The 275,311-nt window shown below is 38.0% G+C and overlaps 8 protein-coding genes, 1 long non-coding RNA gene and 1 other non-coding gene across 27 annotated transcripts; 5 read left to right on the top strand and 5 right to left on the bottom strand.

Moving 5' to 3' along the window:
- The first annotated feature begins 4,736 nt into the window (after positions 1–4,736).
- Positions 4,737–18,121, top strand: WBP2NL (WBP2 N-terminal like). Its single transcript, XM_026697191.2, has 8 exons — positions 4,737–5,269; positions 10,393–10,501; positions 11,549–11,684; positions 12,686–12,778; positions 13,566–13,760; positions 14,421–14,564; positions 15,342–15,418; positions 16,439–18,121. Exons 1-8 carry the CDS (start codon positions 5,211–5,213, stop codon positions 16,484–16,486), a joined length of 861 nt encoding a protein of 286 aa, XP_026552976.1. The 5' UTR covers positions 4,737–5,210; the 3' UTR covers positions 16,487–18,121.
- A 2,138-nt stretch (positions 18,122–20,259) lies between these two features.
- NAGA (alpha-N-acetylgalactosaminidase) lies at positions 20,260–29,437 on the bottom strand. 2 transcript variants are annotated; one of them, XM_087934716.1, is made up of 10 exons: positions 29,214–29,301; positions 28,078–28,156; positions 26,888–27,063; positions 25,978–26,152; positions 24,623–24,800; positions 24,318–24,412; positions 23,545–23,706; positions 22,154–22,351; positions 21,550–21,693; positions 20,260–21,141 (listed from the first exon to the last, which is right to left on the bottom strand). In XM_087934716.1, the coding sequence occupies exons 3-10, from the start codon at positions 27,043–27,045 to the stop codon at positions 20,959–20,961; spliced, it is 1,293 nt and encodes a 430-aa protein (XP_087790842.1). In that variant the 5' UTR covers positions 27,046–27,063; positions 28,078–28,156; positions 29,214–29,301; the 3' UTR covers positions 20,260–20,958. The 2 variants fall into 2 exon arrangements, with proteins under 2 accessions (XP_087790842.1, XP_026552987.1); XM_026697202.2 differs by lacking the exon at positions 28,078–28,156 and having other exon boundaries at positions 29,214–29,437.
- A 3,492-nt stretch (positions 29,438–32,929) lies between these two features.
- Positions 32,930–38,848, top strand: PHETA2 (PH domain containing endocytic trafficking adaptor 2). Of its 5 annotated transcripts, none has more exons than XM_087934710.1 (3): positions 32,930–33,062; positions 33,318–33,751; positions 35,944–38,848. In XM_087934710.1, exon 3 carries the CDS (start codon positions 35,955–35,957, stop codon positions 36,762–36,764), a length of 810 nt encoding a protein of 269 aa, XP_087790836.1. In that variant the 5' UTR covers positions 32,930–33,062; positions 33,318–33,751; positions 35,944–35,954; the 3' UTR covers positions 36,765–38,848. The 5 variants fall into 5 exon arrangements, with proteins under 5 accessions (XP_087790836.1, XP_026553047.1, XP_087790838.1 ...); XM_026697262.2 differs by having other exon boundaries at positions 35,940–38,848; XM_087934712.1 differs by having other exon boundaries at positions 32,973–33,075.
- Positions 38,849–40,926: 2,078 nt separating this feature from the next.
- On the top strand, positions 40,927–43,840 carry SMDT1 (single-pass membrane protein with aspartate rich tail 1). 3 transcript variants are annotated; one of them, XR_003373785.2, is made up of 4 exons: positions 40,927–41,137; positions 42,414–42,554; positions 42,970–43,047; positions 43,546–43,840. XR_003373785.2 is itself a non-coding variant. In XM_026697323.2 (4 exons), the coding sequence occupies exons 1-2, from the start codon at positions 40,994–40,996 to the stop codon at positions 42,549–42,551; spliced, it is 282 nt and encodes a 93-aa protein (XP_026553108.1). In that variant the 5' UTR covers positions 40,927–40,993; the 3' UTR covers positions 42,552–42,554; positions 43,030–43,047; positions 43,546–43,840. The 3 variants fall into 3 exon arrangements, 2 of the variants coding, with proteins under 2 accessions (XP_026553108.1, XP_026553097.1); XM_026697323.2 differs by having other exon boundaries at positions 43,030–43,047; XM_026697312.2 differs by lacking the exon at positions 42,970–43,047 and having other exon boundaries at positions 40,929–41,137.
- Positions 43,841–44,734: 894 nt separating this feature from the next.
- Positions 44,735–50,283, bottom strand: NDUFA6 (NADH:ubiquinone oxidoreductase subunit A6). The gene is made up of 3 exons (XM_026697303.2): positions 50,107–50,283; positions 48,658–48,773; positions 44,735–44,948 (listed from the first exon to the last, which is right to left on the bottom strand). The coding sequence occupies exons 1-3, from the start codon at positions 50,246–50,248 to the stop codon at positions 44,817–44,819; spliced, it is 390 nt and encodes a 129-aa protein (XP_026553088.1). The 5' UTR covers positions 50,249–50,283; the 3' UTR covers positions 44,735–44,816.
- Positions 50,284–68,475: 18,192 nt separating this feature from the next.
- On the bottom strand, positions 68,476–234,514 carry TCF20 (transcription factor 20). 8 transcript variants are annotated; one of them, XM_087934708.1, is made up of 7 exons: positions 164,977–165,041; positions 151,245–151,282; positions 95,611–101,220; positions 82,616–82,709; positions 78,956–79,005; positions 76,953–77,080; positions 68,476–69,759 (listed from the first exon to the last, which is right to left on the bottom strand). In XM_087934708.1, exons 3-6 carry the CDS (start codon positions 101,182–101,184, stop codon positions 76,997–76,999), a joined length of 5,802 nt encoding a protein of 1,933 aa, XP_087790834.1. In that variant the 5' UTR covers positions 101,185–101,220; positions 151,245–151,282; positions 164,977–165,041; the 3' UTR covers positions 68,476–69,759; positions 76,953–76,996. The 8 variants fall into 8 exon arrangements, 7 of the variants coding, with proteins under 7 accessions (XP_087790834.1, XP_087790832.1, XP_026553006.1 ...); XR_015743870.1 differs by lacking the exons at positions 76,953–77,080; positions 151,245–151,282; positions 164,977–165,041 and adding exons at positions 73,086–73,168; positions 109,565–109,768; XM_087934706.1 differs by lacking the exons at positions 151,245–151,282; positions 164,977–165,041 and adding an exon at positions 234,327–234,514.
- LOC148125628 (uncharacterized) lies at positions 133,271–141,826 on the top strand. Its single transcript, XR_015744009.1, has 3 exons — positions 133,271–133,446; positions 141,255–141,341; positions 141,696–141,826. It is a non-coding gene; the product is annotated as an uncharacterized LOC148125628 (long non-coding RNA).
- Positions 234,515–242,292: 7,778 nt separating the features above from the next.
- Positions 242,293–253,384, bottom strand: RRP7A (ribosomal RNA processing 7 homolog A). Its single transcript, XM_026697334.2, has 7 exons — positions 253,042–253,384; positions 250,545–250,687; positions 249,866–249,991; positions 249,028–249,151; positions 245,591–245,688; positions 244,826–245,024; positions 242,293–243,064 (listed from the first exon to the last, which is right to left on the bottom strand). Exons 1-7 carry the CDS (start codon positions 253,103–253,105, stop codon positions 242,979–242,981), a joined length of 840 nt encoding a protein of 279 aa, XP_026553119.2. The 5' UTR covers positions 253,106–253,384; the 3' UTR covers positions 242,293–242,978.
- Positions 253,385–256,025: 2,641 nt separating this feature from the next.
- Positions 256,026–270,816, bottom strand: POLDIP3 (DNA polymerase delta interacting protein 3). 4 transcript variants are annotated; one of them, XM_026697344.2, is made up of 9 exons: positions 270,660–270,816; positions 269,528–269,915; positions 263,808–263,885; positions 263,082–263,177; positions 260,143–260,325; positions 259,109–259,186; positions 258,027–258,156; positions 257,190–257,256; positions 256,026–256,893 (listed from the first exon to the last, which is right to left on the bottom strand). In XM_026697344.2, exons 1-9 carry the CDS (start codon positions 270,770–270,772, stop codon positions 256,719–256,721), a joined length of 1,308 nt encoding a protein of 435 aa, XP_026553129.1. In that variant the 5' UTR covers positions 270,773–270,816; the 3' UTR covers positions 256,026–256,718. The 4 variants fall into 4 exon arrangements, with proteins under 4 accessions (XP_026553129.1, XP_026553138.1, XP_087790825.1 ...); XM_026697353.2 differs by having other exon boundaries at positions 263,808–263,882; XM_087934699.1 differs by having other exon boundaries at positions 263,808–263,882; positions 270,374–270,791.
- A 285-nt stretch (positions 270,817–271,101) lies between these two features.
- On the top strand, positions 271,102–271,251 carry LOC113438297 (U12 minor spliceosomal RNA). The gene has a single exon (XR_003374364.1). It is a non-coding gene; the product is annotated as a U12 minor spliceosomal RNA (small nuclear RNA).
- The last annotated feature ends 4,060 nt before the right edge of the window (positions 271,252–275,311 follow it).

Genomic DNA, 275,311 nt, shown 5'->3' with positions numbered 1-275,311 from the left:
GAGGTAGGCCTTTCATTCATTTCTGTGCAGAATTACTTGCTTCTCTAGCTTAGTTTAACCATTGAGAGGCTAGTTTGCTTGTAGCTTATGAATATTATGAATTAAATGTAGCTTAAGTCTTAGCTGAAATAAATATGACTGTCTGGTCCTGAGCAGGTTTTTGTGAAAGTGTGATTTTCCACCTTTCCATAACACTGCAAGATACAATTGCATGATGTTTCTGAAACTATGGTCAAAGCCCATGACCATGAATTAATGACTGCAACAGAAGAAATGTTTCACTATAGTTATTCAGAAAATAATTTTATGAGAAGGATTGTCTTAGTATAGTATCCTTTGTCAAATATAAAAAAGATAATAGAGCAATTGCATAGATCTTTATTCAGAAGTAAGTCCCACTTTAGTTCAATATATTTAAGTGTGAACACTAATATATTCTAATATAATTGTGGAAATATAAAGCTATGTTATTGGAATGATACAGACTCAGAAACTTGATGTTCAATGGAAGAAGTTATCAGAGAATTCTATAGTATTGTGCTGATTCTCCTAGGCATAAAATCAGAATGACCACACAAAGCATAACATCCCTGAGCATATTGCTTATTTATCTGCTCTTTTTTATAACTCTTGGGCATAAGAAATCTAATTGAAGAAGTTCTACTGCCCTTTAACATGCATTAGCATTATTGTGCCCATTATGGGAGAAACCTCAACAATGGTGCTTTAATTCATCCATATCGGCTATTTTTCTATTCACACAAATTCACCTGTGTGCCCTTTTCTCCTATTAATATTCAAACTGTCGCTGTCAAATACACATATTTTTAAATATATTAAAATGTTTTGGTGGCCAGTGTTTCTAAGCAACCCTTATCTGTCTTTTCTAAAGAGCTCGTGTTAATACAGTACAAGCAGTCACAACTCATTATATACACACAGCAAATTTGTTAGGCTCTTGGTGCTGAGGAAAAGTGGCAAGTATAAAATTGCACTGTTACTGTCTTATTCAAGAGATAACTTGAATTCTGGGTTTTCCAAATCCCAGTCCCACATTCTAACCACTGCACTGCCTTGCACTGCAGGTTATAATCATAAATGCATTCTTCACACAGTTTAGCCCTTGGCAATGAATGCAGAAAAATATACAAAGCTCTGACATTACTGTCCTATGTAGGTATGGTATATTCCAGATGAGTTGTACAAAGAGAAATACTTAGATTTTTCACTCTACCTTAAGCCATTTCATATTTTATCTTCTTAGACTGTATATAGGAGCAATGAAATTGAGGTATGATGTTATTGATAACTTGTCTTGGGGATCTCAAACTGAGTTTTAACAAGATCTGTTTTTGCAGGCTAATTCAGGTTTCCTTTTCTACCAAGAGTAGTAGAATATTCTTGCTTATTGGTTTTACTTTTTAACAATAAAACTAGTTCTAAAATTCCATCTTGATGTTGAATTGTGTAGAATGCAAGACCCAATTATTTTTAAAGTATTTCTCATCTGCATCATAGCTAAACTAACTCTGCTGAGAAAAGCCAAAGATTTGCTTGCTCCCAATGCAGATCTTTGTATTTTAGAGCCAGCTGTGGGAGCATCAGGTATTCATGGCCATCTGCTGTAGCCAATGTATGCGCTATTACAAAATCGTCTTTTTTCAGTTTCATTTCCCCAATTCAACTACCTACTAAGACATCAAAACTACAGAAATAGTTCTTACTTGAGTATCACCATACCACCGTCAAAATATATTAGGAAAGAAAATGCCTCATAGCAATATAGTGGTTTCCCCCCTTTTTATGTTACATATGGGTCTGCATTGTATAAATCAAGCCATAAAGAGAATACAGGTATAGAGAAAGAAACTATCCTATTATAATCTCTGAAAACCATCCGTTGTCATTGTGGATACCAAAAGCTAATTAAAACATTTTGATAATGTAGATTGTCTTAGAAGCTAACTTGTGGAGAATTAGTATATTATACTATGATGGAGGGGGGGGGTTGTTTGTATTTAAAAAACCAATTATGGGATTCAATAATGCCTAGAGTCTTTTGATATATTTAACTCATTAAAAGTATCACAACAAAGTTTTCTTGTTACTGATCCAACCTTGTTGAAAAAAAGTACATGTCACAATGATGTAAATATTGCTAGACTTAATTTTTGTGTTCCATTGTCTGATTAAAATATGTAATTTGAGTGATTTATTAGTAGCTTGCTCTACCAGCTTGAGGTCCATCCCTTAGAATCAGTAACAGTTCCATCTTGATTCAGTTTCAGCTTATTATCTCAGATCCTGTCCTTTATAAGCTGGAGACACACAGAAGCCTGGAAGCATCCAATGCTAACTTTGCAGAAAAGGGAATTATCATTAGGTATTGTCAACATATCAGCATTTAGTTCTTGATCTGCCCAAAATCATCACAAGCAGTTTCATATAAATGTTGAATACTGCCTAAACACTCTTATATTTAGTTATGTATGATAGTATACCAATATTAACATTTACATTATATAAGTTTTCAAGAATAATTTGAAATGCTGTTTTATTGAATAAGTCCTATGTGGTTTGACTTCTAGATATCTTCAGGAACACAATTGAATCTCACCCCCCTGTATATTTGATCCAGGGTAATGCTTTGAGTTACCCCACCAGAAGTGTGTGATCTGAAAATGTTTGGATGACTGGTCCATCTCTAGGGAATGGACATTCCAGACATTCTTAATCTTGCTATGACTGAGAAAAGAGTGACAACTGTTTTATTTTGTGGGGATTGGAATATTAAGGGTTGTTTGTATTAATATTAGTTTGGTAGGGGAAGAGAGAATAAATGTGTAAAAAGAGGTGTGAATAAATATTACAGGTAATCCTCTGTTTACAATCATTCATTTTGTTACAATGGCACTAAAAATTATTAATTTTTCACACTTACGACTGTTGCAGCAACCCCATGGTCATGTGATAAAAAATTAGGTGCTTGGCAACTGGTTCAGTGGTGGTATTCTACCGGTTCGGCTGGTTCTGCTCAGCCAGTAGTGGTGATGAGCAGTGGAGACCGAACCCACCTACCCACCCAGGCTCCCATACTCACCCTTATCCTCTGCTTTTGAAGCGAAGCTGCTTTGTGCGGCACAGAAGAGTGTTGCACGGCAGCTGCTGAAGCAACTGGGAGAGTGCAGGCTTGCAGGAGGTAATTGGAATGCCTCTGCAAACACCTCTGCACCTGCGCAAAGTGCACATTTGGCACATCCGTGCATGCAAAGTATGTGCACCTGCGCAAAGCACACCCACCAAGCCATGCCCACCAAAGTGGTGGCAAAACATTTTGAATCCCACCACTGAACTGGTTCATATTTATGATAGTTGCAGTGTCCTAGGATCATATGCTCACTCTTTGTGACCTTCTGACAAGGAAAGTCAAAGGGGAAACTAGATTCACTTAACTATGTTACTAACTTAACAACTGCAGTAATTCACTTAATTACTGTAGCAATAAAGGTCATAAAATGGGGCAAAACTCACTTAACAGCTATCTCACTTAGCAACAGAAATGTTGTGTTCAATTGTGGTCGTAAGACGAGGACTACCTATAATACATTAACTGCGGAGACAAATTAATTTTAACTATGATTATAGAATGAACCTATGTTTAGATAAACTGTTGAATTCATATTAATTCCTAATAGAAATATTAAGGTTTTGCAAAAATATAAGAAACAGCACTACAGGGAAGACACTTGTTTTAAATAGGCATTACAGTACTTTTACCATACAGTTTTGGAGAAACTAAGAACTAAGTCACAGAAATATGTAGCGCAAAAATCTATAATCATTCACTCTAGAAACAGTACAAAACGCAGAACCAAAACTGGGCATTTCTCAAGACAGGGAAATTTTACCAGAAACTGACAGATGTTAAAATCTTTGCTACCTCAAATGGTTACGGTTCAAATTGTATACCCTAACCGAGACTAGAGGGTCTCAGACTATGTGTTAACTTGAGGAGAAAGCATAAATGAAGCATATTTGAAAATTTGAATACCACTGTGCATCTGTTTTTAAGCATTATAAATGCAAAAATAAAAAAGCAAAGAGAAAAATAATTGTCCCTCTGTATCTAATACAGCAGGCAGGTGAATTACATAATTCCAAAGTTTACAAACTGCAGCCTGAGACAGAATTTTCTTTCCACCTTTCCCAGTATTATGAACTTCTCAAAGGGCCTGGTTTTTGCATAATGTATCCAGATGATAATTTGAATCTGATTATTTGGATTATGATCCACTTGTTTGTTTTCTAGCTATCCATGCTATGCTTAGGAGTCTTCTTCAACAGTAAAATTGAAAAGCATTAATAATTTTTCTATCCTGCTTCTTCAAAGACCACTTTTGCTTCCCCCAAATTTAGGTTCACATTATCTTTTTCCAATTAAGCCTCCCCTGATATTTATTCAGCATATAAAGAAGAGGAGAATATACTATTTTGTCTCACTCCTTTGCCAGCCTGGGGTCTGTTTTACCATTCTGTTTGGATTGTGGCTTCCCACAGTGGCCAGACAGGCACAGCCAGCAACCTACCAAGTTCAAGTTCAGAGAAAATGCAATCGAAACAATATTTGCTTCTGCTCTTAAAGGAGCAGGATAGGAAGCAAATTGCTTTGTGACAGGACAGAAGTCCTCACTCCAAATATATTTTTCAGCCAACTACAGATGTAGAAATGGACAGCTGATTTCAAGCAGCCTTCGATTATATAATATTTGTGTCAGTAGCTGTCTCCTAATCCACTTTCCATAGTGGTTGGAGGGAATCCCGGGAACAAATGTCATATTTACATAGCAAATAAAAATATGACTGTTACTTAGGCTAATCCCAAGACCGAGCTATGGACGCTTTTCATCGATCAACGCTAATTGCATTGCTTTTATGTGCTCATTGATCTTCCTTCTCCTCCTTCCAGAATCAATTTAGCCGATTTCAAAGCAGAGCCGCAGTAGCACCACCGCGCCTTCCGCAGCCTTCCCGAGTGACCAGGAAGCGTCCGCGGGACAGACTCCCGCACAGCCGACCGGCCGCCACGCCTCCACTCCACCGAGAGGCAGGCCTACGCACCAGGAGATCACCGCCGCTACGGGGCGGCTCTGCCGTGTTTGGCAAGGGACGAAAGAGAAGAACCGCCTCGGTCGGTGCCATTGGCCGGGAACATGGCGCTGAACAGGAACCACTTGCCCGGTGGCGGGGTTGTCCCGCCCCACGGGGAAAGGTAACCGGAGGCGAAGATGAAGTTGGCTAGCAAGGGGCGGCAGGGGGAAGAGGGGTTTTTTTTTTGAGGGGGGGGGGGGCGTGTTTGCGTATCCTCGGGGATCGCGAAACACAGGCGGGGCATTTCTACCTGAACGGTGGGACGGACGCCTCTAAGGCGAAGCCCAGGGACCTTTTTTCCCCCCTGGAAAGCCGCCTGGTTTCCTCGGCTTCGAGCGCGGCGCCTGGGCTCGAGAGTGCTTGAGTCTTTCCATCACCCGGAGAAGGATTTTACTTCTGCCCAAGTGTTAACCCGCGTCGCCCCTTCCCTTCCTACAGTCTTGCCATCCCCGGGACTTCGACTTTTGGTGGGGAGGGCGGTGATAGTAATAGCTTGTTTTGTTTTGTTCTGTTTTGTTTCGATAGTCTGCGCGGCCTTTAGTTCCACTTCCGGCCCGTGCAATAATCTGCGTACAGTAGTGTTGTTTTATGACGTGGGCCGTAGTTGTGACACACATTTTCCTTCCCAGGTTAAGCTTCATTAAATGCGAATTTAATTCCGCCTTTCGCCTCCATCTAGTTTAGGAATAATGGGTGTATTCGGAGAGCAATTATCGCGGAGGGTACAGACAGAGTTAAGTTACTGAATGCAATTTCTCTTTCCATCACGCCCTAATAAGTACAAATTTATAGGGAAAAGAAAATAAAGTGTGGCCCGAGATAAATTTCTGTATTACTTTTCCCGCAGGCTCATTATCTAAGAGGAAACATTACTGAAGTAATTGGCTTCACAGGAAAACAATAATTTCTTTATGTTAAGATAGTATTCAACTAATAAATTGAAGAGATGAATAATTTGACTGTCATAATTATTAAACAAATGAGTGCAAATAATTTACATGTTTAACTCATCATTCTTCCTTTTGGTTTATTTTGAAATAAGACAAGCAATTATTGAAGGAGAAAATACAAAAAAAAATATAGCAGAGCTGAGATACTGACAGTAGCCCTGAAAGTAAAGCCAGTATGAGTTAAACCAGAATCATGTGATTTCTACATGATCATTGGAGTGCTAAATTAAAAAGCTTAGCCTCGTTAACATTCTTGAGCAGTGATAGTTCACCATCTTTTTTTTTTAATTCTAAGTTTGTTTTTTTGATGAAGATGTTCAGAATTTGTGCATTTTTCTCAATTTATATATTGCATTTTCTGAGAATATTAAAAGACAGCTTTTTGGACATCATTTAGTGGTAGTTTAATGAAGTTAAGTGCATGAGTTGTTATCACAAGTATTTCTAATTCCATGTAGGGCTGAGTAGGCACTAGGCACATCACCCAAACCAGGGTAAAGGCTCCTCTGGCCATGGCCTCCACCTGCCTTTTCAGCTGGTAAGCCATGATACCTGGAAGAACACCAAGTTGTAGAATTTTTGTTTCAGAGAAATATTATTCTGTCTAGAGTTAAAACCAGAACAGAATAGTACCCCTTTCCTGTTGAACTTCACTCTATCTGTGTTGCTGGTTTTCTATAAAGCCTCTGTGGAGAGCACTCTGACATACTGTCTGGGTGTGTGGTATGCAGGCTCCACAGTTGAGGACAGGAAAACTGTACAGAGGGTGATAAACACAGCTCAAAAGATTATTGGTTGCCCTCTGCCCTCCCTGGAAGACTTAGCCAGGTCCTGCTGCCAAAGCAGAATCAAGGCCATTATAGAAGATCCCTCACATCCTGGCAATTATCTTTTTGACCTGCTGCCATCTGGATGGCGTTTTAGGTCAATAAAATCCTACACTCGATAAATAGTTTCTTTCCCTGGGCCATCTGAACCGCAAATAAACACGAAGTCACTACCTTATTAAGATGTGAAAATATGTGAAATCTCAATACCCCATTCAGATGTATAATAGTATATTACAGTACAATCCATCTCTTGTGTATTATACTCAGCAAAGCATTACAGTCAGTGTTGGATGCATATTTTGTGTATATTCGTAGATATTGTACTCTCAAATTGCAAATGGAGACGTGGGTACTCTATTTTTCTAATCTTCATTTTTAAGTGCTTTGGTTTTATTGTATTGCGAACAGTTGCTGGGCTGCATCCACAGTTTCGTTGTACTTGTACAATGATAATAAAGTTGTTCTAATTCTAATCCAGACTAACAGCCTTTAGAGTCAGGAACTTCAGGTTGGCCCTGCCCAAGATGAAAATGTATAAGTAGGGATCAGCTCAGCAGCATACTGATGACACCCTGTCTCCAAACTGATAGATAGCCTCTTTTAGCAGTTTCATGCTAGGGAGAGAAGACCAAACCCTGAGATATCATACACGGGAAAACCCACTGGGCCAACTTGACCCATCATCGCCACTGGAATTACTTCATAAGGAACAGAACTATTATAAAACAGTGTCCTCACCTCCAAACTGGGCAGATGGTTCAGAAGAATACCATGATTAATTGTACTGGATGTTCCTGAGTGGTCCACAAGGCGCCTGTTCTCTCCATCTAGGTCCCTTCATAGATCATTCACCAAATAGATGAAAACTTTTTCCATCTTGTGCTTTTTCTAGATTTCTGACTGAAAGTGTGTCAGATTATCCATTTTTACTAGCTGCTCTGACACTCACTTTCATCCCCAAAAGAAAGTCATCAGAGTCACTTGGTTGAGTTGGGTGGCTATAGAAATTGAATAACTAAATAAAAACTTCATCAGGAAGAGGACCTTGGTGACAAAAATATACAATCACTATAGATTAGGACCAAGGAATGAGGAGGGAGCATCACTTATACCCCTAACGAGGCACTTACTGCTATATGGATTCATCAATCTACCCTAGCCATCTAAAGAAGCCAAAAGGAAAATGGATCTAAGCCAGACATGGCTGAAAATAGAATAGAATTCTTTATTGGCCAAGTGTGATTAGATACACAAGGAATTTGTCTTGTTGCAAATACTCTCAGTATACATAAAAGAAAAGATACATTCGTCAAGAGTCAAGAATCATAAGGTACAATACTTAATGATAGTAATAGGGTACAATAAGCAATCAAATCATACTAAGAAACAGTCGATATAAATCATAAGGATACAAGCAACAAAGTTACAGTCATACAGTCACAAGTGGGAGGGGATGGGTGATAAGGAGTGATGAGAAGATTAATAGTAATAGTAGTGCAGTCTTTGTAAATAGTTGGACAGTATTAAGGGAATTATTTGTTTAGCAGAGTGATGGCTTTCGGGAAAAAAGCTATTATTGTGTCTAGTTTTCCTGGTGTGCAGTGCTCTATAGAGTCATTTTGAGGGAAGGAGTTGAAATAGTTTATGTCCGGGATGTGAGAGGTCTGTAAATATTTTCACAGCCCTCTTTTGACTCTTTCAGTATACAGGTCCTCGATTGAAGGCAGGTTGGTAGTAATTTTTTTTTCTGCAGTCCTAATTATCCTCTAAAGTCTGTGTCTGTCCTGTTGGATTGCAGAACCAAACCAGACAGTTATAGAGGTGCAGATGATAGACTCAATAATTCCTCTGTAGAACTGAATCAGCAGCTCCTTGGGCAGTTTGAGCTTTCTGAGCTGGTGCAGAAAGAACATTCTTTGTTGTGCTTTTTTGATGACGTTTTGATGTTAGGTGTCCATTTTAGGTCATGTGATATAGTAGAACCTAGAAATTTGAAGGTCTCTCCTGTTGATACGGTGTGGTCTAGTATTGTAAGAGGTGGTAGTATGGGAGCGTTTTTTCTGAAGTCTACCACCATTTCTACAGTTTTGAATGTGTTCAGTTCCAGATTGTTCTGTTTACACCACGGGGCAAGTTGTACAACCTCCTGTCTGTATGAGGATTCGTCATTGTCTCGAATCAGATCAATCACTATTGTGTCATCAGCAAACTTCAATATTTTAACAGATGGATTGTTTGAGATGCAGTCAGAGTTGACAGAGAACAGCCTTTCAACTTCATTAGAGTCCACGGACTGTTCCAAAGCAGTCACAAATAATAGTAAAAGATATTCATCACTGAACACAAACCCTAATCACTTTACACCTACCATGAAGAATCAAAAGTTATACGACTATGAATGGCTTTATTGGCGAAATGTAGCGTAGAAAGACTGATGACAAGTCTTCCTGCCCATTTTTGTTCAAAACTGAGCAAGCTACCTATACAATGCTACTGGGCTGTAATTTATCAACAGCAAGGGCAAAGAAATTCTGATACTATGTTACCCTTGTTTTCATTGACTAGATCTGAACAAATACCCTTACCTTTTTTCAGTGAGATTCACTGTTAAATCTTCCTCCAGTGTTGCTCCAGGCATCATTTCTGATGCTTACATCTAGAAATCCTCAATAAACCAGCGTCCCCTGATTTGTATAGGCTGCTTATAAGCAGTTACGTCAAGTAATTCATCATAAACAATGCAGCTCTAAAGAACTGGAGAATAAAAAAGAAAGAAAAACTTCACACTTAATAAATACTAAATAAAAACTTCATTCTTAATAAATATTTGATGCATGTAGTGGGGTGATGGGGGAGTAATGGATAGCTGCTTTGTTAGCTATTGAAATGAGAATAGATAGTTGTGTTTCATTATAATTGGATTATTTACAAGTCTGATTGGTGCTCCACAAGCCTTGCTTTGAAATAACTGCAGAAGATTAAAGCTATAGATTTTGAAACTAATCCAGTGCTTTGGTGGTTAGATCTAGTCATCATGTTTTATGCACAGAGAAGGAAAACTCACCTCCTCACAGTCAAAATAGTTTGGTTCATATTTAGTCCACTTCCAATAAAGATTATTTCTTACAAACAATACTACTGAATGATCTGGAATACTTTTATGAAATGTATACTTTACATTTTTATATATATAGTTGTTATTAAAGAATACAGAAGAGAGATCTTAAAGATTTAATACAAAGAGCAAATAATAATAATGGATATTGCTGTTACCTATTCTGGGGATAGAATACTATACTCCCGAGTGTTGTTATTTGTACAAAGGTTTATACAAAGATGATCTGAGCTACGTTTTCAGGACTGAGTAAATACTCTGTATTAAGTTGATTCTTCATCTGTATTGTCATTTTTAATAAACCTTATCAAAGATACTAATACATCTATATTGTATCTCCTTCTTGAAGTATTCTCAAGCACTGTAAAGATGTGGAGCTGACTTTCTCTGAGATAACTGGCAATCCAGAGATGTTCAAAGGTACTAAGAAAGGAATGGTTTTTCTCACTCCTTACCGGGTAAGTTCTGAGTGAAATCCAACCTTCCTAAATAAAAAAACAAAGTGGAAAATTTCCTCAGTTAAACTTCCAAAACAATATTCAGTTTTTGAAATGACATTTTTAGTAATACATAATACGGATTTTTCCAAAATCCTTCTCAATTTGATGCTTTTACTAGACTAAAAGTTATCTGTGGCATCAGAAATAAAGCCAGTGGTTAGGGGTTTTTTCCCTTCCTGATTTAGGTGTATCATCATTTAGAGTTGTACATCATTTACATGCTCTGATCGAAATCCAAATTGAACTGTTTAATGCCTTCCATGTGGAAGTCTTTAAAAGACTTGAAGTCATTAAAATAGTTACAGTGATTTAGCTTTTGAAGCCTGTAACACTGGTATAGTGCTATTTGCATTAAAATTTATTTTCAGACAATTTAGTGTTTTAAATACTTGAGGGTAGATAATTCTAAAGATTGACTGCACTCATCTTGTATGGATTTTAAGAATGGTCTATAAAGTTTTGATTGTAGGCCTGCTGTCAGGATCCATTAGGTTGACAGTCACTACAGATGAGTTCTATATAGCATAGATTCCTTCTGTCTCTGGAACGATCTCCAGCTCAAAAAGAAAAATAAACAAAGCTGCCTCACTATTTTAAAAATATTTAATTTTTTTGCTTTTGTGTGCAGATTAAAAGGATTGTGATTTGGTCTTTAAATATTTTGTATATTATCTCAGAACCTGGCATACCTTTTTCTTTTGGTTGGTTCATACACAGTTACTGAGATCTTTAATAAACACAAGCCAAGAATCAAAAGTTATAAGACGTAAAGCTAAACTATGCTGAACAGCCTTCTAAAAGTTATCTATCTTGTTTGATTATTTTACGTATTTAAGAAAAGTGTTTTAGGATGGTTAATTTTGGGATAAAAAATATTAATCCAATTTGAAATCTTAAATTGATGGTTTGATATGGATGGAGATTTCAATTATATGTAACAGGTTTTCATTTCTGTGTGGCTTTCTTGTGCTTTTAAAAAAGTGAAGGCATAAATTTGTTTTGCAGATTATTTTTGTGTCAAAAAGCAAAGACCCAATGATGTCTTTTATGATGCCATTCCACTTGGTGAAGGGATGCTCCATTGAACAACCAGTCTTTTCTGCCAATTATATCAAAGGAGTAATACAAGCAGAACCAGGAGGTATGCTTCATCCATCAGAGAGGCAAATTTTAAAAAATTACACTCTTGGAGTAATCATATGTAAAGGTCTTGCTTTAAATTTCTATTGTAGCTGAGAACTATACATCCACCAAAAATGTGTAGCAATGTCTCTTTGTACACGTATACCAATAATGAAGGTTTTTTTGATAGCTGTTAGGTCCACCATCTTTCATTCAATACTTTTGAGAAACTTCACAATTCACTTTAACTTGATTTGGAAGAAAAAGTAAAACTGGATTTTATTTTGAAAACTTATTTTAAAGACAATTATTTCAAAATAGATTTTTATTTATTTGCAATTTTTTTGCTTGCCTGTGGAAATAGAAAATTCTGCTTTCCTGATATACATTCTGATTAAATTTCACAGTCCCTGATTAAATTCAGTGAAAATATTTGATTAGAGTTTGGAAAAGCTATTCACTTCTGATCTTGTAAGAAGAAACACACTTTTTACATGTAAGTGTGTTTAGAGGAAAGTGACTAAGCATTGAATAAGCATTTTTAGCTGGTTGTAAAAAGGGGGGAAAAGCAATTTAAATATTGTTCATATCTTGAAATTTGTTCTCTTCAAAGTCTGTGAGAGATGGATGGGCTATGCTGTGAAGTTGGGGTTATTGGACCATCTTCTGTTCTCTCCAGAACTTTGGTAAAGATAGGGTGAAGTTTGGGTCCTTTTTATTCAGTTTTAAAGGGTTCTTAATAACGTAAGTAGACAAATCTTATTAAAGGTTTAATATACCTATTGAAAGTTTATCTCTGGATTTCAGTAATACAATTCCGAGGAACCTGGAATTAGCAAAAATTAGGTAGTTTCTCAAAACTGGTATAGGAATACCCTATTATGGAAATATTTGTTAAAACTATTTCTGAATTATTTTGTACTGATATCAAATCATGTTCAATTTATCCCTGTTTTTGTCTTGACAACCTTTTGGGAAGCTGCCATAATTTAAGACTTTTAATGCAACCTTTTTCCTTAGGTGGCTGGGAAGGTCAGGCTTCATTTAAAATGAGCTTTTTCAGTGGAGGTGCTGTAGAATTTGGACAAATGATGTTCAAGCTTGCAAGTGATGGTAAGACTTTCTTCTCATTTCTTCCCATCCCAGGCAGATATTTGGTAGCTGATTTCTGCTTTTGATGATAATATTTGACGGATGTACTTGCTGATAGTTCTTTAGGCATGCTTAAACCCTAATGTATGGTCAGTGCTAAATGCTGCTATTCCCACCTCTATTATATGTTTTTCATTCTTTACAACTCAACAGAATGTTGGAGAAAAAAATATGTAGAGAGATGTGGGCTCTTGTCTATCAGCAAGATAACTCCTCTAAACAGAATGGATCTAGATTTGATATGATGGAAGCAGCAAGAAAAATAAAAAAATTGGGTATAAAAATGGGTTTGAATTAGGTTGGCAGCTGAGAAGAAAAACATTACAGGAAAATATTCCCCAATGGCAAATGTATGTTGGGCAGTGACTTGGAATGCTGCCTATTCCATTCTAAGCCCCTTCTCTCTTTCTAGGCACATGACCCAGTGGGGAGCTGGTGCAGCCTGCCCTGTGCTTCCATGCATGCTTGCAAACGCATTTTGTTACCTAGAATTAAATACAGACACTTCCACTGACCACTGCAAGTAAACTGCATAAAGCTATATTCTGCATGCTTTCTGTAGTTTGTTTAATTTCACCATCAATTTTTGCATCGAGTGCAATTCCTGCAAAAACACAATGGTCACGATGGGTAAACCGATCAGATAATTTGCTTAAGTTCCCTCTAATTTTGGTTGATTTAAAACATAATTATTTAAACACCAATATTTCATGTGCTAAATTTGGCTTATTAAATATACTATGCTTAGCTTCTAGAGGAGTACCACCTCCGAGTTTTGGCTATGGGTATGCACCGCCACCTTTTCCTGGTGCTTATGGACCTCCACCAGGAAGCTACGTTATGCCACAGCCAGCTTCTGGAGCCTATGTTTATATGCCTGCACAAATGAATGGATATGGAGTTGCTCCGCAGCCTATGGGATATCCATATGCACCTCCTCCAGGTGACTTTTCACCCAACTTTATAAAATACTGTTATTCAATATTAAGCTGTCTCTTTCTGTTTATCTAGGATAAGTTTTGGGAGTTTTTATCATTCTTGTTCCTTTTCTTTGTCTTCATTTAACCTATAAAATGTTTTTAAAAGTACACTTATATAAATAAGTCTAAATATGTTGATAAAATGTACTGGAGCATTATAAAATTTATAACTGTTTGTGTAAATGAATGACTTAAAAATTATCCGGATCTGGAAAAATATGAATAGCAACATTATAGAATTGCCACTAGGGAAAGGGTAATATTTAGAATAATTGAAAATATTCATAGTGAATGGGATTAGCTGTAATAAAGATAAAATTAAAGATTTGGGTTTTGGGTATGCTATTCCACACATCCATTTCCCACAAATGATTCTGTTACTGCCCTATATATTGCATATTATATTATACAACCAAGAGAATAGTTGTAGGATCTGCACAAGAATACCAATTGCACAGTAGTCATCTCTCTTCGAATGCGTAAATTATTTGTAAAATACTTCCTGATTGATTTTTAAAGAAGATGCAATGTAAGAGAAAAAAAATTCACTTCATGTAAACTTGCACCAACATAAATACATCTGTGATATGCTTGTACAAATATAGATTTTTCCCCCCCTTTAGGTGCGTATCCACCACCTCCTGGGATGAACTCCATGTACATGGCACCTCCTCCCCCATATCCTGGCCCTTCTGGTGCTGGACCATCAGCTCCCATTGACCCAGGACCTACAGCTCCTAGGACCTGGGCAGAACCTGGGATGCCAGGTAAGAAGTTAGGATTGCTTCTGCTTAGAACTGGATCAGTTGCACTGTGCTCCTAGGTTTTATTCTCTGGGTGTTAAGTAAGTTATTTAAAGAGTGATTATGGTCATGCTGATTTATCCAAGTTGTTTTCTTTGAATTAATGAATGTTCTTTGAAACACCCCTCTCTTAAACATAAACTCTAAAGATAAGTGCAAAAGTCCCCAGGTCCTAGTGCCTCCTCACCCCAGTCTTATCTTTGTACTCAAAAACTGTGCAGGATTGTGCTACTGAAATTTTGTATTAAGACTCTGGTAGGCTTAGTAATTCATATTTTGGTTACTCCCCCCACCTCCATCCTGCCCAAAAGCTGAGGTCAGAAAATCTGTCGCCATCACTTCCTGTATCATCAGTGCCATTCCACTTACGGACATTCACTACCTAAAAAATAATAAAAGGATAGAGCCTATGACCTTGCTTGCAAAAATGTGATCAGATTCTGTTTTAGAGATCATATATTCGGTTTGATCTGCTAATTGTTGAGATACAGTTAGTTGACAGATCTTGATCTCGGTCTCTGATCATTGTGAAATATTTTCTCTTTTGCCTACCCAAATATACATGGTTAATATATCTAGAAATGATTACCTTGTCTTGTCCAAATTCTTCCTTATAGAGGCTACAAATCTGTATTTTGATTTGATCTAGAAAAGAAGACTAGGCAGCATTTGTGAATGTAAATAGTGTTTGCATTTGTTTTAAAGTTCTCCCTGCCTTTTTTTCTTTTATTAATGATGTAGGTGGCAATAAAGCAGCAGAGGCAACTTCCAGTGCATATTATAACCCAGCTAATCCTCATAATGTTTACATGCCTATGGTAAGGATTTTCTCTAGAATTGCATGTGGCAGAAGATGGAGCCAAGGGAGTAGTGATTGTCCACATTTTTTTAGGTGAACTTTTTCATCTGAGAAAATTGGGAGAGGAATTTCTGAGAAATGAGTTCAGTCATGGACTCTCTGTTGTGCTAACTCGGCTGGATCTGAATTAGCTGATTCTCAGTTGTAATATTTGGTACAATCACTGAGTGAGAATGGACAACCTGTAGCACAATGAGGAGCAGATTTAGCTTTGTAGTTCTATTTTTTTTTTTTTTGCTGTTCTGGCATTTAATTAAATAAAATTTGCAGCTAGTGACACTGAATATAATGTTAACTTACCAAGAGCATCTGGCATTTTTGCTTTCTACTATACAAGCATAGTAACACTGAAAAACTTTGAATTCTAGAGGAAATTACACCCACACATACACAACACTCACAGTCTATTTATTCACTTTAGGCTATTCCTCTCCTTTAAAAAACAATGAAACAGCTATAGCCATGTTTCACTGTCTGTTTCTATCCCATCTCATCCCATCCCTGTGATAATAACATTGACAGATTGTGTGCCAATAAGGCACTTAACCACATAGATATTTGCCATGATCTGATCCTAAACTGGTCTTTTGAATCTTCCAATGGCATACCTATTTGTAACTGAGTCCATTTGCTGAACTTTCTGCTGGCTTTCCTCTTCTCTTTCCACCTCTCCAAACTTTAGAGCCTTTTTCAGAGAGTTGGGTCTTTGCATAACATTGGCTTGCCACATATTACTGAGTCACAAAACTTTCCTTATAAAGGTATGAAGAACATGAAATCTTGGGACTTGAGGTCCTTCATTATAGTTGACCATCTTCTTAGAAGTTAGATCACATATGAGACTGCTTTGAAATGTATTACACACTGTGATTTAATATTAAATAATTTTAAGAATGCTGAGATAACAGGGCAGAAGAAAAACTCAAATGTTTAATAGTAATGTGCCAATTTAATTAAATGTGCCTAATTTTCATTTTAGGATCAGCCACCCCCTTATGCACCACCTGAGGAAAAGAAGAACAATTAACAAGAGCCTCAGCACCACTTTCTTATGTTTCTTGACTTTGAAGATTTTGCTGTTGCTGCTGCCTCTTGGGTTTCTTTAATTTCTAGATCATCCTATGTCAGTAGCATGTATAGTATTGGATGATGTTACACCTGCTGTTAAACTTTCAGAATGGCAATACAAGAGTGGTGGCAGTAATAATTTATATGTTTTCTGTCTTGAGGGTAGACTACAACAAAACACTTTAATGTGACACAGATATTCATGAAGGAGCATTTTGTTTTTCTGCATCTCTGTATTTTTAATACCATCAATATCTGCATGGTATTTTCACTCCTTGCAGATTAATAAATATCAGGGAATTTTCAGAGACTTCTAACTTTCCCGCAAAGTAGAAGGGAAGAAAACTTTCCACTGATTCCTAGAAATTGATATCTAAAGAAAAAGGGATGACGAGGAGATCCAAAAGATTAATCAATTTTCTTCTTGGTAACTGTTGCTACCTTCTGGTTTGCCACATCAAACCAAGCTTTAAAGACCTCACTTTCTGCAGTATTGGCTTTTTGTCCTTGCAGAAGGATGCCAGGTAGAAATAGTTTTACTGTATCTACATCTGAAGGAATGCATAGCAGTTTTTTGTGCTTTCAGTTTGGCTGCAGGGCTTATGTCTCTAAAATGTTTTTATGTGTCTCTGTCTCTAAAATATCATCTGCCTGGTGTAAGAGTAGGGCAATGAGTCTTACTCCAATTAGGCCAAATTATCTGTCTACCCTAACCGTACAGCAGAAAGGAAATTAGAATTGAAACCATTTATGTGAACTGGAACCAAAGATTGGCTTTATAACTGAGAGGACTAAAATAAAATGTAATTTAGCAAACAGCATAGTACCTGATCCAGAAAAAAAAAACCAGATATTGGTTATTCTAAGAACGGGACTCCATCTTTGATCTGGAAATCAGTTCTTTTCTAACTAGCAGCAGCTAATACAGTACTACATATTATATCTAAAAGGAAAATACTTTTTTTCTCCTACAGAAAATGGGAATTTACAGTGCTGTATGTTGGTAAAGACAGACATGGATATCGAAGCAGTTTCTCTTTGTTTAGGCCTCTATCTAGATTTAGCTACACCATCAGGCCAGAGGTGTAAAGAAATATTAAAACTCCAAACTTGAGTAAGAAACCATATTTGGTAGAGCTTTGTAATTAAATGGTATTTAATGGTATTTAATTAAATGTAATTAAACACTAAAAAGTGTTTTTATCCAAGCTGGAAAGAAGCAACCAATATTCTGGGTTATGTTAAGCTGTTACTTGATACATGTATATTCCTCTTATACTTGTTCTTAAAAGAACTATTGTTCCACTAATGTAGTGGAGAATATAATTTGCATATAGCACATCTTTTTTTTCTTCCTTGATATTAGGGTTTTTACTTCACAGAGAAAAACTCAAGCATACTGGTGTATTATGGATACTCATCTATTTTCCTTTTAGTAAATGAGTTTATTATTCAGTTTAAAAGTATGAAATAAACTTTTTTCTAACAAATACCTTCATTCTGAACACACTATTTAGTTTTCCATAACTAAATAGTTAACTCTGTTTATATTATTTTTGAGTTGCACTTTAATACAGAAATATTGAAACCTTTATATTTGCGTCTCCATTGGTATGTTGATAACTTATCCTTTTGTGCAAAGATCAGTCGGGGAGGGGATATAGTTCCTTTCTTAAAAGTATGGAAAATTCTCCTTAACAAGATCTATTCCTCAAGGTCTTCCACAAGTTTGACCTCTGATGACTTTATGACTAATTTATTTGGTAATAATTCAAAAGTAGTTTGTTCTTGCTTGCTTCAAACTTTGCTTACATCCTGGTACATACAGTACATTCAAATCACATTCTGTATTACACATCAGTGACCATAAATAAAACTTCTTAAATGAAACTTACAAAGTAGAATTACAATATAGAGCACAAAAAATAAAGCACACAAGATTTAAAAAATGCACAATCACGTTTGCACTATTTTACTGTCAGCAATATGCGAGTTTTACAAGCTGCAAAAATAAACTTATCAAGTCCCAGTTAACGTTTAGAGATCAAGTGAAATAGATGCTGTGACCTAGAACTTAGCAAGACTTAGTTTCTTGCCAAGATTAATGTACTATATTAAACTGCCACCTCAGATATTTGTTGATGGTACTTTCCATGCAAGTTCTTGTCTTGCCACTCCTGCTTGATCTTCCCATGTCTACTGCTGGCTTAGGCGTTCTCTCAGCAGTTTCATCTTTGGGTGCCATCTTACTGGTGTATTCGTGGATGCTCTGAGTTTCGTCCAGGATAGCAGCTTTGACAGTCACTAGACCCTGCCCACCTTCTTTCTGGTTAGCGTACAATTTCTGCATGTTGGGCTTGGGGTGGAAACATCTGTGACTTGTGAGGGTCTTTAAGGTATTCACACCAGCAGCTTCCATGTCCTTTGGCCAGCTCACTATACTGGAAGGGTATCTAATGATTATCAGGGCATACATATTGATGGCATGGATCTATCTATTGACCTGGCTATTCAGAACCTGTCTTATCCTTGGGGTTACTTTGATGTTGCTGTCTTCCTTGCCTCTTCCTCATGGTTCTCATGTGACTGGGATATCCAGGTGCCTGAACTGGACTGTATGCCTGTTATGTGGCTCACTGGGAGTTCATCAGTTGAAACTATTTTTCCTATCTTGGCTAATATCCAGTCACACTTCTCCCATCTGAATGACATCCCGAAGTCCTCATTGTAGATCCATGTCAGGTGAAGTCTTTAAGCCTTAATGTTCCAACCATGACTAGGACCATTTGGCCTTTACCTTCCACATCCTTTCTAGCTCCTCCTTCAGGCCCTGATTCCTATCCAGCTTCTCCTACTCCTTCCTATTACTATCACTTGGCAGTGCTACATCTATCACCACTGCTATCTTCTGGTTCTTATCTACTACCTCAATGGCTGCTGGATTGGTTAGTACTGAAAATCCTACAACAGGAGTGTCCAACCCCTGGCTTATGGACTGGTATTGATCCATGGCCTGTAACTGTGCCCTACAAGCGGCAGGCAAGCAAGTGAAGCTTCATCTGCACATGCGTGGGATCTAGGTTGCATGTGAAGCCCCCACATCTCCATGTGTGGAAGAATTGCCTTTCACAAAACTAGTCCCTATACCTGAAAGGTTGGGCACCACTGTTCTACAGGAACTCAGCCATCTTATTCTCCATGACTTTCTGCAGGATCTCCCATTTGGACTTGTTCATATACTGGGCACATATTCCTGTACACAATGCTACTTGGTTGTGTTCATTCAGTATATGCTGTTCCTGCCAGCATCTTATACCCTGCTATTATGTGTTAAGATTGCCTCTTAAGTCTCTCTGCATAATTCGTATATTGAGTCTTATCTAGTGTGGTAAATCCATGCTTCTATGGATTTAGTGCGTAGTGCCTGTTCTTGTGCTGCTATGATCAGTGCCTCAGTGTTGTCTTTTGAGCCATTTCATATATATATAATTGAGTGGCACACTGTCCATGTTTTCTTCTATAAAAGAAATAACCTAAATAATTTCTAGATAAATACTGTCACAGTACTAAAACTAGCTTATTGTATAGTGGGATGGATAAAACTGAGGAAACTTATTTTGGTAATCTCCAGATGTGATCGATTATATTTTGGCTGGGAATTCTGGGATTCAGTTACATCAAAGATACAGGAAAAATGTACAAGAAAAAATAAATCACAGAATTAGCAGACACTTTGGAATTGTATTCATTTTTAATCAAATCATTTCTGAAAATAATCTTTATTCAAAACCTGATTTAAAAATATAAACATCTGAACATATGCTGAAAAAAGAACAGTTGCTAAAGAATAACAACAAAAGAATAAAAATTACAAAAATCCTAGAAAATTAAGTAAGCCAGCCAGAGAAGCTACTATAGAAGAAATGCTAGAATGTAACAAAAAGAACTTTTGCAATTATTTCAACTACTGACATAATAGATTCCATTACAAGCAAACATCTATAGTGCAATAGTTTGAAATTCTGTGCATTAATGGACAATTCCAGTTCAATTTTGGAATCCAGGAAATTTATAATTCAGTGACCTATAGGAATTTCCTTACACAAAATATGAGGTTTTTTTTCCTAATGCTTATGCTTATAAATGAGCAACTGGCTTCTGGTTGATTATCTCAATGCATGTGACCATCATTAGCAGTCTAATCTACATAAATAAGAACACGTGTATATTCTTATTTATGTCTACTTAATTGGATTGCATACTAGTGAACTAATAGCATCTCCAGTGTGTGTAGAGGTAGATCTCAATTCATGTATAAAACTGCCATCCTACACAAACCATTTTTTCCCCTCTGCTGAGATACTACAAGCATACCAATAGGGAATAGTGAATCCTTAGCAGTTTTCCAAGAAGTTATTCAACTACTGCCTGTCACAAATTAAAGGGACTGAATTTCTTTGCTTTCACCTGCTGCTTTATGAAGTTGGAAGGCTGCTCCAGGTTCATTGTTGGGTACAGATACCACATGACTACTCCAGAGGGATTAATCACCACTGTGAAGTTGGTAGCAATCTTCAGGTCACTGATTATTTCGCTGGTGTATACATCCTGTGCCTAGCAAAAACAAAAGCAGATAAATGGATAAATGATCATATGTGCATCTACTATGGAACTGCTCATATATTTTAGGAGCTGTTCCATAGCAATGTTTTATCCCAATTCTAAAATACTAAATAATCCTGTTACTCCATCACAAATGAATGATAGTGTTGGGGGAGGGGCTCGAATTTTGGGTTTATGATTTATTTTGCTATGTATAGTTTTATCACTTGAGGAAATAGCCTGATTATTAAGGAATATTTTTAAAAGCCAGGGTATGGCCATATTAAATTCAATAACATGGAGCAAATATAAGTAAGCAATACTGTGTAGTATTCGATATTGTCAGTTTGTCATCCCCTCTCCCCTAAAATGTTTTCAGCAATGCAGAGAAATGACACATTCAGGTGTCTCTTTACTTACTTCATAGACAACATTCTCTGTAAAATTGAGCTGTGCAAGGGAAGTTGTGTAGAGATATGGCATGTCTGTCCTCCGACTAAAGAAAACCAGAGCACTGGCTGAGTGGGAAAGGGGCCGCAGAAATACTTCAATTTGAGATTTCTCCTACAAAATCAGATTGAAAAGCAGTTTTTTTTAAAAAGGAAACCTTCCCCAGAACATAAACAGGAAATAGTGATGTCATCATATAGGAAAAGACTATTCTGCAACTGAAATTGTTATGAGTTATGGAGCTCATACTCAATCTAACCCAATTCATAGTGCTCTAATCTGGGCCAAAAACCTCATGGGGAAGGAACCCACATGCACACAGGCTTCCTTACCCTTCTTCCTTCCAGATAAATTAAGAAAACCACCGTGACAATGGATCTGGAGTATGTCAGATTGCTGAAAGATATATTGTCTCCTAAGCTTCTTAGAAGAGAGGAGCGTTATGAATGTACAGTAATAAATGTCCTTGGCATAATTAATGATCTTCCCACATAAGAGGGTCAAAAGGCAGGACTATACATTCTTGAGTTCCAGGGATTCACATAAGGCTCTCCAGACACTTGGTCTTCATTACCTGAAGGATTCTACGCCCTTGAATTCCCAGGGGATCTTGGTTAATTGTAATCATCAGTTTGTTTTGTAGAATCTCCTTGGCACTTGCAGAAATAACACGGAGGTCTGTGGACATGAAAAGTGGAGCAGCCATAATTGTCCATAAGGCCATCTGGGACTTGGACTCTTCAAGGCTCAGGCCAAAGTTTCCAATTATTAGCTGTAGAACAAAGAATAGGTTAACCCAGCAGTGGATAGTAAAGTCAAGAATGAAAGCAAAAGAAAACAAGAGCTGCATATGGACTGATTCCAAGAGACCTCTTGTTGAACACTGGTGACTTTTTATTTATTATTATTATTAATTTTTATTAATTGATTTACCCATATAATAAATAAATTAGATAACTAGGAAGGTTTACTCAATGCCTCTGATTGGACTAACCTTCTCCAAGGAAATAATATCTAGGCTGAATGAATTCCAATATCCCACTGGGCAAACACAGACATAACTACAGGTAGTCCTTGATTTATAACAGTTCATTTAGTGACCATTCTAAGTTACAATGTCACTGAAAAAAAGTGAATTGTGACCATTTTTCACACTTACAACAATTGTGGTGTCTCCATGGTCACAGGATCAAAATTCGAACACTTAGCAACCAATTCATATTTATGATGGTTGAAGTGTTCTGGGGGTCATATGATCACTTTTTGAGACCTTCTGTCAATGGGAAAGATTGATTTACTTAACAACTGTGTTATTAACTTAACAACTACAGTGATTCACTTAACAACTCTGGCAAGAAGGGTTGTAAAACAGAGCAAAATTCCCTAAACAAGCATCTCATTTAGCAACAGAAATTTGGGGCTCAATTGTGGTTATAAGTCAAAGACTACCTGTATTAAGTCCTGCATCCTAGGGATGCCAGTTTTCTAATATAAACATTAGGTGTAAAAATTACTAAATTAATGAAGGTAGAAGGGGATAATGAAGCTTTAAAAATCAGACATAAACAAAACAAGCCATATTTTCGAAGGACTGCAGGATACCTGAATCAGTACAATATATAGCTACTGGTACATCCTTTCTATGTAACATATTTTTGCAAAAAATAGCAATCTATGCCTATTTGTATGAATTATTTTACTAATAGAATTCAAGTTTTCTGTGATATTTCTAGTATAGGTTATACTCACTGAGATTAAAATAATGAGTATGTAACAGCAAATTTAAGAATGTAACACAAATGGCTTGTCTACTTAAATTACTTACAAGAGTTGAAAACAGATGAAAGAACATATAAATTCCTGCCAGCAGTCACCTTCATTAGTTTTTTTTATAGCTTTAGCATTCCAAAGAGAGTCTCTCTCATCCACTTAGCTTTCATATTATCCTCTTCAGCTCAACATTACCATGTCAGGGTCATTCCAATGGCCAGGGCCAGCTGCTGGCTGAAGTATGTCCTGATTCTTTGAGAACCATTCCACAATAGAGAGGACACTTTCCCAAGAGTCTTGTATGTCATCGAAGTTTCTCCAGAGGTTACATATATTTGCTAAAAGTGTATAGTTCACCTAAAGCAAAACAAATGCACGAAACAGAATAATTAAAGCTTGGCATGATTTATCTTTTGGAAATGATCATTAGTTTACATCATTTTGGCTACTCTGGATGTATTTAATATATGGGGAAATACTGTATATATTGGAAAGAAGAAAGCCTAAGTTAAACGATTTGCTATAATTATTTTGTTATCCAACTAAAGCAACACAGTTGTGTCACCACAGCAAAGAAAGATGGATAGAACTCCACAAAGGATGTGTTAACAGAATAACTATCAATCATAATTACAGTATCATTGCAGTACTAATGATTAACAAAATACGTAACATCCAATAGCACTATATTATTATGTAGTACTACAGGTAGTAATAAGCTTGTTAATTAAAAAAATTACTACTTCAGCCAACTAAAACATTGTGCCAACAGATCTAGGTGGATTGATGCTAGACCTCAATACAAGATTAAAGAAACGTGTCTCTTGCAAATTAAATGAGTGCATTAATGGATCCCGTGTTGCACCAAATTGGTCAAGTGTGATGCAAAACCTTCATTTAAAATTCGGAAGATGTTCAAGGGACAGAAACTTTAACATCAGCCCCGTCCTTCCTCAAATACAACTCACTGCAGGTGGGAGTCCCCCTCGATAAGCTGGCCAGCTGCAGGAATAGGCAATGGGATGACCTGTTGCATTCAGAGCCTTGGACATTCTAGGATAACCTTTGGAAAACAAGAATAATTATCCATCTGAATTAAAATCAGAATTTATTTAAAGCAAATTATTTTAGTTGGTTGATGCTTAATATAATTCATATCCCAAGTCTATATTTGACACCTTAAACAAAGCCAATTAAAATCTATTATTTTAGCAACTTTTGGTGCACTGACAAAAGAAGCAAAACAGAGGCATGCTAAAGCCTTCGACTTTACCTTGGGCCTGTTCATCTGATGATGAGTAGCAACCATCTAATTTCAGCATGTCCACTCCCCATTGTGCAAACGTTAAAGCATCTTGTTCAATACAATTTAATGTAGTACCCGGATAACCGGCACAAGTATGGGTGCCTAGATCACCATAAATGCCAAGTTTCAGACCCCGTGAATGAACCTGCCAAAATATGTCATGACTTGTGAGATCAAGACCCATGAAGAATCTGTACATTTGAGGAAATAGTAGAAAAATGGTTATTGTTGGTATTGGTGAACATCTTTTTTTAATCACTTCCTCAAAAGCTCATCTCCTCCTCTTCCTCCTTATTTGCAGATTATCTCAACAATGTTGGTTTAAATTGAAATTGGTTACTGGAGGAGTGGTTACCTAATGTGTAGGTTGTTAAAACTATGAATAACTAGTTACCCAAACAAACTCCCCAAGGATGAACTCTTATTCTGCGGTATGTAAATTTGTAAAAGTTTTCACCAATGGCAAGATACAAATATGAACTAGATAGAACACTGATCCAGCAATATTCAGTATGTAGCAGCATTTTCCCCATTTTATAAGAATACAAACATTTCCGCTGACTGAGCAGCCAGTTCAAATTATGCTTCTGCCCATCGTTGCATAAGATAACAGAAAAAATTTAAAAGGTATGTTTCATTATTGCTTCTTACTCAGTGGCCAACCCTTCCTTTTCCAATCTAATCCTTTTCAGATATGTTGAGTTTAAATCCTATCATCCTTATTCAGCACAGCCATTCCCTTTGTTGGAAATGTGTTAGGAGTACTGAAGGTCTGAATATCTGGAGGGTACCAAGCTGGACACAATAGAAAACTGATGAGCTTTTCAAAAATATCCATTGCCAAAGACTATGTTTGAAAACATAGAGTTTGAATTGGCAGAATAATCTGGTGGCTTAGATGCAGAGTTGTCCAGCAATATGACCCTCTAGATCAGGGCTATCAAACTGCCAGCCTGTGGGCTGGATGTGTCATGTACTGGCCACAGCCACAGCCGGTTTAGCAAAGGGGCAAAAAGTCCCAATACATCACGTGATGACTCCATGATGATGTGACTTCGACACTTCTAGATGTTCCTCCTTGGATAACTTTGAGCAAAAATACTTTCACTCAGCTCAACTTACTATACAAGTCCAGGTCTATGGCTGTAAATTGGCCAGACCTGAATAATCTTCTACAGCAATTAAGAAGGAAGCCTTTGATCTTTTGGAGAATTCACAAAGTTCCTCTGGAATTTCTCTACTGTTGGCTAAGCATTTGATCTTTTTAAAAAACCACAGCTGGATCGTTTGATCTCTCTCTCACATCAGAAGTATTCACTTACATAATCTGCCAAGGCTTTGATCCCTCTGGGAAACCTCTCAGGATCTGGAATCAGATGTCCCATCATATTCCGCTTCGTTGCCATCCAGCAATCATCAATATTCACGTACTCGTAGCCCAGCTCCCTCCAACCATCCATTGCCAGACGGTCCGCCATTTCCATGAAGAGAGTCTCACTGTTTTCCCACAAATGGAAAAGCAGTTTATCGGAAACAAGAACAACAAGCCAAATGGCCAATGTGAAATAGATACTGGGAACTATCAGGCATAAAAATTACGGTTCTGACAAAGTCAGGCTTCACACTGCACTGACATAACCTGCCACAGTCATGCAACAGTTTACTCTCTACAATAGATTAAAAGGTTCGTTTCTCTGTCAGGTCCCCACTATCACTCTTTCATACTTAATGTTTTGCTACAATAATCTGGAAGTAAAATTAAAATAGAGATTTTCATGGTATTATGTTTTTATCAATGTTCTTCCTTAAGGACAGGATCCTTCTGTTTTCTTAAAAACATGCCTCATGCAACCCATGTCACCTTGAGAATAAACTAAAAGCTTGTAGGCTTGGCTCTTTTATTGGTTCATGTCAAACAGCTACATGTTTGTATACTGGGGTACAAGGTAAATTAATTAGTGATTTCCTCATATACTTTCATTAATATTTGGATATAGCAAAATGATTCAGCACTCTTTTCTCAACCACGCACAATGAGAAAATTAAACTACACTTTGGCAACCACATTCAGAGAAGCATGAAGGCTTTTAGGGGAGGCAGATGTTGCCCTGGAGCTTCAGATTTTCTACGTTTGATGCCATCCCTCATCTTGAATGCCAGGATTCTGAAACTCAGGAACATATCTGGAAAAAGATTTGGATTTTGTACCTCTTCCAAGGTTCTTCCACTTACCTGATACAATTATGGGGATCTGCCTTGCAATCAACATTACAACGAAAGCGCTCCCAAGCAAGCCACCCCATTGGGGGCGTTCTCATAAGTCCATTCTCCAAAGCCAAGGAGAAGGCATGGAGTAGAAGAAGGAAGATAATAACACACTTCATGACCATGGATTTGAGGGATGACCACTGCAAAAGAGGTGGGGAGAGGGGGAAGGAAACATCATAAAATATCACTTTCTACTGTTTCCATTCTGCTCCAATGGCTTCTTCAACCATATCTAATGAGGTTAAATATTTATAAACTTTCAGTTCCGCCTCCCACTTCATTATGTTTCCTTTTTTTCTTTCTTTCACTATGTGCAACAGTGAACTGTTGAAATCTTCAATTAGTTACCTTTTTGCTTTGAACCTGGAAACTATGGCTATCATCTTCAGAACAACCGAACACCTTACACAATTAAACATGCATATTACCAAGATAAAATTTTATAAGTTGTCATTAAGTCCTTGCTCTTTTTCCTTTCCTTTGAGTGAATTTTGATTTTGGTAACTGTCTGGTCTAGTGCCTGCAATTTTCTTGGCAAAAATTTTGGAAATATTTTGCCATTGCCTTTTTTTTAGGGCTAAGAGACAGTAACTGGCCCAGGGTCATCCAGCTGCCTTCGTGCCTAAAGTCAGATTACAACTCACAGCCTGGTTTCTAGCCTGGTGCTTTAACCACTATACCAAATTGATTCTCACCTGCATATTATTTAAAATTCTATCACTGATTTTAAGAGCACTGTTGATATTTCCCAAATTTATTTGTTAAAGAAATGTATATCGGTACCTATGCAAAATAACTCTGGGCAGCAAACAAAATGCAAACACAATACAATAAAAAAACTTTTTCAAACAATAAACTACAGCCCTGTGGTAGAAAATCACATTCATCTACCAACCATCCCATGCTGGCTCTGTCTAAATTTACTTCCTAAAGCAGTCCCTCAGCCAGTATTGTTTCATTTCATACTATAATGTCACCAGTTGCCATCAGCGCAATGCTCTACTCTTTGGCGATCTTATCTGTAAGCCACGTGCTCTTTATCACTCTTATTTGTGTCTTAAGTATCTGAGAATGATCCACCCAATTTGCAGGAGGAATTTGGCAAACTTGTATGACAACAATTGAAAAAGAAACTGACTCTGGATTCCACTTACCCTTCCCTGTTTCACCCACAACACACACAAGCTCCCAGTGTTGCATTCTGGGACACATGTTGCTGTTCAGAGCAGGATCCTGAAGCACACACAGTGATGGAAGCAAAATTACAGGCACAGCACTCCTATCTAGCATCTATTACACTACACATTCATAAAGATGTTGAATCCACAGGTTCACTAAATTCCTGTACATCTCTGTGCAGTTCATGAAATGACGCAGCCTGGCACTTTGAAGAGCATCAAGTAAGGAAAGTTGGCTTGTGGCAGGATAATTAGCATATATCAATTCCCAGGTTAACTATCTCAGGGGTCTCCAACCTTGGCAACTTTAAGACTTGTGGACTTCCACTCCCAGAATTCCTCAGCCAGCAAAGCTCCACACCTGCTTATCTGACTGACATCCACAAGGAAGGAATCTCAGATAGCTCAGCTAGAGGATATTTTTGCAAGAAGAGCCACTTTCAACCATGTGATACAGTTTTCACTAAGATAAAGCTTATGTACTCAGCTTTAAGTAGCTTCATATGAACCTTTCTGGGATGTGCAGATGCAGAATCAGGCATAAGAACAACGCCTGGTTCAGCTTCCAAATTGGCAATAAGTTGCCTTACACACACTGTTCTTGTTTGGAATGAAACAGAATTGCAGCACCTGGCCCAGCTGCACCTGGTTAGTATCTGAATGGGAAACCATAAAGGTGGGCTAACCTGAAAGTTAAAAAAAATCATGAAGGAAGTCAACAGAGAACTTTTTGCAAACTGTTGCCAAATCTATGGCTGTGGCCATGAAATTCCCAGGAACCCATCCTCCCTCCCCCACTTTCCTTGCCCCGTGGCTGCTGCAAGCCAGTTTCCGCATCTGCAAAGCAACCATCCGGGTGCATCAAAACAATGGGGAAATGTGTAAATTCGGTATTTATTATTTAATGAAAACATATTTCATTGATGGTGCAAACGGCCTAAATTAATTCAGATCTGTACCTGTAACCATCAGCAGCAGGTACTCTGGAACAATTATTCGTTTTTCTGTTCATTTGCATATAATGCGATCTTTGATCAGACAAAGAAAAAGACTGTTCCCCATCCCGACCGTTCACGTATGTCAGCCACCCAAAGACACATCGGGACACTTACGCTATCAGGCATTAAGACGGCAACCAGCACTGCATCAGCCACCACCGAAAGCCTGCAAGTCGGTCGCTTTCCTGCACAGGGCAGCTAATCACGTGCTCGCTTCCTTCCTCCGATCAGCTGATCCCTTGGATTGCTCCAGACAGAGGACTGACGCTAAGGTGCTGATCTCAGCGCTCTTGTCAACTCCACCACCGCCCTCGCTTTTGTCCCGAGAGAAAGAGGAAGCAGATGCTCCCTGTGTCACATGTACGCGACCGTCGTTTGAGCTCAGCCCTTTTCACTCGGCACTTAGACGGAACTTAAGTTCCTGCACCGTTTCTCCCAGAGAGGCTTTGGATCGTCCAAGGTTCAGAGTAGTGCCGTCCCTTCCATGTCCCTTAGCATAGAGGCATCCCCTGTTTATGAATCTAATGCAGGGGTCTCCAAACTTGGCAACTTTAAGACTTGTGGACTTCAACTCCCAGAATTCCCCAGACAGCATGGCTGGCTGAGGAATTCTGGAAGTTGAAGTCCTCAAGTCCCAGAGTTGCCAAGTTTGGAAACTTTTGATCTAATGCAGTGGTTCCCAAAGTGGGCAGTACTGCCCCCTGGGGGGCGGTGGGATGCCTTAGGGGGGCACTAAGAGGCAAGGGGGCTGGCAGGGGGGCGCTAAGAGGTAGCAGGGGGCCTTTTGAGGCGCCAGCTGGCCCTATAGGTTCACCCATTGAGGCGCCGGCTCCGGAGCGGTGCTACAGTCAATGGGTGAACCTGCAGTGCCAGTGCCTCAAACGCCCCCCTGCCGCCTCTTAGTATCCCCAAGGAGGCCAGCAGAAGGGTGCTAAGAGGCAGCAGGGGGGTGTTCAAGGTGCCGGCCCTGCAGGTTCACCCATTGACTGCAGTAATGCTCCAGAACCAGTGCCTCGAATGCGGCAGCATGTTGGGAAAAGCTGCTGCCACCGCTTTCCCAAAGTGCCGCCTCTGTCGCATTCTGTCTGTCCGTCCGTCCGTCCGTCCATCCATCCAAAAGGTCTGTCTGTTTGCCTGCCTGCCTTCCTGCCTACCTGTCTTTCTGTCTACCTAACTACCTACCTACCAATATATCTATCTGCCTGCCTGCTTCTCTCTCTCTTTCTCTATCCATCCATCCATCCATGCTCGAAGCGGTGGCCCCGCAGGCACATCGGGAAAGTAGAGCAAAGCCAGTCTGAGAGGGAGGGAGGGAAGGAGGGAGGGAGGCAGGGAGGGAAGGAGAGAGAGAGAGAGAGAGAGAGAGAGAGAGAGAGACTGGCCCTGCATAAGGTCTCTATGCATCAGATTGAAATGAGGCCTAGTTTAGACCGAGGCCCTTTTCCACATTGAAACATCTTTGCCAGCACACTGAAACCTCTTTGGCTTCTATTAAAGGTTTTGTGGACGAAACATGGTCAAGACTATCAGGAAGCTCTCACATTTTGTTGAGGCTTTAAACAGGATCCATTGGACCAGATCTCCACCCTAAAAATTACTTTGCCCCAATGTATTATAGTGCCAATTCTGAAGAAGGCAAAACCAAAATGTACTGGTAAATTACAAGGAGAACACACACACACACACACACACACACACACACACACTCCCTTCTAACCCTGCTGAAGCAGGTGATTAGACTAGAATAGATATCTCATCTTTCTCCTCCCTCCCTCCTTTATTTCTTTTTCTTTCTGTCCCTTCCTTCCACCCCCCTCCTCTTTCTTTGTCCCTTTTTCTTTTTTTCTCTTTATTTTCTTCCTCTTTCTCTCTTTTCTCTCTCTCTTTCCCTCTCTCAGGCTCATCCCTGTGGATCAGGGGTCGCCAAACTTTTGGACCTCAGGGACCACCAAGCTCATAATTTTAAATCCCGGAGACCACTAATATGAATTTTGACTGATGGTGGCATTCTGGCATTGGTGGGAGAGAGAGAGAGAGATCTGATCCAACCTCTCTCTCTCTCTCCCTCTCTTTCACACACACAGGCAGGGGTGGGATTTAGACCCCTGATCTAAAGCTGTCAAAACTCCAAAAACAGGTCAAATAGCTCTGGAGAGGCCAGTCATAAATTAGAACACTTGCTAAACAACCGGTCATTAAGTGAGGACCACTTGTATTTGGTTTGCCAGTCACCTAGCCACGCCCACCCAGGCACAAGACCAGCAAGCCACGCCCACCCAGTCATGTGACCAGCAAACCACATCCTCAAATTAGGCCACACCCACAGAAATTTGAATCCCACCCCTGGGTGGGGGGCACCGAGGATGAGTTTGTAGCACCAAGGGGGCGGTGGACCAAAAAAGTTTGGGAACTACTGATCTAATGGATGGAAGGGACATTAGGAGTGCCTTGCCTCAAAAGTTGTAGGTGGAATAATTTGCTTGGATGTCTCATCACAATACAGGACATTCTTCTGGTGGCCCATTTATGAGCTGAAGTGGTCCAAGGTTTACAAAGCAAACCAGTAAAAATGGTTTAAGGTTGCTTTTATGTCTATGCCTTATAGTATAGCATGGAACCAGAGATGCAGGTGTGAATATACAGTGGAGACAGGTTAGTTACAGAACCCAGGGAAGCAACTCTTCAGATCTCTTTTGTCCCTTTACTCTGAACTGTTTTAAACTCACCCATCCTCTCCCCCTTTCTAGTAATATATGACCTTATGCCAGGGGTCTCCAAACTTGGCAACTTTAAAACTTGTGGATTTCAACTCCAGAGCCGCAAGAGAATCAAACAATGTCTTACAACAAGACAGAACACATAGCTTATGTTGTATCCACAGATTAATCTGCTGCCATCCATGGAAACAAATCCTATTTTAAGGCACTGGAGCTTCTCTGTGGAATAGGAAGGGTGGGAGTGAAAGGGGGCTACCATAGAGAGTATTTTAACTTACTGCACCTGTGTATGGTTTGCCAATTGCCGTGGCAGATAGGAAAGCACTCCAGAGGGTTAACATCATTGCCCAGAGGATCACTGGTTTCCCTCTCCCTGTTTTGGAAGAGCTTTAAAGCTCCTGCTGCCTTAAGAAGTTCAAAACATTCTCAAAGATCCGTCTCATCCTGGGCACCCTTTTTATGAACTATTACCATCTGGCAAACGGTACAAGATAATAAAAACAAGGACAAATAGGCTGTAAAACAGCTTCTATCCCAGGGCAGTAACTTTATTGAATTCTACTGTATAGTGCAGTATTAATGCAATATCAGGGGTTTTCAATTCAATGTATAAAATGTGAATGATGTGCTTGTATTTATTTTCATAATCATAATGTACGCTGAAGATGGTATTTAATTTCACTGTATGAGGTGCAATGACAATAAAGTAAAACTAATCTTGTGTTGCAGAATTTCTTGGGCCATTACAGGTTCTCTTCCTTGTTTTTAATGAGTTCATTCCAGATATTGGAAGGAGAGGCCGAGAAGAAACAAAAAGAGCAACGCCTAATTTCAGTCCCCTTTTTTCAAATCTTCTTTTTCAAATCCCTCTGCAGCAACTGTACTTCACTCTTCTGAACAGGTACGCAAGACCTTTTGTTTATTAACGATCATCCTCGGGACCAGAAAGTCGATTTGATTAACATTTCTAGCGTGTATTCTCCAGAGCCAGCCCACACTGAGAGCGTTCTTCAAATATAGGGCCGACCCACGACGCCCAGCTAAGCAATCCACCCCCTAGCAATTGCTTGCGGATCCTGTTTGTTTCCCTGACTTCCGTCTGGTTCAAGATGTACTCGTGGCCTCGCGATGCCCTCTCGCGGCCGAAAATAAAACCAACACATTTAAAAGAACGCTGGGGTTCGCCACGCGTAAAACGGTAGGACTCGAGTAGTCACAGCGGAGAGTTACCCCTCGCCTCTTTCAGGTGATGCTTTGAGGTAGACAAGGAGTTACACTCTAGGGGGAGGTTGGGCCAGGACTGGAGAAGACGAAATTCAAATGCCAGTCAGTGACCAATCTCGCAGGTGACTTGAAATCGCCTCCCAACCGATCCGTATTGTCGGAAAAACAAAATGGGAGAGGGAGGGACTATATATCCATGACCATGTGTGTTTTTGGAGGAAAAGTGAGAGTACATAGAAAAATCAAAAGCAAAACTTCACTTATGTCTCAAATACAGGTTCTCCAAATAAAAGCAACATTCTTCGGACTGGGAAGAGAAAACTTCGGCTGAGATGGATATTACCCCACCCAATTTATGTTAAAGGAAAAGCGATACCACCGCGCAGGAGAGAAAAACGATGGAGCAGCCTTTACTTGTTGACGAACGGCCTGCTTCTTTCCTACTTGGCTTTCAGGACCCCAAGAGAAGGGGGGGCTAAAAAGAGGGAAACCTCCCTTCGGGAAGCTATTGGAAAATCTGGACTGCGAAAAAACTCCCCCCGGATAGTGGCAGGATTTGCTTCTGCTCTAATGCTCCTACGCTCCGGGTTTTGCCCGAGGAGCAGGGCGCCGTAACAGGGGGGCCAGCAGAGGAAAGGAGGACACGCCAGGGCTTAAGAAAAAGCAGTTAAAGCCGAAGGTAACGTCGTCCTCGGTAGTAGTGTGAACAAGGTACGATTATGGATAAGCGTCGCTTCAGCTTTTTAGGATAGGCCTGTCCCTATATTTAAAAAATGTTTCCGATTCCGTTAATACGCAGGTTCCTCTTCACTCCGCTTCCACACATTCCTGAACTAAGCCTGCCTTTTCTTCTGTCATTTAAAAGTTGTGAAAAGGGTTTTCTATCCGAGAGAAAAGGCGGCGTGGGGGGAATTCCGGGGGTAACTTTTAGTCTCTGACTGCTCTGGGTCTGCCTAAGATGAGGAAGTGCACTCCATGACTCTGCTGGAGAAACCATCTATTTGGCCTTCCCCTGTTATTTGGGAAATTTATTTATCTGAAATACAGCCTCCACTTATCTGAACAGTCAGCCCGAGTTGGTGAGGGCTGTTTTAGAGCCAGGGTTTCCGTTCATCCTCCTATCTTTACCAGGAGATGCCAGGAATTAAACTTGCAGCCTCTTGCTTACAACAAAGTGGCACTTTATACTTGGAGCTTGTGCTGTGTATATATAAGTATATAACTGCAACAACTTCTTTTGGATCCTCGGGATGGTGCCTTCATTTGATTCCCAGTTCATATCTCAGACTGCCTTAGGGGATCCTTACCATTAGCATTTACGTTTTTTTCCTGACACAAAAAGATAGAACCCCACATGTTTCACCAATTGTTCCTTTGTGGTGTAGCCAGGAATGAGATCAGCCTGGCACTTATTGGCCACTTTAGACTGGTGTGGGCATCCCTCTCCCAGCTATTCCTTGGGCATTGTGTTTCATTGGCATTCTGATTTGAGCAATAGCCGAGTCCAATTTTTTCTAATTGGTTTCTTTTAAATCTTAGATATAAAATGGTAATCAAGCCCAATACTGTTATAAAAAGCAATCAAAAGGGGGTGCTGCTGGATCCAAATATCCAAGGATAAAGACAGGTCTTAAAGAGTTTGGGCCTGCCATATATTGAGAGGGAGAGCATAGAAGGAAACCACCAAAAAGACATGCTTCCCTGCTTTCTACAAGATAGTAAATTTTAAAAGAGTAGGAGGAGTAAGATGTACTTGGAGTATGTCTTCCCAATGGGAGCATAGGGGCAGGCAGATGTTTGTGGGAGAAAACGGTCCCACAGGTAACCTGGTATTCCATGTAGGACATTAAAAGTGATAACCTAGTGGTCCCCAATCTTCTTGGCACCAGGGACCGATTTCACGGAAGACCATTTTTCCATGGACCTGGAAAAGAGATCATGTCCCTGCTGCTCATTTCCAGCTGTGCGCCCTGGTTCCTAACAGGTCACAGTCTAATACCAGGGATTGGGGACTCCCGTGATAACCAGCACCTTGAATATCACCCAGAAGCCTATTGGGTACCTGTGCAGTTCATGAAATAGCAGTTTTACATGGGCGCAACAAGCTGTGCCCCAATGTCTATTGCTGCATTCTCAATTAAGCTTCCAGATGATCTTCAAAGTACCCCATGTAAAATGTATTACAGAATCTAATCATGAGGTTATTAAGGTATGAATGACCATGAATGACCAGGGCTTCATAGTCCCGGAATAGACACAACTCACATTTTCAGAATCTATGAGTCCAAGAAAACCTTGAGATTACATACCTAGTCTGAATGTGACAATGCCAACCCATCCCAGGACCAAAGATGGAAACACTCCAATTCTTGGATCTGGGGGATCCCAAACTGGTAATGAAAATCCATGGTCATTTACACTGCAGGTAGCAATTTGTTTGCAAATAAATGTAGTCTATAACCAACTTACAAAGATGAACAAGAATTTTTCATGTTATCAAACAATGCAATGAGAGAATCTCTTTGTATTATTTTAGCACCAGAGCTTATATGGTCTAGCTCCATAGAGTTTGTTACTTTATAAATATCCACAATAAGATCCTTAGAAAAGGAAGGTTAAATAGCAGACAGGAGCATCCACTGGAAATGGGGTATAAAAAGTGGTGTGCATGATGACATGATTCAAGCCCTGCCTCTTTTAAATAGATCATGTTTGGAGTGTACATAAAAAGTCATGCCTTTGCCTGCATGGTTGTCATTACCATCTCCCTATAATCACCCCAAATGTATTGTATCAGTATTTTATAGCAGTAGTGCATATGTGTATGCATAATGCTATATTCAGTTTTATCTGGGTTAATAATCATGTGATAATTCAGTACATTTCTTTGTTCTGGAAGGCAGATATTACTACAATGAAACTCAATGAACGTAGCGTGGTACATTACGCCAGATGTGACTCGCCAGCCGATCATACTGGCTTTCTGTGCAAGCGTATGGAGCGCCATCACCACAACCATCATGTCCCCTCTTACCAGCGCCGCTGGTTCATTCTCAAGGGCAACTTGCTGTTCTACTTTGAAGAGCGGGAGAGCTGTGACCCCCTGGGTCTCATTGTGTTAGAGGGCTGCACTGTGGAACTATGCGAGGCTGCTGAGGAATTTGCTTTTGCCATCCGCTTCGATAGCAGTGGTGGCAAATCTTATGTGTTGGTTGCAGACTGCCAAGTTGCCATGGAGGCTTGGGTGAAGGCACTTTCACGGGCCAGCTTTGATTATATGAGGCTAGTAGTCAAGGAACTAGAGAAGCAGCTCGAAGAGGCTCAGAGGAGCTTAGCTGCTAGCCATAAATCACCAAAGAAACTGTCTTCTGGCCGCAAAAGGCATTTATCAAATCCCATGATGATATCCATTCAAGAGCATCCTGTCATCTTGGAGAACGGTTACTCCACATGGGACAATAGTTGCACTCTTGCAGAAATGGCATGTTCTGATCTCAGTGGAGGACTTCTGAAGCCCCCACCTTTACCTCCTCGTAGAAAACTGACAGGCAATGCTATAGGTGGAACATTTTTGGCTGGGTCTGCCTCTGCCACACAGGAAAGTCCAGTATCTCCAGAGACTACCTGCTTCTCAAAGTTGCATAATTGGTACGGTCAGGAAATTGCAGAGGTGAGAAGAGAATGGATGGAAAGAAAGAAGACAGTAGAAATAGGAACACATTGAAGAAAATACATTTTGCAGGACTGAGAGAAAAGGACATTAGGTTTCTACAGGCCTCTCGAATCCCTTATAGAATCATATGGCTGGAAAGGATTTTGGGGGTCTTTTAGTCCAACATTCTGCCCAAGGCAGAGTCCTTATTTTACTTGCAGGTTTTACTCCTAGTTTATAAAATGTAAGAAACACCATTATTGCATCATCCAGACTAGATGATTAATTAAAGTCTGCTTTCTATTTATTGCCACTACACCTTATTGCCAGGAATTTTAAAACCACCATATTCTTAATTATGCACCATTCAGAATTCAAGAAGTTATTTCTAAGAAATCTCTGTATTAGCTCAAAAAAGAGCGTTCCAGACCTTTATTTCAGAAAGTCTACTTCTCGATGCAAGAGAAGAATCCATGTGTCATTTCCTCCTTTTTGCTCCATGTAATACTATTAATTGTACTTCATCTGCATATTGTAGCTATTTTGATAGATGCTGGAACAGTATAGTAGTGAGTTGCCTTAACTAATCATTAGAAAAAACAGATCATACAATTTATACATTATATTTTAATGATAGGCATTTCATATACTTTAGATTTTCATTCAGATGAGGACAAAGCTGTGAAAAGTTGCTTCCCTAAGACCATCTCAAGAATTTGTAGTCAATATATATATGTATATGTATGTATGTATGTATGTATGTATGTATGTATGTATGTTTTCAGGAACCTCCATCTCATGGAGTCAAATGCAACACTGGGCAGCCCTCATAAAACATAAGAACAGTATATGATTCATAGTCATACCTCTGGTATGCCTTAGCTGACCTTACTTGTGTTTTTTCTTTCTTTTGGAACTTAATCTTCATATACAGACATTGAATTAAAACTGAAAAAATTTACATCTGACTGTTTTTCACACCAACCCCGTTGCAGCATCCCCATGGCCACATGATCAAAATTCAGACACTTGGCAACTGTCTCATATTTATGACAGTTCCATTGTCCAGGGGTCACATGATCACCTTTTGTGACTTTCTGACAAGCAAAATCAATAGGGAAGCAAGATTTGCTTAGCAAACACATTACTAACTTAACGAGTGCAGTGATTCGCTTAACTGTGGCAAGCAAGGTTGTGAAATGGGGCAAAACTCATTTAACAACTGTCTTGCTTAACAACAGAAATTTTGGAGTCAATTGTGGTCATTAGTCGAGGACTATGTATACTAATAGAAAAGGCAGAAAAAGCACAAGTAAGGTTACCCAAGCAACACAATCTAGATAACAAAAGCCAAATAAATAACAGCAGCTACTCTTAAATTGTTAATGAAATATGTGATGATATCCCTCTCAGTATCTCTTTTATACAATAGTTTCCTAAGACTGGACTAAAGCTGTATTTGTTGCTTTTGATACTTTGTTCTAGTTCCATCCATAATATTGCTGCAGATTAATGGCAAAAATTCATCCAAAGCAATCTTACATAGTTTCATGTGAATATGAGTTTAATTTAGTGTTCAGCATTCATCATCTATTATTCTGCTTTCTGATTGTGGGGGCCCATTCACAATTTAATGGCCCATATTTATGACCTTAACATAACTGAATTATTGAATTAATGAAACAAGAATTATTTATTACCTTACAGATTAATACAGCATTTGTATGGTAATAGTCAGCAGTTATATACTTACCAGTAGCTTACTGGTCATTTGCAATAATCTAATTATTTCAGAAATAAAAAGAATTCTGTTGACTGGCTCAGTAAGATAAAGCTAAATTGCCATGATACATACTAGTAAAATTAAGTTTGGGGAATTGTATGAATTACTTTGTGATTGACATATACCTGGTCCCGTTTTTTTCCTCCAGTAGTTTTGATCACAAAACAGTGATATAAATACCAATGATATAAATTCTTAGTGTTATTAGTAGTTTTTAAAAAGCATGCTAAATTGTATAATAAAGCTAATAACCTCCTATAACATTCTGGTAATGTTATATTATATATACATTGCATGTTACTTTAAATAAAATATGTTTTATACATTGCATTTTACCCAAAATAGTACAATAAAGTACAATATTATATTATTATTTGTGGCTCAAACGTAATGATTTTTTTAAAGCAGTATACACTCACTTTATACTTTCCAGAAGGAGTCTACCTTAAGCCAAAGAAAAGTATGTTACATTGGAAACAAATTTATGAATTGCACAGATTTTCATGAATCATGTTTTACTTCATTTACACAAAAATATGAAATAATAAATGTTGGTTTTAAAGTCTTGAGAAAACTGTATTTACTTTAAAGTTGAAAGATTTATCAAAATTATAAACTTGTAAAAGAATAAAGAGACCAACAGTCTGTGGCCCATAAGAAAAAGAGAGGTCACCAATGCCTCTCTGCTGCTGTTCCCAAGCAACTAGCATTTAGGAATAGCATATAGATTGGTCATTTTTCTTTGCAAAGTCTTATCTTGGGAGGCCATCACATTTTGCAGAGATTCCTAAAATTGCAGTTTTATTCTTTATTGATATATTTTTGAAGTAGTCCATTTCTGATTTTATCTTGTTGCTTGGAACGGGAGGCTGCTTCTGCATGCTGTTTATGCTGCTCTTACCAGTTCAGCTTTTGCCCATTCCTATGCCATTATCTAAACTTGATGATTGAATGGACTTTTCTGTAATGGATTTTTTGTGCAGTAGGAATGTTGGAGCTCTTGAGAAGGAACACTTCACTGAAAAGGAACTTCTGCTTGCCTTTGTTTCGAGATATTCCCTCCACCACCACCACTATCACTGGAAGGTTCAGTGGCTATCAAATAGCTAGGATTTCACCAATCCTTTATGCAGAGAAAAATGGTCTTGCTGGCTTCAACCTCCCATCACAGTGACTGCTTAGATTTAATACAGCAGAAGCTCCCAACCTCTGGTCCATGGCATACCAGGAACTGGGCTGTGCAAACAAATGAAGCCTCATCCGTGGGATGCAAGCAATGTGTGAATCCATGACCCCTACGGTGCACGGAAAAGCCTCTCTCCTTGGAACCAGTCCCTAGTACCTAAAAGCTTGGGGGGCTGCTGTAGTACAGAACATGAAGCACGTGAAGTGAGGATCATTGGTTGAATGTCCAATTATGGAACCATCTAATTATTGAACAGATACAGAATGCTAAGTTGGCAGCAAGGTAGGCTTTGAAATTTTCAAAAGGACTTGAAAGTGGTGAAAGTGCACCTTGAAGAATTAGAAGGATTAGAACCCATATTCCTAACAGGTAGCTGGCTTTAAAGTGGAAAGCAGGTCTTTTCTTTGTAGTACAGGGTTAATTTGGCCTGGATCTGGCCAGAAGCTGCAAAGAATATACCAGGAATCCAGACGTTTGCTGAGGTATCCATTCTTAGCCCACCTCCATCTACCTTCATCACTATTATAAGAAATAAATCCAGGAGCCACAGTCATCTTTTTCCTGTCCTGTTTAAATTTTATAGAGGATGACTTTGGAAGGTAGAGGTAAGATCATTTATGAAGGCAACAATCAGATAACAGATTTGACAGATAACAGATAATCAGAGTTGGAAGGGACCTTATAGGTCATCTAGTCCAACCCCCAACCCAAGCAGGAGACCCTACACCCATTTCTGACAAATGGCAGTCCAATCTCTTCTTGAAAGTCTCAAGTGATGGCGCTCCCACAACTTCCGAGGGCAAGCTGTCCCATTGGTTGATTGTTCTGTCAGAAAGTTTCTCCTTAAATCTCTCCTTGTTGAGTTTCCATCAGTTATTCCTTGTCTGGCCTACAGGCGCTTTAGAATCAGATAAGGTGACTTGAATCCAGACCAAGACCTTGGTCATTCTATACACACACCCACACCCATGAAGATGAAGAGAAGAGACTGAGAAATAAGTCTGGAAAGCCCAGGTTACAAGATTCCCAACGAACCACAAGAAGACAGCAGAGATAGATAAGACACAACTCCGTTATTAAAATATTAAATTCTTCTATTGTTTTATTGGCAACTTTCAATGCCGCTCGAGAAAAATTTAAACATGTCATCTAAATGGAAACTTTAAAAAAAAAACCCACCACTCATTCAAACTTTTCAGACACCCGCGATTTAAATAGTTTCTCCTTCCGCCTATTGATATCTCGCGAGGTTTGAAAAAGCACCGCCCACTCCCGCTAGTTCCGGCTATCGAGAAAGTGTCCGATTCCTAGGGGAGGAGCTGCCTGAAGGAGATGGCTTCGCGGTTGTGGTCAACGGCTGGCTCTTGGGCAAGGTCGCGACCCGTCGAGAATCAAAAGGCGCCCTTAGCAACAGTTTTATCTTCACGAAATATGACTGTAACTCGGACTGGCGCCATCTTGCCTAAGCCCGTCAAAGTGAGTTGAGTGTGAAAGGTGCCTTCTAAAGGAGAAACGGGTAGGAGCCAAACCGAGCAATCGCTTAGCAAGGATGGGGTAAATTGACAGGTTGCTTCAGCCAATCGCGTGTGGCTTATTTGGAAGAGCGAATTATGTTGGTATTCGACCGTTGCCTAGCGATAAAATAAACGCTCGGGGCAGGCGCGGAAATAATACTGTTAAAGGGCGAGAACTTTATTTCGTGTCGGAGGACCAGCCCGACTCGCTTCCTTTCTATGACGCCCCCCCGGAAATTACTTTTTTTGTGGGCGGGGGGGGGGAGATGAAGTGCTCCCTCCATCCTCTTAGAGAAAATATTTCTAGAAGTTACCCTTTTCATTTAATCTTGTTTTGCCGTGTGTGAGGTGAACGCTTTTGGTTAGTTCGGCTGGGCAATTATGCAGCAGGCCGGCTTATCTTTAGGGGTGCCATTATCCCAGGGGGTCCCCAAACTTGGCAACTTTTAAGACTTGTGGACTTCAACTCCCAGAATTCTCCAGCCAACTATATTAATTAATTCATCCATTAGAGAATTCTGGGAGTTGAAGTCTTAAAGTTGCCAAGTTTGGAGATTTATCCCGTTGCAAGAGGTTTCCTATTCTATCATCCCCAAAAACTATGCCTCAGTTGTTTTAGAAACTCAGCGGAGAACCGATGTAGGGAGGGACACAAAAGCCCCGCGTAAATTGAGAACAGAAGAGCTGGCTGGTCAGGAAGACTGCGATTTGGAAGTCGAGATAATCCAAAGGAGTTGTGCTCTGCGATCTCTGTTTGTAATTTGAAACAAGTAGATTTCCTTGTAGATCAGAGGTCTCCAAACTAGGCAATTTTAAGACTTGTGCACTTCAACTTCTGGGAATTGAAGTCCACAAGCTTCAAGTTGCCAAGTTTGGGGACCCCTGTTGTAGATTGTTGAATGTACCCTGAGAGCTTACACACTGGAACAAAACTCCTTGTGTGTCTAATCATACTTGTCCAATAAAGAATTCTATTCATGCCCAGCATAGGAAACAACCTGAAGATGTATTTTATTAACTATATTATTCTTATGGATGCTTCATGATTTATTTGAAGGTAATTTTCAAAAATGCTCCTGAAAATGAGTACAGTAAGACAATAGTTAAATTTACTGAGGCAGCTGTGTGGTTCTTTTCTTTCCATCTATTCTAGTTATACTCTGGAAGCTACAAATTTGTTCATATGTATCCGCACATGTGCCAAGAGATATTAACCAGCTTTTCATTACTCCTTGTAGATGCCATTTGGACTTGTCCGTGTGTTTGCCATTGTAATTCCCTTTCTCTATGTTGGGACACAAATCAGCAAAAGTTTTGCAGCCTTGCTTGAAGAACATGATATCTTTGTACCAGAGGATGACGATGATGATGACTAACAGGTACAGTTATTAGCTGCCCAACCCTTTTCAATGTTAACAGCTGCATGTAGCCTATGACTGGCATGTTGGGAGGTTTGGGAAGGTGATTAAATGAACAGTTGGTCTAGGACAAAAAATCCCCTGATAGCTCAAAGTAAAAATTAAATTTGAATGAATTGAAAGAACTGAACAAAATCTATTTTTGTTCTTCCCTCATGTTTTTTTTAACCACATAATTTGCATATTTAGGATGAAAAAACTGGAGTAGTTTATGGTTACAAAATTGAAAATAAAAAATTCCTTGCTGCCAACTTCAAACAACTTTATAATCTAATTGTGCATACATATTTTAAAGAAAACTTGCAGCTTCAAACTGAGGATGGAAACCCATCTATTTATATCTTTTCCATATCTTAACATCTTTTCATTATCATAGCATGAATGGTCCGTTCTTCTGATGCCTTCCTTTCTTTTTCCTGTTATCTTCTACATCCAGTTCTGCAGTAAAGCTAAAGTAAGCAAATGCAAATTATGCTTTACCTATTTTTAATTATATATGTCAGTATTTTTTGTATAATAATTACAACATGATGGGAATTGATATTCCAAGACTTTGTAGATACTTGGTATTCTATTCTGTAATAGCCTAGTATAAGTATTTTTGTTAAATACGTCTAAAATACACATTAAATTTGATTTAATAGTATTTGTGATCATGCAATAGTATTGTGTTTGTGATATGCATATTAATACGCATATGAATCTTTTCCATTTGAGCGAATGCATTCTTTGTTTCCTGATCAGGAAACAGGTATACACCATTTCTTTTCAGGCTGAAGTAGCACTCCAAAAATTAAATAATATCATAATAATATTATCAATTAAATATCAATAATTATTCCCTTATGCCATTTTGCAGCATGCTGCATGTTTTAAAAGTGTTATCCAATTGTTCTAAAATCTCTTATCACAAAATAGTTCCATAGTGTGAAATATTTCCTGTTTTTTACAGGTCTACAATGTGGCAGTAAGAGGAACAAAGCCATAATAAAATATTCTGATATCAATGTTTAATCAGCTCCTCTCAGATGGCTAATGAACATTTTGGGAACAGCTGGACTTCCTATTGTACCAAGGATTGTTCTGTGCACATACAAAAAAATGTTTAAATGATATATCTATTTAAGAATACATAGATATGCCTTGATTCAACAATTGTTGCATGCTTAGAGTGTACCTTATTTCTGAATACACTGGATCCCTAATTAATAAAAATAATTCCTCTGGATACTAAATTAAGAATTGGAGATCAAGGCTCGTGTGTTTCTTTTATATACCAAGTTGCTGTCTTCATCCTTTTGGGAATGTACGTTTACTAAATTGAGATGTTCTTCTGAATGAATGTGCTTTAGATTGTGCTATCCATCTTTGATACTATATAAAATAGAATGTCAGCTTTCTTTCTGAAAGGAATAAAATCACAAGCCTATAGCAAAGTACATAAAGCAACTTCTCAATCTTATTTGATTCAATTGAATCAACTATATAATATTTAACAAGCCAGTGTAAATACACATTTTATAGAACTTTTAGAAAGTTTTAGTTATCATTTTGGTGAAAGCAAACTCTTTAGACATCTATTGTATAACAATTAGATTTTTTTCCTGTTACCTAGTTTTTTTATTTGTATTACATGCAGCTGAAATACCTTCAAAAGTTTATAGAATTAGGATGTATAATGGAAGGATTATATAGGTTGCTAAATTTCTAAAAACTGTAATAAGTAACCTCCATCTCTGCTGCCAACATTTAAGCAGCATGAGGTTTTTATTCCAGAATTTGGGAATATTGCTACGATTTTGCAGCAGTAAACACATGAAAATTGTAGCGTACCCCCTAAAATAAATATTTAAAAATTCATTAGACTCCTAAAAATGTAATACTTTGAATTGCATTTGGTTCCTTTTCTCTGAAATAAAATCTTTTCTGTATATATATCCAACAGAATCCCACCATATACTAAAGAGAAATTTAGTATTACTTTTTAGATTGCAGTGTTATATATTATTTAAGTCATTACTTGCAGTGGACATCTTACGATATACTTAACTATAGTGAAGTAGATTTTGCAAAATGAATTCAGGATGAAATATTAGCACCAAATAGTCAGAATCAATATAAATAATGCATGCCTACTTGAATACTTTCTGTTGAAGAGTGTTATGATACAGGCATTTATTTGGAACAGAAAACAGAGTCATTATTCTCTATTGATGATTTAGTTCAAGGATCATGGCCTGCATAGAACTTGGATAGGAAATCCGTGGGTTGCGGTGTTTCTGTCTCATGAAAATATCTCATCATATGGGTCTTTTGTTTCCACACATTGATTGTTTCTTGGAATTCCATTTTTCCCTATACCAAGAATAAGAGAACAATGATTACTTAGATTATCAATATGCTAGGTGATAATTCCTGTCAAATCTATTTTAATAACAAAATTATCAAAAATGGATAACTGATTTTTAAAAACAACAATAGCAGGTTTATAATCAGGAGAAGATCAGAATGGGTAACTCATGGCCCATCTAATTTCAAAGCCCTCTTTAGGAAATCAGACGTGCTATAAAATCTGTTATATCATGTTAGATCTCTATTCCTATTAGATCTCTAATAGGAAACAGGATGTAAAAAGTTGCATTTTTGCTTCTGGCAATGCCTCTCTTTTTTCTTCAATGCTACCCACCCTGTAGTGCCTGTTGTAAATCTTGCGGGGAAAGCTGTCCTTTTTTTCATAGGAAAAAAAAAAGACAGTCTAGTCCTGCTGCCTTGTAAGAGACCCTTAGCTTAGTGTGACTCTTCGTACTCCGTAGGTAGGCTCTGCACATGGTATCACCTGAAAGATTCTGGATTCTATCTATGATCCCTTTATGAAGGATGCTTGGGAAGAGAAGATATATCTTACAAAAACTGGGAAGAAAATGTTTGGTAGAAGCCTCACAGGTCTCATCAGGAGGGCATTAAAATGGAAGAAAGAAGCAAAAGCCCAGATCTAAATATGCAACCAAGGACTCAAGAAAACAACACAAAGTGGGAAGCAGGACATTAAGAGGAGATTCAGAGTTTTACAGAACTACAAAGGAGATGGCAATATCGGTAGGCATGCTACTAAAAATGTTCCTATACTAAATATAGAATAAGGGAAATAAACTGGGAGAACAAGGGATCTGACCGTAGGAAGACAAATATGCAGCAATAGGCAATATTGAAACATGGCAGAGTGTTGTTTATAAGTGGCCCACAGCAAGTTATTCAAAGGGATCCAGTAGAAATAGTAGGGATGTTGGAATGTGCCCAATATATACAGGAAATTCAGGAATCAATGTGGAAATATTGTTAAAAGGCATTTTGATAAGAGTAAAAGGAAAGAATAAGTGATAGTGTTGTAAAACCACCTGGTTAGAAGATCTTTAGGGGTCTTTCTAATTTAGATTATCACTCTTTTACAGGGTCCTGCAATACAGGTAGTTCTCACTTAACAACCATTCATTCACGACCATTTATTTATGACAGCACTGAATGAATACACCCAGTCCCAAATGCATCTGTTACATCTCCCATAGAATAGAATAGAATAGAATAGAATAGAATAGAATAGAATAGAATAGAATAGAATAGAATGCTTTATTGGTCAAGTGTGATTGGACACACAAGGAATTTGTCTTGGTGTAAATACTCTCAGTATACATAAAGAAAAGGTACATTCATCAAGAATCATAACATACAACACTTAATGATAGTCATAGGGTACAATCAACAATCAAATCATACTGGTCTTCTGGTTTGAGCTTCTTCGGCGACAGACCTAAACCGCGACTCTGCGTGGTTTTGATCCGTGCTCACCGCTGGAGTGCCCTGAGCTGGCTGGTTTCGGGGCTAAGCCACCCCATAGAGGTGGCGAAGAGGGGGGAGATTGCCTGCAGGGTTGAGGAGAGCCGCATCTCTCCTCAGCTGGCCATTACCCCCTTTCCCGAAGGCGGTTGTAGCGGTGGTCAGAAATGGCCACCCCAAAGAAGAACTCAACCGGAAAAAAATGTGCAGGAGGAAGATAAGAGAAAGTTTTGGTTGACTGGGTCAAACAGCAAAAGTAACAAATAAGGTACCCTGGAATTTAAACTATAAAAAAATAACTGTTCCCAAGGAAGATTTTCAAGCAGCGAAGGAGAGAGAAAAGGGAAAGGATTTGGGTTTTTTTTTCTCCTCTCCCTTTCCCTATACTGACAGCTAAGAGACTTAAGGAAGAAATTGGGGGGGAAACCATTTTGACATTAATAGGCATTTAAGCTGAAAATAAAATGTCAAAGGGATAATAAAGATTTCTGGATACTTAAAAGCTTTTGAAAGCAGGAAAGGAGAGAAAAAGAATAAAAGGGCAGGATCTGGAAGGGAGGAGACTGCCTGGAATTAAAAAGAACTTACAGTAAAATCTCAACAAGACTTCTAAAAGATACATTTTAACTGAAACATGGTAACAAAATAGTAAAACCCCAGGAAGAGAAAGTGAAATAAGAAGTAAGAAGAAACAGCTCGGGAGTATTTGGATTACTTGGTGACTTCTGGATCTTTGGTTACTGCATTTGAATGACTAAAATCAATCGGGTGGTTGTTTAAAAGAGTTTAAAATGGCACCACTTTTAGAAGAACTGAAAATGGAACTTAAAAAGTACAAAGAAGATGCACAAGAAGCGAGAGGTTCTTTTGGCTTCGTATTTCAATTCTTAGAAAGGGAGATTTGGAACTATGAGAAACAACAAGAAATGCCTGCAGAACAAGAAGTTTGGGACAAAGAAGAAGCCATCTTTAATGAACAAGTAATTTTATGTGGGAAAAAAAAAGGAACGGGGGGAAGAGAAGGAAAGTTTAAGATTTGGAAAAACAACCCCAAAAAGAATAGTTTGAAAAATAAGTATAAAATTAGAAAGCAACAGAAGAGGGAAATGCAGAAGAGAGAATTAGAAGTAGAGAGACAAGGGGGTAAAAAGGACAGGGAGAAGAAGAAAGGGAAGAAAGAAGGGAAAAGAAGTTATAAAGGACAGAAACAAGATATAGAGAAACAGGTCCTATTTAGAGATAATGGGTGAAAATCTAATTGAAAAAGGGATTCTGCAAAGGTACATAAGATAGTGTTATATTAGAAATGATTTCAGAAAATATGAAACAACGTATGATTAAAATGATGGATAGTTATCGTAATTTAGTGGAATGTTTGTTAATAAATAAATGTAATAAAATGAATATTTAATGATTTATAAAACAGAGAAATAGGGGAATAATTAATTATATATATTATATTCCTTTTTTAAAAAGAATATAGTGTGTATTTTAAGAATGTACCAAGCAGAATTCTATTGGAAGTTATGTATTATGTATTATATTGAATGTTATAACCTTAAGGTATACATTGAAGTTTAAATAAGAGTTGAATGGATAAAATTAAAAGATATAAAGGTGTCATACTCCAATTAGTAACTACAGGAGAAAATTTGTTTAATGAGAAAAGGATACACAAAAAGACTGGCTAAATTAATTGAATAGATGGCTCTAAGATATATTACATTCAGAATACTGAATAAAATAATAGAGGGGATTGCAAAACCTGCTCTCAATAATCTTTGAGAACTTCTGATGAGGTTCCAAAAGATTGGAAGAGAGCAAATGTCATTTCTATTTCTAAAAGGGGAAAGACCTAGGAAACTTCAACACTCGCAACTTGACATCTATATTGGCTAGCTGGTCTTTGACAAGCAACATGTTTCTAAGCACTTGGATAGACAAGTTACAATTAATAGAAGCCAATATGGGATTGTTACAAATCAATTGTTCTAGAATCTTAACTGCCTTTTCGAAACAGTTACTTGCTTAGTAGAACATATTACCAAATATGTTTAGCATTAAAGGAAGAAAACTCAGTCAAAAAGAACTTATACAAATAAGAGGTATTTTATGTATGTTACAACTTCCCACTCTTTCTATTTTCACACAGAATTGACAAGATGAAATAATTATCATAGCTTCCCCAATCCTACATCTGCTTTGAATTTAGAACAAGTATTATTTGTCTTACCTTAATAACAAGCAAATCAATAATTCTGGGGTCTGTAACATGTGCATTTTTCATGAAGAGCTCTCGCACCTTGTCACGCCCCTGTTTCACTGTGATCTCTAGTTGATATGTATGCACTAGACCAGAAGCAAAACAATGATTACGAGTGAAAAATAAGCCCATGTACATCAGTTGTCAACATTATCACCATTGCTGATGAAACTAATTTACCACAGAGGTGGTATTCAGCAGGTTCTGACCAGTTCTGGAGAACTGGTAGTGGAAATTTTGAATACTTTGGAGAACCAACAAATACCACCTCTGTCTGAAAATTTTACAGTATCCTTTCCCCGCCATACCCACCAAGCCATACCCACAGAACCAGTAGTAAAAAAATTTGAATCCCACCACCGATTTATAGGTTGTTTTACTGAAAATTATGGGACATATGTGAAAAAATTAATTAGTAGAAAAAGATCTTTTAAGATGTAGAAAAATCAGAAACTGCTATAGAGAACAACATTCTGATTTTATCACATATAACTAGATTTTCAAGATATTAGTGCACTTTCTCCAGAGGCAAAATTAAATCCCCTGCCCCAAAATTAAATACTATATTAGATAATGTCCTGTGGAAATACAGTCTACAGGTATTTAAAAACCTCATTTTTGTTATATGTATATAGCACACGTACTTTCATTTACTAAGCAGAAGCAAAAGTTATGTATTGAGGTAATATACTGTAAAATAATACAAAATATTAAACTAAAAGGCAGTTTTTTATATCTGGGATTCTCAAATAAATTATGTTGAGAATCAGTTTGATCAAAATTTTGAATTAGAATTTATGAAACTGTATCAGCAACTATTTCACATGTGTTTTTTGGGGCAAACAAATGTCCGGTGCTATATCCTGGGTATGCAGTTGATATTTACACATTTATTTCTGGATCATAATATAGTTGACAATGAATATAAAGATGAATGAATAAGAATGAATCCTAGCAACCAAAGATGGGACAAGATAATAGAAAAACAAGATATTAATAGAAGAGTTTCAATTATACTTATGCCATGAATCCTTATCTCAAATGAATACAAGTATATATGCATATACATCTTTAATTAATCTTGGCTAAATAATTATCAGGGATAACGTAGTGAATGCTGCAGAATGGAAGGGGTTGTACTAGATGACCTCTTAGGTTTTCCCAACTTTATGAACCTAATCCCAAGCAACTATCTATATATGCGTCTAGTCATCAAGGCGATTTAAAGTACCCATTCTATTTAAAGAATTTCCGTGAAAATGTGACACTACCCCTTTATGGTCTTCAGACCGGAGAAGTCCTAAAGGAAATATAAAGACAACTCCGGTCTGCGATGCTCCTTTTCGAACCAAGTTAAACATTTTCTGTCCCTACGACCTTGACGGCGGAGATCGCCCGACCGTAATCACGGCTCCTCACCAGTATTTGGGATTTCGCGGTACCAAGTTCTATATAATTCTCTCACGTGCCGTTTGGCTTCAGCCAAATCCCGACTGAAGACTGGTTTTACTACGGCTCCTACAGCGGTGCTCGCTACCTTCCCAGCCCCGGCAGCCGCCATGTTTCCTATGGAGCTAAACACCCCCCTCCTTTCCTCTGGAGAATGGCTAGCACTTTTATTGGCTAAAATTATGACATTCACCTAAAGATGGCTGGCGATTGGCTAATCTCTAGTTTTTTGATTGGAAGAGAGGGCTACCCACTTACGGATGTTGACCAACAGCGTTGAGAGAATTTAAACTGAACATTGCCTAGTAAACTCAGACTTGACTCTGCTACCGCGCAAACCGGAAGTTAAGTATCCCAATGTGGGAATATCAACACAGTTGACGTGCGCCAGACTGATTTTACGGTTCGGGTGGGCGAGGTGGGGGGAAGGTAGAGGTTTATGTGTGGTAGAAGCGCTGTGGCATTAATCTTGAAACATTCCTTAAACATTTGCTTTGTGTCCCAAGCAAACATAAAACACAAAAAGTCAAAATTATTAGGACTGTGAAAATGAGCTAGATGTCTTCAACTGTGTACAAAATGGGACATCTTTATAATTCATCAAATATTATTATTTTCCCAGCATCCACTGTGTAGGCTGCTGCTTCTATGATTGTTTCTTCTACTGTGGTCCATATGGTTGAATTTCAGGCATCTTGTGTCAGCCTTGTGAGGTAAACAGGATTGCCAGATTTTACATTAGCAGAATCTTGCAAATCTTTCTTCCCCGTTGCCTTTACAGCCCAAGAAACTAGGGAGGAACTCTTAGGAACCCTTTGCCCTGCCCTTAGTATTCCTATAGGCTAAGTTGCTGTTTATCAGATGTTCCTAACAGACAGGAAGCAGCAGGTGAAGCTAGGCGGAATCACATCCGACACCTGTACAATCAGCACAGGGCCCCCCCCAAGGCTGTGTGCTACCTCCACTTCTCTTCTCCCTATATACCAATGACTGCATCTCAAATGATCCATCTGTTAAAATACTGAAGTTTGCTGATGACACAACAGTGATTGTTCTCATTCGAGACAATGATGAATCTGCATACAGACAGGAGGTTATACAACTTGCCTCATGGTGTAACCGGAATAATTTGGAACTGAACACACTCAAAACCGTAGAAATGGTGGTAGACTTTAGAAGAAACCCTCCCATACTACCACCTCTTACAATAGTAGAAACAGTATCAACAGTAGAGACCCTCAAATTTCTAGGTTCTATCATATCACAAGACCTAAAATGGATACCTAACATCAAAAAGGTCATCAAAAAAGCACAACCAAGAATGTTCTTTCTGTGCCAACTCAGAAAGCTCAAGCTGCCTAAGGAGCTGCTGATTCAGTTCTACGGAGGACTTATTGAGATTATCATCTGCACCTCTATAACTGTCTGGTTTGGTTCTGCAACCCAACAGGACAGACACAGACTTCAGAGGATAATTAGGACTGCAGAAAAAACAATTACTACCCACCTGCCTTCAGTTAAGGACCTGTATACTGCACGAGTCCAAAAGAGGGCTGTGAAAATATTTACAGACCCCTCACATCCTGGACATAAACTGTTTCAACTCCTTCCCTCAAAACGACGCTATAGAGCACTGCACACCGGAACAACTAGACACAAGAACAGTTTTTCCCAAAAGCCATCACTCTGCTAAACAAATAATTCCCTCAACACTGTTCAACTATTTACAAGTCTGCACTACTATTACTGTTAATCTTGTCATCACTCCTTATCACCCACCCCCTCCCATTTGTGATTGTAGGACTGTAACTTTGTCGCTTGTATCCTTACCATTTATACTGACTGTTTCCTAGTATGATTTGATTGCTGATTGTACCGTATGACTATCATTAAGTGTTGTATGTTATGATTCTTGATTCTTAACGAATTTATCTTTTATGTATACTGAGAGTATTTACACCAAGACAAATTCCTTGTGTGTTCAATCACACTTGGCCAATAAAGTATTCTATTCTATTCTATCTATCCTTGGCTGCATCTCTTTATACAGTCACATCTCTGTGTACCTTTGTGTCTTTGTGGGACACAAGGATAGACAATTTTCTGGCCATTTTCCACTTTAGTGTGTGGTGGCAAATTGAATAAGCCAAAGCAACCAGAAAGATACAATTTGTTTCTTAATTAGGCTACTAAGTTACAGTTATTAATGAGTTCCCCTCATTCTTCCCATGTAGAACAGACAGAAAACATGACCAGATGAGCTAATTGTATAAATCTACTGGCATCTTCTTTACAGACTGAAAAGCTAGCTGGGGAGGGTTCTTCTGAGTCTCTTTTTTGGGGGAAGGGGAGCCACGGTCATCCCCATCTTCAAAAAGGGAGAGCCCAGCCTAGTTGAAAATTACAGACCAATCTCTTTATGCTGTGTCACCTGTAAAGTCATGGAATCAATTATTAACCAATCCATCATCCTCCACTCCATCCTCCAAAACAAACAACCTACTCTCTAATAAACAATTTGGTTTCAGGAAAAAACTATCACGTAATCTGCAACTTTTACACTGCAAAAACATATGGACTACACAACTCGATCAGGGCAAAGCAATAGATACAATCTACATAGACTTCTGTAAAGCCTTTGATTCAGTGGTGCACTACAAACTACTCCTAAAACTAAAATCTTACGGTATCTCTGGACACCTGCATAACTGGATAGAAGCATTCCTGTCAAAAGACAACAAATGGTCAAAATTGGGAGCGTCCTATCAAATTCTGTACCTGTCAACAGTGATGTCCCCCAAGGCAGTGTTCTAGGACTAACTCTTTTCATACTCTACATAAATGACCTCTGTGATTATATCGTGAGCAACTGCATTCTCTTCGCTGATGATGTAAAGCTATTCAACACCACAGACAATACTGCTACCCTTCAAAAAGACCTTGACTGTGTATCAGAATGGTCAAGCAAATGGCAACTTCAAATCTCAACAAATAAATGCTCTGTCCTGCATATTGGCAAAAAAAATCAGAAAATAAAATACAGGCTGAATAGTCAAGACCTTGTTGATGATCCAAACTCTGTTAAGAATCTTGGAGTACTCATCTCTAACGACCTAAGTGCTAGAGCCCACTGTAACTACATAGCCAAAAAGGCATTAAGAGTTGTTAACCTAACCCTACATAGCTTTTTCTCTGGTAATATTACACTAATAGCTAAAGCATACAAAATATTTGCTAGACCAATACTCGAATACAGCTCATCAGTCTGGAACCCACATTATGTATCTGATATTAACACAGTTGAGAAAGTCCAGAAATATTTCACAAGAAGAGTTCTCCATTGCTCTACTCGTTGCAGAATACCTTATGTCACCAGACTCGAAATTCTAGACCTAGAAAACCTAGAACTATGCCACCTTCGCTCCGATCTAACTATAATATATAAAATCATACATTGCAATGTCCTACCTGTCAATGAATACTTCAGCTTCAACCATAACAACACAAGAGCAAACAATAGATACAAACTCAAGGTTAATTGCACCAAACTTGATTGCAGGAAATACGACTTCAGCAACAGAGTGGTAAATGTCTGGAATACCCTACCTGGCTCTATGGTTTCTTCCCCAAACCCCAAAAACTTTACCTTAGACTGTCTACTATTGATCTCACCCCTTTCCTAAGAGGTCTGTGGGGTGTGTGCATAAGCATACCAACGTGCCTACCATCCCTGTCCTATTGTTTCTTTTATTTTTTATTTTTCTTATATGTATCCATGTATTCATAACTATGTTTTTACTTATACCTATTATTTTGTAATAAAAAAAACAAAAAAAAACATTATGCAGGCTATGTCTTGTTTGCCAATCTGAGCTTTCCCTCAGCCTAGGCAACTTGGCTTTACCTCATCTCTCAAGGTCTTTCTCGCATATCTCCCAACCAGCAAGAGTTAAGAGCAAAAAGACTGGTCAGTGGAGTTCTTATCTAGATGTACAAAGGTTTGGAGAGGAATATGAGTAAGAGAAGCTGTAAAGATATTATCTTTGTCCTTGAAGAGATGCTTCTGTGCTTAGTCTTAGAATAGAAATAGAAAAGGCTAGGATTGCTCTGCAAAAACTGAGGCGGCAAATTCCAAAATACATGGAAAAGGTTTGTTGGTTGCCAACCCTGTTTCAGGTGAATTCTGAAAGACATTGATAGGTTTTCTGTTTATGCTGAATAAATCAGCTCATTAATCATGCCCATGACAAAGAATTCCATCCAAAATAAATTGGGCCACCAATAAATGTTCTGTTTGTGTCCTTTTAGATCATTTTAGTGTAGGCTATCCATCTGATTTTATGTTTTATATTTTTTTGTGGGTTTTTTTGTTTTTTTGCTTTGTACACCACTCAGAGTCCATTGGAGTTTGACAGCTATGTTAAATATACATGAATAATTTTTTTTAAAATGCTACCTCTGTTTGCTTTGTCTGACAATCGTTTGAAACTGTTACTATAATATTATCTTCCATATTCTTAACTTTCCTGAAGGTTGTCCAAAAATGTAGGATTGCAGAATTCTGAGAAGCAGTATGGAAATATATACTGTATAACTAAACAATCGTATATTACTATTAAAACAAAAGAACTTCCTTTTATCAAATGTGCAATACTGAAAATTGCACCTTAATCAGGATCAGCCTGAGAACTGCAGAAAAAGATGAACAGGTGAATGAAACCATACAAATATAAGCCAGAGAGTTTCCTAGATTCCAGTGGGATAGTATGTCAAGCAAGCACCTTTCCTCCCTTTCTCAGTAGGAATATAATACAAAAAGGAGAAACATTGAGAACAACTTCACATGATTTTCATAGTTTCTTGAAGATAAAATTCTACTTGGAGTATTGCTGTAATCATTGCCGTCTTTTGAAATGAAGATTCTTATTTATGATTGTAGGAAGTTAGCACCCACCTCTCTCCTAGAAAAATGAAATATCCTAGGATATATTGAAAAGGTAGAATATTTCCCCTAAAAAGAGTAGAAACTCAGAAGCAGAAACTCACCTCAGAAGCAGATGCTCACCTCCACCTTTGTTAATGAGTGGGCCATTAAGCCTAGGCCTTAATAATAAAAGCCTCTGCCCATCTGTCCACCTGGCCTGGGAAGATTGCATCAGCCAGCACTCCGGTGAAGCCATGTGGTCCAGACAAAGCCTACAAAGTTAGCTAAGACACCCGCCCCAGGAGTCGGACAGTCAACAGGATACATTTCTTACACAGGAACAGGAAACACTAAGGTGGGGCCCAACAGAGGGAATATAACTAAGGGTCTCTCAGCATCTCAGCCCTTCTTTCTTCACCCAAGGCATGTGATTCTGTCCACCATTAAACCATCTTTCCAAGCAGTCACCAGGTTTCCAGTGTCTTTCTTCCCCACTTGGAACTGAACTCAGAAGGATATTTCTTCCAACATGATATGCCATATTCTAATCAAATGGATGGGATTAATCAAAACAAGCAAGGTTAGAAGGATATAATGGCTGTTCAAGAATTGGAAGACTGAAAACTCTTATTAGATCAATGTTCCATCTGATCTATCTAATGGTTCTAACCCAAAGTGGTTGGTCAGATATCTGCAGACAATGTAAAATAAGATATACAAGCTTCTCCAAGCATATGATGCTGTGATGCAAATGTAAAAAGGTGATATTTTCATTCCTTACATCATCATACATTATTATTTTAGTGCCATCATAGTAAAGAGAAACACCCATGTTAGTGCTCTACAGTGTTTTGGAAATGTAATTTAGAATATGTGTGTCAGTCAATAAATATTTACTAAATATTTAATAAAAGTTTCATTTTAATAAATTTAGTTATTAAAATTTAGTTATTAAAAGGAGCAAGAAAGATTTACAAACATTATGAGATGAGGTAAAATATTTGCAGATAACAAGGTTCAACTATCCATATTAGAAAACCTTACTTCAACCTTAAAACTTTAAATCAATACCAAAATTATGTAATGACAGTAGTGAATATAATATGAATTTCAAATTATAAACCAAGAAAAATATTGCATTAGTTTCTGTATTAACTAAAAATTCTAGCTTTAATTAATAATTATAATTAACTTAAGTTTTAAAACTTTATATGAAGAGAACTCTAAACTTCAGATGCAGTACATTATCAATTTGTAGTCTGGAAATGGTTTATTTAACAGATAACAGATAATCAGAGTTGGAAGGGACCTTGTAGGTCATCTAGTCAAACCCTCCGCCCAAGCGGGAGACCCTGCATCATTTCTAACAGATGGCAGTCCAATCTCTTCTTGAATATCTCAAATGATGGCACTCCCACAACTTCTGAGGGCAAGGTATTCCATTGGTTGATTGTTCTCACTGTCAGAAAGTATATTGAATTAAATTCTATCTGATGTATTTTTCAAGTTTGAAGTTAAATTTGACTTTGGATCAGGTTCCCACAACAAAATTGCTGTTTTATAGACAAGATTATATATGATATCCAATGAGAAACAAAGCATCCTAGCACCTGTTAACATATTGTAATTGTATGTGGGAAAAACCTTGGGAGACTAGACAAAGAGATGCTGCAAAGGGAACAGTGGGATTAAAAAAAAAGGACAGCCTGCATCAATCTTGCAAGACAATAATTCCCCACCCCATCTCACCTCCATCCCCTTTACAGCCCAATAAACTATCACCATTGATTGCACTATAGGTTTTCCTCTACTTCTACTAATAAGGGGTTTCCTATGGCTGTGTTTTTTAAATTTTGATTATCTCTGATAACTTATGCAAAAGTGCTGCCTTTATCACCCAAACAGGCTGCAGTTTCCATGGGTACTCATGAAGCATACACAGTTAGTACTTAGTACTTACTATATATTAGTCAGGCAACTTAACAGGCAGCTAAATCCATCATTTTATGCCCACTCCACCCCACCCCACTTACCTTATGTTAGGGAGAAAGAAATTGATGGAGATTTTCCAGGGTTTGGTGAGATGGAAAACAAACTCATCCACTTAGCCTCTTTAAATAAGGACAATACCATCTACTAATATTTTATTGTGACAGAATATAGATCAATAATGGAGACAATACATTTTTTTCCTGTTCAAGGGCTGTCAGTCTTTAAATGGAACCTATATATGGCTCATACGGCATTTATTATGTCTGCTATTATGCCATTGGGGGATATTTCTTTTAACAACACTTATTTACCATTTCCATGATTTGCCAAAACAAGCTAATTTTAAAAAGCTAGTTTACATTAAGAGTGATATTTATTAGAAGAAGCTATTTGTAAACTGTGATTTGTTTTATTCTCTTTCAAACTCTGGAAAATACAATGGGCTGTAATGGATGCAAAATGTTCCCATTGCCCTAGAAAAATAGCTGAACGGCCTTTGCTTCAAGTTAAGCTTTTAATTCATGATTGAAAGGTGATTATATAATAGTCTAAAATTGATGGGAATAGATATCTGCTACAGTTACTTCTCCTTTATAAAACTGGTTAATGTGAAACTCTTTTTCAACTTGCTGCTAGCCAAATGTGTGTGACCTGATTTCCCACTTTTATTGACAAAATGTCCTTTGGATTGAGGTGAAAGAAAGGGAAGAATCAAAGGAACAGAGGGAAAAAAAGCAGTATCAACATATTGGCAATGAAACAGAATTATCCATAGGCAGAAAGGATAAATATTTGATGTCTCATATATATTATTTTATTTGCCTATTTTCATTGTTATTACATAAAATATATATTCAAACAAAGAAAAATTATGTTAAGTCTGTAGACCAGCAGTATAATAAAATTATTGGATATGACTTCCTAAAACGCAGCATTAGCATTAGCAACAATTGTACAGTCTACAGAGAACAAGACAAGAATGAGTCAGGCAAATGACACCTGCTTGTTGACATGCTTAAATTTATGAGCTGAAGCAAATGTCTCCTTTTCAAAGAAACCATTATACCTATTGAAACTTTTAATTACAGGGAACCATGCTTGTTGTCAACTTGACTGCTTTCTTTACTCCTTCTTTGCTAATTTCATTGTAGATTTTCTGAAAACACAGAATAACAAAAAAAGTTAGAAAGGAAAAATATTCAGTAGAAAAAGATGTGGCAAGACAAGGGAAAGCAGGAGGAAAAAAATTAAGAAAGAGAATATAGTGTCAAAGTAGTGAAGATATCAAGAAAAGCCTTGGGGTCTTAATGAACCTGATCCTATAATTTTAATGTATAATTGTACAAATGTAAGTTTACAAATACTACTTTTCAGAATCATTAAGTTTCTACCCCACAGGATTAATGACATATATGATTTTTGAAAAATACATGTCCACATAATATCATTGCCCTGTAAAAGAAGAATGCTCCAAAAGATATCTCATAATTAAAAAAAAAAAGTCAAGGGTGGGTATCTGAGAGACAACTTCACCTAGTTAAGTAATTCTGTGACCATGTTACCTTAAGGAGAAGCAATTTCATTATCAACTTGCTCCTAAACACTTTGTCCCATTCTTCAGTTATTCAGCAAAACTTCTCAAAATCAAATTGAGTGATGAATATAAAATTAGCCTGTCTCTTTTCATAAGATGCCATCTGTTGCTTGCAGACCCATTTAATTTTATTCATTCTCCAAAGCATCCTTTGTGGCTCAGAGATAGAAAAACCTTGGTCTATATTGCTATATTAAAAAAAATGGACAAGCAAGGCCACAAGTTAAACATGAATGTGATGCAGCTGCTAAATGACTGTGCTGATTTGAAATGTATTACCAAAAGCATAGATTCAAAATCAGTTATGCCAGTCTTTCAGTTCCCACTTGGATGGGGGGGGAGGCATCACAGCTTGAAAAGGGCAAATTTCAACAAGTTCAAAAGGGTGGTGAACGGAGGAGTACCAAGATAGTGACAGATCTGGAATCCAAGCCCTATGAAGAACAGTTAGAAGGTCTTAATAGATTTAGTCCATGGATGAGCCACTGACAAGGTGATATGATAGCCATCTTCACATATCTGAAGGGTTACCACATAAAAAGGGGATGAATTTCTTCTCTGATTCCAATTGGGGAAGAACCAGTGGATTAAAAACTGTATAAAAATACCCTCCAAAGGAACTTCTGACTTTACAAGCTGCCAATCAATAAAACAGCATGCCATACAGTGCAGTCAGTTCTTCATCATGGAGGTCTGTAACAGGGAAAATATAGTAATTTCTCACAGACTCTTTAATGGATCCTGCACTGAGGAGTACTTAGAAATGATCCATAAATGGAAAGAAAAATTGTCAATTAACAGTCAGGTTTTAGAATAGAAGAGGAACACGGATCAAATTGCTAACTGGGAAAGAACAAGAGAATACTAGATTGTGTCAGAATGTGAACATATTAAGGTTAAGGAATAGGACAGAACAGTTGATTATTTTTCGGAGGAAATTACTATAAACAACTGTAACAACTGTTAACATGTGGATCTGAAGAAATAGAATTGTTGAGATGAAGGAAAGGAGTGAGAGAATGATGCACACTATCCCCATTTCTTATATTGTGAATAAACAGTAAGAAATTCAGAAAGCGAAATACTAACAGTTTGCAATTACCACATTGCTGAAAGTTTGCAGTTAAGACATTATCACATTGCTAAAAGTAAAGAAGACTTAGAAGGATTCATTATGGCATGAAATAAAAAAAATAAAATTAATTATTAAGAAGACAGAAGCAATGTCAACCATTAGGCTTGTTGAATGTAGGAGTTCACAGGACATGAAGATGGTAGATGGTTTGATTTGCTTGAGCTCAAAAATAGATGGAAAATGTACCAGAGAAGTAAAAAGGAAAGTCATTCTAGGAAGGAAGACAAGTTAACAAGATTGTGAAAGACAAATATTTAAGTGATAGAAACGATTAGAATTCTTAATTCTGTGATCTTTTTATGGCAAGGTGTAGCTATGTAAGCAGCACATTGAGAAAAGAGCAAGAGAAAGAAGACACATAACTTCAAATTTGGAGGTCCTGAGTACTATGGACTGTAAGAAAAACAAGGTACTCCTGGACTGAATAAAAACCAATTGCTTCTTTAGGTGCATTAACAATGAACATAAAGCAATGCATTTTAAACATGGGACACAAGCTGTTGATGGGCTAGAGAAAATGATTATGCTTGGAAAGGTTGAAGGTAGTAGAAAACAATGGATAAAACAGACTGATTGATTGATTGATAATCTATCATCAAGTTAGTGTTAGTGATTGCACAGATTATTTTTGGATTAATCTATTCTGAACCTAGCCCTTCAGGTCTTCCAACTACCTCTGTAATTGAGCTCATGCACCTTGCTACTTGTTGTCCTCTTCTGTGTATTCCAAGGGTCTTCAAACTTGTTTAAGACTTGTGGACCAGACTTCCGGTTTGGGCTTCTTCAGCGATGGACTGAAATCGAGATTGTGTGCGGTTTTGATCTGTGCTCGCCGCTGGAGCGCCCAGAGCCGCCTGGATTCGGGGCTGAGGCCACCCCATAGAGGTGATGAAGAAGGGGGAGCCATCAGTGGGGTTGAGGAGAGCCGCATCTCTCCTCCTCGGCTGGCCATTACTCCCTTTCCCAAAGGCGGTTGCAGTGGTGGTCAGAAATGGCCACTTCAAAGAAGAACTCGACTGGACAAGATTAAAGGAGAAAGTTTGACTGACCAGGTTGAATGGAGAACATCTATTTAAGGTACCTGGAATTTTAATGACTAATACTATTCCTAAAAAAGATTTTAAGCGGCGAAAGAGAAAGGGAAAGAAAATGGAATTGGCTTTTTTTTCTCTCACATTGACAGTTTTAATTGACTTGGAACGTTAAGAAGAAGAGATTCAAATAAGAAATTGATACTAATCCACTTTGACATTAATAGGCTATTTCTAGCTGAAAATAAAGTGTCAAAGGGATAAAGATTGTTGGATAATTCCTATTATCCAACATTATCCTATTATCCTATTTCTTTAAAAATAGAAAGAAAGCAGCGGAGGGAAAAAGGAAAAAAGAGAATGGAATCTGGAAAATGGAGGAGACCACCTGGAACTTAAAAAAAATCAATAGTGGAATTTTAACAAGGCTTGCAAAAGATACATTGTAGCTATAACTTTGTTACAAGATAACAAAGCCCCTGGAAAGAGAAAGTGAGAAAAGAAGCAAGAAACAGTTTTGGATTATTGGATTATTAAGAGAATAAGGCTCTCAATGATTTAAAAATAAATTTTTAAAAAAAAAACTGAAAAGAAACATGGAAGATTTTTATCAGTTGACAAGATGAACTTGAATAACTATTGACTACTGTTAATAACTATTGTTTGGTTTTTTTAATTTAAAGACAGTCATAAATAAAATATGAAATATAGATGATTAAAGTGAAAGACAACTGATATTACTAGGTAATGTTTGTTAAAAGAAATAGAAATGTAAAAGATTGTTATTAATATTAATGGCAGAGCTGTACTTGAATAATTATTCCATTTACTATTGTTATACATATATACACAGATATATATATATACATATATACTTTTTTCTTTTAAGAATTTAGTGTGTATTTTTAAGGGAATGTACCAAGCAGAATTCAATTGAAAATAGGTATGTGTTATAAAATAGAGGTTAGAAAATGAATGTAATAACTGTAAAGGTGTAATTTAAATTTTTAAACAAGATTTGAAAAAAGATACAAAGGTATTACACTCCAGTCTAGTAATTACAGGGGAAAATTTGTTTTATGAGAAAAGATAATATGAAAAACAGGACAGATGAAAGCATAAAAACATTGATTAGAAAGATTTTAAAAATTAGAAAAAGATATGTAATTGAATTAAGAAAGGAATGGGATAATTTAAAATAAGGCTATAGGAAGTAAAGAAAGGGAAAAGCTATTGAAAAAATTGCGAAAATAGTTATAAGATATGGATTAGAATGTATAAGATAAATATGTATTGAGTTTATGTCTGTATGGAGAAGTGATAACCCAGGGGCACGCTATTCTCAAAAAAAGGTATTTTATTTGTATTTGTATGTTTTGTGAAAACTTAAATAAAACTTTTATTAAAAAAGACTTGTGGACCAACTCCCAGAATTCCTGAGCTAACATGACTGGAGGAGGAATTCTGGGAGTTGAAGTCCACAAGTCTTAAAGCTGTCAAGTTTGAAGACCCCTGGTGTATTCCTTCCACTTTTTGCAACACTAGGGATTTTAAACGGGAGCTAGGTCTTCATATATAAATTCAAAATATGTTAATTTGAATCTGGTCATTTTTTCCTAGAGTTAAAACTGTGTTTTCTTGGCTATTCTCAAGAGTCTTCTGCAACACCAATATTCAAAGTGGTTAATAATGTTACTATCCTGCTTCTTCAAAATCCAACTTTCACTTTCATAGTGTCCAAAATACAACAATTTGTTTCTTGAATAAAAACTCTGGTTTCTTCTATTCATTTGTTTGTGTATTCTTGGCTAGTCTCAAGAGACTTTTCCAACATCAATGTTCAAAGGGATTAATAATCTTCCTACTTCTTCAAAGTCCAACTTTAACTTCTGGGAAAACCATTGCCCGTATGATCCTGTTCTTTGAGGTATAGCAACATCCTGGAATCTGAAGTACTGATATAATTTCATTTCCTACTACTAATTTTTTAAATAAACATCTTAAGTGTTGGATGTTGCCCTGTCTATTGTACAGAATTTCAGTATACACGTTTCATCTTTGTTTGATGTCTATGGAGATTATCAGTCATCCAGGTCATGGTTGTGCTTCTGCAAGAGGCAAATGGACTTTCTGTTTTTTCTTTGAAGATGTTTCTCTTTCATCCAAGAAGCTTCTTCAGCTTCAGAGAAGTGAAACGTCATTCTCAGCTTTGGCTTCTAGACAAATTCTACTGTTGGTTGTGGCATTTAGTTAGTTTTCTTGCTTTTGTTCTTTGGCAATCTTTTTCACATTCATCCAGTTTGTACTCTGTTCTACAGTCCATTCCTGACCCGAATGCTGTTGCTTTTATAACTGAGCTATTCTACCTTCTTGTATCAGTAATATAATTTGATTTCTGTATCTCCATCTGGTAGAATATTGATAAACTATTTTCCTGCTGCACTCCTGTTTTTTGGCCATAGAGTCCAATTATGTTCTTCTTCTTATGATTCCCAGCTTTAATATTCTAGCCTCCAAACACTATCAACACTTCTTGCTTGTATGTTCTGTCAATTTAATTAATCCTAAAATTCATCAACTTCCTCTTCTGCAACTTCTGCATCAACAGTTGAAGTTGTAACTTGAATAATCATACTGAAGGGTCATTCATGACATCGAATTAGTTAGACACTGGCTCCATATACCAACACCCCTCCTCTGTCTTTGCTTTGTAACTATGAAAGCAACACTCCTCCTCCTGTTTTCCATTGTTTTCCCATTCATTTCAAGTTTTGGGAGAACTACTTAGCTCTTTAATATATACTAAATAAATAATAGATGGGATAGGATAAGATAGCATAGTTGTCAGGAGAGGGGGAGAGCAGGCCCTGTCAATAAAGTGATTTTATTGAAAACAAGTTTTCACTGAACATGGCATCAGCAAAAGCCCTTTAATTTAAAACATCATGCTATTTTCTAAGTACAAATAATGGAAGCTATACTTATTCTGCTCTCTGTTCACTACCAAAACCACAAAGGCACTTTTTGAACAAAATATTTTTTGAGAAAACATTGGACCAGATTAGCCAGAAAGATCATTTCTGCAAGATAATTCGTATTTCTTGATCAAGCAATTTACAAGAAACAACAAATCTTGATTGCCTCCGGAATACTTACCTAGAAAGCTGGAAATCTTTAGTTGTCTATGTTGTTCAGAATATACTGATTTTCTCTAGTTGCTAGGAAGTCTATATATCCTGAATTAGATAGTCAGAATATAGTCTTAAGGAATAAGTTTATATCATGGCAGGAAACAAATTGCCTTATCAAAATTTCAAAGGATAGGCTGACATTAGTGAGGAGTTATTCCTAGTGGGTCAAATAATTTCTAAATATCTTTTGAAATCTTAACAAAGCTTGCTAACCTTTAAAAAGTCCTCCTCTCCAGAAGAACCTGTGCAGCACCCAAATTTGTTGCATGTGAGAAATACATTTTTCAGACGACAGCAGCATTTATATTTTTAAATTAAGGGAGATTGAGAAAAGGAACTTTTCAATGGGAAAGAGATGTAGTGATTATCGAAAGTTGGTGTGTTCTTATGAACTAGACACACAAGCCTGAAGGGTTATTTCTCTCCAAAAGGATCACAAAATAAGGTTTTTCTCCTTTTCTTTGAGAATTTTTGCCTGGGGGTCGGGGGGAAGCTCTTTTCATGTATTCATAGAAAAAATCTAGATGCATTTCCATTCTAAATTATAAATATGGGATTTTATCTACTCTTGAACGTGTATTTTTATCCCTCCTGCCGTTTTTAATTCTAATTTAAAAAGTAACTTCAATGCACTTTTTGGATGGAAAGTTTTCAAGACTTTCTTGAGCTGGTCTTCATATCCCCTTTCATAAACATTAAACAACACTGGCATGTTTCAACAGGTGGCAGAAGTTAGCTGATTTTATCTCGGAAGATGGTCCAAGTGATACCTGGTATTAGAATATGGGTGAAGGACTGCTTGGGAATCCCAGGTCTTTTAACTAGCTTTTTCAACTGGGAAGTTGAAAACATTGAGAAAAAAAGCCTGACGGTATTAACACTGCGAAGAAAACTGCATAAATGCAGTCATTACTCTACATTTCACACCAATATAATCATGAAGTGTCTTCTCTAATTTTTTTAACCTTACATGTGTTAATCAATTAATAGGCGCAAGATTATCTATTTCAAGCCCAGCAGACCCTTTCTTTATTGACAGTGATTACCAATAAAAGTGTCATTAGAACAGCAAGTGGCTATCTAGTTCAAAACATCCTATTTCTAGTATTTAATATTTAAATATACTTTCCTTTTACCCTTCCCTGCTTTTATTCTGTACAACACAAGCTTTTCTTTAAGCAGCTTGGTTTGGGCAACAGCGTCTATATAAGAGATGATGACATATAAAATAAAATTCAATATAAAATAAGAACAGCTGGGGGGGGAAATGGTTGAACAATTCATGATTTCCATTTGGTCCTGTTATTTGGGCAATAAACCTCAGCTATCCCTAAATGCAAGGCAGGACTAACTCTGAAGGTAGACGTGATGAAAATGGCACAGGTAGCTTTAAGCTACAAAGCAATAAACAAATAAATGATAATAAATAAAAGGCAAATGGAAAAATGATATAGCTTGCAGCAACATACCGGATAGCATCTCTCCTTGTTAATATTCCACGAGCATAGGTAGTTTTCAATTTACATTTTTTTGTAATTTACATTTATTGACTATTCAAAATTACAATGAAAAAAGTGACTTATGACCATTTTTCACATTTATGACTTTTGCAGCATCCCCATGGTTACATGATCAAAATTCAGACATTTGATGTATTTATGGTTTTAGTATCCCAGGGTCATGGGATCACCTTTTGCAACCTTCTGACAAGCAAAGTCAACAGGGAAGTAAGATTCACTTAACAACCGTATTACCAACTTAAAACTGTGATTCACTTAATAACTGTGACAAGAAAGGTCACAAAATGGGGCAAAACTCAACTGTCACACCTAGCAACAGAAATTTTGGACTCTATTGTGGTTATAAGTCAAGGACTGTCTATATCTGTTAATGGTGTTGTGTCAACTTGGAAGGTGGTCTTCAGACTGAGTCCTGCAGGGCTATTTTTTCTACACCATGTGTTGAACACCTTTTAATAATTTTATTACATTTAGAAATCATATCAAGAAACCAAAAACAATAGAATGGGAAAGCAACACTCTAGAGTCTGGCAGTATAGAACAACTTTACCACCCTTTGAATACTCCATAATTGGAGTATTATTACCAAACGTATAATAAAATTGCTGCTCTTAATAGCAATTTAATGTGAAAAAGGCACTTTCAGATTTCTTAACTTTGAACTGTTCAGGGTTTGTCAGACAGATTTGATTTGTGCTCAGAAACAAATAGGAAGCTAGTGAAATTGTTTTCAATTCCACAGCAATGTGATCTCCAAAGTGTATGTACACTATTGCATTTTGTATTACCTTTGATTTTCAAACATCTTTCAAGGCAAAAACCCACATTTGTCTTATTGAAGATTAGGGGGAAGGTTCATTCATAGTAATACATCCATGTGCTTATCAAGGTCCATGTACTGGTGCAATATTTTAAGGGTATTAAACAGGGCATATCCAGAGATAGGCAACCAGAGTAAGTAATCTGAGCCATGTTGAATGCTGGATATATTTTTAGCTTGGAGAAGAGTAAGCAGATAAGCTATTCAAATAGACAAGTGAAAAAAAATCAAAGATGAAACTTTTCTGTTGGTTCAGAGGGCAGTGCATTGATGATGTTGATTTCATCACGATACAATACACTAATATTAATTTATATAGCAAATGAATGCCAGTTTCCTGTCCAGTTTACAATCTAAATATTGAGGTGGCGCCTTGAAGATACTATTGAATATTTTTATTCCAAACTTTGAAATATCAGAATGAGTACTTAACTGATAGCTAATTCAATGTTTCTTCCAAATTTGTGTATTCCGTCCCACAATCAGTATAGCTCTTTCTTAAATCTGAACAAACTAAACAAATTGGGACTATTCCACTGTAAGTATACGTTGCCTAAACCTTTTGGCACCAAACCTACAAACATGATTGGAAAGTATTATTACTAAATATAATATTTATATATAAATATAATAAATATATAAATAGGCTTTGGTATTTGAGACCAATATAGGGGATAAAAATAGGAATAAAATCCTTTTTTGCTGAATGGTAAATTTTACTTCAAACATTTTAAAATACAAATGTTTCTTAAATCAGTTTTTAAGAAAAATACATTAATTTTTTTTCTTCCACAGGGAGACAAATGTTTGAAATTTTGTATTTTAAGAGTCAAAACTGTTACATATTAAGCTTTATTAACTTGCTACTTGTTGCAAAACATGTTATTCTTTCAAAGTTTCCAGAGGGTTTATGATTTTTTTTTTGTGTGAATATATTCTGTATTCGAAATTGGTCCAAAATCTATTCATTTTCAGTGAATCCACTAGGATCCTAATGTAATAAAATCCTTGAATCCTAAATTGCTTGTTGACTTAACTAGTGGCTCTTGTCTTTTCACAGACTATTTTTCTTATTGCCCTTAGTGGAACTTTGGCAAAATGCAATTACTTGCAATTAGAATGTATATAAAGGAAGTAAAGGAAGAAGATGGTAAAAGTTTATAACATACTGCGTGGATAAAAGTAGATGAATGAGAAACCAATTATTTGGTTCCTGAAAACCTCAGATAAATAATTCCACAGATATTTTTAAAAGTTTTTTTTTTAAAAAAACTGCAAATGTAAATTACAGTTAAAAATATGAACATTATTAAATACATGCTTGGAGGAAAAACTGTATTAACTATATCTAATGTTAATTAAATGAACCAAAATTTAATTCAGTTTTGTTTTGGTTCCGCACACTGCTTTATTTAGTAGTACCACTCAAAAGCCAAGTGTGATGCTTGGCCTACTTTCTGTAGAAGAAAATTAAAAAAAATCATTTTTAGAAATATATAACAGAATCTGGGGCAACAAACAGCTTTTAAAACCAAGAAAAAAGTTAAATTATGAATTTTGGGCAGAGATTACAGTATATGCAGGTTAATACTTTTCTCTCTAGCTGTATCTGCCTCTTGGAATCATGCAGCCTTGAAACACTGACAATAGCTATGAATGGACACTTTTTTTAAAAGTTGTGTATAGGAAACATTTATATTTTTCAAAGTCTCCCAGAACTCAAGGCAATATCCTTAGCTTCCCTTTACTAATCCTGTGAGGTTGATTAGACAGAGAAATAAAGACAGCCCTAAATCATCTAATGAGCTTCATGACAGGGATTAGAACACTCATCTGCCCAATCTTAGTCCAACGCTCTAACCATTATGACACATTGGCTTGCACTTTAGTTGTGACTAAGAAAAGGACACTTGAAAACCAGACAGGAATGTTTCCCCACCTGTATTTTAAATAAAAGAAATCAGAAGTTTATTGGCATCAATGTAGAGTCTGTCTTCAATCCATCCCCAAAGAAGCATGGGGACTCATTTTAAATCTGAGAAGTAAAGCTAGTAATTTAAATTATAAACAGCAACTGTGGAAAAATGGCTTGTTCACAAAGAAGTGAAATACATTAAATTTCACAGATAAAATTAGGTTAAAATGAAGTTTATTAGGTTTTTTGTGGGTTTTTCCTTTTAGTTTTTTTTAATATATATATATATATATAAAACTGTTTGTGAAACAGCTATTTTATTCCCATGGCAGAGTGATCCGTGAAAGATGCACTAACCCCTTCTTAAGGCCTTAACAAGAGAAAAAAGTTTTGTTTTCTAAAACTCAAATGTTTACAATTACACAATGTACAAACGAAGAAAAAATAACCATGTGGTGTAGGCTGCTAAATTGACATTCCCCCTTCCTCCTTTTGGGTAACAAAAGAAGAGAAGAGCTAACTGAATTTTCCTGGACAGCTTAACACACACTGATTATATCAACATTCAAACATCTGTTGAATGCCCCTTTCTAGTAGGCAAGCCTCATAGACTGCCTCCAAAAAAGGCAGCAATTCCTTGGAATGATTTGGGAATATTTGTCAGTGGCCAACAATGGCCCCAATCTCCCACCTTTTGGTACAAAGTTATGTATATAAGGTTAAAGTATCTGAATATGAAGCAAGTAGAAGACACTCTTTATTTCACAAACCACATGACATAATAGTCTTCTGATGCTTCTCAGGCTTTTCTTAATAAAAATAAATAGTGTTTTTCTTTTCTTTTTTTTTTTAAGAAAAAAAAATGCTATTCACACGTACACAAATACAAGCACCCAGCAACCATTCATCCCCACTCTCATCCCTGCAGACAATTTTGCCAGCAACAAAAAACTTGTATTCTTTAAAACCTGGATCTTCTATTGTGGAAAATGGAGCAGAGAAACAAGTTTGATTAAGAAAGCTCATTAACTCCAACACTCCTTCCAAAAGAAAAAGTGATTACATTGTAAAGGCCTTTTCTGACTTCTAGTTAATACACGTTTATGAGCAATTTCATACCTATGTGGGTCCTAAAAATGGAATTTAATGCATAAAAAGGGATAGCGCACCTTTCATTTAAAACAAGTCTATCAAGACTAAAAATAGATTTTTAATATATATATATATTTATCTATATATATATTTTATCCCTCCCTCTTTAATTCTCCCACTTTCTCTTCTTCTCCCTCCCCTACCCATAGTCACTATGAAGAGTGTGTCCATGAAAATAGCTGGTTCAGACTCCTAGATCATATTCTGTGATGTTGTCAATCAAATGTGATGAAAGAATTGATGGAGGAAGTGCTGGCATTGGTAGGCTTGTCAAGAGGGACATGACTGCACACTGGGAAACAAATGATCTAATCTTGAATGTCCATCGCTTTTATCTCAACAGCCTAACCTGTAAGAGAGAAAAACACAGCATTACTAACATTTACAGGTATTATATATCCCATTAATGACAATATTTCTTCCTTTAGCTTAATATAATTATATTTCTGAATAATGCAACTAGCTCCAATAATGTATTTTTTTTAAATCACCTATTAGGATGTGTGTGTGTGTGTGTGTAACCCTTTTATTAAGTATAATTTCAGAAAACATAGGTGAAAAATACCATAGTTTGTTAAGAATACCATAAAATACCATAGTTTGGCATAAGAAAAAAAAAAAGAAACTCTGGCTACGATACAAAATCGAAAGAGTAAAATGGCAAAATAATCAGTGTATCGCCTTAATAAAAGTTTAACAATTCAAGCAGGAATAGCTCTCTTAAATACTGCACTTCACATATCAAGACAAATTCAGATATTTGGAATATGGGTTTTAGGAAAAGACTCATGAGACCAATTAAAAGTAATAAAGTCCTTGATTTATGACCATAATTGGGGTCAGAATTCCATTGCTAAGCAAGGTGGTTGTTATGAGTTGTGCCTCAGTTACAATTGAACAACTGTCACAGTTGTTCAGTCACTGCATCTGAAGTCTTTAAGCAAATCTAGTTCCCCCCACTGACTTCGTTGGAAGTTATCTTGGAATGTAATAAATAGTGATTTCATGACTCCAGGACACTGCAACCATCATAAATACAGTACATGCCGGTTGCAAAATATCCAAATTTTGATCATATGACCTTGGGGATGCTATGAAAGTGTGAAAAGTGGTTGTAAGTCACTTTTTTCAGTGCTGTTGTAACTTTGAATGGTCACTAAATAAATGGTTGTAAGTCAAGGACTACTTGTAGTTGAAATGACTTAAACAGATAATGACAGTAATGTTCAATTATTCAATGCATAAAGTACAAATATTTAGGTTGTGGTTAGTGGTTAAGGAAATAAATGAGAAGGGGAGGATACATCATTAATGTTTTTCCACAATGTTTTTTTTTTAAAACTCAAGGTTTACTATTGGGTTTTCCCTTTCTTTTCCACATTGTTTCTTTGTATACTTATTCTTGGGTTTCTTTAAAAAATGTTGTAAAATGGTAACATTGAATTAAAAACTAACAGCAATGCCCTAATATGTCACCATTTAGGGAAAAGAATCCCCAAGTGTTTTTCTGAAGAGCCACATTTTCACAGATCTTCAAAAAAGCACTAGGGAAAGAAGCTATCTCCTTTCATCCTTCTGCCTCTCATATAGTTAACAAGAAATTAAAACTCAACTGAGGTAGCATAATCATTCAGTTACTGGATCCTGTGTTGGTTCATTATACATATTTCCCTAGTTGGCAGGAGGCAAGATAACAGAATAGTAATTTGTAAGGTAGTCTTTAGATTTGATATCCTAGGAGTTACTATCCTAGAGTAACTCAAGCATGGGGAAAAGCTGTGCTTTGGCTCTGTTTATTGCATGTGGCATTGGTATGATTAGGATTGGTAAACTAGTTTCCCTGTCTTTATCTGACCAAAAAAATCTTGTTGGATAGTGTAGCCCAATATTCCATAGGCTCTTTTTTGATTCAGATCATCAAATTGAATCTGGCAAAGACTATGAAAGAAATGTGAATAAATTATTAGAGAAAGGGGAAGCGTATAATAAACGAAGATAGTCTGATCCCATAGCAGGGAATTGAATACAAGCCACAAGCTGAGGTAGAAGTTTCACTCTGAAAACATGTTAAAAAATGCTCCAGTGTAAGGTGATAATCAAAGAACCATCGATGATTTGGGGGGAAAAATATCTGCTCAACATTCTGAATAGAGAATATTGACCTGATTATGATTGATTTAAGATAAAAGACTGGAACAATTAGTGAAGGATACAAGAGTGGTGAAAAAAAATCTGAATGCGACACAGAGCTTTATTTCATACTTTCAAAAGTAAATGAGGGTGAAAAACAATGAAAATATAATATTGATAGTATAAGACCTGCATGGAAAATTATTAGAAAAAAAATTAATCGTTCAATTAGCTGAAAGGAAAGTGAATATAAGAAGGCACTTTTGGAAACTGTTTGGAATACAGCAAAAATGATGATTTGAGTAGTATCCCGCCTTTCATCCAGGAGCATAAGCAGGTATGCCTCAACTTTTTCTCACAACAATGCTGTGAGGTTGGCTGGGATGAAAAAGGTGACTAACTACTATATATGAAATCAGAGTCACAGAAACCTGTGAAGTTACTGTAATGGGAAAAATAAAAAAAAAACCATGCTTGGTGGAATTACATAGGTGAGAATATGAATAGACTGGAAAAGTGAAGGGATAAAGAAGAGAGGAAAAGACTGCTGTAAAAATGTAGTCAGAGGAAAGGGGAGATGAATGTTAAAAAGCATAGAAAATGGAATTGTTGCAATAGAAATAAAAAATTGGACGTGGGCAAAAAGAAATAAAAGTGCTCTCTGACAGTAATATGCTCTTATTGTTGTCTCATATACAGAAAAAACAAGACAAAAGCTATATGAGAATTCATTTGCTAAATGTACCTGAGAAGAGCTTGGCAGAATTGTGATTGAGAGAATGAGGAAAACAACAATAAGCTAGAAGTGCAGCTTGACCTCAAATGCTGCATGTCAGATTTCTGCCTTTTAGCAGTAATTGAGAAATGTACAGAGGAGAAAGAACATTTACTGTAAGGTTGTTGATCGAAGAGTTAAATTAGTAATTAATTTGAATTATGAAATGTTTGTGCCAGTATTGTGGGTAAAGGTGTGTGAGAATAAATTGAAGGGTCTTTGGCATTCTCTGAGCTTGCTTGTTTTCTTGCAGAAGTTTCATTACCCAAACTAGATAACATCACAAGTGCTAGTAACTGATGATGTTACGTAGTTTGGGTAATGAAATGTCTGCAAGAAAACAGAGAGCACCATGTCAATCGTGAGCTAATATTTACCTTTATGAGAATAAATTGAATACTTAGCAAATTATTCAAGTTAAGAATTTGTTATTCTCCCCCTTAGTTGTTTATATATCTTTAGATCAATAAATTAGAGAGATGGTGCTGAGGTCAGAGATATGCTGATTGGGATAGAAACATGTGTGTACATTTGTATATAAGTGATCCTGTGAAGTTTGTTGAGAACATAAATGTTGTATGTTATCAAAATGCAGGGGAAAAAAAGTGAGGAGTAGTTAGCAAAAGAAGCTAAAAGTATGCGAAAAACAAAGGAAATATATATAAAATTGATTTATATCAACTTCATTCACCAGATCTCTTTATAACTCTATTCCTTCATGTCTTTGACCAACTCAATATATTAATTTATATGCTTTGTATTCTTCTCACCTCTCTTCTTTTGAGGACTTCATCGGATCAATCCAATAACAATTCTCTTGGTCTTCTCTTTCCTCTCAGTCTTTTTACTTTTCCTGCATATATTTGTTTTGCAATTCAATAATCATTCCTTCTCTGACCAAATCAATTCATCATACTTCTCTTATGATTATTTATTTAATACTTATTCTTGACTGTCTTTCTCAGTAATGTCCAGACCTTTTACATATCAAAAACTCACTCCTGAGCAAATATATTTCTCCAGTTGAAAAAGCTGATTATTGAAGCCAAGCAAAATTGTAATGATTTCAAACAAAATAAAATAAGAAAATGACTGGCATTCATAATTAGTTATTGATTTTTCTGTTATTTTCTGATATAATTCAGAATATAAAAACAGAAGTATAATAACCAGTTAAAGTACAAGAGATGTGAAATACACATTTTCACTGTTCTCTTTTTCCATTCTTGAATCCAGTTCAGATCAGTAGCCCCATTCATGTTTCATTTTCATTTTATTGCATCAGGACTTCACCCCTAACCAGTTCTTAAGTACTGCTTTTATAGGGCACATACGCACAGCTAAATACCCGTGTACTAAATCAAATACAAATCATTACAGGGAGTCCTCACTCCAATGGCCATTTGTTCAGCAAACATTTGAAATTATGGCAGTGCTAAACAAATGATAGCTAAAACTGGTCTTGCAAGTTCTAGCTACTGCAGTACTCTGCAGTCAGGCAATCAAAATGTGCATGCTTGGCAACCTGCTCAGACTTACGACCACAAGAGTATTTCAACTCCCTTCACCTACCTATCTCCCCCTCCATTTCTGTCCTTTTGACCAGGGGTCTCCAACCTTGGTAACTTTAACACTTGTGGACTTCAACTCCCAGAATTGCTGGCTGAGGAATTCTGGGAGCTGAAGTCCACAAGTCTTAAAGTTGCCAAGGTTGGAGACCCCTGCTTTTGACCACCCTGCATTCTGACACATACCTCTTCCTTCCCACCCCACCCCCCACTGCTTCCCTAGCTTCCCATTTTTTTCCTCCTGCTGTTCGTCTGGGATCCAGGCATTGGGCAAGAATGTAGTATTAGGATTTATGTGGAAAACATAGCAGGCTGGCATACCCCTTGTCTGCCAAAGGGGTTTACCAGGCCCAATTGGGGAGGAGATCTCTCTTTGCAGGAGCTCGATTATATGCAATAACTATATGAGCAAACCACACAATTATTTAATGCCTGTTTAATTCAATCCTATGTAACATTCTAGATATTTTGATTACAATGTCTATCATTCCCTAGTTAGCTTTCCTACCTATCATGAAGGCACCAGGCTTAGGAAAGCTGATCCAAGATCCCCTACAAACTAATCTACAAGTACATTATCCAATTTAACTTCAAGCATCAACTAAATCAATCTTCTCTACATAGTATCCTCTCAATTTTCTGCTGAGAGCTGAATGAGAATAAAAACTCAAAACTGGAGGATACCAAGTTAAAATAAAAATGTAACTAAAGTTTTAATGCATTTATTAACATAATCATATTGCATATCCAGGAAACTGTGTATTTTAAAATTAATTCTCCTGTGTGCTAAACTGGAATCAATGTACTTTCAGGGTACTTTAAAACAGAAGATATGAACAATGAATCACAACTAGAAATATTCAGACACAAAGGATTGGAAATATAATATTTCCACTAATTATTTTTTTTCAGGTTGTGCACATAGCATTTTTTAGCAGTTTACTCGTTTCCTATTCCTATTGTTTGTGAGAGCTGTTTGGAAGCCAGGAATTTAATCCAGAATTGGAAGAGGGGAAACAAAAAATATGTGTGCAAATGTTGTTATTAGACTTGAGTTATTATATCTAAATAAATTACAAAAATGCTACTCTTATTTCTCTGCTGCTGCTAAAAACCAATGAATGTCTGCAATATAAGATTTTAACATTTCAAAAGTTCAATTACCAAAGCTTCCAAAGAATGAAACATACCAATTTGCATTAGAAATGAAGTTAAAATGAAGAAACCCACTAACAGTATGTATGTATCATGAATCAAAACCCATTTCTTGTACTAGCTTTCCAACTTAGCTGTCTATTTACTGTGGGAAAAAAACACTTAATCCTGATATAAAACTATAGATTCTTTCAAAGCATCTGATTAATTATTCCCATGCCAAGAGACTTGAATAGATGGAATTCAGTTTCTGCTTCCCCAGCCTCTCCCATATAATCCCATTCATATAAAGGCAGAATCTGTGAAAACTGGACTGTACCTTTATAATTCTCGGGAGGGCAGATTTAAGGTAGATAATTTCTAATTTGATGATCAAAGCAAGACACATAAGAGTGCTATTATTAACCGGACAATGTAACAGTCTCTTCAAAATCCACAGATTTGTAAAGTGCTCATAGGATTAGGAGGAGGAGGAGGAGGAGGAAGAGGAGGAGAGAAGCTATTTACAAACACATAAGCAGAAGATTCAGATGCTCTCTTCCCAACTACCTTTTTTACAATGCAATGAACTAAGTACAAGGAGTAATAAATAAATACATGACCTAGGCTGGATTATTTTGATTTGGAGGTTTGTTAGTGTATGTTTGTATGAGAAAGACTATTGCTTTTTCTTGCTTTCCTTATATTCTCAATTAACTCCTTTTTATACCTATATCTAATATCTTGTATCTAGACTTGGCATCATCCATTTCAGAAGGAAATATTTAATTAAAACTTTTACATGCAATATTGCAAAGTCACATAACTAATCTTTGTATTTCAGGATTGATGCATGGTTTGTTAGGTTTTGCATTTCTGGACTCTGCCAGGAGGTGGTAAAACACTTTCCTTTTTAGTTTTCTTACAGCTGGGCTAAGGAAAGAAATCACAGGTAAGAGGACTATGGACTTCCAGCTGGACAGACTATGGTATATCAGTAGATGCAGCCTGGCAGATGGCAGTCTATTATAATGACTCTTTTACTGAAGAAAGAAAACTTCAGTGATGATTTAACTGGGAGACAGCTACATTTTTACTATTGCGTGGATAAAAAAAGAGTAAGAAGTCAGTACTAAACTATCCATAAAAAAGTACAGCTTCTGGGTTTACTAAGCTAAATCAAAAACCATTGTGAAAGATGATTGCATGCCTTTATTCCCAGTCTTTTCTAAGTACAGACAAACTCTTGGAAGAGATATAAATTATTTAAATCCCATCCATGTGACATTAATATTTAGTAGAACAAAATTTTAAGTAAAAGTAATATCTGGAGCCCTGCCCACCTCTCCTCTCTTTTCAGGGGTTGTTTCTACAGAACAGTAATAGTAGTAGTAACAGTAATAGATCTCTTTGAAGGGGGGCAAAAAAACTCAGCTAAAACTCAGATTCTGAGCGATCTTCACCAGCCTTCTTCCTCCTTTTGACAAGGATTCAAGTCCAGAACATAAAACTCTGACAGATTATAAAGGCTGCTTCCTAAATATCCAGTTATCAACAATTAGCTAAGTTACCTTTCTATAACTCAAGTACTATTGAACTGCATGGACTACCTTGTTGAAATTGCTTGGTTTTCTGTCAATTAAAAAAGCAGAAGATTTGATGTTTTCTCAAATCTACAATGTATTCTTCAAATAGCTGTATGATAAACAATTATTTGTGCTGACAGACCCCAATCCCCAAAAGCAAATAGTTCAGGATACTGAAGCAAAGTCGCTTCACTTTTGTCCCGCACTAATAAATACAACTGTTCGTTATGAAATAATTCGATAAGACCAGCACCATAAAGAAATAAACTGCAAGTTAAAATAAAAGTCTGTTTCTCCCTTAAACTGGAGAGAAGGTAGGAGGGGCAACTCTGTCTTTCCCTCCACTCACCTGTGCTTGCCTTTATTTTCATTCCCACGAACACACTTCCCCCCTCACCCCCTCTCCGACTGCTCTGTGCTGAAGCTGCCTTTCACCATCTTGTTCTGCATGGGGGGAAGAGAGCAAGGAGGGGGGGGCTGTTGTCCAATAGACCAGGGTAAGATGAGAAAGAGAAAGAGAAAAGGAATATAGAGAGCATGAAAGAGATAAAGCAGCATCAGTAGCACTATTAGTTTTAGTAATAAAATACAGATTTTTCAGACAAGATGTCTGCAAGTCAGCATTTGGTATTTTTGAGAATCAAGCAATATTTATTTTTATTTTGCTAGTGTTTTTATTTTGATAGGTGCAGGATTTCATACCATAAAATCGTGGAATTATAATACATTATTTCAGTAAAGATTAAAATTGAAATAAAAAGAAGATATTTTAGCGATGTTCTTGAACTGACTGCACAGTCTCAAAACTTCCAACAACAAACTTTAATGCAGTGTCACAAATCAGACACTGAAGCTCCATTTTTAATAACTTCCTCCTGAATATTCTGAAATGATTTTTTGCTTGCCTCAAGAACAAAGTCTTCAATTTTGCTATTTAATTCAGCCACATAAAATTAGAAATAGTTTCATTTTGTGGGTAATTCATTTATGACAAAAACCTTTAAATAATAATCTTCTCCCTCTCAGTTATTTTGAATTATATCCACCCTCGTTTGCATTTTAAAGCAGGAAGCCTTTTGGCAATAGGACATTCTTGTAAAAAAGCACAAATACTTTAGCATTCCACTGGAACAAAATGGGTTCCCTGAGTATTTCATGACTAAAACCAGAAAAAAGCAAGCATCAATACTGGGCAAAAAACCCCAGTGACCTGGCAAAAAAACCAAAAAAAACCAGTAACCGAGAGACAATGTCTTATTTTTTCAAACAAATTAGTGAAATGAGTGCAGCGCTTAGAGTGCAGTACTGCAGGTTACTTCTGCTGATCACCAGCTGCCAGCAGTTTGGCAGATTGAATCTCACCAGGCTCAAGCTTGACTCAGCCTTCCATCCTTCTGAGGTCAGTAAAATGAGGACCCAGATTGTTGAGAGCCAATATGCTGACACTGTAAACTGCTTAGAGAGGGCTGGAAAGCACTGTGAAGTGGTATATAGGGCTTATTGCTATTGCTAAACAAACATTTTCAAACAAATTAGTGAAAATGAATGCAAATTTCAAATTCTGATCAGATCTTTAACAAACAAAGACACTATAAGTTTACAAGCTACTGCATAGAGTAGAGTAGAGATAAGGCATTGAGTATCCTGTATAACTTAGCAAAACACTGCAAAATTAGAAAATGCAGTCTTACTGCAACAAATAATTCATATATAGAATTATGATGTAGATTTGGTTTTTAAAGTACGGAGTAAAATTTTTAGAACTACTCAGTGAAATGATATAAATTTGCAAATGGAAAGTGTTTTTTCAACACCAACATCAATAATTAAATGAATTTTGTACAAGTTTTAAGAAAACCTATGTTACAGTATATTCTAATTTACCCTGAAGTATACGAATGTTGCTTCATAAATTTCATTCTTATTGGAAAATTATCAATTTTGTATAACAATGGTAGTTTTATAAGAGTTAATGTAAGTCAAATGTTTTTTAAATCATATACATGAGCTCTCAACTTGGCCAATTAAGTTAATTCTCTCATAATATTATAGATTTCATTCACCATGACAGAAAGCAGGTCCTCAACAAATCTATCTTCTGAGATAAGGAAAAAAATTCTGAGTATATATTTTATATTACATTATTAAGCAAGCTTGGTGTTCTGTTCAAAGAACAAAAAGAAAGTAATTCCATTCAAATTCCACTTTCAAATTCTTATTGTTTAGAAAATACTGTATATGGAGACCGAAATGCAAGTAACATTATGGAAGTATATTTTTAGCCAGCATTATGAGGCAACACCATTTAATTCTGAATCCAAGAAAGGGCAACACCAAGTACAATTTAGTTACCTTGTGCTTGGGGCACCTCACTGAGAAATTATCTTCATTTAGTAAACAATCTAGAAGAAAACATAAATACAAAATATCAGAGTATGTCTAAGATCAAATGGAACCTGCAATTTCACAACAATTTCACAAGAAATCTTAAAGGAACACTTAACAATGGCATTGAATGTTTTTCTTCACCTATAAAATGACTGCAGCATAATAAAAAGTAACATCTAGAGGGGAAATATGCATCTCTAAAATCATGGTAAGCATTCATTCAAGCTAATTATGTTAACCAATATGTAACTGACTAGACTGGTTCATACACAATTCTGAATCACAGTTTGATTTTATTTTTGGCTTGGTATAGTACATGAACTAACCCATAACTTAGCTTTAATGTGCAAACCAACCATTGCAGCCTATTTAAACTTAAAAAAAAAAACTTGGCTAAGCATTATTGTGAACTCAGACAGTAATTCACCGAGTCTCCCCTTTAAATATAAGTCATTAGGTCAAACCGAACTTTATAAATAGCTCTCCCTCCCTCTGCCCCCCAGTGTTGTTACAGAGGGTTTTCTTAATAGTCAGGTTCTAAGCTCACACATTCAACAATAAAAAATGAATATCCTAGGCGTTCTTTTCTCAAAATACACTTTCAGTTCAAGCTTTAAGGATTTGTGTATAATTTTTTTCCAGCTGTTCTCTGGGCTGAGGAGAATCTAATGTTAGTAGTCTTTTGGACACCAATGGATACAGTCCTTGCAGAACCTTACAACCACCAGGCAATTTTCATGGTGATTTAAAAAAACTGCATGTGCTATATCACGTTTAATTATGTGATTTAATTATACTTTACTGCTGTTGGAATCTTTTGAAGAAATTATATGTCAGTATGAACCTTGCAAAGAAGAAATGCTATATAAAGAAAGAGTGCAAAAGAAAAAAATGTCGTTTATTGATATACATTTTTTTTCAGTTGGTAGCCAATTTCAAAACATAATTTTAGAGATACTAAATGATATTGTACACATAAAGAGTTTTCACTGAACTGAATTTAAAAAAAATATTTATTAGATTCCTCAGAATATTATTATAAATTAAGAAGTGATGGAAACTGAAGTATCTTCCCAACATGGACAATTATAAAATACATCTAATTAGCTCAACTGTCTTTGTAGTTCAAATATAATTTTAAAAATGCCAGTGAACAAGCCATTATCGGAACCTTTTTCCTACCCTGATTGTTTGCAATTTCAGTACACATTTTTTCTTTTAATAAATACTTTCCTTTAAAAACTTTAACTTTTCTAGGAAACCCTTTTTCCCCCTAGAATTATGATGACTTTCCAATTAGCAGCAATTACTTACTTGAATTAAGGCTCTCACTTTTTAATAAATGAGTAATAATTAATAGTCAGTAGAAAAAGTTTAATGATGAATCAAGGTAAAAAAACCTGCTACAGGCTAGCATGTAATGTTTAAAAACACCTATTTTTAAAACAGCATTTCCTAATTTTTAACAAAGCAAGGATATCTTTGCCAGTTTAAGACTCTAGAAAAACCAATTACTGTTAAACCTCATTCCTTCCTACACCAACTTTCCAAACAAAATTTCTAAAATAATTAAATGTTTTAATTCCTCTGCATTGTAACTGTCTGTATTCAAAACACAATTATCCTACTAAATCTTCTCTGCAAATGAAGTAATTTGTGTATCATTAATTCCAGATTTCAGTATGCTGGTTGTGATGTGGAAAAATTAGGATTGGTGAGTTTCAGGTTTAAGTCAACTTCAGTTGTGGAAATAGTGATCTTGGGCCAATTTCTGTCTCTCAGTCCAATCTAGCTCAGAGGATTCTTATGGGAATAAAACTGGAAGGAGAGATATGTAAACTGCAGGCTCTTGGAGAAAAAGCAATACATAAACTTAATAAATATATAGTAGTTAATGCAGATAGCAATTCGGAATAGATTTCATCAACTATTTAATGTTCTAATCAGAGGTGGTATTCAGCCAGTTCAGATCGGTTCTGGCGTACCAGTAGCGGAACCGGCAAATACCACCTCTAGCTGGCCCCAGCCCCGCCATTTCTTCTCCTATATTCCCTTCCCTTGTTTTTTAGCTCAGCTGATTCGCGTGGCAGAGTGGATTGCCGTGCCTCAGCTGAGCTAAAAAAACAGCTCACCTCACCAGTGCTGCAAGAGGGTGGTTGAGCAGTGCATGTGCAGGCGAAGTGCTCTCTCATAGAACTGGTAGGAAAATCGCACCACCAGCTGGCCCCACCTGCCCTGCCCCACCCTATATATCTTGCCTTCGGCATACAGTCCAGCTAATCTCCATGCCTCACCTGCTCTGCTCACCAAAAGTAAGCATGCTGCCTGCTTGTCCTTCACCTTGGGTCAGGGCGCAGGGACGCACCATTCCCCAGATCTGGCCTTGCCATGGTGCCTTCGCCCAATCGTCCTTTGCCTAGGCTGGGTCAAGGGAAGCGCCATTCCCCAGCTCCAGGCTTGCCCTGGAACCTCTGCCCGCATGCTGCCACCCCCCTCTAACCTCAAACTATGCCTCCCCAGGCTGAAGCAATTTATTCGGCCTGTGGCCTGCCATACTAGGCTGAAGGGCCGATGGGGGGGGGGGCGGGCATGAGGGTCGAAGTAGTTCGGGAACAGACCGGATGGTTCTTCTTACCTTTAAGAAGATCCGTCCGGAAAGCGCTGCAGCATAGATCTTGCAGCCGCTTCTTCTGTCCCTTGCTGAGTCTTGGTCACTCGTGGAAACGCTCCATGTGTTCTCCAGGGAAGCGAAAACTTGTCTCTGCTGCTGCTCTTGCTGGGAAAGCAGACTGCAATTTAGCAGCTATTAGCCATCGCTTTGGGTCCTCTGTCCCATCTGGAAAGCGCTGCGGCTGAGAGAAACAACATTTAACATGGCTGTTGCTTCTCTGTGCCACAGCACTTGCTGGATTGGACTTAGAGGATCCAAAGAGGGCTCACAGCTGCTAAATTGCAGTCTGCTCTCCCAGCACGAGCAGCAGCGGAGAGAAACCACTGCCCCAGAGAGCAGAGATGGAGGGGAGCAGTCCCTGAAAGGCTGCTTGGTTGAGCTTTGCCGCACGGTGGAAGCTGCACGCATGTATGGAAGCTGTACCGCATGGCGAAGCCGTGCACAATCATGGAAGCTGCGCACATGCATTTACATCTTCAGCAAACTGGTGGTAAGATTATTTGAAAACCACTACTGGTTCCAATCATATATACAAGTTGGGTAAGAATCTAAAAAATCCATATATAGTTTGGGGATACAGTTTTATGTCTGATAGGACAAATGTCCTTATGATTAAAATACTAATACAAAAATATAATTTAGCTCACTTTTTACTATGAAGAAGGGGAAAGGCACATAAGAATCTCAAAGTTCTGCCTTTAAAAGTATTTGGAAGAAGCCCTGTATGAAATACTGTCACATTTAATCTTTGCTGTTCTATTTTAAGTAATACCTTAAAATAAACAATTTTTCATAAATATTTGTAATTTGTTATATAACATACAATGTTCTTTATATAACCTGCTATGTTCTTTATTTTTGTCCTTGTAAGTCATTCTGTGTCACTTTAGCAGCAAACAACTTTTAGTCTCAGTCTCTCTCTCTATTCATATCAGTAACTTCATTTTTTTTACCTGCATCAATGGCACATGGATAATGATACCGGAAGGAGCAGCCTTTGTTGTAGCAGCCTAAGGTGGCTCCTGGTTCCTGGCAATGAGAACATTTCTGGAAAAAAAAATGGAAATATAGATACCAGCTTATATAAAAAATATTCTAACTTAAGCCATTATATAAAAAATTTCATTGTTGAGTCACTAAGTTCATCATACTTTTTTCTTTAAAACATCAAATCACCTCTATGTCTTTATGGATCCATCCTTGGAATAGGTAACATACAAATAATCTTTTAAATTATGGTATTCCATCGTTACTTTTCCCCAGGATACTCACCCAGTATATGGATTTAAAGGTAAACATTATATGGTTTTTCTTAAACTAAAGTTGAGGAAATATTATTACTAAATAATTGTCACAAAAAATGTAACAGTGCAGTTATTTGAATTACTCATATTCCTTTATTATTGTTCAAAGAATGCTATCTGAATATCCATCACAATTCCACAATGAGAAGTTTCAAGATGTCAAGGGGCCTTCACAACACAGAAATTGCCTTGATTGTGGTCTTGGATAACCTGTAGGGAGACTTAGGGAATTGGAACCCTCCCGATCCTTCTTGTTTTCCTAGCAACATTCAATATCATTGACCATAGTATCAATAGTATCTCTAAGGGACTGAAGTGAGGGCCATTACAGTGGTTCTTCTTCTTTCTGAAGAGATAATTCCAGTAGCATCTTGGAAACCTTACTTCTAAGATGATACTATTTCTGCCCTCCAGAATTTCTCCCATTTGCTTATGATAAATAATTACTAGCTTTGAACTGATTTTATCAGTGGAAAAGAGGCTTGTGTTTGGAGACACAGCCTGTTCACTATCTTTTTGGCAGCATAGTATAGCTATTAATTGGGAGCCTTCCATCATTACATATGAAAAACATTGATGACCCAACCTTGATAGATACATTTTCTATCTCTTTCCCACTTCAGAGTTTGCTGTCATTCACTCAATGAAACAAGATAGTTTAAAACTATGGACCACGGTATCCTTCTAGACCAGCGGTGTCAAACTTTCATTGAGGACTGCATCAGGATTGTGTTTGACCTCGGGGGGGGTGGGGGAGACACGGGATGGTTGTGGCCAACTCGACATCATTCATGTTGGGGGCAGCCCAAGTGCTCTGTCTGTGAAAATGGGCACCTGAGCTCCATTTTTGGCTAAGAGGGCCTCCTGCAAGCCTCTGCCAGCGAAAGCGGAGCTGAGGAGGGCCACATGTAGCCCTCCTGAGCTCCCATTTCACTGGCAGAGGCACCGTGGGTCAATCCTTCATTGTTTCCAGGGCGGTCCCGTGGGCCAGATCTAAGCACCCCGTGGGCTGGATCAGGTCCCTGGGCTTTGAGTTTGACACTTCTGTTCTAGACTATTTCCAGGGGATAATTCACAAAACCGATTATCTGAACTCCACAGAATTCAATGACATTCTCTGCACACAGTGCTTTTGGGCTCCAGTTCCTATGCCTTACTATCATCAGCAAAGACTAAGTAATAGTCATTTCTGCTAGCTAGCTCACAAAGCCATAGGAAAGCTTTCACCCTCATCCAATGTCATGTTGTTCTTCTGAAGTTTTGAATGACAAATCTAAAAGTGTTGTGGACGGCCGGCAGCTAGCAGAGTTGGCAGCAGATTCGGACAGTGAGGACTTTGGGGGGGAACATGGGCCAGTCCTGGAGGCTGAAGAAGGCTCAGACCCTCGAGGGCTCTGCGTCAGAGGCAGAGATGGGGTCAGGGCAGTTTGGCAATGATCAACTGCCTGTGGAGTCGGACAGCAGTGAGACGGGGGAGCAGCTGGAGCCGGTTCCCAGCCTGTGCATGCACAGAGCTGCCAAAAGAAAAGAACAATTACGAACTAAGGGTTGATGAGGGAATAAAGCTGCAGGTGGACAGTGAATGGCCCCTCCCATAGGGTTTAAAAGAGGAACAAAAAGGGAGGGGGCTTTTGCAGGAAACAATTCATTCATTGCAGCCATGTGAAGATCTGTCTGTGTATCACAGAGACTCTTTGCCAAGTCTGTCATCAGCACTGTGGTTGAAAATATTTACTTGGTAGCTCTCCAAACTAGATAAGGTCTGTGCTCTTAATTACACCTTGAAAGACTGTTTCCCAGGCCTTTGGCTGAATATGAATGCAAGAAATTCAACTTCGTTTAATAAAAGGGGTTTTGCCAGGACAAAGAGTCTGATTAATGCTTTCTGGGGAAGCCTAGGTCAGAACAAAAAGGTGGCATTGGGTGAAAGGCTCTGCCCCCGTGATTCTGGAGAGATGGGAACCATAGAATATGTACTTGTTAATTGTTCCATTGATAAAGACATTAAAATAAGATTTATATCCTGTCTGATCAGCAGTTATCCTATTTGCTTAGATCTGACCTATGCTCAGATGCTACTTATAGATGAATTGCTATTTATTACATTGCATACAGCTAGATTTTGTGCACATTAATCTGCCAGACATTCACAGTTCACGTTTCTGCTACATAGGTATATTTTATGTAACTTGAATATTACCACAATTAGTATAATTTTAGTAAGTAACTCATTTATAACCTTGACAGATTGTTTCTTTTGAATTTATTAACATCAGGTGCAAGTAACCAGGGTTAGGTGTTGAGTTCAAATCACTAACATTTTATTACTTGCTACCTATACACATAATAAATAATTTGTGCTTCAGGAGAGCAAAGTTCTTGGTCCCAGTTTATTAACAAATTATTAGAAGAATTTCTACCAGTAGTGCATAGCCAATGAATTTTCAATTCACTAGCTTTCATTTTGGAAATATTTCAAACATACCAATAACATAACTTTCTTCAACCTTCTTAAAATGTATTCAAATTGCAGAGATGTTATTTGTGTTTCCTAACTTTTTATCCCTTACTTTAAAAAAATACTATCTAGACTTTGATTTACAAAGTACAGAGATTTATATTTTTCTTTGAATGATCTGCTCAAGCTGCTACATTATTAAAATTACTCTCAAGTACCCATTCAAAAGTAATTCCTACTGAACTGCAATTCCCACCTACTGTACCAAGGACAGTTCATCTGTTGCTTCTGCCAGCTTCCCTACCCTCAAATAAGCCTGCAATTTGACAGCTGTTGCTGTTTTCCATGGTTTGCTGACAAAATAATAGCTTCAATCTCTTTAGTACTGGAACCAGAGACCATCTGCTTCTTTCAATAAACTATGGGGCACAAATTTCCACACAAAGTACTCTCTGACTTTGACTGAAAGGATCATTTATTAAAATAAAGCATCCTAACCTTTGTCCCATATCTAATATTATTTATGCATCAAACAGTTCTACTTAAGAAATACCATTAATTTTAATCAGGGACAAGTATCCACTGCCTACTATATTAAATGAGTTGCATGACCTCCTCCTTCATCAATTCCACATATTGAGATAATCTGCCAGTATAGCTACTTGGTAGTGCTAGTGTCCGTATGGAAGCAGCACCATTATTTTATTTATCTGCAAATGTCAGGGAAGAACACTTGTATTTGTCATGATGTCACAGAATTTGTTCTCACTACTGACAAGGTATTTTGGGCCTGACTGCTGGGCTGTGGGGAAAAAAAGCCTAAGGCAGCTCCAGAGCCATGATGCACAAAAGAATTCCTTTGTGTTTGCACTCTTGGATGAGGCTGGGCTAGCCTTTGCTGCAAAAAAAATATATCAAAAAATCAAAAAGCAGCCTCTGAGTTCCTGTACAGCTTCTCTTGCAAAGCCTTGCCTCTGGAAGTGCCTCCTGCAAAGCCACTATTTGTGAGGCTTTGCCAGAGGCACTTTCAGGACAAGGCTTCCTAGAAGTGCTTCCAACATGAGCTGCAGAATGTGCCTTCAGAAGTCTGTATCCCTCTAACTTCCTCCAGTTAAGCCACCATCCAGAACAGCACTTCCCACACAAAACTCCAACTTTGCCTGGGGATCTGCTAGCAGCTCTCCACCTTCTCCCACCAATGGGGATCCCACTGTTTGCCTCAATGCTTCTTCCACAGCTCGGTCTGGCAAGCTCCCTTTGCAGGCAAAGCTATGCTGCCCTGTCATGCTCACTGTGTACATCCCAGGCCTGGACCCTTGCCAAACATCTGGATACTGGGCCAGAAGCAGGAGGAGGAAAAAGATGGCAAAGTTAGGTGTAGGCAGTGGGGAGGAGCACTATAACTAACCATAATCTCATATAAACCCCACTCTCTTTGAAATGTTAGGTTAAAGCTGCCATGTCTTTTTTTTCTAGAATCACACAACTGTAGAGGACAAATGTACAATCCCAGGAAAATACTAGATAGACACTAGTTTTGCAACTTGAAGCAGCTTTTTGATATTGAACCTAAAGCACATTATAACTCTGATATTGGCAATATATGCTGTTTCTAAAGAAATATACAGTACAGCTTTTGCTTATTCTCTTTTTAAAAGATCTTGTAGTGTAATAAATATTACCAACATATGATATTCCAATTCAGCTGACCCATGTTCCATCTTGGAAATCTTTATGGTTCTTCAAGTCCAGAAAGCAACATGCGTATATAACATAACACTTTCATCCTAGCAGTTTCATTATAAATTGCATAACTAAGGAATTATGCTGGCATTTGCTTTATTTATGTATTAATTTATTTGTAAGAGTTATATTACTTCATTAGTTCAACTCCCTATCTTTTCTAACAGCCATTGGCAAAGTAGACTGAGCTGACAAATGGCAATTGGCTAAAGTCATCCAATAAGCTGTCTTATTTAAGGTTGGTCTTCAACCAGGGTTTCTCAGTCTAACATCTTAATGATTTCCTAACTATTTTTTTGTGTTTATGGAAAAAATCAACATGGATTTTTTATATTACCCGAGAAATCTTTTTGCCAAACAGCAGGTTAACAGTGTATTCAATAAATTTATTTATCAAATTTTAAAATCTCCCATCTTCATCACAGAGGGACTCTAGTTAAAACAAATTGTTAAAAACCACACAAAACAATACACACAGAGACAATTTCAAAAAAGCAATCACTATTAAAAATTCATTAAAAGGCATGGGGAGGGCTTTCAGGGTATTAACCAGCTCACAACTGTGTGTTTGCCTGTCCACATTCTGTATTGGCTGAAGCTTCTGGATCCTTTTCAAGGGTAGTCGTAGGTAGAATGCATTGCAAACGGGAGGCAGGCAGGGCATGAGTGATGGAATGGAAAGCTATCCTATCCAGGAAAGGTTGTAACTGGCATACAACAGGAAGTTGCAGAATAACTTCCCAATAAAATCCAGCACTTTTACATGACACCATAGAATGTCTAACCTCGTGTATTTTAATTATTTTACTTTTAAGTGTTAGGCATATCTAGCTAGAAGATAAAACTCAAAAATATTAGTTTTATTTATTAAATTTATATGCTGTCCATCCCACATTGCAGCAACTCTGGCCTGGCATAAATCTGAGAAATCATAACAAATACAAAGCCTAAGTAGAGTAGCTACTAAACATAATTACAAAACACACAAATCTACTGGGACTTTGACTATGTTTAAACTAAGCAATGGGGGACACAACAGGGTTCAATAAAACTGTGGTAAGATGGAGTGGATATAGGTTGATGGCTCCTCTGTATTTGGGACTTTACCATTTTTGGACTTGGATGGGATAGCACTACCCCAGACAGACTTGGTGCATCATTAATAGATCCTTGTGAACTCATGACTCAATAAACAGGTGGCAGTCATGGCTAGGAAGGCTTTTGCTTAACTTTGGGTTATATGCCAGTTATGCTCCTTCCTGGATCAAGGAGCTCTCCTTTCACCACACATGCCGTGATAACCTCCCAGATGGACTACTGCAATATGCTCTACATCAGGGAACTCCAACCTTTTGGACCTCAGGGACCACCAAATTCATAATTTTAAATCCTGTGGACCACTAGTATGCCACACGCTTAAGTGCCTGGACTCCCACTGACGGGATGGGGCCCTTCAGGCACTTAGCTTGGCTGCCTGTTTCTGCAACTTTAAATACTCAAAGAGTCATTTGGACTCGTTTCCCACAGAAAACAAAACACCAGGATCTCTCATCTCTCTCTTTCCCTCTCCCCCCTCTCTCTCTGTCTTGTCTCACTCTTCCCCCGCTTCTGTGTCTTGTCTTTCTCTCTCTCTCTCTTTCTCTCTCTCTTGTCTCTCTTCCCCCTCCTCTCTCTTTCCCTCTCCCCCCTTTCTCCCTTTTCTCCCTCTTTCGCTCTCTCTCTCTGTGTCATCTCTCTCCCCCACTTTCTCCCTTTCTCCCTCTCTCTGTCTTCTCTCTCCCCCCCGCCCCGTCCTTGGAGGTGGGGTGGGAAGGAACCTCTGAACCGGTGCTGGGTGGTGGGAATCTGATGTCTGGAGGCCGATGAGCCACGTGCTGAAGAACAGGCGGCTGGCGGGGAAGTGGGGCAATCCTGCAATCACCCTAGCAAACCTGTGTTGTGGCTGCTGCCTCCTGCCTCCACGCATCAAGGAGGCTGAGCAACAGTGGGAAGAGCGCAGACCTCCTGAGATGCAGGAAGCAGCTGCCAGCGATGCCCTCAGGTGAAGATGTTGCGAGGGGGATGCTTAACTCCTCCCCTCAGGAGCCACAAAGCGCTCACCGCCCCTCTGGCACCCACCAAGCCTTCTCCTTCCTGCTGGGTGTGTGAGCGCTTCTGGCAAGGAAGAGAAGCATGGTGGGAGGAGGCTTGGCAGCTGCCAGGGGAGGGGTGCGGGAAATTGCGCCCTTCCCTTGCAGGCCAGGGAATACCCGGGAAGGGCTCTGATGCTGCAATCTCCTGCGTGCTACCCTCCCTCCCCGCATGCATAAGTCTATCCGCTGCCGGTATCACCCGTTTGCAGACACAGATGCGCTGTGGACCACAAAAAAATTCTCACGGACCACCAGTGGTCTGCTGACTACTGGTTGGCAACCTCTGCTCTACATGAAGTGTTGAAGAGTATGGGAACTGCAACTGGTAGGCAGAATGCAGCAGCACAAGCTGTTTTGGGTGTTCTTAGGGTGCTGCATGTAAGACTGCTCCCACACAAGCTGCACTGGATGTCAGTTTGCTTCTGGGTCCAATTTAAGGTGTTGGCTATTACCTGTGAAGCTCTTCATCTACCTGTCCACCTGGCTAGACAGGTAGGTATGCTGCGTATCAGTCAAGAAATTTCAACTGATGGGATGTAGGAGGTGGGTCTTCTAAGCTACTATCCCAGCTCTCTGGAACACCTTAGCCCCAGAGAAGAGACAAGCCCCCATTCTTTTGGCTTTTCAAAAGAGTGTTAAGACCTGGCTTTGTCAAGTGGCACAGAGGGTCTAAGAGTAAGATGCAATCTTGACAATGGCTGGTGGCTTGAGGACACTCATGCTGCCTTGTTAACCTTTTTAGCCTTTTGAATTTTTTACTCTTTTCAGTCTTTAAGCTCTGTCTTGGGAGAGGTAGTGGCTTTTCTAAGAACTGGAAATTAGAATAATTAGAATAATAAGGGGAGGGAAGGGGGAGAGAGAAAAAACCAGAGAGAAAGAAAGAGAGCTAAAGCTGAGGTAAAAGAGCCAACACATATTGTGGGTGTTAAGAGTGCCTGCACTTCCTATTCCAGCAGTAGGAAACTCGATAGATCAGCCTATCTAAGATGTACTTCAGCACAGGGATAGATGCAGGCTCAGGATCAGAAATCAAAGCATCAGAGCCAAAACTATCACCAAGTCTTATGAACTGGGCTGATGAAGGAGGCAGAAGGCTCCCAGAGATAGTAAAGAAAGCAGAGGCAAGCAATGCACTAAGAACTAGGAAGCATCAACTGAAGCAACTAGTGGTGGCAACTGTTCAGCAGATAAGATCCTTACACAGTAACACCCAAGGCTTCCAGACCACATTAATGATACCTTAGTTGAATCTTTCATCTCTCTATAGAACATTGGAATGGATGATATATTGGGGAAACGTAAGCCCTGATAGTCCAATCTTGCTAGGCCTAGGGAAAGGTAGGAAACCTACCAGAAGTTAATCAAACAAGCTGCTATTTATTCACAATCCTCTTCAAGAACACACACAAAAAGAATGAGGCACCATAAAGCTATGAGTGAAGATACCATATGACATAGAAATGGCACCCAACCTGGCAGGAACAGAGAGAAGGGAAGAAAGAGCCAATCACGCTTGGGATCCTCAGCCTTCAACACAATATGTGATAAGGAGGAATCCCATATCCTGTAAGCAAATGAAGGAGAGAGTTATATAAGGCATCCAAGGCTTAGACTTTGTGGAATTTTGAAGAAAAGGAAATCATCTTCTAAGGACTGCCCAAGCCACACATTCACATCAAAGAAAGTTCAATGTGACTTTTTTCTAATGATACTTAATGGATCAAATGCTACCAACATCTAGCACTATTGAACCAGTAGCAGTATTGATTTCCAAATCAGTTGCTTCAAAGAGAGAAGGGAGGTAACTGCAAATCCAATGGAGCATACAACAGAAAGAGCTCTAAAAGCAGTACTCAAAGAAGTAGCCCTGAGAATTGGAGACAGAATTGCAGGTATCTCATATATTGCCTGAGCTATAATAGTTTGGACACATAGCCTTTCATAAATTCAAACAGAAGCCAAATGTCTAAGAAAAGACATCAGCAGAGCTCATGGAACAAATATCTACAGAGTACTTATAATCTGCAATCAGATTCATGGCTTCTGGCATGCTAGCTACATAGATTGGTGACTCAAGCGTTGGGAGGTAAGCCATCAGTAATGATACTACTAAGTCCTTCTTTTGGGAGAAAGAAACAGTATTTTGGAACATTATTGACAGAGTCCTAGTAGAAAACAAGGACAAAAAGAAAACTTGCCCCCATTTTTTGAAGAAATAGAGCAGGTACAAAATAACATTAGCTTTATCCTTAGTCTAGAACATGGGTGTCAAACTCATGGCGTCACGTTGCTGTTACATGAGGTTTTCGTAGTATTTTTTCCCTTTGCAGAGCTGGGGTGGGTGTGGCCTGTGCATGACGCATACAGCCCTTGGGCCGCCAGTTTGACATCCCTGGTCTGGAGACCCCCAAACGTTTTTTAGACAAAAAGTATAGAAACAATCATTGGAGCTTCCACGCCTGCTAAAACACACATAACATCAAGAAAGCAGACAAGAATCAAGGAAAAAACATTGCCCAAATCAATACCATCACTTCCAAGGTAGGTGGATGTCTACAATTTTTTGGCAAACCTGAGAACACATGTGCAATGATAGATGGGTGTTTGAAATAGTCCTGGGATAGTCCAGAAAATAGTCCAGTCTCCAAAGTGTTTTAATTTTAAAAATGTGTATTATTTACAAATAATGCAAAAAAATTTAAAAGTACTTTAAATTAATCTTTTTCTTTTGCTACTTGATTAAAGCCATACTATTACATGATAACAGTTAAGATATCAGGCTAGAAACCAGGAGACCATGTGTTTAGGCACAAAGCCTCTTGCGTGACTGTGGGCCATCACTTTCTCTCAGTCTTAGGGAAAAGACAATAGCAAATCACTTCTGAAAGACCTTGCCAAGAAAACTGTAGGGACTTGTCCAGATGAATGTCTAAGTGAATGCTAAATCAAATAATTCCCATGGATTAAAAAACACATTCAATAATATGTAAGAAAACATGACAACAGCTTTCATTTGACTATTAACATACATTTGTATTAATGTAAAAGCTTTAGACACAAAATTTACCAGGTTTTGTGCAAAGAAAATGTGTAAAAAATTAAATATTAGCATTTTTAGAAATTTGTTTACAAGGAAAATGCTACAAATACATAAGGAACAGGATTTTTTTTCCATGAGTCCACAAGTCCAGCAAAGTTTTTCAATATGAATGAGCTGGCTTCCTTCTATGGCATTCTCCAACTTTTATAGTTCGATTAATTTGTAGAAATTCAAAGTTTCCCAATAATGCAAATATAAATGTAGTTGCAGCTACATTTAAATTTTAATTATTTGTCTTTATCAGTAACTTCTGACTTTGAACTACTTACATAATTTTTCATAGCATTCTGCTTTTCTCCTCAACTTAGTCCCGTATTGACAACAATGAAAATACTGAAAATAGTAATAACCTAAATCCCATTGCACTAACCCATTTTTAAAAGGACAGAACTATTAGTGTTCAGATAGATAGTAGTGGTTATATTAGTTTCTCAACCTTTGCATTGTCCTAGGAAAAATAGCAATGACAATTCAATTTTCCAATATGAATTTAACACTACATTTATACTAGTAGGTATGAATCTTACCACAATTAAAGATACCAAGCAGTAGTCCTCTGGCTATACTGTCATGAACACACATTCCATAATTATTACTATTACACTTTCGATTTACATACATACATGAGTGAAAAGAAAAGAGCAATCATTGCTAGACTTTATATTTAATTAAATGACGCTGACTCCATCCATGCTGATTTTCTAGAAGTCCTTCAAAATTTGGTTGTGCCATCAGGTCTGGGTAACCCAGAAAACTGGTGAGATACAGTAATTACATTGTTATTGACATCTGGTCTTTGTCTAATATTTCTCTTATTACCTTGACCATCCATCAACTGCAAAAGGCAGCTTTACCTGGAACAGTTTACATCCTGCAATGATATTTTTAACATCATCACAAAACATCTGTCTACCCAGGTCCTTGGGAAGGACTCAATAGGTCGATAAAACCAACCAAATCCAATCTAAACAGCCAGTGGACTGTGCAATGAACCATAATAATAATTATAATTTTGCATATACAGTTTTTAGCCATGTTGTTACCTGGTGTCACTTGTTTTGTGAGAAGTGTGGCCATATAAAGTTGGCAAATAAATAAATAAATTTAAAATAACAAAAATGTATAATTAAGAGATGTCACACTCAAAAGCAAACCAGCAAATACACAGTAAATCTAATTTTCCTAGCCAAAGAAAGAAAAAAATGTCTCAGCATGAATGGAAGAAACTACTTACAGTCCAGAATAGCAATCTCTTAAAATTTCTTAAGATCTCTTAAAATGTGCAATGAAAATCTCTTTATTTCTAAACCATAAACTATCGAGACAAGCTAAGAAACAGCTAGAGCATTAAAATCTCCCATTCACCTTTTGTGGCAAACAACATTTTGACAGTTCAAAAGTTTAGAAGTCTTTGAAAGTTTGCCTTTATTATGTCAAGATGTAAGAACTCATTTGCATTATCTGATTTTTAAATATATTCTCTGGTCTCTCTTCCATTCTGGAAATTATCTGGATAGACCTAGAATCTGAAAAAAGTGTACAAGAAAGCAAGCTAACATTGCAGATCAATGAATGTTTGGAATTTTAAAAACCCAATCGGGGCAGGATTCTACCGGTTCTGTAGAACGGGTAGCTCTGAAGAGCAGCAGACACAGAACCAGTTCTGTGTCTGCTGCTGTTTTGGCCCACCCATCAGCCCAGGCTCTTACCTGTCCTTTATTTCCTGTTTTTTCATCCTCAGCTGCTTTGTGTGGCACAGCTGCGGTTGAAAAGGCAGGAAAAAAGTGCTTTCAAATGCTGCGCACCCGTGCACAGCAGCGCTGCTCAGCTGTCCAGGTAGCTCAGAAGTTTGTTAATTGCACACGCGCACAGTGTGTGTCATGCGCACATGTGCATGAAGCGCGCCTATGTGCGTGACATATAGCCAGTGAACCGGTAGTTACACCAGTTGGATCCCACCCCTGAACCCAACCCTTTGGAGAAGAAAAGGTAAAGCATGTGGCTGTATACACACAGACTCACAAAGTCACCCAGGCTTAATTTCAAGTAATTAAAAATGCAAAATCATCCTCAAATGACAGTATTAAATAGAAACTAGTTGAAGTAAGTCCTTTGAAAATCTAAAGGTATCTTCTGGCAACTAATTTGCTTTTCTTTCCAATCTTCATATCTGATCTAAACTTTAACTTATAAAATGCACTTCTTTCAGAGTTTTACCAATTGAAAGAAAAAAGTGTGGAGGAATACGGAAAATGTTTTTAATATGCCAACAGCAAATGCTTCTTTGTAGTATCGGATTATTAAGACCAGTTAAGTGACTCCCATTAACTAAACTTGGCTGATCCTAAACCCTAAGCAGGACCATTCCTGGCTACTATTGTGAGACCAAGAATTTACAGAGCTGCAAGGTAAACTAAGAAGTGAAAAAAACATCTTGGAAGTAGGCAATGGCAATCATATCTATACTTTTTTTGAGGAGTACAGGTAGTCCTTGACTTACAACAGTTCATCTGGTGACTGTTCAAAGTTACAATGACACTGAAAAAAATGACTTATGGCCATTTTCCACACAACCATTACAGCATCCCCATGGTCACATGATCAAGACGCTTGGAAACTGATTCATATTTATAATGGTTGCAATGTCCTGGTCATGTGATCAACTTTTGCGACCTTCTGACAAGCCAAGTCAAGTCAGATTCACTTAACAACTCTGTTAATATGGTAACTTAACAACTGCAGTGATTCACTTAACAATTATGGCAAGGATGATCATAAAATGGGGCAAAATTCACTTATCTCACTTAGATCTCACAAAAATTTTGGGCTCAATTGTGGTTATAAGATGAGGATTACCTGTACAGTTATCATATCATATGGTCATATCATTATCATATCACAGGAACAAAAATTCAACATGATCAAAAAGGAAATGTTATCTTTTACAAGAATTAAACCCAGCAATATCATTTGTTTAAGGAAATGCATAATCTAATAAGAATACAATAATCACAGCATAAAACGATTCTATGAATTTCAACCCAAAATAATTTTGAATAATGTGAAATTATGAAATTGGCTCATATAAACAATCCATAAAATTACAGTGGCACAAATATGTTTAAGACATGGCAAAAGAAGAAAATTAGAATGCAATAAATATCATCACAGTTGTAAAAGACACATTTGATCGTTGATATAGAGTACTCACCATCTCTTTAGCTATTTCCACAGCTTCTTGCAGCCCATAAAGCCTGCCACAGACTAGGTAAATCCCATTGGCCCAGAGGATACAGCCCTCATGGACCCAAAATTCATTGCTATCAAGAGGTAGTTCAGGAATTTGTAGCTCCAACTCGGGACTACCTTCAGAAGTAGGTATGGGGGGTTTAGAGTCTGAAGAAGTATTTTCACCAACACTGCCACTCTCAGTGGTTGCTTTTTTACAAGCAGTGCCTCTAGAAAGTGACCGAGAAGCCCCAGCACAGTCCTCAGAGCGATGTCGTCTTTTAAAACGTGGGTGGGCAGCCAGGCTTCTCTGTTCTTTCTGCTCTTGTTCCTCCTCTTCTTCCTCTGTGTCAGTCTTGGAACCATTAGAAAGACTTTTATGTCGTACTTTGATCTTGTTTTGCATCTCTGTGGACTTCTTAGGAGGGGGATTCTTAGGCAGTGTGGCTGCATAATCTTGCGGATAGAAAGGTCCAAAGAGATCACCCATGTTGCGGTAGCTGGCCCATTTGCCACAAAGGCAACAGACTAGATGGCCCATAACAGATGACTCTGTTACAACAGGACCTTGTAGCATAAAAGAGGAAGTAGGCAGTACTTTACTCTCAGCGTTGCTAGGAGGTGGCGTTGATGACCTCTGTCCTTTTCGACCTCTCATCAATTTATTCTGCTCTTCTTCTTCTGCATTAATTATTGTGCATACAGCACCTAGCTCGCATTTGTTTACCACATGAATGTAAGGGAAAAAAGATTTATTCCTAGTATCAGTTTTATCAAGAGACTGAATAGCATATTTTAGTTTGATTTCTGGTTCTTGAGGCTCCACAATGGGAGCAGCTCGTCTTGGTTTCCGTTTTCGTGGCTGTGCTGTAGTTTTCCTCCTCTCTCTTCGCTGTCTCTTAGGTTTTGGTTCGCCGTCTACTGCCTCCTCCGATAGCTGCACTGCTTCTGGCACTAATGGAAGCGGTAATTGTTGCTGCTTCTTTTGCTTGTTTACACTACCGATAGGTCTTCCTTTTTTCTTACCAGAAGGGAAATATCCCTTTGGTGGAAAGGGATCTGACTTGGGTGTCATAATGGTACCTCCATCTTTTTCTTCTGGCTTTACATTTGTTTCAGGAGCCAAAATATTGGTTGGCTGAATTGATTTTGATTCAGAAAAATTTACAGATCCATCTATTCTTCCTTGACCAAAAGATTTCTGCGAAGATGCTGGAATCAAGACAGCCACTGAACTGTCCTTGCCAACAGTGGCATGTTCAGAAACCTCTTTTTTCACAATCTCATCTCTATCATCATGCCAATCTTCAGAAGATATTGTCCGAGAAATTTCATTGGTCAGTACTTGATTTTCTCGATCTAACACTTCTACTTTTATATTTTCTTCGCCTACTTCATGATTGACAATATTCCCACTCTCTGGGCGGCCACTCTTTAGAGACAGAATATCATCAAGAGTGACTGCATCTGCACCAGTCTCAGCACAATTTGAAGATGCACTCCTCCTAACACTGGGAGAGGTGATTTTTTGAACAATAGCTTCCAACTTTAATCCACGACCCTTTCGTGGGGGAAGAATTTTTGTTTTAGCTGGGCTTGTGATGGAAACACCGGAACAGTTTCGATTATCAGGACTTGGAAGATTCCTAGATGATTCTCCTTTTGAGAATGATCTGCCAATATCTTGGTTTTGAGAGGAATGGGCATAAGAATTGAGAGTTTTATCAACTCCATCCTTTGATGAAGGGAATATGCGTCCTTTGTCATCAATCCCACTAGTTTTCATTTCCTGCAACTGCCTCTTGCTTGGAATAGGAGAAATGAATGAGCGGACTCGTCTTCTCATTATTAAAGGATTTTGAGGAGATTGATCTTCTTGGCCAGGAATTCTTACCATGGCATTAGCAGATTTAAGTACATCACCAACATCATCTCGCCTATGTGTATCACTATTTTGTGAAATAAATCTCTTCTGACTTGTCCCTAGAGAGCCACTGTTCTTTCCAGGAGTTAACTGACGGGAAAGATCCCAACCTGATTCATGTTGCTGAATCTTTTGATTCATGTGTTTAATTTCCAAACACTTATTTTGATGAGTGCTTTCTCCCCCCAACAAACAACGGTTGGTTTCTTGGCACCCCACATCATGGTAAGAACCAGAATGGAGATACATCATTCCATCCTTGTCATTTTTTAAAGGACTCCTTACTCTATCTAAGAATTGTTGCTGTCTTGGGCTCTTTCTAGCTGTCTCCTGCCTATGTTGAGCTGCAGCAATTACACCCTGAGCAGAATTGCTACTCCAATCTTTATAATCCTCTTGTTGTTGATGGTATAGCTGTCTTTTATAGTGATACTGGGAATTCAGTCCTTGGTTGGGATCACCATAAACATGGGATCGGGAATTACCATGATATGCTGAAGCCAAAGATGAACTTTCAGAATTTGAAGAGAAAGAAGTATGTAAGGAACTCCGGTTGACCCTGTCAGAAAGCACCATATGTGGATTCATCTGATGAAGATCTGTCCCTGGACCTCTGTTTCTTCCAGGTGACATCTTTAACTTATCTGCCAGATCATGAAATTGAGAGGGGGATTTACCTCTCATTCCTTCTCGGCTGCTTCCTATTCTGCTAGGTCCTCGTCTCATCTGTGTTGTTCGGCTATCCTGTTGTAGCAGGTAGTCTGATGCAGAATCAAGTGTTGCAGCTCCAGGGCTAGCATTCCCTCGGTAAGATTCATGTTTAAAACTGGCATGGTGACAATGATCTCCCGATTTTTTGTTGTTGAGGCTGGCAGAAGTCTTAGGTTCAAAATCCTCCTCCTTAATCTGCCCACTGTGAGACTTTAGTTTGGCTTCTATGGCTACGAGGCCACCAGGGAGGATGACTGACTGATTTAAACCAGAAGTCAGACGGTCACTTCTTCCACTCCTGCCATCAGTACTTATATGCCCTCCAGAATGTGGCCCAGAATCTCTAGCAATCTGCCTCAAAGGTGATATATCACAAATAACTGATCTTCTCTCGGAGACTCCTCCAGCTTCATGAGCTGTAGAATCTAAGTCAAACTTTCTAGGTATAGGATAATCTACCAAATTTATCTGTTTTATCTCGGCTGTATTGCCACTTAATTTTCTATCCCAGTGTCCCCAGTGTGAACCTTCCATAAGAGATCCAATACTTTTATTTAAAAGGCCTCTGTTACTTAGTTCATTTGTTTGATTAACCAGAACATTGGGTCTCATGCTACCTTCTAAACTTCCACTGATTCCATGCTGATCTTGGGCATTTCTAGAATATCTCCTGTCAGGATGATGGTGATAGCCTTGCAGAACTTCCTGCAATAGACTGGGAAATTTTTCATTCCTGCCCTTTCGCTCACTATGCATTGAAAACTCTTTATCCTGGCCTGAAGGATATTGTGAAAAGGTACCAGAAGTTCTTTGCATATTAACCCCAATACTATCTTTGAAACTGTACCTCAAGCTAGCAGGGGATTTAGAAGGCTCTGTTCTGCTTGAGAAACTAGAGCCAATAGCAGCATGACCAGGTGGATTGTTTCCATCTTCATTATGATTAGTGCTGCTGTCCCCAGCTCTGCTTCCTTTATTTCCGCCTTGTGACTCTTGCTGAGCTCCTACAAGACCAGTCTCTTTCACTGCAGAGGCAGAAGGCAATGCTTGAGCACTTGTAGAAGCATCATCTTGTTGGGATTTATCCTGTCCACTTGATTTTTCCACTCTTCCTGACATAGCTTCTCTGGAGACTATCACGCCAACTGTCTTTTCATTGATCTTTGGGGGGACCTCCACAGAAATCAAGGCCTCTTTTCCATCAGGAGGGGAGGATGCTTCTTCCTCAACTGCAGAGCTGGTAGTGATTTTTGCAGGTTCATTTTGAGATGGCTGTGCTGGTGATGACTGAGATTTCTCTAAATTACCCCCCTTATAAGTGGTGTCAGAACTGGTGCTCTGACCACTCAATTGTCTCACCCTTTCTCCTTGATCTTCTGAACTACTGGAACAGCCACCATCAATGGACTCTGCTAGTGGAGACTTAAGCTGTTCTTCTGCCTGAGAGGAACCTTCTGAGTTTGTACAGCTCTCTGTTTTTTTTGATGATTTTTTTGAGCTTTTCTTCTGGGGCACCAAAGCATCTGAGAGTAACATGTGCTGAACTGTATTGGGAAGATTAGCTACTTGACTACTCAGGGCACTTAAACTGCTTAGTCCTGGATCTGTAAGTCTTTTTTCCTGCAAGCCTTCAAGCCCAAATCCTTTGAACCCTGCACCCTGAGCACTGGGACTTGGCATCATGGAAGGTGTTGGACTAAGCTGAGGCATCATTTGTAAAATGCGGTTTCTAGAGGCTACTGGAATGTTGCTTTGTCCACACTGAAGATTCTCACCACTTGGCATGAGAGGAGATGGTGTGGAACTGCAGCTTGGAGATTGAACCACAGAGGCAGCTGGTGACGGGTTAGATATAGGACTAAAATTCTGATGGAACTGCATGGGTGATCTTACAGGGACCTCAGCTTGATTGTACTGTCCCACTTGACTTTGAAGAGACAATTTGGAAGCAGTATTTGAATACTGCATTACATGTTGCGAAGGAGCCTGCTGTTGTTGTGCCTGTTGTCCTTGTCCTTGTGCCTGTTGAGTCCCTTGGGTCAACTTTGACTGCTCAAAGTTTTTCATTGGCTGTGTCTGAAAGCTATAATTTGACTGAGTCCCGTAAGCTTGTGCACTTGAACCTACAACAAGTCCTTCATACTGTGAACCAGCATTCACAGTATAATTACCATCATAGTTCTGTCCAGATTGACCAAAACGTTGAGGAGAAGGAAATGAAGAAGAGGAAGAAACAGGAGGTTGATAGTGCTGACTATACTGACCTATTCTTAATGGATAGCTAGAAGTAGATGAAGGCAGATTTGAAGGGCGTTGAATTGACTGCAAATGAGGTGTGTTAGAGGCAGATTGGTTGGAGGCCTGTGGTAAAGGCTGATGAGATTGATAAAGCTGCTGCCTCATTTGCTGCGCTTGTTGCTGTTGTTGGCTAGATGCTGGCTGCTGGTACTGAGCAGTGCCTGGGGAGAAAGGACCAGTATAGTCCTGCTGATAATGTGTTACTCCACTAAGTGACGAGTGTTGTGTTTGAAACTGGTTCACGTGACTTTCACTTCCATACTGACTCCCAAAGCTGCTGCCTTGAGGTGGTCCATAGCTCTGTACTGGTCCAGAAGGCCTACGCTGAGGAAGCTGTTGTCCTCCTGCTGCTGAAGGATCCTTGCTGGATGCCATATAATAGAATTCTCCTGCTTCTTTTCTGAAACCTTGATAACTCTGATGTCCAGAGCTTTCACTACCCATAGATGCAGAGTTTCCTGTTGTTTCACGACGTCCACTAGTACTGCCACCTCCTCCAAAGCTCTGAAACATCTGAGCTTGCTGGCGAGTGCTAAATTCCTCTAGCCGGGATGCACCATGTACTTCCTGTGGGTAGTTCTGTTGGTTTCCGTGGTAACTGCTCTGCTCCCGAAAGGACTGCATGCTGTTCAGCTGCGGATTGACAGCTTAACAGCCTGCCTGAAAGAGAAAAAAGATAAATAAATGAGCACAACTGTTCACGTCTCCCAAGTCACAGAAATATACATATTATCAACTAACTGACCTAGTACTGTTTTCCCCCTCAGGACATTAAGAGCATGAATTTCTGCTATGGAAACAGAATAGGAGGACAATTACTGTATTTTATAAGAACATTTTAGAAGATTGTTTTTATTAGTTATTTTCCACCTATTACATGTTAGAACTGCTGTGACAGATATCAGAATGACCCCGACCCCAAAAGCAATTCCATATTGCTTACAATAATGTTACAGCAGAGGATATTTGAACTGGAAAAACTTTGAAATAGTTTTAAAATATTTATCTGGTTTGAAAACATATCTATGGTGTGAAAAATACAGAACGTGCATCATATTAATCAAGGAGCAAATACCATGTTCTATGAAGTGAATTACAACTCCAGAAAAATAATCACCAGGTTGAGCATAACTTAAAATTACAAGTAAGACATCACCAATGATGCTTTTGGATTTTATAAAAGATTCCTATATTCCCATTTTTCGCTGTCCCAAAATTCAAACAATAATTTCACATAAACAGCAATATTAATATTTGTACACATTCATCACCTCGCATAGTTAAAAATCTGAATATAAAATTTAAGCAAAACAAATTTAATGTAAAATAGCTGGATACTCCCACTGTGACTCTAAATATTTAATTCAGGTTATGTCTATCTTCAAATATATGAATGCAGTCTGATTTAAGCATATGTTTATCAAAAACTATAATTTGTTTTAAATTACTAAAGCTGAGGCAAGTACTAAACAATTAAAATTGTTCTAAGACTTGCTAGTGAAACCAAATCAAATAACTAAATAAACCAATTAATTTACTTCCTCAACAATCTTTAGAGACCAGAACTTGACTAAATTTGGCTGATTCCAGAAGCTAAGAGTGTTAATACTTGGATAGGAGATGTTTGAGAATTCCAGAGCTATCGACTACGATAATATATGCTTTTGAACGTTGGTGTTGGAGAAGACTCCTGAGAATAGCATGGAGAACCAAGAAAACAAGCAAATGGGTTATCAAACAAATAAATGCAGAATTCTCACTTAAAGTACAAATGACCAAGCTCAAATTAACCTACTTTGAGCACATTATGCAAAGATGTAGTTCTTTTGAGAAAGTTCCAACGTTAGGAAAAATAGAAGGAAAGACAAGAGGGCCAGTAGCAAAATGAATAGTCTTGGTTACAATGGCAATAGGTACTCCACAAGTAGATTGGAAAAACCAAGTTTGGAAAAATTGTAGTGGTGAAAAATCTCGTCTATGTGGTAACTAACAGTTGAAATGATTTGATGACATAGAATAGGGCAAGAGTAAAACAGTAAAAATATATTCTAGAAGAAGGCATTAGCAAACTCTTTTAAGTAATTTTGCCAATAACTTTGAATGGATAGTTACCTGGAATTAAGCTCACCTTTACACAACAATATGATAACAAATATATCTGAAAAAATATTGATAGACTAGAAAATGAATAAACTACATCTCTGAAGAGGTGTTATAAAGCTTATGAAATTGCAATTGAGATGAGTAGTAGTATTGGGTAATACAGGTAGTAGTTAATTTATAACCATCTATTTAGTGACCATTTAAAGTTATAACGGCTCTGAAAAATGGCACTTACAACAATCGTAGTATCCCCATGGCATATGATCAAAATTCGAGATTGGAAACCAGCATGTATGGATGACAGTTGTAGCATCCCGGGAATCTTGTGATTGACATTTATGACCTTCCCAGCTGGGTTCTGACAAGGAAAGTCAATGGAAGAAGCTGAACTCGCATAGCAACTGCAGTGATTCACTTAACTGCAGTGATTTGCTTAACAAACATGGGAAAAAGTGTTGTAAAATCGGGAGTGAGTCACTTAAAAACTGCCTTGCAGAAACATCTGCAGAAACAATTTTGATCACCGCATAAGTTGAAGACTATCTACCTAGACTACCCTACTATTTGCTTAACAAACATGGGAAAAAGTGTTGTAAAATCGGGAGTGAGTCACTTAAAAACTGCCTTGCAGAAACATCTGCAGAAACAATTTTGATCACCGCATAAGTTGAAGACTATCTACCTAGACTACCCATCTATCAGTTATACTATAAAGCAAAAATATGTAGATTTGGTCATATTTACTTTACCTTTTGAGTGAAATAAATTTTACATACATTTTTAGTTTCCTGTAAAATTTGTGGAGTAATTTATTTAAATGAACTCTTAAAAAAATAAAAAATAAAAAGCTATATTCTCTTCCTGTTATAGAAACCAGTTTTCTGGAAGATTTTCTGTAAAAAACATTTATAACATTGATATATATAACCACATGACACAGTTGATTACAGGAGTATTTCCCACAGAAGCCACACTCCAAAAGAAGAGAACTTCTATTGACTTCTCTGAGTACAGGTGTACTACAGGTAGTCCTTGACTTACAACTGGTCATTTAACAACCATTCATAGTGAAGACAGCTCAGAAAGGATGCTATACTTCTTCAGTCCAGAGAATATACATGGGGTGGGGGAGGGGAGAGCATGGATGGGAAGGGAACTCTTATGGTAGGCTGCAGAAATTAAGCTCATATCCTTTATATCTGAGCTCTGTTCCTGTACCCAACCAATGTTCCCTTCTGCGCATGGGGGGAGCCGCCTTGCTTCTATTAGCTGGCAGCTCTTTCACTTTGCTTCCTTAATGACCGCAATTGGGAAAGCTTTGATTATGGTCATTGGAGTGAAATGTATGAAGAAATTGTAAGCAGCTATTTGAGAAAATAAAAATGTGGATGGCCAGTTTATCATTAAAAACACTACACAATAGAGCCTACATCTATACTCTGACACTTTCGCTCAGAGAAAAATATGTGATTCCTCCCACCCACCTTCTTCAATCCTTGATGTGAAACCAAAAAAAAAGGCTTGGCTTAAAATTATCTAGTCAGCTTTATTGTGTAAGAAGGCTCAAAACCAAATCTTCCCAGTCAGTGTTAATCCAACATTTTTACTAACCTAATACATGATGAGTGATTGTAACTGTGACCAATGACAGCTGTAGTGTAATATATGGAAGGTCTCAAATAGCAGAAAGCTACAAGTCTGTGGGAAAAGCTATACTTTGCTTCCATTCAGACTTTGGGTAAAGTCACATAAATTATGAAAGACAAATCTTATCTACTGTGTCTACTAAAGTGTTCTAGGAAATCTATGAATTTAAGAAGTTGCATAAAATATGCCACATCTATTTTACACAGTTTAAGAGTTCTGGTCTAAGTCCAGCAAATTAGTCCATCTAAACAAATTAAAGTTTAAAATGAATTAAATTACATTATGAGAAATAGAAGGACCCAACGAAGAGCCTTACATCTTCTATCCACAATAACATTCTACCTTTTTTTTACCTTATATGTTCAAAATGAATATTCAAGTTGGCTTTCAATTTAAATGTTATATATAAAGAGCATAATAAAAATAAGTTATATCATAATAAAGTCATTTATCAAATTCATTTACAGGTCATCCTCACTTAACAACCATTCATTCAGCAATTGTTCAAATTTATGATAGTGATGAACAAGTGGTATTTATGTCTGGTCCTTGTACTTACATTGCATGTAATCATGTGATCATATTCTGGGAACACAATTATGTTGCAGCATCCTGTGGTCACATGATCAGAAATTTGCTGACTTCCTACAAGCAAAGTCAATAGGGAAGCTGGCAAGAAATTGTGATCATATGACATCTTTGTTTAACCACCTGCAGTGATTCATTTCACAACTGAAGTGTCAGAATTTCCATCGGTAAATGGCACAATCATTGATGTTGCATTTTATGATCCTATTGCTTATCAATGGAAATTCCAGTTCCAATTACCTCCATTAAGTGTTTCATTGTTGGAATAATATATTTGAATTGTTATAAGCAGCTAAGGCTAGAGTTAAAACACTAGAAGTATAATATAGATTTGAACAAATAAATAATACTTCCCAAAGTTACAATAGACTGCATAATTTTATTTCAAAAATTCAGCAGTAAGAAGATAAAAGCAACAAGACTGTTTGAGGTTTTAACATTTGTAATCAGCACATTTGTATACAGATCACATTTTTCGCAAGTAAAATATATGAAACCTAAACATCACTACTCCCCTCACACATACACACACACTGATGTACTTTATCCAATACAACTAGTAGCTGCTATTGACTTTTTTGCATTACTGCTTTAAATGGTGATATTCTTGCAGTTACTATTGTTTATTGAAATGTCAATTTAACATGGCTGCTTTTATCACTGTTGCTACTGCTCAGAAAAACACTTTACCATTCTCCCAATAGTCTATTATCAGTGACACTGTTTTTCCTGAAGGAATAAAAAGGTGGAAAAGAAGATGCAGGAAGAAGAGCAATAATAAAGGTGAGATAAAAAAAAATTAACAAACTTGAGAAAGCAAAAGAAAAAAAAAGAAGGAAAGGGGAAGACAGGGACTAGAAGGAAGTGATTACAATTGATGAAGAGAAATCAGAAAAGTACATGTTAGCTTTTAGGGAAATCTCACTAGCTTACCTCACACATGCTACGACAAATTAGAATACAAGAGTTGGTGTAATGTGTAAACTGCAATACCAAGCCAGAAAAGAAAGGGACAACAAAAACAAATTAGAGACAGCACTTGTGGATAAATGAGAATTCCACATCAACATATTGGCTGATTTTGATCTACAAAATGCTTCATCTCCCAAACTGGAAGGTTTATCCACTGCAATATTTCTTTATGCAACCAATGTTGCAACTACCTCAATAATCTTAACTAGCTTCAGCAAAGATAATTTTCTTACTTTGGTCTATTGCTGTATAGAGGAGCAACTATAAATGATCAAAAACCAAAGGTTGATTTCCTTTATCAAGAGGCCTGTCAGTCATGCATGGTTAATTAATACACATGGAATTATTCTTTAGTTTTTGATAGAAATATAATGTGGATTAAGTTTTAGACATCAACTCCATCAAAAACAAAAGCACTTCAGGTTTCTTGGAAGCAACCAAAGCATCTGGCCCATCTGGAGCAGACAAAACATGCCTGAGTTGATTATGTGCCACTGTTGTGAAATAGGTAGGCCAAATTTTACTGGGAATGTTGCAAATATGAAATCCAAATTTCCCAATCCTTCACATACAGGTAGTCCTCAACTATCCAAAGTTAAGAGCCTCAGAAAGAGTGTTTTACCACCTGTCATAAAACATCACACACCCCTCATATGACTGCAGTTCAGATACTTGGTAGTTGGTTTACATTTACAACTGGTTGCTAAATGATCTGTGATCATCAGAAAGTCAATGGGGAAGCCAACAGGGAAGGTTGCAAACACAGAGGAGGGGGCTGAAATCCCTTGGTGAGCTCCATGAGCCAAAATCATGAAGATTTCAGCTCCATTCCTGCAGTCCCATGAAAGTTTTCTCTTCTGTGCATGGAGGAAATACTTTGGTGAGCTGCAGGAATGTTTCGGAGTGAAAGGGCTGCCTGCCAGAAGGATTTCAGATACACATAAAGCTGAAATCCTTGCAGTAAGCAGCCTTTTTCTCCATCCATTTAACAATCTGGGAGATTTCTTAAGAACTGCAAATGGGAGTTCTGAGATTATGGCCACTGCACAAAGTACTTAAACGATTGTCTTACTAATGACCAGTTCCCTCAATAACAGAGATTCCAGTACCAACTGTGGTTATAAGTCAAATATTACTATGACAATAAAAATAATTTACGAACTACTTAGTTATGTAGTAACTAAAACATCAGAAAAAATATCTTAAAAGTATTGCAATGAACAAAAGTGATCCAGTAAACAAGGGTTCACTCTACATAGGCAAAATCCAGAGAATACAAACAGAAACATGTATTATTATACAGATGAAAAATTACAAATATAAAATATCCAGCAACATATATTTTTTAGGAAAATTTAAGAGGTATCTATGAACTAACCTCAGAGACCCTGGCTGGCATAGTGATTAGGGCTGCAGGCTAGAAATCAGGAGTTCATGAGTTTTAGTCTTGCCTTAGGCACAAAGCCAGCTGAGAGTGACCTTTACCCAGTCATTCTCTCTCAGCCCTAGGAAGCAAGCAATGGCAAACTTTCTGAAACCTTGCCAAGAAAATGGCAGGGATTGGTCCAAGCAGTCACCAGGAATCAACAACAAATCAAAGCACATCTATGCACAAAAACAGAATCAACCTCACATTAAAATAAAAACCACCTCCAGGTAACTGCAGCAAACATGAATGTTATCATTTCCTACATGTACTTAGAACAACAATAGTCTCACTACAATTACTTCTCAGTCTCCTCTGATTTGAAGTCTCTAGTTTTAAGATAGGTACTTAGCCTCTCAGTGATGATAGCAACAATATTTCTGACAGGAACAGATTTCCAAAATAGTGGAGTCAAAATGCAGAACTAACATTACCACTGGTAATCAAAGTTGTTTACAGCTACTGTAGGAACTGATTCTTAGTCCTGCTCTCTCTGCTAATTCTTCATCTAGGACAAAGACAAACCTTAATAGATTTCAGTCCTATCTGAAATCTATTAAATAAACTAGGCAACCCGGAAGTAATGGACACCTCTCGATGTGGAAAAATAGTAAACTACTGATAACGATAGTGATTCAGCTATCCACCCCAGGTCATCAAGAGTTCTATAATGTCTGCCTCCTTTACAAATTGTTTCTGGACCTTAATGGATTCACAGACTTTCTTACTTAGATGGAAAATGTGAATCATATAATATTGCTTTAGGTTATTCAAAATCCAAAAAGGGAAAGAAAAAATAATTTTTGGAAGATCCTGTGTGCTATAGGGGAGAGGGTAGGAATTTGGCAGATGATGTGGCTAAGAGAAAAAGTGCCAAGCAAACTGCTGAAGACATCATCAGGCAAATTCAAGTAGAGTCAGTTCCACAAAAACATATATACAAAATATATGACATGTTAGGTTGTATAGTAATATTCTGCTTTTTCTTAAGAAATTCAATCACCAACTATAATCACCACAAGATAGTTAGGGCAAACTTACCACTAACACAGCTTCATAGTTGAACAGAAACTTGATGCCACACTTTGGTTATGACAGTTTGCCATTGTGAATTGTTTTCAATTATATAACTACAATACCTACAATTGAAGTGTTATATTATTTCACCAAAGGGAGCATATATATTGTAATAATTTTATAAAGTAAACCAGTAATAGTAATAATAATAGCAGCAGCAATAGCCATGATGGTACAGTGGTTAGAATGCACTATTGCAGGCTAATTCTGCTGATTGCCAGCGGTTCGATCTTCACCAGCTCAAGGTTGATGCGGCCTTCTATCCTTCCAAGGTCAGTAAAATGAGGACCCAAATTATTGGGTGCAATATGTTGACTCTGTAAACCATAAGGCACTGTGAAACGGTATATAAGTCTAAGTGCTGTTGCTATTAAATCTCATAAAAACTGTTTACACATATATCTACCACCAAAAAGCTATTTTACCATTCATGAAAACTCAATTATCCATATATTTGTATTTTTTGCTCTATCAACACTAAATCATTAAATCTTTGACATGACTCCACTCATCTTGTGCAGATTGATGGTAATGTCAAAAGTCATGGGATATATTATTAGTTCAAACAATGGAGATCAGTGTGAAAAAAATACCAGATCTCTGGTTGTAACAGCTAGGCAACTAAATGTGAGGGATAAACTATTTTTGAAGTTAGTATTTTAAAATAACCAGCAAATGCCATTACAAAAACATCCACAAATATTTTTATAGAAGTACATACAAGTGCTTAACTTACAACGGATGCATAAGACCAGGGATACTGCCTGGGGGGGGGGGAGATAAGTATTAGAAAGAGTAATGAGACTCAACTATTGAAAGAGACGCTATTTACTATTCCTCCTCCCACATCAAACCTTTGAATCCCTTCATTATACTTTCCTCTCAGACCCCTTTCTTCTCTCGAGATGTACATGCGTAAGGAACCAAGCACGGAAGTATGACAGGGAACTGAAAGGTCTGTGAAGGAACCCCCGAGGGGCGGATTTAGCTGAAATAAAGGACTTTCTGCTGTCTCCCCACTTCCGATCCGCTCTAGGTGTTCCCTCTCTTCCTGGTCCAGACATCTATACAGGTTGGGGGAAGGAGACCCAGATGCTGCGGCCCAGAAACTGCCTGGCACCGTCTCCTTCTCCCACCCCGCCCCTTCCATCAAGGCCCGCAGGACGGCTTTAAACGTATGGAGATCATTACCCAAGCCTCGTTCTCCTCCCCGCTCCCCCCCACAGAGAGGGGAGCGCGGAGTGGACAAGATTTTTTTCAGTGGCGCGCGGGGCAGCAGGGATCTGCTTCTGTCCGGAAGCGGCTCCGCAGTAACAGACCGAGGATTTGTCTCTCCATTCTCCCCTCACAGAGAGACACACGCAGGAAATAACACAGGGTCAGCTGACAAAGCCGGGCCAATGACGAAGGGGCGAGAGAGCGCGCGCAAAAGGGAGGAGTACAAGACAGCGGGAGTGCGGGTGGAGCGTGCGTGCGTGCGTGCGTGCGTCAAAGGCGCATAAAAAAAAAAAGAGCAGCAGGCACCTCCCTCTAGGTCGAGTGTTTAAAAAGATAGTGCAGGTTAAGCGCACCTCAGTCGGTGATGAGAAAGCAAGTTTACGGTAGGTTAGTGCTCGATTGTGAAGAAACGCTGTGAAAACGGTATTTTGTCGCCTCTATGGACTCAACAAAGGGAGCCTTTGCCACCTATTAAATCCACTGTCTGCACCGGAGATCCCGGGGAACCGTAGCTCCTAATTCCTTGGGGTGCGCTATGGCCCAGAGCCCGTTAAGAGCCTAGATCAACGGCAGAGCTCCAACCGCCGAACTTCCAACGGCTGAAGGCCGGATCCCGGAGTGCTGACTTTCCAACTGTTGCCTAAATTACTACCTACACCACTGATCGGAGGTCCTGTTCGCAGAGCTCAGCCCTACTTACTCAAGCAGCAGCCTAATTCTCAAGATCGCTGACCAAGACAAGGGGATCCGTGAAAAGACAGACCTGATCCCTAAGTTCGCTAGGTGATGATCTGAAGTGACAAGAGAAGTGTAGCCTTCTGCCAAAAGATGTTCACCTACATTTTTCAGCCTAATACATCCTCTTTGTATACCCCCCAGTAGCCACCAAACCTAACCTCCTCTTTCCTTCGCCCGACATCCCAATTATTCTCTTCCTGCCCTAATATTTTTCCCCTCAATATAACTGTTTAATTGATAAACTGATCTTAACTAATTAATTCTTCAATTATTTATCTTTAGTGATTAATAGATTACAGATTAGTGGCTAATGGTTATTACTTAGGCTAATTTATTGTTTTGAATATTACTATGATCAGAATGTTTAATGTAAATTAGTGATTAGTGCAATTAATTGACTAGTGTATTTGGTGATTAGTATAATTATTAGAGTGATTATTGATTAAATTAATTGACTAGTGTGTTTAGTATAATTGACTGTTTGGTGTGATATTACTTTATTATCTTGTTGGGTTGAGAACCCAATCAACAAACCATCTCAACATACCCACCATGCCAGGAAAACAATCCAATGTCAAACCACAACCTAAAAAGAAAGAAAACTCTACTAAAGAACCACAAGATTCTTTCCCTTGCCTTATAAGCCAGGAATCTATAAAAGAGAATGAAGATTACATCAAATGTTCTCTTTGCGATACTACGCTCACCATAATTGCTTAGGATCACCCAAGCAAATGACTCTATTCCTAAAATCATCCACCAATGCTTTTCCATATTTCTGCCCACCATGCAGACCCAAACTAGAAAAATACATTACCCTGTTTGAAAGAGTTGATAACATAGAAACATGTATAACTTCCCTTGACACCATTGTAGCATCCCTGGACACTATACAAACTAGACCGACAAACCTTGAAATAAAAGAGACAACACAAAAAACCGAACACCAAACATCTACAAACCATACTTCTGCCCAACAACTGCAACCAAAACCCAATCCACAAAAAATCCTTCAAATATTGATATCCCCATCCTCATTAAAGAAGCTGTTGAGCATGAACGGAAACAACCAAATGCCATCTTATTTGATCTAGAGATCAATGACAATGATTATATCACTAACGTTCAAAACATCATCAGGGAATATCAAGCATCAACTATCTCCCGTGATGAAATACTGGCAAAGAACAGGTAAGACGTTTTTGGCAGATAAAAGTATATCGAGTTAGTCCTTGACTGAGGACCATAATGGAGTCTGGACTTTCCATTGTAAGTCATGATGGTCATAAGTTGAGGCACTCATGTAACTAACCTGATTTTATGATCTGTTTTGCAGTAGTAGTTAACTGAACCCCACAGTGGTAAAGAGAATGTGCCTGACCATGGTCATTAAGTCAGTCAATGCATTCCCATGAGCATTTTTTGCCTGAAGTGTAAATTGTCAGTGGACCATGAAATGCTTCAATTGGCCATAAAAGAGCCAAGTGCAGTGATATGACTGCATGCGGGTGTGGGTGTGTCTGTTGGCACTCCAGAGCTGAGTCATAGGTACCTTCTGGAGATCTGTTGTAATCTCAAACTATAGTTAAGTGATTGGTCTTTAAGTAAGGACTATCTGTATTACAGTATTCATGATAAAAATACATTTCGCTGAAGTCCAGTTTTGAAACCACTGCTCAAAAAAATAAAGGGAACACATAAACAACACAATGTAACTCCAAGTCAATCGCACTTCTGCAAAATCAAACTCCACTTAGGTAGCAACACTGATTGACAATCAATTTCACATGCTGTTATGCAAATGGAATAGACAACAGGTGGAAAGCAGAGGCAGTTAGCAAGACATCCCCAATAAAGGAGTGGTTCTGCAGGTAGTGACCACAAATCACTTCTCAGTTCCTATGCTTTCTGGCTGATGGTTTGGTCACTTTTGAATGCTGGCGGTGCTTTCACTCTAGTGGTAGCATGAGACGGAGTCTACAACCTACACACGTGTCTCAGGTAGTGCAGCTCATCCAGGATGGCACATCAATGCGAGCTGTGGCAAGGTGGTTTGCTGTGTCTGTCCGTGTAGTGTACAGAGCATGGACGCGCTACCAGGAGACAGGCCAGTACATCAGGAGACGTGGAGGAGGCCGTAGGAGGGCAACAACCAAGCATCAGGACCGCTACCTCCGCCTTTGTGCAAGGAGGGACAGAAGCACTGCCAGAGCCCTGCAAAATGATCTCCAGCAGGCCACAAATGTGCATGTGGCTGCTCAAACGGTCAGAAACAGATTCCATGAGGGTGGTATGAGGGCCCGATGTCCATAGGTGGGAGTTGTGCTTACAGCCCAACACCGTGCAGGATGTTTGGCATTTGCCAGAGAACACTAAGATTGGCAAAGTCACCACTGGTGCCCTGTGCCCTGTGCAGGTTCACACTGAGCACATGTGACAGACGTGACAGGGTCTGGAGACGCCGTGGAGAACGTTCTGCTGCCTGCAACATCCTTCAGCGTGACCAGTTTGGCAGTGGGTCAGTAATGGTGTGGGGTGGCATTTCTTCAGAGGGCTGCACAGACCTCCATGTGCTCGCCAGAGGTAGTCTGACTGCCATTAGGTACCGGATGCTTTAGTCCAGGTGTGGGAAGAGATCCCTCAGGAGACCATCCACCACCTCATCAGGAGCATGCCCAGGCATTGTAGGGAGGTCATACAGGCACGTGGAGGCCACACACCGAGCCTCATTTTGACTTGTTTTAAGGACATTACATCAAAGTTGGATCAGCCTAGTGTTTTTTTCCACTTTAATTTTGAGTGTAACTCCAAATCCAGACCTCCATGGTTGCTAAATTTGATTTCCATTGATAATTTTTGTGTGATTTTGTTGTCAGCACATTCAACTATGTAATGAACAAAGTATTTAATAAGAATATTTCATTCATTCAGATCTAGGATGTCTTATTCTTGTGTTCCCTTTATTTTTTTGAGCAGTGTATTTTGAGAAGGTACAGGAATTTCACTGAGACAAAGCCAGCTTTTCATTCTCTCCACTGTTTAAGCAAGGACTGCAGAAAGCATTCAACCATCAGAATTATTTATTCAGAGTAGTAAACTTTATAGGACTTGATCTCATGGTACACTGAATATTTTATAGTCTTTTGTTTAAACAGCACAAATGATTTGAAAAACAGGCCTAATACACCACATCTTAAATTTCTGAGATATGATTTGCCAATAACTTAGTTCATATAATAGATTAATATGTAAAAGAAATTCCCCAAAACATGTACTAAGATCATGATAAATATTATACAGAATAATAATTAAGTTAGTATAATTGATCCAAACATGTCCAAAAGAAGAATAAAATCAAAATTTCCTCAAGAGCAGAAGGATTAATAATATTTACTTGGTCCTGCAGTGGTTCATGAATTTGGTTCCCTCAATAAAAACAATATGGGAAATCAAGCCTTAAAAAGCTAAGCATAACCTATTACCTGTATTGCATCATATGTGGAGTAAATTATAGTAAATATCCTGGTAAACAGTTTTAGGACTGCGTAAGTTCTTTGAGCTTTGTTTTATGAATTTGTTTCTGGATTTTTAACAAATGTTTCCAGGAATGTGTTTATTATGAGTAAATTTATCTTGAAAAAAACTCTGCAAGCATAATTCATGTAATCAGTCATTTGTACCTTCATTGTCAGAATGTGAGGATTATAAAACAATAAAATATTACTTTACCTACTGTCTTAGCAATTTCACATAAAGGAGAGATGTAGCACAGCACAGCACACTACACTTTACACTTTGCAATTGTGGGATAATGAGCAGAAGGGGTGATGCTATATTTTTTTCCATCATAATTTCCTTTCTTCTTAAAACACACGATTTGTATTGGAGTAACAAATGCACACTAGATACTGGCTATCCTTGAATGGAAAAAAAGTGTCACAAGTTGAAATGAGAAGCTTTCTTTTTTCCAACAGATGCCAAAACAGCAATAATTTTTTCACCCAAGATTTATAGTTAATTGGCAAAAATTGTCCCCAGCATGGCAGAAGAGGGCAGTAAGTCAATAAATCTCTATTATCTAAATCATTAGAAACATCCCTAGTTGGCAGTCTCAAAAAATGCTACTATTCTTTTTATATCGTCTCTTTTAAAGGCGGGCTCAATTACAGTTTTTTATGGAAATATTTTTATGCAAATATTGTTTTGGAGATTTAAACTTTTTTCAAAAAAAGCATAAATTATCAAGTCATGGTTACCTTAAATATAGTTTTAGGGCAGAGTTAATCCATCAGGGAGATTGGGGAAAAGGTTTTGTCAATCTGTGACAAGAAAATAAACATAAACTGAGCAGTAGCTTACACTAGCTTATGACTTAATAAACTTCGTTAGTCTTAACGGTGCTACCAGACTTCATGTTTATTTCATTAAATGAGGAATAGGGAAAAGGAATTATCTCTTGTGAGAAATTCATAGCAGCTGAACAATCAGCTTTCTCTTGAAATCATAGCAGAACCAAATAGCAACCCACGAACACTGGTAATATTCTAATTTAAAAAAAAATCAAATGACTCAAATAATACATTGGAACAACTGCTTAAAGCAAAATATTTTGTAATATTTCCATTCACATCTACAATAAATTATTCTATTTATTTTTAAAAGCTGTATGTCAATCAGGTTTATTAATGACCTAGGTAACTTACAAACACATACAAATTATTAAAAACTCTAAAGGTATGAATAAAACGAATACAGGCAGTCCTTAAATTAAAAGTTCATTTAGTGACCGTTCAAAATTATAACAGAACTGAAAAAAGTGACTTATGACCATTTTTCTCACAAGAATTGTAGCAGCCCCATGGTCACATAATCAAAATTCAGATGCTTGGTAGCTGGTTCATATTTATGATGGTTAGAGTGTCCTGAGGTCATGTGATCAGCTTTTGCAATCTTCTGACAAGCAAAGGCAACAGGGAAGTCAGATGCCATGTTACTAATTTAACAATTGCAACGATTCACTTAATAACAGTGGCAAGAAAAGTCATAAAATGGGCAAAAGGCATTTAACAAATGTTTCACTTAGCAACATAAACGTTGGGCTCAACTGTGGTGGTAAGTCAAGGACTACCTGTATTTTCAGGCCTCTGCTAAAGTGTAACGAGGGCAGGTACTGCCTTGTTCCAAAATCAGGGTCTGTAACAAAAGTGAAGTTATTGATGTTAAGTGCCTCTCTTTCTCTGTCTCTTTATATATTTACTCATTTAGCTTAGAGTGAATGTAAGCCCATCTCAAATGCCAAACTCAGGGCAGCTAACAATAATTTAAAATGAAACATTGTATTTTACAATAAATCAGTAAATAACATATATGGCAGTCCAGATAATAAAAACATGTAACACATAACACATAAGCACATTTGGGACACCAGGCCTTATGAAGGACCAGAAGGATCAGAGCAAGTGGAAACTCTGGGGGAACTGATGTTTCAGATGGAAGGTGCATGTAAAAAAAAGGGGCTCTTTTCCTGGTCCCATTTTCACCCTATACTTAAATGTAACACTTCCCCCGCCCAAGTTAGTTGATAATTTAAATGTGAATTATATAAGTTGAGCAAGAATTGAACCATTCATGTGGGATTTAAGCCAGTAGTTCAGAGATACAAGTAATATTTTCAATTGATTATGGGAAAAACACAACTAGTTTATTTTAAGAGCAATTTGAGCTGTTGATTCACAAACAGAAGTGTTTTACAGCATGAAAATATGGATTATCAGCTACATCAGATAAAATAATAGTAGCAGGATCCTCTAATGGATCTCTTTCCATTATTTAAAGCCAATCTATTATTAGATTTTAAAAGCTTTTGTTAGTCTGCCTTATAAGATACACTGACAGTATAGTAGTAGTAGTATCTCATAACTTGCTATTTGGAAATAGCTGTATAATTATATACTGAAGGATTAGGATTAGCTGATCACTTGAATGCATTTGGAATACTTAATAAAGGAAGTGTTTAAATTACTTATATTTTTATATCTGCTTAAACAGTGGACATTTTACAGACAATATTTGAAGGGCACAAACTAGAAATAACTACTATATATGTTTTCCAGTAATAAAAGCGTACTGTAGTTGTTTTGTTGCCTTTTAGCATGAGTCTGAATTTTAGTTAGTACATGATCAAATATAGCATCCAGATGGGGCAATTCCATTTATAAACTAGGATTATAATTCACAATTCTTATCTAGGTGTCACACCAAAAGTAAGAACATAAATTTTGCCCAACTCTTGAATCTGGATAGCTCACAACACAGTAAATACTATTTAAAAAAACAGAGAAATAACAGCCAACAAACCAGACTCAAGACAAAAGAAAAGAAGAGCAAGATGGCAAACTCCAAAACATCTTACCAACAACTAACATCCATCAAAGGAGTACCAACCATCCCAGACAAAGGCCTGGAAGAATAGTTAGGTTAAAAGGGGCCCTGCCTTATTTTCGGGATAGTAAAAGTGAAGGACGGGAGGGGGGGGTTTCTTCAGATTTGTAAGATTCTGTTAATATAACCTTACAATAAAGATAGAGCTAGTAATCCTGGTTATGCTCCTTGTCTGGACTACTTTGTAAGGCTAAAATCAGTTCTGAGGACAGGTATCACATGGGCATACAAGGAATGCGCATAACTGCCTGCCTGAACCAGCTGAAGCTTCCAAGTAGTCTCCAAGGTCAACCTCATGTAGTATGCATTATAATAGCTAAGCCATTGATTTCACCCATCGGTTTAATATAGATGTTGAATAGAAGGGGACAGAGTTGAATCCTAAGGCAGCACACAGAGAAGATGGCTAGGGAATAACCTCTCCCCAAACCAATACAACTGGAACTCGTCCTGAAGTGAACTACTGTAAAACAGTGCCTCCCATTCCCAACTCCAGAAGCTGGTCCAGAAGGATACAATAATTGATGGTATGAAAAGCAAAAGCCACCAAGGTCAAGATGCACCACCCCCATCCTGACTCCACCAAGCTCTACAAGCAAAACAAAGACTTATTTGTATTAAATACATACTCATGTTCACAACTCAGAAGAGACTTGGATCTCATAAGTCAAGTTTTTCAGTGCTTTTGTAACTTTGAATGGTCACTAAATGAACCATTTTAAGTCGAGGACTATCTGTAATGGCTAGATAACTGAGGAACGAGAAAAGTTTTCTAAATAGATCTCAGAGCTATATGACTTCAGTTTTCAGGTTCAGCCTCCAGAATTCTTCCGTGTTAATTTTTAATCAACTGTTATTTAGAGAACAAATTAATTTAATCATTGTAATTTTAATTAAATTGGCTTAGTCCCTACATTTTCTAATATGACTTGTGGAATTTCACTCAAATGTCACATTTCTCCACTCCATTCAAAATACCCACGCTGCTTAGGGAAATGTTGCAAATTTCCTTTTTTTCCTCAGAATTAACAAATAACATTTCAAAGCCTACAGAACAATTTCTGAAAGTTCCTCACCTCAAAAATAATATGTAGATTTTTCAGCCACAATAGTTGGGGGGAAAAGCCTTCAAAAGGAGTTTTAGAGCTGAGGCTCAATTTTTTTCTTTTTAACTGGAATATCAAAATCTCAGGAGATCAATAGATCTGTCAATCAAGAAATCTGTTACTTGTGCATGTGTACATTTTAAGTAGTGTGTGTGAGTGTGCATGCACACATGGATATGAATATTGTTAAGGAGAATGTAAATTGGAGAAATGTGTGGGGCATATATGTATATATACACGTATGCATAATGAAGGAAGTCAAGAGAAGGGACTCTGACTAACAAACAGGGCTTTAGGGAAAGCATATTTTAGGAAGAAGCAGAGAAAGAAACTTATAAAACAGAATAGTATTCTGATTCAGTCTTTTCTGCTTTGTATTTCACATGAGCTGTTCTGATCATCCAGGCAAACTGGGGAATGGGAAAAGGCTGCTGTTTGACATTATAGCAATCATCTATTTTTGTGGCAGAACTAGGAGTGTCAGTCTTTCAAGAGATCAATCATCCTATTAAATTTAATAAATGCTGCCATCTAGAGATCATTCAGATTAATTTTCTGCAGTCAAGCCTTGTGTGCACACACAATTAAAGTTCAACAATAGCAGTCCTGGACAACACATACAGATATACACTCACACTAAATCAAAAGCATATTGCAAGTCAAGTGAAAAGGAACACTGGCCACTTGCTCATATTAAGACACACTAAAGCTACAATCTCACATTTCTGCAAACATATTTTGCACTCAGAAACAGGGAAGGTTATCACCTGGCATTCACTCTCAAGTTGGTCTTAGCACTCTATGAAGGGTCCCAGCATATGCAGTTTTGTAAGGAAAGGAGAGGGAAAAGCCCTGCAAAAGGAAAAATGGTGTACTTTTCTTTCTCCTACCAGGACTGTCTGCAATGCATTTTGTTGAGTAAGAGCAAAGGAAAAGAAAGGACAGGGATGCTGCAAGTACAAATAGTCCTCAAGATACAACTGTAGTGGATCCTGCCCATTAGTCATGTCACAATGGTTGTTAAGTAAAGTGTTTCACTTAACAAACCTCCCATTCCTGCTCTCCCCCCAATGCATTCATTAAATGAACATGTGGGTCATAAAGTGGAGGTTGCACAGCACAAGAAAAACTTCCAAAATCTGTAGAAAGCTTTTCCAGTACTGTGCAAACCACAGTGAGAAAACAAAATGAAGCAGCCTGTCCCTGGGCTGCATGACACAATTCCAGAATCTCACCATTCAACGAAGTAACAAAGCAAACCATTTTAGTGCTATGGAAGGCTATGGAAAATTAAGTGAGGAGTATGTGGGACCTGGTAGGGGTTGGAATCAGGCCTAAGGCCAGCAGGGAACCAGTGTGGGTGGGGAATATGTGCAGGGAGGTGCTTCAGCATCTCTGTGGTCAGCCCTAAGGGCAAATGAATGTGGTGGTACTGCAGCAACCATAAATTCAAGAGTGGATCCTAAGTAGCTTTTAGGGGGTCTGTTGGAACTTAAAACTGCCGTTAAGCAACCAATTAAAAGCCAAGGCCCATCTGTAATCCAAATGCCTGCTAAAGGCAGTAGTTATGAAATAATAAACTAATGATTTCATATCAGATTGGTAGTTTGTTAGAAAGGACATGGAGTAGTTAAAATAAGGACTAACTAAAATAATATGGCTGTCCTGCCTGTCCACCTCTAGGAAAGTGATTGATATCAGTTTTCTTAATGGTAGGTAACACTGGGTATAATCAGAAAAAAATAACAGGGAATCACCCAATTGTTGCCCTGAAACATCCTCCCCCCCCCCCCATTAGTTTGAAGGCACAAACACTCCCTGGCTATATTGCTTAAGCTGAGGTAGTCCTCAATATGATTGGTTGCTTTGAAATTACTCCCTGGACTCCCTGTGGATACTTTCAATGGAATTTTGAAGTTCTGACAGCCAACACCCCCTACAGTCACATGACTGCACTTTGGACACTTAGCAACCAGCCCATATTTATAGCTGTTTGCAGCATCCCAAAGTGACATAAACCTGTTTTTGATATTTTTTCTGAAAACCAGCATTTACTTCGGGTTTTTGGCAAAACTGGCCCATAGTGACTATAGTGTTTTCTTAACTATTGCCACACACACACAAAAAAATAGTAAGATTGGATTAGTTATGTGGGTGATCAGTTTTACGCCGGTGGTGGGCAGGCTCCATTACGGTTGTAAGTTGAGAATCACATGTATACAATACCAGCCTATTGGGGGAGCACAATTTCTGTGGTTCTACTCTCTTTCTGACTCAGGTTGGGAGAAAATTTATATCAACTGAAACGTTTTGCACTAACGAAGCTTCCTAACATTGTAGAAAAGGCCTAGCTGTTTTCAACATGCACTTAAAGTGATACAATACTCTGTTCTGTAACTCTAGTTACGAACTCAAAATGATACTTTTTAATTAGCCTGCAAGAGCAAAGCATTTTTACAGCTATTACATTTATTACTGGGAAGAGAACCCCAAACTTCTTTCTACTTTCCCATATGATTAATTAAGGGAAGATGGGTTCATACACTGTGCTTTTAGAAGGCTTGTTTGATTTTGGCTTGGTCCACTGGAGAATTTCAGCTACTAGTTTGCAAGCTATGGTTAATTCCTTAGTGCAGGCTAATTGTGTAATTGCTCTGGGTAAAACATCAAGTCAGAAAAATACACGAACACTGGGGGTATAAAATTGTCTCCTAACCAAAATGCTCAATAAGATCTGGAAATGAAGATGGAAATCAGAGAAGTATTCCATAAAGCATGACTTGTAATTCTGGGAGATTTCATTTACCCACATATTGACAGGGTGAATATGCTTTAAACCAGGCTTGTCCAACCCGCGGCCCACGGGCCGCATGCGGCCCAGGTCGCCTCGTAATGCGGCCCAGTGCCCACCCCAACCATCGTGCCACAGCCAGCGAGGAGGAGGAGGAGAGGCAGGCGCGAGGCGGGGCAAGGCGAGCGCCAGGCCAAGCAGCAAGAGAAAAGGCGGGCGCCGTCAGAGCGCCACCTCCTGCTGTTTCCGCCGCCGCTTCTGCCCCTGCCACCGCTGCTGCTTCTGCCCCCACCGCCGCCGCTTCTGCCCCGCCGCCACCCCCGCCGCTTCTGCCCCACCGCTTCTGCCCCCGGCGCCACCCCCGTCACTTCTGCCCCCGGCGCCACCCCCGCTGCTTCTGCCCTGCCACTGCTGCTGCTTCTGCCCCCACCGCTGCTGCTGCCCTCGCCGCCGCTTCTTCTCCCGCCGCCACCCCCGCCGCTTCTGCCCCCACCGCCGCTTCTTCTCCCGCCACCGCTGCTGCTTCTGCCCCTGCCGCCGCTGCCCCCGCGGCGGGGGAAGAAGCGGCGGCGGCGGGGGTGGTGGCGGGGGCAGAAACGGCGGCGGCAGAAGTAGCAGCGGTGGCGGGGGAAGAAGCAGCAGCGGCGGCAGAGGAAGAAGCGGCGCAGCGGGGGCAGAAGCGGTGGCGGCGGCGGGGGCAGAAGCAGCAGCGGTGACAGGGGCAGAAGCGGTGGCGGGGGCAGAAGCGGGGGTGGCGGCAGGGGCAGAAGCAGCAGCGGTGGCAGGGGCAGAAGCGGTGGCGGGGAAGAAGCGGCGCGGGGGGCAGAAGTGGGGGCGGCGGGGCAGAAGCAGCAGCGGCGGCAGGGGCAGAAGCAGTGGCGGGGCAGAAGCGGTGGTGGGGCCAGCGGCGGCGGGGCAGAAGCAGCAGCGGTGGTGGGGGAAGAAGCGGCGGCGGGGCAGAAGCAGCAGCGGCGGCAGGGGCAGAAGCGGTGGCGGGGGCAGAAGCGGTGGTGGGGCCAGCGGCGGCGGGGGCAGAAGCAGCAGAAGAAGCGGTGGCGGGGGCAGAAGCAGCAGCGGCGGCGGGGGCAGAAGCGGTGGCGGGGGCAGAAGCCTTCCCCACTGCTGCTTCTGCCCCGCCGCTGCTGCTGCTGCTTCTGCCTTCCAGTCCTGCCTCATCCAGCCGGGCTATTTGCAGGAGGAGAGGTAGGCGTGAGGCAGGCGAGCTTTCTCCCACCTCCCCCCAAAATTTGGCCAGAAAATAAACTGTGATAAAAAAACTGTGATAAAAAAACCGTGATAAAAAATAAATAATTTTTAATAAATAATTAATAATAAATAATAAAAACATCTCACTAACTTTATTTCCAAATAAATTTAATATGTTAACTATGTTTTCTATGTTTTTTGGGGATGATCGGGTATCGTTACTGTTATTTTATGTGCGGCCCAAACCAAATTTTCATCTTCTAATGTGGCCCAGGGAAGGTGAAAGGTTGGACACCCCTGCTTTAAACCATGACAAGTAAAATTCTACATAAATGACTGCACTGGACCAATTGGTTATAGGATATTTATGTAATATGTCCAATTGGGAATAGTAACCATGATGCAATAAAATTAATATACAAAGAAGCAACAACCTATATACAAGTTCCACATAGTTATTATTTAACTTCAAAAAAGGGAACTTCTCAACATCTGGAAGACTAGTGTAAAAAAAATCAAAGGAAAGGTTTGCTGTGGTTTAAAATCACAATAGAGCCTTTTTTTTTAATCACTCCAAAATCCAAGGTGCCTGCATGGCTTTCCAGCATTGTAAAAGAAGCTATTAGGGCCAAGAAAGCATTAAGAAACTCTGGCAAAGGTACTTTTCAAAAGGCAACTGGACTTTCTTGGTTTTTTTCCTTGAAAATGTTTAGCTTCTTATCCAAGAAGCTGAGAACTGAAGAAGGTTCTTGGATAAGAAGTGAAATTTTTCAAGGAAAAAAACCAAGAAAGTCTAGTTGCCTTTTAAAAAGCACCTTTGGGATAATCATGACTTGGATGATTGACCATATACCATACATTAAATAAGTACAAAGCCTGGTTTAATGAACACAAAAGGAAACAAACTCTGGCCAAATAAATGAAGATTCAGCAAGGGAGACAAAAAATTAATTAATTAATCCAAGGAGCATATTATCCAAACTGTGAAGATGGATAATAAAAGATTCTTCAAATACATTAGGAGCAAGAAACTAGCCGGGGAGATCATTGGTCTTCTGGAGGAAGGAGTCAAGGGTTAAAAGGAAAAAAAGGAAATTGCAGAGAAGCTCAACAAATTCCTTGTTTCTGTCTTCACGAGAAAAATTGGGGCAGATCCCTAAACCATATAATGGTGATGAGTAGTAGTACTAGATCTAATTGAAAAAACTGGATCTCAACCAATCACCAGGCCCTAATGGCATCCACCCATCAAACTGTATATCTCCTAACTCAGCAGTCGCCAACCGGTGGGCGAGAAGATTTTGGTGGGCCTCAGGTAAATCTCACCCCCAGAGCACCCCCCCAAAACAATTAATCCAGGCTGCGCAGAAACACAAGGCTGTGCCACCCACATGGCCCGCAGGAACCCTCCCCGCCCACTCACTCCTTACTGGCAAACTTGCCTGCTAAATTGCTGTTTTTCCATCAGCTGTGAAATTTAGATTAGCTAGGAAGCAGGAAATGGTTGGATTTCTTGCTTTCTAGTGAGTCTTTAGATCTTTGGCTCTGCTTTTAAGCACAGCCGAACCTCCCTTAGGACTGAAGGTTCTATTATTGAGTGCAGACTCACAGCAAGAATTTTATTTGACAGACTGAGCAACTGGTGGCAGATAGATAGATCACTGAATGATTCTGTGAGCAACTCAATCTGCCTGCCTGCTTTGCCTGATTTGGGGTAAAAGTTGCTCTTTTTTAATAAAAAAAATCAATATTTATATAAATATTTATAATATTTACATACATGCCATGCCCAGCCAGTCACATGACCACCAAACTACACCCACAAATTAGGCCATGCCCACAGAACTGGTTAGTGGTCCCTGGGATTTAAAATTATGAGCTTGGTGGTCCCTGAAGTCCAAAAGGTTGGCGACCCCTGTCCTAACTAGAATTAAGTATTAGGTAGTCTGCCTCTACCCTCAGCCTTTGAAGCTGAAGACTGGAAGGTGACAGGCATAACTTCAATTTAAGAATGGCTCACAGGGAGATCCAGGAAATTACAGGGCTGCCAGTTTAAGATTTGTCCTGGGGAATATAAGTGGAAACTATTATAAAAGGATTTGAAGACCTAGGCCTTATTTTGACATACTCAATATAGTTGCATTAACATAAAGTTCTAACTAATCTACTAGAACTTTTTAATAGTAATTTTATTGAAAAATGACAATACAAATACAAAATAGAAGACTAAAAAGAAAACATACGAAGTACAGAAAAGAACAAAAAACAGAATATACTAAAGAAAAACAAAAATACTTCCCTCTTCATTATAAGTATAAACATTTTAGTAACTTATTACTTCCTCTTAAAATGCAACAAATTGTGTCCTCTTCCCATATCTCATCTCTTACCTATAAACAAATCATTAAAGCTTTGTCATTTCAGTCCTGATGTCAGCAAACTACATTAAAGCTACATCTATTTTAACCATGATCAAATAAACGAACCTTATATTCCTTCCTTTTACCTATAATAATATTGAACTTTAGTCTTTCATATGGTCTCTGAGCTTGGGTTTTTTTTCTTGCAGAACTTCAATTACCCAAAGTAGGTAACATCATCAATACTAGTAAGGAGGGGGGTTGCTCTCAGTTTATATTTTGCTGCATTTTACATTACCTACTAACTGAAATTCGGTGGACATTATACAATCAATTTAAACATGAAGTGCAAAACTATGAAAATATAATAAAAAGGAAAACTAATACAAACAGCTTGTGGTAAAAGTAAAATCCAGAAATTAAAATAAAATACAATAAAAATAAAACTGACACCACATACAGAGTAGAAAACACTAAAATCATTAAACTCACCTAAAATGTTTTAAAATGGAACAATTTTAAAAAGTCTTTATTAGCACTTAAACCAGATTACCACATAGGCACAATACAAGCTATTGTGGGACAATTATGATATATTTTGTAAGCAAGTAATCCTGGTTAGAATTCTCCAATTCATTATCTAGGGTCCATACTTAGCCCAGTGCGCATGTGTGAGAAGGCTCTTTAAGGGTTTCTAGAGGGAGATGTTTAAAATCTGAAAGGATAAATAACATTTAAGTTACAATATATACTATCATAGAAAATTTGCATTTCCATCTTTCTACTGTAATGATGCAGATTAAGACAATGCACTCAGTATGATAGTATCAAGTGCTATATTATAACGGCTCCACTTTTGGATTAAAATATTCAGGCAACCCATAATTCAGAATCACTGTTTTCATTACCCTACAATGCCTCTTGTCATTCATACATTTGGAACTAAAATTAGACTCAGTTTGATAGAACTTCCAGGCAAGTCTGGGATCCACATAGGATCTGTTTGGAATCCCTTATCATAATACTACTATCTGGAGTTAAGGTTTTGCAACAAATATTATTTGCCCTTAAAAACCAGATCAATGGTGCCAAAGCTGCCTTTCTGCATCAATCTTCAATATACTAGCAAAATTGCAGGATATATTAAAGGAAGAATAAATGGCAGAGTAAGGACAGCAGAAAAATCAGTTATCCTGGAGGATCTCACTTCAATCAAATTAAGATCAAAGTCATCCCAGCTGCTGCTACTCTTTTTTTTTTTTTTGCCTGTTACCAGGAAGCAAACAAAAGGGCATCGTGACTTTCTGGATATTATGATGGTAAAACACAAAATATTCATTCAATAATCAGCGAGACTGTTTTGAAAAGAAAGCAAGACGACTATTTTGAGTAAACGTTTTCCTAGATGTGAAGAGGATAGGGTCCTCTTCAGGAGAACACCCTTCACTTATTAAACACTACCCTTTAAATCCTCCCTCCTCCCGAGCCATGCATTGAACAAATGCGGAGAGAGAGAAAAAAACAACGTTGCGCATCCTTCCGCCTTGCGTTCCCTCTTCGTCTTTCTCAAGCAAAGCACAAAATGGAAATAGAAATAGAAAATGACAGTTCTGGGCAGCCCAAAAAGAATCTTGCTGTGTCGCTTAAATGCCTCTAGTTTGATTCTGTTATATGAGCCAGATTATACCAGAACGCTCAGGAGAAGCCACCCTTTTGCTGCCCCTGAAAAACCAAATCTCTTCTTGTTACAAATGATTAAAAAACGGAGCTAAAAACGAGGAAAAGGAGGGGCGGTAAGCAAACGCACCCGCCGGCAGGGGAGGGAAACCGAATGTTGCTTGGCGGCGGCGGCGGCGGTTGCATCCGCATTGCTATTATGATGTCGTCAGTCAAAAGATGGAGAACGAGATGTGTTTCCCCCCCCCCCACTTTCTCGCCAAAGAATCACCCCCTCCCCAATCGTCAACCTCTCTCCCCCAAAATACGACCCCTCTCTTTCCCTGGGCTCTCTTTGCTCTCGGCAAATTGTTGCCACCCCGGCCCCAAGTAGCCTGCAAAGCAAAAGTAAAACAGAAAATACGACATCAACCTAAGAGGCGCCCAAGCGCAATAACCCATTTGTGTCACATGCGCAAAGCCGCAAGACAGACTGCAGCGAGCAGCTGCGGCCTTTTGAAACGGACAAGGAGGAGGCTCGTCGAGGCCAGCCCAATAGGACGCCAGCTGCCTGCTTCTGAGAAATGGTCTAAAGCGGCTCGCTCGCCTGCCATCGCTCACTGCCTCCTTCCCCCCACCCACCCGCACCTCTCTCTCTCTCACACACACACAAACACACTACAGCCGATGGCACCGTACAGCCAGAGCGTCACTGGGTGACACGCGCGCACACACACACACACACATTACCCCCAGCAGCACCACCCCCTCCCCCACGTGCGCATGGTCTGCAAAATCTGGCCTCTGTGGGGCATCTGGAACTTCCAACCAGAAGCCGAACGTAAAGCCAGTTCCACTGTACCTGTTTTCAGACATCATTCTCAGCTGTTTTTCTGCTGCTTCTCCCCACCCGATTTATCTCAGCTACTGGATTTACAACGAAGAGAGTGAGGGCAAGGGAAGTCGTGGTTTTTTTTTCTTTCTCCCCTCTCTTCTAAACCGTCTTGCACCTTCTGTTTGAGACTGCAAGTGAAGTCACAAGACTGATTCTGTGACATCACATGAAGTCTACAAACACTGGATTGTGACTTCACTGCAGGATGGAGCAGGGAGGATTTTTTAAAAAAGGGAAGGGGAGGGGGAAAAGGCTCTTATTCAAACACATATCTGCAAGAGTAACAAAGGATCACAAGAATAAACGCTAGCAAAATATGTCAATGTAAATAAAACACAAAACATGTTTGCACATATACACTAGAAACAAATCTAATTATGAAAAACAGTAATTTAAAATGGATTAAGGAAAAATAGGGGGGAAAACTCCCAAAGTCATCATAATTAAGGAAAACATTTTTCTGTCTCCTCCCATCTTCAAGAGTAAGCCCAGATTAGCAGTCAACATCAGTGAATGTTGAGGGATAAGAAGAATTGGACAAAGGGAGAGAATTAGAGAAGGCAATAAAATCAGCTGAACATGTTAGAATAGTTGCTGTAACAATTGCTGTAATGATACACAGGGCATATAAATGACAATAAAGAACTGATTTTTTGAAGGTCAAAGATACATGAAAACCAATCTGCTGCTACCAGGAGGGCTAAAAGTGATATACATACCAGGGTTCTGAATTCCAAGGCTCAGGTCTATCTGTGGAATGTGTGTTACCATCAAAAAAGGCTGCAAAGAGATTTGTCCTCAACAGAAGAGGTAGAAGAACTGAGCCAAGGAAAGAAAAAAAAAGCAAACACTTCAACTTGCTAAGTGACATTCTTGTATTGGCTAGCAAGCAAGTGGCACTGATGCTAAGAGGAAAATACTGTATAGACAACACCATTTCCCACTAATATTTAATAGCTCTATAGAACATGGATGTACAAATTATTTCAGGCTAAGGGCAGCACTTAATCCTTGAGTGGTGTACACTTTTTCAAGCAAGAAGAAAAGCTAAATTAAGGTAATTATTTCTTGTTAATTTAAGACATGTTGCCTTCTGTCACACTAAATATAAAACAGCAGCTTTGGGGGGAATGGCAGAGGCCAGCACAGAAGGTCAGTATAAACTTTTAGAACAAGTTAAGAGAAAATGTGCACATCTCAGAGGGGAGGACAGAGAAAGGAAGGCGGGTGGGAGGGTTTTTTTTTTTTTGCAAACTTTTTCCAAATACACAGACATAGAATTTAAGAAAACCCTAATAAATAGTAATCTAAAGACTTCCTCCCTTATTTTCTGTCAATTTAAAAAAACTGGGCAGAATGCCTGGATTGTTATCAATCCTTCAATTAGACTTTATTTTAGCATTTTTTAAAACATCACCTGCTTTTTTACAGATGCCCTTCAATTAACTTCACTGCTATTCAGTGAATAGAAGCAATCTGATTAAGGTGAAGTATCAATTAGTGTGGTCTCACAACACGCCAAGCCATTTGGTCTGGCTTAACATATCATCTGGACTTGGACTATCATAAAAGTAGACTTTAATTTCAGTCCATGTTAACTTAAATTATCTCACCTTAATCACAATCTGACATGCAATCCAATTCAGATAGGAAATGGTTGACTCTCCTTTCTGGCCTTCCAACATAAACATAATAACAGGAAAGGCCATCTAAAGTATGGTCTCCTTGCTACTCTGGCTTTCTTTTTATTCCCTGTGGGAAGCTATTTAATCAAACAAAAACTGTGCCATATGTCAGCAGTTTCCATCCCCAATTTGGCTACTATGTATTTTTTACTTTTTTCATTCACCCAAATAAAAACAAACCCAGGCAAAATTTTACGAAGGGATTAGGACAAGCAAATCTCAATGAAAATATTATGTTGTTTGTTACATTATTTGGTAGGCTCTCTCTAAAGAAATTTGTTATGACTAATGCCAAGACATGCTCAGCATATTCAACCTGTCATGTGTATGTGTGTGTGTAAGTTCTCAAGATCTAACCAGATGAACTACAGCACACAAAGGCCTTCTTGCAAATTACTATTCTTTACTTTATTTGTAAAACTGAAATACAGTACAGAAAATACTGCTTTCTTTCGGGCTTCAAGGCTAATCACATAAGCAGCATTTAGCTTAAGCAAACAAATCCCCATCTTCTTTACTAACCCACAAAGAAATTAGAAGAGAGGCTGGAATATGGCAATTTGATGTAGAGCTGTATTTCTTAAAATTCTTTAGGCTAGAAAAAGACTGTAAATTGTGGATTTACAAGCACAATTGAGCTGAAAATTTATGTTGTTAAATGAGAAATTTGTTAAGTGAATTTTGTCCCATTTTTTTGACTTTTCTTGCCACGTTTGTTAAGTGAATTACTGCAGTTGTTCAATTAGTAACATGGTTAAGTGAATCTGGTTTCCTAACTGACTTTGCTTGTCAGAAGGTTGCAAAAGGTAATCGCATGACCCCTGGACACTGAAACCATCATATATGTGAGAGTTGTCAAGTACCAAATGTAAATCACATGACCATGGGAATATTGCAATGGTCATAAGTGTGAAAAATGGTCATAAGTCATGTTTTTCAGTTCCATTGTAACTTCTAACGGTCACTATGCAAACTGTTGTAAGTCGAGGACTCAAGGACTACCTGTAATCAAGAGGTAAAAAACATGGATGACAATCCAAATTGAGTTTTCTCTCTGCCTTCAAGAGACACACATTTGCTACTATATCATAGTATCTATTGTTAAAGTATAGGTATATGTGCAATTATAACTAAAGTCACCTTCTCAGAGTCAATTATGACTCCAATTATGCTTATCTGGGAATCTTTCATGGCTAAGTAGAAATTTTGTGAGCAGTGAGGCACTTCCTTTAATTTAAAACCATGCTGATCTTCTCATCCAAGAACTCCTTTAGCATATCCAGGAAAGTGCAAATCTTCAGTAGCAAAATTACTGCATAGTTTGCTAACTATCATCATTTTTTTTAAATTATTTTTTTGCCAGCTCATCAGGTCATTTTCATTTCTGTTTCCTCCCACCCATGACGACTTGTACATTTGGAAAACCCTCATCTGCTTCAGGTCAGTGCTTTTCAGATGAGTTTATCACCCTTCAAATGCAACATTGTATAAGAGGATGGTAGATGGTGCTTAGCTGCTCCTTAAGTTACCAAATCCATATGTTAAATGTAGATAGTAGTCTGCTTACTCACTTGGGAGTGCTATCCTTAACATTCTGCATAAAGCCTGGCATAGCCCTCAAGCCAGAGGAAGTTGCACACAGCTGGGACATATTTTTTTTATTTAGGAATATTGCTTCAATGTCAAAGATGGGCGCTTCATTTGTTTGTTTAATTCAATTTGTATACAAATAATACAAACCCATCTCATACCAATGACTCTGGGCAGCGAAAAATAATAAAAACAATTGAAATAGTTAAAACACAATGCAAAAAAGAAATTAAATACAAACAGCAGCCAAGAAAAATTATAATCTGTTGGTGTCAGTATAACCAGGAAATGGTAGCCTTCACACACTCAGGTCCAGGCACATAGTCAGGTCTTCAAAGTCTTCTGAAAGTTCAGCAGGGTTGGGAGCATCCTAATTTCTGGAGGGAAAATATTCCAGAGGGCAGGGGCTACAGCAAAGAAAATACATCTCCTGGTCCTGCCAGACAACATTTCTTAGCTGATGGGACCCAGTGCACAGCCATCCTGTCAGACCGGATTGGCCAGGTAGAAGCAACTGGAAGAAGACAGTCCCTCAGGTAACTTTTACTATTCCAATTCTCTCAGGTATAGAATTTTTGTTACCACCTCTTTTTGAGTGATACAGATATTGAGTTTTCTGTTCTACATATTTAAATGCTAAGCCTTTGAGTCCTTCCAAGTCTCAAACAGTCTTTTTTCCCTGTGCACATTAACATTAAAAATAGTAATGATTCTCCTTTTAAAGGGTAAAGATTATGGATTGGGATGTAACAATGTTGTTCAAGAGAAAGCTATTCTATTTGAAAATTGTGAGAAATATAGCTGTTTTAAAATTATGGCAGTGATAATTTAAAACTAAAAAAATAGGACATATTTCTAAAACTTTCTTAAGTACATGAAAGTTTTAGAAATATATCCTATCCTTTATTTTTGCATTTATCAGTTGCAACATTGATGCTTATGGTTGAAGAACTCAGAGATTTATAACTGGGAAAATAATAAACAACAAAACTGTGCAGTAAAATACCATTTTATATACATTCCCCTCAAATCTATTAATAACCCTCATTCTCAGAAATTCTTGCATCAATATACTCTTGTACTGAACTCAAGCAATATGGAATTGCTGTTTATTTTACATGTAATTTTATATGTAAGGCTTTATGTAATTTCCATGTTGTCTCTCAAGAAGCACTACCATTAAGGAAGTTGATCCAAGACTTGGTTCTCTTGGACTTATAACCACTGTAGGTTTCTAATGTACCAGGTAGTCCTGGTACATTACCTAAAGTGGGAGGATCTTGCTGTTAGTTCAGGCTCTCAGCAAACCAGATGAAATACAGAAATGCAGTCTTAATGGAATTGCTTCAAAAAATCACTCAAAAACTGCAGGTGGTACAAAATATAATAGTCCAATTATTCATTGAATATAGTTGCTAGGATCATATTACTGTGGGTTCTGCACTGCTTGGCAGTAGGTTTCTGGGTATAACTCAATGTGCTTAGCTTGGAAAGCCCTATATAGTTGGCACCAAAATATTTTGGGACTGCCTTCTCCAGACAAAGTTGACCTATCCTATTCCCATTCTGGGAAAAAACTTTTGATAATTCCCTACTTTTTTGAGGTAATAGAGATCAAGACTGGCAACAATTGTTCTTCTGCTACAGCTCACTGTTGTAGATGTTTCCGTGGAACTTAGAAATTTTCCATTGTTGATTGCCTTCCAGAATCTCTATATCAAAGAGCCCCTGGGATTAACAAACAAGGGAAAATTGCCTGGGAATAATCATATCAAGTACTTTCATGTCTTTTGTATTCCAGATTTTGACTAGGAACCTAACAGCTCTCTGGCAAAATATTGTGAAATTTACTAAGTGCCATTTGAAAGCTTGTACTGTACACCAGACATGTATACAAGTTAATTCCCCCAGCCCCAGAAGTTGATAGCACCAGCACTTCAATTATAAAAATATTAGCTGCCCATGATAAGAGCCAATAAGAATGCCTTCCACCAACGGATTGCAACTCATTTATTCCAATATATTATTGTATCTAATATGTAGCTTCCGGTTGAGGGAGTCCCATAATAATCTGAAGCAGGCCCATGGTTGCAATAGCAGTTGTGAGTTCTAAAGATCCAACTTCAGCAACAATACTTTGCAAACTGTCATTCTGGCAATGCACTGTAGCATCTCTAATTTATCCCTTAATCTGACCAAACAGGAATTCACATTTTAGATGATGCAAAATTCTATCCATTCTTGGCTGATTTGCCTTCTTGTGTGGTCAGTACACACAGACACATTTATTTATTTCTTGATTCTTCTCTCTTGCTTCATTCATTGTGTTCTTATTGGGTTTTTTTAATTTCTTGTCCTCTAGCCTCCTAGATGAAAATTAACAATAACTGCTAATTTTCCCATCATTATTTCTGCTGCTTCTCATGCTGATCTCTGCCTTTCTCATTCTGGCTACTGACTGGTATCCAAATGTTGGCACTTCCTTAGGCACAGCAGTCATAGCCACTAAAACTATATCTCTGCGGCTATTTAAACAGTGCGGCTGTCCACATTTTTTTGACCCAGCATGATTTCTACAGTATTTGCCTAGTTTTTCCCCTTGGCCAGTCACATAAGGTATAGCTCTTGGCTAGAGTTCCTGCTTTTCCCTTATTCATTCTTAAAAAGTCTCCATTTCATATATTCCTTCCATTTTCATATCTTGTTGTCTTCTTCCTTTCATACCATTTCTCAATCATTCCAGATTCTGCAATAAGTAATATAAACTGGCACTATTCCATCCTGAGCTGAAACACAATCATAGCGGTAGATAGGAAGTCTGTCTGTAATAATATGCTTACTTAGTCTTCCTCCAGATTGTAACCATTGTTATGCACTTGAAACAAAATCCCTCCCACTTTCAGTCCTTTATCTCTAAAGTCCCCTTTTTCAAAGCAAGATATACATATATACACACAGACAGAGAGAACAAGAGCATGCAATGAAAGGCGTTTCTATGCAGTGGTGCTACAGAAAAACATAGAGCACAAGTTGCTTTTGCAGAACGACACAATTTTTTCTAGGAGATAGAACCCCAACCATCTATTACACTCTTCCTTTCCTCTTGATTTTAAAATGGCACAAAATAATAAAGGCAATGATAAAATGCTAACATATAATTTATGAGATGAAAATTGCTATCTTCCAGCTGGCTCCCTGGGACTTCACAAGTACTGTCATAAATACATGTCCTCATATCAGCTTGGAAGCCATTTTTCTTTGGGGCTTCTGAGCTGCTACATTCAGTGCCTGGAAATTTGGGAGTGGGATGTCAAGGAGTGGTGGAAGATTTGCCACAATAACATTCCTTTCTCAGAAAGTCAAGGACATGTTACTCTGCACTTGGAGGTGAGTAAATGGGGATAGTCTCCAGTTGGAACAAAGTAACAATTGGACCATGCGATGAACTATTGGGTGTAGGGGTTGGATTTTGGGTTTTCTATGGGCTAGCAAAACCTGGAACTCTCAGATTTGGGTTTTCCTCAGATTTGCCAATATGACATCTCTAATAAAATGGATCTTTGGGAAGATGGTATTCTTGGAGTCTTTTTCTCTGGAGGTTGTTATTTGGAACACTGACGCATCATTTAGCAACAACTGTGACCAGCAATTGGCTTCTTAAGCGAAGTGGTTGTTAATTGAAACTGCTTATGATCAGCTTTCCTTTGTTTTATAGATTTGCAAATCATAAATATTAGGACTGGTCACAAAGTTACTTTTTCATCATCGTACTTAGGGTTGCTAAATGAGCCAGTCACTAAATGAGAACTACTTGTATCTATTATGTAAATATTAAAAACATATCTGATTTTGTAGATATCATAAAGATGAAAGCCTTCTTTCCCCCAAAATTTATGTAGGTGCAACAGCATGAGCCCTTTCTAGTCAGTACTAATAGATAAAAAGGAATTTTTAAGAACCAGTGATGTACTTCAACTATAGTGATGAACAAGGGTTTTATGGTGTAGTTGTTCTTTTTATTTTATTATATAAGGTCATGTATAAATGTCTAAACTTGTATATACCTTATGTATCATATGCATTTACTTATACATAAACATATAACATTTTATACATCCTCCTCATCCACTTGTAATTTTCTATTTTCCTCTTGTTTCTTCTGTTCTTATTCTCTCTCCTCATTTCCAATAACCATCCAAATATAACCTAATTCAGGACATACACACATACATACATACATACTACCTAATGACAGCACTACTAAGTAACAAACAACTAATATTGCTTATATATTCTAATAGTGGCCTGTAGTTGAGCCATTTGTGTTGATTTGCAGAAATAGTAAATAATTGGCTATGTTAACTTTATATGGGGATAACACCAATACTTTCTTAAATTTATTTATTGAAATATGTCCTCTATACTCACTTTGAAAACTGTGTGCATTAAAATTGTTAGCAATCAATACACCAAAGGGAATGAAAATGTAAAAGCCTATGCCCTCAAAGGTATTAATCTGTAAAAGTTAGAGCTTTGTTTGGTATTTGAATATTTATTCCAAAGGGACAATATTTATAATTATAAATATTTCAAACTGATAATCTCAGACTAATATAAATATAAAATGGTAGTTAAAATACAAATTAGCATGTGAGAAATTAAATATTCCCACCTGCTTGTGGACTAATAGGGTTATTAATACTTTAGAACAGTTTATGTCAATCACATTTTTAAAACACTTGAGTTATTGCCAAAGGAATTTGGATTTCTCTAAAACTGCAGAATAGTATAATTAATTAAAATACATTTTGTCACCATTGAAATATTTTTTGGATTGTTCTAAATTTACAGCATTATTAAAAGCAGATAAAAGGTACAGTTAACATGGATATAAATTATTTGCAAGAACACTGGAATAAAGAGTTAAAATGCCTTTTATTAACAAGTAAGTGATTATATATGTATTTTATTTTTAAAAAAATCATGTTTATTACCCACTTTAGCAAGTGTTTAAAAAGGATTGTCTGTCAAATTCATTACACTGAGAGAATACTGTAAACTGGAATATGCTTATCATATGATATGGACCTGCTCCACTATTGTTTTATCTGTAAACTTAATATGTTTTGGAAAGAGTAATATGATTGAAAGAAATGAATGTGAATTATACAGCAAAAATTTGGAAGGCATTAGTGTATGATGAACTATGGATTCATTGAATCTGAAGCCTAATAAAAAAGAAAACTCTTTACAATGGAAATCCTGAATTTACAATACTCATTTGATATGTATTTGCTTTATCAACCTAACAAAAAAACCTGATCACTATTATTCTCTGTGTTCAAGGTTAAATACTTTGTTTTTTTTAAAAAAGCACAAGTATATATGTGCATGTATACATTTTCATACACACCTGCGCGCACATATGATGAAAGATTCAGTTTTAGATACATATATAATTTATTTATTGAAACTATATGCCCCAATCTAGCACATAATGTAGTATAAAATGCACTTGCTTCTTTTACTTTTTATTTCCTTTTTTCTCTTTCTTTTTCTTTCTTTCTCTATATAAAAATAATAAAAACAAAAACAAAACCTAACAAGCAATAAAAGTTAAAAGTTACCATAAAATGAAATGCACACAGAGAACATTCAGATATGGAAATCTCACTCCCACAGTGGATATATTACTACTGGATTCTTGCAGTTGTTTTTATTTGGAACCAGGAAATATAATACACATATGGTCTATCAGTTTAAGTAACTTAGATGAGAAAAGGGGATAATAGGCAAAAGAGATGGAAGTTACAATTACCATAACATATTACATCAGTGTGAGAACATATTAAGATGTAGAACAATCGGATATGAAAGTAGATCATGAAAATATACAAGAAGCACAACGACCAATGAAAACATAAGGAAGTAATATTATTATTTGAAAAAGATATAAAGTTATTCTTTTATTTAACCAAAGTTAAAATAATGAAGTGTAAATGAAAGTGCCACTCAGAAATTAACATCAGAGTTTAATTCCACGTTTAGACTTCCAGGATGTAATGTGAGCACTAAAACACAATGATTGCCTGCTTCCTCTTTTGCCTTTATCATTAGTTCTTTCCTTAACAATAATCCAGTAAAATACTGGAATCTGTCATATAGGTCAGCCCTCTATTGATAAACCATACATATTTTCCATGACTGAATTATCAGATCCATTTCCTTTCTAGCCAATGAATATTGTTGAATAAAAATGTAATCTTGCCTCTCATTTCAAAAATCTAATGAACACTGAAGGCATTTAAGAATCTACTTCTATATCAATATATATAGTGCATAGATAATTATAAATTTATAGATGTAGGAACATTCACAGACACATATATTAACATTTCTAGATTGTGTATTTCTAAAAATACAGTGGACATTAAAGTTGGGCAGCAACCCTATGATAGAATTATGCTTGGAAATTTTTCCAAACAGCTGTTTGATTGAGTGGTGTAAATTTCTTTCAGATCATATATCAATACTTCACGAGCTCATCATTCCTTTCCTTTTACTGTCACACTATTCAATCCCTTTTGCAATTAACACACTGTTTAACTTAAAGTAAGTTTAAGGGAAATCCACTGCAGCAGTATCTGTTAAACCTACAGTATATCAATTCAACAGCGGCTAAAGAAGCAAGTTTCAGGGTACCTCTTAGGCAAATGTTCTACTCAGTGGGATTCAAATTTTTTAACAACCGGTTCTGTGGGCGTGGCTTAGTTGGTGGGTGTGGCTTGGTGGTCATGTTATTGGCTGGATGTGGCCAACTCAATATCACTCTCATCGAGGCACGTATCTCCTCACTTGGCCTCTCATGACTGTGGGGATGCTGCAACAGTTGTAAGTGTTAAAAATGGTCATGTCACTTTTTCAGTGCCACTATAACTTTGAATGGTCACTCCACACAAGCAAAGTACCAGCAAAGGAGTGGGAAAAACTCCAGAGAAATTCCAGAGACAGGAAATCTAGTCCTGCCAAGAATGTAATAAGGTTAATGGAGAGGCAGTTTCTGTAAGCAACACCAGAATGTTTCCTTCCTGCCTTCCTTACAGGATTAGGCAACTAATTCCTTCTAACAACCGGTTCTCCAAACTGCTTAGAATGTTAACAACCGGTTCTAGCGAATAGGTGCGAACCTGTAGAATCCCACCCCTGGTTCTACTGGTACCTGCCCTACCTCCTTCCTTATATATAAGTTTTCATTCAACATAGGCATAAACATAAACATATTTATGTACAGAAAACAAAATAAACCCACTTATAATAATAAAATATAAAATATAGAAATCCTAAATTCAGGAACATAGTGCTCACTTTTCTCTAACACAATGATGGATACATAACTGATACTATATCTACGGCACCACTCAACTATATTAGAAGGAATAATAATCCTTTGGCACCCTTTTATTCATTCACAGGACCCTTTGTTTGTTCCACTTAACTGCTATTAAAGAAAACAGAATTTCTCTAAACAGGAACCTTTGGCTTATAGTTACTTTTCTATGTACCAGTAATCGGATTCTTCACAGGATTGAAATCCAGAATTAGTCACTTTTGGAGACCAAATCAGAAACTCAAGGTTTACACATTGCGATTCACCATTTGCTGAAAGATGGCATTCTCTGACTCCAAACTTACAGAAATCACAGGAAGTAGTCTACATTTAAAAAGAGAGTGAAATAGGCAACTTTTCATCTTTGAGGTCCTTATTACCTGGTGATTTGACTTGCATAAGATGCCTTTCCATTTACCTTTCTAACAATGTGCTTGTTTGGTCTACCAGAAGGTTACTGAAATTGGCTGTCATAATGATAATATATTCCAAATATTTCAAATAAAATGCATGATTTTTTCTCAGAATAAATACTGAACCTCTGTTGGAAGGATTCTGAATAATGCCAAATCAGTACTAGGTGGAATTTATTACTATCTGCATTTTTTTCTTTTGTAAGCAAAAACAAATATGAGATTTCCACCTCTTCAGGCACCTTTCCCAGGAGAAAATAGACTGTAAGGCAATATTCACTTACTGTTAGGATGGGTGGCTTACGAAGAAAACATGCTTTTCTGACCATGAGAGTAACTGCTTCACTCTATCTGATATCTTTCTCACAGGAAGTAGATGATTGCCTTGAAGGCCTAGCTAAAATTGCAGAAGATTTAAATACACTCTGTGACAAGGATAGGGTTCTTTGAAGGGGAAAGAAGAGAAAAGAATTTTGTGCTCTAAGTAGAATTAAAAAGAAAATAACAGAACTGTAACCTATTGATGCTGAATGCTCTTCCCATTCAAAAAGGAAGAAAAAGAGTGCAGTGTAGTGCAATTGAATTGAATGAGATGGGATAGGATAGAACAGAACAACAGAGATGGAAGGGACTTTGGAGGTCTTCTTGTCCAACACACTGCTCAAGCAGGAGATCCTATACCATTTCAAACAAATGGCTGTCCAAACTCCTCTTAGAAACCTCCAGCAATGGAGCACCCACAACTTCTGAAGGCAAACTGTTCCATTGATTGATTGTTCTAACTATTAGGAAAGTTCTTATTTCTAGGTTGGTTCTCTCCTTGATTAATTTCCATTCATTGCTTCTGCTTTGGAGAATAGGTTGACCCCCTCTTCTTTGTGGCAGTCCCTTAGATACAAGAATAATGCTATCATGTCACCCCCGTCCTTCTTTTCGTTAAACTATACATATCCAATGCCTGCAACCAGCCTTCATATGTTTTATACTCGTCTTCTAATTAATTGTCTTTGTTGCTGTTTTTTATATTAGGGCAAACAAAACTGGATGCAATATTTCAAATGTAGTCTTACTAAGGCACTAAAAGTGGTACTAACACTTCATGTGATCTTGTTTTTATCCCTGTGTTAATGCAGCCTAGGACTACATAAGCTTTTTGGCAGTTGCAGTATACTGTTGGCTCATATTTAAATGATTGTCCATTAGGACTCCAAGATTCTTCTCACAGTTACCACCGAGTCAGGTACCTAATCTATATTTGTGCAATTGGCTTTTCTTGCCTAAATGCCTTACTTTTCTCACCTCTGAATTTTTGTTAGATAGGGGTCAGTGTTCAAGTCTGTTGAGATCCTTTTGTATCTTGAGCCTATCTTCTGGTGTGTTGGCTATTCCTGCCAGCTTGGTGCAATGATGAGTTCTCCTTCTTATCCATTCACCTAAAAAGTTTGTGGAGATATTGAAGAGTACTGGGCCTAAGACAGAGCCTTGAGGTACCCCACTGCATACTCCACTCCATGTAGATGCAGTTCCATTAAGAACTACACATTGAGCAAAGTTGGTCAACCAGTAACTAATCCATCTGGTGATGATGCTGTCTAATCTACATTTTTATATCTTATCAAATAGTAGGTTGTGGTCTACTTTATCAAATGCCTTACTGAAGTCCAAGTAAATTATGTCCATAGCATTTCCCTGATCCAATAATTTAGTCATGTTTTACTGGTCTCCACACAGCTATGAATTGATGTGGTTACCTAGTGAGAAGTGAAAAAAGATTTGATACAATGGCTGATATTTCATGGAATGTTTTATTTATTACAAATGCTTTTAAGCCATTCCATTCAAACAAACCTTAGTGACTTTTAAAGAACTTGACTGATCATGTTATATTCCAATCTCCATCTTTTTCTTTTTTGCCATGGTTTGAAAAAAAATTCAGTTAGACTTTTAATGTTTTCCTCAAGTGTTTCTATTAGTTTACATTTCGTACACATATAATTGTTGGGTGTGAATACATGCATTGCACAAACTTTGCAAATCAGAACAGTGGCTTTTTTTTCATTACTGCTTTTGGATGCAATTTTTTAAAGAATATTGTCCAGTCTACTATGATGCAAGCATTCTTTGTTGTATTTGCCACCACAACCACCACTTTCATCATCTTTGAAATGGGTTAATCAGATTGAACTCAAAACTGAGAAGCTTACTTTTTTCTGGGCCATATGCATTTTTATACAGTGATGCTTAAAATTCCTGAGCCCTTTTGAATTTTCAATAGTTCTACATAAATATGTCTTTGGAAGGTATTAATTCCCCTTCCAAAAGACATTTTGTTTTGAATTTGGGGTGTGGAATACCCCTGTTGCAATAAATAAATATTTATTGATAGAAGTGACAATTAGGTGGTTCAAGAATATGCTGCTCTCTAGTTTTTTTACAGGGTAGTGAGAGATATGTATGCAAGGAGAAGCATGGGAGTAGATTGATAGTTTTCAACTTATGACCACAATTGGAACCAAAATTTCCTTTGTTAGGCAACTTGTGAGTTGTACCCAATTTTACCACCTTTTTGCCACAGATGTTTAACAAATCACTGTAGTTGTTAGGTGATTCATGTCATTAAGTGAATCCATCTTCCACCATTGACTTTGTTTGCCAGAATATGGCTGAGAAAGTCGCAAATGGCAATCATGTGACACTGGGACACTGCAACCATTGTAAATACATGCTGATTGCCAAGTGCCCAGATTTTGATTGCGACTGTGGGAATGCTGTGAAGGTTGCAAGTGAGTACTAGTTTTAAGTCACCTTTTTCAGTGCTGTTATAACTTTGAACAATTGCTAAACAAATGGCTGTAGATGGAGGACTACCTGTAGAAATCTGGTACAGTACTTAAGAAATATATATAGTAAAACAGGAAGTGTTGGAGTAAAGAATAAACATGTGAAATAAGTGATCAATACAAAACAAGTACACTGAGGTGGTTTGGATATATAGAGAATGAATGAAAATTAAATTGAAAAATAAAAATGGTATATATAAAGGAACTATGATTAGTTTTAGAACAGGAGGAAGATTGACAAAGTTTGGATGGACCTAACATAATAAGAATTTGAAAATAGGAGAGAGGTGTTTAATCCTCCTCCTCTCAATTTCAAAACATGAATCAGTAGCATCTGTGTTGGACTAAGAATTCATATTAGTCCTATAAATTCTTCTTTCTCTGCTGCACATAACAGATGGGGGGGAGGGGCAGACATAGCGATATTTTTAATGACTGCTGGTAAAAAACAGAAAACATTGCAAGATACCATTATAACAATAGCTGTTTTCAATTCAGAAATGCTAGAACTGATATAAAAGGGGATGTTCTCATATGTCTCTTAAAATATGGCAGGAATGTAGCCAAAAAACAATTCTGTCTCCACCCGAAGATTAAAATATTTATTCAGCTATATCTACTACTGACTGCATTTATTTCCAGGTAAGCATGCTTATGCTTTCATCCTTAACCAATAGCCAAAATATAATTTACTATTTTGGAAGACTGCAAGAAATGCTAGTTTAATGTATTATTTTGGCAGGCAGTCCTGTTGTTTATTATATAAATGCAAAATCATGAGACAAATTGTATCTATAATATGAAAAGTATTACAATATATTTCAAGAGCATGCAATAATCATATCTGTCTATTGTCACATCCTTGTACCACTTTTGGTATTCATTTCCATGTGCTGCTTTAAGAAATGCAATATACAATTTAGAATTTGAAATCCAGTATACAGTTAGGATTGGAAAAACTGTTGTCACCAGCCAATTTTGTTTTTCCTCCACCAGTGCCTACCCTCTTTCTTATTGAAACAGGAAATTCTTAAGCTTTCGGAAAGGAGTTTAATTATATGATGCTGATAAACATGCATGGAGAAGAAAGAGACAGAAATGATTAGGAGTCGTGGGATATTTAAAGGGTGACATTTATAACTTGTTTTATATGAAACCTACTGCAACTTCTTTTCTGATTCTTCACATTTGATTTTTGACATACAGTAAATTTATATAGTTATGTTATTTTAAGATAAAGATTTTGCATACTCTCTGCATGATAGGAATAACCCCTACATTCACGATCCAAAAGAGGCAATACTCATAAATCAAATATAAAAACAAAGAATACTTACTTGCAAGTTGCAACCAATTAAAATTTAGTAGAAAATATTGTAGTCTTTTTTCTATTTTTTTCCTGTATAACCATTCAAACAATCAATGCTTGTTTACAATCTAAGCTAAGCAAGGAAAAACCCTCCGATCAACTGGATCAATCTTTTTTTTAAATCTAGTAGCCTATGCAGCTGGAAGAACCTAGTACAGACTATGTGTGTATAGCTGTGAAAGGTAAAGTACATTTTTCAGCCAATTAACTCTGTTTTCAGCAGGATGAAAGAATCTGCTTTGAAGGATGGACTGGTAGGTGAACAGGTAATTAGCAATGCTCTAAAGGGAGGGCATGGGAAGCTTTCCTTCAGGCAGCAGACTCTGTTTGGGTTTGATACCAGTTCAGAACCAGGAATGGTATTTAGAGGATAACATCTGGCAAATTGATTTGCCTACCTCCCACTGTTTTCTTTTTGATGTAGGAAGAAAGGAAGTCCTGAAAACTAACATTTCTCTATGGCAGAATTACTTAAAGCCACAAGGGCCAATCTAAGAACCAAGGAGCATGCTCACAAATAGAAGGGAATAAAATTACATGGAAAAAGTATTCCTTTTTATAAAACTTTGTGAAAGGGAACTTTAAAAATGTATTAATAGATCTGCCAAAGCTGCAGACACTGAATAATGTAACTCTTTTTACAATTATATTGAGATACACAAAATTTGAACAGCTATTGGCAGTACAAATGACAACACATGTGATATCTTCATATAAATGCTATGATTGTTGTACTTGTGTCAGATACAATGCAAATATGTAACTGCAGCATTTGTTTGACATCATCACAAACTTGCCATTTTGATGTCATTGTAATTTATTACAGATACCATCATGTACTGACAGATAATTTGAGTACTGTATTTTTATGACAGTTTGTGGACTTGTTTATTCCTGTTTGTTTCCAATTCTTGCCACATTTTGGCTCAGGCATTAAACTCTACAGCAATAAACCATTTTTCCTTCCTCTCCCTCAACAGAGGTTTAGTGTTCTATTAATGGAGCTTCTCTTTTCAGATATGCATTATTTATCTTCCTTTACTCTTCTCCCTTCCCAAATGTTTAGCAATATACAATCATGGTGACAACTGCTGGTAAAACATCTATTTGTAAAACTGCTCACACACTACTTTGCAAACTGCACAAGACTTTTGAAAGTAACTAAGTGCTGGTGCCATAGCACAATATTAACTTAGAATTTATTTTATTATTTTTGTAATCTATCATATACCATTCACTGAAGAGTTTTCCAAATGACAAATTTAGGCACAGAAAAGCATGTATCACAGAGGAGGACCAGCAATGTATTTTGTTACTCTATTCCACTGATAGTTCAAATGTGAAATATTCTATTTATAAATTCAAAAGTAGACTATTGAATATATATTCAATACATGCTGGAGTTATAACTGTAATGTGCTTTTTAACAGTTTTGCCATATACTTACTAGCTAACTAACTAACTAAATAAATAAATGATGGCTTATGAGAAGGTTTCTGATTAGATAAAAGCATTTCTCAGTCTCCTACTGATCTTCTAAAAGTGAGCATTGATTGGCTCATGATGTTGCCTGCCAAATATTGTATTAGGTTCATAAATGCAGACCAGCATTTAAATGTCAGCAGGAGAAATTACAACAATTAAAAAGATTGTGGGAGTTGTAAATACTGATCAAGGGTCCACTGTGCACAAGTTTACAGCGGGTAAATATTCTTATAGAAGATGAGACTACAACACAAATTAAAACAGTTAATGGAGTAAATAATGCAGACCCAGTGACTAAAACATTTGTAATAAATAATGTACAGAATATAGTATGGCAAATCAGGGAACTGTATATATTACTCCAGGTGCAAATGTAACAAAGAATTATATAAAGACATTAATGATGGAATGATTTGTTGTAAGCATCCATCATAACTTATGGTAGGTTTCTTAATGCAGGATTAAGAGGCAAAGCTCTTTGCTATCATCCAATAACCAAGTCAAGTATTCTACTTAGGAGCTAGAGAGATTAAAAGGAGACTGGAAGCTACTGGAACCTATTATGTTATCACCAGTCAAACACTTCATTACACTGATGTTCAAAAGAATAGTAAACCAAAGCAAAATATTCTTAGGAGGACAACCCGTGTGAAAAAGATGTATTATCTGTTCTGCCTTTAGTGACCTGCTGCCTCTAGAGATGTTTTAACAACTTTCAGCCCTTTAGCTCTTTGCCTCATAAAAAGAATTGGATGCTGCCTATATTGTAATGAATACCTCTTCCCAAAATAAACAAAAGCCTTGCAGGAAGGGAGCATTTCAAAGACTGTTAGGTGCTCATAACTTCTCATCCTCCCCATGAGGCTTTTTTCCTTAAGTATAGTTTCACTCTCTTGTTTTATAAACTGGACTTTAATTAAAAACAGGAGTGATGCTCCTTTTTCTTCTATAGCATGAAATCTTGTACATGTATTATGCCTTCTTGTTATATAACAACAATCCTGCTGGATCACACATGAAAGTAACAGGATCTGCAAGATCAATAGCCTTCAATATACCTATCATCCATGAATTTATCAAATCTCCTTTTTAAGTCAATTCAAGCTAGTGGCTATCACATTTTGTGGTGGCATGTTAAAAATTATGCACTTTGTGAGGAAGTGGTTCTTTTTCTATTTTAAATTTGCTTTTAAAGAGGTTAATTGGATGATTCCGGTCTTAATTATTTGAAACAGAAGAAACTTTTTCCCTGTCTACTTTCTCCATGCTATGCATTATATCATGTCCTTCAATCATTATTTTCTATTATACTCTTTTTTTCCAAAAGTATCCCAAACATTCTAGTCCTTTCTCCTAATGAAGATATTAAAAGGATATTGAACATAAAATCTATCTATATGACCTGAAAATTTGGAAATAATTGAAGATGGTAAAGTGTATCTTCATAAAAGGGACGCTAAGAATACTTGGCCAAGTGTTTCTGCCTCTCTATAGCCAGAAGGGCTAGTTTCTAAGAATTAGGAGCTCATGAATTCTACCTCCCCCCAAACAAACAGAAGGAAAAGCATTAACAGAACAATGAAATAACAGAGTTGGAAGGGACCTTGGAGGTCTTCTAGTCCAACTCCCTGCTTCAGAAGCCTGCTGTCCCACTGCTCAGGAAATCAGATACCATTTCAGACAAATGGTTAACATGGACTCTAGAGAAAGTCCATCTATATTTACTCAGTGTCAGACAGTATAAATACCCCACAATAGATGGCTTGCAGTAATCTAACATTTATGATGAAATTCAGGAACAATGGTGAGGTTATTTTGTTGATCAATGTTCTAATTTATTGCTTTTCCACAGATTTAATTCCCATAAGGGTTGATTGAACTATAATTTGTGAAGAAAGAGTTGAGACTGCGTATTTTCTTCATACAAGTTTGATACCAAGAAGATTGGTCATTTTTTGTAAATAGCTGAGGTAACAGCCCCTTAGGATCAAACAGGATTCAGAGACCTAAAGATAAAATCTTGGAACAAGCCTCAAAATTGCATTAGGGACACATTTTGAAGAAACAAAAGACTTCCTAAGGAAGCTCAATTAAACAGTTTCATATGCTCATGGATTTGTGAAGGGGCCAAGTTATATAACATAAAATAGTTGAGCAACTTTATTGTAGCTATAAATAATTTATTGGAACTGGGAGGTGAGAGAATTATTCAAAGACGTTAATTTCCTAGAAGCCTGAAAGACTAAGCCCAAATATTTAAAACATTGAACACGTTCTAGTTTATGACTTGATGAACCACTGGTTTTTTTCCCCTGCTGTCTGTTTTTGAAAGTAATGAAGCTAAAAGACTCCTTTTTTGAGCTATTTGAATGTCTAGATGAAATCAGACAGACCCTACCCAGTTGCTTTTTCGTATTACTTATGAGTTAGAAAAAAGAATCATTGATCCACTCAAAATGTCCCAGAGTCTAATTTCAGAGATGTTACTGAATCTTGCTTTAAAAATGAACAAAGGCTGCAAATAAAGTCAGATCAGAATGATTTCTAGAATGATCAGCTAGATGATGTAGCATTATGCATTGTCCTGATTGGAAACCCACTTGCTTGGTGTTGCTTATTCCTTCATCTGTAACCCAGGTATTGAGTTTGGTGAATTACCTGTTAAGTAATTTGTTAATGATGTACAATAGGCTAATTGGCCTATAATTAACTGTGTCATTTCTATTGCCCTTTTTATATAGGCAAACGATTATTTTTACCTTCCACTCCTGTGGGATCTTATCTGTGAGATTAATATACAAAAAGGGAGAGGTCAATACTGGTGCCCATTATTAGAGTTAGATTTAATTAGCAGGAGGGTGGGGGATACAATTGCTATAGGAATTTACCACACTTTTGGTTGATAATATATTTACTTTCTTGTATGTGACTAGCATAGTAAGGATAAGGACACATCCATCACTGAGATATCATCATGAGAATTGTACTGTCCACTTTTACAGATAGCATAACAAAATTTAGCTATGTTAAAGGAGACTGAATCATACTGATCTGATAATAAATGTACATATAAAAGATCAGAATTTCTGATAGTTGAGTATATATACACATACTTACACACATGTGTATATGTAATGTTTGATTATAAATTAATTATAATTTATAACCAAACATTAATTATATAATTAAATAAATAAATAAAATAAATTAATTATATTTATTTATTTATCTAATTTATTTAGGTGCCCATCTCAAAAGGAAATGACTCTGGGTAGCATACAATACTAAAAAATTAGAATATTTTCTGTATAAAGTGCAATATATAACTGTAACTGTTTACTGTTGTAACAACATATATTCTAGATTTTATTTTTCTGTTACATTTTTGTCATTTATTTTTAAGCACTTGTTATGTATTTTTTGCCCTTCATTTTGTTTTTTTCTTTTCTGCTATTATTTTAAAAGCAATAAAAATTTTATTAAAAAATACAGCACTGTATCCTGGCTATCAACTGTTTCTAAAGGGTAGCAATTATGTGACATTGAGTTGACCTTGGCTGATTTTAAAAACCTAAGCAGACAATGGAACTGCTTAATATTGGATTGCTAAATCATCAATAAATCCCAGGGCTGTAAACTAAACTGGGATGTTGAAAGAAGAAGACAATACAAAACAACTTCCATGTTATTGTTATAAGAAGTACATGAAGACACTGGTCAATTTTGATTTGAAATAAAGTTTATTTATAGGTGGCTATTAAAGTAATATTAGACCTCAACATCCCCCTTCACGCATCCTCCTCTCTTCCTCACCCATCTTTTAATTTATATTGCTGTACTTTCATTATTTATTTTTGTTGTTTCATTGTTTTATTATTGTTATATTTACATTTTTATAATTTTACATTCTACTGTTGCATGCTGCCCAGAGTAACCCCACAGCAGGATGGGTAGCAAATAAATTTAATAATAAATAAAATAAAACTATACAATGCAGTCAGTGGTGTGTTTCAATTTCTTTTTACCACTAGTTTGGTGGGCATGGCTTGGTGAGTGCACTTTGCATGCACACACACACACTTTGCATGCATGCAAGTGCCAAACGTGCATTTTGCGCAGGCGCAGAAACTCACCTCCTGCAATACTGCATTCTCCCTGTCACTTCAGCAGCTGTTGCGCGGCAATCTGCTGGGCACACAAAGCAGCTGTGCTTCAAAAGCAGGTTAGTAAAGGTTACTAAAGGTTAGTATGGGAGCCTGGGCGGGCGGGCGAGCAGGCGGGCGGAACAGCAGAGTGTTGGAAAGAATTAGTTCAGTCTCCACTGCTCATCAGCGCTACCAGCTTGGCAGAACCAGGCCAAACTAGTAGAATACCAGCACTAAATGCAGTGCCTCAAACATCATCTACCAAACTCTGACTACTCAAAGCATATTGTGAATTTTAATTCATATGTATATACATTTATCTTTGTGCTCCATGATTCATTCAGCTAAGTTTATAAATCATATTACTGATAAGTAATCTCAGTAAAACCTTCCCTTTTATTTGAAATGGCAGTATTACTCCCATTATGAAAAAATAAGGGTATGAGAATATACTGTTCTGACCTACACTGAACTCACTTTCATATAGGATTTTTGTTTTATTAAAAGTCAAGTCTAGACTGCCATATTTGGTAGCTGACCTCATTTCTTGTTCAGTTTTAGTACGCCCACATTTTCAGTACAGGTAGTCCTCGCTTACAACAGTTCTCTTAGTGACTGTTCAAAGTTACAACAGCACTGAAAAAAGTGACATGACCATTTTTCACCGTAACAACCTTCACTGCATTCCCATGGTCACATGATCAAAATTCAGATGCTTGGCAATTAATTCATATTTATGACTGTTGCTGTGTTCCAAGATAATGTGATCAGATTTTGCGACCTTCTGACAAGCAAAATCAATGGGGAAGCCAGATTCACTTAACAACTGTGTTACTAACTTATCAACTGCAGTGATTCACTTAACAACTGTGGCAAGAAATGTTGTAAAATGGGGCAAAACTCACTTAACAAATGTCCCACTTAACAACAGAAATTCTGGGCTCAATTATGGTCAAGGAGTACCTATACTAGAGTGTAGTTTTTAGTGCAGCTATTTATGAGGTTATTTCTGTTTAATGCCACAGGAACTAGTATGGCTGGTTGATAAAATTCACCATTTAACATGGCATTACACGGATGTGATTTCATCCCTGTGCTACAGCTCTCCAAAACTTGTGATTTGTTTTCTCACTAGAAGGAACACCTGGTTACCACCCTCTGCCCCTTCTTGGCCTTTGATCTCCTAATGTAACATTTTGATTACAGTTCCTTATAGGATGGTTTTCCTCACATTAGGAGCTCAATATTTTTGGTATACAATCCATTAAATGTACACCACCTTGTAGTTTTTCTTTAAAATACAACCAGGTTTCATCTGGACTGTTTTGAATTTTTGCAGATAGTACAAATGTTTTGGCAGATTTGGTAGCACAGCCAAAGCAAGCCAAGGTGTAATTGATAGGAATTTTGTTGGTTTCTTGGTTTTCTTCTGCAGGAACCAGAAAGGTGCCAAATATTCCCTGGTGCTTTTTAAAATATAGCCGTAAGGATGGAGTGAGTGCTAGCAATTTATTTTTCTATTGCATAGAGTGGGAAATGGGTAGGGGGAGGTTGCTCTACCTCCTCCCCTCTTCAGCATCTATAGATATTACTCAAGCTATCTATCTTTCTCCTCCTCTACTCAATCCACTGCAGCAATGTGCCACAATTGGTATTTGGATCCAGCACCAATTTGGAAAATTGTCCTTTTATATACATAGCTATCAGAAACCTTTTTAAATGCAACAAAGGAATGGTGGCTCATAGCAATCCATTTTATACCAATCACTGAGGGACAAAAAGAGATTTGCCAATAACCAGACAAACACACATCATGTGTTCTGGAAAACATTGGAAGCATACAGGTAAAGGCACTAGCAATGTATTTTATTTAGCTCTAGCTGTACATTGGGCTCCCCTTGAAGATCACCCAAAGTTACAACTGATCCAGAATGGTACATGCAATGTTGGGCAGTTTGGCCCATTACAATGTTATGCAAGCTGCACGAGCTCCCAGTTTCTTTCTAGATACAATTCAAGGTGCTGGTTATTATTTTTAGGGGCCTACATGACATGGAGTCAAGTTATTTATGAGATCATCTCTCCCTAAGGGTAGTAGCACTATATGAAAGAGCAGAGAAACCCCCAAAGATTTTTAATCCAGATTTACTGATTACTTTCAGATGGAGTAATCTGATATCTCTGCACACACACTCTGCATCACTTTTCTTTCACACATATCCAAGATACATTAATTTGTTTCAGTTTAAATTAAATTCACACATTTGTATGTAATTTTCTCACCTTATTTACATGCATTGCTTTTGTATTACAGTACCATCATTCTGTGGAAAATCTACTAAACTTTTCTGAAGATGGAACTATTTCAGCCCTTTTCCATCGTCTTGTATTTCCCCAGTGCTCCAGGATTTTTGAAAGATGCGGTTCAGTGAAAGCACACCTGCCAATTGCTTCAGAACCTTGGGGTGTAATTCATACAGTCTTGCTGATTTGAACTCATCTAGAGTGGATAGGTGTTCTCTTACCATTTTCTTGCTTATTTTGACTTGCCTTCCTAATCAGCATTTTACAGTGTTTTTTCCGAAAGGTTAAACTGGGGTGTGTGTGTGTGTGTCTGGCAGATGCCAAAAATGAGTTAAACACTTCTGCTTTTTCCCTGCTGCTTGTCACCTTTTTGCCATTTTTCCTGTTAATGAACCAATCACTTTCTTGACCTTTTTCTTTTTATTTACATGTTGAAAAAAAGCATCCTTTTTTGTTATTTTTGACTTTTGTTGCAAGACTTATTTTATTTTGAGCTTAGCTTTCCTGACTTCATCTTTGTAGCTTCAGGCTATTTGCTGATATTCTGCCTTAGTTATGTGCCCCACAAAATCCTAGACAGATAGTTTAGGTGATCTGAGTAATGGGAGCTGGGAATTATTAGTACTTCCAAGAATAAGTCAGGGATATGCATGAAGCCAGTCCACGCATAAGGTAAATGGCCCATTTGATTTTTCATTGTAACCAATCAAACTCTACCAAGGTGATCAAAAGCAGATCAACTGTATATATAGGGCTGCCCACTTTAACGGTAATCTCCTTCAACTTAAAATAAGCAGATGTGTTGAGATTGCAGCTCCCTGAAATCCCAGCAATTGGCCACAATATACCGTAATTCCAACATATCCGGGGACACCAGGCTAGAAGTAGCTGCTAAAAAATAAAGGTCCAAGGAAGGCAGTGGTCTATAGTATACCAACAGTGTTCAGACATACTATTTAAACTGATCTGCTGCATTCTGTATAACTCTTAAAATTAATGCCTAACAGTTTTCATTTTGAGATTTTTTTTAAAAAATAAACATTCTCTCACTTGCAATTGAAGCGTAAAAATGATCATATTCATACAATATTTTATCTTATAACAATCAACTCATTCTCTTATGTCACTTCCATGAATACCTTGAAAAATACCTTGAAAAACCTTGACAGAGAAGTCAAGCTGTATGCATATGAAATAAGGGCAATCATTTTTATGTATACAACAGAGAAGGGGTCCACTCACCCTTCTTTTTCTACCAGCTTCCATTTGCATTGTATTATCTGAAAAGATATTGGAAAGATATTGGAAAGAGATATATTTCTAGAATCTTATCAAAAATTGTTTTTAATTAGAGATTTAAAAAAAACTACATCCACCTTTGGTTGTCTAGCATTTAAATATGGTAAGTACAAATGTCAGTGTATTACTAACTTGATAATACATGCCTTATATTTTGTACCAATTCTGCTCTTTTGAGGGGGAGGGGGAGGCTAGATCTCACTCTACCTGTACCATTCTGATGTCACATGGAGCTATTTCCAGCCCAGTTACCATGGAAACCACAAGGCCTTCACACCAGTTAGCAGTTCAATATATAATTTACTCAGTTTTTTTCACCCAAGTGATTGAAACTCATATATAGCAACTGCATGCATACATGTATGCATAACTTCCTACCAATTTTATTTTACAAAAAATATGTAATTGTATGACTGTAGAAACAGTTAAACAGTAAATTTGTTCCTTTAAAGAAATTGCACAGACTCACAAAATGACCATTAACATTTAGGCTCTGATGTCAGTTTTTCCCAAACTGAAAACCTCCCAAATGTAATTTAGAGACCCGTATTGTGATGGCTACACAGGATCAAAATGTTAGAAGTTTGGTCAATAGATTTGTAACATAGCATCTTTAGGAAGCTTCACTATATTATACAGCCAGTACTTTAAGAAACAATCAAGCAAATGGTTCTGAGGAGAAATTCAGTGTGAAATATACAATAGTGCCAGTGAACTAAATTAGGCTTGAAACCACAAAATCTAGATATGTAATATGTTAGAAAAAGGGCAATAATGGTCTGAGGTATTCCAGACAAGCCTTTCATAGGAAAGTTGATGCCCTCTCTCATTGCTAAGGTGGGGCTGGGGAGCGAATAAACTTTTATTATTTTAAGATACATAAGAAGATTTTACTATTGTGAAACCTGTGGCATGGGTTAAAAGCAATATTTCACTTTACTCTGTGGTGAGACTTGTCATGTAGAAACCATGAAGCATAACAGTTATAACCACATGCTAGAGAGAAATTTGGAAGAAAGGAAGTAATTATTTTGCTACTATAGTTCCAGTCCACTGGAATTGGGGAGTGGAAGGAAGGCATGTTTTAAAAGCAGAAATTAATGTCAGATTAAGCATTTCTCACAATTACAATTCCATATTGGGGGAAATGGACCCATTTAGTTGTAAATGCAGGCAAACCAACCAGGGAGTTAAGAAGATTTCCTATACAGAGAAGAGAATCATTTTTCCCGTCTTAATGTTACACGGAAAGAAGTTCCAGATGAAAATTTCTCTTTGGTGTAATACATCCTTTCAGAATCTGAGCTGATCATTTTCATTATAAAACATACATTTATTTTTAGTTTCAGCCAAAGAATATTAGATGTGAACTTTCAGTTGTAACTGAAACTTTTTTCTAGTTCTTGAGGCAGTTATTCTTTAGTCCCATCTCACTCAGTCTTTCTGAATATGAAGAGATGGATAAAAATTGAGTATTCAGACACGCAACTGCATATCGGTACTCAGATTTTTGACTCATGTATTTCCTTACATGAATCAAAATTAAAGTAGCAAACATTAAAAAATTTAAAAGATCTTCAAGCTGCAACTTTTCAAGCAGAAGTTTTCAGATATTGGTTATCCCTGGATTTTTTAAAAAAAATAATTCAAGAGATATTTTTACTGCTTTCATTAAGAATTATTATTATTTACTCATGAACCTCTGCACAAACTCAGTGAAATGTAACAATTCCCATATAAATCCAAGAGGGGATAGACATTCAATTAAGTTGTGTCTTCTGATAACAATAGCCTTGTGGAAAATTTTCTTGTTTGAAATGTTTTAAATAATCTGTAAACTGGCCAGAGTTACTGGAAATCAGGTAGAATATACATTTAATGAAAGTAAAACATAAGGAAAAATCTGAGGGCCTGCAAACTATAGAGAGATCATGCTTTTCAATATGTAAATATTAAAATACTTACTGCAAGCTTTTCTTAGAAATCTTTTTATCTTGACATATCAGTTGTTGTTTCTTTATCTCTAAGGCCATAAAGAGTATACACACATTTAGTCTGAAATTTAATGTTCTATTTTAAATGGGGAATCTATGAGACTGTAGGCTGAGGCCCCAATATAGTATACCTGTTTATCTCACTATCAGCTCCCTTATAGGGTTCTTGTATGGAAATAAATGGACAGGAATACTGTGTACATTATTTTGAGCTTCTGAAAAAGGCAAGATATACATTTAATGAATAAGTAAACAAACAAGCCCTACTGAATTCAGCTTGCTCTGAATTATTTTTTTATTTTTCTATTTATTTATATAGCAAGTATATAAGTAACTGCTTGGATTCTCTATTGTCCAGAAATGATTATACTGGCAAATTTACAAATCAGATATTTTTTTCATATATTAACTAATATATTTTGGGCAAGCCAATTCAATCAATTTTCCTTCTTTTCATGATCATTTCTTCAAGCTTGAATCTCCAAGCCTCTGTGGGAAGCAGCGGAAAAGGTTTTCATAGTTCATACCACTGATCTGTTTTTTTTAAAAAAACCACCCTTAATCTGATGTCATCTGATGTGTTGACAAACATTCTAACCATCCCCAGTGATCAAAATTGTACCCATCAAAAATATCGAGATTGGGAAAGATTGTTTTAGGAACTGAAGGAACAGGTCTCACTATAGTTCCAAACATAGATATAAGAGATTGGAAATTATTGTCAAGCCTGAAATTGACATGTGTAGCCATTTTATTTAGCCTTTTTATGTATTCTTTTTCTTTCTTTCTCTTTGCTCTCTGGTATTGGGGGAAAGGGTTTTGGGCTTGCCACATTCCTAAGGTGGAGGAGTGGAGATAGAGTTGTTTAGGCTAGGTGGTGTTTCTTCCCGTGGGAACGAAAGCTGACCTTGCTGAGACCTGAAGGTGGAGTTTGAGAACACCAGGCAACGTTGATTTACTTCTATTGGAGAATGTGACTCTTAGAGGTTGTTTCTAACTTCCAATATTATGTGGTGTAATTCCGGGTTGTGTCAGATCTGGAATTACAACAGACTTTGCCAATTTGATACTATTCTAAATAAAAGAAATTATTATGGAAGATGGACTTCGCTGTTTTCTTTTTGAATTGATTTCATCACTTGGAAACCTGACAATTATGCTATCGCACTACTGTACGACATTTGCTGTTTAGAAATTTTCCAGATTTTGGGTTTTATGTATGGAACAGCTCTTGTTTCCAGACACTGCATGACTTTGGATCCTGAGATAGATGATCCCATAAAATACTTTTTATTATCCTGTCAGGCCGGCATTACTAGCCGTCTGGGGCCACATGTGGTTTGTGGGCCATGGGTTGGACACACCTGCCATAAAGGTCCCCCAAATTCTATATACTTCAAAAAGCAAACAAAGATCTAAAAAGAAAACACTGTCCAAAGCACTTTGTTCCTTATCACACATTCAGCAATCAACACATAGATAAGAAAAAAACCAATGACATCTGCAGGATATTAAAAGTTATATAAGCTAAAATGAAAAACTGTAGCCAGTGAAGTCAGATAGACTGATTACATACTACAACTCTGATCAAGACAGGTAGAACCAGCTATCACACATAAGATGTCACTAAAACTTATTCCCTTTTATCAGAGCACTGATTATATTACCTAGTTTGGTAATGAAACATATGTAACAAGAAAACTATTACTGAGTAATTTATCGAATTCTAGAAAATTTTGTCCTTTCATTTTTCAAGAACATTTCTAGCCTCGAATAACAGAAAATTAGAACAGAATGTACAGGTCATCTATTTTAATAAAATGTTCTCCTTGCTCCCCAGCATTACTGTTCTGGTTCAACAGAATAGAAAAAGAAAGAAAAAGGAAAAAACAATTAGTCTGATTGACAAAGTAAGGACAACTAAGGGGCCTCTTATCCTTGCACATTCACAGGAATTTTCTTCCCTGTTCATTGTACTAGAAGCTTTCCACTCCTTGCTAATATTGCAACTACTACTTTTCACTCCTTGCTAGTATTATAACGACTATCATGGCAATATTAGCCATGATAGTAATTAAGCATTCTCTCGCTCTCACTCTCTTACACACACACACACACACACACACACATACACACCCTAATGTTCAACAAAGTTGACTGGAATGAAAGCTAGAATAGATAAAAGAAAGTATTGTTTTATACAGTGAGTAATTAATTTGTAGTATGGAATTCAGGTCTATTAAGACTAATGACTTTGAAGCCTCAGTGTTTTATTCTGAGGTTGTGGGAAGTATATCTCCAAATGCCAGCTGAAACTGTATAAAAGGAGTATGTTTCCACCTCTTGTTAGCAAGTAGCCCAGAGGCATCTGGCTGAGCATTGCCAGAAAATGCTGAGCTCAGATAAATGCTGAGCTCTTGGTTTGATCCAACAGGACCATTCTTACGTTCTCATGAAATCGGAAGTTGTAGAACACAACATTAAAGAGTTAAAAACAAGTTATTTGAGATTATAAAATGACAAAGGCAAAACTTAATTTGAATTAAGCCATGAAATTTATTGTAATTTCAGGATATATCACTGCCACATTTCTAAAGAAGGAAAAGTATCTTAGAATATGCCAAGAATTTCCTCCTCCCATCATTCCTTCCCATCTGTCACTAAGACAATTGCTCAAACCTGTACTGTTACAGGTAATTAACCAGTTCTATTTAATTGTGAACTTGATAATTCATACATATGTGTGGTAATATATTTTATTAATCATTTTCTGTAAGTCCTTTGTACAGCCATTTCGCATAGATCTAGGGATTTGCAGACACTCCTGGTGGGGGCAGGATTGCCTTTGCAATGGGTGTTTCGTCCTGTTTTGATCTGCGAGCTTAGAAGGACCAGGAATATAGGTGAAGGTTCAAGGTACACAGCAGAGACGTTCCCATGGGACTTTCCGTGCCTGTATGTTCTCATGGGACTTTCCACAGCTGCATATTCTCATCCTGTTGAGGTCATTGTTTTGATTCTGTACTTTCGATTTCTTTCTTAAATAAATACTGCTACCTGAGTTCCGGGGCTGGCATTTGCTCAGACGTTTCCCTGCGTCTCATTTCAAGTGCCAGACCACCACAAGTGGTGACCCCGACGTGATAGTTTGGAAAAACTATACGTTCCGACGTGATAGCTTGGAGGCTATACATTTCCCGCATCCTATACTCATCGTCGCGGACGTCGACTGGGCCCTCATCTTCTTCGCTGGACGGAGATAGATTCTTTTCGTGAGTATGGGGGGAGATCTCTCGAAGGCTCAGAAAGAGCACATCAGGGAATTGAGAGGGATCATTGGGAATAGTTTTGGGTTTGGAGTTCGTAGTAGAGGACATGCAATGGGAAAGAAAGAAATTGAGGACTTATTACAGTATGTTTGGAAACATATTCAGTCATATCCAGAGGGAGGTAGTATTAAAGTAGAATCCTGGAGGAAAATAGGGAAATTTTTGCACGAGGAACCTCGTGCCCCTTCTTCAATTTTGTTAACTTGGAGGGTGGTTATGGATGCGTTATCTACTTATGAACAACCGCTCCTAGCACCCCCCGAAGAAGGTTTGCCGCCTTACCATGCGGTACGTTTGTTGCCGCCGACGGCACCTCCAGATAAATCCAGAGGACTGTCAGGCGCTGAAAATACTTTGTCAGAAGATAAGAGTTTACCTTTAAGGGTTCAAGTAGATGCAGTTACTGCAGCTATTCAAGAAGCAAAAAATAGAGGGGAATTATCAGGAGATGATTTGGTGGAGTTTGGAGTAGAGATTCAACTTAATCCAGTAGAAATTGGCATGGACGCTGCATTAAATCCGCAGCGGGAGTGGAAGCCTTTACCTCTCAGAGTTTTAAAGGGAGTTAAGCAAGCAGCAAAAGAGTATGGTGTTAGATCGCCATATACTCAGGCATTGTTAGAAGCAGTTGGTTATGGAAATAAAATGATTCCGGCTGACTGGAAAGCTCTGTTGAATATGATTTTAACTCCAGCTCAATATTTGGTGTTAGATCAGAAATGGAGACAGCTGGCAGTCCAGAGGGGAACAGCAAATGTTACCCCAGATCAGCTTTACGGAGCTGGTAATTATACAACAGTGGAACAACAGAGAGATGGTATGCCTGAGGAGGGGTTCGTTCTTCTCCCACAATTAATTTTTCAAGCCGTAGGGGCTCTCCCTGACGGCGAAGGTGGTGAGAAGACCTTCACTAACATCAAACAAGGGAACAATGAACCCTATGAAAATTTCATTAGCAGACTGAAATTGGCTATTGAAAGGCAAATTGACAATCAATTCGCCCGGAACGAATTGCTTTTGAAGTTAGCAGTAGAACAAGCTAACACAGATTGCAAAAAGATCTTAAATCCACTTGTAGCAAGTGGAGAGCGAGAAATCGCAGATTTGATTAATGCATGTAGGAAGGTTGGGAGTCAGTCTTTTAACATGGAGACTTTAGCTCTGGCTCTGCAAGCAGGAAATGCTAAAAAGGGAAATTGTTTCAATTGTGGGAAGCCTGGACATTTTAAAGCGCAATGTCGGGCTCCTGGTGGGGGTCAAAGTCAGCAAAATAAGAGACCAATGGGACAGGGTGTGACCTAAATCACTATATCAGATGCTCCTACAGTTTTTACTGATGGAGGGAAAGTTTTTGGTGCTTGTGTTTGGAAAGATAAATCTGGAATTTGGCATACAAAAGTGACATCAGAGCAGAAGTCTGCCCAGCAGGCAGAACTTGCTGCTGTGGTTTTGGCTTTTCAAAATTTTAAAAATCAGGATTTTAATCTAATAGTGGATTCTTTGTATGTATATAATTTGTTACCCTTTGTAGCAGGTTCTTATTTGTCTCCTGGAATCTCACCCAATATTTTAAGATTGCTTTTGCTGTTGCAAGGATGTTTGGAGCAGCGTGTGAATGTGTGTTTTGTTGCCCACATTCGTAGTCATAGTAACTTGCCTGGAATTTTATCACAAGGTAATGCCAAAGCTGACAGTGCTGTAACTTCAGTCCTCACTGTCCAGCCATGGGACAGCCATAGTTATTTTCATCAAAACGCTAAAGCGTTGGCATCCCAATTCAAGCTTACTACTGCAGAAGCTGCTGCCATAATTCAACAATGTCCAACTTGTTCAAAGCAAGGCACGGCTATCCCTATGGGAGTCAACCCCAGGGGGTTGAAACCTTCAATGATTTGGCAAATGGATGTTACTCAATATCCATCATTTTCACCCTGGAAGTATATACATGTGACTGTGGATACTTACTCAGGATTTCTAATGGCCACCCCTCAAAGAGGGGAGGTGGTTAAACATGTCATCAATCATTGCATTAAGACATTTTCAGTTGCTGGTACCCCTCAAACTTTAAAAACAGACAATGGTGCGGCTTATCGGAGCACAGTCTTTGATCAGTTTTGCAAACAGTGGTCCGTGGAACATAAATTTGGGATTCCATACAATTCCACAGGACAGGCTATTGTGGAGCGTCATAATGGCATGCTCAAGAACATGTTAGCTAAATTAAATAAAAAAGGAGGGAAGCTCCTGGGGCTTCCGGCAATTCAAGATCATTTAAATCTAGCTTTATATACTTTAAATTTTCTAAATTTGTCTGGTAACCCCCCTGCGAGTGCGGCCAGCAGGCATTTTTCTTCCCCTTCCACAGATGCAGTGAGACCTCGGGTGTTGGTGCGATTCCTTCCGGATCCGGCATGGGTTCCTGCTGAGCTGATTACGTGGGGACGTGGTTATGCAGCAGTCGAACATCTTGGTCAAATTCGTTGGGTTCCTGGTCGGTGCGTTCGGCCTCATCATTCGCAGGCACCGGTGAAGGAGGTTTCGGAGGAGCAGGATGGCGTTCCTGTGGTTCCTGATTCATCTGTGGTTCCTGATTCTCTTGATGCCGGCAGTCCAGGCATAGCGTTGTGAAGGCTGGGAAAAGATGACTGCTTATCTGAGGTTACCAACTTGTATGCAGCAGGTTCCTCTGGGGAACCGGACTAAATTGATCTGCAAACAGCGGCATCCTTTGATTTTTCCAGCATATTGGTCCTGGCATAAAGATCAAGACATTCTTTACTCGGGACCTGATAAGGATATTATATCTTCAGCCTGTGCAACAACTTTGATCCTGTTTCATGTTTCTGTTTCAGACTATGGACAATATCGGTGTCAATTGGAGTTGCCTAAGTTACCTTATACAGACTCTCTTTCCATTCGTCTTATGCCTCTACGGACTCTAATACGGAGGCGAAGAGCTGTTATTATCACAGAAACTAGAGACCTTGGTGGGATGCGTATTCGTAATCGCCGAGAAGTTGATTCTGGCCTGACTGTGGGTGGTAATTTGTGGACTCAGATTTCTAGGGCAGCAATCCCACCTTTGGGAATAGCTATGAACTATAGAGATATTCATATTTTAAATAATTTTACTGTTGCTATGTTTAATGATACTATTAGAAGCATTAAGATGTTGAATGAAGAAGTGTCTGAAATTCGCCAAGTTACTTTACAAAATTGTTATGCTTTAGACATAATGTTGGCTGCCAAAGGAGGAGTTTGTGCTTTAATTCATTCACATTGTTGTGTTTTTATACATAATTATGAGCCTAACATTACAAGAACTGTTCATGATATGGAAGACCGCATAGCTGAACACGAAGCAGGGAAAGATGGCTTCAATAAGTCACTTTGGGCTTTGCTATGGGATTGGCTTCCTGACAGCTCATGGTTACGTTTATTGCTTCAATCAGTTGTAGTAATTGTTGCTATACTTATTATGTTATGTTGCTGTATTCAATGTATTCCTAATCTATTTCAAATGTGTACCTCAGCCTTTCAACGTATGGGACCAGGTCGCATGGGAACTGTGTACTATGCCACTAAAATACCCCCCATCTTTGAATAAATAAAAAAGGAGGGAATGTGGTAATATATTTTATTAATCATTTTCTGTAAGTCCTTTGTACAGCCATTTCGCATAGATCTAGGGATTTGCAGACACTCCTGGTGGGGGCAGGATTGCCTTTGCAATGGGTGTTTCGTCCTGTTTTGATCTGCGAGCTTAGAAGGACCAGGAATATAGGTGAAGGTTCAAGGTACACAGCAGAGACGTTCCCATGGGACTTTCCGTGCCTGTATGTTCTCATGGGACTTTCCACAGCTGCATATTCTCATCCTGTTGAGGTCATTGTTTTGATTCTGTACTTTCAATTTCTTTCTTAAATAAATACTGCTACCTGAGTTCGCTCGGGGCTGGCATTTGCTCAGACGTTTCCCTGCGTCTCATTTCAAGTGCCAGACCACCACACATATGGTTGACCAATTCTAACATATATGGTTATTGGAAAACCTGTCATGAGAGTATCAAGGATTGGACAGTGGTTTTAAGATGAAATAGGACAAGCTTTCTTTACTTTAGCATAGAATGGATGGATCCTTCAAGAATGTCACATTCTTCTGAAGATATGGCATGTCTGTCTCCTGTACAAATATCTACATGCAATGGCCTTTAAAGGTGCAGGATTCATTTCAACATGTTAACCCTAAAGCAGCAGATAGGACACTCCACCACCTGGGGCTTGCATACATCCCCTTAATGGCTCCTTGAGATATTTGGGAGAGGGGCTGGGAGAAGCTTTTTAAGAGATTGGGTTATTTTGGAAGCTCTGGAAGAAGAATATCAGACAGGTCTTCCAGGCTTCCATTAGACAATTACCACACTATCTCCTTCCCTTTTTAGTGACGGTTATTGAAAAGGAAGTAGAGCTTCAGGTGCTGAGTGACCTAGAACTAGCAGGTTAGCCTGACCTTTTAGGCAAGGTTTATGCCTGAATAAGGAATGGAAATGGCATTGGTTGTTCTAATAGATGTCCTTAATAAGGACTTAAGTAAGGGAAAGTTTTGTTTGACCTCGCAGCAGCATTCAGTACCACTAATCATGGTATTTTTCTGGGCTGTCTATGAAGATTAAGGGCAGGCATAATCATTTTGCACTGTTTCTTCTTCACTGGTAGGATGATCCAGGATGGTGTTGGGAATGACAGATCAGTCTGATGGGCTCTCTTTTGTCAGGTGATATATATATAGCAATAGTAATAGCACTTAGACTTATATATTATTTCATAGTGCTTTACAGCACTTTCTAAGCTGTTTACAGAGTCAGCATATTGCCCCAACAACCTGGGTCCTCATTTTACCAAGCTTGGAAGAATGGAAGGCTGAGTCAGCCTTGAACCAATAAGGATCAAACTCCTGGCAGTGAGCTGAATTAGCCCTCAATACTGCATTCTAAACATTGTCCCACCAAAGCTTCTATATGATTCAATTCTATCATCCTTTTGCAACATGAAATTTCTGGGAAGGATGTTCATAGACCACCACCATCACCAAAAACACGATTTGAGTCAGTAGATGACTGGAACAAACTTTGTCTATAGTAACTCCCACTTTATGGATCAGTCAGCAATCAGAAGAGGCAAAGCAATTCCCCTGGTATCTTTTTGAAAAGGTGTAAGAAGAGGTTTTTTTTTATAGGCACTTGAGGGTTGTCACTACTACTGAGGTTAATTAGCACCTATGTTTATTAGTAGTTCTTATTGCTTTAGGATTTTATTGTTTGTTTCTGTAGTTTTTAGTTTATTGAAAATCCATAGGAGTAGATTTTTGTTTATGGAAGATGTAACATAATGTAAATATAATGTAATTTCTGGTATTACCAAATATACCTGCAAAGTCATAAAACAAATTTATCACTGAAAGATCAAAAAACTGGTTAGAGATAGGTATATAAAGTTTGGACCTAAGTATGAATATATATAATATATCACCTCTAACTGATTCTGATGTCCTAACAATCTAAGGTCAGTACAATTTACAGCAGCAATCGAAGGGATGAGAAGACAACATAATGGCCAAACAGTCTATTATGAAGCACAACTTTGGGACATGCTCCACTTGGTACTCATATTTTCACTAAAAAGGCCATTGTGATAAAAGAAGTCATCAACATGATCCCTAGGCTCCAGTGTAAAAGCTGAGGAACAGACCCATAATGACAATGAAGGTTGATACACCTAGACACTATTTTTGCTGCATTCTGAAATAATGTGTAGCTACTGTTTGGTTACCTCAGTATAGAAGGTTTTAATAATGTTGTACCTACTGTCAGGCATTAAAAGAAAAAAGATAAAGCTTTTTTCCAAACAAAATGCTTATATTTAGCAAAGTATGCCTGATAATAAAACTCAGAGATACAACAGAAGAATAAAATTTTCAGGCTGTTTCTTTTCCTCCAGGGGTGGGATTCTACCATTCGCACCTATTCGCTAGAACCAGTTGTTAATATTCTAAGCAGTTTGGAGAACCAGTTGTTGGAAGAAATTATTGGCCTAATCCTGTAAGGAAGGCAGGAAGGAAACATTCTGGTGTTGCTTACAGAAACTGCCTCTCCGTTAACCCTTATTACATTCTTGGCAGGACTGGACTTCCTGTCTCAGTAACATCTCTGGAGTTTTTTCCCCCTCCTTTGCTGGTACTTTGCTTGTGTGGAGTGACCATTCAAAGTTACAAAGACACTGAAAAAAGTTACTTATGACCCTTTTTCACGCTTACGACTGTTGCAGCATCCCCACAGTCATGAGAGGCCAGGCGAGGAGATGCGTGCCTCAATGTGAAAGATATTGAATTGGCCACGCCTAGCCAATAACATGACCACCAAGCCACATCCACTCAGTCACATGATCACCAAGCCATGCCCACCAACTAAGCCACGCCCACAGAACCGGTTGCTAAAAAATTTGAATCCCACCCGTTTTCCTCTTTATATTTTCAATCCTACTAATTTACAAATATAAATCCTGAACATACAAAATTGGGAGAAGAACACTAAGGCGGAAAATTAAATTTGTATTCCTGTACCTTTGAACACCTAGAAATTGGTTTGGGCAGCACTTCAAATTAAATTCTTAAAAGGTATTCTGGTATACATAGGAATGCAATGCTCTTTAAAGCAGCCATGTCTTTTACTGATATTCCATAGCTGCCTTTTGAAACTGCCATGTGAGTACAGAAAAAAAACATGGTTATTTTAAATTTGCAAAGCAGTATTTCATTTGTGCCCCTGCATGCTTCAAAACACATTTTTGGAATAAAATGTGAAGCAGGTGCACTGCCATAATTGAATTTTAGTTTCTTTATGAATTAAATGTTCAGAGTACTTCACTTCTAATCCAGGAAATCAGGTGAATTTTTTAGGTATCCATTCTTCCAATAAAAAGCTATCCTCTTCAACAACCTGTATATATGACAAGGAGTAAAGTTATGTTCATACTCCCAAGCTTTTATTATTATTATTTAGTTATCCTTGTTTTTCCATTTTTAAAAATTTATGTGTATGGTGATCCTGTTTTATTGTTGTTCTAGTTATCTAAACTGATGAAGAGCTAAAGAATAATTTAAGTTTTTTTTTTTAAATATAGTTGTATAATTCACTTTCTTCAGAAATTAAAACAATTGGTTAGCCAAAAACTATTGCAACCTGGTAAACCATGCATGCATAATATCCGAGATCCAATGTAGTTTTAAATCATATTTCCATCTTCTTTAACACAAACCAACAGATTCAGATAATAGTTATAGGAGAGCAAGGAATAAGATCAAAGATATATTCTAAGAGTAGACAAAATTGTTGATTCATAAAAGCAGTCACTGAAGTTTAAGACAATAGTCTTACATCTGCTGAAATATGCATTCACTTCTATGCCTAGATTTGATTTTGGGTCATTATTATGTTACTTAAACTAAAAATGAGGAAAAACCACAAACAATTAAGTTCTTCTTCCACAGCAGTTTCCTCTTTTCTATAGTACAGAGATTTCATACTGTGCTGTTAGCTTAAATGGAACAGAACTAGAGGGAGAAAGTTGCCATCTTGAAAGTCACTATGACATCCATCCTCACCTAGTTTCTGAAAATGTAAAAACAGTGGAAGCTGCTGGAAATATTCTGATCCACTGTTGTCAGGAAAATAAGTATGATGTTTAGCACTATAAACAGATCACTCAAAATTGACGGACCCATACTGCATATTTTCAGAGATGGAGTCTCCCTCTTTCTCCAGTTACTAAGCTGACAATTTGCCTGCCTGTAATTCTCTCTCCTATATAATTTGCTTTAAAATAAGAATATTTCTCTTTCTTTCCTCTGCCCATGGGTATCTGAAATTACAATGAACAAAAAGGGAAGAGAGATAGAAGGAATGGCAGTATCTAACGTTTACAGAATGTTTGTGATTAAGGAAGTGAAGTAGAAATGTAAAAGACAACAATAATATATCTAGAATAATATTGATGATGATGATGATGACGACGATAATAGGCAAATAAGGCACAGCAAAAATGCTTGTTATTGACAACAGTCCAGAAGTTAGGGAGACGGTTTATTCCATGGCAGAACAGCAATAAATGGAGCTAACAACTATAAAAAAGCAAAGCAGATTTTTTTCTTTCAGTCTTTCTAGTTTCTAGATTTCACATCCTCAATTGTTATATTATCTTATTAAGTTTTATCTTATTAATCACATGCAATTCATATATGTTTATTCAGAAATATTTCCACTAAGTTAAATGTATAGACTGCAATAGTCATACTTACTTGAAATAAGGCTCATATGATTCAATGTGTTTTACTTCTAAATACAGCAGCACAGGAATGCATTGAAAAACTAGAAATGAAAAAAAGGTATTCAGTTAAACTTATAGGGTTTTAAGGGTTGGTCCCCAGGAAAGTTTAACCTCCAGGCCCTTGCAAAAGAACTTACTTTTTTGAAATATAAAATGAATGTGAAAGTTTGAATATAAGGGCAGTGGCTATTTGCAATCCTCAAACAATAACTTTTCCTTTCCAATCCAGAATTACCAACATCATGGCACAATTCTTCCTGATAATCTGATAATGACTAAAATCCAATAATATAGTCCATTGAGCATTGCTTTTGCCATCAGGTTGCAACTATGCATTACTTTTGAGTTCCATACATCCCAGCAGAATTTATTTTTTTAAAAAGCACCTAAATCACACATACCTAAATACAGTATAATTTTGAAAACTCATATAAAGAATTCCCCAATGAGTCTTCAACATTTTATACCAGTGTGCAGAATAACTAAATTCTAACAGCATTAACCCAGGATGTAAACTGTTCAGAGCTGTTTTTTCTTTCCTTTAAAAAATATATATTTCTTGTTTCACTAGCTTTGTTATTAAGATCATTTACCATACAGATGCAAGGGATGTATTGTATAGTATACAATGTATACTATTGCTATGTGCATAGGCATCCATACTGGATGTATAGTACATGTCAACCTCAATACTATGCCATCATGACAACAGCTCTTCCGTGTTATGACATCACATCATACAAAGGGTGGAGCTTTGTCACAACAAGAGAACATTACTTTCATTTTCATAAAAGGATTGGACAATATAATTTTCCTTTTTTTCTTCTCCATTTTTTGCTTTTTGTGGGATAATTCAATTTTTTTCTTCAAATTCTGTACACTTATCCAACGGCTGCTTAATATAACAAAACATATTCTTTAACTTGTGACATGGGAAGATTTCAGAAAATGCTTTCTGGAAACAATGTTAGTAGTTACAATAAAAATATATAAAAATCTCAGAACCACCTACGCAGGTATTAATATTTACCCACCTTATAAGCCTCTTGCATAGATTTATAAATATATTTGAAGCACCTTAAGCAAACAGGATACACTTTGTATAAACACTGTTTATACATATGAATACGGTTACTGTAATTCATAAACATTACATGTGTCTTAGTAAGTAATGTAAATGTGTTGTTTAAAGGCCATAATGATTACAAGTATACAGCAAGAACTATTCCTACAACATCACAATATCAATGTCTGATCAAGCCATCATCATCAGTAACCGCAGCAGCATATAATAATAATTATTATTAGAGATTAATTATTATTATTAGAGATAGGAAGGTTTTAGGTCATTTTAGAAATATAGGATACTTATAAAAGCGACAATGTTAGTGATATGAAAGTCCTATGAAATAAATGAACTATCTTATCTCTCTTGCAAGAAAACAACAAAGGTCTTGTTTCCCCTCATAAATTCTAGCAGAATTTCAGAACCACTCTTCCATTCTAAACATAAATCTCTGACTATGTCTAAGAGGAAAAGAAGGCAAATACTAGATCTTATTTAACCATCATTTTGACTCCAATTACATATAGAGAAACTGGAATGAAAAAGAACAGGAATGGGAGGAATGTCTGATCAGTTGTCTGGACAGGAATCACTTAGGCCTCATTTCACAGAGAAAAGGTGGATGTTTAAAACAAGAGTTTCAATTTTCCTGGCTGTCTAGATACTCATTTCAGCCAAGGAAGCAACAGCACCTGTTTAAAGTGCCTAGTTACATATAGTGCCAGGCAGTTGTGAAAGAAATATTCTGAATTTGGCCCAGATTCTCTAGTCTCTCTGTAATGTACAATTCAGCCTATTTATGGACTGTATTTAGCCTTGAACCAGACTGAAGCAGACAATACAAAGCCCCAGTGTATCAAGCTTTTGTTTATATCTTAAACAGTTCTGTATAAAATGCATTTACATTAAAACAATTCATCCCACTGGGGGCTGACTATAAGCCTGTATGGACTAAAAAAAGGGCAAGAAACAACAAACTTCCCTCTCATTGATCCCCTGAAATCAGAGTTCAGACAGGCAGTGAGTGTCATACCTGTATTTATGGATAAAGAACTCCAAGATCGAGAGCTGTCATATCTGCATCCTTCCACTGCATGTAGAAAGAGGGGAGGAGGAAAAGGGAGGGGAGGAGCAACTAGCTTTAACTGGATCGTACCGGTAGCAGCTCCATCACAATTCAATCTGTCAAGGGCTGTACAAGAAATATGTTTCTTCAAGATTTAGACAAAAAGGCGGGGAGGGAGCATTCTCTCTCAAAAATGCAATCATTTCCATACTAAGCTGTCTTGGGCTAAAGCAAACTTGCATGCGTACAAAATCAGGCACTTACATGCATAAAAAAGGGGGGGTTAAGGAAGACAAAGATTTAGTATGGAGTTCAGATGGGCTGGAAGTAAAATTATTGGGATCACAGAAAACAAGCAAAGGAAAAACGATATGAGAAGAATTATTCCTTTCTGGTTACCCTGAAAACCCATATAATGAAGGGGCTGCGAGGATAATTGCTCTCACTTGTTTGGCATGGCAGGGCATCATGCTGCCACGGGGCCAATTTCCTCTCTTCTTCTCCCAATTAGCATGCCAAGTAGTCCAAACAGCTCATTGGGTACTGATTGGAGAAGCAGACTAACAGCCAAATACCTCTTCATCCAATGAGAAGGCAGCATGTGTTTTGCCAGAAAGCTTCAGCTTCCTTCATTTTGTGTCCTTCTCTGCTATCATTCTCTCTCTTCTCCTCAGGAGACACTAAAGGAGGTGATAAAAACAGTGAACTCATCCTTCCCTTCCCAGCTGGTCTCATTCACAGCTCACAGTAGTCCTGGCTTCCTCAAGGGACCCACTAATGAAGACAGCCGATGGCGGACATTAATCTCTCCCCCCACCCCACCCCTGTCGATTTATACTGCCATAGAGAATTCTGGCTCCCAGCCAGAGGAGCTCAGCACATTCTTCTTGTTCTTAGACAGTAAGAGAGACTGGCGCACTCTCATACACACCCATTCCTTTCAAATACACATTGAGACCGTCAATTTAGGAAGACGGCAGCTTGAAGGAAACATTAGAAAGCCAAAGAGGTGTTGAATAACACCTTTGCATTCCTAAACAATCCCTTTATTCCAAAGCACTTTGCAGGCACAGCTTTCCAGCTACAGTTCTCTTTTCCAGCTATCTATATTATAGCTACAAGGCAGGGAAGATTATAAACCATCAAATGGAATTTTAGACAGTCAGAAATGATCCCAACTAAAACCTCACCAGTAAAAAGGATTTTAAAATACATTTGTTCTCAGACTCAACTCAAGATCCCTCATTCTGATTAGTTACCTGTTTTTCAAATTCAAATATGTTTTATACAAGTTAACCGCACCAAACTTGATTGCAGGAAATATGACTTCAGCAACAGAGTGGTCAGTGTCTGGAATACTCTACCTGACTCTGTAGTTTCTTCCCCAAACCCCAAAAACTTTAACCTTAGACTGTCTACTATTGACCTCACCCCTTTCCTAAGAGGTCTGTAGGGGGCGTGCATAAGCGCACCAACATGCCTACCATCCTGTCCTATTGTTTCTTATTTTTCTTAAATGTACCCATTTCATGTATTCATAACTATGTATATACTTATACCTATTATCTTGTAAGCAATTGACAAATCAAAATAAATAAATAAAAACAGCAAAAGACTGGGTTTTTTCTACATTTCCAATTCACAAACTAGAGATAATTAGTATTTGTTGAGGAAAAAAAACTAGATTGCATACATATTACAGAATGAACCCTTTTGCTCTAGAGCAGGGGTCTCAAACTCGCAGCCCGCAGGCCAATTGCGGCCCGCAGGATGATATCCTGTGGCCCCCACCATGATATGAAAGTATAGTATTAGTGCGGCCCGCAGGGGGAATGGACCTCTGAAGGAAGTCCCGCCCGCCGTTCCTCATCATGGCTTTTTCTCCACCCTGAACTTTAACAAGTCCAAGTACAGGTCCAGACTTACTGATGATCATCTTCAAGCCATACTGAGGGTCTCAAGTGCCTCCTCTCTCAAGCCAAATGTGGCTCACATATGTGAGAGAAAGCGTTGTCAAGTCTCTGGCAGCAAGGAGTAAGCTGGAGAAGCCATGTTCTGAGGAACTGTTCATGACCTTCATTCAATGTTCCATTCATGTGTTCAGGACAGTTCATGTATTGGAGAAATCTTTAACTGTTGATGACATTTGAGGATATTTTTTTAACAACATTTTTTGTGGAATCCCTTATGCGGCCCAGCCTCACCCAGACTCTGGCTCCAGCGGCCCCCAGGTAAATTGAGCTTGAGACCCCTGCTCTAGAGCAATCAATTTTTCAACCTTTTTAGGGTAGATATTATTCAGGAGAGCTTCAAAGCAGTCACAAAACAAAATTTCCAAGACAGAAGGCACTAGTGCTTTCAGCACACTGAAAAAGTATTCTAATGCTACAGTCCTTCTCATTGTTTAATTTGTATGCTAACAATGCTTCCTTAAGCAAAAACTAAGAAGATATATAATTCTAAATAAATTTACTCTGAATTTTAGCTTTACCAAATTCAATAAGAAAGCACCAAAATGGACTTCCGGTTTAAGCTTCTTCGGCGACAGACCGAAACCTCGTTTCTGTGAGGCTTCGATCCGTGCTTGCTGCTGGAGCACCCCGAGCTGGCTGGTTTTGGGGCTAAGCCACCCCCTAGAAGTGGTGAAGAGGGGGGAGACTGCCTGCAGGGTTGAGGAGAGCCGCATATCTCCTCCCCAGCTGGCCATTACTCCCTTTCCCGAAGGCGGTTGTAGCGGTAGTCAGAAATGGCCACCACAAAGAAGAACTCAACCAGAAAAGAATGTGTAGGAGGAAGATAAGAAGAGAAAGTTTTGGTTGACCGGGTCAAACAGCAAAAGCAACAAATAAGGTACCCTGGAATTTAAACTATTAAAAAAAACAACAATAACATTGTTCCCTAAGAAGATATTTAAGCTGCGAAGGAGAGAGAAAAGGGAAAAGATTTGTTTTTTTTTTTCTTCTCCTTTTCCTATACTGACAGCTAAGAGACTTAAGCAAGAAATTGGAAAAAAATCCACTTTGACTTTAATAGGCATTTAATGCTGAAAATAAAAAGTCAAAGGGATAATAAAGATTTCTGGATAATCAAAAGCTTTTGAAAACAGGAAAGGAGAGAAAAAGAATAAAAGGGCAGAATCTGGAAGGGAGGAGACTGCCTGGAATTAAAAAGAACTTACAGCAAAATCTCAACAAGACTTCCAAAAGATACGTTTTAACTGAAATATCACAACAAAAACCCCAGGAAGAGAAAGTGGAAAAAGAAATAGGAAGAAATAATTTGGGACTATTTGGATTACTTAATGATTTCTGGATTTTTGGTTATTGTATTTGAATGACTAAAATAAATCGGGTGGTTGTTTAAAAGAGTTTAAAATGGCACCACTTTTAGAAGAACTGAAAATGGAACTTAAAAAGTACAAAGAAGATGCACAAGAAGGGAGAGGTTCTTTTGGCTTCGTATTTCAGTTTTTAGAAATGGAGATTTGGAATTATGAGAAACAACAAGAAATGCCTGCAGAACAAGAAGATTGCGACAAAATAGAAGCCATCTTTAATGAACAAGTAATCTTAGGTGGGGGAAAAAAGGAAAGGGGGGAAAGAGAATGGAAAATTTAAGATTGGGAAAAACAACTCCCCCCCCCCCAAATAGAGTGAAAAATAAGTATAAAATCAGAAAGCAACAGAAGAGGGAAATGCAGAAGAGAGAATTAGAAGTAGAGAGACAAGGGGGTAAAAAGGGGAGGGAGAAGAAGAGAGGGAAGAAAGAAAGGAAAAGAAGTTATAAAGGACAGAAACAAAATATAGAGAAACAGGACCTATTGAGACATAATGGGTGAAAATTTAATGGAAAAGGGGATTCTGCAAAGGTACATAAGATAGTATTGTTATATTAGAAGCAGAAATAATTTTAGAAAATATGCAACAATGTATGATTAAAATGTTTGATAAAATAGCTATCGTAATTCAGTGGAATTCTTGTCAATAAATAAATGTAACAAAATGAATATTTAATGATTTACAAAACATATGTGAAGAGAAATAAGGGAAAATTAATTATGCAGATTATATGTGTCTTTAAGGAAGTATGATATTTAATTGAAAAGAAGTGTTAAAGATGTTAAGATTTTAATGATTATTAATGATAGAACTGAATTGGAATGGAATGAGGGTTTATAATTACATATATTTACAATCTTACTTTCTAAAAAAAAAAAGAATATAGTGTGTGTGTTATAAGAATGTACCAAGCAGAATTCGATTGGAAGTTAGGTATTATGTGTTATATTAAAGGTCATAAACTTAAGGTATATATTGAAGTTTAAATGAGAGTTGAATGGATGTAATTAAAAGATATAAAGGTGTCATTCTCCAGTTAGTAACTACAGGAAAAAATTTGTTTAATGAGAAAAGATAATATGAAATTGAAACAGAACAGACAAAAGTATAAATATAATGATTTGAATTGAGATCCGATTATCAAAATAAAATTGAGAAAATTAAAAGAGAGGAAAAACTATATAGAAAATGTAGAATAGTATAAGATATGGAACAGAATACAAAAAGGAGCATGACATTGAGTTTTGTGTCTGTATAAAGAAGTTCAACCCAGGACCATGCTATTTTCAAAAAAGATGTTTTACTTGTATTTTGTATGTGTGAAAACCCAAATAAAACTTTATTTAAAAAAAAAGAAAGAAAGCACCCAAACAAAGGCTTTTTAAAAGGTATACATTTAAAATATTAACAGTGCATGCATGTCCCTTTGAGCCAATCTTGGGCAAGTCTCTGCAGTTTTTTTTTCTAAAAATAAACTAATTAAATTATCAGAATATAAAATACACATGAAAATAAAGATGGAATGGGGAAGTTTTCTTGGCAAGTTTTTTCAGAGATGGTTTGCCACTGTCACTTTCCTGAAAGAGTGACTGGCTAAAAGTCACTCAGCTGGTTTCATACAAATCAGGATTAGAAGTCATGATCTCCATTTTCTAGCCTGATGCCTTAATCATTACACCAGGGATCTGCAACCTTAAACATTCAAAGAGCCATTTGGAACAGTTTCCCACAGAAAAACAAACAAACAAACACCGGGAGCCACAAAACCTGGGTGGGCATGGCCAACTTGTTATATATTGTGGATAATTGTCAGTTGAAGGTTTCATTCTGGTCCTCTGTTGGAGCAGGAAAATACTCTCTCCTGATTGGCTGTTGGTGATTAGTTCCCTATAAAAAGAGCTATGTCAGCTATGGGAGTTTTTAAGTTGCCTCACAGGCAGTATTGAATAAAAAGCTGTTAGAAATCATTCTGGCCTCACCTCCATTCTTTGCCCAGAACTTAACACTGGTGATGAGGGTGGGATGAATGGAACTGAGGCTGTAAAGAGCTGACTCACTCAGAACTGAATCACCAGAGCTGATCCACAGTTGCTGCCATTTCATTGACTATAGATGCTTAAACCCAGATTGCCTGGGGCTCATACCGGCACTTTGGCTGAGCCCGGCCGCTCACTTGAGGAGGGGCTCCCCGCGCGTGTGCACGCTCCCAGCCCCGCCACAGCAGGCCAGAGGGTGTGATGACATGGGATTGGCACAAAGGCAACACAGTCAAATAAGCAAGAGTCCCTTTATTATCTCCAACTTTGCCCTCAATGTTCAGGTTACCTTTGGCTGGAGAAAAACTCTCCCAGGGACAGTCTTTAAGTGGAGGAAATTCAGTCTGAAAATGAAGTACATACAAACTGTAACTAAAAATCCAAATAAATCATGCTGCAGTAATTAACTTGACAGAGCAGGAGAAGGAATTGCAGACTTGAAAGTCCAGCAAAACACACACAGTTGTGAAGAGATCAGGAACACAGATAAGCCTCAATGAAGCCAGATAATTCATGATTTGCTCCCAACAACTTGCTGTGCACAGCTTCCCTTTTTAAACACTGTGTCCCCAGCAGCAGATAATAAAGGGAATCAGGGCCCTTTCCTGCCCTGTAACCCACGCAACTCACATTGTTCCCTTCTCCGTTCCTCCCTGCATGCTCTAGGATGAAATGGGGGGCTGGGTCTTTCTCCGAACCCACTCTCCCTTGCTCTATCTCTCCCCTGCTCTGCCCAGCTGGACTTTGCCCTTCTCCAGTTTCTTCCACAGCCAACAGAGCCACACTCCCACTCCCTGTCAGCTGCTCGGCCTCCCACTCTGAATCAGATTCCAACAGGGACATTACAGGGGGTCGCGAGAGGAGAAGGAGGGGGAAGGAGGAGGAGGGAAACCTCCGCCTTGGCTCCTGCTTGTTCCTCAGCCAGCCGGATTTCCAAAAAGAAGAAACAAAAGGAGAACTTGCCAGCTTGACCCAGCCTTGGCTTTCCGAGAGAGAGAGAAGAGACAAAGAGAGAGAGAGAGAAAGAGAAATACAGAGATACACACACAGAGACATAAAGAGAGACAGGGTGGAGACCAACTGACAGGTGAGCGTCTTTGGCGAGGGCACTCCAGCTTTCTTCATGCCTGACCCCCGGGGTGGGCGTGCGAGGCTCAGCAGGGCCAGCCCTCTTTTCCCGCTGCCCTGAGCTTCTTAAAGCCATGGCTGGGAGCTGTGGGCCCATCCCCCTTTCTGTCATCCCACCCTCCCGGATCCCATTCCCATTCCACCAGCCCACATGTTAGTGAGGCTGGCGTTGGTTGCGGTCAGATCAGGACAGTGTTTCCAGGCAGAGAGCTGGTTGCACATCTCCCCAAGCGACCAAGGCATGCCCAGCATCAACAAGCTCCAGCAAGAGTGAGGCCCCAGAAAACCAGCCCCAGCTTCTTTTCCATCCGCCACCATCACCCTTACCTTCACAGGCCAGGTGAGGGAGGGGAAGGCAAGGGCAGGGGGTGGGGCCAGCCAGTGATGGGACAGGGAGCTGCAGCAGAGGGCCCAAAGAGCCACATGCAGCTCCAGAGCTATGGGTTGCCAACATCCGCACTACACCAAACTGGCTCTAATACTGAGGATTCTCCTAAAAAATTGATCTGTGTATTAGACAAATGTACTTTATAATATACATTATATAGGTATGTTAATCATAAAGAAAAAATAACATTGATCGATGAAACATCCACTCCAATTTTCCATTAATAAAAATATTATTTTCAATTCCAAATTGTAACAATTAGATTGTAAGTAGGACCAAGTCAAAATGATACATTTCACTTTCACATTTGTAGTGAAATAATGTAGTGCATGATTGGAGAACAAAAGGGGCATTGGTCCTACATGACCACTTCTTCTTGGGGAGCCGAAGGGAGAATCCAGGATGGGTTTCCTAGCTCTGCAGACCGAGTTGAAAAACTGAGGACACACCCCCTGGTAACGGTCCCCAGTTCTGAACGACGTCAAAGTGAATTCAGCTGCTCTTCATCCTCAAACAGATAGCTCAGTTGATACTGCGAAAAAAGGGACATTTCCTCCCTATTCCGACCTGACGGAATACAGGGTGGGACTGGATTCTCCCTTCAGCTCCCCGAGAAGAGGCGTTCAGGTAGGACCAACACCTCTTCTCCACTGAGCTGAAGGGAGAATCTAGGATGGGACATACCAAAGCTGGCTGATAAAATTTACATAATGTATGCATTATAATTCCAATGTTCCAATTTTTTAAGAGATATTGACTAAATCATCCCACTTTCTTGCATGAATACTACACCTCCTCTCAAATTTTTAGCGCTGCCCATTTTCTGCTTCTCTCTTGTCCATGTCAGAAAAATAAGGAAGAAAGACAATGCCTTTTTCCCCCTAGAACTGCTGCAAGCAAATCTGGTGCAAGTGTCAACTGCAACGAAGCCTAAATAATACAGGTGATCATTAAACACTACAATGAAGATATAATATTTGTATTTAACTTTGATGATAATTTATATTATGGCATCAAATGCATGTCAACCTAAAATAGTGGGTCTTAAATGAAGCAATGTGTCATCTTTAATCAAGTTTGCCTCCCCACAACTTTGTAGCCAGTTACAAGGAGGAAAAATAAATAAATAATTCACAGGGGTATACAGCAACAATTACTCACCATAGGAAATGAGTGACAAAATCTAACATGCCTTGACGTTGCTCTTGGAGAGCATTGGAATAAATGAAAAAAATGCTACTTTAAGAACAGTGTAACTTAAGGATGTTGCTGTCATGAACTAGAGCAGAAATGAAGACAAACTCATTGAGAGCTAATTTAAAAAAAGATGTTGCCAGAGCTGGTTTTTGTTGTGTTTGAATGCAAGTGAGAAGATAGGCTTTCCAATCTGGTGACCATTTATTATAGGCAGCTATACACCACAACTGCTCAAGAATCACTGGAAGATTTTCCTCCATATTTTAAACAATGCCATCACTGGGCCACTCCCTGCATGTGTAAACAAAGAATTTCTAGCACAGGGGTGTCAAACTGGCAGCCCACAGGCATCATATACAGGCCATGCCCATCCCAGCTCCAAAATGAGAAAAAAGTCACGAAATGTCATGTGAGAGCAACACTGCTAAAGAGAAGGGATGGATTATAGCCCAGATATTTATTCCTTCCATGAGCTTCACTTCTTGTCTTCAGTACAAAAAATATGTACCTGAAGATTGTCTTCTAAAAAAACTCCCTATAGTGAGGAAAAAATATGCTCCCCTTTTTTTCCTGGTTGGTTTTATTCTCAGGCCACAGAAACTGCTGTATTACTATACTATAGAGTTCATGAAAGATTTGTGTTAGATAAGATCATCAATATGGAAGAAGTTTCTGCTCTATTTCAATTCTCATAGATAAGTATACCAAAGAGTTGTGGCCTCACCCTGTTGTCTTTTTTCTAGATTATTATTTTTTCCTGTAAGAATGGTGGCAAAAAATTTCCTTGGCTTTCTCTGATTCATTGTGAACAAAATTATGTCATAAACAATGGTACTGGTAGTTTCAGTACAGTGGCCTTGTTTGCATTCAGGATAGTTTTTTTTCTGTTTCTAAAACAGTAAATGCAATTATAAAATGCAGAACTACAATTATTTTTGTTATTTTATTCATATTCCAAATAAAGAATTAATATGTACAGGTGATTTCTACAAATAAAAGTTGGTTTATCTGATGAAGATAAAAAGACAAAAAGAAATATGTTACTGTCATCTCTATGACTATTTATTTATTTTTATCCAACCTAACTCAAGATGGTGAACATACTTAATACTCCTTCCTCCTCCTCCTATTTTCCCCATAACCACAGATTAGATCAGCCAGGTAGATATTATGAGACAGATGGTCCTTCAAGTAACCAGCCCCTATGAAATGTATGCTATTTGGGGTATTATTTTCAAAATTCTGTTTATTAAATTATAATTTTTTCACTCTAAATTTGCCATAAAGTTAAACTTTATGAAAGAGAACATCATCTATCTGAAATGCAAATTGGGATTAATACATAACTAGTGTTATAATCATTTTTTCTAATTTGTCTTCATTATTTCTATTTTCTATACCCCAAATTACGTAGGTATATGTTTGAAAATTGTTGAAAACCTGTGGTTGGTGCAAAATGCATCAGCCCATATTCTGGTGGTAAGAACTGCTTGCAGTTGTACTGTAGGCACTGCATGGTTTTCTGAAGTTTTTAGTGCAATTCACTGCTGGTTTTAATTTACAAAACTCTATGTGTCTTGGCTCCCAGATGTCTTCAGGAATGTTTTTTGAGGAGAAACCAGTTGATGCTATGTGTTAATCCTAGGTAGAAATATGCATCATGCTCAATATCTATAGATGGGGGCTCAGGACAACGTTTTTCCCTGCTTTGGAAATCTTCCCCAAAGGCTTGGCTGGTCCCTACCCTAGTATCTTTCCAGAGAACTCATTTAGAGTGACTAAAATTATTATTTGCTGCCATTTAGATTAGACACGACACTATGGTCAAGATAACAATTATTATACTAATCTATGAGTATTTTGCTTGCTATTTTGATTTCACATTTGCATTTCGTGTTATATTTTTGATTGCATTTCTACTGTAAATGGCAGTGACTTAGTTTGATTTGATTATACATAAATATGATAAGCAAATTTATTACTAATAAGATTTTAGTCTGCTTTATATAACAGAAATATTTTCCAGACTCCCAGGGATTGAAGGTTATATTACCAAAGGGATCAGACTGGACTTTTGAACTCCTTTTTTATTTGTGTTAATTTTTTGTATAAGTTTTTTTTGTGTGTGTGTGTAAGTTAACCTCATCACAGGCATAACAAACTACTGTACGTGTTAGGTTTGATTTCTTTCAGAATAGCAGAAACCATGCAGTTTAACTGAGTCTAGATGGTGCAGTCTTGGGAGGAGGTTGTCACATATAATCCATGATATATGTGATTTTGCCTGATCTATAAATTGGAGCATTTGTGCCACACAGTTCTACTTTTTGTTCAATATGATAATTTAGAAGAATAAAGTGCTTCAAGGTCCCTTGCCTTTCACAATCAACTTTCCTCAAGAGCATTTGCCAGGTGAAAGCAAACTCTTTTTTTCCTTTGGAAAACTGCAGCAATATTTTTCTTAAATATTTCACTGCATCAGGAAAAAAGTCAAAAGGATAAAATAACCCTAAGACTCTTATCATATATACTCAGATAATACTTAATTGCCATATACATTGACATTAAGCTATTTTTCTTTCCTTCTCCTACCCTAATATTCCAGCAATAAGTTTTATTTCAGAAGTGATATCTGGGTGGAGTCATATATTTTAACTAGTTCACACATGTAATTATTTGTAAATGTAACACAATGATTAAGAACAAACCATTTGACCTAAATCAAGAGAAAGAAATATTAAAAACAAACAGCAACTGTTAATTCTTCTTTATCAGGCTGAGATGACGGGATAATATCAGAATAGTCAATGCCAATATTAAGTAAAGCCTTACTGATCTCAGTGTTTTAGTTTTAAACCTATGAAATCAAAATCCTATCCCTTAAGTAGTTATCAGTCTTACTGGATGATTCGTTCTAGCTTAGTGATGCACACAGTGAAACGGAAATGTTATAAAAACCATATATATGTGTGTGTGTGTTTGTGTGTGTGTGTGTGTGTGTGTGTGTGTTTTCTTAAGTTTTTTCAGGTATTTTTATGTATGGTATTCAGCTTTGTTCGGGTATTTTCCCACGTCATTATAGTTGTGCTGTTAAAGTTGTAGCGACGTTTCGGCAGAATCTCATCTGCCATCATCAGGCTTCTGTATTGTGTTCGTCTGTGAGTCAGGCTTTCACAGCCATTTCTGTTTTAAATTTGGTGCTAGTCTACTGCTGTGTTAGAATGGTTTTTTTCTTCATCCTGATTGGTTGGGAGTCTTGCTCTGTGTTTATTGGTTTTGGAGCTTGCTGTGTTCTGCTTGATTAGTGTTTCTAATATCTTTTGTCTATTTTGTAGTGTTTTTTTGTCTTGATTGGCTGGCAACATTGTGTTTCCTGTATTGGAGGCTTTTAGTGCAGCTTGGCTTTGGGTAAATGGACAGCTATCATTTATTAGGAAACTAGGTTTCATCTGGGTGCCTGGTTGGGGTGTGTTTAGGCTGGAGGTTTCGAGGGGGGGGGTCTGTTTGTGCCCAGGTGTTTGCTTGAGTTGTGGTGTGCAGATTTTTTGTTTGTGAGTGCAGGCTTCCAGATAATGGACAGTCTGGTGGAGTCATCTCTTCTATTCATGCTTTCCGGTCCTTTTTCAATCTCTGATGGCTTCTCTGATAATTCTGTAGCTGGGGTTTTCTATAGTGGCTAGGGTTTTGGTGCCATTGAAGTCGATGCTATGATCTGTGGCTTTCATCAGTTAGACTAGTGAGGAAGTGTGTTCCAGCTTTTTGACTGCATTTTTGTGTTCATCCAGGTGGGTACTTATTCTTCTATTGGACCGTCCGATGTATGTGGCAGGGCATGATGTGCAGGGGACTTCATATATCCCTTGGTTTTCCAGGTCAATTTTATCTTTGGGTTTGGCTGCTATTTTTCTGTCTGTTTGGAAGGCAGAAATACACACACACCTCATGTTGATTTTGCTTCTTTCTGTCAATCATAAATCTCACCTACTATATAAGAGTAGAAAATTCTACTATGTCAAAAATAAACCTTTGGGAACTAGTCATAACAGGATGAGCAAGAAAAGGAAAGAAAGAAAATATAAGGAATAGTGACATGAGAAAAACCATAGAAAGCCTCTGCAGCAGTGAAGAAAAGACATATTGCCATAGCAACCGAAGACAGACTATTTTAGCAAAATTAATTTATTTGCATAAAATTGATCTGAAAGTGTGAAGGATCTTTGCTTTCCAAGGACTGGCCATATTATAGTGTAGCAGATCTGTAGACAATGCTTGTAGCACATATGTTCATCAATCTTGCTTTTTACCCTACTAGATTTTGTAGACCATTGTTGCCATGTAAATATATCTTTAATACTCTGTCCTTTAACACATTCCTAACAAAAGACCTGAAGTCTGTAAAGTGCTACACAATCCTTGCTTCCTTCCAAAAACCCTTACACTAGTCGGATGAAGTCTGCTTCAGTGGATTGGCCCCTTGCTAGTTGCTGTCAAGATCCCAGCACAACTCCAAGCCCTTGGTAGGAATCCCATCAGGATATGCTGCTCATTGTAGTTTGTGCCCCTGGCAGTTGACTTGTTTGCCTAGAATAGCTGTCAATCTCTAGGCATCACTTCAGCTTCCCCAAATGCTTGTTGTTTTCTTACCCTGACTTTTATATTCAATATGTCCCAGGGTCAAAAAAAAATGATGTAAACCTGAGGATTCACAAATATCCCATGCACCAGTTACTGCAAGCATTTTACAACCTCCTAGTTTCTGGCGAATTCCCATGCAACTGAAGTCTTGGGAGCCACATGAATGCCCCGGTCTTAATTGCCAGGATCAAGACACAACAACCCCTTGACCACCACCCACCAGGTAATGTAACCCCTTTTTTAGTGGAAGGAAGAACTTTGAAGCACAAGGGAAGAATACCAGTTCTCCCACTTTTGAGACAAAAAGTTTTGCAGCTTTGCCATGTTAATCAGAGATCGGAGCACAGAGGAATGTTCAAGACATTGCACAAAACAGTAATAAATTTATAGTGGTCTAAAATGGCAGTGAACATCAAGGGCTATGTAACATCAGAAGGCAATAGGGCTCTTACAAATGCTTCCAATACCACCCCATCCTTGGCATATAGTCTCTATGGTTTTTATTACTGACCTACTTCCAATCCATGGTTATAAATATGTAGTGGATCTATTTACCAAAATGGCTCATTTTACTCCTTTGTTTCAGTGTTTGCCCACTGCCAAAGAAACAGTGCAACTCTTTTTGTACCACATTTTTTGCTACAGAGGCATGATATCCAGACTGATATCAGACAGGGGCAGTCAATTTACTTCCACGTTCTGGAGGGCACTGTTCCAACTTTTGAACATCCAGGTCAGCTTGTCCTCAGCCATCACCTGCCACAAATAGTAAGGCTGAGAAAAACTAACCAACTGTTTTAGTAATACTTAAGATATTACTGCACTTATAGTCAAGGTAACTGGCCCTCATTGTTTCCCCAGCAGAATGTTTGTATAGTAACGTTCTCCATACATCAATTGCTATGACGCCCTTCCAAGCCACATGGCTCCAGGAAGGAGGGAACAGCACCACCCTCTATGACGTGAGTACCCGGGGGGGCACTTGGGAGGCTGATCCCTGGTGGGAGGGGCAGCCTGTGAACTTGCTGTCAGGCACAGCAACTACAAAGAGGGGCGGGCTTGGTTGAGTGGGATCCTGGATATTAGGCAAATGGTCAAAGCCCCCCTTCCTCTGCCTTCCTACCTATCTAGCAATCTATCTATCCATCCATTCATCCATCCATCCATCATCCATCCATCCATCCATCCACCCATCCATCCACCCATCCAAAAGTTCTGTCTGTCTGTCTTTCTGTCTGTCTGTCTACCTACCTATCCATCCATCAATCCATCTATCAATCTATCTACCTACCTACCTACACATACATACATACATCTACCTACTTACCTCTCTCCCTACCTATCTATCCATCCATCCATCCATTCTAAAAGGCCTGTCTGTCACTCTTCCTGCCTGCCTGCCAACCTGCCTACCTACCTACCTATCTATCCATCCATCTATTCATCCAAAAGGTCTGTCTGTCTGTCTTCCTACCTGCTTCCCTGCCTGCCTGCCTGCCTGCATACCTACCTACCTACCTATCTATACATACATACATACATACATACATACAAACAAACATACATACACTGCTCAAAAAAATAAAGGGAACACTTAAACAACACAATGTAACTCCAAGTCAATCACATTTCTGTGAAATCAAACTGTCCACTTAGGTAGCAACACTGACTGACAATCAGTTTCACATGCTGTTGTGCAAATGGAATAGACAACAGGTAGAAAGCAGAGGCAGGTAGCAAGACATCCCCAATAAAGGAGTGGTTCTGCAGGTAGTGACCACAGACCACTTCTCAGTTCCTATGCTTTCTGGCTGATGGTTTGGTCACTTTTGAATGCTGGCAGTGCTTTCACTCTGGTGGTAGCATGAGATGGAGTCTACAACCCACACAAGTGGCTCAGGTAGTACAGCTCATCCAGGATGACACATCAATGCGAGCTGTGGCAAGAAGGTTTGTTGTGTCTGTCAGTATAGTGTCCAGAGCATGGAGGCTCTACCAGGAGACAAGCTAGTACATCAGGAGACGTGGAGGAGGCCGTAGGAGGGCAACAACCCAGCGTCAGGACCGCTACCTCCGCCTTTGTGCAGGGAGGGACAGGAGGAGCACTGCCAGAGCCCTGCAAAATGACCTCCGGCGGGCTACAAATGTGCATGTGGCTTCTCAAACGGTCAGAAACAGACTCCATGAGGGTGGTATGAGGGCCTGACATCCACAGCTGGGCATTGTGTTTACAGCCCAACACCATGCAGGATGTTTGGCATTTGCCAGAGAACACCAAGATTGGCAAATTCACCACTGGCACCCTGTGCTCCTCACAGATGAAAGCAGGTTCACACTGAGCACATGTGACAGATGTGACAGGGTCTGGAGCTGTGGAGAATGTTCTGCTGCCTGCAACATCCTCCAGCATGACCAGTTTGGCAGTGGGTCAGTAATGGTATAGGGTGGCATTTCTTTAGGGGGCCACACAGCCCTCCATGCACTCGCCAGAGGTAGCCTGACTGCCATTAAGTACCAAGATGCAATCCTCAGACCCCTTGTGAGACCATATGCTGGTGCGGTTGGTCCTGGTTCCTCCTAATGCACGACAATACTAGACCTCACATGGCTGGAGGGTGTCAGCAGTTCCTGCAAGACGAAGGCATTGATGCTATGGACTGGCCCGCCCGTTCCCCAGACCTGAATCCAATTGAGCACATCTGGGACATCATGTCTCGCTCCATACAACAACGCCACGTTGCACCACAGACTGTCCAGGAGTTGGGGGATGCTTTAGTCCAGGTGTGGGAGGAGATCCCTCAGGAGACCATCCGCCACCTCATCAGGAGCATGCCCAGGCGTTGTAGGGAGGTCATACAGATACATGGAGGCCACACACACTACTGAGCCTCATTTTGACTTGTTTTAAGGACATTACATCAAAGTTGGATCAGCCTGTAGTGTTCTTTTCCACTTTAATTTTGAATGTAACTCCAAATCCAGACCTCCATGGGTTGCTAAATTTGATTTCCATTGATAATTTTTGTGTGATTTTGTTGTCAGCACATTCAACTATGTAATGAACAAAGTATTTAATAAGAATACTTCATTCATTCAGATCTTGGATGTCTAATTTTTGTGTTCCCTTTATTTTTTTGAGCAGTGTACATCAATCCATCCATCCATCCATCCATCCATCCATCCATCCATCTATCTCTATCAATCTTCCTACCTACCTACCAATAGATCTACCAATATATATGTATGTATGTATGTATGTATGTATGTATGTATGTATGTATCTATCTATCTATCTATCTATCTATCTATCTATCTATCTATCTATCTATCTATCTATCTATCCATACATCTATCCATACATCCATCCAAAAGTTCTGCCTGTCTGTCTTCCTACGTGCCTGCCTCCCTATCAATATATTTATCTAGCTACCTACCAACCTACCTACCTATCTGTCTCCCTGTCTCTGTCTCTATATATCCATCCATCCATGTTCGAGGCGCCAGCTCCATAGGCACACCAGGAAAGGTAGAGCAAAGCCAGTCTGAGAGGGAGGGAGGGAGGGGGAGAGAGAGAGAGAGAGAGAAAGAGACCTGATGCATCAGATTGAAATGAGGCCTAGTTTAGACTGAGGCCCTTTTCCACATTGAAACATCTTTGCCAGCACATTGAAACATCTTTGGCTTCTACTAAAGATTTTGTAGCTAAAATATGATCAAGACTATCAGGAAGCTCTCACATTTTGTTGAGGCTTTAAACAGGATCCATTGGACCAGGATCCATTGGACCAGACCTCCACCCTAAAAAAATACTTTTCCCCCAATGTATTACAGTGCCAATTCTGAAGAAGGCAAAACCAAAATGTACTGGTAAATTACAAGGAGAACACACACACACACACACACTCCCTTCTAACCCTGCTGGAGCAGGTGATTAGACTAGAATACATATCTCATTATCTTTCTCCTCCCTCCCTGACTCCTTTATTTCTTTTTCTTTCTGTCCCTTCCTTCCATCCCCCCTCTTTCTTTGTTCCTTTTTCTTTCTTTTCATTTTTTCTTTTCTTCCTTCTTTCTTTCTTTCTTTCTTTCTTTCTCTATTTCTTTTCTCTCTCTCTCTTTCCCTCTCTCAGGCTTACCCCATTGACTTGGTGCACTGTTCTTGCTTGGGCAGCTCCCTCTGGTGCAGTGGGCTCAATGGGGTGGACCTGCGGGTCTGGCACCTAGAACGCGGCAGTGCCGGCACGTTTGCAAAGTAGAGCAAAGCCAGAGGTCGGTAATTTTTGCTGCAAAGAATAACAAAAGCTTCTGGGCTGTGCACAAGAAGGGACACACATGTCAATGCAATTCAGCAACATAAAATAAATAGAAATAAAACAAATCAACAAGAATCAGCAATGCATCTCTGATTAGATTCTATTCACTACTAGAATCTAATCAGAGATGCTTCGCTGATTCTAGTCCAATAGGGAGTGTGTGTGTATGTGTGTGCATGGCTGTCAAAACTCCAAAAACAGATCAAGTAGTTCTGGAGAGGCCAGTCATAAATTAGAACTCTTGCTAAACAACCAGCCATTAAGTGAGGACTACTTGTATTTGGTTTTCCAGTCACCTGGCCATGCTCACCCAGTAACATGCCCACCAAACCATACCTACCCGGTCATGTGACCACTAAGCCACGCCCTCAAATCCCACCCCTAGGTGGGAGGCACTGAAGATGAGTTTGTAGCACCAAGTAGGCGGTGGACTGAAGAAGTTTGGGAACCACTAGTGTTAAACTATTTCCTTCCCTTTCAGTTATACAACAAGACATTCATTTAAACAAAATAGATATGTAACAGATTTCAAATTCTCTCTTCTGTTGCTTTCTGTTTTATACTTATTTTTCACTCTATTTTGGGGGGTGGGGTGGGGGGTGTTTTTCCCAATCTTAAATTTTCCATTCTCTTTCTCCCCTTTCCTTTTTTCCCCCACCTAAGATTACTTGCTCATTAAAGATGGCTTCTTCTTTGTCACAATCTTCTTGTTCTGCAGGCATTTCTTGTTGTTTCTCATAGTTCCAAATCTCCATTTCTAAGAACTGAAATACAAAGCCAAAAGAACCTCTCCCTTCTTGTGCATTTTCTTTGTACTTTTTAAGTTCCATTTTCAGTTCTTCTAAAAGTGGAGCCATTTTAAACTCTTTTAAATAACCACCCAATTGATTTTAGTCATTCAAATACAATAACCAAAAATCCAGAAATAATCAGGTAATCCAAATAGTCCCAAATTATTTCTTCTTATTTCTTTTTCCACTTTCTCTTCCTGGGGTTTTTGTTGCGATATTTCAGTTAGAGTGTATCTTTTGGAAGTCTTGTTGAGATTTTGCTGTAAGTTCTTTTTAATTCCAGGCAGTCTCCTCCCTTCCAGATCCTGCCCTTTTATTCTTTTTCTCTCCTTTCCTGTTTTCAAAAGCTTTTGATTATCCAGAAATCTTTATTATCCCTTTGACTTTTTATTTTCAGCATTAAATGCCTATTAAAGTCAAAGTGGATTTTTTTCCAATTTCTTGCTTAAGTCTCTTAGCTGTCAGTATAGGAAAAGGAGAAAAAAAACCAAATCTTTTCCCTTTTCTCTCCTTCGCAGCTTAAAAATCTTCTTAGGGAACAATGTTATTGTTGTATTTCACTGCCACATTTGGACTAGATTTTTTTAAATACTTTTTGAGTCTTAATGTCTTGTCGGACTGTAAGAAATGAAAGGGCAAAGCGATACCAGAGTTGAACTATGCATAGGGCATCAGTTGTTTTCAAGCTGGCCCTGATTTAATTCCAGAAAATATCTGCGATTGTCCAATTAATTCATTTGGGCTTCTGAGCAGAAGAAGATAGTTCTAACATACTATGCAAATTATTTTCCCTTTCTATGGTTTCTTTACATTTTAATACATTTTATTGTTCAGTTGCTATGTGTGTGATTTATGGAAGAGATCTTGCTAAGTTTACATTGTACCTCCTAAATCATGTTTTTCTTCAAATGCTAGGATTTGGAACTTATTTTCTTTATTTCTTGTAGGTATAGGTATAAGAAATAAAGAAAACAAGTTCCAAATCCTAGCATTTGAAGAAAAACATGATTTAGGAGGTACAATGGATCAATCAATGTATAAATAAATCCATGGATTTTATGATAATATTCTTTGTCATTGAGTGGCTTAATGGGTTCTATTGCAGTACACTGTCACTTCTGTCTATGGTACATAACTATACAACATACAACTATAACCTGTGATCCAGACATCAGTGTCTTCTATCAATATTATTTAGAGAACTCTTCTTTTCCAGTACCTTGCATGGATTAGAAAGATGGACAAAAATTCCATCTCGGTTTACAGGGTTCTTAACTTTCCTTCTCAGAATTTCAAAATTTACAGTGGTGTGGTGTAATTGCAATATCATTTGTTACCACATGGATTGTTGTTAGTTGCGAAGTCGTGTTGAACCCATCGCGACCCCATGGACAATGTTCCTCCAGGCCTTTACCACATGAATTAGCAAGAAGAAATAATTGTCAGTGGATTTACTGATTTATCTTTTTGCCGAATAAAACTGCATGCAATCTGCCCTTGCAGTGCCTCTTTTCCCTCCCCTGAAGACTCAGGCCCTATGTCATCTGTGAGAGGCTGATATCTGTTTCTGAGTAATAATAATGAAAATATCTTTTATTTTCTTTGTTTCTGACTATCAGTATTGTGCACTGGGCTTATTCCTTTGATTCTCTTTCTTATGGAGAATTACTTCCTCCATTGCTCTTTGTGTCACAAATGTTTCTGATATTATAAAATGCAATCTTCTTGTGTCAGGTGAAGTATAATTGCACTCTACTTCCTTACTTCGGTTACTGTTATGAGATTGTACATGCTGCAAATATATATCAGCTTGTCTCAAGTAGGATTACAAACATGCCTGGAGCACTTAACTACAAACTCCAGTCCATTTCCATTGAGTTTCTTAATGTCCCACTACTAGAATTTTATTTATTTCTTTTTTCTTGGGCTCTCAGGGGAAAATTTTTTGTTGGGGTCTGTCTTCCCCCTAAACTTTTCAGCTATGAGCTCTTTTGGACTTTTCACTTAGGAAGAATATGTAGATTGTTGGCACTTTGGAAAGACTTTATCCCAAAAACTATAAATGCAAGCTCCCTTTAAAAAAAAGAGACTTTCCACTATCAAACCTCTATAACAAGACCAAGGAATGTTAATATCTATCGTACTAAGGTAGTGCTAGAACTAAAGAGTTTCCTGATTTCTAGCTTGATGCCTTAACTACTCAACCAAACTGGCTCTAAACACGGCAAAGAATTTGTACAAAATTGATCTCCTAAAAGTACAAGAACATTAAGACATTTTGCAGCTGCCGCTCATACTTGAAAAAATGAAAAACACAGGGATAACAATGAATGTTTCTTTCTGGAACTGTGCCTTCTGGCAATGGATTGTAATCTGTTTCTGTGTAAGACTTTGCAAATTAATAGCCACACAGCATGCCCTAAAACTGATACTGACATTGATGTAACATATTTCAAGAATAGTTTACTGAAATGTCCAGAGCCTGCTTCTTTTCCAACAGTGCAAGTGCTTTGTATATTTGGCAGCCAGAATCTATACACAATTCATACCTGGTATAAAGTCAGAAATATGAGTTCGAAGTTTATATAGCCTTCTAAGCAAAAAGATATCTGTCATAATGGAACTACAGGTAGTCCTCAAATGACAATCACAACTGAGCCCAACATTCCTGCGGCTAAGTGAAAAATTTATTAAGTGAGTCTTGCCCCATTTTACTTTTCTTGCCACATTTGTTAAGTGAATCACTGTAGTTGTTAAATTAGTAACATAGTTGTTAAGTGGATCTTGTTCCCATTGACTTTGCTTATCAGAAGGTTGTAAAAGGTGATCACTTGACCCCGGGACACTGCAGCCATCATAAATGTGAGTCAGTTGTCAAGCATCTGAATGTAAATCACATGACCATGGGGATGCTGCAGCAATCATAAGTGTGAAAAATTGTCATAAGTGCCATTTTAACTTTGAACAGTCATTAAGTAACCTGTTGTAAGTCAAAGTCTACCTGTAGTGCACCATGTAGAACACATCACCAAAGAATAACAGAGAAGTAGGTATTTTCCTTTTCTTCACATGGACCCACATCTTTTGTGGCCACAGACCACCAAGACTCATAACATTTCTTCGAGCCTTTGTGGGTCCCCTGTGATGACATTGTGGCTCCCTAAGGGGCCCACTGACCACCCATTGAGAACCACCGGTCCAACCAAGATGATCAATAAGTCACTCGGGAAAGCATACATTATAACAAAGATACAACTTCTCCAAGGCACTTCTTTCAATGCACTGAATGGAGTATCTGTTATCTATATCAATGAAGAAGGTAGTTAGGAGTGCATTGTGTTTGTTTCATGGCCTAGGCAACAATCTATTTGCCAGCCTTCTGCTTTCTGAGATTCATGGCTCCCTTTCAGTCAAATGTTATCTTGAACCTCCTTTTCCTCAACTAATTATATCAAGACATTAATCATCAGAGCTTCTCATGCACAGTAGGATTTATGAAGATTCACATCATGATCTCATGAGTTTAAGCTGAATTCCTGGGAATTTAACCATATAATCTGTTATTTCCCCACCCCTCCTTCTTGATCTAGTATTACCTTTTCTTAATCTAGATCATGTTTGCCTTGGCTAGTCAGGAAAGTTAGAATCAAGACTTCAGCAAAAGTAAATTGGTATTGTTCTCTAGCAGATGATATTCAGAAATATGTTCCCCCTAATTCTGGAGGTACAGTTCTCATAAGTTAATTATCCATTAATTACTTGGATTGTGTTTTAAAACTTCTACTGTTGGTAGCAATGTCATGTTTCAAACTGAATTCTATATCTAAACTATGTGATTCCCCACATTTCTTGTGTCTTGTGGATCTTCACTATTCAACCATTTAATTTTTCTGGGTCCCAAATTTGTGAGAAGGAAAAGAATTCTACATTATATCATGTAGATTTATACAAAAGAATTAAAAGATTGTAGTGGGACCTGCAGACTAGCTGAGTGGCCTAGTGTTGCTACTATTTTTTCTTTCATAGCTAATCTTTCCTCTAGCTGGATTTTCAGGAGCATTACCAATTTAAATGCTGGGACATATATATAGAAATCCTGGTATTTGAATAACTTGATTATAATTTATGTTCCTGTACACTTGGCTCAATTGTGCATTCAGAATCATTTAGTTTTCCCTTCGTGTTATAAAGACTACAACCACAAGTCCCTGTAGTTTTTTGGTACGGTTTTTCAGAAGTGCTTTGCCACTGCCTCCTTCTAAGGACTGAGGGAAAGTGACTGGCCCAAGGTCATACAGCTGACTGCATTCCTAAGGTAGATCAGAATTCATGGTCTCTCAGTTTCTAGCCTGATGCCTTAATCACTACAACAAACTGGCTTTCATAGCCCTGGTTAAAAGAAAGAAAATAGGGAGAGTGGTTTTCCTATTTTGCTTTATTCAGACTCCAATTGAGGAGAAACATCTATCCATTCAAGCACACATGGCAGCATTGCAAGACTACCTACCTGGTGGAACTTTCATGCTGGAAATATACCCGGATTCTGTAGGAACATCAGCTTCTATTTATGTTCAACACAGAAAAGTACAACCCCATCTCCTTTGCTACACACCCGTTTTTATTCCCTTTCTAATCATTCCTGGTATGGAATGTGCATTTTTCACAGCTGCCATGGATTTTTCTCCTTTAATATGTTGCTAAAATTTCCAGAAATGTTAAGTCTTTACTCTTGGAAAGCATTTAATTTTTCCCCTTCAAAGTTTGCTACAACCTCTCAGATTCTTATATTTACATATGAAGATGTCACTAATCATAGTTTTTACTTTGATTTTCCAGGCAATCAGTGAGAAGACTAGCCACATCCAATCTCTTCTCAGAATACCTTATTAACTACAAGGTACTGTGCCAAATCTCAACAAGCGTAGTCTCGGATGTCATCCAGAAATTCATGTAAAGGCAGAACTCTTAGGCAGAACACTAAAACAATATTACTGCCAAATCAATGCCTGAACAGTACTGAAAAACAAAAGACAAATCCTATCGGAGAAAAACCATGGGTATTGTGCTTCCCTCTTTCTCAGCAAATAATGCTGACATCTGAAAGCATCCATTACTTTTATTTATTTGCTTTGATTAATAAAACACACAATTCAATCACAAGGAGCCACAACTCAACTGTAGTCCAATTCCAAAGGCAAGTTGGGTCTGGCTAATAAGAAGAATGTTGACAGCAGCTGTGTTTTAACAGGTTATGAATGTTTTTGTTTCACTGTGTATTTGTCAAGTATAATGGTTCAAAATATCTATCTCATAAAATTCTTACTACCTCAAATATGGTTTTCTGCATAAAAGAAAACTACGCATTTAGCAGGCATCAAAGAAAGGGCACAAGTTGTTGCTAGGTAAAAGGAGAAAATGCCCTGGCAGAGGATAAGAATCTGAAACCCATGATTAAAGGAAATCTTTGGGAACATTTCTTGACAATAATCTCTAAAAGACTGCTATAGGAATTTTGAAGAGATGAAACAAGCTATAAAAATCAGGTTTCGGTACACAAAGTCCACTAGTTCTACCTATCTGTCCAAATATCTACCATATTAGTTGGGTTAGTATTCATACTAATATCAGTGGCTTTCTAATCATAATAATGATTCAATGGCAAGTATATATTAAAGATTTTGTAATCTGAAAGCTGATAAAAATTTGGCAACGAAGTTATTGAACAGTTTCTAACTTGTTAGATTATCCATTCAGAAATTATGTGGGATGCAAGATTTAATAAGTATTTGTCTTTGTTCTTCTGGTACTGGTCATCGATCCAAAATATTAAATAGAAAATATTTTGAATTTCTATAACCCACATACTTGTGGGACACCAAAGCCTGGGAAATCTCCTAAACAATCCAGAGGCATAAATACTAAAGGCAAGCTGGAAGAAACTACACTGTCAGCTGATCAGGACTGCAATGATTTCATGTCATTTTAATTGAAAAGATTTCTCCAACACAGTGATTACATTTTTGACTGGCTTTATGAGTACCATAATGAAGGAGGATATTGTTTTTATTATGATATTTATTCTGCCAGTTAAAAGGTCAGTAGTAGAAAAAAGCTAAGTTGATCTCTAGGCAGAGCTTTGCCCAGGAACCAGTCAAAACGGGCATCTTAACTCGCTCATGTATATTCATAACATAAAAGCAAGATAACTAAGAAAATAAGTTGCAAGGACAAAAGTAAGTAAAGGAGTATAGGTGGAATCCAAAAATAAAAGTTGGTCTTTCGTCTACTTACTATTCATGTTATATTTGTGGATACACTTTGTCCTAACTCAGCTCTATGCATTGAAATCATCATTGTATTTGGCCATAACAAAAAGAAGAATCCATTTAAACAAGTTACCCCAATTATTGAAAAAAATATACCCAGGGAATAGAATTTTCATTCCCTGCCAACAATGGATAGAAAGAGACAAGTTAACCTCAATAGGAAAAATCTGTTTCTCCTCTCCGAATCTCTGCAGTTGTTCTTGGTAAAATCAAAAAGGAAGGAAAAATATTATTGGGGGGATCCCCAGGGGGATCTGTGGATTTTAGATTCAAGGCTCTCTGGAAGTGAAGCCAGAGCTGTCTTAAAGCATGGGCCTGATGGACATGTGCCTGTGGGTCCCATGAGCATAGGGGCCCCATATAATCTGTGTATCCCTTCCAACTCTGATCATCTGTTATCCATATGTTAACCCTTCAATGCATCTTGTATCATATAAATACAGCAACTGTATGGCTTACTGAGTATTATTGTGTTTTTCAAGCCTCATATATTGTTCAAATGTTTATCATGTTGATTAGTTGTTGCTGCACAGCATGTTTTTAATGTTTCAACACTGATTTTTGTTGGAAGTGTCAATACAATAAATATATGTTTAATTTTATTGACTATTTACATTTTCATGAGTCATACGGCTCCCTGTACACTACTTTGCCCAGGGCCCATAATGCAGTTAAGATGATCCTGAGTGAAGCCTCTGAGTAATTGCTCATCTGTGTTAATATGGGAGAGACTGATTATCCCTGATTAGAAGAGAATGTACCAGTAGAAAAACCAACATAGTCAACAGTTTAGGCTGGGAAATGATTGAACTAAAAAATAAGAGTTCTCAAATGAAAGCAAGTCCCTATTAACATCATTATCAAAAACTAGAAACACTGCATAAGCTTAACAAAATAGTTACAGTTAAAAGTGAGGGTACTCTTTCACTTATGACCATTGAGCCTGGAATTATACTTGCATATGCTAGTCATTAAGCTGATCATCATGTGACCACACTCAAATTTATTATCTTCTGGAGGGCAGTCGTAAAGCAAACGTGGTGTTCATTAAGTGAATGCAGCCATGGTTAAGCAATCCCATTTGGGGGCATTTTTTGTTTGAAAATGGAAGTAAATGCCTATACTGGCAAAAAAATATCATAAATTGCAGTCATGTGACCATAGCATACTGCAAATAACTGTAAATAAGAGCTGTTTGCTGAATTGTGATCATGTGACTGTGGAGGAGGCGTTGGAACTTTAAATACAGTCGTAATTACATTTTTAGAGATACGTTGTAACTTTAAACAGTTGCTAAGGGACCAGTCATAAGTCAAGGACTACCTGTGCTATGACATACTTCCAGCATAAGTGATTCCTAAAGTTGCTCCCTAAGATCATAATGTGTGGAGAAAGACGACAGAACAATGAAGAGCTTATGAACTCTTTTGTCCCAAATGTTATATCCTAACTATAATAACAAATCTAACAGGATAATTGTTAAAAACTAATTCTCAAATATAAATACTATTTCCACTCCCACATCACATGACATCCTTTTAAAAAAAAAGTTTTATTTGGGTTTTCACACACACAAAATACAAGTAAAACATCTTTTTTGAAAATAGCATGGTCCCGGGTTATACTTCTTTATACAGACACAAACTCAATTCCACGCTCATTTTTGTGTTCTATTCCATATCTTATTACTATTTTGCATTTTCTATATAGTTTTTCCCCCTCTTTTAATTTTCTCAACTTTATTTTGATTATCTCATCTCAATTCAAATAATTATGTTTATACTTTTGTCTGTCCTGTTTCAATTATCTTTTCTCATTAAACAAATTTTCTCTTGTAGTTACTAATTGGAGTATGACACCTTTATATCTTTTAATTTTATCCATTCAACTCTTATTTAAACTTCAATGTATACCTTAAGGTTATAACATTCAATATAATACATAATACATAACTTCCAATTAAATTCTGCTTGGTACATTCTTAAAATACACACTATATTCTTTAAAAAAAGGATTATAAATATATATAATTAAAACCCTCATTCCATTCTGATTCAGTTCTATCATTAATATTCATTAAAGTCTTAACATCTTTAACATTTCTTTTCAATTAAATATCATACTTCCTTGGGGATACGTATAATCTTTCCATAATTAATATTCCCCCTATTTCTCTTCACTTATGTTTTATAAATCATTAAATATTCATTTTATTAAATTTATTTATTAACAAATATTCCACTAAATTATGATAACTATTTTATCCATCATTTTGATCATACATTGTTTCATATTTTCTGAAATTATTTCTATTTCTAATATAACAATACTATCTTATGTACCTTTGCAGAATCCCTTTTTCAATTAGATTTTCACCCATTATCTCTAAATAGGACCCGTTTCTCTATATCTTGTTTCTGTCCTTTATAACTTCTTTTCCTTTCTTTCTTCCCTCTCTTCTTCTCCCTCCCCTTTTTACCCCCTTGTCTCTCCACTTCTAATTCACTCTTCTTCATTTCCCTCTTCTGTTGCTTTCTAATTTTATACTTATTTTTCAAACTATTCTTTTTTGGGGTTGTTTTTCCAAATCTTAAACTTTTCGTTCTCTTTCCCCCCCTTTCCTTTTTTTCCCCCACATAAAATTACTTGTCCATTACAGATGGCTTCTTCTTTGTCCCAATCTTCTTGTTCTGCAGGCATTTCTTGTTGTTTCTCATAGTTCCAAATCTCCATTTCTAAGAATTGAAATACAAAGCCAAAAGAACCTCTCCCTTCTTGTGCATCTTCTTTGTACTTTTTAAGTTCCATTTTCAGTTCTTCTAAAAGTGGTGCCATTTTAAACACTTTTAAACAACCACCCAATTGATTTTAGTCATTAAAATGCAGTAACCCAAAATCCAGAAGTCACCAAGTAATCCAAATACTCCCGAACTGTTTCTTCTTTTTTCACTTTCTCTTCCTGGGGTTTTACTATTTTGTTGCCATGTTTCAGTTAAAATGTATCTTTTAGAAGTCTTGTTGAGATTTTACTGTAAGTTCTTTTTAATTCCAGGCAGTCTCCTCCCTTCCAGATCCTGCCCTTTTATTCTTTTTCTCTCCTTTCCTGCTTTCAAAAGCTTTTGAGTATCCAGAAATCTTCATTATCCCTTTGACTTTTTATTTTCAGCTTAAATACCTATTGATGTCAAAGTGGTTTTTTTTTCAATTTCTTGCTTAGCTGTCAGTATAGGGAAAGGAAGAGGAGAGAAAAAAAAACAAATCCTTTCCCTTTTCTCTCTCCTTCGTTGCTTGAAAATCTTCTTTGGAAACAGTTATTTTTTTATAGTTTAAATTCCATGGTAACTTATTTGTTGCTTTTGCTGTTTGACCTGGTCAACCAAAACTTTCTCTTCTTATCTTCCTCCTGCACATTCTTTTCCGGTTGAGTTCTTCTTTGGGGTGGCCATTTCTGACCACCGCTACAACCGCCTTCGGGAAAGGGAGTAATGGCCAGCTGAGGAGGAGAGATACGGCTCTCCTCAACCCTGCAGGCAGTCTCCCCGCTCTTCACCACCTCTATGGGATGGCTTAGCCCTGAAACCAGCCGGCTCAGGGCGCTCCAGCGGCGAGCATGGATCGAAACCACGCAGAGTCGCAGTTTCAGTCTGTCGCCGAAGAAGCTCAAACCGGAAGTCTCCACATGACATCCTTTCAACAAATATAAGAAATCCCAAATTATTACAAGCCCAACAAACAGAGCTCAACATTTATTTCTTTTTTAGGGGTGGTGTCTTCTCATTCTTGAAATGTAAACCTTTTTTTACTTTCCCATTCTTTTGTTGACTTCTTCATAGCTCCTCATTTTTTAATCCTCTACTCTTTTCAGCACTTTTCTCTCAGGAGTTTCAAATGTTATTTTTTCAGTCACCTAAGTAACTAACTTTCTGCTGAATTCTCTGGTGAATTTATTTATTGTTCTATTACACATTGTGTTTTCTATATCTGGTAAACCTGCTAGGAATGCAAGTTACCTTGAGTAGCTGAAAAATCATATAATGAACAATTTTCATTTGAAAGGAGGACATACAAAATTGCTTACGTTAATCAATTTGTACATATAGTCCCTGACTTATGACCACAATTGAGCCCAATATTTCTGTTGCTATGTGAGACAATTGTTTTGCCCCATTTTATGAATTTTCTTGCCACAGTTGTTAAGTGAATCACTGCAATTGATACATTAGTAGCATTGCTGTAAAGTGAATCAGACTTCCTCATTGACTTTGCATGTCAGAAGGTCACAAAAGATGATCACATGACTCCAGGACACTGCAACTGCCATAAATATGAGCCAGTTGCCAAGTGTCTGAATTTTGATCATGTAACCATAGGGATGCTGCTATGGTTGTGTGAAAAATAATCATGAGTCCCTTTTTTCAGTGCCACTGCAACTTCGAACAGTCACCAAATGAATGGTTGTAAGTCAAGGACTACCTGTATAATGAGAAATCTGAATTTGCTCTGAGATTTGTGGGAAATCTGTTCATAGTGACATGTGGTATTACAGTGGTACTCTTTGAAAGATTTCAGCATATTTAGGTACTATTCAGTGTTAGAGTTCACACATCATACTAAACCATGATTTCTTAAATGTCATTATGGGGGAGGGCTCACATACTACAGCAAAATATAAACCATGGCCTACAAATTGACAGCTGGGATTCATACAACACAGCAAGTCCATATTATGGTTTATTTTGAAGTGTAAAATAAACTAATGACTGCAGATTATTGGCTTGCTAAAAATTAGTGGAAAGGTAGGAACGTTTGAATCAGGATGATCACTTTAAAAAAAAAAGTCATTAATTTACAACTAATCCCATCAATGCATGTAGATTGTTCCTTTTGGAGTTTATTATTATGAAGGCAATAATGACAGGTAAGGTTAATAAAACGGAAATATGAATATGTGTGTGTTTGTAGATAGATGATAGATAGATAGATATAGATAGACAGACAGACAGACAAAAAGAAATGTTAGTAGTTTTAAGACTAATCCTATTAATGCTTGTAGTAAGAAACAGATAAATACTTTTCCTGCATAGTCCTTGACTTATGACAAGTTGCTTAGCGACTTTTTAAAACTAAGACAGACTCCTCCCCAAAAAAAGTTATTTATGATCCCATTTCAGAGTTGTACCCACTGCAACAACCAATTGCAGGAATGCTGCAGCACATTCCTCCTGGCTTATCTCTCCCCATCCCATTCCAATAAATCCCCACTTTGTCCTTCATCATTCTTGGGCTACACCATTGCATCCCAGAAGTAGCCGCCTTTTTCAAAGCAGACATAATTCACTGCGGTCATGCCAAACCGACTCCAGTTCTGGGATGCAGCCATGTGACACAAGGGCAAAGCAGTCCATTCTGCTTCCCTAACATGGTCTGCACCATGCTGCAGAATATTTCTATAAAGAAATCTCTTTTGCATCTTTTTTCTTATTTGTAAGAGTATCTTTTCTGCTGTTGTCATAATTCTGCCCTCTCATTGAAAGAATTCACTTCATTCATTCCACTTTTATACAATTTGTGGAAAGCCACAAATAATTTCCCATCACCAAATCTAGGAAGTCTTTGCCTGGGCTGAGAGGGATACCTTATAATTCCAGAATTGTTCTTTTTATAATTAAATGCAAGGATTAGCACCCAGACGAACAAACACTTTTCATATTTGGGGGGCTTTTTCCTGTTCTGATTCCAATACTATCATGTTGCTTTTTCTCTGTAGGAATTTAGTGCTGTTTGTCCATATAACAATTCCAAATTATTTACATTCTTGCATCATGCTGTTCTGACTAAATCATATTTCAGCAGGGCCAAAGACTTATTTAATTCCGAACTGTTTCTGTCCCAGCTGCTTTAATCCAAATGGGGATGCAGCCTGTTTGAGAAGTCCCACCCACAGTGCACTGTTTTCAGAATCTCTGCAGGGAACTCTGGGATAAGTGCCCAGAAAGTCTGTAAATGGAATCTAAAATTACTTTTAAGTAAGACAATCCAAATGTGAATGCAGAGCAAGCCCCTAACAGTTTTCACCACACCATCTGCATTCAAGATGTGGCTACACAGCGAGCTGAATTTTCTAGGGTCACCCAGCCTCTTATAGCTTTACCCACATATACACTGAATCACAAGTCATTTGGACTGACTTGCATAATTTTAGACAACATCATGACGTGTACAGTTAATGATGAAAAAGAAGGAAAATAAATGGAACTAATTAATGATTTTTAAAATTTATATCCCTCATTATTAGCAATAGGGCATTCAAGACAGCCCACAGGAGAAAATAAAAATATAGCAAACCCCCCACTGGAACAATATTTTTGTTAGATCTGGGAGGATGGTTCAGAAACGGAGGCAAGACTCAGATAACAACAACAGCTCTTTATTAGTGACTTCAGATCTGAGCAAAGAATCCCAGCCGCAGCAGCCCCTTATATAGGGCTGGCTGCGGCTAGGCAGCCAATGAAAGCGATTTGAGTTTGCCGCTCTTGGCAGGGCCAATCGCGGCAGCCCGTTTACTAGCCAATCGGATCAGTCTGCGGTGACCAATCACGATCTGCTATTCGCGGGCCAATCAGAGTTGCAGGCTTTCGAGCCTGCTAGTCTGGAACAATTTTAACAGTGGATCTTAGTGTCATAATTATTGTATTTATGTACAGTATTTGGACTCTCATAATGTTGTATATATTGGTGAATAGTTATCTATTAGTATTGTTCCACAATAGTTAATGTATATAGTGACGTTCCTATAAAGCTATTTATAATATAGAAGCTCACAGTTCAGAAAATTTAAGATTAGTGCAGAAGCATCTCTTGATTGATCTTCTAGACCAGGGCTGTCAAACTCCTGACCTGTGGGCTGGATGCATCACACGCTGGTCATGGCCATGCCCGGTTTAGCAAAGGAGCAAAGAAAACCAGATACATCATGTGATGCCATCGTCATAATGTAAGTTTGACACCCTGTTCTAGACAGTACCATTCCTGCAAACATGTCAAGGTCAAAAATAAGGATAAAAATTCTTCATTATTTGGATTTAAGTTTCAATATAATGCAACAAAAATATTTGAAAATCAAACTGTTTTGGATAAGAATCATTCATTTCAGTTTGACAAGTTCTTAGGAAAACAAAAATAGTATCTTGGATTTAAAAAATGTTATTGTCTGGAGCCACCATAAGATTTTTTAACAATTATCTTAAAAAGGCTATTATCTTCACTCTATTCATCCACTCAGCTCTCAGATTGCGTGAATATACAGTCTATATGTGTATATCTCTGTGTACAAGTACTACCTCTGTGATTAACTCAGCTTTCCATTAGTGAAACGTCAAGTTTCATTAAGCAGCAAGTAAGAAACCCTGTCGTGTTCACTAAATAAATAGAAATTTCTATACAACAAATTATTGGCATAAAATCCCCATTAGTTTCACAGGGAGAAGCCATGGATGATGTACTCAAACCAAGAATACTGAAATGTTTTTGTTGCAAACTCTTCAAGTCTTAAGATTCCAGCCACACTAGATTCCAAATGAAGAATGGGAAAAATCAACTAGAAATTTGATTGCCTTTAGGAGAAAACAATCACCAGACAGCACATATCACGTTGGAAGCAACTTGAAATGAGACTAATTTTAAATATCACAATTAATGAAGAACTTCAATATGTCATACCAAAACTAGAGCTACATAACATTTCCAAGCAGAAATATATGCTGAAAAACAGAAACTGAAAATTATGGAGCTGAGAACAGAATTTGATGTTTTACATCAGGGCCAGGAACATCTAAGAAGAGACACACACAAGAATTCCAAATAAATCACTATTTGGAAAAAAAAAACAATTCTAAATGAAATCATATAGTGATTGGCAACAAAAACTGAACAGCAGATTGTGGAAGATCTGAAGTCATCAGGATATCACTTTGTTACTCTGGACTGAATATCTTAGCTTCTATAGCTATACAGAAAAATACTATGTGATTTGTGATTTAAAATAACAGAACTTATGAAAAATTTAGCTTCAGTAGCAATAATCAGTGAGCATATTTTAGAATTTATTGAAATTGATACTTACAATAGCTGGAGTAACAAATGTGATTTTTCAGATTCTAGTAAGTACGTGTTAATTGCTATAGCTGACATGAGAAGTCAGGGTCAATATGAAAGGAAAAACAGGAATGCAAACATCTGGTTTTTTTCTCTGCCTTGACTCATCAATTGCAATTCTGAAGCAAAATCTGGAAACATCATCTCTATCATAGAAACCCCTAAGTACCACATGACAGGAAGTTAAATGGAGATAATATAGCCTATCAAATAGTAAAGACTTAATATAATTAAAATATATATATGTGTGTGTGTCAATTCATACATAGTTACACTGGGTAGCTTACATTTCAATTACAACATAGCCCTAAAAAAATGCTTCGACAATAACTACTTGTGGGAGAAACATGGCACAAGGAAATGCAATCACCACAAATACATGTCAACTTCACATTTGAAAGTGGCTTAATGTTGTGGCATGACATAGTTATTGAACTAAGTGTGGTAAACAACAGACTGTTGTTGTTGTTGTTGTTAGTTGCAAAATCGTGTCTGACCCATCATGACCCCATGGGCAACGTTCCTCCAAGCCTTCCTGTCCTCTACCATCTTCTTAAACTCATGCCTACTGCTTCAGTGACTCCATCCAGCTACCTCATTCTCTGTCGTCCCATTCTTCTTTTGTCCTCAATCTTTCCCAGCATTAGGCTCTTCTCCAGTGAGTCCTTCCTTCTCATTAGGTGGCCAAACTATTTGAGTTTCATCTCAGGATCTGGCCTTCTAAACAGCAGTCAGGGTTGATCTCCTCTAGGACTGACAAGTTTGATCACCTTGCAGTCCAAGGGACTTGCAGGAGTCTTCTCCAGCACCATAGTTCAAAGGCCTCAATTCTTTGGCGCTCAGTCTTTCTTATGGTCCAACTTTCACAGCCATACATTGTAACTGGGAAAACCATAGCCTTGACTATACACACTTTTGTTGGCAGGGTGATGTCTCTGCTTTTTAGTATGCTGTCTAGTTTTGCCATAGCTTTCCTCCCCAAGAGCAAGCGTCTTTTAAATTCTTGGCTGCAGTCCCCATCTGCAGTGATCTTGGAGCCCAGGAAAATAAAATCTGTCACTACCTCCATTTCTTCCCCATCTATTTGCCAGAGGAATTGAGAGGGCCGGATGCCATGATCTTAGTTTTCTTAATGTTGAGTTTCAAGCCAACTTTTGCACCCTCCTTCTTCACCACATCAAGATGCTCTTTAGTTCCTCTTCAATTTCTGCCATTAGAGTGGTATCATCTGCATATCTAAGGTTGTTGATATTTCTCCCGGCAATCTTAATTCCAATTTGTGATTCATCTAGCCCCGCTTTCTCATGATTTGTTCTGCATATAAGTTAAATAGGCAAGACGACAGTATACAGCCTTGCCAAACTCCTTTCCCAATTTTGAACCAATCAGTGGTTCTGTGTCCAGTTCTCACTGTTGTTTCTTGACCTGCATATAGGTTTCTCAAGAGACAAATAAGATGGTCTGGTACCCCCATCTCTGTAAGGACTTGCCACAATTTGTTGTGATCCACACAATCAAAGGCTTTAGCATAGTCAATGAAACAGAAGTAGATGTTTTTCTGGAACTCCCTAGCTTTCTCATGATTCAGCATATATTGGCAATTTGATCTCTAGTTCCTCTGCCTCTATATACTGTATATATATATATCAGGTGCAGGAATACAAATTTAATTTTCTGCCTTAGTATTCTTCTCCCAATTTAGTAATTGTTCAGGATTTATATTTGTAAAGTAGTAGGACTGAAAATATTAAGAGGATCTCTAGTTCTTCTGCCTCTTCGAAATCCTACCTGTACTTCTGGTAGTTCTCGATCCACATACTGCTGGAGCCTAGCTTGTAGGATTTTAAGCATAACTTTACTAGCATGTGAAATGAACGCAATGATGTGATATGCCAATTCTTTGGCATTGCCTTCCTTTGGAATTGGAATGTAAACTGACCTTTTCCATTCCTGTGGCCACTGTTGAGTTTTCCAAATTTGCTGGCAAATTGAGTGTAGCATTTTTACTGCATCATCTTTTAAGATTTTGAATAGCTCAGCTGTAATACTGTTACCTCTACTAGCTTTGTTGTTGCTCAGATTTCCTAAGGCCCATTTCACTTCAGATTCTAGGATGTCTGGCTCGAGGTCAATGACCACCCCCTCATGGTTATCAGGGACATTAAGCTCGTTCTTGTATAGTTCTGTGTAATTTTGCCACCTCTTTTTAATTTCTTCTGCCTCTGTTAGGTCCCTGCCATTTTCATGCCCATCTTTGCATGAAACGTTCCCTTCATATCTCCAATTTTCTTGAAGAGATCTCTGGTCCTCCCTATTCTATTATTTTCTTCTATTTCTTGGCGTTGTTCATTTAAGAAGGCATTCTTATCTCTTCTAGCTATTCTCTGGAATTCTGCATTCAATTGGGTGTATCTTTCTCTTTCTCCCTTGCCTTTCACTTCCCTTCTTTCCTCAGCTATAAAGCTTCCTCAGACAGCCATTTTACTTTCTTGCATTTTTTTTCCTTTGGGATGGTTTTAGTTGCTACTTCTTGTACAATGTTACGAACCTCCATCCATAGTTCTTCAGGCACTCTGCCTGTCAGATCTAATTCCTTAAATCTATTTGCCACCTCTACTGTATATTCATCAGGGATATGATTTGGTTCATACCTGAGTGGCCTAGTGCTTTCCCCTACTTTCTTCAATTTAAGCCTAAATTTTGCACGAGAAGTTCATGATCTGAGCCAGTCAGCTCCTGGTCTTGTTTTTAACTGACTGTATAGAGCAGTGATGGCTAACCTTTTTGGGCTCCTGTGCTAAAAATTGAACACGTGCTTGCGCACTCTCTCATGCCAGCACCCAGAAGGCAATGTGCATGCACCCCCTGCTGTTGCCCCCTTACCTGCACTGTGCATGCACGCACCTCCCAGTTGATTTTTAGCCCGTTTGAGGCCCTTTTCGGCCTCCCAGAGGCTTGAGGGAAGCCTTTGCAAAAAATGGGGCCATTTTGTCACTTCTGGTATTTCCAGAAATACAGGAAGTGATGAAAGAGGCCTCTTTTTCGGCCTCCAAAGGCTGCAGAGGCTTCCCTCGAGCCTCTGAAAGGCCGAAAAAGGCCTCAAACTGGCCGAAAATCAGCTGAGAGGTGCGCACATGTGCAGTGAGGTAACTTTGGCTGGGGCTCACATGCCCACACAAATGGCTCTGTGTGCCACCTGTGGCACACGTGCCATAGTTCGCCATCATGGGTATAGAGCTTCCCCATCTTTGGCTGCAGAGCACATAGTCAATCTGATTTCTGTGTTGACCAGCTCTGTTTGGTTGTTGGAAAAGAGTATTTGCTATGACCATCATATTCTCTTGACAAAATTCTATCAGCCTGCACCCTGCTTAATTTTGTACTCCAAGGCCGAACTTGCCTGTTATTCCAATTATCTTTTGGCTTCCTACTTTAGCATTCCAACCCCCCATGATGATAAGAACATCATTTTTTGGTATTAATTCTATAAGGTGCTATAGGACTTCATAGAACCAATCAATTTCATCCTCTTCAGCACCAGTGGTTGGGACATAGACTTGGACCACCAGATGCATCCACAGCTGAGCTTTGTCCCAGTCGCTTCACTCTTTCTGGTGCTACTAGTCCTAGCCCTCTCCTCTTCCCCAGTAGCATATTGGACACCTTCCAACCTGAGGGGCTCATCTTCCATCATATCTTTTTGTCTTTTGGTACTGTCCATGAGATTTTCATGGCAAAGATACTGGAGTGGATTGCTATTTCCTTCACCAGTGGATTACATTCTGTCAGAACTCTCTGATATGACCTGTTTGTCTTGGGTGGCATAGCTCATAGCTTCATTGAGCTACGCAAGCCATATACTACTGCGTATGTGCATACTAGTAGTACTAGTATTAGTAGTAGCATACTACTGCGGACAAGAATCCCTCAGAAGAAATGGAGTAGCCTTCATAGTCAATAAAAGAGTAGGAAAAGCAATACTGGGATACAATCCCCAAAATGACAGAATGATCTCAGTTCGAATCCAAGCTACACAAACAACAGATTCCCAAATGTTGATCTTGAGCAATAAACAGCTGGCCAAGACAGTCATATCTGTTAGATTACCCAACAGCTAATGGAGTTGCAGAGTTATAAGGTGAAGTGAGAGTTTTCTTACACTATATTGTGTATCCCCCACCCCATGCCCATCAACTCTTAGGCAGGCTTCTTTTAAACACAGTTTTAGAACTCTTAATGAATAAAGAATGCAATCAAAATAGTTCCCAAGCAGCCATTTTTCTTAAAAATAGCAGCTAACCTAACAGCTGACATAGGACTGGAATATTTGTAGGACTGCCTTCTTCCAAGAATATCTGCCTGTCCCACCTGCTTCAACAGAAAGAGTATACTCCAGGTTCCACTTTTAAATATTGCTCTCTTATGGAACCTAAGCAGGGGGCCTTCCTCTATTTTCTGGAACTATCTCCCTTCCTTCCACCCCAGAACCCTCAATTTTGCTTGCCATTAGAAAAGCTATTAAGGTCTGGCTTTTTTGTCAGGCGTTTCGGTCCAGTTGGGTGGATTCTTGTTTTGGTTGTCTAATTATCTCATTTGGTCACCCTTATGTATGTTACATATTAAGTTGAGTTTTTTAACATTGAATTGTTATTTTTGTTCATTTACTGAACAAAATTGTTCATTGAGTTTAGTGGACATGTAAATCCACAAAATAAATAAATAAATATACAATAAAAGCTCCATTTATAGATGTAAGGTCAATGTTTACATCTCTTTCTTCTTCCTATGTAGCACAATAGATTAAGGGCATTCTATTTTCGGATTGGTAGGAGGAGTGGATAGCTATGGGTTTTTGTGGTAACTGATCGGTTTGTTCTCCAGAAGTTTTTCTCTGACTTGACAAATCAAGCCCTCACTAATTCTTAAGATCAAACATATATTTTATTCTTGTTCTTTTGAAGATGAATGATGCTTCTGTGAGGCTGGTATACCAATAATATTAAAGCCAGGTAAAGAGCGTAAATATTTGTTTCTTTCCTAAACATGGATACTAAACTTTTGACATCTTCTGCATGAAGACTGCAGACTGCATTTTGACAATAGATGCTTAATACTCTTGAAATATGAGAAGGCACCTCTGGAATCACTGAAAACATGTATCAGTATGCCACAGGATTCAGTAAGGTAAAAAAATATTAAGAAGTGCTACAAAATAAGAAAAACAACTAAAATATATTGCTGTGTCTATAGCCAACTCTTGACAATACAGTTCTGTTCCTATTATCATGGGTCAAATTAGATTCTGCAGCATTAGAAAAAATGTAAAGAAGGAACACGTTTTTCAAAATTCAAGCTAGAAGCTAGTATTTCTGAAAATATTCATTATTGGACAGCATGTATCCGTGGATACCTTGCTATTACCTTTTGCAATTGTAAGATGGTTCCAGCTTCAGGCCAATACAAGGCAGCTCTGCCACTCCCAAAATGGTGCCTGCTTCTGGGAGGGCATCATATAGGCTCCTGAAAGGAAGGCCAAGTGAATCAGCCAAAGGTGATTTCTGAGATCTAAAGTTCAAATAATAAAACTTCACCTTTAAGAGAAGCCTGGAAACAGAACTGCTATACATAATGAGCTCCTATCATGGCTTTTTGTTTGATATTAGACTGCTTCATGGGTGCCTAAGTTTTATAATTCCCAGTAGTGGTAAATTATTTTTTTATTTTTTTAACTTCAATTGTAAAAGAGAAAGGGCGTTGGTCTTACCTGAACGCCGATTCTTCTTGTAGGTTAGAAAGGCCAGGCATGGGTTAACTCTGTCTCCTAGCCGATTGGACTGAGTCTGTCAAAGCTGCTTAGCTTAGCTCCATCCCATTGCTGGCCACTCCCCAGCTTTCGGCAAAGACTACATGACAGAAAGGACTTGCCTCTGAAATGAAAAAACAAGACCAGGTTATCAGCCCGCCCCCTCAGCCCACACCCCAGACCAGACCACTCAGGGTGGGGCTGGCCTCTCTAACCTACAAGGAGAATCAGCATTCAGGTAAGACCAATGCCCTTTCTCCCTTGTAAGGTTACAAGAGGCCAGGCATGGGACATACCAAAGCTGGAGTGTCCACGGGAGGGCTCACGCCTGGTCCTGATCCCCATGCTCTGTGACGACTCCCTGCAGAACCTGTCTGCCAAACGCAGCATCCGCTGATACGAAAGCATCCAGATGACTTCTTCAATTGAAGCCTGCATCGTCCAAGCCACTGTCGTAGCAGCGCTATGAGTAGAATGAGCCATGATCCCCTTTGGTACTGGTAGGGAGTGACTCGTGTATGCCCTGGATATACAGGACCTGATCCATCTGCTAATTGTAGAGGGAGTTATCTTACAACTTAACGTGGCAGGTTGAAAAGAAACAAATATGGATTTTGTTTTGTGGAATTCTGATGTCCTCTTGATGTATATCTTCAAGGCCCTGCGAACATCTAGAGTGTGCCAAGATTTTTCCAAGTCATGGGCCAGTTTGGGGCAGAAATCTGGAAGAACTAACTCTTGCGCCCTGTGGAATCATGTATTCACGTTCAGAATGAAGACCGGGTCCAGCCTCAAAAGTAACATATGCGGGTGAAAAATGCATAGGTCTGGATGCATTGAAAGAGCTGCCAGCTCTGAGACACTCCTGGCCAAAGTGATTGCAACCAAGAAGGCTACTTTAACAACCAGGAGATGCAAACTTGCCAACCTGACAGGTTCAAATGGAATTTTAGTCAGGGACTGTAATACTTTGATAGGTCCCAAGTAAGATACCTGTGGACCACTGGTGGCCATAGGTTAGAAGCACCTCTGAGGAACCTGCAGATGGTCAGGTGATGTGCCAACGATTCCAACTTTCCACAAGTTAACACTGATGATAGGGCTGCCACCTGACGTCAAAGAGTATTAGGGAAAAGACCCCTATCTAACCCTGCCTGCAAGAAATCCAGAATCTGTGCTATTGAAGCCTCTATAGCTGTGATGGCAAACCTATGGCACACGTGCCAGAAGTGGCATGCAGAGCCATTTGTGCTGGCACGTGAGCCACAGACAAACTTACCTCACTGCGCATGCGTGTGCCTCACAGCTGATTTTCGGCTGGTTTGAGGCCTTTTTCGGCCTCCCAGAGGTTTGAAAAAGCCTCTGCAGACTGAATAGGCCTGTTTTGTCACTTCCTGTAATACTGGAAGTGATGAAATGGGCCTATTCAGTCTGCAGAGGCATTTTTCCAAGCCTCTGGGAGGCCGAAAAAGGCCTCAAACCAGCTGAAAATCAGCTGTGAGGTGCAGTGCAGGTAAGGAGGGTGGGGGGCGGTGGGATTGCGCACGCATGCACAGAGGAACCACTGCATTGCCTTCTGGATGATGGATGCGAGGGCGTAAGCGGCACAGGAGCCCAAAAAGATTAGCCACCACTGCTCTATAGGCTTAATTTTTGACTTAGAGCACCAAAGGCAAAAGTCTTGCCATGTAGCATCATAGATGCGAATTGTCGAAGGTCGCCTGGAGGCTTGAATAGTTCTTATTACATTGCTGGATAATTTGTCACGTTTTAAAATGCTCCACTCAAGCACCAAGCTGTCATCTGTAGCCACTGGGGCTCTTGATGTTTCAGGGATCCCTGGAGGAGAGACATATCTTCCTTAGGAATCCGCCAAGGTTGAGCCACTAAGAGGTTCACCAAGTCTGCGAACTAAGGACAGCAGGACCAATATGGAACCAGTAGAATAATCTCCACCTTCTCTGCCAGGATTTTTCATACCACAGCCTGTAACAGAGGCAGAGAAAGAAAAGCATACAACAGGCCCTGGGGCCACCTGCTGTGGGGAGCGTTGGTCCCCTCAGCCCCAGGTAACAAATCTGGTGAAAAATCGTGGCAACTGTGCATTGACCTGTGTGGCAAACAGGTCCACCAAGGGTTGACCAAATCTCCAAGTTAGCTGGAGAAAAAGGGAAGGATGCAGCCTCCACCCAGCATGGTCTATTGTGGCTCTGCTAAGCCAGTCTGCCTGCACATTGTCACTGCCTGAAATATGCCAGTATGGACAGTAGATGTCATTCTGGCCATCTGCTTAAGGCTTCAGCTTTTAACATGAGGGACTGGGACCTGGGACCTCCCTGCCTGTTAATATGGGCTTTGGTAGCCACATTGTCCATTATCACAAGGACATGTGCACCTTCTACATACTGATGAAGAGCCAGGCGAACTGCCTTGAGCTCTAGCCAATTAATATTGTGTGCCTGTTCCTCTGCTGACCAAATACCTTGTGCCATCTGTGACAAGTGAGCACCCCAGCCTGATAGATTGACATCAGTGGTGATGATGATTCTGTCTGCCTTCTTAAAAAGCTGTCCCTTGGAAATGGCCCGGGAGAGCCACCATCGAAAAGACTGTGACACCACCTTGGGAACCTTGACCTTTAACAAAGAATGGCTCTTGCCTAAACTTTGATAAAGCAAGAGGAACCACTGGAGAGCTCTGGAATGAATTTTAAAACACCGATAAATGAGGTACCTATTGAGCTTTTTCAAATCTAGAATTGCCCTCCACTTCCCCACCCCTGAGGCTTTGGGGATTACAAAAAGTCTGGGATAGAATCCCCTTCCTTGTTGGTCTATGGAAACCCCTTGGATGGCATGTAGATCCAGCAAATGCTGGATGACTGATTCCATGAGTCCCCTTCTCACTTTGTCCTTCAAAAGAGGACATGAGATAAAAAAAATCTCAAAGGAGTGGAGTGGAACTCCAGGGAAAGGCCTGACCTCACCGTATTTAATACCCATGCGTCTGATGTAATTTCCCCCTATCGATCAGCAAAACTTGCCAAAAGACCACTGATGGGTGAGCTGGGAATGCATTTAAGGTTGGCAATGGAATGGAATGACTTCCTCCTCCTCAAAAGGGCTGCATGCCCGAATATTGCTGCCTGCCCTTTCCTACTAGATCTTGAGGTTCATCAGGGTGCTGGTAAGGAGGCCTGGGGGACCAATGGGACCTGGCTCTGACCTAAGGATGGTCATCTATAGTATGGGGCAGGACGAGACTCTGCCCTTTTGTAGAGAGCCAGTAACACCTTCCTCTTATCCTTGGACTCTACAAGTAGAGGATCCAAGGCTTCACCAAACAGCCAATCCCCTCTCCTGCCATCCACCTGCCAATTTCAAAGCCAGCACATATGTCTAACTGCTACCGAAGCAGTAATGGCCTTAGTGGCAAATCTGGCTCCATGTAGAGTGGCAACAGCAGTAAATTCTGCAGCTGCAACCAGTTTGTTTATGTCCTGGTGGGCTCTAATATCTGAGACTGGAAGCCTATCTTGCAGTTGTCTCATCCATCTGAGGGAGGCTCTAGTAAAAAAGGAAGCAGCCCTGTATGCCTTGACCGCCCAAGCAGCTGCTTGATGGGCCCTCTGCAATGATTGCTCAATCCTCTTTGGGAACCTCCTCAGGATCAGAAGGGGCAGATGACGTGGATGCCAATGCTGCCACAGGAGCATCTACTATTGGAACTTGCAGGCCCTTGATAAGTTCCAGTCCCAGAAAAATCTACAATCAGTAGTAGATAGATTAGGGCCGGAAGCAGGAGTGTCTAGCTGTTTATGCACCACCTTTAGGAAGAGCTTAGGGGATGGAACAACCTCCACTCTGATAGTTGGCTCATCAAATAGAGTATCAGACTCTATAGGAACGTCCCTACCGGGATCTCCATCATCAACTTCTGGGCCCAGATTGACTGCATTTCTGGGTTTAAATAGCAAGGATTTGAAAAGATTAGAGCAGAACAGACCAGAAAAGGCTGGTTGCTCAGGAGCCAAACCTTCATCTTCTGAAAGGTCAGGCTCTCTTTTGTGTGCCTCCCCTGCCAGGGAAGAAGGTGCATACACTGAAGAATCAGGAGATCCAGGGTCCTGGATTAAGAAACCCCTCTCAGATAAATGCCCTACCTGCTCTCTTGGTGGGATCACACAGACCTCTGAAGCTTCTGAGGAATGATGTACAATTCTTTGGATTCCTTCAGCTATTCCTTTCCGGATGGCCCTGTCTATAATAACCAACATGGTTACAGGAATCTCTGCCACAGTAGATTCAGAGGAGTGAACGTTGCTTCCTCTCTAGACCTAGGTCTGCCAGACTGCTATTGCCAAGCCTCCTGACTCTTGGTAATCTGCTTTTCTAGAGCCTTCTGACACCTAGAAGCATCCTTCTCCTCCACTTTTGAGGCCTTTTTTGCTTCTTTCCTTGTTTGATCCTTTGAGTCAGAGCAGAGGAAGTTGTGCTGTGGGTGCTTGTTCTGGAGGCCCTGCTTCACCTAGGGGAGTCTGCCATCTTGGAAAGGAGACTTTTGTAGTTTGCACACCCACACAAGGAGGAGAAGGTGATGAGGGATGATTATAAATGGGGGAATACAGTTATCCTATCCCCCCACTGCTCCAGCCACTCCTTCTTCAGCCCTATAAAACCTCAGCAGGATGTTTTAACACGTCCTGCTGGCACTATTCCCCACAGGGGCCTTGCAGAAGAAAATTAGGGCCTAAACTATTCCTGGGCATGGCCGCGAGGCTTGTAGAGCCTGGTGTACCTTGGAACTAGGGACCAGGTCCCCTACCAGTACAAAGCACCTCACCCCTTTGATGAATCTGGGATCCAGCTGCTTTCAAGGGCCCAAGGGCCCAGCACTGATCCCCTGAGTGCATAGGAGGGCCTGGAGGAGTGGACCAATGCCACCCACTGAAAAACAAGATGGCCACCAACCACGTGGCTTTCATCTTCACTGCAGAGGCCCCACGGCCTTTGCCAGCTGTTCCGAGGCTGCTGGAGCAGCAATCAGCTGTTTTCACGGCTCCACTGAACAACTGACAAACAGAGCCATATTTTTTAAAACTTTTTTACTTTTTGTTGTTGTCTAGTAAGGTTTCCTTTGCAAAGCAATGGAGACAGGCAAAAAAACTGTGTTCATCCTGGCTGAGGACTGAGTCGAAAGCTGGAAAAAACCAGCAACAAGGGCAGAGCTAAGCTAAGCAGCTTTGACAGACTCAGTCCAATTGGCTAGGAGACAGAGTTAACCCATGCCTGGCCTCTTGTAACCTTACAAGAGAGAATGTAGGGAATGTAGAAGAAAGTAGAAGAAAATTTAGAGGACTTTCAGATAGGAGCAGAATATAAACTTTAATAAACAAACATTCTTAGTTTGAGACATGTTAATAGAATTCTGAAGGCAAAATGATTTGCAGATGGCTCACAGTTCCTCCATTATTATAGTTGTTATAATGGAATTATAACTATGTTTTGCTACAGCTTATTCTATATGGATTTTAGTCTTTAAATATTATGAACAATAAAAAAACACAAAACACCCACATCTAGGTATTGTACTAAGTGTTGGCCATATCTTCATGTCATGGCAACACATTTTGAAGTTCAACTATTAGTAACATGAAGAACTTGCTTTTGAAAGTAGTTGCTCTTTTGCTCTTTTGCAAATGCTGCTATGCTGTTACTATGGCCAAACAGGAAGAAATAGTGCAGGGGACATAAAAAATGTAAATTCTTGGAGTATCATGTAGTTTATTGTTGTCTTAGTAACAGAAGAAATGCATAAGCAGAAAATCCGAAGAGTTTTTTTTAAAAAAAAAAAACACTTCTTGACTGTCCCAGTTTCTTTAAAGTGCTGTTAGAATAGATACAATAACAATTACAGTTTCTGTTCCAAAGAGTGATTTTCTTCATTCCCTCAAGGACCCAAACAATTCAATCACCTATCAATACACATCTTTGTATATCTTGGTATCTTACTGCATTGATTGTTTAGTGAACATATACACAAAAAACTGTTTTCACACGAATCAACCAGAGAGGTTTTTCAAATGTATAAAATAGAAAATCCTTAAGTGCATTTTGATATAATAAATGGTAATATAATTACCTGATATTGTTTATTAGTCATAGTTCAATAAAACACAGTTTAAAATGATCAGAACAAATGTAACTATATTGTAGAGCCTGGCTATAGATGACAGATTGGGTGGAGGGTGTTGTAGGTGGAAGTTAAAAGCAGCTAAATATTCATAATAATCTTGTACATTATATAGTTTTATGGTGACATCAAGGCAATGGATTGTTCTGTAGATAGGTCTTGGCTGAGATGGACAGTTGAGTGGAAATTGTACATAATAAATATTAATAATTTTGAAATTAAACAAAATCTATGTAAACAACCTAGGATTTTTTTTTACAATCCCCACCCCACCCCAAACAAAAAACATGTAGCTGCTCATCGGTTTTTGTTTACACAATGACATTGTATCTCCCAATATTCAAGCTGCTTCTGTCATTCTAAAATCCTGCAGAGTCAAAAATATGCACAACTGCAGGAGAATAATGTCCATAATAGTCACCACTTTCTCTGGAACTTACAGGACTCTATAATGGAAAACAATATTTAGGCCATATTCAAACATCTGTAGTCAGAAGAATGAAAGTCAGTTTGTGTGACAGCCTTTCATATGTAAATAGTGAACAAGATAACATGAAACACATTAATAAATGCAACTGTTTATTATTTGTATTTTTCAGTATTCTATTTCACTCTCCTTGTTAAAGTGAGGGGATGACTTCCTTCATTCACTCTTGTACTGCTTCAATCATGATGCTCTTCCATTACTGTCAAAGCAGTTTCACAGATTCAAAATGGCTGACAAAAAAAATCTCAAAGAAAGCACAGCATAAAAGCAGCAATTTATTGGAAGAAATTACATGGTGTACTGGATGGACCAGCCAAAGTATGTTTTGATAAATTCTATCAGTCTTCAGTTGTGGCTCATCAGCAACACAATTATTTTATCTTGAAATCATTTTTTGTCGCTCTTATTTAGCATAATGCATGAAAAGCTGCACTAATTCAGATTTATTCTGTCTCCCCATTTTATGTCTTTCAAGCAACATAAAGCACGTTCGGAAATAAAAATTGATGCATGACTAATGCACACCACTGGCATGCTGGCACAAAACTGACAATCTAGCAAAGCTACCTACTACATTTGGCTTTTATTTCTATGCACCCACATCAATTAACTCCCAAAAGCTTTTTGGAGAACAGGCATTTCAGCTTGCAATCAATTTTTTAGGGTATCTAGTACTTCCTTCTTTGGTTCAGTATGAATATATGCAGATCTCTTTACAGACAAAACCCATTGGGATCATCTGAACAAATAATCAACCTGCAGATTGAAAAGTTGGGGTTTTTTTTTAAACTCCCTCAAGTATCACTGTTTTTCCTTGTTGCTTGTAACAAGTGTGGAATATATGGATAAGCTGAATGATGTATGGGTCTTTGTAGTTTCCACAAACATCCTGTTCCACGTTTTAAAGCCCCATTCTCACATTGATTTTTTCCATCTCAAGCATACAAAATTACAGGATTTGAATATAGAAATTAGAATCTTTAGAGTATAAAAGCTATATTGTTCAAGAACAAAAAGTGTACCACTCCCATGTTGCTGTATAACTCGAACAGACACACACAAAGAGATACACAGAGTATATAAAAGTGGGGTTTATATACCATCCCAATAAAACGATATAATAGCACTAATATTAAACAATCCCTTGAAATACATAAAAAAAACATCAATATAATATAAACTCTGGATCTGTTTCACAAGGGGAGTGAAACTGCTGTTATTGAAATATATTTATCAGTGTTCTACTGGGGGGGGAGCAATCTATATGTATGGCTTTTTTCTTCTTTTTGTACACATTTTTTTCTTGTCCTCTTTTTCTTTGTTCTTGTTTTCTTTTGGAGATCGTATTTTAACTTTGGAAATAAAATATTTTTTTAAAATAGTCACCAATATAATAATAAATTGAAGTGAAACCCCCACCCTACACGGCAATGCATCAAAAAACCCAAATGATTTCCTGAAAACCGTAACTCCAGAAATAGTACATTTCACAATCTGGACATTAGCATTGAGAAAGCCTGTCTATATTGACCTACAATTCCTATAGTATGGTCATATAAAAACCTGGAAAGCATAACATCTTGAACATTCATTTTACAACAGTTCAAAGTTATGACAGTGCTTAAAAAAGTACCTTACAATGTGCTCAAAGTTATGACAATCAAGATCACGTGAAGTGTTAATACTACTTTATAATGCCTTGGTAAGGCCACACTTGAAATACTGCATTCAGTTTTGGTCATTACAATGTAAAAAAAGATGTTGAGACTCTAGAAAGAATGCAGAGAAGAGCAACAAAGATGATTAGGGGGCTGGAGATGGAGGCTAAAACATAAAGAACAGTTGCTGGAACTGGGTTTGTCTAGTCTGATGAAAAGAAGGACTAGGGGTGACATGATAGTAATTAGGGGCTGCCATAAAGGAGAGGGAGTCAAGCTATTCTCCAAAGCACCTGAAAGTAGGACAAGAAGTAATGGGTGGAAACTTATCAAGGAGAGAAGCAACCTACAATTAAGGAGAAATTTCCTGACAGAACAATTAATCAGTGGAAAAACTTGTCTCCAGAGGTTGTGAATGCTCCAACTCTGGAAGTTTTTAAGAGTTTGGATAACCATTTGTCTGAAGTGGTATAGGGTTTCCTGCCTAAGCAGGGAGTTGAACTAGAAGACCTCCAAGGTCCCTTCCAACTCTGTTATTCTATTCTATTCTATTCTATTCTATTCTATTCTATTCTATTCTATTCACAAAATTCTTCATCACATGATCTCAAATTGGATGCTTGGGAATTGGCTCACTTTTACCACAATTGCAGCCTTTCATAGTCATATGATTACTACCTTCCTAGCTGCTTCCAACAAGCAGTCAAAGGGGGAAGCCAGATTCACTTAATATTCATGTGATTCACTTAATAGCCTTGGTAAAATAGTCATAAAATTGGGTCCATTCACATGTTCACTCATTTAACAACTGCATTGCTTAGCAACCCAAATTCTGATCCCAATTGCAGTCGTACATTGAGAGCTGCCTGTACATAGCTGATGGAATTTAAGTCTGTCACATTTTTTTCCAAGGATGACTGCCCCCGGTAGGTTATAGAGCCTGGCAGCACTAGCAAAGCACTATCAGTTGGACCCAACTAACTCTTCTAGTTTCTATGAATTAGAACAACATTTCTAACAGAGGATTGGATGTGGTACTAAAGTAGTTGGCATGTTTGACTAACCTGAGATTTCCGTTTTCAGATACTTTCTGTATACAGAGAACATCACTTGGGCTTTCAGAAGACTGGTAAACCTGTGCTCAGAAATAGTCCAAATAACAAGCAATACTGCAAAAAACCCATGACCTGTCACTTGGGCAATTTGAAGGTGATCAAAACCTCTGTTCAAGGTATCCATTGACCCTTCTCCAAGCAAACCCCAACAAGCAGGTCTTCTAGTGCCAGTAATTGGCAGCAGAAGTAGTGTTCCACTTGTCTCTCTCTCTCTCTCCTGACCTCATTTCTTATATAGAAAGAACCACTATTCTGCTTCAGTTCTTCTGCAATTTTTTTAAAAAAGTAGATATACTTTAAACCAGATCCCCGTTGCATAACAGTACTTTAAGGTTAGCTCTGGATGAGCTCAATGTCAAGAGCTCTATAAAGAGTTCTGTAATGTCAAGAGTTCTATAATGATTAAGTATATTGGACTAGGGCCACAAAGATTGAAGTCTAAATCCATGCTCAATTATGGATTCCCCCCCCTATAATTCTGGGCCACCTATCATTTCTAAGCCTGACCTATCCCTCAAAATGATTACGGTAACAAAACAAGAAGAATGCTACATGTGCTAACTCAAGCTCTTGGAAAGCCAGAATGTAAATGCTACCTCCTGTACATGTATGACCATAATACTTAAAATTCTCAGTATTTCTGTTGCTCTCTAGATCTTGCCATAGTACTAAATTATGGTATCACGCATTCCTCTTTGGAGGCAGGTCTTCTGCATTACCAAAATTTACTGAATGCATGGTTTAAATGCTGTTCCTGCCACAGGGCAAACCTAAATTGGTTTATTGTTTTTATAGATTAATGCTTCCATTTTGAAATCCTGTTTTTTCTGTATTAAGCCATACACATGTTGAGCAATTTCAGAACTGCCAAAATGGTTAAAACAAACCTTATGAAGTTCCATTTACTATTGTGCTGAGCTTGAGAAATGAAGCTTGAATCTTCAGGATCTGAACTTTGTTTCTGCAGCCCAGTGCAGGAGTTTCCGTCCCTCAGTGCATGGAAGGGAACTCCTACAGCAAACTGCCGAAATGAAGCTCAAATCCCAAACAAACAAGCTTATTTCTTCCAGCCCAATAAAGGATTTCTCCCCCTCCCTCATACATGCAGAAAAGGGGAAATCCTTTGGCAGATGGCAGCAGCTTGCAGCCTTCCCTGCTGGTTTCCCTACTGACTTTCTGACAATGTCTCAGAGAAGATTGCAAATGGCAATCAGATGACCACAGGGCCCTTGGTGATTGGTCATAAGTGTGAACAGATTACAATCACATGATTACAGGGCAGTTGTGGGATTCAAAAATGTTTACTACCGGTTCTGTGGGCGTGGCTTGATGGGCGTGGCATGGCTTAGTAGTCATGGCTTGGTGGGCCTGGCAGGGGAAAGATACTGTAAAATCTCCATTCCCTCCTCACTCGTGGGGGAAGGTTACTGCAAAATCCCCATTCCCTCCACACCCCACTAACCTGCTTTCCAGCTCTGTTCCTGTGCAGGGCAACAAAGGAGAACTGATCAGCTGGGACTCAGAAGGCAGAGAATAGTTGGGGGAGGAGCCAGTCAGAGGTGGTATTTGCCGGTCCTCCAAACTACTCAAAATTTCTACTACCGGTTCTCCAAACTACTCAAAATTTCTGCTAACAGTTCTCCAGAACTGGTCAGAACCTGCTGAATACCACCTCTGTTACAGCGGGGTGGGTGGGAAATGCAACATTTTATGATAGCCAGAAATGTTTTACTTTTTTTAAAGCACTCTTTTAAGCCATTGTAACTTTAAATGATCACTCAGCCCTAAGTTGTAAGTCAAGGACTCTCCTCTCTTTTCATTTAACCTGAGCAGTATGCTCTTTCCAAAATTCAACACTGACCAGTTCAGACACCCTCCCATCATTCAAGTGGGTTTTCTGTCACTAAATCAAAAACACTACCGCATCTTTTTTAGTTTACTGGTGTCCTGAGGTGGAGCAAACCAAGATAGACTAAGTTTTTTGCATTGGTCACATTGTATAGTAAATGAATTTAAGAGGACTACAGTAATATTTGTCATTTTACTTTCAAGCAAAACATTGAGTGATGATCTTATTTGTAGGCCTTGACAGCAAAACCCTAAACTAGACAAGCTTTGATTTGATCCAGCACAGCATCAAACTATATATTTCTGCTTCCATAAGAACCAGTCGGAACTTAGATGGCACCAATTCATACTTCTGGACACATATTTTAGTATTTCCATTCATAATTAAATCTACACCTTCATTTCTCCACATATATTCATCAAGTCTGCTCTGCATATTCAAACTATCTTCATACAGATCTGTTACATCTTTCTTCTTTCTCTTAACTTTATAATATATTTATCTTTTTCCCAATTCATTTATTAATTATTGCTCTGCGTCCCATACTTCTCTTACAAGCCATGTTACAATTTTCCATTTGCCATGGGCATTGCCAAGTGGACCCAAAGTTATTAGGTCCATAGCCCACTATAGTTTTGCTTAATTGACATTTTCACATAATTCTAGTATAGAAGAACAGAAAAGATGACAGAACATTACCAATATCAGTCATACTTGTGCGACATGCAATACTCCCTGCTAATGGGAAGGATAATATCAGTGAGAATAGAATAGAACTTTATTACGGTCATAGACCAGCAATAGACAAGAATCATCACAATGAGTTGTGATAGAGATTGGCGAACAAATCATGAGTACAATAAAAGGCTAAGCAAACCTATGTTATTCTACACCGGCTAGGAAGACAAATTTACATACTGTCTTGTTAACAAACATAGCGTTGCCTTATCCCATCAATTTGAAGTTCATACAATGTCCTGCAACATATTCCAGCTTTAAAAGGATATTGATATTGATTTCATAAACCATAGGTTTATTATTTTCTATTATTTTTCTCAACCCAATACATTATATTTCAAGTTCAAAGAAGTTGCCTTATATATGTGTAGAACTTTGCAGTGAGAATTCCTACATTTTTAAACAAGGACTTTGAATAAGTCACAACTGGTGGAGTTCACACAATATACATTGTGCTTTATAAATTAAGTGGATAGGTTCTTACTATACCATGAACTAAAGCCAAAATGAATATGAAACCTTAGCATGCTGTAGTTAGGCTCTTTATATCATAACATCAAATAATTGTATAAAAAGCAATATTCCTTTCCTAAAATCTAGAGGAAAAAAACAAGCACAGCCATTTGCAACGTCACTCTAGCCACAACCTCCAAAATTTCCCTGAAGATGTGTTTGAGGAACATATTCAGAGGAAGAAATGGTAAACTGAAGAAGACTTCACAATAAGCTGAGTCAACTGCTGCAATGAAAAACTAAGCTAATAAATTGGTTCTTCAAATCTTTCCAGATAAGGAGGGAATTGAGGTCACCCGTGAGAGCTTCAGACAGCTACTCTTTCTAAGGAAACTGCAAGTATAACGGTATGTGGGAAAGACCTAGAGAATATGAGCCTAGGAAACACTGCCTAGGGAAAGATCAGGTAAGGAACAGCAAAGCCTGTTGTTGGATAATTGGAGGGGCAGGAGGCTGAGAAGAGAAATTTGCTAGTTTGTCAGATGCCACTGATGGTTTAAGGAGAGGGCAGGAGAATTGTACTTTCAGGCTTGCAAGATTGAGCTCAGCCATGCTAGATAGATCAGACAGGAAACACAACTAGAACAACTAATTCTGCTTTGTTGTAAAGCAAACAGAATCTTGAAAACATGATCTGATTGTTGTCTAGGCAGTATTTTTTTTGGTCCAAGTACCTAAGAACTTTCTCAGATATCATTACAGAAGTAGTGATCTTCATCAGATTAGAGCTCTGGGAGATAAGAGAATAGTCATCTTGCTCAAACCGCAGTGGCGTCTTTGAAAGGACACTAAGTTTGCATACTTCCTTTCTTAGCCATTTTTAAAAATTGCTTATTAACTGCTTTTCAACTATTAAAAACCTTTGATTGATAAGTTTGACACCACCAGATTAATTTCCCTTCAATCTATAGTGAAATAAAGTTTTAACTACTTATTTAAAAGCTTATTTAAATAATAATAATAAAAGGGTGTTTAAAACTTTTATTTAAGAAAGTTGCAAACAGGGTAAGGGACCAGATATATTTGAAATAAGATTTTGGAATTACCTATACAGAATACTTCACATAGGAAAATGCTTATAGTTTGAATTATTTTAAAAAAAAGATACCAGAGGGAACTAATACTACAATTAAAAAAGAACATATAAAGTTTCCAGAATTAAAGAATGAGCAAAATATTCTAATGTTGAAGGATGTTTTTGAAAAATGGAGTTAGAGGTTAATATGATTAGTGTTAACAGGGACTTCTATCCATATGGAAAAATTGTGTCTACAATTTTTTTGGAAGCGGAACAAGTTTTACTTGATAAGATCGAGACAGAGTTGAAAGTGGATTTTCAAATGTCAGGTTACAAGAATTACTTGGAAAAAGATGTTACACTGGACCTACAGAAGAAATTGAGTGGTATTTTAAAAGGGATATATAAATAATAAACCAAGAGAGTGACCTGGTTGATTTTCTTATAATGGATCTTGTAAGAAGAGACAAAGGAGAAAAAAAACCAAGTTCTACAACAATGTTTGAATGAACCAAAGATTAAGATTGTTAGAAGTAAATGAAAAGAACATCTAGTTGATCAAGACTAACATAGATCTTATTTCTGATTATCCTTAATGCTGACACGAGGACTGAAATGATTATGGTTTATGGATTTGTTTATAAATAAGAGATAAGATAAAGAAAGAATAAATAATTAGTTGTATTTTAAGAAGAGGTGATAAGTTAATAAAATTATTTATATTTGTTGTGATCAAGGTGAGAAGTCACTTCTTTATATATTGATTTTTCTTTCTTGTCTATTTCTATTTTTTCCTTTTTTTTCTTTTTGGCTTGTTCTACTCTTTTTTTATTCTTCTATCTTTAACTTAGTTTGCATTAATTTTTACTTTTGTATTTATGATTTTTAATAAAATTACTATAAAACAAAACAAAAGCTTTATAAAGATGTAATGAGATTCTAGCCATATTCTTCTCCAGTAGATAACCAACAATTTCATCACCTATAGTTCAAGTGCCTAAAAATGCACACAATTATTTTTACACAAACAATCCCAAAAGACTCCATTTGGATTCAGTCTCGAAGAAACTAGGCTTTTTATCAACAGATAGATGAATTCTCAAATCAAGACAACTCATTTCTTTTTTTCAGTTTCCTTCAAGTTCAAGCATGAAGTCAATAATGAACATATTTTACAAAAAAAGGCAAATGGTCAATCGAATAGCATTTTTTCAAGTTAAAATCAAGTATAAAAAAGTAAAAGAAAAACTCTTGCTCTTTCATTCTGCACTTCCATTATATCACACTGGAGTTTTTAATCTTTTGAAGACTACTAAATACTTGGTATTTATGATTATCTACCATTAGGCATAAACTAAACTGATTAGAAACATGTTTCAAAAACTGTGATCTGCCATGTATTATGGAAAACCCTCAGAATATTGTTTAGTTCCTAGGTACTTGAAAAAAAGCACCTCAAGTAATGAAAGATTCAATGAGAATCCTTCTAGGTTAGACAAATGAAATAAGATTTTAATCCAAGTTCTAAGATAATAAGAGCTTATTGTTGAATTACATCCTGACATTTGAATTAATTTATCCATATTAAATTAATTTCAAAAGATATTATTACATGTTTAAGATCGGACAAAATGAACACAGTAAGATACTTCTATTCTATGGTGATTTTTCCTTAAAATTAAAAATATTTAAGTTACCTAATATTTGATATATGCTTTTTAATTAAACTGAAATCAGAGCTTGTTGCCAGGGTGATGACTGTGATGTCAAAGATCACATTTTAGTTTGGGTCAGGATCAAAGGAAGAAAGCACAGCTAAGGATGTGTAATTATAAATATCTATTTTAAAGGCAATTGAGTTTGAGGCATAAAAACATTATTCTAGAAGAATGATTTTTAAAAGATGGATTTCAAAGCTCCCAAAATCATAACAGAGACATTTTCTCAACTACAAAAGTTTACAAAAGTTGTTTAAAACTGCTTAGATCATGCTGCCCTTGAAGAGAATTCAGAAGCTGCAGCTGGTCTAGAATGCCAAAGTACATTTTTTGGTGGCTCTGATGCCCATTAACATCACTGTTCTACAGCTGCACTAAGTCCCAACAGACTTGCAGGTGTGATTCAAAGTACTGATTGTTAGTTGTATAGTGTTTGTTGGCAGTATAGTGGAGGAATGAATTGCTTGCCATCTTTCTTCTATTGTTTCTGCTAGACTCACCAGATCTAACACATAGATATGCTTTGAGTTCCCTCTATTAAACAATGCCAATGGCATTTTGTTGGAGTCAGGAGCTATCCACTCTCTGAGGTAGCACCTGCCTTCTGGAACAGTATTCCCCAGAGATCAGGATGGCTCTAATCCAATTGTTTTTTTGTAGGGCTCTGAAGACCTGGCTGTTTCTCCAGATGTTCAGGCCAGGTGGTTAGGCTAGCTCTGTTGTGGATGAGATTTTATGACTGGAAAATGTCATTTACCCAGGGCGCTATGAATTATGGTTTTAATTGTTATATTTTAATCTATGTATGTTACCTAGTCACCATTGTGAAATGGAAGCCATATAAATTATTTAGATAAATATATTTAAATAAATATCTTCACTATCAATTCTAAGGCTGTTTGTTGTGCTTAGCGTCATTAGTTTGATCTTTATATTCAATCTTAATTCCATTTTTTTCCCACCTTGGTCTTTTTATAATTTTATTAAAGTATAGGAGTACAAAGATAAACGACTAGTCCAACTAAATAAAATATAAGAAAGAAAAAAGAGAGGTGCAAAAAAACAGAAAAAGGTAAATAAGAAATAAGAAAAAACATTTAAAAGATTATTTCCCCCCAAATGTAAACATTTTCAGTAACTAAATACTTTTTCTAGAATTTCACCTAAAAACCTCTTCTTTCCCTATCTCATGCTTTATCAATAATTATTGAAATTCTGTACAGAATTTCAGTATTCTTCCATTTGTTTTGTTCAATGTCCTTGGAATCTGTTCTTTTCCCTGACATTTTTTAATGTGCAAATTTGAGGTTGGAATCTCCTTCTGAATTCAGAAATCTTTTAGAAGGCTTTCCTTATTTTTCTGTATCTGTTTCCATCTTCAATGTTATGATTAGTCCTCTGGTTATGACAGTAATTAGGACTGAGATCGCGATTGCTATGTGGAGTGATCATAAAGCGTGCGATCAAATGACTGCATTGCTTAGCAACGGTATTCCCAGCATACTCCTAAGAGAGATGGGTCATTAAAGGCAAAGATGTGGGAGTCCCAAGTAAGGACTACGAGGATGCTGCAGAAAGGTGGGAAAAACCCTTGGAGGGCTGGTGCAGGCCACATGTGACTTGAGAGTGGGAGAGGCCTTGAAAGGACCAATGCAGGTTTTGCACAAGTGGGGGGAAGCTACGGATCAACTGGCCAAGGCTGCACACGAGTTAGGGGGAAGAGTTGACATACAGGCTGTATGCAAAGGTGGCAGGGAAGGTTAGAAATGGCAATCACTTGATTGCAGGGTATTGCAATAGCTGGAATTTTGAGACCAGTCCATTTTTTTCAGGGTTGATATAACTTGAAATTGTTGTTGAAAAAATGAACATAAACTAAGGATTTATATGTATTGTAATCAGAGGTGGGATTCAAAATTTTTAACAACCAGTTCTGTGGGCATGGCTTAGTTGGTGGGCGTGGCTTGGTGGTCATGTGACTGGGTGGACATGGCTTGGTGGGCATGTTATTGGCTGGGCATGGCCAACTCAATATCACTCACATCGAGGCACACATCTCCTCGCCTGGCCTCTCATGACTGTGGGGATGCTGCAACAGTCGTAAGTGTGAAAAATGGTCATAAATCACTTTTTTCAGTGCCATTGTAACTTTGAATGGTCACCCCACATAAGCAAAGCACCAGCAAAAGAGGGGAAAAAAACTCCAGAGATGTTCCTGAGACAAGAAATCGAGTCCTGCCAATATAAGGGTTAATGGAGAGGCAGTTTCCGTAAGCAACACCAGAATGTTTCCTTCCTACCTTCCTTACAGGATTAGGCCAGTAATTTCTTATAACAACCGGTTCTCCAAACTGCTTAAAATGTTAACAACCGGTTCTAGCGAAAAGGTGCAAACTGGTAGAATCCCACCCGATTGTAATAGTGCTTCTTATATTTTCTAAACTGATATTCTATTATCTGAATGTTCCCTAAGCTACATGTCTTCACCCTGCCTTGAAAGGTCTTTACAACACACCATTTCAATTTCAGATTGAACTTCATAATTGCTCATGAACATCTTCTTTGTCAGCATTTAAAGCACAAACTTAAGTAATCATCATCTTAAATGGTGAAATGTAATTGATATGATTCATAATTGACTGTATGTGCCCAAAGCTGTCTGTTTTCCAGAGCACTTGACCTGAGGACAGGACTGGAAGTAATGGATGGAAACCTATCAAAGAGCAATCCAACCTAGAACTAAGGAGAAATTTTCTGACAATGAGAACAATTAATCAATGGAACAGCTTGCCTCCAAAAGTTATGGGTGTTCCATCACTAGAGGTTTTAAAGAAGAGACTGGACAGCCATTTCTCTAGAATGGTATAGAGTAGAATCTCTTGCTTGAGCAGGAGGTTGGATTCCAACTCTGTTAATGTAAACTGTATACTGTACTATTTTTGCTATAGCTTTCCTGATTATAAAAACTATGTCCTGTTTTCTTTGGCATTGTAGTAAATAGTGAGATCTTGTGACTGAAGGAATCCAACTCCAATCTATTTCAATTAATTGAAACCCAAGAGGACAATGTGTGATTGATTCATTTCATCTTTCACTGTGATGGGCTTTTCCACACTCATGATTCTTACATTCCATGCTTCCACTGTAATTCTGTCTTTGCAGCTTTGGATTTTCATTTCTGAAATGACAACATCAGCAAGTAAATGTCCCAAAGGCTTTAATCTAGCTACTTCTTAAACATTACTAATACTTAGCTCTTCCTAAGTAGCATGTTTAGTGCCATCTGGCCTGAATGGCCCATCATCTGGCTTTATATCGTCAATCATTTTTATTGCTTATCTCTTTAGGTTTTTTTGTAAAAGGTGCATTGGTCAAGAACTGTAAATACCACTATCTCCTTCAAGGTAAACGGTGGTAGTGTATCTAGTTAAGAGGGGTATTAATTATCCAGCAAAATACTTTCCGCAATGGCAAATGTCACTCCTGGCAAATATCAACCAAGAGAGATCTGGATTTAAGGGACTAAATATTAGTAGCTTAAATTCATCCATGCGTTATGTCCATATTTTCAAGGTGCAGAAGCATAAATTGACCCCAAAACACGAGACAACTAAGAAGTCTCCATGACACGAGTTACCAAAAACAATGCTAAATGCTATTTGATATTGTACTCTCAAATTGCAAATGGAGACGTGGGTACTCTATTTTTGTTATCTTCATTTTTAAGTGCTTTGGTTTTATTGTATTGTGAACAGTTGCTGGGGTGCATCCAGTTTCATTTACTTGTACAATGACAATAAAGTTCTTCTAATTCTAATTCTAAAAATGGTGGGGTGATGGTGGCAGATATAATGTTGTAGCAGTAATTCTTGAATGACTATGTTCTTCTTTCTTTTCTGGGGCCTCTGCCAATGGCAACATCAGGGACCCAAACTTCAAACCTAAAATCCAAAACCCCAAATCCTTCATAGGGGATGCTATCAGTTTTAAATCAAACTTATATTCTACACAAATCATGCAGCAACTATTCCTTACTGGAAGCAAGTTTCCCCCCTCACCCATTTTTTAAACCAGATTAAGTCTTTATGCATTTCACAGTGAACAGCCTTTCCAGATAGCCACAAGGGAAGAAAGGCTGCTGTTCCAAATGGTCTAATTTCATATATACCCCCACACATACCTTTCTCACCCAGAAGCAATGACTCATTCAGAACTTTTTAAAAAAACAGCAGAGATAAATATATGCCATTTTGGGGTATTCTGCTAGTTGAAATCAAGAAAACTAAGGTGCAACTGTAAACCGTCATATCAGTCACTAATTACAGTAAAGGAAAACAGCATAAAAAAGCCAGTTTGGTGTCAAAATAAGAAGGGAGAAACTTTGTGCCAGGGTTCTGATTAATGAATGGATAATTTTCCACAATTACATAGAATCACAGATAATGTACTATCTCCTAGGGAGCTAGACAAGAATTGAAATACTGACCATTTAAAATTAAAAGGAAGGAAGAAAAAGTTGGGACAAATATCACAGCTGTCATAACTCAGTGGCAACATTACTTGGCAGAAAAGCATTTACTACAATGCTCAGTCACCAACAACACCAGGTAAGCATTAGCAAGATTTGTCTTGTTGAAATCTTCTGCCAGCCATTTCAAGGTAGAGGTGAGAAAGCTTTCTGCAAACCTGGGCATTGCACTTTTTTATATAAATATTTTTATATTGTACATTTTTTCTTGATAAACATAACGGTTCCAATTATACAGCGTCGTGTACTGGTTATATCAAATCCCCCCCCTTTTCATCATATTATACATCCTAGTTATAACTATCATATAGTTTAATCTCTTTTGGCTACATCGTGTTACACATCTGGATTATAACTATTATTTGCTTAATTCTACCATAATACACTATTACAGCTCTTATTTTGTGCATTTCATACTATGTTCACATACAATTCAATAATATTTCTTACATATTTCCCTTTCTCTGTATTTATTTTATTTTGTTGAGTTTCTTTCATTATTCAACACTAATCTCTTCATCTATTATTTATCCAATTATACAGTATGTCCTATGTTAGGTAGTACTCTGATTCCTCTTTGTCCTTGAATTCCACTGTCTTTCCAGTTCAGCACATTGTAACATATTTTATTACCTCTTCCTCTGTGAGAATCCTTTCACTTTTCAGGCTTTAGGATTCTAGCTGCAGTTATTATATGTATGATTAAATATATGAGTCTTTTATTTTATTTCCCTGCTATTATCTCTAATAAAAATAGTTCTGGTTTCAGGTCTATTTGCTGTTTTATCATTTCTTCTAGCCAATTCTTTATCTTCAATATTTTTTCGCTGCCAGACACATGTGGTAGTAGGATCCCAGCCCTTGTTTGCACTATTCAGTGACATATTTGGAAACATTTTTGCCAATCTTGCAAGTGCCATCTATAAAACATTTTGTATAGGTTCTCTTTGTACGCTGTTGACAATGTTAATTTATAATTTCTCTCCTACAGTTTTTGCCAGTTATCTAATTCTATGGTGTATCCAAAAATGTTTGCCCAAACAATCATCGTTTCTTTTACATATTCTTCATCCATTTTAAAGTTCAATAGGTAATTTATACTATTATTACCTTTATTATTACCTTTATTGTCAGAGTACAAGTGTACAATGAGATTGGATGAGCCTCCCTTTGTGCATATCCCCCCTCCCCAACACAACTCACAGTAAGGACAGAAGTCCCTAAACCAGTCCCAATCTTATTATACTATGTGACCTTGTTGCATGAAGTTATTTTCCGTTCAGAAGTCTGACAGCCCACAGGTAGAAACTGTTCTTCAACCTGTTGGTGTGGCTGGCTATGCTTCTATATCTCCTACCCGATGGTAGTAGAGTGAAGAAGTGCTGACTGGGATGTGAGTTGTCCCTAAATTTTCTTGTATTTCATTTGGATTTGAGTATATGGCCACCAGTCCAAATAAATTCCATTTTTTAAATTCCTGTTTAGATTTTAAACCTCCCTGTTCATTAAGTATGTCTTTATATCTTACAATCTTATCTGGATCTAAAACATTAGGGTTTATTAACGCTTCTATCATGGATAACCAGACCAGTATTTTCATGTAGTGGTTCTGTTTGATTTTTTCCCCATACTGACCCCAGAGAGTTTCTAATATAGTGTCTTTGGAAATATCTGTGTGATTTATTTTTCCCGAACCATATGAATGCTTGCCACGCCAGTTGTAGATCATGTCCTTCTATCGCCAATATTCTTTTGTTTTTTAAATTTATCTACTCCTTCACCCATGTGAGAATTGAAGCCAGATAGTATACCCACCCTTGTTTTTCGTGTCTTGTAGCATTTTCATTTTGATTCTTGGTTTTTTGCCCTGCCAGATGAACTTAGAAATCAGTCTATTTAGGTCCTCAAAGAACTTTTTTCCTAATTTTATCGGAGTTGTTTGAAATAAAAATAGCAGTTTCGGTAGAATGTTCATTTTTGTTGTAGATATCCTTCCAATCAGTGCTGTTAGCCAAATTCCTAGGTATTTGATCTTTTTAGTTATCTGCATCCTGGGCATTGCATTTTTGAAGGTTTTATTCTTTTAGTTTTATTCGATAGCAGTGATATTATCAGATACAATAGAGGCAGAATTTCCTTCTTTCCTTTTTCTGTTTTGGAGGGTGTTTTCCACCCTAATTCTAACTTACTGAAAGCTTAACATACTTTTTATTCTGCTAAAATCAGTTTCACTGCAATTAACCCACATGTATGTCTTAAAAATGAAATACAATCAATGCTTTCTTTTCTCTAATCAACCCAAAATAATTTCCCACCAGATTCTACTTTCCTCTTTTTAAAATCTTCTTCCAATTTTTTATCATCTGATTTTCCCCAACCAATGATAACTGTAATTTTTCACACAGAACCATTAGTTTCATCTTTGTAAATGGAAATAGTATTGTATCCAAAATTCTTGAATTGCCTTTAGTATTTAAGAGCATAAATCCTGAAGATCCCTATTTTTGTATAGTAGTTCAGCTCTTGATGATCATATTCATAAGCATTGCATAGTGGTTAACATGTTAGAATGGAGAGTTCCAAACTGAATTTAAATCTTAATACAGCAACTTAGTTCACTAGTGAACTACATTTGACTTAATTTCTTCATACGGTTCTTGTGGAGAAAAAAATAAATAAAAAAATATACAGTATTGTAAATGGTTAGTTAACATCAGCTGCAACTTCTTCACTGCAGGTACCTGAGGGCCAACAAATGAGGCAAACACAAAGCAATCCTATAAAGCTTTTTAATGCCACGTTGGAAAGCAACATTTGTTTTTAAATAGGCATGTGCTGTTGATAATATGTTCTTGACCAGTGATGGAATTCAAAATTTTCTACTACCGGTTGTGTGGGCATGGTTTATTTGGTGGGTGTGGCTTGTGGTCATGTGACTGGCGTGTGGCTTAGTGGTCATGTGACTGGGTGGCCAACTCAATGTCACTCATATCAAGGGGTGCCTCACCTGGCCCCTCCCCTCCCAGCCATTCCTTGTCACCCAGCCTCAACTTATCTATAGTTCTGTAAAAATGTTGTTCACCTTTTTTGACTTTATTATCTGCACACGAAATATATACTTTCATGGACCACTAAAAGGAGGAAATGGCTCACATGCTTTACTCAAGAGTGTGATAGGCAACAGGCTTTTAAGGGGCTGCCATAAAGAAAGGGGGACAATGTATTTTCCCAAGAAGCAGAATGCAGACAAGAAGCAATGGATGGAAACTGAACAGAGAGAAGCAACCTAAAACTAAGGAGAAACTTCCTGTGAGTGAGAACAATTAACCAGTGGAACTGCCTGTCTCTAGAAGTTCTGGGTGCTCAATCACTGGAAGTTTTTAAGAAAAGACTGGACAGCCATTTCTCTGAAATGGTATAGGGTTCCCCCCAAGGTCGCTTCTAAGTGTTATTCTGTTATTCTGACACCTTTCCCAGGATTTTTACTTTGGCATCCTCAGTTTTCTTGCCTGAGCTGGGAGTTAGACTAGAAGACCTCCAAAGTCCCTTTCAACTATTGCTAAACACATGTGTATTTTATGCTCTGGACTATTGACATTGAACGCATGTAACCCCTGAAAAATATGTGGTAGCCCTGGGCAAAAGAAAGGCAGAAAAATCACTCTAGGTGTAGGGACAGTGTAAAATATTATAAATATGATAAACATGATAAACATGATGAGTTTTATCTCTCTCTCCTCCTATTTGTTCTTTCTTTCTCTATGTTCCTCTTTCTTTCTTTCTTTCTTTCTTTCTTTCTTTCTTTCTTTCTTTCTTTCTTTCTTTCTTTCTTTCTTTCTTTCTTCCTTCCTTCCTTCCTTCCTTCCTTCCTTCCTTCCTTCCTTCCTTCCTTCCTTCCCCCCCCATACACACACACACACACACACACAGAGCACTTAACAGACAAGCATTTTGGAAGCAGCTCCTTTAAATTTCTTCAAGGCTTGAGTGGATTCCCCCACCCACTCTGTCAGACCGCACTCTTTCTCACTCCCAACACTTTAACTCACAAGGCGAAAGCGATACCTGCAACATCCGTGCCTTTCTTCCTTTTCCCCGGGGAGAAAGAGGACGTGGGGAACGGAAAGCTAGGAGAGCGATCGCAAGTGAGCAACCAGGTGACTGGGTTGGAGGCGTGGCCAGCTAGGGATTGCCACCGGTTTGGCGACCCATACCAAATAACTGCTACCGGTTCGCTCGAATAGGTGAAAATTGGTTGAATAGCACCTCTGTTCTTGACATTAAAAAAGGTTTTTCCTGAGATGTATGCTAGAAAGAAAGGCCAGAATATTGATGCCACACTGCTTCTACTTGTCCACACCTCAATTCTCAAACAACTTTATTTCAAATGTAGTACTTCCAGCATTAAAAATCAAACCATTCATATAAATTTGTGTATCATACATAAAGGAAAATATATTTTCATAGAATCCAACACAGCAAGGAATAACTAAGAGAGAAAAGAAATGCAGAGCAATTTTTATGGAAATAAAAAACTATTTTGAAACTGAGAGAGTGGAGATAAACAAGGAGCTTCTATGTAAAGTGAACAGATGCTAGGAAGGGGAATTTTAGAGATCAGTATGGGAGTGACAGCAATTTGCCCAAGACTGGAATGGAAACAAATGCTACAAATATTGGTTTTCAAAAAGAAAAAAATGAATGCAGTCATAAATGTTGTGAAAAAGTTTAAAAATGATCAGAGTACATATGTATATGGCATAACTGGAGAAGTGTTAAAATGTGGGCATGGTTTGCTTATGAAGTGTCTATGTGGTTTTTTACATGTGTGAAGACTACGTCTCTGCCTGATGATTAGAAGGATACCATTATTCTTTCTCTGTATAATAGGAAAGACAATACAGCAAATGAAAAAGCTATGAGGGATTAGTTAAACCTGCCTAAGAAAATGTTAAAGACTTAACAGTGAGCAAAATTTGAACAATGCAGTATGGCTTTATGCCAGGAAGCTAGTGTACTGATTAAATTTTTACTCTTCGGGACATGGAAAAAATGTACAAATGTGTGAAAGTTTATTGTATATATTTTTATTTGGAGAAAGCATGTGACTAAATGAACAAATATGGACTATAGAATGATGCACGTGAATATTAATTTGAAGGTTGATGAGTTAAAATCAGTATAAGATGGAAGTAAAGCATGCATGATGAAATGCTGAGATAAAGGTTCAACATTCAGCAAGGAAAAAGGCAAGGGTGTGTGATGCTCCCTCTGCTGTTTAATACAGTAAATATAATATAATATAGTATAATATAATTAAATAATTATAATATATATATGTATGTATGTATATAATATATATATATATGTATGTAATTATAATATATACATATACATACATATACATATATATCTCAAATTCATGTAAATCAATTTATGAATAAATACTGACATTACTGACATTCAAGGTGGGGACATAAATACACATGTTATGATAATACCATGTTATGGCTAAGGATTTAAGTTCTTGCAGAAAAGTATGATGTTGCAAGGGGAATGGACAAAAAATTAATGTATCAGAAAATCAAGGTAACTATGAACAATTACAATTACAAGTTATACATAAGCGGTAAAAATCTAAAGCAAATAGAAAAAAATGTGTACTTTAGTAGAATGTTTACTGACACATTTTCAGATTTATAAATGCTGGCAGAAAGGTATCCCCAACCCCTAGTCTGTAGACTGGCATTTGTCTGTGGCATGCCAGAAACTGGACTGTGCAAATGAGTGAAGCCCCATCTGCGGGATACAGGTAACACGCGAAACCACACCCACTCAGGTCCACAGGAAAGCCTCTCTCTACGGAACAGTCCCTGGTGCCCAAAAGGTTGGGGGCTACTGACCTAATGTGAGGAGTGCTATGTGCCAAAAGAGAATATTTATGTAGCTTTTGCCGTTTTGTTGGATGAAATGAGTTATGTGAGGGAAAACAGAAAAGTTGAAAGCAGTAAGAATGGAATAAAACCAAGAATGAATGGGAACTGAATAAACATTGAATGCAATGCAAAGTTGAATGACCAGTGTGAAATAAGTCTGATCTGAGAAAAACTACACTATAGATGGGAAAGATTGCAAAGTCTTAGATGAACTGAATTGAGATTAGGTCATGGATGAAGTAGGTATAATTTACACGGAGGGAAAGATATACAAAGGTACATAGTGAATGATATTGATAAAAAATAAATTTAATTATACTTTTTTTAGCTTAGATTACTAAAACATAGAGGGTCATCTTTTAAGTGCAGTGCACCAGTGGTAGGATTCAATTTTTTTTACTACCAGTTCTGTGGACATGGCTTGGTGGGCGTGGCCATGTGACTGGGTGGGTGTGGCTTTTTATTATTTTTTGCAGCCCCCCCCCATCTGTTTTTGAGCTTCCTAGCCACAGAGGAGCCTGGGGGGGGGGGGGCGTTTTTGCTCCCCTAAGGCTCCTCTGGGGCTCTGGAAGGCAAAAAATGGAGGGGGAGGGCTGAGCTCCTCCCTCCATTTTTTGCCTTCCTGGGCCTCAGCAAGAGGAATCCCGGCACAGCTGACCTTATCTACAGCTGATTATCAGGAGGGGAAAAAAAGAAATACCTTAGGCGAATGTCAGGCGGGCGGGGTAAGCAAGCATCGGGCAGGAGGGCGACTGGGTCTGGGGCGTGGTCAGCCAGAACTTACTACCGGTTCGGCGACCCACATCAAATTCTTGCTACCGGTTCACCCAAACTGGTGCGAACCGGGTGAATACCACCACTGCAATGCACCCATAAATTGATAACAGTAAATTCTACTGTTCCTTATAATTGAGTTCCAAAGATCCTGGAATGTTGCCTAAATTCAGTGATGGACAAGACAGAATGCTGTTCATTAATAAAACAATTGGACACTGGGATGGAGATTCAGCTTTCTAAGGTCATGTTATTATTCCCCCACAAAAACAAATAAATAAACAAACAAACCAGAGTCTAGGAGTTGCCCCTAATCTTCATTTTGACACTGGATTCATGATTGGAAGCTCTGACAAGATACTTGTTTACCCAGTTACAGCTCCAGAAAGTTGGTGATATTTTGCAATAGTTATTCATACCCTTATTACACAGACTATTTTTCTAAATTTATGGAAGTTAGAAATGGGAAAAATGCATCCAACAATTTATACATTGTAGAAGTAATAAAGGTTGAACTGAAATATCTGCCAGCTATTTACTGAACATTCTGATCTACAGGAGAGGTCCTTCAAAAACTACCCCTGCTGTTGGAGGCTCCGTTATCTGGCATACAACAGAGTTTTTTTCCTGCCTTGTTCCTAGATAGTGGAATACATTAGGCCTTATTCTTGCAGCTTTTATGAAATTTATTTCCTTAAAAATGATATGGCCACCTATCTCGTAAAGTACAACTCTGGACAGCTCACAATAATGGTAAAACTGAGTGCAAGAAAAATGCCTGACCTTCCATCTCCAATCCAGCAATCTATTCAATCCTCAGGCTCCAACTTTATCCTATCCCAGCGCTTTGGGAACTTTTCCTGATAATAAAAGAGTGGAGGTTTGCCATATACTTTTTTTTTTTTTTTGCCATATACTTTCATATCCCAAATACGAAAATAATTCAAAATGTTTTAATTGTTAATCAAATTTAATAATTTCAATTTAATTTTGCCAAGCTTGTTTTTCTGTACTTTTTCTGTGGTTTCACTACATTGGAAGAATTTTATTAAGCTATAGTGTATTAACTTTTAAGGAATCATCACTGATTAGACTAATCCAACAGACTAAAACATACGATAGTTTGTTCTATTATGGTCAAGTTTGATATTTAAATCTAACTAATTTTCATCCTGTATGTACTATTACTTTCAGAATACCATAGCTTTACTCTAAACAAGAAGCTTTACTGTATTTAAATATGTCTGACTGAAATTTTGGAATTTTGAAAATTGGTTATATCAGAAGCCTGCTGATCTCTAAAATGTAATACCCAGGTGAGCTGTCTTTCCTCAAAGACATTTCATTGCCCATCAGAGTAAACATCTAATGGGCAATGAAATACAACATGTTTTCAATATCTGAGTAACTTTATAGTGGTTGTGATGAACTCTGCTTTTTAAATCTGTTGTAGGACTCCAACCCCTATCAGCTCTAGCCAGCATGGGCTTGTAGTCCAATGACTTTATCAAAGTCAGATTCCTTCCTCTTCTTTTCTATATTCAAATGCATCGTGCAAAAAATAGTGAATTGTATTGAGTTTTTATTTATCGTTTTCGATACTGACATTTTGATCGGAATTGCAAATTTCGGGTAGTAACTAATGGTGGAGAATTGGGCCCCAAGGCTCTATAAAGGTAAGCTCACACCTGGCAAGGAAAGAGAAACAGCAACCCGCGTAAAACTTCCTAGGAGAAAGGTGGCAATTAATGATCCCCCACTCCAATTTAACTGAGGACGACCACCATAATTCCTCCGCAGTCTCCCACCGCTGAGGTACTCTGGCATTTTGCCCCCAAGCCAGGGAAGTTTTCTCTTCCAAGCGAGGAGAGGGAAGGATCTGCTCTCAATCTGAGTGGCAGAAACCCCGCGTGCGGCTCCCCTTCGTTCACGCTCCCTCGCTCCGGTGGGAGGAAAGGAGCTGAAGAATGCGAAAGGAGAGCCCGGCCCGCTCCTTTCCCGCTCGCGGCGTCCCCCCGTCCTGCCTTCAGTCACACAACCCTCTTGACTTCAAACCTCTCCGAAGAGAGTCAGCTCAAGTTACAACCGACCGGTTATTGTTCCTCTTCCTCTTTTGTGTTTCGTTTTGAAGCGCCCCCGCGCACAGTTTCACCTTCGGGGCTTCCCCCTCCTCCTCCTCCTCCCGGGATTTGCTCCCGGCGCCCTCACGCCGGGTTATCTTCCCGCACTTCCTTTTGCGCGGCATTCACGCCTAAAGAGCTCGGGAGGGACGAGACCGGAAAGATGAGGGACATACCGCTCACGCGGCTTCCCCCCCCCGCTCTCCTTTTTTTCTTTCTTTGCAGCAGCTCCAGAAAGAGAGCCTCGGAGGGGGAAGCAGCCCCGACGACCGAGAGGTCCCTTCCACCCACCACCCAGTCCCCTTTTCGGACGTCGCCGCCACGTGAAAAACGAGCAACCCCCGACCAACACTCCCCCCCCCCGCTGCCAGGTCAAGGGATGCGGGATGAAGCAAATTCTGTTTAAAATACGCCTTCCATGAGGAAACGCTTACCTTGAGATGCTTTTTTTTTTCTATTGCCCCATCCTGAGCTCCTCTGTGGGCGTGGGAATATTGAGGGGGAAGGGGGGGCTCTCTGCTTTTCTATAGATACAATTTCGTCGCACGATTAAAAAAAATGGTTAGAAATCCTGTCAAGTCATGTGATTGATTGAATTATTTCCACCCCTCTTTTCCTCCTAAACCCCCTCCCCCCCCGTTTTAGGACAATACTCGGCAGCTTTTTTTCATTATGTCAGACAAAAATGGCTGATGACAGAGAGGAGGAGCGCGGCTGCCCTTGCCAGGGAATGCTGGGCTTTCCTGGCCGCTCCTGTGGCTGCAAAGGCTTGAGGAGCGAGGCACCCGCGGAGGTTGATTAGGGTCTGGTATCTCACAGTCATGCCTTGAAGTGTAGGAGGGTAACTCTTCCTGATTCCTCCCTCCTCTGCCCCCCCGCCTTCTCCTGCTTCTCCAGGCAAGGGAAGTCTACGCGGAGAAAAGCCGACCCGAGTCTTGGAGAGCTACCTGGCTTCGTTTCAATGGGGATTGAGAGCGGACTGCAGCTTGTACCCCTTTTGAAAAAGAGCTGACAAATGCTCGCCCCTCCCCCAAAGTTGCAATATGGGACCGATACTATTAGGGTCGTTATTCTATCAATTTAATCTATCCACGCTAATCCCAGCAGCTCCTGTCGGCTTTATGTACTTTAGCAGCAACTCTGGTCCACATACTCATTTTACAGCATCGACAGATCTTAATTAACTCAGCCTTTCCCGATCTGTTGTTTCCCATATTGAACGTTTCATCTCCAATATCCATAGCGATGCTGGGTGGGGGTTAATGGCGGTGAAAGTCAAGGTGAGGCATTATAATGTAAACAGTCCCATAGGGCACTGGACTTTACTTCCTATTGTTGCATCCATGCCTTCAAAGTGTACCACATCATCTGTACGATTGTAAAGCATTTCCTGCTATAAATAAGAAAGAGCCACCTAGTTCTGATTTGAAAACCTCCAGTGACGGTTCTCCTTATTTAGCAGCTATTAGTTTTCTCTCCAACAACTGGTCCTTGTCTTACTGTTTTAACAAAGTCCATTCTCTTTCACTTGACAACTTTTAAAAATTCTAATCTTTAAAAGATATTTTGCACATCTTTAATCATAAATGTTGGTGTGGGAAAACTTAATAAATTATTGAAACCTAGAGCCACATTTTGCCACATTAGGATCAACAGAAAAATTATTCCAGATTATTTCCCACAACCCATCATGGCATAAATATAGTAGGTTCATCATATCCAACCAATGCTCATGTTGCCCTTAAAAAGCTCAGGCAGTGGTATGAAGTTGGGAAAAACTAAGTCCCAGAATTAGAGAGAGAGACACTTTTGCAAATTGGCTTTTTCAGTGGGCCCCAATAGGTATCAGGAGTAGTCCAGGCAAAGTAAAAAAAAAAACATTTTATTAAGGGGCAGGCGTCAAGTCTTTATATGCGGTACAGAAACAAATAACACATGCACTGTGTATAAATGATGCACCAGCAAATTAATAAGATACATTGGTTAGATATGAGAAAAGACAAACATCTCCCTCTTTCTCATACAGGCTTGTTTCTTTAACACTTGCAATAGTCAGAATACAGCCCTATTTTTTACTTTCTGAATAATTTAGTTTTTGTACAACAATGAAGATGTTTTTTGTTAAATAAAAACATGATTTCCTAAAGTTCAAAGGGAGGTATGGATACCCTGCTAAAATGTGAATATAACTTTTGTTAAAATAAAGCCTAAAATTCTTGCTTCAGAACAAAAATGTTGTGCATAGTATATGGACCGTGTATACCTGTCCTATTCTACAGGCAACTCTTTGAGAAGTGAGGCTTTTGAAAGATGGCTTCCATACACCGTGTGATTATATTTTAGACAAATGGTTTCAAGGTGAAAATTAAAATAAAAGTTCTTTGTTTTAGACAGATGTAAAACATCTCTAGAATTGTGAAACTTTCCAGGAAAAAGCTATGCAAGCAGTAATGTATAGTGTAGCAGCAGAGGCAAGGAAGGCAGCACCTAAACAATGAAATCCAAAATTAAGCAAAAAGTCAAAGCATCAATCCAAGCAGGTCATTTATCAAGAGTATTCCAAATCTGAAAACAGTCTAGTAGCAGTTTGGGGAAACTAAAAGAATTAGATACTTAAACTACGGCCTGAGGCTTGTTCAACAATCCAGCAGTGACATGTTAGAAACTGAATGTTTTTGTATTCCTGTCTACAGAGCACCACCCAGTCTCAATTGTTGCCATCAGTTAATCAGCCAGAATCACCACAAATCTATTTGTGGGTATACTTTTTAATCTGAGGAAACTTTCCTGGCAGGTGGACACTCCTTTCTGCCCCAGGTATTCACAACTTGGAAGTGATTTGAATTTCAACTCCCAGCTTTTTTCTGCCAATATGTTCATTTCATATCCAGTTCTAGGAACTGGCCACACATCTGAAGGGAACTCTACTTGGAGAAAATGTTCTCTCTCTCCTATAAATTTTCAGGGAATTTCTTCTGCAGTGGAAGAGTTGGATTCATCTCCAACTCTTGGGTGGGAAATTGTGATAAAAAGATTGTGTTACTATTGTTTGTGAAATCCTAACATACATATTGTATCTAAGACATTCATATCAGAATGCCATAAACTATGTGCAATATTTTATTCTTGATAGTTGCTATCAAATAATAAATTTAACAAACCTGTTACATACAAGCATAATCACAGTTGTTTTATAAAGCATTATTAAAGCTATGCAATCTGATTTTATTTCTTATAGAGTATATGGATACAATTTCAGCAATTGTAAAAGTGGAAGGTTTTGGAAAACATAAAGGCCTACAAAAAAGTGAGCCAGTGGGAATCAGAAGCACCACCTGCTGGTTTGAAGGATAGTTTTTATTCTGTGTGTAATATATTACATATAGCAGGGGTCTCCAACCTTGGCAACTTTAAACCTGGTGGACTTCAACTCCCAGAATTCCCCATCCAGGAAGTTGGGTTTGGGAGTTGAAGTCTGTCAGGCTTAAAGTTGCCAAGGTTGGAGACCCCTGACATATAGCACTACATAAAGAGATTATTATAATCTAGATTATAATCTTATAACAAGGATCCTTGTTAGATGGAATTTATAACAGAAATTATTCTTGCTTAGTAAAATCAGATAAGTTTTGTTCAATTATGCATTTTGTTCATTTATGCTGCAATCTCAAGTGCTTATCATTTCCTTGTAAACATTATCTTCCTCCTCCCTTTACTTTTTCCCTCCCTGTAGTAATATTTAGATATTTCAGAATTGCTGCTATATCCTCTACACTCATTTTCTCCTTCCTGCACTAAAAGCAGCAAATATTTTGCATTTTATTCCTAAAATTGTAATTGCAAATGGTCTTCTTGCAAGACACTAAAATATACAATTGTATTTACTTAGTAATATAATTCTAATTACATATTATTAATAGACAATCCAATAAACAATTTGGTCATCCTTTGAGAAAAAGATGGTGCAGTCTGATATGACCAGAAAGAAAATTAAATTGCCGGGGACTTTATATATTTTTTACCCCAAGGCTGTATGGTCCCATGATCATCTAAGAAAAAAAAATCATAAATAGAGAAATAATTGTAGTGGCAAATAAACTTCAAAAATAAGTCAGTATTTACTGGAATTGATGGCCTAAGGCAAAAAGAAGAGCCACTGAATGGCTTGGCTCCCCAGAACACTTCTCCATATCAAGGAGAGGGCAAGGATCACCCAAATGTTTGCATCCTGCCTAAACTGCAATTCAAAGCCTTTGAACAGATGCTGAGTTTGCCTTTCTTGACTCCTAACTACTTTAGAAAGTTGCTTATCATTGATTTTGTAGACATTAGGAACCTTCTGAAAGATACAATTTTATTATACAGAGATAATTTCCTTCCACACTGGATTAAAGACGTTTTATGAAAGTTTAAGAATAAACTAATCTCCAAGTCAACAAATTTAGGTACTTTGATTCAAAGATTGTTGCAGCATTATGCACCATTTGGGCTTTGAGGATACAAACAGATAAATGCAATGAGAGTTTTAGTAGTATATAGATTCAATAATATTTTCAGTAGTACCATTGCTCCTACGTAATATTATTCAGAATGTGATATATTTGAGCAGCATTTCTACTCATAATGCATTGGAAAAACAAGTATGTGTATAGTGTGGGTATAGATATTGGAAGCAAACAGCAAATATTTCATTCTATGTATATATATGACAGAAGCCATTTAAAGACCTGCATGTTTCCAATTCACATATAACATTTTGTGGCTATGCTAAACTACAGTTGATTCCACATCTGCTCTTTCCAGAAAACAACTAACATTCAAATTGGCCCCAGAAGTAACACAACACAGATAAATTTTAAAATATTTTACTCTTAGAAGTAAAAGTAATCATTTTTATGCTATAGATTTGAAGATGTTTTTGGCTTGTCTGATGTAGTTTAATTTCTTTCTTCACTGAAGGAGTGTCATTCAACTGACTAGGCAGAATTGCAAGAAATAACATTATATTTAGCTTCCTGAAAGAATAGAGACTCAAGCAATAGTATTTGTTTTTATATACGAGAGTAATGGGAAAGAATAAAACCAGGAATGCCAGGAAGCTCCAATACTTATTAATAATGAGAAATGAAATGGTTATCATTTATAATGCTGAACACAAACAAGGTTCACATTTTCAGGCTGATAACCTAAGAATGGCTTAGTTTACTTATATTTTACATATACTTCAGATTGCATGGTGTTAATGAGGTTAGTGTTGCCACTGGATATTGCCCACCCTAATGGGTAGTGCTGAGCTGAACACAGATCAAATTGACATCAGGCAGGGGACAAGCTGGTTGGTCAGGGTATTCTTTGTCCCAACCTACAGCTATTTCTGTTCAAAATATAGACATGACCAGATGCTGTGTTAGGTCTTACAAGATGGTATTATCTGAAAAGCAGACCCTGCACATGTGGGAATAACACTAGGAAGATGATAATGACTTCAGATTGCATGGTAATTGTATGTTAATTTTTTTATAATGTATCATACATAAGAGAGAGATGGGTTAGTGTTGTGGTTAAGGCATGTTAAGGTTAATGTCTAGTAAATAGTTCTGTTTCAGGTACAAAGCCATCTGGGTGACCTTGGGTATGGAAGTATGTACAGGGGTGGCACGCTACCAATTCTGCCCAGCTCTATAGAACCAGTAGCTCTGAAGAGCAGCAGATACAGAACCGGTTCTGTGTCTGCTGCTGTTTGGCCCACCCACCCGCCCGGGCTCTTACCTGACCTTTATTTCCTACTTTTTCAACTTCAGCTGCTTTGCGCGGCACAGCTGAGGTTGAAAAGGCAGTAAATAAGTGGCTTTTCAAACGCTGCACACCCGCACACACTTTTCATCTGTCCGGGCAGCATAGTTTAAGATTACACGCACACACAGCACACATGCGCGTGAAGCACACATGTGCATGCAAAACTTAATCACCGAACCAGTAGTAACATCGGTTGAATCCCACCCTAGTAGGTATATATGTATATTTGTGTGTGTGTATATATGTGTGTGTGTGTGTATTTCACAAGCTGGTGTATTCTATTGATCAGATGTACCAAACTTAAAAAATACATTTTCAATTAAGCATACTTTAAACCAGTCTCAAACTTCTTGAAACACATCTTAGTATCTTTAGCCTCAGTTCCCTTTTTTCTATAAAAGTCAGGCAGGGCAAATTTCCTTTAAACACTGCTCACAACTTCCATATAAACCAAAGTGTATTGTAACCAAAAAATATTTTCAGATCTAGGTAATCCTCAATTACAATCATAATTGAGCCTGGAATTTGGACATAAGTCATTGTAGTCAGTGGTGGGATTCAAAAACATTTACCACCGGTTTGGTGGACGTGGCTTGGTGGGTGTGCTTTGCGCACGTGCACACACTTTGCGTGTACGCGCACACCAAACATGCACTTTGTGCAGCCGCAGAGGTGTTTGCACAGGCGTGGAGGCATTCCAACTCACCTCCTGCAAGCCTGCACTCTCCCGGTCGCTCCAGCAGCTGCTGCACAGCACTCTTCTGTGCCACGCAAAGCAGCTGCGCTTCAAAAGCAGAAGATAAAGGTGAGAATGGAGCCTGGTCTGGCAGGTGGGCCCAAAAGCAGAGCGGTGGAGAGAACCGATTTGGTCTCCACTGCTCATCGCCACTACCGGTTTGGCAGAATCGGGCCAAACCGGTAGCATACCACCACTGATTGTAGTCATTAAGCAAGATAACCATGTGGCTACTTTCCTCAATGACCATAATCCCCGCTCTCCTCAAGTGGCTAGGTCCAGGATTGTTGCTTTCCTCTGTGATAAGGTCTGAATCCTCCCCAATTTTTTAATTTAACTTTGTGAATACAATTCTGATGATCCAACCTGGATTAGCTTTTGCAGTTTAGTTTTACTGGTTCCACTCCCCTGACTTATCCATGATTCAAGTTTATTCTTTCAGCCTGTTATGAGGATGAAATAAATTGATTATAAAGATAAAATAAACAAATCAAACCATTAGAACAAAAATCTGGAGGATGACATTAAAAATTATGTCTTGCTTTCTTGAGAATGTTTATGTTTCACCCAGGCAAGATACTACAAATAAATCATGAGCATCAATACTAATTTCACTGTAAAGAATATAGCTCCTATACGTGTGGTGCCACTAATGGTACTTATGTAGCGATGGTGCATGTCCATAAAACCCAGGTACAGTATTTTAGATGTTATAGTTGTAATATATGTCAGACTATTAGTTTATGCACCCCACTATATTTCAGAATTCCATGACCTGGACAGACAAACTATATTTTTTGTTGTGATTTTCTAAAGTATATCCTATCTATTTTGTTTTGTGTTTTCACCAGTTATTGGCCTCAGTTGCTCAGTTCACAAAGCTACCATGCCTAAACAGATACTATACATCGTATAGTAGCTTAATTTGATACTTGAGCTATAAAACGTAATAAGCCCCCCCCCCCCCACCTCCAGTCCTTTACATATGTCCTTTATTATAAAGGATGGTCTTTTATTTCAAAAAGCTTTCTTTCATATTTATTTTTCAAAAAATCACTTTGTCCTTTATTTTGGTCATTTTTTAACCATTCAAATGGTACCACTTAATGCAGTTTCTAACATTCATGTGAAATATATGGAAATTATATTTTTAAAAATATATATAGTGCTTGATTTGAGATGTTTTTATTTTGTCAATTTTTGTAAGTACAAAAAGTTTTTGTAAAGTTTTTTTTCTTTTTTCTTTTCTTGAATTTTCCTTTGTAAAGCAAAGTAATAAATCCCTTTCAGATTTGCCCCCTTTTAAGGTTTGTCTCCCCCCCCCACAAACTAATATGATTGTTGTCCCAATATAGCCACCTTCATTTATTCAGCTATTGTATAATATACCGGTCACAAACCTTTTCGGCTTGATGGGCTGGTGGGGGGGAGGGGAGGGGGTGGTTCTATGTGAGTGGCAAGCGTGCATGCATGCGGCTCCATTTGCACAAACGAAGGTGTCTGCTGCTCCCACAAGTAGAGCTTTCCCACCCACCCACCTACCCACCGGTGCTCATGCCAGTGGAGCTGCTCACATGCATTGACTAACTTGTCCCTTCTGAAGCCTGGTTCAGAATAGGCTGCGGCCTGAGGGTTGGGGACCCCTGGCATAACACACTCTATTCTACCTGGAAGGCACCAATAAATCCTAGAAAAGAGATACGTTACTGAAGCTATAACACTGGGAACATGAAACAGGCGGAAATGGAAATACTAGCAGCAGAAAACAGGTTTGACCGAACTTAAATCAGAATGGCTTCCACAGATATTGCATATTATGTTGTAAATTTAAGTATTTAATGTGTGATGTTTAAGAATAAAAAAATAACTAAGGAAATAAAAATATTTATTTACTTAATAAATATTGTACATCAGAGAAAAACTAAGGGGAGATTGACACTAAGTATTCACCTATGTTTTTAGTAGTTTTTCTCCTTTTTTATCTTTAAATAACAAAACAGGGAACACTTTAGTTCAGAGATTCAATAATATTCTTAAAAAATTTTCTTATTGTTACAAATAACAATGCATTTTGGTTTTTAATTTCTCATCAATGACATATTGTGTATCAACTGCACAATGTTTGCAACTTCTTTGTCCATTTACTGGTGTAACAGCATTTTAAAAAATTGCTTATCTCTTTAAAAAAATAATAATTAAGAAACCCTTGACATTTATGGCTTACAATAATTACAGTTTGGGGAGGGGGGTTGGACAGCTGTCCTTCACGTTAATTGATGCTAAAGAAATATATTGACTTCTCAACTATTTGAGAAGTCCTAAGATCATGAGGCTAGGAAGTCCTAGGACGAAATCCAGTTGCAGTTTCTCAATAGAAATTCTTTGACATTGAATTATCAGCTTCACAGAGACTTAACAAATGTCCGCTGTTGGTACCTCTTACTTAGCAGCTGAGGCATGAGTCCAGCCAAGAGATCAGGGATGGTTCTTAATGAAAAACTAATTTCTAAGTCTGGTTACTGTTGCCCCGGGGACAACTGCAACTTCTCCCAAGTTAATATGGGCGGAACTTTCGCTGTGCTCTCATGAGAGCAATTTTCTGCTTATCCTCTTCAAATTTCTTTCTTAGCTGTGCTATATCTGAAAGAATCACAAAAGATATTAGATAGGAAAGATTAGAATATTGTTCTTAAACCATTTAAGTTTTCAATCCTATAATCTGTTAGCAGGTAAGCTACTTAAGGTGATTCAAATTATTACTGGAAAATAGAGATGAGAAAGAAAAATGCCTTCACAACCTTCAACCCATTTGCCATTATGTCACCAGATAACATAGTGGGAGTTAGCTAGAGAATATGAAAATGTTTTTGTGCATTTAGCAATCTTCTTATCCCATTCTTTCTTATTTAGTTTTAACCATTCTGAATTGGGGGATACTTAGATTGAGTTCCACCTGTCTTTCAAGTGATCCACTGGAAATAATTTGTCCCCCTGGAGCAGCAGTTTGATTGGGGACAAAAAGAGCAAAATAAAAAAAGGATTGTTCAAGATCGCTGGTTTAAGCGTATCCCCTGACAAGCCTCGTCCCCTCAACAGTATCTCCCAATAGATAACTTCCCCAAAGTAATGTGGTTCTTTGAAGAGTACAGCATATTGCACACAAAGAAATATTTAAAACTCAACAATTTTAGCTTTAAGAAAAATATCTCTATGCTGTATGTTGAATTTAATTTTAGAGCACAATATTTTTTCTACTACATTTTTATTTGCCTAAGTTAACTATAAAGGCTGTTGGGACTAGGACAAATATGAATTATCTCCTGCCAAGATAAACAAAGAAGTGTCCAATGATGCTGTTTAATGCCTTGTCCTTGGTGTTATTTGTAGGATATTTGTATCACTTTAGATTGGCCACGAAGTGTCCAACTTTTAAGAGAAATTTACAAGAACTAAATTGTATCTTAACTCTTTTTTGTTCAGTAATAAAAATGTGTTTCTTCTGAGTAATTGGAAGTTACCATTTGGAAATTACCTTGTGTTATTATTATTGTTTTGAAATTCTTTATTTCTGAGAACAGTAAAAATGTATTTAAGTTCTAAACTTAAATTTAAAAACACTAGCTTGAGTCTGGAACCCAGTTTTATTTGGGTTTTTTTAATTTCAATTTTTAGTGGCTTCTTTTTGGTAAATGCTAGCTACAAGGGATATTGGGGTACAACACTGTCCATGATTTACTGACTTAAGAAGCAGAATTAAAAAAACCCAAAGTCTCTCAGTTTTCCTTCTCTCACATCACCAAAGCAATGTATATATTTTCACTGCATCATCATTGATCACCCAAATAAAAACATTTTTTTTGAAATTGTGTTAACTTTTAGTTATTCTCCGGATTGACTACAAAAAGACGTATGTTACCTAAACAACACAATCTGATGTTATTCAAACTACATTCCTTTATAATTAAGAAATGTCCTATATCTCAGAGAGATAGTTTAGGGTAGTGATTAAGTTGAAACTTGGAGACTGTGAGTTCTACTCTTGCCATAAGTTGTCTCTCTCAGCTCCAGGCCAGTTATTCTCTCTTAGCCCTAGGAAGCAGGTAATGGCAAACAACTCCTGCAATCTCTGGTGTTATTACCAGGTTAGGTAGCCTGCATTCTGTATCTGGGCATCTGAAGAATTTTGTATTTATCTCTTGAAATTCATAATCTAATTTGCAGCTATTTTCTCTAATTAATAATATACTTTTAAATATTATTTCTATCTTATTGGCTATCCCACCCCAATATTTTCTTCTGAAAATTTGATAAATATTCCTTATTCCTGTTCATCCAAGTGATTAATAAAAATGTTGCTTGAACCTTATGCTTGAAACAGTTTACAAAAAGTAAATAACTCACGTTCTCTCTTGGTTTCACGATGTTGCCAGGCATAAAAATTGAGCAGTTCCTTCCGTGCTCTCTTGCGTTTCTCTCTTTCTTGGGCCCGCAAATTGGCTGCTTCTGTCCATGGAAGACCAGGCTTTCGGCCCTTCCTTGTCACCTTCACCCACCCCTCCTCATCAGGAATACCTTCTTCCTTTTCAGCTTTGGCTTCTTCCTATTCCAGGAATGTGAAGGGAGAAAATCTCAAGGTTGTATGAAAATAGTTTAATGTCATACTTGCTTCAAGAAGTGTTTACAATCCAGGAGGCCATTCTTAACTTGAAGAAATCCCAGTTTTGTGCAAAGTGAGCTTTCTTATAATAGCAGAGTTTTGTTCTCAGGAAATATGGATAATGTGATTGTCCAAATAATCACTTTTTAGGTATGTGGTACAACAACCATAGACAATGTATTGAAAAAGTACTAGAATTTTTGGATTGAAAACATATTAACACTTTACATCCCACTTTGCTTTTCTCCTCTGCCTGTTTATACATTCTCAAATATACTTTGTGAGATAATGTGCTCAGACAAATAATGGCTAGTCCAAGATCACTCAATGAGCTTTCTTGGCTGAGAGGAACTAAACTCCAGTTTCCCAGGTCCCACCTGAACATTTTAATCACTGCACTATGCCTACCATTACTAATCCTAACCCATTCCAGAGAGGTTGGATTAAGGAAAGACTCTTTGAAGACAGGCTGTATTTCCCAACAACAATTATGTCCTTGGTTGCTTTACCTTTGCAATTTTTTGATCATAATTTTGCATGAAAGAGTCAACTTCTGTCTTCAGCTCAGCAGGATCCACTATTGAGGCTGCATATCTAGCAATCCATTCTGAAAGAGTGAAACTAAATAATCAGCAACTTTGCAGTGCAGTTCTCAAGATATGAAAAGAGGGGAAAATCATCTTGAGTATCTGAAAGTTAGTCTTCATATATTCTGAACCAGATTCAGTGTTGTAGGATAAACTGAACTTTATTTACATTTAATAGTATTATTATTTTATAGTATTATTATTATTACATCAAACAAACAATGCATGCATACACCCAATATGACAGCCATTGGGGATTTAATGCTGTTAGGCTGTATTGCTATTAGGGAGACCCAGATCCTAGTCCGCCCTCAGCCACAAATGCCAGCTTGGAGCCAATCCAGGCCTAACTCACAGGACTGATGTGAGAAAAAGCAGGAAGAGCATTATGCCTTGAGCTCTTCTACAAGAGGTAGGATAGAAATCTAACAAATAAATGTGATTTAGGTAAAAAGAAAAAAGTTTTGGGCATTTGTATCATAAGCAGCAATGCCAAAAAATGTTAATTAAATTGACTTGACCCTTTATTATACACCTACACCCACAGAGAAGCCAATTCCAATATTAACAATATATAACAGCAATCTGCCACTGAAAATCAGGTGCAGTTTTATACTGCCAGTGTTATATTTTGATCATTACCATTTGCAAAACGTTCCCAAGCCTTCTTAAAATCTAAATACGGAGGAAATAGTCGGGATATGCAATCCTGATATACAGTGAAAACTCTTACATTATCAAATTATCCAATCCAAAATATGACAATAAGAGATGCCAAATCATGTGAGTCAGACTGTTGCACTGCATCTCCAATAGCTGGCCAAGTGCAGTCAACTGTTATTAAATATTACCTGAAATGCCCAACAAACACAAAACAAAATTTTCTGTTGTAATAAACTCATTTTAAGAGCAAAAGGATCTAATTCACTATTTCAAACCTTAGACCAGGGATGTCAAACTGATGGCCTGCGGGCCAGATGCATCACGCAAAAGCTACGCCCCCCCCAACTCCGCGAATGGGAAAAATGTCATGAAACATCATATGACAGCAATGGAGTGTCATGAGTTTGACACCTGCACCTTAAACTATTTACCAGAATATGACAATAATTAAGTGTTAATAGGCCATTATTTGCTTTAGAAGCAATTCTGGCAGAAATGTCAGGCTTGAAGCTTCAACTAGCAGGATCTAAGGAGAGCTACAAATGGTTGTGTAACTTTATTAATTTCACATAATTCTTTCAACTTCTTGCAATGACTTATCATTTGATTTTTCTGGAATTTCTAACAAATGAAACAACAAAATTAAGGCCTAGCAGTTCAGTTAGCAGATAAATAAACTGCTAACAGATCCGCCTGAAATAATGTAGTTTTATGTTCTTCAAAATTTTATAGAATGCTTCATCAAAGAGGTCTATTCCCACCTTTTAAAAATGAATTTAGTCATGTATATCTACAGCCAGGTTTCCACTGCTACCTGGAACATATATTAGCTTTTATATGTACAAAATATACATTTATATTAAATAGGAGTTGATACCTTGCCTTTCAAGATATTGTGTTCCAATTCATTCCTTTTTTTCTTGACTGTTAAATATTTATTTATGAAATATATAGGATATCCTAATCTATTATGATTCAGGATGGCTTACAAGTATAACAGTAAAATACTATAAAATCCAGAAATCAAACAGTCAGAAAAAAAAATCACTAAAAAACCAGGAACATCATACAAGGGGTATCAGCTACATTAAATCAGAGCAGACAGAACCAAGTCTAAAGGGCTTGTTTAAACAAGACCATGCTGAGGGATATACAAGTCTTGGAGAAATGGTGTTCCAGAAGGCAGGCACTATGGCAGCAGGCTCACTTCTTGATAGGGTCCACCAGATAGCACTGTTTAATTGATGGGACTCAGAGCATGCTAATTCTGTCAGCAAGGGGGAAGTGGTCTTTCAGATGACTAGGCCTTAATGCTGGGGATAACCATCGTCTTGAATTACATCTGGAAACCTACTGATAGCCAATGTAGTTCATAGACCAACAAAATAGAAATAACAAGGCATGTCCATCACTGGACATTCTAGACCAGAATCAAAACTTCTAATTTTGAAACAAATAAAACAAGCCTTAGGTAATTTTGGGTTAGGACAAATGTGATTAAGAAGAATGACTTACATTTTATTGGACCTAATTTTTTTATTAATATAACTTTGAAGAAAGGTACTTGCTATTCAGTAACTTCCTTTGTGTCAAGGCTATCATTCAAAATGCTTGTCTGTTGGATTTAATTTTACATATTTCACTTGTTTGTTTGATAATGACACTGCCTTTCAGACCAATACTGTGCAGCTCAAAATACAGTAGAAGCATAATCTTATCCGGGTAAACAGATGGCATATCTGGTAAACCAGAGGTGGTATTCAGCAGGTTCTGACCAGTTCTGGAGAACCAGTAGCGGAAATTTTGAGTAGTTCAGAGAACTAGCAAATACCACCTCTCACTTGCCCCACCCCCATCTATTCTCTGCCTCCTGAGTTCCAGCTGATCGGCTGGGTCTTTTGTCACCCTGCACAGGAGAATGGAGCTGGAAAGCAGGTTAGTGGGGTGGGGAGGGAATGGGATTTTGCAGTAACCTCCCCCCAGGAGTGGGGAGAGAATGGAAATTTTACAGTATCTTTCCCTGCCACACCCACCAAGCCACACCACGCCCACCAAGCCAGGCCCACAGAACCAGTAGTAAAAAAAATTGAATCCCATCACTGTGGGAAACCCATAAACAGCATACACCCAACATGGACTCCTCCTATCCTAGTCCAGAGCTGGGAGAAGAGCCAAGTCTTTAAGACCCTCCAGAATGCCATCAGGATGGAACTCATCCAGATTCCAGGAGGACACACATTCCAGGAGGGCAGGCACCATGACAGAGAAGGGATGGGACTTAAAAGCCTGTTGATTCTATCGAAGGGAGCTAGGTAGTTCCTCCAGTGACCAGGTCCTATGCCATGAAGAGATTTATCGGCAATAACCAACATCTTCAATCACCCTGAATCATTAATTGAAAAACAAACAGCCTTTTAGCTAGCAAATGGATTTTATTTTATTTGCATTTCATTTTTTTATTGCTCAGAACCCAAACCCTTTATGTATTTCCATTCCCTTCTTGTTTTTCACTCTAAATGTTTTATCATAAGTCAGATCAGGCAAAAAAAAAAAATCAGAAGTCTGAAATCAAATGTGTGAAGAGAGAATCAAACCATTGATTTACAGTTCTGCCCAATATTTCTTATGGACTATTGAATACAGCCCTAAATGTAGACTTCTGTTTGGAAAATGTGTAGCATTTGTGCTTAACTTACTGTGAATGCCAGTTTGCACAGGATGGCTTTCTGAAGATATTATCAGGGGTCCTTGTAGCGATGAGGATTTGGCAGCCTGTACCCCAGCAGGTCTTTTGAATACCACATAAGCTACTTGGAATCCCTGTGAAGCAAGAAGCATTTTGTTTCAGGTTTCACTTACATATGTCATCCCCCCCGCCCCAAAGGACCACAGAGATAGGTGCTCCAGCCTCACCCTGACTGTTCATATGCCATTATGATTCCCCACCCCACCCCAGCCCCCACCATCACCATGTGTCTAAAATACAAAAGTCAGCCCCTGGAATCAATGTCTATTTTGCCTGGGATTAGTTGCAGGTTGTTCTGTCAAAACAGGCCTGGAAATACCTATGAATCCTAGTCTAACCTAGAATCCCTAGAAAAAACTTAGCTAAATATTATGTAATAAATATTGCATACTAGTTGGTAACATAAGTCAGGGCCAAAAATTGCTTCTTACAACAAGGGCCTTACCTTTAAAGAATCAAGAAACCAACCTGCAAAAATTAACTAGGATAATCCAGAATATAAAACAAGCAGAGGCAGACTAAGGCAAGCAAGAAAGGGACCCAACTTCTTTCAGCTAAAAGCTACCACAACAGTGCATAGTAAGTTTGTTAGTCTAAAAGATCTTGATGTACAACATAAACATTACTTCATTATATCATTGAGGAATCAAGAACAATGTGAGAGATAAGACAATACTTGACTATCATAATGACATTATTTGCTTTTTCAAGTGTTCATTTGTCCTTCTTAAAAAGATAATGCCATAGCTTCTTTCTTCATGCTATTCTCCTCCACATTCCCAATTTACCAAGAGTATCTTGATATTGAAGAACTTGGTCTTGGATATGTCTGTCCCATCTCCTGGCTTTGGCCTTTCACACATCTCCACAGATCGTACAGGGCAAAAGTTGGAGAATAGCCTTGATAAACATTCCTAAAAGGAAAGAAGGTTTCAGCACAATCCATGGCATAGTTAAGAGCATGAACATTTCTGAAAGATGAAATGGATTCTTCTATTTTGCTCAAAATTCTCATCTATCTATAGCAGGCAGGTACTATTCACATCTTTCTTCTCTTCAATCAGACTTCATAGCTTGAGGACCAAGTCAGGAAAGCTTTCTTTATATTCGAGTTGGTCATTCAGTCCAACCAGCACTACAAATATCTATAATTAGTTGTTCCATACCTGATGTTCTCAATGCTTATATCTGAACTATGGAAGCTGAAAGCACACATCTTGTGCGCACCAAGTTAGAGGGACCACGTTAGGCAGAAATTCAGATAGACTAAAATAAGATCAGTTAACAGAATGAAAAAGACAACAAATTTTTATCAGCAGATTTCTATTCCAAGAAGAACATTATTCATAAATGTTCAATGTATACTATCTTCTTAAAGTTATCTTTTTAATTTGTAATATCTATGTTCTGAATGTCCAAATCTCTGTAGCCTATGTAATACTCCTCTCCTTCCCCAAATGAACTCACCTCTGTACAATATGGAGGGATATTTAAGACAAAAAGAGTTTGGTTTTGAGGCCTCCTGGGATCTCTGCCCTCTCTGACTTTGTGTTCTTTCACATAGAGATAATGAGGTGATTGGTGCTTCTCAGAAAACTTGACTGGAATAGCTAAAAAAGGAAGAAAATCATTTTATAATCAAGTAACTTCAGGGAAGAAAAACTAATATTGGTGAACATTTCATAAATGAAAAAGCAATCATTGCAGATGCTGTCACAATTACTTCAATAAATGGAACTTTGCCCCTAAAAAACCCAACTGGGTCACAGTTTCTCTGCAACATGTAGCAATTCTGAAAGAAAGCCTAAGGCAACTTTCCCCAACCTAATGTCTTTAATATTGTTGAATTAAGAGCCCTTCTCATCTCCAGGAAGAGAGCAGCATTCCAAAAATTTATTTGTACTCTAAACTGTACACTGCTGAATGACTAAAGAGCCTTGGCCGGGCAGTGGTTAGAATGCAGTATTGAAGGCTGACTCTGCCTACTGCCAGGAGTTTGATCCTGACCAGCTCAAGATTGACTCAGTCTTCCATTCTTCCAAGGTCGGTAAAATGAAGATCCAGATTGTTGAGGACAATATGCTGGCTCTGTAAAATGCTTACAGAGTGTTGTAAAGCACTATGAAGTGGTATAAAAGTCTAAGTACTATTGATATTGCTAAATGCTTGAGGCCAAGTTGGTAGGTTTGTGAAGAAGGAAATGTTTTATTACTATGTCTATATGTGACTGGGCAAAGTAAGATAATTAAAGGCTTATTTACTTATTTTTCTTTTGTGCAATATTTATTTTTTCTGTTTGTTTCTTAAATCCTTTTAAGCTGATTGGATTGAACAAACAGGGAATCAGGTAAAGAGACAGGGGTTGTCCCTTAAGCAGAAACCATTTTCTTGAAAAATATTTTTTTTATTTCATTGACTCTTCAATAGACTGGGGAGAAAACTTTCTGAAGCAAGAAAAGCCAGGCAGACTTTTCTATCCACACAGAGAACATTAAAATTCAGAAATTAAAATGCAGAAAGTGTACATGTAAGATCTGTCTCTACTTTTACATATATCTGCTTCATCTGTCCACTTTAATCTTCATGGACTCTAGACAATTGAAAACTATTTTTGTTGAACTGGAGTGGGGAGTAGGGATTGCAAGAATCTCTAATATCTTCTTTCCATTCTGTACAGGCAAATATTTAAACAGAACCACTATGAATCAATAAATGTTAATTGAGCAAACATTTTTTGTATCTATATATCAAGAATAATTATGAGTGCATTAGAAGTTTACTAGTTGGAAACCTGAATGCAGAGGATCTCACACTGTTGGTTGAAAACCTGTATAAATTGCAGTGAACACCTATGCTATATGAGGCAAAAATACACATTTGAACATTGATCAAAAATCATTGTCTTTTATAGGAAAAAGAAGTGAAAAACTGCAAGTTATAAATAAATAGTAAGATGAATTTGGGTAAATTTGACAAAATGTTTACTAAAAGCAGGAAAATATAGAAGGGTTCAGACACACAAACACTGGAGAAAGTTAGTAGACAATAAATGCCTTTTGCCAGGAATGATTTTTTTTTCTTGCAAGAGGTGACTATGGCCATGTATACAAGCAAGTTTCTGCCCATTCTGCTACATGTATGTCAAGAAAAATGTAAAAATAAGAACTGATAACATTTTCAAAACAAGACAAAAGAGGATGATACTGTTTCATGGAAACAGGAAGAATTTGCAAGGATAAAAAGGCATAGAGAGCAGCATCTACAGGATCCCCCTCAAAATGGAGTGGGAAAAATAGGAGGAGGAAGGAGCATTGTATGTTTATTAACTCAAGTTATTTATAAAAATAATAAAGATGGTATAAAACAAACATTATGCTTTTGCATGACACCAAGTATTTGTACAACTAGGTAGTTCATGTGAAAAAAAGGGATGGGATTTGCACTACTACTCTACTCCCATTGCTTTGGTTAATCTGAACCCCTTTGCCCTCCTTGCAGATGTTGCTAGATTTGGTTATCTTTTTTTTAATCTCGTGCTTCATTTTACTGGTTTACTATTCCTTATACCTTTTTGCACTTTATATAATGCTGCTTAAAGTGGAAACATCCTTTTGTGGACATTTATGTATATGTATGCATTTACTGAATACTCAGATCACAAGTGGAATCAAAATTAATTTAGATTCCCCGTCTAAGCTACTTCGCAGAAAGGCCAATTTATTTAAAACTGCCTCCATTATCTCCTTCTGCAAAAAAACAATTTCCAACCACAAGCGGAACACTCTCTTGTTTGCAGGACTTTTGCATCCGTGTATACATTATGTTTGCCCCATTAGTAAGGGTGCGTATCAGCACACTGTCAAAACCAGGTCGGGGGCCATTGAAACCGTCAAGCAACCGAGAGAGCAGCTTCAGGATTAATGGAGGTTTCTTTCTTCATCTCCCAGCCCTGTTTTCCGCTCACCTGTGTATCCCAGGGGGGCGACAGCTTCTCCATTTTTCACACACTTCGAGCCGGAAGCCGCCATTTTGGCTTGGAGGAAATTGCGTCATCCTTCGCAACTGTTGAGCGTCGCGAGGTTTCCTGAGACCAATCGCTTTCCCGGGAAAATCGAAGAGTGGCTTAGTCCCTGCAATCTGTGCAGCCTACTTGGCCGGAACGAAAACCCACAGCCCAAAAGGGCCTTTGTTTCCGAAAACCCGGGCCGATGCGTGTGCCTGAACTGGATTACTCATGTGCCGCTCTGTTGCCGTAGGGCAGAGGTCCCCAAACTTGGCAACTTTAAAACTTGTTGGACTTCAACTCCCAGAATTCTCCAGTCACCAATGCTGGCTGGAGAATTCTGGGAGTTGAAGTCCACAAGTCTTAAAATTGCCAAGTTTGGAGACTTCTGCCACAGGGCTGTGATGAGAGAGGCAATAAGCGACATAAGCTTTGCCCGGCCCCCGTTTCAAAGTCTATTTTCACATTCATGAAATCTTCCTAACCGGCGAGGAAAGGGAAGATTCTGGAAATAGAGAAAATCCGGAGGATTCCCACGGGAAACTAGTTTCCAGGGTTAATTTTGGAGCTGAAGACTTCTACTGTGGCGTCCAGGGTTGCATCGTTTTTTAAAAGCGTCGTAGAAAGCCTTCGCTGTCCACAGAGAATTCCTTGGGTTTGATAGTATGAGTATATCGGCATATGGAAGTTTTTTCCTTTCAAGACGAGGAAAATTTCTGACGTCTTCCCAACAATATGGAAGTGACTTGGTGTTGCCATTTTTTCGGCTGACTTCCCGATGTACTCAGGAATCGTAGGATTTCTGATGAGACTGGCCCCTATTAACTTAAACCATAGTTGGCTAGGGGCCTCCAGCTAATTGGGATAAAAGTGTGTCAGTATCCGGTTTAAACATAATAAAGTTTGCATTGTAATGGAACTGTAAATTCATATTGTACTGGAAAAAGTTAAACATAGTTTATTCTAGGCTTTGTATCTCATGTAATTATTTTAATCATTCTGATTTTGGAATAGAATTCTTTATTGGCCAAGTGTGATTGGACACACAAGAAATGGAATTTGTTGAACAACTTGCATCTAAATCTTCCTGAATATGAAAAGCAGTATCTAAGTGTGAAATTGATCTGCAAATTTAGAGTGAAAATCCTCTTAAGAGTTCCTTATCCATAGGAGAGTAATGAAGTAGCCGTTTCCTTAAGTAGACTTATGCTATCAGCTGTTTAGAGACACTCCCAAAATTAAGCATTACAAACTCAGTTTTGTATCTAAAAAAAAAGAATGTAGAATATTCTCTATAACAAATACAGTATTTATTCAGAAACACATTACACCATGTCCTCTGGTTAACCTCTGTAACCAACCCCACTACTGTTAATGAAGGACAGACATAAGGAATAGCATTTCTGCACAAAAAATACCTGTTTAAAAGTCCATTTCCCCAGTAAGAGTAATTATGATTTCCCCAAAATTAGTAATCCAGATTAGCAAATTCCATAGGGAATGATTCATATCCTGAAGTGATATAATTTGACTGCCATGTCCATATGAGATTAAACCCAGACACTAGAATGAAGAGCAACTACTGAGCATCAGGCTTACAGTGGAATAAGCTGTTACTAGAGGATTTTAGCACATGAAAATGTTTAAATCCTGCAGTTAAGAGAACAAAAATTCATTGTCCAAGGAGTTATCCAGTGCTATTTCACTTTATCATGGTACTTAAAAAAAAATCTTTTAGCAAAAATGTGTACATCAGATAAAATTGCACATGGACTTTAAAATACACCTTTGTTTTACATAACTTCTTTCACTGCCCACCTTTTTCTATTTTATTTCAAACAATTAAGGTGCCCTTAACCAGCTTTTCATAGAAATAGTGTTACACGGCAGCAGCAGATTCTTATCCAGAGAAAAGGACTTAAGAATACAATTTATACAAATATGTAACTCAAGAACAAAATGGGCACTCTTTTCTATTGATATTTCAAATAATAAAGTAACAGAGTTGGAAGCAACCCTGGAGGTCTTCTACTTCAACCCCCTACTCAAGCAGTAGTAGTCCTCGACTTAACAACAGTTTATTTAGTGACTGTATGAACTTAAAGGCATTTTAAAAAGTACATTTACATTACATTTACAACCATTCTGGCACCCCCATGGTCATGTGATCCAAATTCAGATACCTGAGACCGCTAGAGTGTCCTGGTTAGAATGTGATCCAATTTTGCAGCCTTCTGATAAGCAAAGTCAATGGGGAAGCCAGATTCACAATAACCATGTTAGTAACTTAACAGCTGTGGTGATTCATTTAACAAATGTTTCACTTAGCAACAGAAATGTTGGGCTCAATTGTGATTGTAAGCCAAGGACTACCTGTACTATTTCAGACAAATGGTTGTCCAATCTCTTCTTAAAAAACTTCATTGTTGAAGCACCCACAATTTCTGGAATTTCACAGATTGTTCTAAGTGTCAGGAAATTTCTCCTTAGTTCTAGGTTACCATCCATTGCTTCTTATTCTGCCTTCAGGTGCTTTGAAGAATAGGTTGACCCCCTCTTTTTTTGTGGTAGCCTCTTAAGATATTGGAACACTGCTATTATGTCACCCCCTAGTCCTTCTTTTCATATTTGACTTAATCAACTGCTAAGGGATCAACTGTTTTGCGGCCTGAGAGAAAATTGCATTGAATTAGCTTATGGACAACTGTTTTAGAGCCAATATCTCAGAAAAATTTAAATGTAACAAAATAAAGGTCTGACTTGAATTCTATTGACATCAGGGCTAGGAAGACAGAGGCCTCTATTTGTGATTCTAAAGCACCATATAAAAACAGCTTACAGTATCATTTTCTATCTTGTGCTGTTTAACTGGGACAATCTCATATTTTCCTCTGCAGTATAGATCTTCATATCAAAAATTGGAAAATAATATAAATACTAGATAATGAAGCTAAGTACTTTACTGGCATTCAAACAAATCCATATGAAAAGCACTTCTGTGTAACATCCTGAAGATCACAACAATATTCCTCCATCAACATATTAACAACATGAATACATGGGAATGAAAGTAGTGTAGAATATGTTATATACATATTCCCACTCCTTCATAATCTCTGCCATTAGTTGCTATGTGAACATTTCATTTGCTGCTTCCTTTTTACCAATTTTAGAGTAGCAGACATAGCTATTATCAATGCCTGGGAGTATAGTATTATATCAAGCCTCTTCCACAGACACAGATATATTGAAATGAAATGTTTTATTAGTTGGGTAAAGCAAAAAGGTCACCATTTTTACTAAAAGAATGAAAGTCACAATAGATGCTTATCACACCTTTAACTAGGTGTACTTTTAACTGGCTGGATACTGCAGTTGGGAGGCAGGTGTAATAAAGGAAGAATTATATGGTGATACACATTTCAGTAGAGAAAGGAGAAATTATTCCATTAGAAATATTGGGACAAAAATTCCAACTATGAAAACAGAACAAACACATTTAGGGGAACACTACTGTACAGGAAAGGTTGCAACTGTAGAAAAACAAAGGTTTGAGTGCAGTCCAACACAACAATTGTGTTCCCATGTCTCCCAATTTTCCACACTCGGTTTACTAGTCCACTTTTGACTGCTACTTTTCAAAGTTTGATTTTGAACTCTGTAGGCTGCACAGTAGCAGAAGTCCCCGAGGATTTGAAGAGTGCCTTCAAGATGGTGTCAGGATCCACTTCAGCCGGGGGATTTGAAGATGTTCCTGTGCTTGTCCGACGTGGTTCAATTTCTTTCTTCACTGAAGGAGTGTCACTCAATCGACTAGGCAGAATTACAAGAAATAGCATTATATTTAGCCTCTTGACAGAATATAGACTCAAGCAATAGTATTTATTTTTTTATATACAAGAATAATGGAAAGAAAAAGAAAGAACAAAATTAGAAATGCTAGAAGCTCCAATATTGAATGATAATCAGGAATGAAATGGGTGCTATCAATTATAATGCTGAACTAGCTTTTCATTTTTTCAGGCTAATAATCTAAGGCAAATTTTATTTACGTCTTGTTTACATTCTGTCCTTAAAGATCTTTAATTTTATGAATGTAATACACTTACAGCAAAATAGGCTGGTCTGATGTGATGACATTTCCATTAATGAAAAGATTACATTTCATTGGTTGTCCTAGTGAGAAAAAAATTAAACATAACAACATCAAAAGATGCAATGCTTTAAAGTACTCTATTAGAATTGTAGCTAAGGTGGCACAAATTCTGGAAAATCATAATCTGGATCATATTCATTCTTTCCTCACTTTATATTCAGTGTCAGAAGCATTGCTTCCATTATTTTTTTCCTCTTGATACCCTGTTTCTCCAACAATACGGCCTCCCCCAATAGGAAGTCCCAGCATGTTTTATTGGCATGAAATGAAATTAAACCCCTCCCCCCAAATTAAGGCCTATATTAAAACATGCGAAATGGGGGGGAATGGTGGGGAGGCTTGCCGTTAGGAAGTACTTTTGTTGCACACCCAGATATGGTGCTGCCTGCATTGACCCCGATACGAAGTGCCCCACCAACACCGAGGTCAACATCCAAGCTGTTGCCGCCCGCCTGCCCAAAGATGCAAGGGGGGGAAATTAAGTCACCCCCAAAAAGATGGCCTAGCCATTTTTTCGGGACTCAAAAAAAAATAAGACCCAGCCTTATTATATGAGAAACACGGTAATATAAAGAAAAATCACTTTAATTAATTTTTAAAAAATTAATTTTCATTTTTCAAAAATTAATTTGAAAAATTGCAACTGCAAAAATCTGTTTTCTAAAATCCTGGTAAAATGGAATTTTTCTTTATTGTTTGATTTTTTGTTTTTCTGAAAATGTTTGAAGCATTTTGCAAAGCAAGAAAAAAGAAAGAAAAGCTCAACCTTTCACATGAGGTTCATACTCACCATCCAAGCATCTGTTGTTATATTTCTTATATGCAGTGATGGCATCTTCCTTTTTCACAAACACAACTTCAGCCATCCCAGGGTTCACCAGACGAGCTCGCTTTAGGGCACCACACACACAGAACAATTCCTGAGTGAAGAATATAGTATTGCTATAACTTTAAACAAGATAAGATTGTTAAAGGCATAGCAGCAAGACGCTAGGTTTAGATATTACCTAAAGTGCATGTCTCTTCCAGTTTTTGTATTTGTGAAGTCTTATTATCAGTAAATTAAAACATCTAGTATTGAAGAGTTTCTGCATTATAGCAAAAATGGTCTATGAGTGAGATACTACAGCATTCCCTGCATTTTATAAATGTTCTAGATTCCTTAGATTTTGAAACAACTGTATAGTTATATACAGTGTCAAGCTTACAGCAAAGGCTTTTGTACTTCAGTGTCACAAAAAAGGCTTTCCTTTGAACTATTAAATTCCTTCTGGTATTTAATTTATTGTACATTAGAAGATATCTAAGGGATGAAGGAGACAGACTTAAGCAGATTATTAGTCAGATTTGATAAAAAGTTCCAGTTTCTCAAAAACATGTTCCTTATCACGCTATTTAATGGAAATATTCAGAAAACAGGTTACAGGCACTCCTTGACTTATGGCTATTCATTTAATAACATTTCAAAGTTACGACCTCGGAAAAAGTGATTTACGACCTATCCTCACACTTATGATGGTTGCACTAGCCTCAAAGTACGTGATTGCAATTTGGGTGCTTGGCAACCATCTTGCACTTACGACCAGTTGCAGTATCTTGTGGTCATATGACTGTGATTTGTGACCTTCTCTGATAGTTTATGAGACTAAGCATCAACTGGGGAAGCTGGATTTGCTTCATAACCACATGATTTGCTTAATGTCCATGTGATTTGCTTAATAACCATGGTACAAATGGTCATAAAATTGGGTCCAATCATATGGTGATTTGCATTATGCCTGCACCAATCTATAATGGAAATTCTGGTCCCAACTGTGCTTATAAGTTGAAAATTAGCTGTACTCCTGGACTTGAAAAACATACAATACTCACCACAATGTCCTCTTCTGTAACACGGGGGTGTAAATTATTCACAGTCATCTTAGTACCCTCTAAAGGACTGAAGGCTGGCTATAATAAAAAGAAGGCAAACATCAGCCATAGTGGACATCATCAGTGATGTAATAATGCACACAAGCAAGGTGAAAAGCTAAAGTCTATGGTTAAATCTCTACAATTTCGGAATGCAGGTAGTCCTTGACTTACAACCATTTATTTAGTGACCAAAGTTACAATAGCATTGAGAAAAATGATTTATGACTTTTTTTCACATGCCCATTGCATCATCCCCATGGTCACATGATCAAAATTCAGCTGCTTGGCAACTGGCACACATTTATGACAGGTGTAGTGCTCTGGGGTCATGTGATGGCCTTTTGTGACCTTCTGACAAGTAAAGTCAATGGGGAAGCCAGGTTCACTTAACAACCATGTTACTAAATTAAGAACTGTAATGATTAAGTGATTCACTTAACAGTTTTGGCAAAAAGGTCGTAAAATGGGGCAAAATTCAGTTAAATAACCATCTTGCTTAACAACAGAACTTTTGGGATCAATTGTGGTCATAAGTTGAGGACTACCTGTATTCCCCCTAATTAATATCCAACCACCATATAAAGCATATTCAGTCAGCAAAAATTTATACTGGGTTCCACAAATAGCTCATGTTATATACAATTCTGCACTTAGGTTCGGGTGGGGGAGAGCCCACCCACAATTGTGAACCACACACAGTTATCAGTGGCATGAAGGAAACTGCCATGTCAAAAAATGGAGCAAGACAAAAACTAAATGCAATTTAATTTAATTTAATTTAATTTAAACAGAGTTTGGCATCATTAATATAGTTCTCTGGAATTCTCTGGGAACAGTACCCTGAAGGTGCTTTGGTGACTTCTGCACCTCTGTATTTGGGAAAAGGACAGAGTATATCTGTTCACCTCATTTTAGACTAAAATTAATTTTAAAAGAATTTTACAATACTAAGGACAGCATACAAAGACACCCCCTCCACATCTTCAACTCACCTCAACCACTGTAGGCTCTTTAGGAGGTTCCTCCTTGGTCACTAAGGTTCTAGACATGTTTGTGAGGGTTTTTGTTCGGATAGGGGAAGGAGGAACTGGAGGAGCTGTATATGCATCATTCTGGACAACTTTTGTAAGAGGGACTGTCTTTGAGAGAGAAAACTTGTTGCCACTGAGTCCAGCCTGCACAAACAGAACATAAAATATTGGAAAATAAAATACTGGAAATGCCAGAAGCAATTCCTTTTCTTCCAAACATCAAAAGCCAAATACTATTACATCGCAAGATCTTTCACATCAGATAATTTAGCTGCAGGAACAAATTCATGTGATCTAGAGAAGACATATAGCTGTTGAACTAAGCTAACCCACTCCTTTAGTTTTTGTCTAACAACCTGCTGGTTGGAGCCTTAGACTGTACTGAAAATTGAAGCATTTCATGTTTTTTTTAAAATAAAGATTTATTACACTATTTAATATTTCTAAAAATGTTACAAACCACAGTAAGCTTAATGAAATACACTGTCTCTATCAGCAAATGTTTCATCTAATTTAGAATACATTTTTAAAAATCACATAGTTCCAGATACTATTAATGAAAACAAAGGAGGCATTTCAAATAATTCTTTGTAATAGACGACAAAAAGATACAAAATGAGTGAGCAAACTAAACTATTTTTAAATTATTTTTCATTTTTCATATATATTTGAAACAAGAAAATAAAGCAACAATCTTAATGAAGGATAGGCAACAAACAATGTTAAAATATATTCCTTTTTTTATATTTAAAGTTAGACAGATAGTCCAAAGAACATTAATTAGTATGGGTCCTTTTTATAGATTTTAAGTCTGTGTACAGAAACAGGACAACAAAAATATATGAATCAGAACAATCAATTCATGAGAGATTACACTAAGATCATAACAACACTGCAACAAAAAATAAGCTCCCTCTTTTTTGACAATTGGTCTATAAAATAGTCTTAAGATTTACTTTAATTTTAATGAATGGATTTTTTAAATTACCACCATTGTTTTCACAGAAGCTTAAAAAAGTTTGGGCCACTTTAATAAATAACAGAGAGATGCTATGCTTACACAAGGACCCAAGCAATTCTTTGGATTTATTTTCAAGATGTTGCACAGTCTTATTATACACAGCAAGCCAAAGATTTACACATCATATTAAGGCACAACATGGTTTGTTTGCATTTCAGATAATGTGTTTGTGAACCCAGCTACTTGTGATTTAATAAAAGTTAACTAAACACATAGTTACTGAATAAATGTTCAAACCAGATGTTGGTGTGGTTTTAATCAAGCATAAGAAATATTTTGTTTTATTTCTTTCTCAAAATCTTAGCATACAACGTGGGACCTGATTTATCCAATTAACCTTGCTTATTCTTCTTCATTAAACTTTGAAAACTTTTGAAGAAAACTTCCCCTTCTGGACTGTAATAGAATACTGAATTCGAATGTGATATTATTTGTCCAGAAAATATATTTTGGTATGCTGAAAACATCATCTTCCCACCCACTGACTCTCTTTATCACAAAATTGAATTATATATTCTAAAACTAAAGCAGAAATCTTTCTGGATTATGCATGCAACTTCAGAGTTAAAACTATAAAAACAAAAATGGATGATGATAGGATGAGATAGGATGAGATATGAAATATGGTATCATATTTTAATCTTTGAATTTGATTCTTTCCCCTGAAGTCCTGTCGTTATTCTTACCATTTGATTGTTGTTCTTTTATTTGCCTTACTTCTGTTATTTTAATCTTATATATAAGCCATCTAGAGTTACACCAGCAATTAAGGTGGCATACAAGTAGGTAGGAAGATAGAATAGTAAGCAAACAAAATGACAAGCACAGATCACTAACTTTGGTTGAAACCCATAGCCTGTTATTTATCACAATAATTCCTTTAAGGCAAGGGTCTTCAAACTTGGCAAGTTTAAGACTTGTGGACTTCAACTCCCAGAATTCCTGAGCTAAGATGACTGGAGGAGGAATTCTGGGAGTTGAAGTCCACAAGTCTTAAAGCTGTCAAGTTTGAAGACCCCTGCTTTAAGGCAACCAACACTACTATGTAGTAGGTTTTTTAAAACTAAAATGTCTTCTACTCTGAACAGAATTAAATGACATATGACTAGTTAGATTGAAGATGGACACTGAGACCGCCTTTCATGTTTTTGCTTAACTTATTTTGAAGGACCTTTGGCCATATTTCATAAAATATGGTTCTTAAGGTAAATAATAAAAGCATGAGTAATCTAGTTCAGCAAACAATGACTTCCTTTCTGCGCTTTTAACTATGATAGAAATAAAAAATAAAGCAACATTTTTTAAAGATCATTCTATAATTGACCTGTGGCATACCTTCCATTTTCTTATCAAAATATATGACTGGGCTCATACATGATATTAACTTATAATATAGTTTATTAGTGGCTTTGTACAATGCATGAGCCTCAACATGATCAATCATTTATAATATGCACCTTTTCATCAGAATAATATGGATTTTCAAGACAACATCAGAAATTACATCCCAAAACTGTGGTGATTTGATAGTAAAACACAAGACTAGATTACCAAAGGGAACTTTCCTCTTGCCTCTCTAACGATCTTTCACCAGAATGATGAAGGATAGAGTTAGTTTGCAATACAATGGAATCTGGACAGATTTCAATTACTAGCTAGTTCAAAAGATGGAAAGAGAAATTAATGGCACATTAATTCTATGAGGGTCTACATCTGCCCCAGATACAGGTAATTGTCACCTTGTCCTAGAATAGGTGCAAAAAATGTACAAATCTGTAGGCTGGAATGATAATGTTCATCCAATATGAATAGAGAGAAAGCATAAGTACATGCTCACTAAAGGCAGAAAAGAAAAAGGATTACAAAACCAGATGCTTACTGCATTATTCAGGAAGCTATTTGTTGCCGTGATTTTCATCTCTTTGCTGGGAAAGGGAGATACAGTTTCATCATCATCCTCTGTATCATATAGGCACTAAAACAGAAAATAAGTTGATACAATTTTTATAATGGAAATAATTGAATATTTCACATTGTATCTGCAAAATTGATATCTTAAAGAGATGGGGTTATGTTGAAGTAACAGCTAACCTCAACAGGTAAACTGTTATGGACTTCAATTCTGCTTCTAGCTATCAAGAATATGCATGTAGTGATCTTTTTAAATTTATACTGTGTATGTTACTCAACAAATCAATCAACCAATTTTTCTGAGTATAATACTTCTCAGAGGTGACACAGATACGAAGGTATCACAATGCTAAAGAAATTTGTGCTACATATAAGGGCTATTTTAATACAGAAATATAAACTTTTCCATGCATGTATTGCTTACTTACTGAAATGCTTCAAAACTGTTCGATCAGGTGGTATCAAAAACTATTTAGAAAACCAGGAAAGCTTGACAATACTTACAGTGAAACAAAAGATGGCTCATTTATGCTATAATTCACATTTTAAGTGACAAACTGATTATATTAATTAGATATTTACAGATCTAATTTATACAGAATCCCAAAGCAGATGCTTCCAATGATTGTCAACATTGTACACATAGTAGCAAAATGTATAAAAATAGGTTATAAAGTTATGTAAAGACACGCACCTGTTTGTGGGTATGATTATTCACAATGTTGACCTTCATACCTGCAGAATGAGCATGTGATGGAATTGTCGCCTTCTGCTGTTATTGGGGTTGAAGAGGAAAAAGATAATATCAGCTAAAGATATATCGACTTCTGAAGTTAAAGGAAAATTACAAAAACGTTAATTGTTATTCTTTAGTGCTTCTAATAGCAAACAGACCAATTATTTATTTACCAAATTTTTGAAGTCTTAAAATGCATTATTCTACAATCTCTTCCACTAACTGTAATAAAAGGCTTAATGTGATATAGAAATTAAGCAAATAATGTTGTATTATTAAAAAAGAAAGCATAATTGCAGGAATTGCTTTGTCCCATAATTGTGTTCTGCTTCCAAACTTTTTGTAAAGATACCCAGAGAAGGCTCAATGCTTTACAGAATTATTACCACAAGCTTTCTCTGACTTTTATTCAGATATTTGGAATCAGCCTGGTTTTATTTGTGAGATACTATAACAAAACTCTTGAAAAATCACTGTACTTTTTACTGTAATGCAAGCTCTAATTCAATGGTATCAGACTGATTATTAAAAATAACGGCTTGGTTTTTAAAACAAATTCTACAGTCAGAACTCAATGTATTTACCATGATCAATCAGCCTCTGTGGAGCAGGCTGTTGCTTCTGCCCTAAAATAGAACTTAAAAAGCAAAAGGGAATTGTTGGAATTTGTTTGACTCCATATTTTTAAGTTGGATTACAACTGAACAAAGTTTTTTCTGGATTATAACTGAACAAAGAAGGAAAACTGGATGACATTTTAACATGTTGTAGAGTGCCTTAAGCTTGACAACCTGATACAGAGACAAAATTGGGAAGCTTATAGCATAAAACTGGAGAAGACAAAAATACTAATCCCTTCTTGTGCTGATAGCAGGTAAGATGGCATAATACCTTTGGGAAATTAAGATATCTTTCCAAGCATTTCGATAGGTATGTATACATATATGATATCAGCTTTGTGTGCATAATATACCATTGTTTCTATGGGAAAACTGAAAATTACAAAACAATATAGCATTCTGAGCCAGATGGCAGGCTGATGCATTTGTATTAACCTGCCATCTTTATTAGCGCATTACTAAATATTTGCAAAGTATCTTTTCTGCTTCAAGGGATACAGTCTATCTTCCCTTTTCTCTTTTCTGGTGTGTTTAGCGAGGTAAACAGAATCATTGTGGCATCTTATTTCAAATTCATTACAAAACTGCCTCAGTGAGTGATAGCACCTAGTCAACCTTGGCTGGTTGTAGGAACTAAGCAGAGTTGGTTGTGATCAAGGGGAAAATTCTGGGAATTATAAAACTATCAGCTAGACTTTTAAAAATACATGTTACTTCTGTGTACTGCCCAAAAAACTGCACAGAAGCAATCACTAGAAGCCTAGTTCAATTAAAGGAATCTTAGTTTTTTTAAATAAAGCACTTTAGTTTACTCAAGATACAACATAAATCAATGCTTAATATAATTTTTCATATAACCATAAGGGTATGAACTTGATGCACTCTACATACTGTCTTGATAAGAACTGAAGCCTCAAACAGCTATACAGCACCAATTTGTCCCTCTTGCTGAAATTTATACAAGAGGAAAATATAGGAGAGATTACAAGTTTGTCATTTAAATAATGCAGTTTTATATAATTCATAATAAGTTATTAGATGTAGGCAAAATAAATATCTACATCTATTATAAACTTAACTGCAGTAGTATTTCTCATACACTTGGAACACTGCATTAAGAAAAATATTATTTTACTGGATTTCTGGTTTGAAGGGCTTCAGCGACAGACAGGAATCCGTGATTGTGTGCGATTTCTGCCTGGGCTCGCCGCTGGAGCACCCCGAGCCGGCTGGTTTCGGGGCTAAGCCACCCCGTAGAGGTGGTAAAGAAGGGGGAGACTGCCAGCAGGGTCGAGGAGAGCCGCATCTCTCCTCCTCAGCTGGCCACCTCAAAGAAGCACTCAACCAGAAAAGAATGCGCAGGAGAAAGATAAGAAGTGAAAGTTTGGCTGATCGGGCTAAGTTGAAAAAGCAATAACTAAGGTACCCTGGAATTTAAATGTTACAAGAAATAAGATCGCTCCCAAAGAAGAGTCGCAAGCAGCGAAAGAAAGAGAAAAGGGAAAGTTTTGACATTTTTTTCTTCTCTCTCCTTCCTTATATTGACAATTAAGAATAAGAAATTGGAGAAATCCGCTTTGGCATCAATAGGCAATTAAAGCTGAAAATATAACTAAATGCCAAAGGGACAATAAAGATTTCTGGACATTAAAAACTTTTTTTTCTATAAGCAGGAAGGGAGAGAAAAAGAATAAGGGCAGGATCTGGAAGAGGGAGGAGACTGCCTGGACTTTAAAAAAATCTAAAGTAAAATTTCAATAAGACTTCTAAAAGATACATTTTAACTGAAACTTTGCAACTAAATAGTAACCCCAGGAAGAGAAAGTGGAAAAAAAAAAGAAAGAGCAAAAAGAAAGAGTTTGTGTGTATTTGGATTACTTGGTGACTTTTGGCTATTATATTTGAATGACTAAAATCAATCGGGCGGTTGTTTAAAAACTTTTACAATGGCATCACTTTTCGAAGAATTGAAAATGGAACTTAAAAAGTACAAGGAAGATGCACAAGAAGGGAAGGGTTCCTTTGGCTTCGTTTTTCAATTCTTAGAAATGGAGATTCGGAACTATGAGAAACAACAAGAAAAGACTGCAAAACAAGAAGACTGGGACAAAGAAGAAGCCATCTTTAATGAACAAGTAACTATGTGGGGAAGAAAAAGGGAAGGGGAGAAAGAAGATGAATTTAAGACTTAAAAAAACAACCAAAGAAAAGAAAAATAATTCAAAAAATAAGTATAATACTGGAAAACAACAGAAAAGGGGAATACAGAAGAGGGATGTAGAGGAAGAAAGACAAAGGGGTAAAAAGGGGAGGGAGAAGAGAGGGAAGAAGGAAAGGAAAAGAAGTTACAAAGGTCCGGTGCAAGATATAAAGAAACAGGACCTATTTAGAGATAATGGGTGAAAACTTAACTGAAAGGGGGATTCTGTAAAGGTACATGAGATTGTGTTGTTATATTTGAAATAGAAATAACTTTAGAAAATTGGAAACAACATATGATTAGAAAGAGGGATAGAATGGTTAGTGTAACTTAATGAAATGTTTGTGAATAAAGTAAATGAAATAAAATAAATGAGAAAACTGAACTAGGAAGGAATGGGAACACTTTAATTAGTCAATGTTTTATAAAATATAAGTGAAGAGGGGGGGAATTGATTATGGAAAGCTAATAATTGTTCCCATAGAACAGGGGTTCCCAACCTGGGTGCGAGATGATATTCCAGGGGGTGCGAGAAAAGTCCAGGTAAATAATAGGATATTGGCTATATGTTGGATTTTTTATTTTCATTTGCAATGGATTAACTTTGTTTTCATTTTAGAGTTAAGTATTGTTATTTAGTGGCCGTCACATACATAGCTGAAAATCCTACCATATATTTAATGCGTTCAGTAGTTCCTAAAGTCTAAATTTCAGGGGGTGCGAGGTTCGAGTGAAATTTCTTTAGGGGTGCGGGGCAAAAAAAAGGTTGGGAACCACTGCCATAGAGGTATGATATTTAATTGAAAAGTAACATGAAAAATCTTAAGACTTTAATGAATATTATTTATTTATATCATTTATATTTTTTCTTTTTTTTAAAGAATACTGTGTGTAGTTTGAATGTACCAAACAGAATCCGAATGGAAGCTATGTATTATATTGAATGTTATAACTTTAGGGGAAAGATATAAAGGCGTCATACTCCAATCAGTAACTACAGGAGAAATTTTGTTTAATGAGAAAAGATAATAGACAATTGAAACAGGACAGACAAAAAATATAAATATAATGATTTGAATTGAGATGAAATAAATATAATAAAATTGAAGAAAATAAAAGAGGGGAGAAGCTATGTAGAAAATGTAAAATTGTAATAAGATATGGAATAGAATATAAAAATGAGCATGAATCTGAAATTGTGTCTGCACGAAGAAATGTAACCCGGGATTATGCTGCTTTCAAAAAAGATGTTTTAATTGTGTTTCTTTTCTTTTTGTGAAAACTCAAATAAAATTTACCAATAAATAAATAAATATTATTTTACTATGTGAATGACCCTGAAAGAGCCAGTTCCTTATATCTGATCTAGAGAAAAGACAGCTCAATGTCTTACATGCATTGATTTCTCCTATCGTTACAAAAATGTTGTCACTGTATGTTCAGAATATCGGAGAATGTCATCCTCAATCTGTTAAGAAAACAACCTCTTCAACAGTTGACTCAGATGCATTTTACAAAATACTGATTGTCTGAAGCTGTTTCAGTCTGGCTTCAGGTCAGTGTATAGGACTGAGACAGTATTGGGCACACTTGATGATGATTTCTAGCAGAAGCAAGATGTGAGTGGTGCATCCATCCTGGTGCTTCTTAATTTCTCAGCGGTTTTTGAATTTGTCGACCATAATATCCTTCTGGACTGCAGGGAGGGGGGGAGAATGCCTTTGGATTCAACATTGCCTTTCCTCCTGTTCAACAGCTACATGAAACCCCTGAGAGGTCATCTGTTGTCAGTTCAGGGTGCAATTCTTCATTTGAACACCATGTCACAGGTGTAGCTGTCAATGACTTGACTCCCTGTCTGGAAACTGTCTGAGTCTGAATGGGACACAATAAGCTTTGACTCAATCCTAACATGACTGTGTGGTTGTGGCTGTTTGGACTCTCTAGGTTGATGTTATCACCATCCTTGGATGATCTTGGATAGAGCTATACTTTCCCAGTCAAAACTAGTATGCAACTTATGAAATTGCAGCTACTGTTCAAAGAGCAGGAAGCAGTTGTGGCCAGAAGTCCTATGCACAAGTACATCTTGTATGCCAGTTGTGTCCCTTCCTTGATTGGGAGACCCTTCAGATAATCATTCATGCCCTAGTCGCCTCAAGCTTTGATTACTGCAATATGTTCTATGTGGGGCTGTCCCTCAGACTATCCTAGAATGGTTTCAACTGCAGCGGCACAAGCAGTAATAGGTGCATCTTGATGTATCATGTTTCACAATTGCAAGCAAGCTGCATTGGCTGTCAGTTGGCTTGACAATGGATACCTGGATGACCACTTATCTCCAATAATTTCTACCTGCCAAGTGTGCTCCAGCAGAGTGGGTGCACTCCAGGTCCCCTCCATTAAATTTTGCCATGTTCTGGAATCTACGAAGCAAGCCTTTTCTATGGTGGCCTCCACATTCTGGAATAGCACCTACCCAGAGATAAGGAATTTTTTCTCCTAGAGTTCTACAAAGGATTGACAATCTGGCTCTGGTCCTGGGATTGATGTCTGCCATTGTTCAACAGCCCCCTATTTTGTTTTGTGGGTTTGTTAGCAATGTTTCAGTATGAGCCACCTATTAATTTTGTTTTTCAGTGTTTTGTATACCAGCCAAGTCTACTGGAGTTGGGTGGCCAATAAATTTAAATGAATGAATGAATATAAATCTTGTTATAAGGAATTCTGAGAGATTCAGTTGAAATGAACTAAAGAATTTGACATAAACTGCATTGTTACTTTTGCCAATATTTTCCTTGAAAAACATAAACTCATTTCTTTTGAAACCAGAAAAAAGTGAATTAACAATAACTTACTTGTATTGTTTTTGTGATCTTTACAGCAGGAGATACTGTTTCCACAACTGTGTCCATGGTGGCTGCAACTGGAGCACTTCTCTTCAAACTAATTTTCTCTCTAGCATCAATAACTTTGGTCACTTTTTCTATACTCTGTTGTTTCCGGGAATTTAGCATTTCCCGGGCATCTTGAACTTTCCCTTTGATTTTGAACCTTGCGTCTTTCTGAAGCAGTTTCTCCCTGGCATCTTTCACACCAATTTTGTGCCTAGCATCAGTAATACCAATCTTTTGACGTGCATCAAATGTCTGCTGAAAACTGACACTGGGTGATGATCTGCTTAAAAAGGTTTGCTGGTTTCCAATTCGAGATCTAATGCCTCCAAAGACCGGCCTCATGTTCAGTCTAAAAGAGAAATGCCACATATTAACTAAAGCTTTTCAATTAAAACAAAAACAATCAAATACTTCCAATTCATCATAGAAGATTTAATAGATAACAGATTTATAGTTCTTAATGGAAATGTAGCATGTTGGTTTTACCCACAATTCCAAGAGATCTCTGAAACAGGTTTATAGTGTAAATGATATAGCCTATGTGCACTGTAGCTTTTCCAGAGATGCACTTTTTAGATGCTATGTCAGTGAAATGTTTTTAGACACCTTTACATACTTTTTGCATTACACAGAACCAAGAGCCCCGGTCCAAAGAGAAAAAAACGGAACAAAATCAGGTCCAGCTGCAGTATTTAAAGATGGGGCTAACGGAAACCACTTCTTGAGACGGGGGTGGGTGGGTGGGCGCATTGCTGGATACACTGGGGCAGGCAGGGACGCTTGAAAAGCTTTCTACTCAGCCCTCACCTACAACATGCTGCTTCTGCTCCCCGTACCCCTCTCGCGCGGAGACCCTCTGGCGCTGCCTTCCTGCCAGCCGACACCCCAGCACTGCTCACGGTGGGTCAACAGAACCGAACTCTCTAGGTTAACGACTGACAAAACGATAAACCAATCAGAAGGCAGAATGTCGCTCTGGGCGGGCCTTCCCTCCCGGACACAGTACGGATCTTTTCTGCGTGCTACGATGGGGAGCGGGCCGTCAGGTTCCCTCCTTGTAATTTTTCTGCAGATGGATGTTCTTTCCACTCACCTCCCTTTTGTATTGACACTGACGCCGCGCTTCTTGATCAGTTCATCCAAAGATAAATCCGCCATATTTTCTCTAGGCCCGGAGAAAAGTCGCAGCGACCGACTCCCGGACATGAGATGTAACTACTTCCGGTCTCACGCTTATATCCGTTTGTCTTAGCTTCTCGCGCCTGTAGACAAATCACGCGTAATAAGGAATTGGAGATTTCGTGGAGACTAGTTTCCCATAATCCAAAGCGACAACATTTTAATTTGCATGTATAAAATGAGATATTAGATGCATATTTTTCCAGATTCTAAAAATTTTTCTTATATTAGCGAATCAGAGGGTAGGTAATAGAGATTTAAATTGTTAAAGTTGGGTTTTTTTGGTCTCATACAGTTCACCCTCATGTCGAACGACTCTGTTCTCAATCACCCTTCCTCCTCTAGAGGAGAACGTTATGCCTTAAACTTATGAGTAAGGAAAATAACGATTCGGGGTGACGCCCGGGTCCTCACTAACAATGTGAGAGGAATTTTTGAGCGGGTACAGGTCGTCCCTGAGGTGACCCGCCTACTTAGCGGGATGCCTGGGTGTTATGATCTGCCCGAAACGCTATTGTAAAAAGAGGAAAAGCAGTATAAGTTTTCTGGTTAATTTATATATCACAGGCAAATCAACTAATCTTCTGCTTCGTCCAAAGTTCTACATCAATCCATTAGTTTTCTGCATCTGAAAGTCTGTATCTTTTAGTAACATTTGTGTTGGAAAAGGTGCTATCCATGATCTTCCTGATTTGCCGACCAGCATGGCTCGTCGATAATGAGATTTCATAGTGTTTCCAGGATCAATCAGGGCCTACTTACGTCCTGGAGAAGAATTCAGGTCTGCTGGTATTGGGCATGGTGAGTGTAGGAATTGGAACATGAAAAACATTATCTAATTACATTCAGTAATAAATATATGAGCCCAGTTATTTATCCTTCTATTTTTGGAATAACAATAGATTGTGTACACTTAACTGTGTAATCTTACTCAAATCATGACTCCTAATTTTTCACTGTTTAACATGTTATATTTTAGCAAAATTCAGTTCATGTCAATTCTCTACCACAGTTTGCTCATTTTTACACTGCTTAAAAAAATAAAGGGAACACAAGAATAAGACATCCTAGATCTTAATGAATGAAATATTCTTATTAAATACTTTGTTCATTACATAGTTGAATGTGCTGACAACAAAATCACACAAAAATTATCAATGGAAATCAAATTTAGCAACCCATGGAGGTCTGGATTTGGAGTTGCACTCAAAATTAAAGTGGAAAAAAACACTACAGGCTGATCCAACTTTGATGTCATGTCTTTAAAACAAGTCAAAACGAGGCTCAGTAGTGTGTGTGGCCTCCACGTGCCTGTATGACCTCCCTACAATGCCTGGGCATGCTCCTGATGAGGTGGAAGATGGTCTCCTGAGGGATCTCCTCCCACACCTGGACTAAAGCATCCTCCAACTCCTGGACAGTCTGTGGTGCAACGTGGCATTGGTGGATGGAGTGAGACATGATGTCCCAGATGTGCTCAATTGGATTCAGGTCTGGGGAATGGGCGGGCCAGTCCATAGCATCAATGCCTTCATCTTGCAGGAATTGCTGACACACTCCAGCCACGTGAGGTCTAGCATTGTCTTGCATTTGGAGGAACTGCACCAGCATATGGTCTCACAAGGGGTCTGAGGATCTCATCTCGGTACCCAATGGCAGTCAGGCTACCTCTGGCGAGCACATGGAGGGGTGTGCGGCCCCCTAAAGAAATGCCACCCCACACCATTACTGACCCACTGCCAAACCGGTCATGCTGGAGGATGTTGCAGGCAGCTGAACGTTCTCCACGGCGTCTCCAGACCCTGTCACGTCTGTCACATGTGCTCAATGTGAACCTGCTTTCATCTGTGAAGAGCACAGGGCGCCAGTGGCGAATTTGCCAATCTTGGTGTTCTCTGGCAAATGCCAAACGTCCTGCATGGTATTGGGCTGTAAGCACAACCCCCACCTGTGGACGTCGGGCTCTCATACCACCCTCATGGAGTCTGTTTCTGACCATTTGAGCAGCCACATGCATATTTGTGGCCCGCTGGAGGTCATTTTGCAGGGCTCTGGCAGTGCTCCTCCTGTCCCTCTTTGCACAAAGGCAGAGGTAGCGGTCCTGATGCTGGATTGTTGCCCTCCTACGGTCTCCTCCACGTCTCCTGATGTATTGGCCTGTCTCCTGGTAGTGCCTCCATGCTCTGGACACTACGCTGACAGACACAGCAAACCTTCTTGCCACAGCCTGCATTGATGTGCCATCCTGGATGAGCTGCACTACCTGAGCCACTTGTGTGGATTGTAGACTCCGTCTCATGCTACCACTAGAGTGACAGCACCGCCATCATTCAAAAGTGACCAAATGATCAGCCAGAAAGCATAGGAACTGAGAAGTGGTCTATGGTCACCACCTGCAGAACCACTCCTTTATTGGGGATGTCTTGCTAACTGCCTCTGCTTTCCACCTGTTGTCTATTCCATTTGCACAACAGCATGTAAAATTGATTGTCAATCAGTGTTGCTACCTAAGTGGACAGTTTGATTTCAAAGAAGTGTGATTGACTTGGAGTTACATTGTGTTGTTTAAGAGTTCCCTTTATTTTTTTGAGCAGTGTATTTAAAATGCCTCCATGGTGTTGAACAGAATCTTCATAATTTGAGAGGGAGGAAAAAGAAGGTAAAGACAGTGTATGAAGTACTGCTCATGGCAAAATATTACTTGGTCCCCATTACATACAAGCAAACAACCAGGAATAGTATTCATACTTTGCATTTTCTTGACTGCATGGGTACCTAAAATAGCCTCGTGTTATAATTATGTCACTTTTGCTCCTCCAAATGTAGCTACTATAATTCCCCCAAGGCTTTTATTTGTTCATAAGAAGTAAAGCAATTATTTTTTCCACATTTTAGGATCCTCTTACTATATATGCTGCACATGGTACATCTACAATGTATCCTTCAACCTTTTATGAGTGTTAAAGCAAACCAACAGTTCAATTAAACAAAGTACAAGCACTGACAGAAGTAGAGGTAGTGAGAGATTTGGAAAATGAAAGGACATTGCTCAGAAAATTAACATGTTCTTCAAAATTTAACTTTAAAAAAATGAATTCAGTGAAACTGAATACAGCAAACTATGACTTAAATACTTCAAATCAGCAAAGATAAATATGAGGGTGAAGGTGTTACTTACCAAGGTAAGTAACATCTTCAGCTGATGTCATTGTCAGTGTGATGAGTCAAGTGAGGGTCAGGTGAGTCATCAGTGAATCTTACAATCGGGTGATAGTCATTGGGAGATGAAGTGCTGGTGGGGAAGCTTGCATGGGTGGGTTGAGGGTTTGTGTTGTCTCCAGTTGGCTGTGCAGTTGATTTAGATTCTGAGAGATTCATAGGCTGGTTATAGACCAATGTGTCTGTTGATGGAATTGCTTTTGGAGTGCCAGGCTTTAATGAACTCACAAGCATGACAGGTGATAGCGTGGCCAATGATTGTGTTACTCCGATGGAACAGGTGCTGTTTGGTATCAGTGTGGGTAGATTAAGGATTTGGGATAGTGGCATTTAACTGCCAGCCAGTGTTTGTGGATCCTGGTTTTTAATTGACATGATTTTTGTTCCAGGTAGTATGGATTGCAATTGTTACAAAATTGATTTTGTAGATTACATTGTTTCTTTTATCCTTCTGTATCTTGTCTTTGGTTCTGCATAATTCCTGGCAGTGTGGCTATGGGTTTGTGGTTATTGCTATTCCTAGTGGGTGGAGAATTCTGGATTTTATTTCTTGACATCTCTTTTGTGTATGGTAGGGTTAGTTTTTGTGTGGTGGTTGGCTGTATTGTGGATGGGGTGCTGTGTCTCAGAATATGAAGTTTTTTGGATAGCTATCATGGATAAAAGATATCAAGCAGCTGTTTCTCTTCAGCTTTTCTTAGTGTTGTGGTGCTGGTGTGTCCTGGCCCTTCTGAAGAGGGTCTGGACACAGCTTTTTGTGTGCAGTGGAGTGGTTCCTTGAGAAGCCATAGTCTGTGTGCATGGGTTTGCGGTAGATGTGGATTTCCAATTCTCCATTGTCTCATCTCATATCAATGTCTAGGGATGGGAATGTTTCCTCTTTGCATGTGAATTTGAACCCAAGGAATATTGTTGGGTAGGTGGTATGTTTCTTCAATTTGGGAATGTTTGATTATGACGAAGGTGTCATCAATGTAACATGTCCAGAATCTTGGTTAGATAGTGGGTAAAAGCAATCTCTGCTATTAAACCTGATATGGGTGATCCCATCAGGCTATCTTGCACTTGCTTATTGATTTTTCCATTGAAATATGTGTTGAGGCCTAGATCCAGGGGTTTCATGATGGTTTGTGGATATAGTGTTCTGTGCTGTCATTATTTTTGTGGATATGGTGTTTAGTGAGTAGGTGGTGTATGGTTTGTTTAGCCAGGTCAATGTCAACCGAGAAGAGGGTGGTGACATCAAAGACCATTTCTTTCTTGTTGATCTTGGTGTGCTTGATGCATTGGAGAAATTGTTCTGGGAAGTTTATTGAGTGGGTTGAATCATTGGCCAGGTTTCTTGAG

This window comes from Pseudonaja textilis, chromosome 5 (assembly GCF_049901715.1).
Source record: "Pseudonaja textilis isolate UNSWEBS1 chromosome 5, rPseTex1.2, whole genome shotgun sequence".
NCBI classification, from domain to species: Eukaryota; Metazoa; Chordata; class Lepidosauria; order Squamata; family Elapidae; genus Pseudonaja; species Pseudonaja textilis.
The sequence above is the reverse complement of the archived record's forward strand: the minus strand, read 5'-3'. Positions and strand labels throughout refer to the sequence as shown.

Bases quoted from the DNA above. Each gene is read 5' to 3' on its own strand.
- NAGA (XM_026697202.2), bottom strand. The intron at 23,707-24,317 runs GTGAGTTGTATT...GTTTTGCTTTAG, and splicing joins GAGGGGGACTCCCACCTGCA to GTGAACTATACACTTTTAGC. The intron at 21,694-22,153 runs GTAATGAAGACC...CTGATTTTGTAG, and splicing joins AAGGGCGTAGAATCCTTCAG to GAGAAATCTCAAATTGAAGT.
- NDUFA6 (XM_026697303.2), bottom strand. From the start codon at position 50,248: ATGGCGGCTGCCGGGGCTGGGAAGGTAGCGAGCACCGCTGTAGGAGCC. The intron at 48,774-50,106 runs GTGAGGAGCCGT...CTTCTGGTCTAG, and splicing joins CCGCGAAATCCCAAATACTG to TGCATACATATCAACTAGAG. The intron at 44,949-48,657 runs GTAAGACAAATA...TTCTTGGTATAG, and splicing joins TTGATTTGCTTGTTATTAAG to GGAAAAATGGAATTCCAAGA.
- TCF20 (XM_087934706.1), bottom strand. From the start codon at position 101,184: ATGCAGTCCTTTCGGGAGCAGAGCAGTTACCACGGAAACCAACAGAAC. The intron at 79,006-82,615 runs GTAAAAAAAATG...GTTTTCTTCTAG, and splicing joins TCCATGTGCCATTGATGCAG to ATTGTTTACTAAATGAAGAT. The intron at 77,081-78,955 runs GTAACTAAATTG...ATTGGACAACAG, and splicing joins TGAGGTGCCCCAAGCACAAG to CCCCCCCCTCCTTGCTCTCT.
- POLDIP3 (XM_026697344.2), bottom strand. From the start codon at position 270,772: ATGTCCGGGAGTCGGTCGCTGCGACTTTTCTCCGGGCCTAGAGAAAAT. The intron at 259,187-260,142 runs GTGAGTTGAAGA...TTTTTATTATAG, and splicing joins AAGAGCCTACAGTGGTTGAG to CCAGCCTTCAGTCCTTTAGA. The intron at 256,894-257,189 runs GTAAGTGTATTA...AATTCTGCCTAG, and splicing joins TCAGACCAGCCTATTTTGCT to TCGATTGAGTGACACTCCTT.
- RRP7A (XM_026697334.2), bottom strand. From the start codon at position 253,105: ATGGCGGCTTCCGGCTCGAAGTGTGTGAAAAATGGAGAAGCTGTCGCC. The intron at 245,689-249,027 runs GTAAGTTAAGCA...TCACTCTTTCAG, and splicing joins TGTGCAAACTGGCATTCACA to AATGGATTGCTAGATATGCA. The intron at 245,025-245,590 runs GTAAAGCAACCA...TTCCTGGAATAG, and splicing joins ATGATCAAAAAATTGCAAAG to GAAGAAGCCAAAGCTGAAAA.
- PHETA2 (XM_087934710.1), top strand. From the start codon at position 35,955: ATGAAACTCAATGAACGTAGCGTGGTACATTACGCCAGATGTGACTCG.
- WBP2NL (XM_026697191.2), top strand. From the start codon at position 5,211: ATGGCGCTGAACAGGAACCACTTGCCCGGTGGCGGGGTTGTCCCGCCC. The intron at 10,502-11,548 runs GTAAGTTCTGAG...TTTGTTTTGCAG, and splicing joins TTTTTCTCACTCCTTACCGG to ATTATTTTTGTGTCAAAAAG. The intron at 15,419-16,438 runs GTAAGGATTTTC...TTTTCATTTTAG, and splicing joins ATAATGTTTACATGCCTATG to GATCAGCCACCCCCTTATGC.
- SMDT1 (XM_026697323.2), top strand. From the start codon at position 40,994: ATGGCTTCGCGGTTGTGGTCAACGGCTGGCTCTTGGGCAAGGTCGCGA. The intron at 41,138-42,413 runs GTGAGTTGAGTG...TACTCCTTGTAG, and splicing joins TCTTGCCTAAGCCCGTCAAA to ATGCCATTTGGACTTGTCCG.